This window comes from Miniopterus natalensis, chromosome X, assembly GCF_054644295.1.
Source record: "Miniopterus natalensis isolate mMinNat1 chromosome X, mMinNat1.hap1, whole genome shotgun sequence".
NCBI lineage: Eukaryota > Metazoa > Chordata > Mammalia > Chiroptera > Miniopteridae > Miniopterus > Miniopterus natalensis.
Genome location: NC_142103.1, coordinates 22,425,054 through 22,696,997, shown reverse-complemented (window position 1 = coordinate 22,696,997; position 271,944 = coordinate 22,425,054). Strand labels below are relative to the sequence as shown.

General features: G+C 38.2%; 1 protein-coding gene across 3 annotated transcripts; it reads right to left on the bottom strand.

Annotated features, from left to right (window-relative positions):
- Positions 1-105,958: 105,958 nt before the first annotated feature.
- Positions 105,959-226,381, bottom strand: CHRDL1 (chordin like 1). 3 transcript variants are annotated; one of them, XM_087813679.1, is made up of 13 exons: positions 226,178-226,381; positions 222,547-222,695; positions 193,254-193,366; positions 191,156-191,249; positions 190,304-190,333; positions 153,329-153,471; positions 151,719-151,812; positions 130,648-130,715; positions 122,734-122,902; positions 118,823-119,032; positions 112,089-112,256; positions 109,900-109,989; positions 105,959-106,765 (listed from the first exon to the last, which is right to left on the bottom strand). In XM_087813679.1, the coding sequence occupies exons 1-13, from the start codon at positions 226,327-226,329 to the stop codon at positions 106,635-106,637; spliced, it is 1,611 nt and encodes a 536-aa protein (XP_087669805.1). In that variant the 5' UTR covers positions 226,330-226,381; the 3' UTR covers positions 105,959-106,634. The 3 variants fall into 3 exon arrangements, with proteins under 3 accessions (XP_087669805.1, XP_016053720.2, XP_016053725.2); XM_016198234.2 differs by lacking the exon at positions 190,304-190,333 and having other exon boundaries at positions 153,329-153,474; XM_016198239.2 differs by lacking the exon at positions 190,304-190,333.
- Positions 226,382-271,944: the final 45,563 nt, after the last annotated feature.

Below are 271,944 nucleotides of genomic sequence, written 5' to 3'. Positions count from 1 at the left end.
TATACATATCCTGAACCTAATTCCTTTTGCAGACTCAGGCATAATCAGCTGTGGCAAATTGGCCATGACATATAGGTAATGATTCCAGAGAGGCAGGTTAATTTTTTTTATCACTAGAGAACATACCATTTCATTGAAAATCTAATGATGAAACCACTGTAGCTCTTGAATTGACTGTTTTCTGATCTGACAAAGAAATGATGGATTTTCATACATTCACGGAGAGAAAGGAATGGAGAATACAGAAAACTTCCTTTTATCCATTAAGGTGTGTCATATATATGTGGCTGCCATGATCCCATGCTCCCTGGGTTAAGGTTTGGTCCAAGGCAGATCAAATGCCTTCTGTAGAGTTAGCCTCAAAGGAAAGAAAGGGTCATGAACAGTGGTGTGCTGGAGGTGACTTACATCAGTCCACTAGCAGTGATTATGTGCATCTCTGCATTCAATAGCAACATGACAGTAGCTTAAAACTGACTATGATGGGAATATTTACACAACAGAAATTGCCAAATGCTACAAATCATCCCTCCATCCTCTCTCCCCCAGAGAACTGGTTATTCAATCTTTACCAACATACTGGCACTTACAATACAGTGAAACAGGCTGGGTCTGAGAGCTACGGTGAAAAAATGAGAAATGTTTTGTTTGGAAATGAAGAGACTTGGGTGAACACAACAGCTTCTATGAGAAGAGGGCTCAGATACTTTCTGTTTTTCTAAGGGGTAAATCAGAACCACTGTGCATGTGTGTGTGTATTTCATGGATACTCTATTCAACTAAATATAAATGTTCAGTGCCTTTCAAAGGGGGGAAAATTTGTCTCAGGAGATAGTGAGCTTCCCCATTACTGGAAGTGAACAAATAGAGGTTAAAAAATCAGTAGGCAATATATTATAGAGGAATTTCAAGTATTAGATAGTAAACTGGACTGGACTATATGATTTCTAAGATCTCTTCCAACTTTTGAGATACTTGTGATTTTGTGGAAAAGTAATTTATGGATTTCAAATAATTTAAGTCTCAACATTGCTGATACTTCAAAACCAGTATGAGGGAAATATTTTGTAAGAGCTCAAAGAATGCTTCTTACCCCATTCATACCTTCTCCCTTCTAATTGGCTGGCTTCATTCTTCCTCAAGGCAGTAACTTATGGGAACACAGGCAGAGCATGAGAGTCTTCATGTCCCCATTTTAATCCTCCTTTCTCTACTACAAATTGATATTGTTGAAGAGGGTCTTTCCTCTGACCAGTTTCCTGTATGTATCTTAAAAGAAAGCCTGACATATACTTTTTGCTGGCCAATTGCCTCTTGAAGGCTTAAATGCTACCCCAAAGGATTTCCATAACGTGAATTAAAATAAGCATTCTACTCAAGCCCGGAGAAAAAAAATCACATTAATTTAAGCAGGCATTGGAAACAATTATACTACAGAGGGAAGAGCAGTTACATGTTTACATTGCTTGAAACAGAGTTCTACAAAGTCATGTCAAACATAGCAGCTATGAAAAACAAACATGAAAGCAACAGAGAGGAATATTAGCATATTAAATGTCTTTAACTAACAGCTCCTCATGATTCTCTTTAGTCCACTGTCTGTTTTAATTAAGCCAATCATGATTTCTTTAGCCCTGAGACACATGAACCAGTACTGGTTTCCATGGTTTGGATAGTTATCCACCTTTATGGGATGTTTGAGGTATTCACAGGGAGGAAGGCAGCTGACTTTTCAAGTACTTCTCTCTTTTATCCCAATCCTCTTGGCTGTTAATGGAGTGGAGTGAAAAATAACAGTTTAGGATTAAAACAGATCTATAAGAGAGTACTTTTAGATTGGCAGTGTAAGGACTTCCAAAAATCTGTTCCTCCATAAAAGTAACAAGAAAATTGTCAAAATGAACTTTTTCAGAACTTTGGAAATTAACCAAGTTCTGTCAACAATACAGTAACTATTTATTAAAGAAAAATGGCTGAAGCTCAATAAGAGCAGTGAGCTTTGTGATATTTTAATGTGCCCTATTTCCAAATCTCTCCCCAGCTCATTGGTAACATTAAAAACTAACAACTTCAAAACTATGATAATTGAGAGAACCAGTAGCCAGGCAGCTTCTGGAGGAGGAAAAATAGGTTTTCAGCTCCTTCATAAAGTCCTATTTTCAGAGAATTGTAATTGTCACTATTTGACCTGCCTCACAGTTTACTCAAAACCCCCACTTGCAGGGCTTTTCTTTATTTGACCTGACTCAGGGCTCACTCACTGTGACCAGTCTTTCCCCTAGGGCATTTTTTGAAAATAATCAGTTATGATAGAGAGTTATGGAGGCAGGACAAATATGTTAGGTGGGGTGCTCATGTTAGTCTTAATATATAAGGTTATATTTCTGCAGACACCCAAGTGAAATGATGCTGTGTACCATTTAGATTTGGGGGTACAGAGGAAGAAATATTTAGGTTGAGGTAACAGTAAGAACAAAGGCCCTGAAGTAGGAGCATGCTTAGTTTCTTTCAAGAGCAGGAGATAAATAGATTCTAATCTTTTTCCCTCTGTTTTTACTTATTTAGGGGTTCATTTGCCCTCATGACTTCAACTGTCTATCACTGCAACACTCCTCACCGAGTCTCTGTTACACTATCTCTATGTTCCAACTCATTCAGAAAAAATTTCCTGAAATACTGATTTCATCAAGTAGTTCCTTTGCTGAAGAAGTTCCAGTTGATTCCTATTTACCTACAATAAAAATCTAAGTTCCTCCCCTAGTCTCCACTAACCTCCATCAATCTAAATTTGTGTTATATTCATCTCTTGTGCTATTTCATAAACTTTGATTCCTATCATTCCTGTACTGATTTACTTCATCTCAACTACTCACTCTCTCTTAGGTGTGACTTTTTTTTTCATGATTTTAAAGAATTGTGGTAAAATATACACAACATAAATCTTCCCATTCTAACCATTTAAAGTAATTACTAAGTTCAGCCGGTGTAGTTCAGAGGTTGAGCATCAAACTATGATCCAGGAGATAGCAGTTCGATTCCCAGTCAGGGCACATGCCCAGGTTTTGGGCTAGATCTCCAGTAGGGGGCGTGCAGGAGGCAGCCGATCAATGACTCCCTCATCACTGATGTTTCTCTCTCTCTCCCTCTCCCTTCCTCTCTCTGAAATCAATAAAGATATATTTAAAAAAATAATAATTACTAAGAGTGAAGAACTTACTTTTGCCATTTTGTTTTGTTTTCTGTATCTCTTTTACCCTTTCCCCCCTCATTTCCATTACTCAAGTCTTTTGTGTATGTGTTTTTGTAATGGCACATTTTGATGCCATTCTCATTTTCTTTTGTTTATATTCTACAGATATTTTCTTTGTGGTTACCACGGGGATTACATGTAACACCCTAAAGTTATTGGAATCTATTTTAAATTGCTATGAATTTAACTTCAATCACATACAGTTTTTCCCTCTCTACTTCGTTATTAATGTTAAAAATTACATCTTTACATATTGTGTACCCTTTACATAGATTTATTATTTTTAATTCATTTGTTTTTTAAATCCTATGGAAAGTAAAAGTGGTGTTACAAAACAAAAATACTGTTTTTAGTATTTGTTTTCATATTTAATGTTGTCAAAGTTTATTATATTTCTATATTATTTCAAGTTATTGTTTAGTGTTTTTCAATTTCAATTTGAAGGACTCCTTTTAACATTTCTTTTAAGATAAGCCTAGTGGCAATGAATTCCTTCACCCTTTATCTGGAAATGTCTTAATTTCTTCTTCATTTTTTGATAAACTGTTTTGCTGTGTATAGAATTTTTAGTTGACAGATTTTCCCTCCCAACACTTTAAATATATCATGCCATTTCCTTCTGCCTCCAAGGTTTCTGCTTAAAAATCCACAGATAATCTTATTGAAGATCTCTTGTATATGACGAGACAACTTTCTCTTGCAGCTTTCAAGATTCTCTCTTTGTCTTTGTCTTTTGAAAATTTGATTATAATGTGTCTTGGTGTGGGTTTCTGACCTTTTTCCTTCTACTGGAGCATGTTTTTCTGTTTTTTTCACATGCCTTGTAATTTTTCTGTTGAAAATTTAACCTTTGAATAAACAGTTACCTCTTTTAGTTTTTGCAAATTGGTTTGCATGAGGCAGACCATCACTAATTAGTTGGGTGTGTTGTACATTTTGGGATCAGCTTAGGGTGAAAGCTTAAGGTCTTCTTTGGTCTCTTGTGATCATGTATCTTGCCTGGCTCTATGTGTGTGTGCTTTTTATAATTCTCCCAAATATGTGGCTCCTTTTAAGTATCTCAATTTCTCAAAGAGTCTCACCCCAGCATCATATGGGCCTCAAATGTTCTATTGCAGTTTTCCACCCATATTGTCTGGTCTCAGGTATTGGCAGATCTTTAGTCCTTCTTCAGCTTTCATGAGTTATGCCCATGGTGTGTTTCCATGGCTTTTCTAAGTCTGAGTTCAGGAAACAGAGAGCTGTCAATCAGGCATCCTTAAGATAGGCCAGAATGCTGCAAATAAGGTCTGCTCTTTCCCTTCTATTTTGAGGGAGGGGACTGGAAATGGGGCTACCACTTCTTTCAGATTGTGCCATGCTGCTCTGGAGGTGGAGTGGGACAAGGTAAAATTTCCTGTTGCCATAAAATTTCCTATTGTTTTGAATGTGCCTCATTTCAGAGAGAGGAAGGGAGAGGGAGAGAGAGAGAGAGATAGAAACATCAATGATGAGAAAGTAGTCATTGATAGGCTGCCTCCTGCACACTCCCCACTAGGGATTGAGCCCGAAACCCGGGCATGTGCCTTGACAAGGAATCGAACCATAATCTCCTGGATCCTAGGTCGATGCTCAACCGACAAGGCATGAATGTGCCTTATTCTTGATTGAGTGTTCACTTGGTTGCTGTAGATCTTTGATTACTTTTCACAGCTCCTATAACATTGTTTTAGTTAGCCTCTAGTGGCTTTTCAAATGTTTTCGTGGGAGAATGTGGACGTGTAGCTTCCCAGTCTGCCATCTTATTGACATCACTCTTGAATACAACTTCTAGTGTTCACCTTTGTCCTTTCTTATGTGCCATCACGTCCTTGCTTATATTTCCTCCACCTATTAGTTTAATGTAATGATGAAGAATAAGGGCTCCAGAGTCAGTTGTACATTGCTTTAGACCAAGGTGTGTCACTTACTGACTTGAGATATCACAATGTCACAGTCTCAGTTTTTTCATCTGTAAAATGAGTGTGCAATAATAGTAATGATAACTTCATTTCATGTAGTAAGATAATGTCTTTAATGCATAGTCCAAGCACATAGTTATTACTTAAGGTTAGTTGTTGCTATTGTAATTTTTACTATTACAGATGAATACCATTTGTCACTTACTGGCTCTGTGAGCTTCAGCAAGTTACTTAACCTCCTAAGTTTTAGTCTTGAAATGTGGCTAATTAAAGTATCTACCTCACAGGAATGTTTGGATTAAATGAGATAATGTATATGAAATGATTGAAATAATGTGACAAGTAAATGCTCAAAAGAATGGTTTAGTGCTTTAAAGGATTAGCAAGTGGGAAGTGAAAGGGGTGTGGAATGATTGGGTGGCATCATTAAAAAGTTAGGATTTAAGTTTGGTAATTAAGGATGAATATAATTTATGGAATTGGAGAAGAATGGGTGAATGAATTCAAATGTAAAAAAAAAAGCATGTGTAAAGTTGAGAAGGTGGGAATAAGTGTGGTATATCAGAGAACAGTAAAGATATTGTTCATTTTGAGGAGCCATAAGAATTAAGATTGTGAGCAGATCAGAGACAAATTGCCAGGGACCTTGTTATTATTTAAAGTGTCTCTACTATAATAGATTAACCCTCAATTCTCTATGATTTATAACATAGATGTTTCTCCTTCACCTCTTAGTCTACTGGGGGTGTTCCTGGTTGGGCAGCTCTCCACTTATGCCATCATATAGGGACCCAGAATCCTTCCATTTAATGGCTCTGTTTTCCTCCAGGTCCTTGGCATTCTTTCTATTCCACTGCAAGAAGGGAAAATAGAGAATGGAAGATTGTGTATAATAGATTTTTATAGATCAGGCCAAGAAGTCATACACCTTATTTCTGTTCACATTTCATTGGCTAAAACTCAGTGACATGGCCACACCTAAATGCAAAGGAGGCTGGGAAATATAGTCTACCTTTGAAGTGTCTATGAGTTTGTTACAATAATTTAATCATTTGAATACATGTCTTTTAAAGAATACATTAATTAAATGTTTGTATAACACAAATTGGTTTTATATTAAAAAATAAATCTGTCCAGAGGTTAGATGATCTTGAAGTGGAATGTCAAATTGATTATAGTACTCACACTCCTACATAATTTAAATTTTAAAAAGTATCACTAAACTCTAAAGTAAGTATAATGAACTTAACAAAGTTTTGTTTTGTTTTTTCCTGTATGATTACTACTTTGATTCTTTTTTAAAAAAATTAACATCATTTTTTCCCAAAAGCTTTTATTCTAATTTTTGGGGTACCTGTGTTAGTGCATATGATTAAACTCCTTATTGGATTATCCAGTTATAACTTGGCCTTTTAGAAAACCAACTCAATGTAAAATTATTTTGTAGTTTTTCTTAGGAGAGTTTGAGGCACGTCTGTTGAAGCAGGGGCCCTATACTCCATCCACTTCCCACCCTTACACCTTGTTTACAGACACAAAGGAAAACAGAGACAGTTCAGACAGATTTACATCTGATAGAAATGAAAGTGACTGGTGTATCTTATTCTAGCTTAAGGCTTGCTGTACAAACCTGATCTAGAGGATAAATAAAAGGAAAATCTGTTTCAGCAGGAAGAGCCTTAAAAGCTAGAATTTGGATTGATCTTATTTTTTACTCATTCCATTAAGTAGTGACTGCTATTCTGAAATCCAGACCTACAGCTCACAACAAAATAAGGAGAGGAAAGTCAAAATCAACAAAGAATTATAAGTAAAATTTAGCTATTAAAAAATAGCTGTAAATGACATATGAGAATGAAATTAGAATCAATATTTAAAGTTTAGTTATAGAACTGATTACATTTCTTACTTTTTGTTTTCCTCTCTCCTTTATTTTGGTACTCTGGTTTATTTTATTAAGATTATAAAGTCTGTTCAATACTTTATGGTTTATACATTGTTACATCATTTGCATCATTTTCTTATGTAAATAATACTGTGGACGTAGCATTTCCCTTCAGTTATTTAATATTTGGTTATAAGATTTAATACTAAGTGTCACTATGTTAATTGAACAGGTATTAACACTCAACCTTAGAGAGAGTGAGCAGGCAATGTGTTCAACTTAGAGGGGTCACAAGAGTTTCCCCAAAATGACCACGCTGTCTTAAGGTGATGAGAACCTAGATTATAGCTTTGGCATAAAAAATAAAAAGTAGGTGTAAAGGGTGCATATCAGACGTATCGACAATGTCAACATGTGAAGCCAAACAATGGTCATTGGGATGGATTTTTAAAAATGAGACATGAGAGAAGGGAGTGGGCAGGTTCTCTAAGTCATATGATCAATAATAGGAACTAAGACTAGAGGACTTCAATAATGGTTGACTATGACACATGAAGGTGAAGGTAAGAGTCAAAAATTACTCTAAGGTTTCAAGGTTGTATGAAAGGTGAGAAAGAAGTAAAAGAAAACTGTTTTGGGGAAGTGATAATGGGTTAAAATTAGAATAAGTTTCATTTTGAGGTGACTGAGGACCACTGACATGGGTGATGTAGAGTTGGTAGGTAGAGAAATAAGACTGTTGTTCCAGGAAGATTCTTGCTAGAGCCAGATTTGGGAGTCATGTGCATGGGTAAACATGAAGAGAAGAAAATCCCAGGTCTGGGAAGGTCCATGATAAGGGGATAGAAAGTTGTAAAGGGGCTTCCTGAAGAAGACCATGTAGATTCTAAGGGTGGGAAGGTTGAGGGAAAGAATATGGGTAGAGAAACACCATGGTGTAGACAGAGCTTAACAAAGAATGAAAGCTACAAAAACACAAAGAGTATACTCTTTTCCTCCAAAGTATTATTGCCCTCTAACTACTCCTGTGTGGGTTCCTGGGTCTTACACATGGCAAGGGAAATTGAGATTCTGTTGGAAGACACATTACTACAAGTATCTCAGAAGAAGAGAAGATCTAAATGGTATAAGGACAATGAAATGTTTATGGCCCATAAAAGAAAGGCTAAAGGACAAAGCTTTTTGTTGTATTTTGTTCTATTTGTTTGCTAGTAGAATACAGTAATTAAGTTGTAATATATATACAGGGGTGGGAAAAAGTAGTTTTACAGCTGTTCATATGGAAAAATATATAATACAAGAATAAATAATAATACAATAATAAACTCTGTGTTTTGTGTATTCACAACTATAAACCTACTTTTGCTCACCCCTGTATATTTAGCATTGGTGAAGAGGAGCCAAATTGCCTAGAACTAGGACATAATGCCTAGGTCCCTTTATTTCTCCATGACTCACTTTATTTTTAAAATCCTCTTGCAAAAACATTTTAGCAGCTTTGCAATTACGTGAAAGATTTATGGAAACTCAGGACTCACATAGCACTAATTTTGGATCATGTACTTGCTCAGTGAGAAGTGTCTGGTTTGTACTTCTATCTTAACAAGTTTATTTGGCTTAAAAAAATAGACTTTAAGATCTAACATAGAACATTAGTTGTCAATTCCTAAACAGATTTTTCATTGAGATCAAAATAAGTTTGTTTTTATATGTTTGAAATTAAAACCCATTTCCCCTAGATCAAATACATATCTTTGATGTATTTTTCCCCATAAATCTCATCAAAATAGAAAAATATACACTCAAGTTAAACAAGCAATACATGGAGGCCCAGCCCTGGACTGGGATCTGATACTGGGGAGACAGCAGAAAAAGTCAAGAGTGGCTGGGAAGATTGCTCTGTTGAGGAGAGGAACATATAGGTAATCTGTGAACATCCATTTTAGTGTCAGTTTGGCTTTGAAGGTCTGATTTGGACATGTTGAATTATTTGTGGGAAGAAAAATTCAAGTCAAAGGGAATAAGGTAAGCAAAGGAATGGACTTGAGAAAGCACAGAGTGGCTAAAATGTAAGGGTATTGTAGTTCAGTGGTGTGGGAGAAAGCTGGAAAGGTAAGTTAGGACCATGTTGTCAATGGTCCTAAATCAAGCTATAGAGTTTTAAAATTAATTCAAAATGAGAAACTATTGAAAGTTTTGGAGCAGGAGACTAACATGCTTAAATATGTGCTTTAGGAAGATTAATTTGTTGGTGATTAGCAAGGTAAGTGTTAACTTGGAGACAGGGAAACTAATTAAGAGACAATTGTTAGAGTCTGGACAGGAGAGAATTTGAGACTAAACTGAGGTTGTGGCAGTGGGAGTGAAGATGAAAGGACAAACCCAAAATAAATAATAAATCTGGCAGAGAATGACATATGAATGACACTATAATGCAAGGTCCAAGAAAGTGGGATTTTTTTCTATCTTGTTTAGCATCTAAAATAGTCCTTGGCACATAATAGGTGCTCAGTAAATAGTTTCTGAATGATACCTAGACTTTGAGCAGCTTCTGCTACGGTTTAAATGTTTACATTCCCCAAAATTTATATGTTGAAATTGCAATGCTCAATGTGATAGTATTAGGAGGTGGACGTTTGTGAGGTGCCTTGGTCATGAGGGTGGAACTTTCATGAATGAAATTAGAGCTCTTATAAAAGAGACCTCCACAAGAGCACCCTAACCCCTTTCACTATGTGAATGTATAATGAGAATTCTGCATCTTAGAAGGCCCTCACTCAAACACTTTGGCAACCCTGGTCTTGGACTTCCAACTTCCAGAACTGTAATAAGTTTCTGTTGTTTATAAGTTACTCAGTCTTTGATATTCTGCTATAGCAGCCTGGATGAACTAAGAGAGCTTCTATGACATAGGCCTTTGCATACCTGACTCCTGACAGCCAGCTCATCTTTCACACAAGCTTCCAGCCCTGCCCCCCACCACAGTGCTCCCAATTTCTGATCCTCCATTCATACCCATGATCCACTAGCACTTATCTTAACACTGATAGCATCCTGGATTCAGTTTTTCTCCACTTTTCTCTTTCGAATGTTTTGGTTATATAGTTTAGATAACAAATATCTTTGTTTATGACCCAGAAAAGACATTGAGCAAGGACTTCAAAAAGAGCAAGATAGTAGTGGCCTCTCTGTGATGACACTGAGGGGAGGGCAGGAGCAGATTTGGAAGGTCTCTGCTATGGGGAGAAAATAGGCATGGTTTTCCCTGTGGTTACTTGGGCAACAGCTTGCAAATTAGTATTAAATAGTAATTTAATAAAAAATTCTCTCTACTGAGTGGAATTAATTTTTAAAAGAAAATAAAAAAGAAGCCCATCTTTGCTTCTTTGGATACCCTGTCAATCTGAAATAAGTTTAATTACTTTCTTAGCTTTTTAAAAATACCACCACATTCTGGTTTCATGCTAGTAGAACAGAAAAATTTTTAAACCTTAGTTTTTAAAAGAGACCTAATTTTCCAGAAAGACAAATGGAACAGAAGACAAAGACCTGTGTAAATTCAATTATGTTATATTTTTGAGAACACTGAAACTCAGACCAACCAAATGAATTAACAGGAATCAAGAGAGCCAAATAAAATACTTAACAGTTGGGTATCAATAAAAAATTTACGATTAAGCTTGTAATTCAAGATTTTAGTCAGGAGGAACTACAGGCAAAATTGCAAGTAGCTTTGAGACTTTTCAGAAATAATGTTCAGTTTTTTAAAGATCATACGCATATAGCATATTTATAAAAGACTACTCATCTTGAGCAGGCTTAAGAAATGCTAGGCTTTAATTTTCCTTAGTGCTTTTTAGTACTAGGTTAGAGACATTGGAAAGCAAGGGCATGCAGTCTGGGAACAATTTATTGCATACTTGGAGAGAAATATGGCTCATCTAATTTACACAAAAGGCCCTGTCAGGTAGATAGTTTCTGCCAATTTGGTTGAGTAATCTTTGAATTGTCCAAGTGTTATTTTTACTTTTATTCTCCAAACCCAAATTTTAAGGGTTAAGGGGCTGACAGAGTTATGAGAAAGGCCGTTTGGCTTGGATCTATTTAACACCAAAGAAAGATTGACAACCCTGATGAGATTGTGAGTGACTAATATGAAAACAAGCACATCAAATAACTTTGGCCTTTTAAAATCCACTTGGATGCACCAGTCTATCTGGGTTGATTGCCTACATTGATCAAATAGACCAGGAGACTGCCAGTTCTTTTATCAGCCCTGAATTGGAGGAGTCATTTGACTAATTCAAATCTAGTTAGTAGGTTCCAGTTAGTAGGGTCTCAAGGGAACAAGCAGCAGCATATTTTGTGGTGATCTTTAGGAATAGCAGGGTGATGGAGAAGATTGAGCTTATGTCTTTACTTATGATGGCAGAAAGATTTTCTCAAACATATAACTAATCTTGCTAAGATTTGCTGATTATGCCACCTTTTAGATGAGCTGAAGTGGATGGTTTTACTGAAAGGTAGTTGGATTGATCACAAGTATCACCATGATTCAAATGAATTATAAATTATTGTCATCACTTATTTCTTGCAAGTGCTAACTGTATAGGTTGTGACTAATAAATTGTTGTCAGGTGAATGTAGGACTTTAGTGCTAAAACTGGAACAGTCCTGGGCAAATTGGAATACTCTAAAACTGGTCATTCTAATTTCGAGCATTCACTAAGTAAGTTAAACCATGAGTATTCACTAAATGAGGCAATATAGCACAGTAGTTATAAGCAAACACTATGCACTAGATATGCCCGAGTTAAAATCTGGTTCTACCATTTATTACTTGTATGATTCAAGGTCATTTAATCTCTCGATGCTTAAATTTTGTATGTGTAGAAAATATATGTAGTATTAGAACCTACCTCAAAGGGTAGCTGTGATGACTGAAGTAAAAGTACTGTATCAATCTCAGTACTTGTCTGGTGCACAATAAGTTCCTGATGCTTGTCAGAAATTATTTAAATGAGCTATGATTAGGCTTGAAAGAAGACTGTTACTATTGTGGAGGGTAGAGGTAGGGTCCAGACAATGTCATAGTGTGTAGTGGCCTACCAAAGACTCTAAACACCATTCTTATCTGCCACTGACACTTTATACACCATTGGATCAGCTGTATCATATGGGCCAACTGGCAGAGCAGTGTGCATGGCATCCTGGACCTGTTGTAGAGCCTTCTCTTGTTCTGGGACCCATAATTAAGACTATAAGTTCATCTTTTTAGCAGGTGTGAGGTGATACCTGATGGTTTTTTCACTTTCCTGATAATTATTGATGTTGGGCACCTTTTATGTACCTGTTTGCCATTGGTCTGCCATCTTTGAAAAAAAAGTCTATTCAGTTTCTCTGCACAGTTACAAAAATATAAAGCATGCCATGCTTCCTTTAAGTGTTCACTCCCCTTCAAAATTTACTCTTTATGCTCAGTCTTTTTGTATTTTTTCAGAATTTATAATTGTTATTTGTAATATAATCAGTTTTTAGATTACATGTTTGTACCAAAAGTTAAATAGCCAGAATATTAAATATATGTAATATGTAAAACAAAACAAAACAAAACAAAAAAACTAGAAGTTCTTTGGGCCACTCAGTAAAAGAGCTGGCTTAACAAATCCAAATAAGGAATACGGTGCCTCCAAAACCCAAAGGTGCCATAATGTGTTGTGACTCTTTCTTGGTTGGAGGAATGGCCAAATGCAACAACTTATCCTTCACCTTAGAAAGAATGTTTCAATATGCCCTACACCACTGGACCCTTAGAAGTTTCACTGAGGAAGAAGACCCCTGGATTTTTGTCAGATATATTTCCACCTCTGATATGTAGATGTATTACCAACAAAGCTAGAGTAGATAATACTTTTTGCTTACTAGGTACAATCAGCATAAGGTCATCAATAAAATGGACGAGTGTGATGTCTTGTGAAAGGGAAAGTTGATTGAGATCACTGTGAACTAAACTATGACATAGAGCTGGAGAGTTAATGTATCCCTGAGGTAGGGCAGTGAAGATGGCCTTGCCAGATGAAAGCAAATTGCTTCTGGTGGTCCTTCTAACAGGGTTGGAGGAAAAGGCCAGTTAATAGTGGCAAACCAGGCACAAGGGTTGATTTACTCAAGCAAAAAATCCACATCTGCCCCGCTGGTGTGTCTCAGCAGTTGAGCATCGACCTGTGATCCAGGAACTCATGGTTTGATTCCCAGTCAGGGCACATGTCCAGGTTTCAGGCTCCATCCCCAGCAGGAGGCATGCAAGAGGCAGCCAATCAATGACTCTCTCATCATTGATGTTTCTATCTTGCTCTCCCTCTCCTTTCCTCTCTCTGAAATTATATATATATATATATATATATATATATATATATATATTTATAGATATATATATAAATTATATATATTATATATAATTATATATAATTATATATTATATTATATATAATATAATTATATATAAAATATATATTATATATAATTATATATATATATATAATTATATATATATTAAATTATATATATATATATAAAAGAATCTACATCTAGTACATCAGGTACAATTGGTCCTTGATGCAAATTCTTCAGGGCTGTGATATTGCTTTTGATTTTTTATTTTTCTGAAACAGTTTTAGTGGCTTCCACTTGTTCTTTCTCACCATAATAGTCCTCACTCCGCAGGTCAGGAAACCAGTGTGGAGATTCTTCCAGGTGCTTAGTATGTCTATTTCAATTATGCATTCTGGATCTGGGGCAATAACCATGGGATGGATTTTAGGACCCACTGTACCCACTGTGAAATGGACCAGAGCTAAAGTTTCACTGATCAACTGACCTCAATAATCCCTTATTCTGACTGATGGGTTACAATGATATTTTGGGGGTTTCTAGAATTAGTGTCAGTTCAGAACCACTATACAGTAGCCCTTTAAAGGTCTGATTATTTCCTTTTCCTCAATGTATTGTTGCCCTGGTAAAAGGTCATAGGTCCCTTTGGGAGAGGCTAGGAAAAAGAGTAACTATAAATTTTCAGTAGTGTACTGAGGTCCTTCCTCAGGGAGACCTGGCGTCTCCTTTGTTCAAGGCTTTCTGGGTCTGTAAACTGGTTCAAGTATGGGAATTGATTGAGGGGTTGTGACTCTCTGATTTTATGATTCAGGTTAGACATTTGTTCAGCTGACCTACATTTCTGATTATACAGATCATGTAAGAATTTAGTACGCTTCCTATTTATTTCACTTCTAGGAACACTATGATCAATTAGCCAAGATCTTGAAGTATGCAGGGACTCCCCACACAAATTTATTTCTCACTGTATTGGCACGTGGTATATCTTCTTGACTCTCCCAGGGTGGGTGAATAGGTCTTAAATGACAAATCCACTCTAACATTCAAATTTCCCTAAATCTTTGAATATCTTTCTCTACATTAAAACAAAGGCAGATCCGGCATTTCTAACTAGCTCACTGTGGGACACCTTTTGGTCCATGTTTCAACCAACCAACCAACCAACCAACCAACCAACCAACCAACCAACGATTTACATTCCTTTCTAACTCCCTGGGCTGTAATATTAAAGGCAGAATCTCTGCTTAATAAGTTCATATCAATAATTTTGGCCTTATCCAACTTTATGTTCCCTCCACCACTATCTTACACCTTTAATATCCATTCCTACACACATTCACTGGATTTCTGTCTATATAAATTAGAAAACTGAGGTAGTTCTTTTGTAATGTAGTGTACCTATTCGTGGGTCACTCTTTGCACCTCATCTTTAGGGTACTGCTGGGACTTGGGTCTAGTTATAGGTTTATAAGCAAAGAGGGGTGGTGGTGGGTGTCATGAGGAAATTCAGCGTTGTCTTACATGGCAAATGCCTCAAGGGAGGCCATTATAATTTACTCCAGCAGTTCAGTATTAATCCTTCAGAGAGAGGTGGAGAGGCTGCTTCTGCTGAGAATGAGAAGGCTCCTTCCATCAGTTGTGGAGAGACTCCTTCCACTGGCAAAAAAGACTCATTAGAATTTAGGGACTTAATGTCCCTAATTTCATCAGTGTCATCCTACACCTCCTATTTCAACCTTCAAGCTCTCATTCTTTCTCAGTCAATGCCCTTATTTTAACAGTAGACACACTAGGACGTTGGGAGTTCAATTTGCATTGTAATGGGAGTTCATTTTGCCTTGCAATTCAGACTTTTTGCAGGATGAAATTCTGGGTTTGATATTTAGCAATCTCAGCCCTGTGGCTCTAGGAGATAAGGATTTCCTCAGAGCACACATAGAAACTTTCAGGTGATTTATGTGGCACTAGATCTGAGAATTTGAGTCCTTGAGATCATTTTCTTCTTTCCCTACTTTGTCCAATGACATTATGTACAAATAGCCAAGCTCATTATATTCATTAATTTGGCCGAAATCTTTGACATTATCATATACAGAATCACCCTTATACTTGTTTCTTATAAGTGATTGGTTAAGAGTAACCAATGGTGATATTTTGCATATCTCTATTGTCAAATTACAACAGGGACTAACAGAGCTGCCTTTACTACTGAAAATAGTCATTAGTGTCCTTAAATATAATCAGATTAGAGGGCCAAATCCAGAAATCCCAGAACTAATTCATAAAACTCATCCTTAAAATTATATCCCTCTAGAATCACTTTTGGCACCAAAATGTGTATTAGGATTCTCTACAGAAAAAGAACAGAGAGAGAGAGAAAGAGGGATTTATTATAAGAAATTGGAGTATGACAAGTCCCAATATCTGCAGTCAGCAAGTTGGAGACCTAGAAGAGCCAATGGTGTAATTATGGTCTGAGTCCGAGGACCTGAAAACCAAGAGCTGATAGTGTAGTTCCAGTCCAAAGGTCAGCAGATGAGACCCAGAAAAAACAACTGATGTTTCAGTTTGAGTCTGAAGAAAGGAAGAAACCAATGTCCCAGCTCAAGATAGTCAAGCAGGAGTTCCCGGTTTCTCAAGGGAGAGTCATCCTTTTTGTTATATTTAGGCATTCAGCTGATTGGATAAGGCTCACCAATATTAAGGAGGACAATCTTTTTTTTTCTTAGTGTACTGATTCAAATATAAATCTCGTTTGGAAATACCTTCACAGACACACGCAGAATAATGTTTGACCAAATGTCTGGACACTCTGTAGTCCAGTCAAGTTGACACATAAAAGTAACTAATCATCACAGCACTTTTAGACAAATTTTAAAAAATTTGATTTTCAAGTGACACAGTTAAGAAAATAGAAAGGCATAACACACTTTGGAAGAAAACATTCTCAAAGATATTAATTTGGCATTATAAAGAGTTTTTAAAATTCATCAAGAAACCAAACAACTCAACTTTAAAAAAAAAACGGACAAGAGATTTGAATAGACATTTAATCAAAGAATATATATAAGTGGCCGATTTACCTATAAGTACATGAAAAGGTGTATAAAATCATTAGTCACTAGAAAAATGTAAATTTAAATTACAGTGTGATACTATTTCATATCCACTAGAATGGACAAAATTAAAGAGAGTGATAACAAGTGTAGGTAGGGCTAGAGAGCAACTGGAACTCTCTTACATTATTGGTGGTTATTAAAATGGTACAGCCACTTTATAAAATAGTTTGGCAGTTTCTTATTAAGTTAAATGTACATTTACCCTATAGGACTCAGCAGTTCCATTTATTTACCCAATAGAAATGAAAATATATGTTCCCACAAATACTTGCATACAAATGTTCATAAAAGCTTTATTCATAATAGCTAAAAGTTGGAAACAATCTAAATGTCCATAAACTAGTAAATAGATAAAAGCTGTGGCATATTCATAAGTGGAATATTACTCAGCAATAAAAATGAATAAAGTTCAGATACTATCAACAACATGGGTGTATCTCAAAAACAGTATGCTGAACTAAAGAAACCAGACACAAAATAATATATACTGTATGCTTTCATATATATCACATCCTAGGTCAACCAAAACTAATCTATGATATATAAATAACATTAGTTGTTGCTTTAGACTTGAAGAAGCTGCACTACAAAGGAGTGTGAGACTTTCTAGTGTCATGGAAATATTCTATATCTTGATTGGAGTGATTGTTACATGAGTATATACATTTATCATCAAATCACACAGTTAAATGGATTTTATTGCATATACATTATACCTCAATAAAGTTAATTTATTAAACAAATATTTTTTACTATAAAACTTCAGTAGATACATACAGCAATAGACTGGACATCATTGAAGGGAGAATTACTGAATTGAATGAAAGATTTCATTCAACAAGTTTTCTCAATGAAAAAGTCACCCAGAATGCAGGATAGAGAAAATATAGAAGAGATGTGAAGGATAGAACGAAAAATATTAACATTTATCTGTTAGGAGTTCCAGGAAGAGAAAATAGAGCTAGTGAGGAGGCTTAATTTTCATAGTTAAGAAATTACCAGAATTGAACAGAGACAAGTGAAAATGTTCACTAAAACCCAAGCAGGAAAAGCAAAAATGAATCTACTCTCAGCCATGTTGCTATAAAACTTTAAAACATCAGAGCTGGCTCTGGCAAGCCCTTTAGGATCTAAAACACCTCTGCTGGTTCCTGTCTAGGTCACTTTTCTTACTACCTGAAACTTCTTTTTACTGTTCCCTCCTCAGAGAAACGGATGAGCTTGAAGGGGAAATCTGAAGAGCAGGGTCACTGAGGTTCTAGGTATTCTTTTTTTTTTTTTTTTAATTTATCTTTATTGTTGAAAGTACTACAGGTGTCCCATTTCCCCCCCCCCCCAATTGACCCCCTCCACTGCACTCCCACCCCCTCCCCAAGCCTTCACCCCGTTATTGACTGTGTCCATGGGTTATGCATATAACTTCTTTGGTTAGTCTCTTCCCACCCTCCACCCCCTTTCCCTCTTTCCTCTGAAATATGATCATCTGTTGCATGCATCAATGTCTCCGGATCTATTTAGTTTGTCAAATTCTTTTGTTCATTGGCTTCTTCTTAAAGAAGACCCTTCAACATTTCCTGTAGTGCTGGTTTGGTGGTGATGAACTCTTTTAGCTTTTTCTTATCTGTGAAGCTCTGTATCTGACCTTCAGTTTTAAATGACAGCTTTGCTGGTTAGAGCAATCTTGGTTGTAGTTCCATGTTTTTCATCACTTTGAATATTTCTTGCCACTCCCTTCTGGCCTGCAAAGTTTCTGTTGAGAAATCAGCTGACAGTCATATGGGTGCTCTCTTGAAGGTAACTAACTGCTTTTCTCTGGCTGCTTTTAAGATTCTCTCTTTGTCTTTAAACTTTGGCATTTTAATTATGATGTGTCTTGCTGTGGGCCTCTTTGGGTTCCTCTTGTCTGCGACCCTCTGTGCTTTCTGGACTTGTAAGATTGTTTCTTTCCCCAAGTAGGGGAAGTTTTCTGTAATTTTTTTTCAAATAGGTTTTCAACTTTCTTTCTTTCTTTCTTTCTTTCTTTCTTTCTTTCTTTCTTTCTTTCTTTCTTTCTTTCTTTCTTTCTTTCTTTCTTTCTTTCTTTCTTTCTTCCTTCCTTCCTTCCTTCCTTCCTTCCTTCCTTCCTTCCTTCCTTCCTTCCTTCCTTCCTTCCTTCCTTCCTTCCTTCCTTCCTTCTTTCTTTCTTTCTTTCTTTCTTTCTTTCTTTCTTTCTTTCTTTCTTTCTTTCTTTCTTTCTTTCTTTCTTTCTTTCTTTCTTCTTCTCCTTCTGGCACCCCAAGAATACGAATGTTGGGCCTCTTGAAGTTGTCCCAGGGGTTCCTTATACTATCTACATATTTCTGGATTTTTTTTTTTTTCTTTTTGCTCTTCTGGTTGGTTGTTTTTTGTTTCCTCATATTCCAAATTGCTAATTTGATTCTCAGCGTCCTCTACTCTACTGTTGATTCCCTGTAAATTATTCTTCATTTCAGTTTGTGTAGTCTTCATTTCAAATTGGTACTTTATTATGTCATCGATTTTCTTAGTTGTTTTCATAATAATATGCTTGAGAATCCTTATAAACAAAATCCGAACTCTGTATCTGTTAGCTTGCTTGGATCTATTTCATTTAGTTCCTTTTCTGGAGACTTCTTCTGTTCTTTCCTTTGTGACATGTTTCTTTGCCTCTGCATTTTGGCTGCTTCCAGGTGTTTGTTTCTAATGCTATGTCTCCTGGAATTTGTAGAGTGGCTTTGTGTAGTAGGTGTCCTGTAGGGTCCAGTGGCTCAGGCTTCCCTGTCACCTGAGCTGGGCCTTCTAAGTGCTCCCCTGTATGGGCTGTGTGCACTGTGCTGTTGTAGTTGAGCCTTGGTTGCTGTTGGCATCACTGGGAGGAATTGACACCCACGCCAATCAACTGTGAGGTCCAACTGCAACTACAGCCAAAGGTCTGCTGTGCTGGAGACACTCCTTTGGAGCAGGATTTACTTTATTGGAGCTTTGGTGTTCACCAAGTGTGCCCTTTGAGTGTGTCACTCGTGGATGTGGTAGGGTTGTAATCCAGTGTGGTCGAGTCTGACCACCAGGTGCACTGTCTCTGGGGCCTCCCAGGAGGTGCAAAGTCAGCCTCTGCCAGTGCCTTGCCCAGGCCACCCAGCATGAGCTGCACAGCAAACCATAGTTGGCTGCTACTTGTGCTGGGTTTGGCGTTGTCCAGGAGAGGCCAGGTATGAACCAACGCAGGCTGCCACTAGTGCCATCCCTGGGGCCGCTTATCAAGCTGTATGGGGCACCCTGCTGCTTATTTGAGAGATTTTAGGAAAGTCCTAAGCCTAAAGCTTGAGAGGCCATTTGCACAGAAAAGCCATTGGAAATGGCTTGGATGAGCTTGCAGGTGAGGAGGGGCAGGGCCTCTGGGAATCACCGGGTTGAGGTGAAAAGTGTGAGTCAGATGCTGGAGAATTAAATATGGCACCTGCCTGCAGGCTCTGGGTGGGGATGGCTCCCCAAAGGAGCAATGGCCTCTGCCTGCTCTTCTGTCTGGGAGAAAGCTGCCCCTCCACCTCTAGCCCCAATTTCAGGCAGGTTAGTTCCTCCCTGAATGTCCCAGGTTCCTTTTAAGCTGCTGCCTGGAGCTTGGGGCTCAGAGGGAGGGCGTCTGAGTGAGTCCATGTGAGGGTCCTTTAAGAGGAGAGCCTGGGACTCCCACAGCCCCCGGCACCCTCAGAGACAGCCCCACTGGTTTTCACGGCCTGGAGTTGTGGGAACTTCTTCTTCCCCGGCCCTGGAGCCCTGGGCTGGGGGCCTGCTGTGGGGCTGGGACCCCTCACTCCTCTGGGAAACCTCCATCTCGGAGGTGTCCCTCCCGGATTTAAACCGCAGCACTGGGTGTGGGCCCACAGCAGCGTCTTTGCAATCCAGCCCCAATCCACGTGCATCTCTGTCCCTCCTACTGGTCTCAATGCTGCTTTAGTTCCCTGGTTGTAGGGCTTCTTCTAAGCTAGATTTCAGGAGGCTCTGAGTGATGGTTGTTCTGTGTTTTAGTTGTAATTTTGATGTGGTTGTGGGAGGCAGAGGGTACAGCTGTTACCTACCCCGCCATCTTGTTTCCTCTACTCCAGGTATTCTTTTCCTATTGATCTCATCATTGAAAGACCGGGCATACATCAGCCTTCCCATGCTCTCTCATGGAGTTAATATTTTAATTTTATTTATATTTGTGAAAGGAGGAACTCTGGCTTTGTAAGAGAAATTTAGGCACAGAAATAGGGAAGAATAGCTAGTTTGGGCAAAAGGACCTTCCTGGAACATTTAAAGAACACTCCATAAGTGGCCACCTGTATTATACAGGGTGGGGTAAAAGTATGTTTACAGTTGTGAGTATGTGAAACACAGAGTTTATTTTTTTATTATTATTATTTATTAATTATTGCATTATTTCCCATATGAACAATTGTAAACCTACTTTTGCCACATCATGTATAAGCACAAGACTGGCTGCTGGATTGATGTGAAATCCTTCTTCCCTACTGTATAATATCTTAAGGCTGTTTTTCATTTACTTTGAAATGGTGAAGAGGCTGTGTTAGAGGAATTGTGGCCAGTCAGCAAAGCCATGGTCAGTGAATTCTGTAAGATGCTTTATTTTAATTCCATTTGATCAACTTTGTATGGTTGTAGCAATGGTAATTTCTCCATAATCTAAGGTTTATAGTTATCTCCAAACTCCTCTTCCTTCTACCATAAATTTAAAACCTTTTTACTGCTAATTAGTATCTCTTAAGGAAGGGCCAAGGTAAGGAGGTACAGTTTAAAGGAACTGGTCTTTCTTCGTATATGAATAGCTCTTCGCTGGTTAGAGGAGGAGGTTGAAAATTTGACATATTCATTTTAAGGTTTTAAAATAACTGTGGACTTCAATTATTGAGGCTCTTTATGTTGCCTCATCCATATCTTCATTGGGAAGTCAGGCAGTGCCTGCTGCTTTATTTATTTTAAACCCCATTACAGTCTTTTCTCAATCTAGAGGAGAAAGAAAAATTTCACATATTCACATCATTAGAAGTGTAACTTTTTCCTCCAGCAAAACATGAGGTTGGCATGTCAGGAATGCAGATGTTTGTCTATATCTGTGGACTCCAGGCTTTTTCACAGTCCCCTTGCTAATTGTTCTGCCAGGCGGCTTTTGACTTCTGCAAAACAAACCTGACCTGCCTGTCACTGCCTTTTAAAACAGAATTCAATCTCAAAGAATAAGGTGCCTTAAAGGACATATGGTAGGAAAAAAGAAAAAGCCAAGGTCAATGGAAATTGAATAAGAGATTGAAACCTTGGGGTAAAATTACTTGTAATGAATTGGAATTCTTTTCTTTTTACAAGATAATAAAATTAGACTCCTTAATAACTATTCCTTGGGATTAAATGAATGGCCTGAGGATACTAAAGGGCGATGACGTGGCTGGTATGTAGTGATTAGGAGACTCAAGGCTGTTGCTACAGCTACAGACAAAATGCTTAACTATATTTTCTGATTAACCAAATGTTACTGGTTGTTTAACAAAACTCATGGACTAATTTTAATCAGAATGACAGAATTATTTGAGTCTGTGTGGAGAAACTGCATACATCTAGAAGAAAAAATGAATAACTTAAACCAATCATTCATATGTTTATGTTTCCATGGTAGCAAGCATAAAAAACTGGAAAACAGCTGAATAATTGATTCAGTCCTAGCTATTTTACCTGAATGCCTCTGCAAATATCATAAGTCTTTTAAGGGTAGTTACCATGCCTGATACTTCCTTTCTCTTCCACAAAATACCTACCATATAAACAGCCTGCAATAACTGCTTGATTAAATGTTTTATAGGACATTTCCAGTCTATATAAAGAACTTGAGTTTATATAAGTCTGCATAGTTATCTGTAGTAAAGATGTCTAAATGATTCCCAAAGATTCCTGCTTCCACCCCATATTGTAGGGCAGCTGCTGGATAGTGGCTATCTAACCATGAACTGCATTCCAGCCCTTCTCACATCTAAATGGGAACATCTCACTAACTGAATTTTAGAAGAATTGCTTTGTGTCATTTTAAGGCCAAAGTAGTTAAGAAGCAATGACTGTAGTCTATTTCCCTATCTACTGCCTTAATGGAGAGAACTCCAAGGGCTCAGAGGAAGGCCGAAGCATGAGATGGAAGGATCTGTGTCTTCAATACCCATGTGGAAGCCTTTCACAATCAGGAACACTCACATTGGACTGTGAAATAATTTTACTATGTTATGCCACTGATAATTCATAGTTTGTGTTATTAGAGCAGCTAGCAATGTTAGTATCTCAGGGCTAGAATGATCTCTTGGAGGTCACTTCTATTGAGTTTTCATGGTATCAGCAGAAAGGGGTAATAGGACATTCTGATAGGTCTCTGTTGCCACAGCAGTGTCACAAGGGATTTGTGCTGGATATCTTCTATTTGCCCTTTCCAAATCTTCTCTCCGCTCTTCTTTTCCCTACTTTCTGCCCTCTGTAATATGAACTATATGGATTACATTAACCAGCTCTCTTGCCCTCTGGCATTTGGTTGAGTTTGGCCAATAGGAAGCTCCCATAGGAGGTAAGAGGGAAGAAGGAGAGTGAGGTCAGGTTATTTATTCCTTTGGATCTCTCACTATGAGGTTTCCTAGGGGTGGATGTGTTCCTCAAGCAAAGGTCAATGCTCCTCTCAAGGCAGCCTTCTCCACACCTCTCTCTCCTTTACCTTCTAGTAACCACCCTTCATCTTGTGCCTTCAGCTCTAGGGTCTGGTAATAGCTTTGTTGCTACTAACTCTGAGTTACTTCACTATCCATTATGTGTCTCTTGTATCTAATTCACTTTTATATGAGTAGCCCCTTTTATATATTAATTATATCTCACAGTTGGGGAAAAATATCTCCTTAGTTCCACATCTCTTGCATTCTCCTAATTTGAATGTGCCCTAATTTATTGAGACCCTGACTGATATAGAGAACCATAATTAGATGCTTACAAGACAATCTCCATTTGTCAATATGAATGGGGCCCATTGAATCTGCCAATCTTATCCAATTCTGGTTGCGTACATTTTTTTGTAGGGCTTCTCATTTCCCCTCACAACAGTAGCCATAGTGACTGAGGACAGTGTTACTCAAAGTAACTAGCTACAGGTTTGACATTTCTTAAAATGTTATGTATCTGAATTTTGCTATCTATTCCATATCCATACTTTAAAGAAGTGGAGCATAGTAGTTAGGAGTACTTGGCATCAGTTAGGTCTCAAGTTAGCTTTCAAGTTAGGTTGTCTCTACTGCTTATTAGCAATTACCTTAGACAAGTTACATAGTCTCTATAAGCCTGAGTTTCCTTATCACTAAAGTGAGAATAATAAAATATCTACTTTATGTGGTTGTTTTGAGGACTAAATGCTTGACTCATATTAAGTGCTAGTAAATTTAACTCCACAAGCCATATATGCTTGACTAAAATTGATGCTTCAATATGGTCCTTGTTTAGCCTCTGGCTTCATATACCTTCAGTATATAATTACACATATCTCATTTTGAAAAGGATGAACACACTTACTAAAGTTAAGTTTAGTAAAAGCAAAGCAGCTACAAGGGCACAATTGCTGATTATGATTTCTTAGAAAAAAAGGAAGAAAACAAAGAAGGAGAAATGGGAAGAAAGGAGGGAGAGAGGGTAGAAGGAAAAAAGAGGGATGGAGGGAGGAGAAAGATAGAAGAAAAAATGGCATCTTCAAGAGATTGTATTGAAAAATTATGAAAAAGAAAAAAAAAACAAGCTGTAAAGTATGACAATTAAGAACATAAACTGTAATCTTGGCTCTGTTACTTGTCAGCAGTGTGAAACTTGGACAAGTTGCTTAACCTCCATGTGCTCCAGTTTTTTTTAAATCTGGAAAGTAGGAGACAATAATAGTATCTGTTTCATAGGATTATTGTAAAGATTAAATGAGTTAACATGTAAAATGCTTACAACAGGACCTGGAACACAGTAAGTACTATATAAGTGTTTATTATTTACTATTTCTTGGGGAAATTCAGAACTTGTATTCTTTTACACATAATCATTTTTGCACTTTCAGCCATTTCTTTTTATCTAGAGTTTGTATGCAATGCAAATCAATTTTGTAACATGAAAAGTTACTATGAACAAAGCATAAATACCCAAACACAATATACAATCCAAAATAGATGTACAGCATTCAGATATGAAACAAAAGGGAATATTCATTCTCACATACAGTAGCTAGAGATGTGCTGGGTATGGTGTTCCTGGGTAGGTTCCTAAAGATGGAAAAAAATGACTTTGGTTATCGTGACTACTGTGGCCATACTAGATAATGAAACATCTAAGCATCAGGGTGTGATCATGCTAACAAAAGACTTAGGGAGCATCTTTTTAAAAAGCTTTTGTGCATCTAGGCAGTTGTGAAAAGATTTACTTTCCAGAATCAAACCCACATTAGGCTTTGGGTCAGGCTCTAGCTATCTAAAAATACTGACCAACTGCCCTGGTGGGTGGGGCTCAGTTTGGTGGAGAGTAGTCCCATGCACCAAAAGGTCACTGGCTCAATTCTCCGTCAGGCCACGTACCCAGGTTGAGGGTTCAGTCTGGGTTGTGGGGGGGGGGGGGCTGCAGAAGGCAACTGATCCATGTCTCTCTCTCTCCACCTCCCTTCCTCTCTCTCTAAAGTCAATAAAATTTTTTAAAAAGTGCATAAAAGTATTGACTAATAACAACAGAAAGTGTTCAAATTGTGGCTATTCTGATTCATAGTTTAAAAAAAATATGTACAGAAAGAGTATAAAAGTTTTTCTGAATTTAATGTAAGCTTCCAGTCTTCATTTCCCAAATACCTAATTTACAGTTTTGACTCCTTTATATATTTGCCTTTTCAATTTTAAGATGTTAATTTTACCTTCATAACTGATCATTCTTTAAATTGTAAAAAAGATTCAAAGTGCAAAAATAAAAAAGCATTTTGAAATTAGTTGAAGACAGTATACATCTACTCTTTGGAATTAGTTTAGCTAAATGAATCTGGTGCTCTTGTTGAATAGGAATAGGTGATAAGTGCATTAACAAAATTTACTTATTATGCTTGGATTTGGGGTAGATTCTAACCCATCATTGTCCTGGCACATATCAATTACTACACAAAAAGTCAAACACTATATGAAATGCAAAGCCTGAGAGGGAAGAGTTCAGTTCCCAAGAGAATAGTGATAGCTTAACAATGTATAACTTCATCTAGAGTTACATTGGCATTAAATTAGTGCTGTGAAACAATACATTAAGATTTACAGTAACACCTGGAAGTTCCTTCTAATGTACACATAAATAGAAGCATAGCTTTGTGCATTACCTGTTTTATGGCCTTATAACTTTAATGAAAACTGACTCTTCCAAATTCCTTCCTTTATCTCTAGATAAGATAAATCTATTCATTTTCAAGGTAGAATTGTATGTGTCCATATTTCTTAAACCACATTTAAGGAAATCATCTCTGAACTAATTTCAGATGTGTCTCTTCATCTTATACATGTAAGCCCAGCAGATTTAATATTCGCATTCACCATCTAGTCAAACTCTATGCATGCTCTTTAAACCAATCAAATTTGAGATCCTCAACGTTTTCTGTGTTAATAAAATTAGATGTGGAATTAGCAGATTCAATGAAGACATGTGTTTTTCTTGTCACACAGGATGTCTAGAGGCCATTTGGATTGAGTTTAGAAGATAGAAAAGTATAGATGTTTCTTGTCCTGAGTCTTTTAACAGTAGAGATATAGAAGAGCAAACAAGATCACAAAGAGACTGGTTGTTGATTGCAGAGCACTGCCACTTGCTCTGGTGGTGGCATTTGCTGGACTTGGGGTAGGGTAGTTGAGGTACTGTGGGAGGGGTTACTTGCAAGTGTTGCAGCAGTTGTTAGATTTGAATAAATCTGCACGGGTAGAAACAGCTCCAGAAGCAGCAGCATTCTTTATTTTTCTGTGCTAAAAAATACCCTGGAAATTCACATTTTGGTCACATTTCTGAATGGAATAAAACACTTTCATCATGCTGAATATCAAGAGATATTTTTACCCAATGAATATATCAGGACAAGGCAGAAACCTGTGAGCCAATTTCAGAGCCATAGTTTAAGGTTAGAAATTAGGACACTCAATAAAATTTCCAGGAGGAATCAGTCCAGGGCCCCACCCAGTCAGGAGGCAGAGTTATTTAAGCCATGATCTAAAATGTAGGCTGAGAATCCAAAGTCAGTAAAAGGGTCAAAGTCAAGTGGAGGCTGCAATAGAATCAGCCACCAGAACAACCCTGAGGATGGTTATTGAACAAATAATGATAAGCAAGTTGTTCCTGAGCAGTCAATCCATAAGATAGCCATGGGTCAATAAAAGGTTGATTCTCCTTGAGTAAAATTAGGAGGCCAGTCATGATGTGATGAGGCATGATATATATCAACCAAGAGATCCATATTTGCCTTTTTTTTCCACCTACATGTTGTAGGTAGAAATTCTGACTCTAAGCCAATCTGACAAAGTGAAAGCACAGCTATTAACATAATATCCACTAATAAACTAGACCACTGTTTGATAAAAACATTGGTTAGTAATTAATATCAAAGTTAATTATCATTACTAATATTTAAAAACTGCTTACCCATTCAAGTTTGTTAATTTTTGGCAGGGCAAAGAAAGAGAACAACAAGAAGAGAATGTGTGTTTTGGCCTAAGATGCAGAACCTATGGTAAATTGTTGCTATTATCATTGAAAACTTTTTAAATTTAAATCATTTAAGTGTGGAAACAGTACTACTAGTCAATTTTCATCTAACAGGCAGAATAGATCTAAATTGTTTCTGGTCAATTCAATCAAAACAGTTGACTGTTTTTGTGAATATAGTCTTGGCTTAAGGAGAGCCATCTTTGAAATATGGTTCATAACATACACAAGCACGTCTCTGATTTTGCAAACAAGTTTGCCGTAGATGGAGTCTCTTTAGACTCAGACAAAAATCTACAGGCACATGATTGAGCTGATTGTATTTGAAAAGGCTATGTTTCTAAAATTTCCCAGCTTATTCAGTTGACCCCATAAACCAAGAGAGTAGAATTTCTAGTTCTCTGCCATTGAGGGGTCATGGTCCTGGGTTAATGAGTTGGAGTCACTAGTTTTCCATGTCTGATTCATGAGCTCTGTCTAGATTCTGTTTAAAGCCGTCCTTATTCACCAAGGACACTGTCTTCTTCTCACACAACAAAAGAGAGAAAACCTAATGAGAACTAAGTGGAAAAAGAAGAGTTGTTTCTTCTTCAGATTCGTTTTGGCTCCAGAGTGAGTGCACATGCTTGAGAGTGTGTTTTTGTAAACCTCCCTTCCCCCTCTGCCTAAGTTACTTAGTTGGCTTACCCCATGGTTGTGACTAAGTTGGAACATTCCTCCTGGGTGTGCCTTTCTCTTTCTGGAGAGAGTTCAGAAGAAGCAGATCAGATCGTTTTGACTTAAAGCAGACTAAGATTTGGGTTGTTATCCCACTGTAACCCTCCATCCTTGGGATAAGGAATCTTTTGTCTTTTAAGTGTCCTCACCTTTGAGTGTCTGCTAGGATGTTAGAAGACAGTAAGAAACAGCAGCTTTTGTATCATGAGGACAGTTTTTGGATTTTATAAAATTTGGCTACATGTCTAGGTTCCAGTTGTTATTTGAAGGGCACAATTGAGAAAAATGTCCCAATAGACTATCTCTAAGCATATGTACATGTTGCTTCACCCACATAAATCTATTTTTCATTTTACATGTAGTTCAGTGTTGGTCGGCACACTTGTTAGTCCCTGAGAGCCTCAAAGGATAAAGTGTAATATTTGTATACTCAAAGCAGTTCAAGAATAACTCAACAACCCAATTCAGACCTCAAAAAGAGTTCTTTTAATGGCTGCTAGTTACTCCTCTGACTACTATAACTATGACCTACATTTTCATTTCTCCCTATAGGCCTCAAGGCACTTTGCCAGGGTCCTAGGCACTCAGGCTTTTTCATGCCCAAGTTGCTTCAATAAGAAACCAGACACCTTATTTTTCCAAGCTCCCTTGAGTTCACTTTTCCCCTTCATTTTTCTTCCCCCTACATTGTCTTCCTTTCTAGAATTGGCCACATGGACAAGAAGAAGAGGTAGTTGTGAGCTGTGATTTGAGAGACACCAAGCAAGGCACCACCTGACAGCACCACACAAGAATTTTTACTGCTCAAATGCAGTTTCTCTTCTAAAAGCCAGACCTGCTAACTGAGGTCCTTTCGCTTCTTGCAACAGCAAAGCCTGAGCGCTCTACTTATTTCCCTTTCCTTCATAGCTGCCAGAATTGGACTCTTTCCCCTTAAACTTGGTTTAAGAGTTGATTCCAATCTCCCTTGCTGCTCACTTCTGCTGATGCTTCTAAGGATAAGCCATTTGGGATCTAGAGAAAGGGTTGGCAAACTACAACCCATTGTGAAAATCTGAGCCCCTGTCTATTTCTGTAAATACAGATTTATTGGAACACAGCCACACCCATTGGTTTATGTATTGTTTATGACCACTTTTGCATTATAATGACAGAGGTGAGTAGTTGTGACAAGAGACTGCATATGGCCTACAATGCCTGAGATATTTACTATCTGGTACTTTGCAGGAAGTTAGCTAACCACTGTTCTAGAAGTGTCAAGGCTAATCACTACAAGAGAACAAGCACAGATAACAAAGATGGAGACAAGTTGTAAAATTTAAAACTTCTTATGTAATGGCTTCTGGTATACTCTTTCTGACTCCTAAAATGGAAAACTCAAATCCAGATGGGCTTGAGGTGGTTGCTTTCAATTCTGTTGGTGCACCTCACCCTTTGCTCCAGCCTTATTTTTCTCTTGTTTGTAGGGATGGGAAGGTGGATTCAACACCATGAAGATTCATATTCACAGGATATAGTCTCAAGATACAACCCAGGTAAAAAGTTAGATGCCTTCTTTACAAAAAGTAGGCAATTTGTATCTATGGGACTCCTAAACTGCATGACATTTAGGCACACTAGGTTTCTTCTTGCTCTCTGCACCTGAGCCCCAATTCCATCTAGAAATATACTTACATGGGCATTTTACTTATTTATTATCTTGGATTAAAGTATAAATGTTCTCTAGAAAAGGTTACAGTTAAGTAATAAAACTTTGGTTTGTTTCTTTTTAATAGTGTCCTACCAGAGGACAGGATTCTAAGTATCAAGTGCTGTCTGCTTTTGAACCTCTATACTCTCCTTTCCCCAGAGCTGAAGCTACCTGATTCCCTTCAGCAGACTTTAGCTCCATTTACTCTCCAGGACCAAATCTTGGTCAGGATGGATTGTCTCCAGTCTAATAAACTGGGAAAAGGCCTTACGTTAACCTAATGGCGAACTCTGACTTTGTGTTTCATCTCTAACTGCCCTGCAGCCTTATTTTCCAATTATTCATTTTATTTTGTTTAACTATCTAGTACTTCCAACTCCACTTTATCTATGCCCTCTTGGGACAAGCACCTTATCATAGACCCTTAACTCAGTTGTCAGGGCCCTGCTATCTGCCAACATATTTCCTGGATATTGACTTCCTACCTGGATTTCCAAGGTTATATTCTGAATAAACCAGTTATCATATTCTGTCCAGCCATTGGGGTACTCATTATTTCATTTTAGCTCCCCCGGTGCCTACTACTGGAACATTAAACAAATGATTACTGAGTCGCACAGAAGATTCCATCTCCTTTTCTTAGATACGAACATTGGTTCAATTTTGGGGCTTCCATCTCCTTAATAGTTATCCCTAAACCAGCCCACAGTGGATTAGAACCTTGGGCATCTGTGAACACCAGGCTTAGATGAGGAAAGAAGTGTCATATAGTCTATGAAAGCTCATGGAAAATTTGACTCATCTGACCTTTTTTAAGGCTGACTAATGTGATTTTCATGGCTATTTTTTGTTCTCTTCTGTTTACATTCTTAGTATCATTTTTGCTTGCTTTTCTTACTTTCTTTTTAACTTGTCTCTTTTTTATATTTGTGCACCTTGCTTCTGAGGATTCAGAAATAGGGTGAAGAGTGCGGCATGAGGGTTTACCACCCTAGGATGGTTTACCCTGTTGTAAGTTGTGAGGTTATGACTTATAGGCCAAACTATAGCCTTACTCTCCCCAGCATATTAACTAAGGCATCCAAGAAAGGCAATTGTCACCCCACTCCCACTCCTATGGGAGACAGAGTTCTGGATGAAGAGTGAGAACCCTGCTTTATTTTCTCTTGAAACAGCACCTAGAACAATTCCTGACAGCATATGTACTCATGAATGAATTTGTTAAGCAAATAACTGAATTTTTAAAATTCAGTTTAACCCATTCATTCAGTTAACCATATCTGTAGATTGTTAGTAGTGGTGTTTTTTTGTTTTTTTGTTTTTTTGTATCAGTAATCTCCACTGACCAAAGTAATTAATCTTCATCCTTCTATTCTCCTGACATACAAGCAGTGATAAAACACAGCTTGTGAAATTGCAGAGCATTTTAATTTCTCCCTAAATGAGGAGTGTTTTAAGCAACACCAGAAACTTTGAGGTGGGGTGACAACTTATATTTATGACATTCAATAAAATTCCTTGCTTGAAAAGAACTTCTCTTTCCATGAGAGACTTGGATGACATGTAGGTGAATTGAGATGGTGGTACGTTAAAAACACTGGCTAGGGTTTCAAAACATTTTGAGCTTCTAAGGCACAGTGTGCTTGATTTTGTCAGATAGATAAACCCTGCCACATTGGACTGTTCATGATTCTACCAGCTACACCTAGTGGGCTGAAGCTGTGATGCAACCCAGAACTGGTTGAGAAAATTTTCTGCCTGCCTGTCCGTCTGTTCAGACCTTGACTTGGCCAGTTTTAAGATGCAGTGACAATTCATCATCTTATACAGGTACACCTCAGAAGTATTGTGGGTTTGGTTCCAAACTACCACAATAAAGTAAATATTGCAATACGATAAGTTGCAATCATTTTGCTAGTGGGAAGTCTTACTTTCAATTTGTAAAAAACGCAACATCTGTGAAGTGCAGTAAAGCGAAGCACAATAAAACAAAGTATGCCTGCAGTCTTTTTGAGCTATTAATAGTCTTTTTATAGTTGAGGAAACTCAGACGCAAAGAGGTTAAGTGACCAATCCATCAATTACCTAGCTAGACTTGGGCTTAAACTCAAATTGGCTTTCCTGATTCCCCAGTTCAGGGGTCTTTTGATCTCCCCATGCTGCCACCTTGACTGCAGTGATACTGCTCATACTCAATGGGCTAGCTTGACTCTGGCTATTTCACCATTGAGGTTATATCTGTCTGACATTATAACCACTGGTTGGAAAGAAAAAGAAATAGTCCATACCCATAGTCACTTAACTGGCTGCTTATTTTACCAAAAGAACTACATGTACATGTGGGTAAGCAAAACAGGTCATCATTCTCCCTCAACGTAACCACTTCTCCACAAATTCTCTATGTAGGGTGAATCAATTTAACTAATTGTGCTGGAATATAATTTATCACCCAAGGAAGGAATCTGATATATTTTATGTTTTCTTAAGTTTGCCTCAGAACAATTCTGAAGCCTTAGCTCTCATTAAGAGCCTACCTACTTACCTACTCAAGATTCTCCAATGATCTTCTACTAATACATAGGTAATTAACAAGCATTTATTGCCAGCTATATGCAAGGCACTCTGTTAGGTACTAGGGAGGGAAGTCTAATACTTATCAAACAATCATAAAGCAATACAAGAGATACACATCCAAGTGCTAGTGTGGGCATTACTGATTATGAAAAGAGAGATATGTCCTTAGTCTGGGGCAGTCAAGGAAAGTTTCTCAGAAGATATAGGTTTCAAAAACTTACTAGGTTTTGATAGGCAAAGGAAACAGAGGAAAGCATTTTCAGGTAGAAAAACAGCATAGGAAGTATAGGAATGAGACACATAAGAGTTAGGGCAACAATGATGTAATCAGTATAAATGGAGCACAGTATGATTGGGAGGTTTAAGCTCAGTTTGAGCTCCTCTGCCTAGTATTTAAACCTTATATTATCTTCCCTCATGTAGTCATGCTACAATCCAGTGACTTTTCTTCTTTCCAAAAAGTAGGCTAAAAGTAGACTTCCTGATGAAGTCTAATGTCCTAGTGGTATCACCTTCCTGCACACCCAAATGGGACCAAAACCAATTGCATTCCAAAAATTGAAAGGTAACTCCACAAAGCCTATTAAAACAGTGTGAGCACCCAAAAAACAGATGTAGGACATTGCTCCTTACACGATTATTTTGTCCTAGAATGAGCAATGTTGTTAGGGGTCATGGAAACAGTTTTGGAAACTTTGGATGCTGGAATTAATTGCCTTCAGTTTCAAAAGGGCCTATTTATCTTTCTCATTTAGAGTCAAAATTCAGTGAAAGGGAATAGTTGCTACTAATAATAACAGAAAAATAGTTGATGTTTTTGAAAATAAGCTGGTTCTTCATGGAATTAGTCCACCTCTTGGGCAAGCTGTGTGTGGTATATGGTCTGAGACATTCTTTTCCCCAGTTTTCCCATTACTGCTTCAGATCACTTGTCAAGGTAACAATTTGGGAGTTTTCTTCAAATAAGGCTCCAGTACTTATTTACAAATAAGTCCTTAGTTGAATGGTCTTTCATCTAAAGATGACCCATCTCATGTGTGTGTGTGAATACACTTCCTATAATTACCCCAACAGCTGCATTTTGATGATCTGCCTAGGGAATACCTGACAGTGAATAAAATACAGTCAGCTCATTTCACCAATAAGTAATGTGCCCTCCGGTCCACCATGTGAAAATGAGCTTCTCAGATCAGTTTTGTCTGGAACGGTTTCCAGGGAAGAATGAGTGACTGAGCCTGCTGACACTTTTCAGAACAAACTTTTGATGTTTTTGACAATTGTTCCCACTGCCTTGTTTTGGGATAAGCTTGTACACCATGCAAGGTGACTGATTCTGCAATCATCCAATTGTTCCCTTGTTCTGTTTGCACATGTCAGTGTTGTTTCTGTTTGATTGAAAGCTCCTAGCAGAGGGCCAAATACATGAACAAAACATTTTCCTCATTATCAAAATGGCCACAAAGTTGCTTGAAGACAGATTTGGGGCAACGTGGTTGGCTGTGTCAGGCTCCAAATTCCATATAGATATTGGAGTGGGTTAGCTAAGTAGGATATAAGGTTTTTAAAAGTAGCAAATCTGATATTTCTTTTTATTGGTTTATTTGCCAAATTCTACCCAGAACCAATTAGGAAAATGGTGACTTTTCTTTCTTTATGCAACTAGATGCAGATTTGGAGAGCAGTTGAGTTTCAAGCAGAAGTAGGCCTGACATCCAATGACAAAATTGTGTTTATGTATTTAGAGGTAGGCGTTAAGGTTGGTTTTCCCCTAAAACAAGAATTCTCACCCTCTCCCAGAGGAGGAATTGTTGTGGATAGAATCCCTAAGCTCTCCTGTGGTGTATGCATCATGGGAGTGTTAGAGATGTCCATCTCAGGGTTCTCACCAGGTGGAGATTTAGGGAACAAGTCACATGTGAGACAGGTCCTTGGAAAGCTCATGTTTAAAACTCTGAGGGGTACATATACTATATTCATCCAATCTCATTTCTTCAGTGAGGAAGTTACTTCCTGAGTGGTGGATGCATTCTAGAAAGAATCTTTATCTGGCTGTCTCTTGATTACAAATCAGTTATTTATTCAGTTGGTGCCTTCACCATAGCTATTCCTTTCCATTTCTCTAATTCACCTTTGGGCATTATGGTGTAGTAATGGCTTCCAATTTGTTCACACCTCCCTGTTCCATGTTTAATCTCCTTCCACACTCATTCTGGAGTTGGTTGAGTGACTTGCTTTGGCCCAATGAATCACCCAGGTGACCCACAGAATTATGAGCCAAATAAATGGCTGTTGTTTTAAATCACAAAGCTTTGAAGTGATTTGTTTCACAGGAAAGATAACTGGTATACTTTGATAATTTCTCTCTCTCTCTCTTTCTCTTCTATTTAAAATTTTTATTATTATTACTTTTTAATCCTCACCTGAGGATAATTTTTCCATTGCTTCCTCCTGCTCACGCACTGATCAGGGTGGTCTGTCATTGAGCCTGCAACGGAGGTAAGTGCCCTTGGCTGGAATCGAACCAGGGACCCTTCAGTCTGAGGGCAAATGCTCTAACCACTAAGCCAAACCAGCTAGGGCTCTTTTATTTTTTAGAAAGTCAGAGCAAGCCCTGAAGGAATTAAACTGCAAATCTAATCGAGTTACTGAACTCTTTGAGAGCAGATCCCCTGATGCAGTGGATGAACAGAAAGTTTTCTATGTGTGCTATGAATTCCGAGTCATCGCTTATTCTTCTTGTGCCTTATTCTAGGGGTTGATGGTGCACCATTCTTTACAAAGCTGGTGTTCACTGACTTTATTCTGGCAGGATATAACTGGCTTCTTTTTCTATACTTGGCTCAATTTAATGAGCTCACACTCACACCTTTGGTCTCCTCAGAAGCACTCATTAACCTCCTAAGCAAACTTGACCCCTTTGTCTCTTTAGACCCTTGGTAATGACAATGTTCTTTTGGCTTAGGTGAACATTGGGGTCTTGTATGCCATCTCCATGGTCATCTTCTAATGTGAAACTAAAAGAAGCTTTCATTAACATGAAAGAAAACCCTTTGTTAAAATAACAGTATCAGTTGTTATCTCTAAATATAAAATAAAATTTAAAGAAACATCAATTCTCAGATACACTTATTTCCTTTCTCACAATAAACCTCAAATGATCTATCCTAGATAGTATTTACTCTGCTTGATAGAAAATCTTTCTCACATAATCAGATCCACAGATCCCTGTTTGCATATTTCAAGCAGTTCAAGCAAAACTTCTATGCTCTGATGACTTTGCCCTTCTTGCAACTCATCAAGAGCTTTGCTTTTATTTCTAATTGCATTGGTGACAGTTCTAATGTGTGACCACATCACGCTAACTTCAGGGACTTAATGGTTTTTCACTTTTTTAAAAAAAGCAAAGATTGTATTCTTTTCACTTGGCTCTTTCCACATTTTCCTTTTTAGGGACTTGTATCTTATACTTCCTGGATCCTAACAAAAATACTAAAGGAAAGTCAGGATCCATGACTTGACCTTTAGACATTTTGAGATGGTCTCTTTCTTATTAAGCCTTCTCTGGACCTAAAACAGCTGTTTTTCCCCTGCTTCCAGTCGGGACTGGAATATATGCTCCCAAGCATTTCTGATTTGTGGTGTATTACATTTTCACACTACATTACTCTTATGGTTGCTTATTTATATACACCAGAATGTAAGTTTCTCAAAGGCAGGAAAGGTATCTCTTTTTTTCTGTATCCCCAGCACAATGCCTTGCACATAACAGGTGCTTTGTAAATTTGGTGGAATTATTCTATGAATGAATGAATAAATGAATGAGTGAGTGAATTAATCAATAGGATTGAGAGCTGAAGCCTGAAAAATCATTGTGACCCTTCAAGGTATATAACAGAGGTTAAGAGCACAGGGCTTTTGAATAAGACTGGTTTCAGTCTCTAACTCCAAATCATACTAGCTGTGTGGCCTTAGGCAAGTTACTAACCATCCTGGTGACTCAATTTCTTTGTCACTTGACACAATGCCTGGAACATAGTAAATAGGCACTTAAAAATGGTAGCCTCTCTCAGTAGTGATAGTAGTAGAAGTAGTAACTATAGCACCCTTTGGGCTTTCCATATGAGGTTGGTTTTCACTATGCAGAGCTAATGGCAATGAGAGTGCAGGGACAATGGGATAGTTCTACAATAAATCACCTGAAATAACGGAAGCAATTCCTCCAATGGTTCTAATAAAATTCAGATATCCAAGGTTAAGCAGTTATTACACTTAGCAAAATTCATGTGGCCATAAAATGTCTGCTCTTTCTTTTTAAATATCAACAGACCAGAACAATTTTACATCAAGATGAAAACCACTTTGGAATGATTGTTTTTCTTTCAAATAGTCACCTTCAGGGAACGTGCTTAAACCAAAGCAGCCACTACTGCCCAAACATTTTGGACTTCTTTTTTAGGAAATGGTTCATGAGACACATAAGAAATGAGGTTTTTCATATTTCATTTGTAGTCACATACCTGTGCGATGAACATACATTCTGTCATGTGACCCTGGTCATCAGCACTGGCCTTCGGCCCTGATACCACAACATAGTTTCTCAAGAGCCCAGCTTCCACTGTGACAGACTTTCTAATTAGTGGGGAGAAAAGATTCTTTCTCTTATGTTTGCACATAATGGTTCTAAGAATGGGAAGGTGCCATCTGTTGTTTCCTAATAGACTTTAGGGTATTGGGGTAAAGTATTTTTAGAGGGGAAAATGCCATTAAGTATTTTTCCTTTAATTTTTGCTAACTAAAAAGGTGATATTTCCTCTATATTAAATAAAAATGTTAATATTTTCTACTTCAAAATTTAACATATTCCATTGTAACAAAAAGTAAAGCAGTATATGAAGAAAAAAATAGTTGTTTTCCCTCTTCCGCCTCTTCCAATTCTATCCTCCAAATGTAATAAATATTATCAGCTTGATGTGCATTTACATACTTTTCTATATGTACAGACAAACATAAACACACAGGCCTTCCTCCTATTTGGGTTTTCAAAAATGAGAACCATACCATGGCTGGTTTTTCTCAGTGGTTAGAGCATCAGCCTGTGAACTGAAGGGTCCCAGGTTCGGTTCCAGCCAAGGGCAGGTACCTCAGTTGCAGGTTTGATCACCGCTCCTGGTCAGGGCACTTGCAGGAGGCAACCAATCAATGTGTCTCTCTCACATCAATGTTTCTCTCTCCCTTCCACTCTCTCTCTCCTTTCCACTCTTTCTGAAAAGCAATGGAAAAAATATATTTGGGGGAGGATTAAAAAAAAAATGAGACCCCACTATATACATTATTTTACAACCTATTTTTACTTACCAATATGTCATGGACATTCCTCTGGGTCAGTGTTATAGATCTAATTCATTAAAAAATACCTGCAGAATGTTCTGTTAAATGGATGAAACTTAATTTATTCTACCATCCTCTTAGTGATGAATATTGTGTTTGTTCCATTTTTTGTGCCATTATATTAATGCTATTTACATTCCATATATACTTCTACCGATTATATTCCTGACAGCAAGAATGCTGAGTCAAAGCTTAAGCATATTGAAGAATTTTATAACCACTGCCAGAATAGAAAAAGTTGAAACAATTCACACTTCCACCAGCAGTGTATGAGGGTGCTCACCAATGTTGAATACAATCTTTTAAGTTTTTATTTTGCAATCTGAAGGGTAAGAACTATTTCCTTGTTACAATAATGTGTATTTCCTTGATTGCTAGTGAGGTTGTGCTTTGTACTAATCATATATGGCTTTGCCATTTGCATTCTGCTGTGATTCTAAGCTAGCAGGTAGAGATTTACTGCTATGATTCACCTGTTCATAATCTTCTTTGTTTCTCTATTACATGAGTTGTCTTTTTTATATCAAATTGTAGGAGCCTTTAAAAATATTAGGGCTATCAATGCTTAGTCTGTTCTATGTGTTGCAAATATTATTTTTCCCGTTTGTTTCTCTACTGAAATTTTTTCTTTTTCTTTTTTTGGCTTGTGAAATTCCTTTCAAGGGAGCCATTTGGACATCTCTTTATTGTCAAAAACTTTCCTGCCCGGCCGGCGTGGCTCAGCGGTTGAGCATCAACCTAGGATCCAGGCGATCGGGATTCGATTCCCAGTCAGGGCACATGCGCCAGCTGTGGGCTAGATCAATGACCCTCTCATCATTGATGTTTCTGTCTCTCTCTCTCCCTCTCCTTCCCTCTCTCTGAAATCAATAAAGATATATTTTAAACAAACAAACAAACAAACAAACAAAAACACTTTCCCTTATTTTTAACCTAAATTCTTTGTGTTGCAACTCACCTCTCTTTCCCTGGGTTCTGTGCCTCATTACTGTTCTCTATATCCCCAAAGACAACTGAGCTGTGCCTACTGGAGCTTTTCTACTGACTGAAAGACTAGATTGAATATACTTACCAACTTAGTTAAGCAAGCATCATCTTTGAATTACTTTTTCCCCTCTCCATTACATTGACTGGTTGTCTGACTGAACTGACCTCATTAGTCAGTCCTTTTGGCACTGTGCATGTGTATGTGGACATATGTGTTTGTGTGTGCATGCCCAGTGGCAGAACCACTACACAGTGGTTTCAATTGCTGCTTTTAGTCTTACTGACCCACCTTTGTCTATTTACCTGGCGTTGCAATCAATAGCAGCCCCCCAGTGCATATACATATATCACTCTAGTTGACCCCATGGATAGAGAAAAAATGAGTTTAATTGATTCAACTGAGAATTCTGTTATGATTCTGTCTCTGAGTATGTAAAGCAAAATTGTTTGGTCAATGATGTCCTCCTGTTTCATTTTTCAGGGCCCAGTCTCTGGCTGCCTTCCTGGTACAGTGATCATGCTCTCTATTCCTTTCTCTCTCCCCGTGTAGCCAAATATATGACTTATTTGTATGTAGGATCTTTTTTCAGTGGGTGAAAGTAACACCTTTCTGGGTGATTCTGGGTGTTGAGGAACAAGGCAGTAAGGACAAACAGGGTTATTGTTAAGAGGCTGGTGAATGGAGGAACTACATTCTCAAAATTGATTTTGCAAAAAGCTAGTCTTGTGGGATTGTAAAGAGAGCTTATGGGAAGAAAATTTTTGTGGTCAAATATTGTAGAAAGACAGATGGCTGGGTTTAAGAACTTTCCTGATCATGTTCTTATTGTGTGAACTTAGGCAAGTCACCTTATCTCTCTCGACCTTGGTTCATCATTGGTGAAATGGGGATAAGCACAGTACAGAGATCATAAGAATGTTTGGTGAATAGAATAAGCAACTACCTGTATAATACTTATCATGGGGTCTGGGACAGTATGTAGTCAATTAATGTGAACTCTTTTTATTCATAAATACCTTTTGGAAACTTTGGATTATACAAATTATATCTCAGAGCTTCTAACATGCTGATGTGCTTAGTGTATCATCACAAAAGTAGTAGAAAAGGAAGTAAATGCTTATTACATCATGGAACCCCCCATTTTACCAATGTAACTCTCAATGAACCTAAGCTCTGTGGAGAACATTTGGGAAATACCAATATAGAGAAAGGAGGAAGGATTTGGAGACAGAATACTTGGGTTCCAGTTTGACATGACAATTACCTTTATTGTTACTGTGACTTTGGGCTAGTCACTTAATCTCTTTGGCCCACAGGTTTCTCAGTTGTAAAATGAGGAGCATAAGACTATGTTTTACCTGCTTTACAAGGTACAGGGAGAGAACTTTGCAAGCTGTCACCCACTATACCAGAAGCAGGAGTGATTGATGCAAATCCTGGTACTGTAAGAAGAGAAGATAGGATTCCTTGTGTGGAGAGTTCAAGGGCATTGCCAGTGAGACCTTTGGCTGGCAGTGATTAGGAATGAAGTGTGCATACAACAGAGCTCCCTTGGGCTTGGAGTATGAGAAAGTCTTGATTTCTAAGTCAATCCAGATCTCTGGGCCATTTTCTTACTGCAATTAATCTAGAAAGTAGGGTACTTTTTTTTTTTTCTTTTTCTTTTTTTTTTTTTAAGATGGACAGGAGAGTTCTAAAGAAATCAAAGCATCTCATGATCTATTGGTCAGGCCTCTAGCTTACATAATTTTCTGCTTTCTTCAATGTGAATTGATAGAACCCTTGAAATAAAATATATCCCTAATTCACTCTAAGATTTTAGTGTCTGGAAACAGTCTTCAGTGTTTTCTCTCCAAGTCTTTTTAAAAGGCAACTTCCAGGAAAGATAATATTTTCCTAAAATAAGCAGGCTGATGAAGACAATCATCTGGAGGCAGAAAAGCTTCCTCAGCCCCCTTCAAATTAGATCACAGAGGTGACTATCTCCTTCTACAAAGTGAACCAAGCACAGGTTCAAATAAATTTTTCTTCTGCCTGTTGTTTCCAGACAAATGCAACCCAATGGAAAGACCGTACAAGGCAAACATGTGACTGACCCTTGACTGTAACATTTTGCCCAGATGTTAAGCTTCCCTGCCTTGGAGCCACCCTTCATCAGTAATTTTCAGCATGTTTCTTCCAACTGCTCTAGATATTTGATAAATAGAGTGGAAAGGGCACTGAGCTGGGAGTTGAGACCTGGAGGTCCTGTTTGTGCTGCTGACTCACTCTGTGATGCAAGGCAAGCCATGACCCCTTCTTGAACCTTAGTTTTCTTATCTGTTACACAAGGCCTTTGAACTTGAGTGATTTCAAAGGTCCCCTCCAGTTCAGTCTGTGGTTTCAGTTGTCTATACCCGCATATCAGAGTCACCCTCATTCCACCTTCTTGAGTGGAGCATATCCATTTAAGGCTAATTGCAGAATGTTGGAAAGCTGTCCAGGAACATATGAAGCATTGAAATATTCTTTTGAGATTAATCAGACACAACAAAAAATTCAGGTGGCTGTTCTTTCCCTTTTCCTTCTGGCTCCTGGGTTCTTGCCTTCTGGAAGGTGTTCACTGGCTGCAGCTGTTGAGCACAGACTGTGGATTATTGTCCAGAAGATCAACTCCTGTGAATGAAGGAGATAAGGGAAAAACCACTCATTGGGCTTCTTCTCTAGTGACTAGAGGTGAGAATGTTGAAGGATGGATGCAGCATAAGGGTCAGGAAATCCAGACTTTATCAACAGTAAGAACTGAGATCACAGCCTTTATTTTTTGGCACCTGGTCTTCTTGTCTGGGAATTGGCTTTGATTGATGTCATGAGGAAGACTGTCTCATGCTGGTCCACCCTAAACTTCACATGTTTCCAAATATACAGATGCCTGGGATCACTTAGACATATGTCCACATAGTAGCCTGGCATTTTCTTAAAATTTATTTCTCAATAGTGCTTGAACTCCCATGGGGTTTTAACCTCCTCCATCTCTGTTGTCTTCTCCTCTTCAGCTATATTCTCCTTAAACTTTCTCATTTAGGGGCCTTTTCATATGTTGCTCTCATTGTCTCTTGTGGGGAATCTTTTTCCCCTTCAAGACTCATCTCAAATGTTATTGTCTACACAAAGTCTTCTGCTATTGCCCTAGACCAAGTTGTCCACTCTTTCTTCCATGTTTCCATAGGACTCTGAACACTCCTTAACTGTATACCCACTAGACTCCTAGTTCCATTAAGGCAAGCACCACTGATTCAGGTATTGATATAATGTTAGCTTTGTATGAGATAAATCCCCCAATCTTAATGTCAATGGTTTAACAAAGTAGAAGTTATTTTTCATTCATATAAAGTTCAGTTGATAATGGCAGAGTAAGTACTAGCATTATGTATTCTGCCTCATGAAGTCATTCAGGACCCAGATGATGGACGCACCAGCATCTTTAACATGTGGTTTCTAGTATCCTTTAGAGAATCCTTATCCAGCCCATTAATGGTGGAAGAGAGACAAGGCCATACACCTTAGGTGATTTTTATGGACCAAGTCTGTTAAGTGGCATACATCACTTTTGTTCACTTTCTATTTGCTAGAACTCAATCACATAATCACATTTAACTGTAAGGAAAGCTGGGAAATATAATCTAGTTATGTGCATGGAAAGAAGAGGGAACAAATTTGGTAAAGTCACAGCTATCTGCAGAGGCCACACTGCTTTATTCACTGCTGAATCTCTAGGACTAAGCACAGTGACTGGCAGGCAGTGACTTTGGTTTGTAATTGAAATTCCACTACTGAATCGTGGCTTCATGATCTAGTATCTTAATACCCCAGTAAAACATGAGCACATAGTAGGAGCTCAATAAATGCTGACTGGTCGTTATTGGAATTATAATATCCAGGGGGTATTCCTGTCTACAACTTTTAGTATAACTCATCTCCTAAAGATAAATATTCTAGGAGACAGCTCCTGATCCAGATGAGCCTTCTGCCTTTGGTCTTTGGCCCAACCTTATACAATCATCAGATTTATCTGCTCCTCAAACTTCTTGTAACCTAGATGTTAATTCCTGTCTAGCCAGAGAAAATTTCTGAAGCCCTAAGCCTCTTTCTTTGTGATGGCCTGTCTTATTCCCTCTCCTTTCTCTCTCCTTTCCCACAAGCATGCACTTCATTTCTGGATCGTAGCCATTTTATTGTCTGCTCCAAACGTGCTTAGCTATTTTCTGTTCTATTTTAATTGGAGGGATGGAGATGAATGGAATGGAGGAGATGCTGATATCCCAGCCAATATTAGTGTTATGAATACTTCATATAATACTTGTCTCTGCTCTAGCCCAGCCTAGTCCATCCCAGTACAGCCTTGTTCAGAAGAACCATTGTGGTTCAAGCAATCAGTATATTTTTTTACTTGGAGATAACATTTCTGGAACCATAATGGGGACATAGAATAATGGGGAAATGTATTCTTGTTTTACAAAATGTCCCACCAGCTAAAAGCCCATTCAGCCACACATTGCCATTTCTTAGGGACCTCTTCTCTGTGATAAAACTAGAATCAGTGCATGTAGGATGGCCAGGATACACCAATACTTCTAAGTAGGTTTGGAGAATCACCTGAACATGACAGGGGACAATATTTGGCCAAAAAAGGTATAGTATTTGGAATTAGAGTCTGCCTAGGATGCTCTTAGAGCAACTTTGTAATATGGCCATAATATACTCTGAGAAACCTCAGGTTCCGTGATCTGAGGTCTTCCTCTTGTTGCAAGGTTGATTCCTCACCTACTACTTGCAGGGACCTGTGCCCTTATAATCTCTTCCCACTCCCCTTTGTCATCCCTGTTCATGTTTTTCCATCTCTAGGAAAATGACAATCAATATGCTTCCTTTTTTTCTCATACATTTTCCTGCCAGGCCTTTGTAATTGAGAGAGAAAGGGATCTAAAGGTTTGACACAATGAGTAACTGGGGGAGTGGTTATTATTTTCTAGAAGGCAGTTGTTCACTTTGCCAATGCTGAATGATATCTATGGCCTGACCCAATTGTTTGTCCAGAAATGGGTTCTTTCACCTCCACAAAATTTGGATCACAGGAAACTGTGCTTTAGAAGAACTTATGAGATCCTTGTTCATCTGAGGCCTTCAGATCAGAGGTGAAAATTGAGGAGATAGCTCAAGAGAGACCAGGAAACCAAGGAAAGAAAATCTCTCAGACGTTGGATCCACTGGATGGAAAAGTCAGGAAATGATCCCCTTTCTCTGATACATTGAGGGTGAAATGGCTACATGCTATGGATTGGTGGGGTTCATAGCTTTTGAGGAGAAGGAAGGTAAATACAAAATGAGTACTGAGCAACATAGCATAAGGCACAGGCATTGGAGCTATTTTTGAGAAATAAAAACTAGAGAAGTTGGAATATGTGCCTTTCTTTGAAATTTCTATCTGAAAGTTAAAAGAAAACAAAAACAAAAACAAAACCCCACTGAGATAGAGGGAGCAAAGCTTGTGGAGAAAAAGATATGAGATTCAGGAGGTAAGGGTTTAGAAGGTAGGGAGAGAGAGAATGAGAAAAAATGAGAGAAACAAATGATGTTAAAAAGTTGGCCCTAGATAATCTTTTTCTTTTTAAAGAGGAAATGTTTATTTGGATTAACCAAGAAAACAAAGGGAAATCTAATAACACTGTAAATTCTGCTCCCAAGGTGTTTGTGTCAAATGTCTGCCTTATCTGTGGTATAGTAATAAGATTAGAGGGAAAAAATCTTGGCGTTGTTTATCTGAAAAAATTAAACAAAACAAAACAAAAACAAATTTAACAACAGGGAATAATGTTTAATTTAATTATTTGGGGGAAAACAATTGCATGGAGTAGTTTTTCTTGCTCTGCTGTGAAAGCCCCTTCTGAGTCACCAGAGAATCCATGATTCTAGCATGTCACTAATGGAGAATGTCGAATGGATTTTGTATCCTTTTAAGGGCAGCTTGGTATACAGTACTATCCCTGGGGCAGGAGGTAACTGATCAATGTTTCTCTCTCACATTGATGTTTCTCTCTCTCTCCCCCTCTCCCTTTCTATCTTTAAAATCAATAATAATAATAATTTAAAAAGCTAGTGTTTCTTATCTCTTTTCTCTTTGTGATAGAACATATTTTAAGAATGTAAATGCCATTCCTGTTGTCTTCTGGACCATCAAAATTGCTATATTCTCTGCTTGTGCAATGGACTGAACATTTGTGTCTCCCTCCCCCCTCAAATTCATAAGTTGAAATCTAATGTTCAAGGTGGTGTAAAAGGTGGGGCCTTCAGGAGGTGTTTAGACCATGAGTGTGGAACCCTAATGAATGGGATTAATGCTCTTATAAAAGAAACCCACAAAGCTCCCTCACTACTTCCACCATGTGAGGAACTGCAAAAAGAGGACATCCAAGGAGCAGATCCTCACTCAGCACCAAATGTGCTGGTGCCTTAATATTGGACTTCCCAGGCTCCAGAACTGTGAGAAATAAATGTTTGATGTTTATAAACCACCCAGTTTATGGTATTTTGTGGAAGCATCCCAGAGAGACTAAAACAACCTACAATTCATTGCACTGAGTGCTGGGAAAGCAGTGGTAGTCCAGGCTGATGAAGCCCTCATGACGCTTACAGTTTTGTAGGGCAGTAGACAAATAAATAACCAATCACAATAATAAATATTTAATTACAAATTATCTTAAGTGCCTGAGAAAAAGGAAGAATGCTATGAGGAAGAAGGCTCTTAATCCCACTCTTTAATGGTTAACTCCTTCTGCTCTTTTCCTTTTGACTTTTTATATAAATATAATTTCAAAGGTATGGAACAGTATACCCTTTATCCAGATTTACCTCATGTTGCCATTTCACTTCCATTGGTTTTCTTTATATACAAATTTTAAAAATCATTGGAGAGTAAATTGCATACTTTTTGGTCTTTTGACTCTAAACACATCAGTACATATTTCTAACGTACAGATATTATCTTATATAACCACAATACAGTTATTAATCAAAATAATTTAACATTGATGTAATTCTTTTCTCTAATCTGTTGTCTGTACTCAAGTTTGCCAGTTCACCTAAAAATGTCCTTTATACCATATTCCTCCCTCCAGTAGGAGATCCAGTCTACAATCACACATTGACTTTATTGCCACATTTATTTAGCCTTCATTACTTTTGAGTAATTTCTTAATCTTTCCTTGTCTTTTCTAATATTCACAATTTTGAAGAATATATTTCTGCTCTTAAGGGCTGAATTGTGTCCCCCCAAATTTATATATTGAAGTCCTAACCCCCAATGTGACTGTATTTGGGGATAAGATCTTCAGAGTGTTAATTAAAATTAAATGAGGTCATAAAAGCAGGGCTTTAGTTAAATAAGACTGGTGTCTTTATACGAAGAGGAAGATATACCAGAAAGCCCTCTTTCTGCATGAGCACAGGAGAAAACCCATGTGAAGACATAGTGGGAAGGCAACCATCTGCAACCCAGGAAAAAAGGCCTCACCAGACATCAACCCTAACAGCATTTTGATATTAGAATTCCAGACTTTAGAAAATAAATATCTGCTGTTTAAGTCAGCCAGTCTGTGGTATTTTGTTGTGGCTGTCTGAGCAGACTAATACACCCCCTTTAAAAATAAGATGTTTCTCATCTTGGGTTTAATATTTCCTCAGTATTAAATTCAGATTATTCCATCAGGGCTGGGCATGGCTCAGTGGTTGAGCATCGACCTAGGATCCCGGAGATCACGGTTGGATTCCAGGTTGGGGCACATGCCCAGGTTGCAGGCTTGATCCCCAGTTGGGGCTGTGCAGGAGGCAGCTGATCAATGATGACTCTATAATCATTGATGTTTCTATCTCTTTCTCTCTTTCTCCCTTCCTCTCTCTGAAATCAATAAAGATATGTTTTTTAAAAATTCAGATTATTTCAGAATACTACGTAAGTGATGTTGTGTTCTCTGGATATCACGTATGGAGGCACACAATGTTAATTTGCTCCTCGTTGATGATAATAATTTTGAACACCTGGCCAAAAAGATGTCTGGTTTCTCCCTTTTGAAATTATTACTTTTACCTTAGCAACTAATATGCAATCTGCGGAGAAACACAATAAGACCTTACTACTTATCATATTGGTTCTTTCATATCCTTCAAGTCTTAATGTAAATGTCATCTCCTCAAAGATGCCTTCCTTGACCACCCCATCTAAAGTGAGCTAACTACTTTTGCTCTCATTGCACCTCTGTCCATTTTCTTCACAACAGTCATCCTGGCTTTTGATGGCGTATCGATTTGTGTGTTTATTAATGTCTGTCTTCCACTAGACTGTAAGTTTTGTGAAGTTGGGGAGGGGGTCGAATCTTTTTGTCTGTTTTCTCCTCAGCACTTAGTGCAGTGCTGGGAACATAGTCGGTGCTCAATAAATATATGTTGAATGAATAGGTAAATCAATAAATGAATGCATGTGTTATGGAAGGGATTTACTAAGCACCTAAGTATATCTCACTGCTGCTGCCCTCTGGAGAGCAATTCTGTTGATCTTCACTAACTTTACAATCCATGTTCTCAGGTTTTTGGTTTTGTTTGTTTTTTTGTGTATTTTTTGTTTGTTTGTTTTGGAGAGGAGGAGGTGTCATGATTAGATGTGTAATACTTCCCTTTATGACTTTTAAACATAGTTTTCCAGCTGGCAGGCTTTATAAGTAAATAAATCTATAATCGAACAAGGGTGCCATTTGTACAAGGCTGATTGATTGGCAGGCTGGATTCCACTGACAGGTATATTCTGAAAGAAACTTCTCCAGCTCCCTGGAGAGTCAAGTTGGTTCTTCTCCTTATCTAAAAGAACCACCACCCAATCCCAACTGCAAGTTAAGAAAGAGTTGGCTCTGGGAAGAACTTTGAAGTAGGCCAACCCTTAGGTTGGATTTCCTTTTGGGGCAAATTTCTCCTGCCTTAAGGAGTACAAACTACCCCCACACCCCAAGAGCCTAGTGTCCTGCTGCTGTCCTCCTTAACTGTGCTCTCCAGTTGGCACCCTAAATGCTGGACCTTCTTCAGGCACTCATTATGACTTACTGGACTAGCTGTGTGACCATGGGCAAGTCATGACCTTTTGAATTAATCTTAAAACTGAAATTGGCACAAAGAGAAAGTGAGATGTAGAATGTGAGAGAGCCTAGCATAGTGTCTGGCATATAGTAGGTATTAAGTGAAATATGTCGAGTCTGTACTCCCTGCTTCTGATGATAACAGCCTGCTGTAGGACAACTAATATTTTGCTCTTTGAAAGTCAATGACTTCTGGTAGTATGATGGTTTAACTCCACGAATAAACCTTCAATGGTGAACTCTGAGGCATAGTAGTCAGCTAGTGAACAGTGGATATTTTCCTGACAGCTACCTAGAACTTTGTGTCCAGGAGTACCTATTATGTAATCTATTCAAGATTTAACATATATTTTTATGGGTTCTCTGCTATACTATTAAATTGTTCACCCATATTCGGTGTCCCTCCCTGCAGTGTCTCTACCTACAGGAGGATTATACTTTCCCACCCTTTTAAAATCCAGCTTAAATGTATACCTTGCTTTGGCCATGAAATATGAACAGAAGTGGCATGTGTCACTTCTAGGTGGAAGCTTGAAGAGACAGTGTTTGCTTTGCCACTTTCCCTTTTCCATATGGTATGTTGAATGGTGACATCCCACATGGCTTCTTCTCTATTAACTGGGATCCCAGAGTGAGATATACTTATGAGTAGAACCTTCCCCATTGCCTTCCCACCAGCCTATTTGAGACATGTAGTATGAGCAGAAATAAATGTTTACTATATCACTAAAATTTTGAGATTGTTTATTACTGCAGCATAACCTAACTTATACTAGCTTGAATAACTTCCAAAATACCAGAAGAGTGACTATAAACAATTCATCTGCAGTTGGTTCATGACAACTGACCCTTGAGCTTGGACTAAGGGGCCAACTTACTTCTTGCTTTGTTTCTGGTGTAAATATTGAAAAAGTCCAAGACACAGAGCTCAAGAAGTCCAGGTGTGAGAAGTGGTACTCTCAAACACAAAGCCTGCTCTGTGGCTAAGCACTCTCTTTCTTTGCCCTCTCTCCCTGGATAATGAGGTAGAACCTCTGAGCTGGCCTCCAGAGGTCCCAGCTCAATGGCTCTCAGGACTTTATGGAAAGCATATTATAAATCTTCACTTTCTCTCATCATAAACCAGTGTGAGAGTGGGCATCTGTGTTGCAAGTGGAATTTTCTGCTTTTAGTGACTTGACACTTCGGTCTTTTTGTTACAAACCCAGTTTTAATTTTCTTAACGTAGTCCAGGCACAGCACATAAACCTCTGCACCCTGGGGAGGCCTATATGGTCAGTTCCATTAGGGCTATGCTTTTGTTTTTTGTTTTTTAAAGTTTGCTTGAGTTGATTACAAGTGTTCCAACAAGTAGCCAAGTGATTTCCTTGTGTGGGCAGCTCAGGGGCAAGGGGGATGGAAACTAAGCTATTGGAGCACACCCAGTAATTGGTTAACTTGGGAAAGGTGTATTAGCGACCAGATGGATAGAAAACAAGGCGCTGACTGTCAGTGCTTTTCTTAGTTTTCAAGTTTTACAATTTCATAGTCCTTTGTGTTTAGAAAATTTTAAGTGACAACTAGGTATTCAATAAATATTCACTGAGTACTTGTCAGTCCTTATATTACTTTATTTCTTAGTCTTCAGCATTTCATACATTTTATCTCTCCTTCATTGAAGTATCTTCTCTTGGCTCTATGACACTTCTCCTGATTCTCATATCTCTACAGTTTCTCATTGATCTCTTTAGCTGGATCTTCCACCTCTGCTTAGTCATTAAATGTTGCTATTCACCATGACTCTGTTCTAGCACATATTTCTATTCTACACACTATCCCTGGGCAATTTCAACCATTTCTGTTACTTCAGCTACCATCTTTACATCTCCAACCAAATTCTCTTTCTAGAACATCATATCTATATATCCAAATGACTACTGAACATCTTCATTTAGATGGCTAATGGACATCCTGAAAATCAACATGTCCAAAGGACAGTATGTTCTACCCCTTCTGCTCCTCCTCCTATATGCTTTTTCTCTCAGCGAGGACACAATTATCTACCTAGTTACCCAAAGAAACACAAATATTATTTAACATCACTCTCTCTCATCATATCTAGCTAATACCTATATACTGATAATTCACAAATCTCTCCATATTTAAGTTCCCATTGGCTTATAACATCCAACTGAAAGGTCCATAGATATTTTAAAGCTAATATTTTCCAAATATAATTTACTACTTCCCCTTTCCTAGTCTACTTCTTTTGCTTTATCTCCCACTATACCTAAATATCATCCTCACCTTACATGCCATGTGATTTTATGCTTCCATGAATTTACTTATGCTGTTTCTTCTGCCTAAAATGCTCTTCTTTTATCCATTTGGTAATTTCATATTCATCCTTCAAACTCCACACTAATCACCTTCTATGTGAAGCTTTCATAGCATTCTTTAGAATAAATTTTCTCTTCATATGTTTTCCTATAACATATCTACATCTGTCCCAAATGCCACATTATAACATTTATTTTTCATGTTTGTCTATTATACTATTATACCTAATAGTGTGCCTGACACAAAGTAGGCCTTCAGTTTGTGTTTGCAAAATGAATTCATTAAATAATATTTTACTGATCTTCACATTTTCAGAGGAATATGGAGAAGGTTAGAGACCAGCTAGGTTTGAATGGAGATAGTGAAGAAATAATTTAATGCATTTATTCAAGTAATTATTGATCTCTTTCATTTATAGGGCCCAATAAAATATCAAACACGATCCATGCACATTACTTTATATAGTCCTCACAACAGCCTTGGGAGGTGGGTGGTTTAGGGTAAGAATTATATCTTTTTATAAGAGGCACAAAATAAAGTACTAAAGGGCATCCCATTAGGTGGTCATGAAACTGTGACTAGAACCCAGGTTTCTGGACTCCTACCTAGTTGAATGCTCTTGAAGTATTAGTACAAGGATGATAAACTTGTTCTTCAGTTTTACAATGGTCTGAACTAGAGTAAATAGGATTCACTATGGTAAAGAGAAAGAATTTAATTGGATGAGAAACTACAAACTGCATTAAACTACTAGGAGAGGTGGTATTTCTAGGTTCTTGAACAGTCTGAGGACCCATTCAGCTCCATGAGTCTCTGATAACATCTACTATTATGCTATGTGCCAGGCACTGTGCAGGTACAATCTTATTTAATTCTAGGGGCAACCCTATGAGGTATTATAATTTACAAAATAAAGACTGAGGCTCAAAGATGTTATGTAAATTGTTAAAGGTCACACAGCTAGTATTTAGGTGAGCTGAAATTCTAGGTCTATCTTACTCTAAAATCTTTATTCTTTTCTCTATAAAAAGTTTTTAAATCAACTATTTTTAGAGCAGTTTTAGGTTCCCATCAAAACTGAGTATTAAGTACAGAGAATCTCCATGTATCTCCTTGCACCACATACACAGAACCTCTTCCACTATGAACATCTTTCACCACAATAGTACCTTTGTTACAAGTGATGACCCTCCACTGACACATCATTATCCCCCAAAGTCCATAGTATACATTAGGGTTCACTGTGTGTTGTACACTCTGTGGGTTTGGACAAATGTATAATCCCATGAACCCACCATTATTGTACAGAATAGTGTTACTGCCCTAAAAATACTCTGTGCTCCATCAATTCATGCTTCCCTCAGTACGGCCATTGGTAACCACTGATCCTTTAATTGTTTTCATAGTTTCACCTTTTCCAGAATGTCATATAGTTGGAATCATATAGTATGTAGCCTTTTTCAGATTGGCATATTTTACACAATACTATGCATTTAAGGTCATCCATGTCTTTTCATGCCTTGATAGCTCTTTTGTTTAGTGCTGAAGAATATTCCATTGTCTGGCTATAGCACAGTTTATTAATCCACTCACTGAAGGACATATTGTCTGCTTCTAGGTTTTGGTAATTACAAATAAAGCTGCTATAAACATTTGTGTGTAGGTTTTTGTGTAAACATAAGCTTTCAAGTCATTTAAGAATTATTTGTATACTTCTGATAACGGTCCTTCATCAGATATGTATTTTGGAAATATATTTTCTCTAAGTCTATGGCTTATCTTCTCATTCTTTTGAGCCTGTAATATTTTAGAGGCAGTCTAGAATTTCCTTGGCTATATTTGGACATTTATTTTCTCATACAAATTTTATTATCACTTTTTCAGTTTGTACCAAAAAGTACTATGGGATTTTGTTTGGCATTGTTTTATATTTATGGATGAGTCTTGAGAAAATTGTCATGGTGTATCCCTCGATTTATTTAGGTATTTTTTCATGTCTTTCAATAGTTTTATAAGATTCTGTATAGTGATGGTGTGCATATTGTGTTATATTTATTTATTTATTCATTATTTTTTAATTAAATTATTGGGGTAACATTTGTTAATAACATGATATAAATTTCAGGTGCTCAATTTATAATACAACATCTGTATACTCTATTGTGTGCCTACCACTTGAAGCCTAGTCTTCCTTCATCTATTTATTATTTAAGCATCTATACCCAGCCTGCCATAGGTGTAAGCAGAAGGAGGAGTGCTGGTTACAACCCTGGCAGGTGACATGGGGGCCTGATCTACCTGTTCATGCAGCTTACTGTGTCATCTGGTCCTGCTTTTTCTCAATCTTAGAGTACAATTTCTACCTTATAATGAACAACTTCTGGGCTTGACTAACTTTATGACTTGGTGACTGTGACAGAACTCAGCTTATAACCAGTTATGGATACATTGTCACTTGATGTCCCACAGTTAATCATTCTATTTTTATCAATGTCCAGCAACATTGTTAGAATTGTTTCTCAAAAGATTTAATTACTGCAGATGGCATAGATTTGCTCCAGAACCTCAGAGCTCTTCATTGTGGTTTTGCCATTGGAATCTGCCATAAAGTTGACACTGGCACTTCCAGTATCATAGAGTCTTTCAAATCAAATGCTTCACACAGAAGAGAAGCTTGCACTACACCCTTGATCTGCTGTGAGCCTTATTTTTCTCCTAGCTCCACTCAAAGCTGGCAGCCTTCTATGTCACCTGGTACATTTGTTACAACTGATGAACCAACATTGACACATCATTAACACCCAAAGTTTACATTAGGGTTCATTCTTGGTGTTTTAGGTTATATAAGTTTTGGCAAATGTATAATGACATGTATCTACCAACATTGTATTATACAGAATGGTTTCCCTGCATTAAAAATTCCTTGTGCTCCACCTATTCATTTCTCCTTTCTCAATCCCCTGGCAACCACTGATCTTTTAACTCTCACCATAGTTTTGCCTTTTCCAAGATGTCATATAGTTGGAATCATACAGTAAGTAGCCTTATAAGATTGGCCAGTGTTTTTTATATATCTATTTATTAGCTCAATTTTGTTATTAATTTAAATCTTATGTATCCATTGTAACTTTTGTCTGCTTTATCTATCAGTTACTGAAAGATACTTGTTAAAACCTGTCACTATGATTATAGATTTGATTACTTTTTATTTTAAATCTGTCAACTTTCATCTTATACATTTTTGAGCTATACTTTAGATGCAGAAAATTATATATACATTTTTAGTGAAGGGCTGTTTGTTAAGAATTAATTGAATCTCAGAGGGAAAGTGGAGGGGGAGTTTGGGGGGAGGGGAAAGATTAACCAAAGAATTTACATGCATATATGCATAACCCAAGGACACAGACAATAGTGTGGTAAAGGCCTGGGGAGGGGGGTGGGCGCAGAGTGGAAGGGGTCAATGGAGAGAAAAGGGGACATCTGTAATATTTTGAATAATAAAAAAAAGAATTAATTGATATGTCTCTCTTTATTAATGCTTTTCACCTTAAACTCCATTTTGCCTGTTCTGCCTTTTTCCATTGCCCCATTTTTTGTTTAGCATCTCTGACTCATGATGTTTTAAGCATGTTTCTTCTAGATAGCACATAGCTGCATTTTTAATATCTAATCTGAATGTCTCTGTCTTCAAACAGGTGTTTCTAATCCATTTACATTTATTGTGACTGTTGATATATTGTTTTGTGTCTCTGATACCATGCTCTTTTCATGTCAAATTGTCTAGGAGCATTAATTTTTTTTCCAGTTGACTTTGTTACCACCTATGACTTGGGTCAGGGACCACATAATATTCTTGGGCCAGCAATTAGATTTTTCTTTTTAAAGACACCCTTTCCATTTCTCTGTTTTCTCTTTTCTCCAGATATACCAGATTTAACTCTGCCATACGCAGAACTTGCAACACTGACTCCTGTCTTCTTTTAAGCATTAAAATTCTAGATCCTAAGTACAATATCTGCTTCACTTATTTCTTTGAGCCACACATCTTCAAATCCTCCTCACACCACTTTGGGTATTTTCTTTATTTCTGGCACCTGAAGATTTCCTTTCTTCCTTTCAAGATCAGGTATACATTTACACTTTAAAATCTGGCATTTCTACACATCTGGAATGTGTGGGTTTGTGCTGTATTTATATGTTTGTCTTTGTGTGTGTGCATATTGGTAGGATGTTGGATTACTTTCTACATCAGCCTAGGCTTTGATCTTGACTGAAAACAAGCCTGTGTTCTTAACTAGTATGCTCTACTGCCTCCCAGTGTTGTTTTTCCTCTTAAGCTACCAATATTGACCTTGATGCTTCTGTATATTTTATAAATAGACAAAATCTGTAACACGTACTTTCTCCATACAATATAAATAGACACATATATCACACCTGAATTTATCAAGTATAGGAAACAAATTAGCAAATTAATTATCCTTTGTTTACTTTCTAAATGAGCCAATTATTGCCTTCATTAGCTAATAGTTTGGTTTTTAATTCAGGATCTTAATAAATGAAGATGTAATTTGCCTATTTTAATTGTGTACCATCTTTCATTGTATACCAGGGTGCCAAATTCAGATAGTTCCTTCTTCTGAAAGCAAAGCCTAAAGTTTAATGAAGAAACTAAAGTTTGGTCTTTAGAATTAAAGTGTGAGCACTTTAATAGCCATGCTGATTGTTTTTTTCCTGCTGCAGACATCCTGCTTTGACTATTATATTTAGAAGATTGAAGATCAACACCTGTTCTTCTAGCGAATCTCTCTCATACAGTGACCTTCACCTCACCCTGCATAAATACACACATGGTGATTAAGCTGTCAGATATCACAGGCAACTTTTTCAAGGGTGAGGACAATTAATCACTCTTGGAATTTCTCACTGATGGTCCCCCAGATGTCTGCTATACACCTAGCCAGTTATTTCTTTGTCCACTCCTTTTTATTAAGCTGGAGTCTCCAAATGAGACACTACTGTTGTGGCATTTGAGGATTCCTTATCAAGTATAGGCCTTGAACTACGCGATTTTTCACTAAAAGGCCTCCCACTCCTGGCATTTTATGGGCCCAAATTTTATTGCCAGCTTCCAAGATTGAGGACAGATATCAAGACATTAAGTTTGTACTTAGGAAAGTGTCAATGCTCGTGTTTATTGCTACAACAGGGCTTAATAAAATCCTATTTGTCACTAGAGATCTCTCCAGCATTCCAAGGCTTTTTAAATTGGCAGAAGAAAAGAGAAAGCAACTAATACTTACTGAGTTATCACATTGCATGTATTATTTCAGTTAAAACTTACTTCCTGTGAAGCAGGTGCTGTTTTCCCCATTTTAGAAGAAACTGAGTTCAAGATCATTTAATTGACTTAGTGTTGCATATCAAGTAAGCAGCGGAGATCAAATTTGAATCCAAGTCTTGATTTCAAAGTCTTTTCACAACTCACATTGCTTGTCTATCTCTCAATTTATTCATTCATCATATATTTATTTAGCACCTGCTATGAGCCATATAGGCACTGTGGACACAATGGTGAATAAGACAAAGTCCTTGCTCTCCATCATATTTAATTTACAGCATGAAATTATTCTGAATATGGTAGACCACAGGACAATGAGTATTGCTATGGCTGCAGTAAAATTCAAAGCAGATAACTTGATTACAAAAAGCATGGAAGCCCATGGTGAGATCTGGTTAACATCTGTCAGGATGAGACCAATCGTTGGTCTGATCATCCTCTTGTTAGGACTCCCAAAGACCCCATTATTTTTTTTTAGCAAAACTGATGTCAAAGTGGTATGAAGGGAACTTTACCCTTCTTTTGTATATAAACCTTTAAAGAAAAACCAACTTTATTGAGGTTTTATATATATATATTTTAAAATATATATATATTTTTAAGTATGTAAACCAATGGTTTTTAGTACATGTATATAACTGCTATTATTACAATGTAATTTTAGAACAGTTTCATTACCTCAAAAAGAAACCACATTAAACATTAGCAGTCATTTCCCATTTCTGATTTTCCTCCCTCTCTGCTCTAATCCCAGGAAACAACTGCTTTCTTTCTCTATGGATTTACCTATTTTGGGCATTTTAAATAAATGGAATTATGTAATACATGATGATTTGTGACTGGCTTCTTTTGCTTAGCATAAAATTTTCAAAGTTCATCCATGTTGTGGTTGTATCAGTATTTCATCTGTTTTGTAGCCAAATGAAATTCCATTGAATGGGTATACCATATTTTATTTATGGATTTATTAGCTGATTGACATTTGAGTTGTTTTCACCTATTATGAACAATATTTCTGTGAACACTTGTATACAAGTTTTGTTTGGACATGCATTTTCAGTTCCTTTGAATATATACCTAGGAGTGGAATTTTGGGGTTCTATGGTAATTTTATGCTTTAAACATTGAGGAATTAACAACAACAAAAACAAAACTTTTTCCACAGAAGCTGCACCATTTTACACCTCCATCAACAATGTAGGTTACAGCTTCTCCACATCCTCACCTACATTTTAAAGCCTTTAAAAAATAGAACTTGCAGCACTTTGATAATAATATTATTAACAATAATAACATTAAGAGCAAACAATTACTTTGTGTCAGATACTCTTCTAAGTACTTTACATAAATTAACACACTGAATCTTCATAGGAGCAGTATGATGTAGGTAGGATTGTTTCAGATGAGGATATTGAGGCACAGAGAAGCTAAGTAAATTGCCCAAGTTCACACAACTAAAAACTCTCAGGGCCAATATTTGAATCTGAGAAGTTTTGATTCCAAAATTTGTGCTCTCTACAAATAGATAACATTTCCTAATGATAATAGCTCACATTCTAAATGTTTTACACACATTTTTTCATTTCATCTCACAAAATGCCAATAAATTAGATTCTATTTTATCACTTCCATCTTATAGATAAAGTGACTAAGCCATCCAAAAGTTAAGTAACTTACTAAAGGTCACATAGCTTTTATTTGTGAAACGAAGATCCAAATCTAAGTCAAGCGTGCTTAGCCCCTCTGTTGTTAGGAACAGAGCTGGAACTCAAGCAGCTTCAGTGATAAAACTGAAAGAAAAAAAAAAAAAAAACAGCCTAGTAGCAATCCCCATGGTTGGGGTAAAAGCTACAAGAAACAGGGCAACCTCAACTGTACTAAATTCTCAGTGACACATGATTGCAAACATTTGCAATTAAAAACAATACAAAATTATCTGAGAGGTCCAGGTGAGACTCAGGGACATGGAATTATTTTTAGTAAGTAAATAGAACATCGTTCAAATAAGAATTTTTTTCCACTAGATTGTCACCAGCAGTTGACACTGGTGCCAAAGCAGAAGCACTGACTTTCCTTTGGAATGGTTTTCAATTGCACTTTTGTTTAAAAATATTAACAGCTTTACATTTGGTATTTTGTCTTTTCAGGTAAGAAGTCAGTGGCAGACTCCTCGGATAAAATACTTGCTTTGATGAATGAAAGGTGAGGGATGTCTGGATAAGAACAAATTTGAAAAATACTAGGAAATACCTATAACTCCAGCTGTGGGACAGAATTAAAAGCTTGTCTGCATTATCAAACTGACAAAGGCTGTGTGAAGGTTAAAATTATAGGCTACTTTTTTTCTGAATTTTATTCTGGATTCTGCCACTTGCTAGCTGTGTAACTTGAATCGAATTACTTAGTATCTCTACCTTGGTTTTCCCATCAGTAAAATGGGAATAATAATACCTATCACATAGCATTATGGGGGGATTAAATGGGTTAATAAGTATAAAATGCTCAAAATAGTTTCTAGCTTATAGTAAGATCTCAATAAGTGTTTGTTGCTTATATAATAGTAGTAATAGTAGTAGTAGAAATATAACTATTATTAGTGTAATACCAAATCTTGTCAGGGAAGAGGTAATATCATAAATCTTAAAATGTACATACCCTGAAATGCCACTTTTAGATAATTATCTTAGAGGGGAAAAAATTCCATATTCGGTTATAAGTATGTTCACTGAAACCATGTTTATATAGCAAAATAACTGGAAACCATCCATTAATAATCTAAGCCTTCCTATCTTGGCAAGGAATAATCTCTACAATATATTTCTTTGTGTAGAAAATATTAGGCCATAAAATAGTACGTTATAACACCTTGTTTTGAAAATGTGTATGTACATGCTTATTATACATGATATTCCAGAAATGTCTGGAATATCAAGATACTACTATTAGCTATCCCTGGGTTGTTGGCCTTTTTTTTATGCCCTCCTGGCTATTTAAATTCTAGTCATTTCTTTTTCTCAATGGGCAGGTATTATTTGTGTAATTTTAAACAGTAATTGTACAAGGTTGAAACCTGCCACTGTCTGATTCACCTCACCTGGCAGCTGGCTTGGACACTAATGGATGCAACTCAGACTGTAGATGAGGTACTTTACATTCTCAACAGCCATCTGGGAACAGAATCTCAATTAGAACATCAAGGTCTGCCTTCTGTGGCCCCTTGCTGTGTCAGTTCCACCTATGAGCTGCTGCAGATTTACATAAATCAAATGCCTGCTGGATAGCTGCCATTGCCTTGAAAAATGGAATGTGATCAGCATGGGAGAGGGAAGGAATAAAAAATTTGCCTTTGTTTCATAGCACCCTCTTCTTACAAATGTTCATTCAAGATTACTTTCACCTCATCTCAGTAGTGGCTTGGTAATTTCCATGTGTGTTTTTTGTTTTTTGTTTTGTTTTGTTTTTTTTTACAACAGGGAAAACAATTTGAACAGAACTTTCTTTCGTGAGAAGCACTCCTTAGGAAAGAGATGTTGTACAGCATATCATATACCTTGGGATGTGTGTAGACTTAGAATCACAGAATTTTCAAGAGAGAAGTACCCTAGGGACTGTCAGTTCAGTGTTGCCTGCAAGCATTAAAGTCCATGCTAACCTTTTAAGAAAGAAAAAGTTCATGTCCTTTTTATATTTTGTATCATAAAAGCAATCTTTTTCATATTTTTTCTTTGCAATTTTTAAAAATTTGTAAATAAAATTTTAAACTTGAACCCTGTATTTGTAGTGTTAAAAGTGCTTTTTAAAAAGATTCTGATTTTGATATTCTACCCTGGGGTGGTGGTGGGAGAATTGTCCACAGTACTCTTACACATTATAAGAATCATCGGTCTAAGTTAATCCTCCTTCCTAATAGCCATCTGTTTTTTTCATTCAGTTCATTATTTAGTCACTACCATGTTCCAAGGAATGTGAAAGATCTTCCTGTGAAAAGAAAATCTCCACAGATCTAATGATGAAGTCTGTGGCTCAGTATGAATTTGATCCATTCATTTATTCATTCTTCTATCTACTGAACAAATATAGGGTGTGGCAAAAGTAGGTTTACAGTTGTTCATATGGAAAATAACACAATATTTAATAATGCAAGAATAGACTCTGTATTTCATATACTCACAACTGTAAAACTACTTTTGGCCTGTATGTATTGAGCACCCATTATGTCCCAAGTGATGCTCTAGGTTCTGCAGGTAATGATAGTGAGCTGGAGCTTACATTCTAAGGGAAAGAGAGGCAATATGAAAATATAGTCAGATAAATGATAAGTGCCATGAAGAAAACAAAGCAAGATATGGGAGTGCTTCTTTAGATGGGATGGTCAGGGAAGTCTCTGAGGGGGTGATATTTGGGCAGATTTTTTAGTGGAAGAGACTAGAGTGTGATCAGAAATAATCCTAGAGTTTAAATGTGTTTTAAGTAGTTATCTAGTGTCTGTTTCAAGAATTTGTTGAGACTCAGGGCAGAAAGTTTACCCTGATTCCAGAATAAGAAATGACCAGGTTCAGGCAAGCAGTGGGAAGCCTATATCAAAATCCAAGAGTCATAGCATTAGTCAGACCACAGTTAGCAAAGGAAGACTTAAAATGCCCATATCAAGATGCCCTGTATCATGCAGAAATCACCAATTGAAACACTCAACTCCTTAGGCTCTCAGGTTCTCCCCTTCTATGATGGATAAGTCACTTGCTCTGCTAACTTACTCTATACTTCCTCCATACTTTCACTCCACCAACCCAGTAGGGTGACTCAAGGGTCTGAAGGAGCTCCAGAATCCACAGAGTACAGTTTGAAAACCATGGGACTATCAGGGGTGGGAAACCTTTTTTCGCCAATGGCCATTTGGATATTTATAACATTATTCATGGGCGATACAAAATTATCAACTTAAATATTAGCTATGGAAAAAGCTCTTAGATTTATTGAATTTCAAGTCTTTCCTGTGGTTGCCTTGGCAGGGTCAGACCAAATGATTTCACAGGCCATATAGGGCCCATGGGCAAGATGTTCCCCACCCTTGGACTAGATGGTTTAAAAGCCTGTCCCAGGAAGGCACCCACCCTGATTTTCAGGGCATTGAAGCAGCATTTAGCTGAGAAGCTGGGAGGAGACAACTAGAAGGCCATTTCTGCTCTTCGATGCAGGGGCGCAAGCCAATGGTGAGTAGAAAGGGAGAGAAACCAGGCATACCCAGACAGGCTTCAGAGAAGATAGTAACAAGATAGAAGTAACTCTGAGCAAACTAAGATGTCAACAGCCACTGTGTTTGTAACCTCACATCTTTTCCTTTTGGTATCTCCTCTCTGTTTCCAGCTCCCCTGATTTAGCTTCTATCCAAATGTGGAGTTTGTTCTCAATTAACTGTCCACTAACCTCCCCAAAAAGGGTAACTCAAAACATCTCTAAGCATGAGGTTGTTAACTAAATATCCCGGAGCCCCAGGGTTCTGAGATGGTGTTTTGGAGGGCACTGTGGGAGATCAGTGGAATTGGCTGAGCAAGTGGGCTCTGAGGTTTTCAGCCCTTCTAAACAGATCAATTATATTTGTGTCTTATATACATACTAGCTGCTATAAAAAAAGTCCAAAGTCTTAGAAAACACACACACAAAAGCAAAACTAAAACTGTCACCTTAAGGTGTTACTCCTTTTAGGAGGCAGTAGAATCTAATAGCTAAGATTCAGGGTCCAGGATGAGGCAACCTGCATTTAATCCCAGTTTCATCACAGGAGTAGCTTTGGGAAAATTACTGAAAGTTCTCTGAATTTGAGATTTCAGTAATTCTCAAATTACTAGAAATTCTTAGTTCCTTCATAAGTTTATCATAAGGATCAAATGCATTGTGATCATGTGTAAAGGACTTTGTACAATGCCTGCCATATAGTAATGTTATGGTAAATGCTAGCTTTATTAGCTACATTTATTAAGGCATTCTTGAGCCTTGTTACAGAAAGTGTGGTCCATGGATCAGCAATATCAGCATCCTCTGGGAGCATGTTAGAAATGCAGTATATCAGGCTCTGCTATAGACCTGCAGCATCAGAATCTGCAGCTTAACAAGATTCACATGTGATCATATGCACATTACAGTTTGAGAAGCAGTGGTCCAGAAGACATTTAAGAGCAAAATTTAGATCTTTAGTGGTGGTATTCTGGGAACTACTTGGGAGGCTTTAGAGGTCCTTCCTGGTACTCTTTAAATCAAACTTTGTAGATTTACTTTCTTGACCAAGAAGGTTGATTTTTCAAGTGAAGTGCCCCTAGAAAATCTACTCATCTTTCGAGGCACAACTCAAGTGTTCCTTCTTTAGCACAGCCATTTCTAACCCACCTTTTTCACCACCCACATCCTCATGGAACTGAACACTTCTCCTTTTGTCCTCTTCTTGATTCTGAACTGACTTCTGTATCATGCCAAAACACATACAGGAGGGTTGGAATGTACATGCAGCAACTCAGATGTGCAAAAATATTCTCTAGAATTGAACTAAACTACTCCAGGAACTTCACATCCTGTTGGCTAGTGGGAAGTGTAGACACACAATTCATTGTACGAATTAAAAGAATCAACCTCTTTGGATAAATGCTGAGTCTTGCATATTTTAACTTTATTTTCCTCTTCTTACAAAACATGGTGTTTTGTGGTGGTAGGGTTAAGGAGAATAGAGCCTTGGACCCATGCTCATTCTTCTCTATGGAAGAATGAAGCATTCTTCTATATTATTCTTCTTCCAAGCATTATTCAGGACCAGCTATGGAATGGCTGGTCTTGAATAATGCTTATACTCCTGTGCAGATGTTTGCTGAAGTGCAGTGGGTCTCTTTTGTCTTTTAGGGACTTCACTGGTTGCAATTGTTGTTGAAATCCATTGTCCTAGGTATTTCTTTCTAGTTGCAAAGCCCCTCAATTTTGTAATCTCTATATTCCAAACACAGGCCTCTGGTCCTCTTTAATTCTTCAAATTTTGGATTTTCTGCATGCCAAACACAGGCTAAGAAACACAAGTGCCACATCAGGCCCTTGCGCTTAGAGTCCTCCCTCTCCTATTGCCGTCCTGTCACTTGGATGCCAGATTGCTCTAGCACCAAGGTGAATGCAGGTCTTCTCCAAAAGGGCTTCACATCTTCATAGTCTGTTTCAGGTAAAGAACACCCCTCACTGCTTTGGTGATTTCTACAAAGCCCTCTGATATCTATCTGCTTGCTCCTCTCCTTCTTTTTCTTCTTCCATAGTTCCACATCTTCAATTTCAGAAATGTGCCTCATTCCTCAGGCAAAGGGGAACTTCCTTTACATCTTAGACTGAGTTCTGTTTACTCCTAGCTTCTAATAAAACCCAAGGCTTTTCTTTGAATACATAAAGGGAGCTTCTGGTATTTGAAAATTATTTTTTTCCTTGATAAAACCTCATTCTTAAGACTATTATCTAACAGAGGTTCTTAACCATTTTGTGACATGGTGGCCTCCTTTAGCAGTCTGGTGGTGCCTATGAATCCCTCCTCAGAATAATATGTTTACATAGAGAAAACAAAATATATAGAATTACAAAGGAAACCAATTATATTGAAATATAGTTATCAAAATATGATAGAATAATATCTGTGCTCCTTTATAAATGTATTAAATGATAATATCTATTAGTAGGTTTAGTAATCACCATCATTCTGAACTAATAATGAGGGTAAATAATATTTTGAGATAGTTGCAGCATTATCAATGTGATATGAAAATGTGATTTCTATTGATGACAAAGTCACAGGTCTGGCTAATATTGCCTACATTCATAATGAAAGTAAATGCTAGTTTTTGGTCAAGGATTAGGGAAAATTAAGATACACTTTCTTCTTTGTGTGTTTTCTTTAACTGAGGATATCATGTTAAAAAATAAAACTCATTTATAGACTAAAACAACTAAATTTAATCTGACACTCAGAGCTAAGCAGTGACTTGTTGTTCTAACTAGTATCCACTCTCACTTGAAGAGGGGAAACCCACAGATTCGGTGAAACTTAGGGCATCAGGACTTATAGAGAATGAAAGATATGTCAGTGTAAGAGTTTTAACATGATTATAGCCATTACACTATTTTATTGGCAATGATTTGTTTTCATATGAGTCTCCTCTAGCCCATAAGCTACTTGAGAGCAGAGGCTGTGATTTAGTCATCTTTGTCTCATAGGAGCTAACCTGACACATGACATAAAATCAGTAACTACCTAGCAAATGAAAGAACAAACCAACCAACCAACTTTGCTGGCAAATTTGCAGGACCTAGCAGTCTGCTGAGCCATTCACCATTCAGCTCCTCTTTATATTCCAACTGTTGCAAACTCACAAAGACTTAGTCACTCAATGCCAATGCACTCAACCCTCAGCTTTTAGTTCCATTCCTTTAACACACATATACAGACACACACACTTTATGGGAGGATGAGTCACCTAACCAACAACAACTGCTACAAAGCACTGATCTTTCCTATTTTTTAATACGTGATTTTGATGCTCCTACTATGTGCAGGCTTAGAACACAGAGCTGGAGACAGAAAGGCGTATAAGCTTGCAGTCAAGGCCTGTGACCTTTGAACTGTTCTGCACTCCCTTGGGCTCATGGGGAGTCTTCAGAAGCTGATGTAAGGAGACAAAACTGTTAAAGGCCTAGGTTCTTTTCCCTACTCTATCCAGAGGAGCTACATTTTTCTTTATTTTATACACTGAGTTTCATAGATAAGAAATATTTGGAAACCAGTCTTCTAGTTAAGACCATGATGACAGCACTGGTTCTAGGCTCAACTATTCAAAAACCATCTTCTTTAAATAGTAGAGGAAGAGCTCATGTGTTCAGGATTTAGTCCAAACAAAGATAAGTACTTCTCATCCTCAAGACACTGACTCTTCATGGAAGGAGATAATAGAAGGTAAAATTATTGTCTCCTTGGATATCTGGACATTAGAACCTTTCTGCCTTTGATAAGGGTAGGGAACAAGACTAAAGGGAGAGCAACTGTGTGGGCTCTGTCACTAGATGTGGGCTCCAGCCACAGAACCTACAGGAAGGAGCTGTGGATTTTGCAGAGAATGGAATTTCCCGAATGGGCATGCCACAGACGCCAAGCTGATGCCTTCTCTCTGGCACCCCACTTCCCTTCTCTGCCTTTATAAATGAGATGGCAGAGAGAATCAAGAATGCAACCTCTCTAAGGCCAAAATGTGGTTTATTTCGTTGATGGCTGGAAATCAAGACCAAAAATTTTAACACAGAATGGTGTCCTTTTTAGACTGCCTTGTTTAGATGGGGAGTGCAAATTGCATTAGAAAAAAAAATTGGGCCTGTGGAGACTGTATTTGGCAACATATGAGGCACGTGGTGGGAAAACATTTTCTCCAAGAGCTGCCTTCTCCAGGATTGCATTACTTTGTTTGCTTCCTAAAGGCAAATGTGGGAACAAAGAATTTGAATTTGATTGGCTAAGTAACCACCTTCTTCCACTGCCTTAGAAAATGTCAAACAGTGAGGGTGGCCTAGTAGGAGTGGTGAGAGATGAAATGGGTGAGAACATAGTAGGGGTGCAGCACAATGATTTGTATATTGTGTGAAAAGAAGCAATTGCTTGCTCATTCATTCATTCATTCATTCATTCATTCATTCATTCATTCAACTATCTCCTGAGCATCAACTATGTGTCAGGTACTATGTGAGGTGCTGGAAATACAGAGACACAGATGATACAATCTGCCTTCTCAGATCATGGACAATTACCACAGTTTTGTAAATTTTAGTTTATTCATTTATAAAGTCAGTTTAATCTGGGTAGCTCCCTCATGGGATTGTTACTAAAACAAAATGAGTTAAAGCCAAGGTATGCTCAACTGAAATATTTTGCAGATTTTATATTAAAAACAGATTTTTCTCTACTTACTTATCTTCTTGAAAGTTTGTAAATGTTCCAGGAACAGAGATGAATATTAGGAAATGAGGCAGGAGAGGTCCAGAGATTGTTACTATGGCTGTGGAATCTATCCATAGGAATTTGCCTCTAGACTTCAACTTGTGAATCTGGACAATCTGTGGCCAGGAATTTGTTAGGGGTCATGAATTTTATGACTTCAGCTGCCTTCTGCACTGACAAATTCAGCCCAGTTAGTTGTTCTTTTCCTGATCAACTTTGGTCCTAGGGGCATCATGTCTATACAAAATCTCAGTTCTTGGCTTCACCCAGAAGCTGCAATATTAGTGGTATTTTCCCCAAGAATCGGGGTCCTCTGGCCCTAAGGCCCATGGGTCTCCTTTAGTTAGTCTTCCCAATAAGTATCCTTGCTTTGGGGTCAAACTTTTCTTGAATATAAATTAGGAAAAATCCTGAAAGCAGGTTTAGGTGAGTCCATACCTTTGGTGGCTATTTATATCCTAGAAAAGGTGAAAATTAGATTACATGCTGTATTTAATATCAAGGCTGGCAGAGATCTTTATAAATATACAGAAGTATCTTTTTAGTTCTAAAAACGGAGCTGAAATAAACTATCACTATTTTGAATGCATTTGACTTTTATGTTTGAAGATGACTAGAACTGTTGTTTTTGTGGAATTCATGCATTAGCACATTAAATAGGTTATGGAATTATACTGACGGCTCCTCCGGAGTCATAGCTTTTGGTATAATCTTACCACCTACTTAAAATACTAACTGTGGGCTAAAGTAGTACCTGTGGATTTGGTGGGAAGTGCAACCTGAGCACTATAGCACAGTGGTTAGGAACACGGGCTCTGGAGTCAGACTGGTTAGGTTCTAATTCCTAGCTTGGGTACTTCTCAACTGTGTGACCTTCATCAAGTCATGAAACTCTCTGAGCCTCTATTACTTCACATCTAGAATGGGGTAATTATAGTGCCTTCCTATAGGATTGTAATAAAGCACAAGGGAAAAGGGCCTGGCACATAATAAGTATAATAGATTGTAGCACTATTTACAGTTATTCTGTGCCTCTTCTTGCAGTGTTCCTCACTGTGGAATGATTAAAATCTCTGCCTTTTTAAATTCAAGCATGGTCATGCAACATAGTTTGGCCAATAAAATATAAGCAAAAATGGCATGTGCCACGTACAGGCAGAGGCTTTAAGAGCCAGATCATGCTTTGTCATGTCCCTTTTTCCCTCTGCTATGTCAACTGCAATGTTCTAGATAGAAGTTGACCTATAAGCTTGGGTTTTGGAGTGAAAATAATATGGAACAGAGGTTCAACCATGTTAGGATGTACACATAGCAAGGGTGAGAAATAACCCTTTGTGGTTCACAACTGAGATTTTGGAATTATTTGTTACTGCAACATAACCTCACTTACTCTGACTGATGAAGGAAGTATTAACTCATTATTAAGAAGGATCTCCCTCTCTCTCATTTTACATGATATCCCAATACATTGTGATGTGAAAAATTTAGTAATTCAATTGTCTGCTTCATTTCCACCATCAATTTTCAAGCCTGTTTATGAATGAAGCCCACTCTTCAAATAAAGTTCTTTATAGGACTTCTATATATATAAAACAGATAAAAGTAGTAATTTATTAATGTAAATTTATTTGTTAACCCAAACACATATTTACTTATTATAAAGAAAAATTAATACATATACAGCTGTTTTGATAAACACAAGCATTTGAAGTCAGAAGTTATGATGCAGTTATATCAGTTCACTTCTGCAATTAGTATTTTTTGTTTGTTTGTTTGTTTTATTTTTTTTAGAGAGGAAAGGAGAGGAAGAGAGAGAGAAACATTTATGTGAGACTGAAATATCAATCAACTGCCTCCTGCACGCCCCCTACCAAGGATGAAGCCTGCAACCCAGGCATTTGCCCTGACCAGGAATCAAACCAGCAACTTTTAGGTGCACAGGACAACACCCAACCAACTGAGCCACATCAGCCAGAGCTGTAATTTGGTTTTGGTTGCACATTAATGAAAATATTCTGACCCACAAGATAAGTATTTGCGAATGGTAATAGTTTTTATTCCTTCATCCAATAGCACACTGTAAATTATGGTATGATTTTAAATAGAAGTGAATGGCAAATGAAGTTTATTTTGAGTTCTGCACCAAAAAATGAATCTACTGAGTAGCTTAAGTCAATGCACTGTTGGTCTTCAATGTGTTAAAATTTGGCATATGTAATCATTTTGATGTATGCATTGTTTTAGTTATATATTTTTTTAGTTACAGATGGTGAACTGTTTACAAATATCTTTAAATGATATTCAAATTGGTTTCAGAACTCCTGAGCCATTTCTTTAGAATCTTTGGAAGGAAAACAAACATTTACATACATAAGTATTTTCTAAGCATCACTCATTTACACACCACCTTCATTATTTTTGTCGTATCCATTAACCACCTGTCCTATCATTCACTTAATATTTTTTAACAAATATTTTACTTTTGTAAAAATATGACCTCATCCTAAGCAATAATATTTCTGAAAAAATTGGTCTGAAGAATAGTTGTATTTTTATAATATAAGTTAAATACACAATTTTTTTCCTTTTATTAAATTTATTGAGGTGACACTAGAATATGCACATTTTAAAAAAGTGATTTAGACTCATTGAAACAGAGATTGAACTGATGGTTGCCAGAGCGGACAAGGGTGGGAGGATGGATGGAAAAAGTGAAGGCGGCCCCGAGGGGCATGGCTCAGCGGTTGAGCATAGACCTAGGACCCAGGAGATCGGGGTTGGATTCCTGGTCAAGGCACATGCCTGGGTTGCGGGCTAAGCAGCCTATCAATGACTCTCTCATTATTGATGTTTCTCTCTCTCTCTCCCCCTTCCTTTCCTCTCTCTGAAATCAATAAAGATATGTTAAAAAAATAAAAGAAGAAAGAAAAAGTGAAGGCGAATATGATCAATAATATTGTGGTAAGTTTTCATGGTGACAAATGGATATTAGACTTAGTGTGATGATCACACCATAAGGGATATAAATGGTTAATCACTATGTTGTACACCTGAAATTGATATAATATAATGGATACCAACTATACTTAAATAAAAAAGTAATAATTTAAAGTGAGTCTTTTTGCCAGCTTTTATTTTGCATTTGGTTTTGGTTATAAATACCACACTTACCGAAATTATTGACCAGAATCCAATGCAATCAATTTGACCATGTATTTTTCATATGATTGTGTGGTAATTTATAAAAACAATACTGAATTACTCTAACTTACATCTTTATTTAATATCACATAGAAATAGCCTTATTTTGCTATATCTCATTCAAACTTTTCCTGAAAAAGAACAGGAGTGTGGCATGGGAAACAGATTTTGTATGTGAAATGGGGCATGAAAGTTTTTAGGGAAACTGAAGATGCCTACTAGGTTACATACATAAAAGGAATTAAAAAAAAAAAGGTATGTGGTAGCAGTAAATAACTTAATTTAAGAAAGTAAAAATATCTGTAAGAATTTAAACTGTATTGTTTTCAAACTAAGCACAATGCAGGGATGTCATCTGTAAATAAAAGAGTTGCATTGGTTCCTTGTGTTTTTAAAGACAGTGGTATCAGACATTTTTGAAATAAAGGATGCAATAAATAGAGGTGAAAAGGTAGAAAATATCTCTATTATAACTTGATTGAAATGATAATATCCACTGATGTTTCAAAACTTTATTTTTTCCATGTTTCTGGCATATCCTGACAACTGACAGTCTCCAGGGGCAGCTCTATAAATGGGCAAATGTGAACACATGAAAGAACAGAAAATCTTGAGGAAGGGTTCTGAGGAAAAAAAAGCAGTTCACATTAATGTCCAAACTGCTGAATTTCTCACTGACTTATAGCATGAGTTTTCCTTAGCAGAATTTCATAAACATCAGATGTTATTTTGTCCAGCTCTACAACAGAGCAACAGCAGGAAACACCTGGAGAACAACTTGGAAATCCAAGGGTTGGTTAGCTATTTTACCTTCTATCTTTGCACTGCAAGACATCCAGGGTTTTACTCAACCATCTGGAAATCTTCTGTCACATATGGTACTTGAAAAAGTGACATTGCAACCTGATTCTTATTTATTGTTTAAGTTTCCTTTCATCACCAATAGATGTGAATCCATGGGGCCAGGCAAAAGGAGTTTTTGACCGAACAAAAACATTTTGCTTTGACTTTGAAAATGCTGAACTGAGAATTAAAAGTAAAGGTGACCTAGACCTTGTCATTTCAGCTTCTCTTGCCTTGGTCATTTTAGTTTATGTCAAAACTATTTGCCCAACTATAATGAGAAAAAAGAATTCTGCAGACCTTTGAGTGTTCTGGTTACTAGGGCCTCCAGTAGGGGGCTTTATCTTTTCATATGTACCACTCTTACAGAAAGTGTGGTTCCATGAACATTGATTGAGGAGCTCACCGAAATAGCAATATTAGACCTTTCATATATGGCACCAGAAGACTAAACCAAAATGTTCATTGCAGCATTATTTGAAATAGTGTAAAACTGGAATCAGCCTAAGAAAACATTGATGGATGAATGGACAAATAAAGTGTGGTATATTCTTACAATGGAAGACTATAAAATAGTGTAAATGAATGAACTTGAAGTACATGTATCAATTATGGATCCTACTTGAAAACATATTTATACTGTTATATCATTGATACAAAGGTTATCAACATGAAAAGTAATACTATATATTGCTTAGGGATACATTCATATGTTTACATTTATATGTAGTAAAAGTACAAAGAAAGGATACAATCATCTTCAAGATAGAGATTACTTCTGGGAAGAAAAGGAAGAAAATTAGATCAGGGAAGAGTACACAAAGAACTTTGTATCTATAACATTTTATTTGTTAAGATGGGTAGTGAGTATATAAGGTGTTCATTACATTTTCTCTGTATCTTTTAATATATCTAAGATTTTTCATAAATAAAAAGCATTATTCAAATATGCTCACTACAACACCCCATCTGACAGAGGTTCACCAAGTTTCAATTGTGAACTGAAATGTTCTACCCAGTTGTAGCTAGAAAATTATGACAACAAACTTGTGCTGATACAGAAAAGATAGGCCATTTGGTGCCAAATCCTCAAAAGTAGTCTTTGAATTGTAAACTTTCTGGGACGTGAAAGCCATTAACAATTTATAACTGGATTGGATAGTCACCTGGCAAGACCCTGCATAGCACAGTACTTGGGACATATTGATTGGCTTGGGGAGAACATAGACAGTTCTAGAGCAGTGGTCAGCAATTTAAAAAATGTAAGGGTCAATTTCTTTGTCCTCTAAAGTTGGACAACCTGCACCTCCCAGGAGGTCCCAGTGCCAGTGTGCCCAGTGGAGAGTTTCAGATGATTTTGAAACACCAGCCAACCACCTCCATAGTGACACACTCAAGGGACAGACTCAGCAGGCACCAGAGCCCTGCTGAAATAAGTCTTGCTCTGTGAGGCAGGCTTCACAGCTGATCCTTCATGGTGGTCAGTGGTGGCAGCCAGTCCTTGCAGTGGATTGGCCTGGGGGTAAATCCCTTCCATTGATGTACCAACAGCAATCAAAACTTAACTACAACAGGGGGATGTACACAGCTCACATGATGGGGGCTGTGCAACTGGAGAGCCCAACTTTGGTGATCAGGGAGGCTATGCCACTGGACCCTACAGGATACCTACTACAATAGGCCACTCTACCAAGCCCAGGAGACATAGCAGCTCTACCTAATATATAGAAACAAGCACAGGGAGGTGGCCAAAATGAGGAGACAAAGAAACACATCCCAAATGAAGGAATAGAACAAAACCCAGAAAAAGAACTAAACAAAATGTAGACAAGAAATCTACTACATGCAGAGTTCAAAACACTGGCTATAAGAATGCTCAAAGAACATAGTGAGAAACTCAAGATCACTAAAAAGAAACAGTCAGAAAATAAGGATACACTGAAATAAAGAATAATTTACAGGGAATCAACAGTAGAGTAGATGAAGGTGAGAATCAAATCAGTGATTTGGACTATAAGGAAGCAAAAACCACCCACTCAGAACAGCATAAAGAAAAAGAATCCCCGCCAAAAAATAACAGTGTAAGGATCCCCTGGGACAACTTCAAGTGTACCAATATTCGTATCATGAGAATGCTGGGAGGAGAAGAGAGACAGCAGGAAATTGAAAACCTATTTGAAAAAATAATGACAGAAAAATTCTCTAACTTGGTGAAAGAAACAGACATACAAAACCAGGAAGTGCAGAGTCCCAAACAAGATGAACCCAAAGAGGCCCACACCAAGACCCTGTGATAATTAAAATTCAAAGGTTAAAGACAAAGAGAGAATCTTAAAAGCAGCAAGAAAAAAGCTGTTAGTTACCTACAAGGGAGCTCTATAAAACTGTTAGCTGATTTCTCAACAGAAACTTTGCAGGCCAGAAGAGATTGGCAAGAAATATTCAAAGTGATGCAAAGCAAAAATCTACAACCAAGATTACCTTGCAAAGCTATCATTTAGAATTGAAGGACATATAAAGATTTCCCCAGACATGGAAAAGCTAAAGGAGTTCATCACCACCAAACCAGTTTTACATGAAATGTTAAAGGGTCTTCTTTAAAAAGAATAATTTTTAAAAAACTAGAAAATATGAACAATAAAATGGCAATAAATACATATTTATCAACTAATGAATCATAAAACAAACAAACAAATGAAGAAGCAGAACAGAAACAGACTCATAGATAGAGAACATTTTGCTGGTTCCCAGGTGAAAGGGGTGTTGAGGGGGTGGGTGAGAAAGGTGAAGGGATTAAGAAGTACAAATTGGTAGTTACAGAATAGTCACAGAAATGTAAAGTACAGCATAGGGAAAACAGTCAGTAATAATTTAATTACTATGTACGGTGTCAGATGGGTAACTAGATTTAGCAGGGTGATCACTTAGTAAAGTTATATACTGTCTAATAATTGGGGTATACACTTGAAACTAATATAATATTGTATGTCAACTGTAAATAAAAATTAAAAATATTTTTTTTATTAAAATTTTTTTGAATTTATTTTTATTGTTGAGGATATTACAGATGTCCCCGATTTCATTCCCCTCTTTGTCCCCCTCTGCCTGGCTCCCGCCACACCCCTGGCCTTCACCACACTATTGTCTGTGTCCATGGGCTATGCATAAGTACCTATAAATTCTTTGGGTAATCTCTTCCTGCCCCCAACCCTTCCCTCTGAGATCTGTCAGTCTATTACATGCTTCCATGTCTCTGGACCTACTTATTTGTCAGTTTATTTTGTTTATTAGATTCCACATATTAGTGAGATCATATGATATTTGTCTTCCTCTGACTGGATTATTTTGCTTAGCATAATAATCTCCAAATCAATCCATGCTGTCCCAAAGGATAAGAGATCCTTCTTTTTTACAGCTGCATAGTATTCCATTGTGTAAATGTACCACAGCTTTTTATCCACTTATCTACTGTCGGCACTTGGGATGTTTCCAGATCTTAGCTATTGTAAATTGTGCTGCTATGAACATAGGGGTGCATGTATTCTTTCTGATTGGTGTTTCTGGATTCCTAGGATATATTCCCAGAAGTGGAACCACTAGGTGAAATGGCAGTTCCATATTTAATTTTCTGAGGAAACTCCATACTGTTTTCCATAGTGGCTGCACCAGTCTGCATTCCCACCAGCAGTGCACAATGGTTCCCTTTTCTCTACATCCTCACCAGCACTTGTTGTTTGTTGATTCCTTGATAATAGCCCTTCTGACAGGAGTGAGGTGATAGCTCATTGTGGTTTTAATTTGCACCTCTCTGATAATTAGTGGCCTTGGACATTTTTTCATATGTTTCTTAGCCATCTGTATGTCCTCTTTGGAGAAGTGTCTATTCAGGTCCTTTGCCCATTTTTAAACTGGGTTGTCTGTCTTCCTGATGTTGAGTTGTGTTTATTCTTTATATATTTTGGAAATTAACCCTTTATTGGATGTGTCATTGGGTTCATACAGTGGGTTCTCTTTTCATTTTGTTGATAGTTTCTTTTGCCTTACAAAAGCTTTTTAGCTTGATGTAGTCCCATTTGTTTATCTTTTCCTGAGTTTCTCTTGTCCTTGGAGACATATTGGCAAAAATATTTCTATGAGAGATGTCTGAGATTTTACTGCCTGTTTTTCTAGGCTTTTTATTGTTTTGTGATTTACATTTAAGTATTTTACCCATTTTAAGTTCATTCTTGTGTATGGTGTAAGTTGATAGTCTAGTTTTATTTATTTTTTGCATGTACCTGTCTGATTTTCCCAACACCATTTACTGAAGAGACTGTCTTTACTCCATTGTATGTTCTTGCCTCCATTGTCAAATATTAATTGGCCATAAAGGCGTGGGTTGATTTCTGGGATCTCTATTGTGTTCCATTGGTCTATATGCCTGTTTTTATGCCAGTACCAGGCTGTTTTGATTACAATGGCTTTGTAGAATAGTTTGACATCCAGTATTGTGATACCTCCAACTTTGTTCTTTCTCAAGATTGCTGTGGCTATTCAGTGTCTTTATTAATTCCATATAAATTTTTGGAATATTTTTTTCTATTATGTGAAGTATGCCATTGGTATTTTAATAAGAATTGCATTGAATCTATAGATTGCTTTGGGTAGTATGAACATTTTAATTATGTTAATTCTTCCAATCCATGAACATGGTATATGTTCCATTTTTTTGTATCTTCCTTAATTTCCTCTTTAAATGTCATATAGCTCTCCGAGTACATATAGTTTTACCTCCTTAGTTAAATTTATTCCTAGGTACCTTATTTTTTTTTTGTTTTTGCAGCAGTAAACGGTGCTATTTTCATAGTTTCTCTTTCTGAGAGTTCATTACTCATGTATAAAAATGCCATGGATTTCTGGGTGTTGTTTCTGTACCTTGCAATTCTGCCTAATTCATTTATTAGATTTAGTAATTTTTCGGTGGGGTCTTTAGGGTTTTCTATATATAATATTTAAAAAAATAATTTAAATTAAAAATAAAAAAATGAAAAATGGAAAAAAAAATGAGGGCCAATTCAGAAAAAAAAAATTAAAATGCTTATGAGCTACCTTTGTTTCCTCTTATTTTAAATGAAAAGAATTTTATTTAATTCTAACTTTGATTATTCACTTTATAGAGTAAATGGATGCCAATGAAACCATTGGTTGTGCACTAAACATTGATATGTAGCCATATCTGAGGCGTAGTGGCCCAGAGATGCTTTTCTAATATATCACCTTGAAATTAAATTGTGTTTTACAAGGTTCATTGGCCATGAGGCCTGTTTTTCTGTGGGTAAAGCAGGGGATAGCAAGCTACAGCTCATGAGCCAAATCAGGTCATGGTCTATTTTGAAAATAGAGTTTTACTGGAACATAGCCATGCTCATTCATTTATGTATTGTCTATGACTGCTTTTTTAATATTACAGTATCAGAGTTAAATAACTGCAACAGAGACCTAAAATATTTATTGCCTGGCTCTTTACAGAAAGTTTATCAACTCCTAGACTAGACATGATGGACTGACCAAGAAGGGTAGAACTGAATGGGGCAATGCAGGCACTGAGTTCCAGGTGGAAGGAAGCTTCAGAGGAAGGGAAGCTCAGGTCTAACTGAGTCCCTTTCCTCAAACCACTACCAACCAGCCCTATCTAGAGCTATTCTGAAGTTGTTCCAATCCATTTTTCTCCATGACCTATCCAGTACTGCCACCAACTGTTTCTTTTTTTTTTTCTAGTGCCTCTAGACCTGGGCAAATCCAAATCCATTAGTTATCAATCTCTGATGTCCTCCCACCTCTCAAATCTGCTCCTGTACTTGTCTTCCCCATCTCAGTTGCGGGCAATTTGATCCTTCTAATTGCTTTGGCCAAAAACCCTGCAGTCATTCTTCACCTCTAACTTTCCTTCTTTACACCATCTATATCCAATCCAGCAACAAATTCTGTCAACTTACTTTCCCAATATATCAGAATTTGAATACCTCTCATCTTTCCACCATTACCTTGCTGGTCCAAATCACCATACTCTCTTGCCTAGAAAGAGTTTTTTAAAACCTAAATAAGTTTATGTTACTCTTTTACTGAAAACTTTCCAATAGCTTCCCACCTCATTCAGGATAAAATTCAAATCCTTCGTTTATAATGCACTTCACCATCTGGCCCTTGTTACCTCGTCAACCTCAACTCCTACCACTCTACTCCTCCTTTACATCACTTCAACTGCACTAGCTTACTTGCTGTTCTTCAACTATTCCAGGCCTTAGCACATGATCTCTCTGCATGGAACATTCTATGCACAGATATTCACATGACTTCCCTCTCACGTCCCTCAAGTCTCTGCTCAAATATTGCCTTCTTCATGAGATCTTCCTGGGCCTATCTGAAATCATGTACCCCTATTGCCAAGCTTGGTACTTCTCATCCTTCCCAACTCTGCTTTCCTGTTCTTTATAACATTTATCATCATTTGGCACAGCATTTATTTAATAAATTATCTTGTTTATGGTTTGTCACCTCCTATTAAGGTATAAGCTCCATGAGGGTAAAGATATCTGTCTGCCTTGTTCACTGTTATATTCATTTGGCTTAAGACAGTTCCTGGCTTACAGTAGGCATTCAAAAAATTGTTGAATGAGTTATTGGAAACCAGTTTCTAGTGGAGACCCATGGGCTTTAAAAATCTCTGGGATTCAGTGCCATAATCACTATATTTTTTCCAAGATAGATGTTTGTCTCACACACCTTTGAAAGGTAGCATGCAAGAAGAAGGGCCCAGGGCTTTAGGTTTCTGGGCCTAAGACATGGTGGTTCTCTGATATTAAATACCTCAGGTCAAAGGTGACTCTACTTTGCTTTGTTTCTGAAGGACCAATTAGCCCCTTCAGAGGCCCTATTTTCCTCACTCTTCAGTCTCTTTCCATCCAAGCAGGAAGGCTAAGACTCATTTTTCTTACTTGTTACCACTCTGCCTTATTCAGAGTAAGCAAGGCAGTTGCTTTCTTTTTTATTTCATGTGAGCGTGCCCCATCTAGTCAGTTGCCTGAGAACAGAAACAGCATATGAGCAGCTGTGGTGGCAATGGCAGGGACAGCAGTGCCACAAGCAGCTCATTAGGTCCAACAAATCCTTTCTCCTGCAACCCCATCTTTCAGCCTCAGGCCCTCCTCCCTCCAAAGGAGCTGCTTCTCTTTTGTTCTGCCCAAACCACAGTTCTTGGGGGATAAAAGAATCTGTGGCAGCTTGAAGCTGAGGCCAGCATCAAGCCATGGAACAGGCTTAAAATAGCTGCATGAGGCCATAAACTCTTAACGATTCAATCTTTCAGCAGCCTTGAGACACTGGAGGAAATCCAGCTCTAAGCCCCCATTTGTTGGTTGCCAACCCCACCAACAGTGGTCTCTTTGTTCCCCTTATCAGCCTGAATAATTATGCTGTGGCAAATGCACCCTTTCACTATTTTCTTCCTTTAAAAGGCTCCTTGAAGAATGAGTAAGCCAGATGGGCACAAAGGGTCCACGTGCTCTTTTCTACCTCAGAACTGGCCTTCCCCTTCATGAATGATTAATTTAAAATGTTACAGGTTCTTTCAGGAGATGTCCAGAGGCACTGGGTCTCTCTCTAGCTGAGGTTTTCTAGCCCCAAGCTCATCACTACCACTTGCCTAAGAGATTGGCTAAGGAGACTGACATCTTAGAACCCTGGGAACCAGAGAAGGCATCAAGATGCCATTCTAACCATTCTCCTGCTTCTAGACAAGGGCAAGCCAGATAGGCAAGAATTTCTTTTATTTAGTAAAATAATTTAAAAAACCAACTTTTTAGCAGTAGTGATTTACAGCCTGTTTTTACCCTTGTGCTGAGAATCAAAATGGTGCTTCCCTCCAAGAAAAAAAATTTCAAGACCATTAGGTAAGGCTGGCAACTCCACTGTCTGCTCTTCTCTAACAAAGTCAAGTATAAAGTCACCTCCAAGCATCTGAAAATCTTTCTTTTCCAAAAAAATTTAACATTTATTTCTTATTTTACCCAGTTATATTGAGATATAACTGACACGAAACATTACATAAGTTTAAGGAGCACATCATAATGATTTGATATATGTATATATTGCAAAATGATTACCACAATAAGTTTAATTATCATCCATCATCTTATATAATTCTAACATTTTTTGGTAATGAGAACTTCAGAAATCTACTCTCTTAGCAACTTTCAATTATACAGTACAGTATTAGCTATAGTGATCATGCTGTACATTATATTACCACAACTTATAACTGAAAGTTTTTACCCTTTGACCACTTCCATCTATTTTCCTCACCCCCCACCTGCTGCCTCTCAAAACCACCAATCTGTTCTCTGCTTCTATAATTTCAGTTTCTTTAGATTCTGCATATAAGTGAAATCATACAGTACTTGTTTTCCTCTTTCAGACTTATTTCACTTAGCATAATGCCCTCAATATTCATCTATGTTGTCACAAATGGCAACATTTCTTTTTTATGGTTTAATAATGTTCTATTATATATATATATATACATATACATATAACATGTCTTTTTAAAATACATTCGTCCATCAATGGATACTTAGGTTGTTTCCATGTCTTGCCTATTGTAAACAATGCTGCAATGAACATAAGGTTGGAGATATCAGTTCAAGACAGTGATTTTATTTTCTTTGGATATAAACCCAGAAGTAGATCATATAGCAGTTTTATTTTTAATTTTTTGAGTAAAATTCATACTGTTTTGTGTAATGGCTGTATCAATTTACATTCCCACCAAGACTGTACATTGGTTCCCTTTTCTCCACATCCTCACTAACACTTGTTATCTCTTGTCTTTTTAATAACAGTAATCCTAACAGGTGTGAAGTGATATCTCATTGTGGTTTTCATTTGCATTTTCCTAATGATTAATGATGTTTAGCACCCTTTCATATACCTGTTGGCCCTTTGAATATCTTCTTTGGAAAAATGTTTATTCAGGCTCTTTCCCCTTTTTTAAATTGGATTATTTGTTTTTTAACTATTCAGTGGTATGTGTTCCTTATATATTTTGGGTATTAACCCTTTATTAGATATGTGATTCATAAATATTTTCTCTCATTCTGTAGGTTTCCTTTTCCTTTTGTTGACTGTTAAATAACAATAGATAACTGATACAGCAGTTGCATGGGTAAGAACTTATAAATAATAAGAAGAAATTCTCTAGAGTTAAGATTGTAGTATTGCCTGATAATAGGATGGTGGTGTCACCTGCCTTCTGGTTCCACTGAACTTTATGTTGGTGCTATAAATGTTCATAGTGTCATTAGGAAGTATTATGGTCACCAGGAGATAGCTTGTCCAAGCATGGGAAGTTTGGAATGGGTGAGTTAAGTTTTGGGGCACCACATTGTTCCAAAGTTCTTCTCAGCCTTCTAAACTATTCCTTCTGGATAGTCCTTAAGACTTTGCAGATGGCTTCATCAGATAAGGCAGATATATCATCATGTCAATAAACATGTTGTTGTTTTATTTCCTTTGGTTTCAACTAAATAGAGTGATTGATTTACTAAGATTATGAGCCCTTAATAAGCTTTCCTATGAAATCTCTTTGTATAGCCCTATAGATTTACATCTAATATCAAAATTTCTGATGCCATTTAGGCCATTTTGAAACAATTCAAATGTCTTTTGAGTCACAGAACAGATGCAAACCAAGGCACAGTACATGCAAATGACTTGAAAAAGGGCACAGGCTATACCTATAACCATATCGTGGAGCCCAAGATCTCTGACTTCCCATCCAGAACATTGTTATTCAGATTATTATTATTATTATTATTATTATTATTATTATCATTATCTTTGCCTATTTTAAATTTCTTACTCTAGAATGTGTTTTGTATAAGCACAAAAAACACAAGGGTTGGTTTAACAATACAAAATCACCTGTGAAAATGATTTTTTGAAAATATTTTCACCTAAAGCAATCAATGGATTCAATGCAATTTTAACATCTTTTTTCCGCAGAAATAGAAAAACTTATCCTAAAATTCATATGAAATTTCATTAGACCCCAAATAGCCAAAGTAATCTTGAAAAAGAAAAACAAACAAGTCAGATTTCTCATCCTTACTGATTTCAAAACCTACTACAAAGCTATGGTAATCAAAACAGTGTGTTACTGGCACAAGGACAGACCTATATACCAATGGCATATAATAGACAGACCAGAAATAAACCCTAGTATATATGGTTAAATGATTTTTGACAAGAGTGCAGAGACCATTCAATGGAAAAAGGACAGTGTCTTCAACTAATTGTGCTGGGAGAACTGGATACCCACATGCAAAAGAAAGAAGATAGAGTCTTACCTTACACCATGTACAAAAATTAATTTAAAATGGCTTGAAGACCTAAATACAAGAGCTAGAACTATAAAACTCTCAGAAGAAAACAAGGGAAAAGCTTCATGACATTGGATTTGGCAATGATTTTTGTGGTATAACTGCAAAAGCACAGGCAACAAAAGAAAAAAATAGATAAATTGGATTTCATCAAAATTAAAAATTTTGTGTTACAAAGAACGCTAGCATCACAGGAAAAAATGCAAATCATTAAATAAAAGAAAAACATTTGCAAATCATATATCTGGTAAGTGGTTAATACCCAGAATATACAGGGTGTCCCAAAAAAATGTATACACACTAAGTTTGTAGATTCTATTACATTTTGAAAATGAAATGTATTTTAATAAACATTACCTTTATAATTATTCAAAGTGTGCATACATTTTTGGGGATACCTTGTATATAAACATATCCTTCAACTTAACAACAAAAAAGAAACAACCCAATTCAAAAATGGACAAAGCACTTCAATAGTTATTGCTCTAAAAAAGTTATACCAGTGGTCAATGAGCACATGGAAAAATGATCAACATCACTAATCATTACAGTAATGCAAACTGAATCACAATGAGATTCCACTTCATTGTGGAATTCAGTTATTAAGATGGTTATTAAGGAAAAACAGAAAATGACAAATGTTGGTAAATGATGTGGAGAAATTGGAACCATTGTGCACTGCAGGTGAGAATATAAAATGTTGCAGTCATTATGGAAAATAATGTAGTGGTTTCCCCCCAAAATAAAAGTAAAATTACCATATGATTCAGTAATTCCACTAAGTATATACTCAAAATAGTTGAAAGGAAGAACTCAAACAGATATTTGTACGTCAATCTTCATAGCAGCATTATTCATAATAGCCAAAAAGTGGACTCTACCGAAGTATCCATCAATGGATGAATAGATAAACTGTGGTATATTCATACAATGGAATATTATTCGGCCTTAAAAAGAATGAAGGTGTGATAATGTTACAATGTGGAATAACCTTGAAGACATTAAGCGAAGTGAAATAAGACAAACACAAAGGATAAATATTATATGATTTCATTTATATGAAATGCATAGAATAGTCAAATCCATAGAGACAAAAAGTAGAATAATGGCTGCCAAGGGCTGGGGGGAGGGGCAGTGGGGAGTTATTATTAAATGGATACAGAATAGTTTTAGATGATGAAAAAGTTCTGCAGATGGATATTGGTGATGAATATTGGAGGTGGATATTGGTTGTACAGCAAAGGGAATGCACTTAATGCCATTGGCCTGTACAGTTAAAAATGCTTAAAATGGTAAGTTTTATGTTATACATATTTTACCACAATAAAAAACAAATTTGAAAATGTTTTCTGTCTGCAATAATGTTTCCCAGCCTGCCATATTTACATTGGCCCTATCCCAATTTCCCACTAGCCAGGATTAGGCAGCATTTCTCCAAATACCCCAACCCTGGCTCAAATCAGTTAAATCGCCGTGACACCAAGCTACTGATATAATTTTCCCAGAGACTGGAATGTCCCTGGTGATGCCACCATGAATGAGACAGAGCTCTATAGTTTCTTTGCAGGCCAAGGGATTCCCAAATGTCTTTGATTAATCTCCTCTCTTCTCTACATCTATTTTGTTCCCTATGAAACTACTCATTATTGCCATTTATATAACATTTTGGAATTTATGTAGCACTTGCTCACATAAAATCTTACGTTTTATAAAAACCAAAACAACTAATGAAGCTGAATATTTTGTTATTTACAGATGAAGAAACTAAGGCTCAAAGTGGTTGATTTACCCAAGTTCCCATAGCTACTAAGTGGAAGAACTGGGACATCTTATCTAGAATCCAGACCTCTCTCCTGAGATTCCTCCCTATTTTGCTGTCTCACAGACACGTGGCTATCAACATGTTCAAAATTGAGCTCACCAGTTCCTCCTGAACCTGCTTCTCCTCCTGTGCTCCCCATTTTGGTGAATGGCACTGACATTTTGGCAAGGCAGAAACTTTGGAGTCGTCACTGACACCTTCCTCTCCCTCACCCTCAACAGCCAACCTGTCACCAAGTCTGTAAATTCTATCTCCTAAATAATCTTTTAAAAGGGGGGCTGGGGGAGCTCTAGGAGGGTATCGGAGACGATAAATGGTAATGGAAGGAGACTTGACTTGGGGTGGTAAACACACAACACAGTGTACAGATGATGTGTTGTGGAATTGTGCACTTGAAACCTGTATAATTTTTTTAACCAGTGTCACCCCAATAAATTCAATAAAAATAAAACATAAAAATAAATAAATAAAAATGAAAAGTCAATTGAATATAGTCACTCTCTTCACTCCCACTGCCACCTCCTTAGTCTGATTCATCATCTTTTCTCACTTGAACTCCTGCAGTAGCTTCCTAAGGGATCTCTTTGCCTTCAGTCTTGCTTCTTTACAATTCACTCTCCAAAGAGTATCCAGAGCAATTTTTCTAAAATTAAGTCTGATCATGGCTCATCTGAGAATTTTGTCAATTTTTTGCTGTTGCTAGTGAAGCCTTTTTTAAAAAAGAAATATTTAAAATAAACCTCTAGCTCTGGACAGTTTTGCTCAGTGGTGACAGTGTTGGCCAGATGACTGAAAGGTCCTGGTTTGATTCCAGCCAGTGATACCTACCTTGGTTGCAGGCTCTGGCCCAGTCAGGGCCAGAGGGGGAGGCAACCAATTGATGTGTCTCTCTCACGCTGATGTTTCTCTCTCTCTCTCTCTCTCTCTCCCTCTCCCTCTCCCTCTCTCTCTCTCTCTCTCTCTCTCCCCCTTCTACTCTCTCTGAAGAGCAATGGAAAAATATCCTCTGGTGAGGATGAAAGAAAATAAAAAAATAAAATAAAGTAAAATAAACCTCTAATCCTACTGGGTAAAGTTTCTTAGCACGGCCTAAGAAGTTCAATATTATTAGGCCTTTGTTTACCTCTCTAGCTCCATTCCTCACTCCTGCTACTCTTTCTTTCTGTATCAGTTAGGATAGACTAGGTTAATTTGCAGTAACAAACCCCAAATCTTAATGGTTTTAAAAAACAAAAGTTTATTTCTCACTCATGCTACTTGTCTGTTGTAAGTCAGCATGGACTCTTCTCCATTCCATTTTCATTCTGGAACAAAGGCTGATAGAATCTATATCACTTGGAACATTGCCTGTCACCATGGCAGAGAGAAGCTAGCCTGGTGGCTCTTACTCTGGCAATTAAATGTTCAGCCTGAAAATTACAGGCTTTACTTCTACTCACCATTCACTGGCCTTCTCTGGACACAATGGTGGGGGGCAGGAAGTGTAATCTTACCATGTTCTCAGAAAAATAGGGTGAGAGAGAACTGAAAATTTTGTCAAAAATCACCAATGTCTACCATACCTTCCTGCCCTCATTTTAAACCACAATAAGCTATCTATATATTTAGAATGTGCATATGCTGTTCTTTTTGACCCCCCTGTCCCAATCCTTCTGGTAAGTTTCTACTTGATCTTCCAGCTTCAGTACAAGTAATATGCCTCTGAGGAAGCCTCTTCTGTCTCACCTGATTCCATTTCTCCCTTATCAGACTAGGTCAAGTGCCCCTCCATTGTACTCTTCAACTCTCCATGCTCCCTTCCAGCAAAAATCTTATTTCAGTTTCTGAATGTAATTGCTTATACAATGTGCTTCTTAACCTACAAGGTTGTATATTGCCTGATGTCAAGGACTGTATCACAAGTGCTTAGAGTGCTTTCTGGCACGTTGTAGGTTCTCAAAAATGGTGGTATAAATGAATATTTAGAGCTTCAACTCCTTGGTCCTAAAGCTTTGCCCATTTGGCATACAAGAGGCCTAGACAAGAGGAGATGAAGCTGAAATCTGCTTTCCACTGTGAGTGAGAGGATCTGGAACAGGCCTGGAGAAGGAGGGTATGGCATTTGAAACTTGAGATTCACTTATGAGCTAATCCTGAGACACATACTTCCTTGGGTGTGTTAAATGAGGCTAATAAGGAAAAATGGCTATTCAGACAATTCTTATAATCACTAAGTGAAGAGTGTCATGGAATTCAAACTCTTCTATAGGCTCTGTTAAGGAGTTTTTAGCAACCAAAAGATACATGATTGGAGGGTAGAATTGAAACCGATGTTGTGAACTCTTATTGTTTTGGGTTTTAGAATTTTCTTCGCAGTTTGGATATTAGACATTCTTATTGTCCTTGCTGTTAGCTAGCAATATGGATGTGCAATTCAGGGCATTTGTTTGTGGATATTTACTAGAACCTGATTTGCCTCTTTAGTAATAAACAGCTCACTTCCAAGGATAGCACTTAAATAAAATGACATCTATAAAGAAGTGCTCAAATTCATTAGTAATTAGAAAAATATAAATTTAACTAAGCAGCTCTCAGACTGGAAAAAATTAAAATGCTGATCATGTGCTGATAAGAATATGGGGATATAAGAATTCTTACGTTCTGCATAACCTAGACTGGTTTAGCTATTATGGAGAACAGTTTGGCATAACTTTATTCACTCAAAGAATATGTATTGAGCACCATCCATGTGTTAAGCACTGTTTCAGGTGCTTGGGATATAAGCAGTGAAAAGCAAATAAAAATCTGTTAAATTATTATTATAACAAAGATTTATTATAACAAGATAATAAAGATAATACATCAATTATTTAATTTATTAGATAGTTACAAGTGTTAAGCAAAAAATTAAAGCAGGAAAGGGGGATATAAAATGTAACATGGAGGTTGAAATGGAAGAAATAGTGACCAAGGAAGGCCTCATTGGCTTGAGGGTCATATAGCTAACTTAGTTATATTAAATATACACATACCCTATGACCCAACCATAGATATATCTAGGAAAATCCCCACACAAGCTCTTAGCTGGGCAAGTGTGAAGATGTTTCTGGAAGTGTTATCTGTGGTGGTGGAAGATTAGCAAAATCCCAGTAGGAACCCTTGAGTGAGAGAGTGGATAGGTAAAATATGATGGATGCATGCTGTGGAGTATTGTACAACAGTTTGAAGTACCAGATTAAATATACATACAACAATGTGAAGTGACCTAAAAACATAATGCTGAATGAAAAAAGTAAGAAACAGAATGAGATATATAACATAGTACCACTTAGAGATTAAGAGTATGTGTACATGAAACAAGACACAGTTTGAAAGAATACATTCAAATACAAAAGCTACATGTGAAATATATTAGAATGGCTATGGGCATGGGGAGAAAGAGAGGAATGGGAATGGGTTATGAGATTAAAAACAAAGATAAAAATGAACACAATTCAATATATGGATTTGGTGTTTAGAGAATCCAGATATCTACAGCCTGTGAGTCAAGTGACTAACACCATGCAATGGTGTAGCCTCATCCAATTCACTTTACTCATCTGGGCTTCAGTTTTCTCAGCTATATGGGAACAATATTTCTAGTCATAGCTAACTTTCAGGGTTGTTACAGGCTCTAGTGTGCTAATGGACAAGAAAGGACTTAGACAAGTTTAAAGTAAAAACACTTATCTAATATAAACAACAATTATTATTTCATAAAGTAGGCTTTTGTTGTTCTCTTTCCATTTTATCTCTTCCCAACAATCTTGATTCCCACTTGAGAATATAAGTGAATTTTGAGACAGTTGACTCTATCTCAGGTCAAACACATGGCTTAGGATAAGCCAGTCACTCATTTCACCCCTTTGCTACAGTGATTGCTTTGAGATGGGAACATGATCCAAGCTGTTCAAATCATACCAAATCTCCATAATTTAGCTGGGAACATTAGGCGGGGGGTGGGGTGGGGGTGTTCTTTTTGTTTGGCCTGAATGGGGTAGAATGTGGCCCTGGAAGTAGCAGCCAAATCCCTCTTTAGACCAAGAAGGAAGATTCTATCTGAAAATAGAGCCCTCACCAAGGAAGTAGAGCTGAAAAATAGAGAGAAAAAGAGAGCAAGAGACTGGGTGAGCAAATAAACTCACAGGAAGCTGGGTCTGCCTTTGAACTACAGAGTTACATAGGCCAATAAGTTCTTTTTCGAGGGGTCAAGATGATTTAAATTGGGCTTTCAGTGGCTTGCAAACAAAGAATACTATCCTAACTGGTGTAGTGTTGTTTATCTTTATCTGGTTTCTAATAAATAGACATGAAACCTCTTAAAATACAGTAAAGCTGTAAACAAAATGGATGGGTCTTGAGGCTGGATTGGTATACATCTCTACACCAGATGGAAATGTTCTCTAGAAAGTGCCTTGAAATGGATTGTTCAAGGTTTTCAGCAATTCCATACTGCAAATGATGTCAGCTGCTCCTATACTGAATGAGGAAAAAAGATATCTTCTTTCATACAGTTGTTTCCTGATCTGTAGTTGACAAGAGAAAGAATCCTGGAAATAAAATTGTTGCAGGTGCCTGATAATTCCAATCCTTTAGCCACATGTAATGAAATGGAGACTTTGGTTTGTAAAGAATGCCCCTCCAGAGAATTGTGGGCTTTAGAATTGAACACTGCAAGGAAGCACAAGGAGCCTCAGCCCACCGTGTCCTCTGCTCAGCACAGCTTCTTAGATTCCCAAGAGTGAATCTGTGGAGCAAATGCTTTTGAAATGATATAGCAGTCAAAATGCTAACAAAGAGGGTTACATTCATCATCCAATTGCTTCTTCCCTTCAGTGGCCTTGCCTTCTAGACAGAGTGCTTTAACACCCCCAAGCATTCTTCGTTCAGTTGCTTTCCTAGATTTGGCATAGCCAGGTAGGAGAAGAGAAGAATAAGCCACCAGAATGGCAGCTCTTTCTTGTCACAAGCATGATTAGACTTGTCCAAGACACCTATCATGCTCACAAGGCATGATGAAGAATACAGAAATTTGAGACTTGGATCATGTCCTCATTCAACAGAGTGCTTAATTAGGAAGACAGAAAACACAGAGTCACTTATCACACTCCTTCCAACGGCATGGTTTTCACCTAATTTACTCCTACTTATCTTCAGTTCAAATACCACTTCCTCAGAGATACCATCTTTGGTCAAATCCCTGAAATACAAACTCTCATAACTCCATGTAAATCTTCTTTGTAGCACTGACCACACTTGCATTTTACATTTACTTGTGTACTTTTTAAAGTCAGTCTCTCACACTAGACTCTAAGTTCCTTGGGGGCAGAGATGGTCTAAGTCTTTGCTGTTTAACAAACACATATATAACTTTTACTATATGTCAGGCAATATTCTCAGCAGTTTATAAACATTAATTCATTTAATTCTCATAGCAACTCCATGAGACATTATTTTTCCCATGTATATGGAGGAAACAGACCCAGAGATATAGAGTAGCTTGCCCAAGCTCACAAAATTAATAAATGACAGAACCAGGACTTAAACCCAGGAGGCTGGTTCCAGAGTTTGTGTTCTAAACCATTAAGTTATGCTATTTTGTTCATCATTATATCTCCAGTACCTAGTACAATGCCTGACACATATTAAATGTTCAATAAATATTTGTTGAATGAATTAATGGATCTTGCCTGAAACACACTAATCAAAAGACAATAATCAGAAAGAATATATGAACCCCTATGCTCATAGCAGCGCAATTTACAATAGCTAAAGTCTGGAAACAGCCCAAGTGCCCTTTAGTAGATGAGTGGATAAAAAAGCTCTGGTACATTTACACCATGAAATACTATGCAGCTATAAAGAAGAAGGATCTCATACCCTTTGTGACAGTATGGATGTACCTGGAGAATATTATGCTAAGCAAAATAAGACAGGCAGAGAAAGACAAATATCACATGATTTCACTTATATGTGGAATATAAAGAACATAATAAACTGATAAAATAGGTTCAGTGACATAGAAGCATGGAACAGACTGACGAATCTCAGAGGGAATGGGTGGGTAAGGAAAGATTAACCAAATAATTTATATGCATATATGCATAACCCATGCACACAAACGATAGTATGGTGAAGGCCTAAGGCAGGAAGTGGGAGTGGGGTAGAAGGGGTCAATGGGAAAAAAGGGGACATCTGTAATATTATCAACAATAAAAATTTTTTTAAAAAGACAGATATTGTCAGATTGTACAAAAACACAAGACTCAACTATGGTGGTTAATCTTAGGTATTAACATGACTGGCCACAGAGTACACAGATTATACATTATTTCTAGGTGTGTTTGTGAGACTGGAGTTTGAATGAAATTAGCACTTCAATTGGCACCCCCTGTAAAGTAAATTGCCCTCCCAAAGTGGGTGGGCTTCATCCAATCCCGTGAGGACAAAAGGTGGGCAAAAGAAAAATTTGCCCCTTCTTCCTGCCTCACTCTGTGAGGTGAGACATTTTATCCTATCTTCTCTGGCCCTCAGACTGGAAAACACAGCATTGGCTGCTACGGTTCTCAGGCCTTTGGACTCAGACTAAATTACACCTCCAGCTTTCCTGGGTTTCCAGCTTGGAAATGGTTTATTGTGGAACTTTTACTCTCCATAACTGCATAAGCCAATTCCTCATAGTAAATAAATAAATATCCCCTAGAAGATATATATATCTATATCTATACCTATATATCTATATCTACATCACACTGGTTCTGTTTGTTTGGAAAACCCTGACTACTACAGATTTTTGTACTGAGAATGATTCTAGAAGAACAGAATCTTAAGGATGAGTTTTTAAATTTTAATTTGATTTATTTATGTATTTTATTGAAGTATAATTGACATATAACACATATTAGTTTCAGGTGTACAATATAATGATTAGCTATATGTGTACATTGTGAAATGATCACCAAAGTAAGTTTAGTTAATATGCATTGCCTTACATAGGTACAAAATTTTTTGTGTGTGATGAAGACTTTTAAGATCTATTATCATAGGAACATTTAAATATGCAATACAGTATTATTAACTATAGTGATCATGCTATATATGATATCCTCATGGTTAACTTTTGTAAGTGGAATTTAGTAAATTTTGACCCACTTCACTCATTTCGCCCACTGACCAATCTCTGCCTCTGATAACCACCAATCTGTTTTTTGTATCTAAGAGCTTGATTTTTGTTGTTGTTGCTCTTAAATTTCACATGTAAGTGAAATCACATGGAACTTGTCTTTCTCTGACTTATTTTTAAAAAGTAACATAATTCCCTCAAGGTTCATTCATGTTGTCATAAATGGCAAGATTTCATTTTTTTTTTTATAGCCAAATATATGTATACATATTTTAATGTTCAAATTTCATCTACGTTATCATTATTTTTCTTTCTTTTTAAGAAAATATTTTTATTGATTTTTAGAGAAAGAGGAAGGGAGAGGGAGAGAGAGAAAAAAAATCGATGTGAGAGCAGAAATCAATTGGCTACCTCCTAACTGCTCATGGAACGACACCCAACCAACCGAACTACACCAGCCAGTGCAAATTTCATTTATTAATGAACACTTAAGGTTGTTTTCATATCTCAGCTATTAAAATAGTGCTGCAATGAACATGAGGGTGCATATATAATTTCAAGTTAGTGGTTTTGGTTGATAAATACCCAAAACTGGAATTGCTAGATCATATGGTAGTTTTATTTTTAATTTTTTAAAAATATGTTTTTATTGATTTCAGAGAGAGGAAGGGAGAGGGAGAGAGAGATAGAAACATCAATGATGAGAGAGAATCATTGATTGGCTGTCTCCTGCACTCCCCCTACTGAGATTCGAACCTGCAACCGGGGCATGTGCCCTGACTGGGAATCAACTGTGAACACCTTGTTCATGGATCAACACTCAACCACTGAGCCACACTGGCTGGGCTATTTTTAATTTTTTGAGGAACCTCCATACTGCTTTTCATAGTAGTTAAACCAATTTACATTCCCAGCAACAGTGCACAAGGGTTTCTCTTTTCTACACATCCTCCCCAACACGTTATTTCTTATATTTTTAATAATATTCATTCTAACAGGTATGATGTGATATCTCATTGTGGTTTTGGTTTACATTACCTGAGGACTACTTATGTTGAACATCTTTTCATGTACCTGTTGGCCATCTATATGTCTTCTTTGGAAAAATGTCTACTCATAGCCTCTGCTCATTTTTTTTTTTTTAAATATATCTTTATTGATTTCATAGAGAGGAAAGGGGAAGGAGAGAGATAGAAACATCAATGATGAGAGAGTCATTGATCGGCTGCAGCCCACAACCCGGGCATGTGCCCTGACCGGGAATTGAACCCCGATAGCCTGGATCCTAGGTAGACGCTCAACCGCTGAGCCACGCCCTGCCTGGCACCTCTGCTCATTTTTTAATTAGATTGTTTGGGAAATTTTTGCCATTGAGTTTTATGAGTTTTTATATACATTTTAAGTATTAGTCCCTTATTAAATATATGATTTCCAAATACCATTCCATATGTTGCCTTTTCGTTTTGTCGGTGTTTTCCTTTGCTGTGCAGATACTTTTTAGTTTGGTGTAGTCCTACTTATTTATTTTGTTGTCTTTTCTTTTGGAGTCAAGTCCAAGAACTCACCCCCAATACCAATGTCAAAAAGCTTACCACCTATGTTTTCTTCTAGGAGTTTTATGTTTTCAGGTGTTTACACAAAAGTCTTTAATCCATTTTGAGTTAATTTTGTACAGTATAAGATAGCAGTATAGTTTCATTTTTCCCATGTGTCTGTTCAGTTTTCCCAACATCATTTATTGAAGAGACTCTCCTTTCTCCATTATATATTCTTGGCTCCTTTGTCCTAAATTAATTGACCATATATGTGTGGGTTTATTTCTGGGCTCTCTATTCTGTTTCATTGATCTATGTGTCTGTTTTTATGCCAACATCATACTGTTTTGATTACTATAGCTTTGTAATATAGTTTAAAATCACGGTGCATGATGCCTCCAGCTTTGTTCTCTTTTCTCAAGATTGCTTTGGCTATTCAGGGTCTTTTGTGGTTCCATACAGATTTTAGGATTGTTTATTCTATTTCTACAAACAATGCCATTGGAATTTTGATAGGGATTTCATTGACTGTAGATTGTTTTGGGTAGTGCAGACATTTTAGCAATGTTAATTCTTCCAATCAATGAGCATGGAGTATCTTTCCATTTATTTCTGTCTTCTTTGACTTCTTTCATCAATGTCATATAGTGTACGGTGTTCAGGTCTTTCACCTCCTTGCTTAAATTTAAGTATGAATTTCCTGAATTGGTTCCGAGATTTCTGAAATTGGATATTTTGTAATCTGGTTTAAAGACACTAAAGACTATCTCCAGTAGTAAAAACAGCACTGATCGTCCATGGCATGAACTGTTTATAAGATACACAAAATATCTGCCTGGGATACTCCAAATCAACCACTTACAAAAAGCAAAAGGCTAAGTGACTCTGTATATGATCTTTTCAAATATTTTTGGAAAATCAATGAATATAATGATATTGTTTGGTTGTTCCTAATATTGATGGACAAAGTGGTGCAAAAGAAAAAAAGAAAAAAAAGAGGAGTCCAGGTACTAGGATACCTAGTGCAAGCACCACATAAATGACCTAAGAGCTTCTACGTGTGCCTTGAAGGATACCCTTATCTCATATAGCCATAGGCCTGAAATTTCTGAAAATCAACCACAGAACCTCACCTGCAACTGACTGAATTACAACGCAAGTTGAACTCCCAGCCTCACAGGGAGTAGACTGTTAAAGGGAGGTCACTGATTAAGAGAAGATTGGATCCTGTAAGTTGGAATGGGGACGTATGGAAAGACCCTGGTGAAGCTGGGGATATTGAGCCCCTAAATTATAATTATTCTTCTTTACTTATGCAAGACATCCCCCCCCCATTGGAAGTGGCCTTTCTACCCACAGAGGTATTGGCCTTTCCATTTCCATCTGAGGAGATTAACCTTGTACTGCCTGAGGAAACTTCAATGGCCTCCCCTGAGGCAATTGCCATGTAAGACAGTGCTGATTCTACTCAGGACCAACTCCAACCACCCTTCTTTGCTTCTAGACCTATAACTAGAATCAAATCCTAGCAGTACCCTAAATGTGAGATACAATGTGTTGGACCCATGAAGAGATCCATTACACTCCAAAAGAAATACTTATGTTTTCTAATTTATATTAACAAATCTGAGAACCATGTGTGGGAAAAAATACTATAATGTGGGGTGATGATGGAAAACACACAAGGTTGAATTAGGCTGACTTTATTGATATAGGTTCAATAAGCAGAGAGAGGTTTTGCATTTAATGTTGCAGATCAGAAAGTTAGAAAGGTTGGCTCAAACATGGGCTAAAATGTGGCCCACAGTGAGTGTATTAGAAATGCTAGATCTATCTTGGTTTAATGTGAATCACTGTGCAGATCTTAGGATTTTTGAAGCAATGCCCTACCACCTTGTGGATAACTATTCCTCTTTTGAGAAACAGCTCTTGGCCTGCTACTGGGCATTGGTAGAGACTGAACACTTAACCATGGGCCACCAAGTTAATATGTGACCTCAGTTGCCTATCATAAACTAGGTGTTGTCAGGCCCACCAAGCCATAAATTTGGGTGTGCACAGCAGCACTTCAAGTGGAAATAGTATATATGTGATGGAACCCAAACAAGCCTTGAAGGTACAAGCAAGTTACATGAGGAAGTGGTCCAAATGCTGCTACTCTGCCTTTTCTCTCCCAGTCTGAGCCTATGATCTCATGGGAAGTTCTCTATGATCAGGAGATAGAGGGAGAAAGACAGGCTTGGTTTACAGGTGTTTCTGTATGATATGTAGGTACCACCGGAAAGTGAACAGCTGTAGCACTACAGCTTTTTTCTGGGATATCCCTGAAGGACATTGGTGAAAGGAAATCCTCCCAGTGAGCAGAACTTCTAGCAGTGCACCTGGTTGTTCACTTTTTTTTTTTTTTTTTAAGGATAAATGGCCAAATGTGTGATTATATACTGATTCATGGGCTGTAGCCAATGGTTTGGCTGGATGGTCAGGGATTTAGAAAGACCATGATCAGATAGTTAACGACAAAGAAATTTTGAGAAGAGGTATATGGATAGATCACTCTAAATAGGAGAAAAAATTGAAGATATTTATGTCTCATGTGAATGCTCACCAATGAGTGACCTTTGCAGGGCTGTGGCAATATTTTCCAGAGGCTTTATGTGCTCTGAATCAGTGTCCAATATATGGTTCAATTTCTCCAACAGCCAGGATACACAGGTCCAAGAATCAAGAGATAGAAATGGGAGTGACACTGCTTACTATTACCTCTAGTGACCCAGTAGCAAAAATTTTCTTCCTGTCCCCACAAATTTATGTTCTGCTGGCCTAGAGAACTTAATTCCAGAGGGAGGAGTGCTTTCACTAGAAAACACAACAATGATTCCACTGAACTGAAAGTTAAGATGCTGCCCTGCCACTTTAGGCTCTTCGTGCCTTTGAATCAACAGGGAAAGAAGAGAGTTATGGCATTGATTGAGATGACTGACCTTGACCTTCAAGGGCAAGGAACATTATCAGAAATACTAAAAGACATTTTATTATCATATAGGAGTCAATGCTCTCTAAACGTATAAAACTTTAAAATGTGTATGTATGTAACAACAGAGCTTCAAATATTTGAGGAAAAAGTGAAACAAATAAGGAGAAATAGACAAATCCACAATTATTGTTGGAGACTTCAACCCTCCCCTCTCAGTAACTGATAGAACAAACATATAGAAAATTAGTAAGGACACAGAAGACCAGAATAACACTATCAACAACTTGAGCTAATTTCCATTTATAAAACACTTCATTCAATAACACTCCCTAACTTTGCATGCACAAAGTATAAGAATCCACCAAGGCTAAACAGTATGGAGGTTCCTCAAAAAAGTAAAAATGGAGCTTCCTTTTGATCCAGTGATTCCACTCCTAGGAATGCATCCTAAAAATCCTGAAACACTAATCAGAAAGAATATATGTACTCCTATGTTCATAGCAGCACAGTTTACAATAGCTAAGATCTGGCAACAGAACAAGTGCCCATCAGTAGATGAATGGATAAAAAAGCTGTGGGACATACACACCATGAAATACTACACAGCTGTAAAGAAGAAGAATCTCGTACCCTTTGGGACAGCATTTATGGACCTGGAGAAAATTATGCTAAGTAAAATAAGCCAGGCAGAGAAAGACAAACATCACATGATCTCACTTATACGTGGAATTTAAAGAACTTAATAAACTGATAAACAGAATAGATTCAATGACATGGAAGCATAGATGAGACTGATGAATGTCAGAAGGATGGAGGAGGGCGGGTGGGTGAAGGGGGAGAGAGTAACCAAAGAACTTATATGCATATATGCACAACCCAAGGACATGGACAATGGTGGGGAGAGGGACTGGGGAGGGGGATGGGACTGGGTGGAATGGGTCATTGGGTAGAAAAAGGGACATCTGTATTATTTTAAACAAAAATAAAATTAAAAAATTAAAAAAAAAAAAAAAGAATCCACCAAGGCTTTTACCCTATGCTCCATAGGATGACACAAGTGACTTCATCCTGAATGAGTCCTATGCTCACCCATTAACTAGTTCAGGAGAATTTCTGACTGCATGATGCTAACTAGAGAATTTGTGCTTTGCTTTCATAAGGATGTGCTCAGAGCACTTAAAATAACAGAGATCTGGGACTTTATCAAACTTATAGAGTAGGTTTTATGATGTGCTGTGCCTACTTTGCTAATGAATAATGCCTATATGAGGTAGAATTTTATCTAAGCCCTTGTTTTTATTATAATCTGGTAGTGAGAGCATACAGGAGTAGTTGGACCTCACCACTTCAAATTTGTTTGCCAGCTATCATTACCAAATAATAGTTGTGTACTACTAAGTGACTTAGGTCAGTTTGTGTCAGCTAGGTATTATGCTAAGCATATTGTATTCATTAACTTATTTATTTCTCAGGGCAATTTCAAGAGATAGGAGCAAGTAATAAAATAAAACAGTAAGAATAGGCTCAAGGAAGTGATATGACTTACCCAAGGTCATACAGTAATACCAGGGGCCCAGACAGTCTGATTTCACTATCAGTTTTTAACTACTCCACTCCACTTCACTGCTTGATGCTTTTCCTCATATCTCCTCAGAATATACAAAGTCAGATAAATGGCATCATTAGGAGTTAACCTTCTGTGCAGCTGAGGATAGCCTAAAGTCATAAACCCTGGATATTAGAGGTATAAGGACCTCACTTATAGTGATCTTAATATGGCAACTGTGTTGACTTCAATACTCTTGATGACGTTCGTGGTTAAGCATTTTTTAATAATACCTTTATTGAGATATAATTCACATACCATAAAATTCACCCTTTTAGGGTGTACAGTTAAATGGTTTGTAGTATATTCAGAGTTGTGCAGCTCTTCTGTATTTTCCTTGTTTGGGGAAATGGATTCTTATCTATTTGTAACAGTAGTCAAACTATGATTAATGGCCTATTGTTTGGCCATCTCTACTCTGAAATGTCAAACCCTGAATATTCCACCTGCTTCTTCCAGCATTGGTCTTTGTGGAAGTCATTCAAATGAGCATTTAGGGTGGCTCCTTGAAACATGAGCATTTTTTTTTTTCTTTTGTCAGCTATTAACTAGCCCTGTCCAGACCTCCTATGGAAATTATATCTGTGAAGTACATGGGTAAGGCTCCACCCTACCCTGCTGACACAAAAATATCTTTAGTGTGAAACTTTCAAAGAGATTAAACTTTCTTCTTCAATCATTTATTGTAGTTAAGACAGTGGTTCTTAATCTGAGGCCACAACCCTCAGGTTAACCAGGAAGTTGTTGTGAGGAACCTGCAAATCTGCCTGTGAATGAGATGTCTTTATTTTGAATAAATATGTCCTACACATATATTTACTACTATTTCTAAAACATTGATGGCTGTTATTGTGATTAATAAAGCAGAAAATGTTCTAAACATGTGCTGAATTCTTTATTTTAATTTTTATTTTTTTTTAATTTTATTTTTGTTTAAAATATTACAGATGTCCCTTTTTCTCCCCAATGACCCGTTCCACCTCATCCCATCCCCCTCCCCAGTCCCTCTCTCCACCACTGTCCGTGTCCTTGGGTTGTGCATATATGCATATAATTTCTTTGGTTACTCTCTCCCCCTCCACCCACCTACCCCCATATTTTCTCAATTAGCAGATATGAAAAATACAGCTACTATCATGGTATAATTAAAGAAAGTTTTGATTGACAAAAGAAGTCAAGTAGACTCAAAAAAATTGAGGAACCACTGAGTTAAATAAAAGATATAGAATTTTCTTTTATTCTTAAAATACAGAAATTTCACTTGCTAAGGCATCAACTTGTCAGCAGTCATTAACACAATAGTCTGACTTAATTGGATTGTTTTAGGGTAGGCTATTGAACAGTTCCATCCTAAAAGCAGAGTGGGTATCAGATGTGGTCCCAAGAAGGTCTAGTGGACTAGAGAGGTCAGCCTTTGGGTTGTCATTTGTGCTTGAGGAAATTGATTATTTTCATATTTATGACAGTAGTCAAACTTTGATGGATTATCACTTGGTTGGTACCTCTCCAAAGAGCCAAACCCCAAATGTTCTCCAGCTTCTTCCAGTGTTGGAAGACACTCAAGGGAAAACAAGAGGGTGCTGAGCTCCAAAGGTAGAGACTAAAAGGGAGAAGGGGCTTCCAAATATGTAACCAAGACCAAATCTGCCTACTTCTTTGTTGGGAGGGCATGGATATAGTAATGTCTACCGCAAACCTTTAGTAGACTACTTTAGGATTCCTTTCCTTTTGAACTTTTCCCTTTCCTTTGTTCTTTCCCAGAACCTCCTTCTTCTGTACTTGCTTGCAAATCTTCCCCATTCCATCCAACTCAGAGTCCCACTTTCTATTCAGAGTCATTAAATCAGTTCGAATTGTCTTGTGTTTTTCTGGAGGGGTTCTCTTTGCAAAGTTGCCAGAATGTCTCAATATTCTTGGAGCTTGTCCTCAGTTTCCAAAACTTCAGGGCATTCCATAGGCCACTGCTCTGACTTCAAATGCACAATGACCTTTTCCTTTTGACCAAACACCCTCCTCCTTCCCATTGCATTGCATCAGAACCTTCTTAAGCCTGTTGTCTTGCTCCAGGCATCCCCCTGACTGTGGCTTGGGGTTAATATCTGGTCCTTTCCAGTCCAACCCCATGTGATTATGTCTTTGTTTCAGGTCCAGGAGAGTAATTAGACTGGGTCTCCACTAGCCAAAGCAAAATAGACATTTGAGGAAAAAATTGGCCAGCCTCAGCAGAAGGGGGTTTTGGGTTGCCTGACAACCAGCTGATTGCCTCAGTTCTCCTCTCTGCCTGACATGACCTCAGGGCCATAAGTGGCTATTTTCCTTGACACTAATAAGGAAAATGTATATTGACTTCAGTTGCTTTGAGAAGAGGCCATTCAGTTGTTTGAGGAGTGGTAGGTACTCCAACCAGCTGCGTTTCTTAAAATTGCAGAGTAAAGGCTCCTGAGAACTGGGCTAAAAACTTTTGTGCTTTTTTCCAAGCTTTGTCTGACTGCCACCTAATGGCATGTGGCGGGGGTGGGGGTGGGTGTGGGGGAGTAGAAGCTGGGAGTGGTATACAGGGTCTAGTCAATAAATAGGTGCATTGTCTGCAGAGAATTTAAAAACAATAATAGAAACAACTAAAATTTGGTCAGATATTTATCACCATTATGTTCTGGCATTTCTAAAGAATGTCAGTGATAAAATACATTTTGGTATGCCACTAGCCCCACTCCAGCACCGAAATGGTCCCTTTATCTCCTTTGGAGAGTCATACTTGAAGCTGACTTTTCAGAAAATACTTCAGATTTATATCCTTTCCCTTCATCAAAATTTCTCTGTAGTGTATTCCATAGCCTTAGGGCTCTTTCCTTGGTGGAATTTTGTTACAAAGGAAGACTTATAGTGGGTATCTAGCTCTCCCTACCAGGAGCACCTACAATGTAATAGGAGTCACCCAAAGAATCAGTTCTTTATGCCAGTACTTGTTCAAATTCTTTTAAAGTGGTGAAACTGTTTTCAAACAAAATATGTGTGGAACCTTAACTTCTAAGTCTTCTTTAAGCCTCATTTTCAATGTCATTTCCTCAGGGTAATCTTCCTTGTCCTTGTATGATGAGAACAAATTCTTATGACCTACACTCTCATAGCACCGTGGACTTGCCCTTTAATACCACCTCTCACACTTGAAATTACTTTGTTCAGTGTCTGTATTCCCTGGTAGACTATAATATCTGTGTAGACAGATACCAGGTTTATCTTGTTTATCATTGGAATTCCAAAACCAAGCCTACATAGTACCTGGCTATGTGTAGGTGTTCCATAAATGAATGAATGAATGGAAGCCTTCCTGTTACTACAGCCTATTAGTAAATGAACATTGGAACTAGCACATGTCACACTGTGGACTTTTATTGAAATTATAGTAAACAACAACATACTGATTGTTTTCCAGAACAAAAAATGTGGTCAACCAGGTTTTCCTACTTTTTAGCTATGTGATTACATTTTAAAACTAAAGCATATGCATAACCCCTGGACATAGACAATAGTGTGGTAAAGGCTTGGGAGGGGGTGGGAGTGGGCAGGAGGGGGTCTATGAGGGAAAAAAAGGGGACATTTGTAATACTTTCAACAATAAAAATACATTTAAAATAATAAATGCAGCAGCCACAACTCCTCGTTTCTAGTGGGTAGCTTCATTTCTAATTTCTTTGACATGAAAATCTTGCTCTTGCTAAATCCTGGCTGAAGTTCTGTGGGGCCATCCCCTATTCTTTTCTTTCTATACCATGACCCCAAAAGTCTTCTCCTTTTTAGCTATCTCAGGTTGGCACTTCCTTCAAAACCAGGCTCAGGTTCCATTTTGTGCCTGAAATAATCCAAACATCAACTGCCTTCCCCTTGCTTTTAATTACTAAAGTTCACCTAATTTTAAAAATTGAATTTATTGTGTACTTGTTATGGGCCAGTCACTATCATGATCACTTTACATTATTTCATTTAAGTCTTACAGAGACCCTGTGAGGTAGGGAGTATTCTTATCCCCACTTTACAGATAAGGAAACTGAGATTAAGAGATGCAGGAAACAGGAAGAAAGGGAAAGAAATGTGAATTGTTTATAAGTATTAACTCCTTGTCTTCTGGTTTCCTGATGGGAGTGGACTCCTCACTAGGTTTGACTGCAAACTTCTTATTTTATTATCAATTTTTGGTGATGATTGCAGGACTGAAAATAGCTAAAGCCCTTCTCCAATGTTTCTTTTCTCTGTCATTACCTTCTGATGAAACCATCTACTTACACGGATACATTCCTGAGTTTCCGAATTTTTTTCTGAGTGCTCCCTCCTAGGGCTGGCACAGGGCCAAGGTCAAGTGAGTGCCAATGGACAGACATCTCTGAACAACACTAATAGACAAGTAGCACCCCTCCCCCTTCACCAAGGCCACTGTTGCCATGGGAGCTGCTAGTCCCCCCTATAAACAAACCCAAACCTGGGTATTTTAGAGAAGTACCAGGCTCAGAAGTTAAAGAAAAAGAAAGCTCGAAAAACAGTAATGGCATTAGTGCTTCTTTACAAGTTGTGGAGATAAGGACTGCAGATACTCAGGCAGGAAAGGTAGGTGTGGCTTGCTTACTTGGTGCTGCCCCGCAAGTATCAAACTCCACCCCCACCCCCAACACACATCTACAATTCCTTCCTATTGCCTCCATTGCCAGAAGGTTTTCACTCACTCCAGCCCTCTGCCTGTAATTTTGTAACTGGGGAATTCATTTTGAGGGTAATAAAGAGTAATAAAGTCTTTAAATGTGAAAAGTATCTGAGGGTTAAGCAACTCTCATTTACTTCACTAAACTTGCTTCCTTCTAAGCCCCAGACAGCTGCCCTGCAGGGATTCAGTTTCTGATTGTTGAATGAGGTCATTAATGGCAGAGTCTGAGGTTCTTTGTGGAACAAGGCAGGCCTGGGTCTGGAATAGCTGGATGTAAAGGGTAGAATGACAATACTGGGGACCAGAAGAGTGCCGGATGAAATGGAGAGAGGAAGCTGTCAAGTTCAAACTTTGTCTTCTTTGACATTTTGCCTAGAGCCTGCTCCTTATCCCCTCCCACCCATCCCACCCTGAAAAGTGAAAGAAAACTCCCTGCTCACTCCTCTTTCCTCACACCCTGCTCTTGCCCCCAGCTCCGAGTTTAAGAAGGTACTAATTAGCTCTATATATAACTTGGCTGTGTTCAGGGTTCAAGAGGCTTGTGTGGACTGGCCTGGGAATCTGAGCATCAAATAGAATGATGTTTGTATAAGAAAATGCATGCTGGATTCTAACTATTTAGCCAATATTTCATTCTTAGATAGGGGACTGCTTATATTTGGAGGCAACTCAGAACTCCTCTTGTCTACATTGCCTTGAATTCATTCCTAGAGTCTCTCCTACTGTCCATTTTGTGAAGGCACCAAACATACCATGTTGGAGTCTAATTAGTCACACACACACACACACACACACACACACACACACACACACAGAGAAATAGATTAAAAGTATTGTAATATGTACTATAGCTATTCTAAATATTACATTATAATATAGATAGCATAGGTAGAAATATAGATACTACTTATCATGCACAATATTGAGGTCTTAGTGAGAATCCTTCACAGTTGTGAGGTCTATGACACAAATACAAGGACATTTTTATTTAAGTACTAAAAAAACCCCAAACAAACAAACAAACAACAAAAAACAACAACACAAAAATACTATGTGTAAATCCAATATTTATTTTTATTTTAAAAGACATCTTTTGGCAAATCATTTTGCAATGCAAACAAGCACGTTTCCATTTGGATTTGTTCATCCAGATTTTATTAGTCTTCTTTAGAGTGAGGCACAGAGAAAATGTCCTGAAGGACTTCCTGACCTTGGGTATTTAAGTAATCTCCAGATTTCTTTCTTCTCCAACTGGAGAAAGAATCTTATTAGATTGGCTATTCACTTGGCAAATATAAGGTGTCCCAAAAAATGTATACACACAATTTGAATAATTATAAAAGCAGTGTTTATTAACATACATTCAATTTTCAAAATTGAGCCATCAGCTCTTAAAGTGTGTATACATTTTGGGGGGATACCCTGTATTTACTGAATGTCTAGAAGTGCTGGGCACTGGGTCCCTGCCCTCTTGGATCTTTTCATTTTAATCAGGGAGACTGTGGCTGAGCAAATACTTCATATTTTTACAAATAATAACAAGAAAATGTGAATGCTCTCAAGGCTTTAATCTCTGTAATAAGTTCAATAATGGGACCTGTCATACAGGGTTATGGTGAGGATTAACTGAGAAAACATGCATGTCTATTGATTACTACAGTGACTGGCACAGGGTAAGTACTTTGGTTGTTATTTTCTAGGAGCTTGGGGGTGAGGGGGAAAAACTAACTGTGCCTGAGAGAGGTGGACAAGATCTTAGATTTAAAAGATGAGTAGGTGTTCATTAAGTAGAGATATCAGGGGATGAATATTCCAGGCAAAGGGAGCTGTGTGCAAAGGCACAGAAGTACTAAATTCTAGGAGGATGGAGTTAGTTGGCATGGTTGGAGGATACAGTACATAGGGAGAAAGGGAAAATGGTGGCAAACTAGGAGGGGAGTGGGCAAGACTCCACAGAGATGATATTTCAACTGGGTTTTGAAGGATGAGTAGTTTGCCAGGCAAAGAAGGACATTCTAACAGTGAGAAGAGCATATACAAAAAATCAAGTTGTAAATGTGTGTAAAATACAGGATTGGGCAAAATAGGTTTATAGTGTGCAAAACACAGAGTTTATTCTTTAATTATTATTAGTTATTGTATTATTTTCCATATGAATAACTGTAGACATACTTCTGCCCACCCCTGTATTTTGTAAACTGTATGTTGTGGCTGGACCTCTGCTTTCAAGGGCTCATCTCTCCCACTGGAGGTTTCAGAGGTCCTGAGCTTGTTTGGCAGACTGGTGGGGTGGGCCTCTGAAGCCACTTTGCTTAAGGGATTTGGTGGAGAATGGAAGCAGTACATGTGTACTAAAGGGGAAAGCAATTAGAAGACAGTCTTATGTTTATCTTGGGGGTTTATACTCAGAACAGTTTCTGCATACTGACAACTGAGCCCTGAGAAAAGGGCTGAAAGTGGGACATGAAGGACTTGCTTCTGTGAAAAACCCCAGGAGACTCTGAGGTACAAGAAGACCTTGCTTTGGTCCACATAATACACACTCAAGAATTATGTTTTAACTGGTTTAATGTACAATGGCCAAGTGTAACATTACAGGTAAAGAGGGAGGAGGACATTCTCTCTACTTGTGCACAGGATACAGTGCCACTGGGGAGCACTGAGGAATCCAGAGCACTACCACTATAATGGCACATCTAGGTCAGCAAAAGTAGCACCCACTATCAATATCACAGCTGGCAGTGGTGGTGAATATCAGAAGAACTGTGGTGATGGAGGCAGTGGGTGTCATTATTTCTAGCAGTGCTTATTACAGAGGAGGACCAAACCAAGAAAGGAATAAAAAGGTGGGTGACATGTTATAGCAGCAGGACTTGCCCTTGAGCCCATTTTAAATTTTCAGTTACAGTTTGCCTTTAGTATTACTTTGTATTAGTTTCAAGTACACAGCATAGTGGTAGACAATCATATACTTTATGTAGTGATCCCCCCGATATTTCAAGTACCCACTTGGCACCATACATAGTTGTTACAATATTACTGACTATATTCCCTATGCTGTACTTTACATCCCCTTGACTATTTTGTAACTAAGGAGGGGTGAGCCAGCCTGCTTTAGAAATTGGAGCAGATCAAAACTCCAGTGTTGGTCAGTAGGAGGGCAAATTTATAGGACTTGGCACAATTTGGATATGAGTGATCAGGGAAAGGGAAGACTGCCGATGGAGCCAAGGTGTCTGGTTTGAGTTATGTGTGGCTCTCCAGTGGAGGTGCAGTTATATTGGAATTTATAGTCTACCATTCCAGAAGATAGTATATTGGATGTAAAGGGGGACCAAGATAACAGAGTTTGAGGGGAACTAGGTTCAGCTAATTCAGAGTAAGGGGTTGTCAGGCAAAGGTAAAAATTCTTTCCAGGTTGTGGGGTCAACAATTGTGAATTTCAAGGGCTCAGCATGGGGGCATGGCTTCTCATGCACCTCACACAATAGGTTAACCCTCTTTTTCCCTTAACTTCAATCTTTTTCTTTCTATAAATCCCTTCCTTCAGTACCAGAGATGGCCAAATATTTCTCATATTAAAGACAAAAAACTGTCCTTTGACCTCATATCCTCCAGCTACTTCCTCACCTTATTTCTCCACTCTGTAATTAAGATTCTCCAAAGAGTTACCTCTAACTGCTGTTTACAATTTCTCATCTCCCCCACTCACTTCTGGCCTCTGCTTCTAATACTCCCCAACATTTCACCACCATTGATTTCTGTGTTGCTAACACCAATGCGTACTTTACTGTTCTTATGTTACCTGACATTTCAGCTTTCTTATATATTGGCTTCTGTGATAATACAAATCTAGTTGGCATTAGGGGTTTCAGGGAATAGAGTTTGGATCAACATATGTGACAAAACTCTCACCCTGTTCCCTATACAAATCTGCCAGTGAGGAACAGACCAAAATTGAGGCCCTCTTGAAATCCAAGTCAATGACCTTCTGTCCCCAATCTCTTAAATGTCTTGACCTAAAGGGAAGCCAGAAATCAATGGCCATTTTCAGTGCCATGCTATTCTTGAATATCCATGGTCAAAAAATGAATGCTCACTAAGCAGCATACACTATTCCATTCACTTTACATGTATTGACTAAATTAAACCTCACTGTAAGATTGTAGGCAAAATGCAATGGTACCACTATTATCCCCCATTTTGTAGTTGAGGCAATTGACAGACACAGCTGGTAAGTACAGAGCTTGGATTAAAAACTCAGGTAGTCTGACTACAAAGTTCCCTCTCTTAGCCATTATGATATAGTGGGTATGGGGGGAGGGGTTGTCAACCTGAGCGAGAAACAGCCAGGCCTATCCATCACCTGTTACCCAGTCTAAGATCACCATTGTCCAGAGAGTCAATCACTCACACAGCATTATCGCACATGATTTTTCAAAATTAAGTTTTTTATTAATTTAAAAATCCAGAAATACAGTGACTACATAAATAAGTACCATATTTAGGTACATGTCCTGTGGGAAGAGTGAAAGGATAATACTGTTATGTTACTCTTAATTGTTTACATGAGTTAACTATAAGATGGCTACAACTGCTAAATAGTACTTATGGTCTTTATTGTTCCAAGTGTTTATGATACAAATAAATATACAAGAAGAACCACATCCATTCCTCTCTACTAACTACAGGCACTTGGCCTCTTCTTCCTATGTCCTACTCCCTACACAACATCAAACACTGGAGGGTTTCTATGTTGGCCCAGCACAGTTCCCCAGTTCCTGCTTCACACAGCATTTTGTAAAGGTGTGTCTTATCACCTGAGGGTAGGAGTCTATCTAGGGAAGCTCTCTGGGTGTTCTCTGAAGGTTGAGCTTTCAGAGAACACTTGGGTGGGAAAGCTTTGGGGTGAGTCATCAAGAAGGGGAAATCACCACTTTGCTTCAGGATCAGTTACTTCTTTCCAAACTATGGAAATATTGCCACCTCTGGGAGGGAGAGAGCAGCAACTTAACACCCTCCCTCCAATAAAGCTCCATGGCCTTTCATCCCTGGATGTCTTACCTCCCTTTCCTAAGAAGAATATGTGTGAGGGGGGCTAGTGAGTGGCTGTCCCATGAAGGCCTGGCCACAAAACACTTGTGCCTCTTTTATGAGAACAGACTTCTTAATGCAAGTTACCATAAAGACTGTACTTTTTTCATTTTTCCATATTGGTGTCAAATACTCTAAGAAAAAAATGTTCCTCTTACCTATGGTCATAAATTAAGAAATATTAGATTTCTGGGTCCTTAATATTTTTTACTACTCACTAGGGTCCATTCATGCTCTTCAGAGGAGATAAATCTAAAAGGCAGGCTTGACATCCTTCCTGTGGAGAATTTATAGTTTTCCCACAAAAATAATTTCTAAAGCCAGGCCTCAGAATGGATAACTTACACTCTTACATTGGGCTGTAAATAGACATTTTTGGATCAGCTGTCTCTAGGATCCATGATTCAAATCCATGCTTGATGGATGAGATGAGAATGGCAGGAAGGTTTAGGATAAAGATCTGTTTCAGAATTCCCATCTCCCCAAATAAGCAAAAATCCTCCTAACTGAAGAGCCAACACTCAGAAGCTCATGAAGACTGAGGCCCTTTGTAAAGTAAAAATCAATTCCTGCCCGGCCAGGCGTGGCTCAGTGGTTGAGCATTGAACTAGGATCCAGGCGATCAGGGTTCGATTCCCAGTCAGGGCACATGCCCAGGTTGTGGGCTCGATCAATGACTCTCTCATCATTGATGTTTCTGCCTCTCTCTCTCCCTCTCCTTTCCTCTCTCTAAAATCAATAAAGATATAAAAAAAATTATAAAAAAAAAAAAATCAATTCCTGTAATTGGAGAATAGAAATTGCCTTTTTAAGGAGCTTCTAGAATTTAATCATTTCACCTACAATTTTGAACTAGAGAACTATGGTTTCAAGAAAATTAGTGAGTATTGTACTATTAATTGGTGAGTTTTACTCACTTGAAAACACAAAGATGGCCTTGTTCACATCTGTCAACTCACTCCTTTATTCAACAATTATTTGTCTTATGTGGATTTGGTTTCTGAAAATGTTACCCAATTCTAACTTCTTATGAAGATCCAGTAGGTACGGGGAGAAAAGGGAAGTGGTATTAGGGAAAATTTATTTACCACTTCGAAGTGAATGCAGCCATGACATGGTATTCGTATTCTGCTTCCTGCCACTATAGTTGGTGACTTCAAAAACCTCACCACAGGCCCAAGGGCAGAGCCTTCTGCTCACAGTTCCTTATTTATCCTCCTGGGTACCAAAAAATGCCAAGCTTCTTGGGAGCCAGGCCAAGGAAAGGAGGGGAGAATCTATGCTGGCCTTGCCTCAGAATGAAGGCTGTAGTTTAGTGTGTGTATGTGTTTGTGTGTATGGGGAGTTTTTGTGTGTGTTTTTTTAAAAACCACACAAGACATTCTAAATTTCAGAGTATAATTTCATACAAATATTTTCTCTGTACTTCAGAACTCCTACTAAGAAGTGATTCCCTTCTCTTTCTTTCATTGAATAACTTTCTAGATAGAAACCCTGGGGTTTTGTTTACTCTTTAATCTGTGAAAAAAATGTGATTTTCCCAGAAACTAGAGCAGAGTTATGGTGTTCCATCTCTCTTCTCCTACAAATAATTCAAGACTCTTCTAGCCTCTTTGGAGAAGATGTTTAAGGGGTGACACACCACTCCACATAAAGGAGCAAGTTATGCTGTGCATGGAGTGAATAATTAACTGCATTTGAGTTTGGGTTTTAGAACACTGTTGACTTAAGCAAAATACGCCTGCAGTCCAGCTGCAGCTTGAGTTTTCTTGCTTTACCCTATCCAATACTGTCTGTCTCATCTAACAGTGGCCCTTTTCAGACCTTTCCAAGTACAAAACCTTGACCAAATCTTCAAGCTCCGTTCTGCACACACGACTTGAACACATCTGGCTGATTTGAGCTTCTCCTTCAGTGAATAACTTCCACTGGCCTAAAAGACAAATACAAAGTGGCCCGGATATGTAATACATGAGCAGAGCCAATTAGGAGTATAACCAATATCCCCCATCCTTCCCCACTCATGCATTGACCCACCAGGGGATATAAATGCCAGGTGTTTTCAACAAAACAGCCCCCAAAACACTTTTCTGGGGGCCATGGAATTTTCATGGAAAATGGGCCATGGAATTTTCATTTTGACACACAGCATTTGCTAAGAATCCCCAAAATAATATATAACTGACTCCTCAAGAATAAAATTTAAGTATTATTCTTGGAATTTTTACAGTATATTTAGCTTTTGCAAAATGCCCCACTATCAGGTTGTTACTATTTAGGTGGTTCACTTGGCACCAGGTCAGATAAAGCAGTTTGGAAAACACTACCTGTTACATTACTGGGGTTTTGCTTACTTTGGGGGGCCCAAATGTTGGTTTGGCTTACTTGATTATTTACTGCACTTTTCTCTATTCCTGCCAACCTCTGTTAAAAAGTGCTCAAATCTGCTTTTTGCTAGGTCTGCAGCCTGCCCTTATCCCCTCTTTAGCACCCCTTAATCCCTTCCTATGGTTCCTTATAGAGCTCCATTTTCACATCCCACATGCGATCCCATCCTACTCCAGGTAAACATGGCTGTATCTCTTCTATTCCCTGTTTTCTCCTCTCCCTCCATGGAACTGCCCACACTTCCAAAGTGTCCTTGCCAACTTCTCTATTCTGCATTCTGTCATACTAACTCAGCAAACATTTTTGAGCGCACAACTCTGTGTTGAGCACTGGAAACTACCCCAGTCTCTGGTTCATTCCTTTTCTAACTTTCCTGGTCCTTGAGAGTGGCAAGATCTTCCTTTTCCTGCTATCATCTTGCCCTGTCCAATAGCATACATAACCAACTGCCCATCTTGGACAGCCTCTTCAGTCTTCTTTATATTCTTGCACTCATGATGTCACACCTGGAGAACTCTTAATCCAAAGTTAGCAGGCTCCTTTTAATTCCAAAGCTATGTTTAATTTTTTTTTCACTAGCCACATAAAAGCATGATCCCCTTCTTTACAGACTCAATTTCTCTGTTCCTATTTCCTTACTTTATCCAACTCAATGGAACGGTAGAAGGAAAAGGAAGATTTGAGCAAGGAACCAACTTTTACTGAAGCCCTACTGTGTGCCAGGACCTGAGAGATATTATATAAAGGGGGTCAGGATTGTTCTTCTTTGTCCCCAGATGACTCTGCAGGATCCTCTCATTCCCCACTTCCCTGAGCTGCACAGAGTCTGAAGCACACACTGTCTACGTCCATTACACACCCCAAATCCTACTTGTTACTAGCAGAAAGTTGTTTAAATAACCTTTCAAGTCCCCCAGTGCTTAGCACATTGTCTTGTTCACAGTATGAATAGAAACATATTCTTTGAAATAAATTGGTAATTTCAAAAGTCACATAATTGATCCTGGGATCCTACACTCTGCATTCTTTATTCCTTACTCAGATGTAAGGACTCCCAACTTCTCCATTTGAATTCTCTTATTGCCCAGTTTATTGTCTAATAGTCTCCTATATAACACAAAACTGATCTCATTAACCTTATTTCCAGAGGCTTATTGGATAACTCTACTCAGATGGCTTTTAAGCATCTTAAGCTAAAGATTCCAAGTGAAACTCATTTTTTCCACCAATACCTGCTTCTTCTTCAAAGTTTCCCATTGGTGAATGGTATTACTAATTCACCCAGTCTATAAAGTTGTTAATATTGGAATCATTCCAAACTCATTTCTCTCTTTGATACTGTTAATGATTTAACATCAGAGATGTTTCTCACAGTGACCTCTGCTCCTCTAACAGACTTAATACTGTATAATCACTTTCTAATTAAGACTATTACCAGCTTTTTCACTAACAGTCCAACTTCACTCCACACAGCAACTGCATTTTTTACTTGCTTAAAAACCTTCACTGGGGTTCTCTGGTCTGGAGATCAAGTCCAACTTCTTAGCATGGCATATTGGGCTCTACAGAATCTGGCTTTATCAAAGTAGGTGCTTAATAAATCCATCTGAAAGCCAAGAAACATCCTTCCAAAACACCATTTTGATATCACTACACTGTAAGCATAGAGCAACTACCAATGCTACTTGCCTTATATCTGAACTTCTCACTGGCTTCTTTCAGGCCCTCTGACTATTTCTTACCTCCAACTCTTCTCATCTTTCCATGCACCCTATGTGGTCTTTGTGATTGTTCTTCACCCACCCACACCCACACCCACACCCACACTTCTTGTTTGCTCCTGTCTGAGTCTTCTCTTCGGCTGCACTCTATTCCTGGACTGATTCCCTGACCTGTTGCCCAGTCACACCCTTCTCTTTCAAAACACACCTCCTCCTGAAGCCTTCCTCGACTAAGCCCACCTGGCACTCATCTCATTGTTCTTTGAAGATTCCCCTGAGCATTTAGGTATTTAACTCCTCAGAAGTATACTAATTCATGGTGAAGGCATTTTCATGTTCTGTCTCGCCCATTAGAATTCCCTGTGGATAGAAATTCTGTCCTTTATTCCTTCAGAAGGGCTCCCCACCCCCCAGTGCCTAGCAGTATCTAGTCCCTAGGCTCCATCTAGTGTAGAAAGTGGGAGAGCTACAAGTATGCTTGAGTGCCTGAACGTTTTTAAAGAAACATTACCACCCAGGGGCAGTTCCAAAGAACCAAACAGAGCTTTGATACAATACAAGAATCATTTTCTCTGTCTCTCATCCCCACCACCAGAGGACATACCCTTCCAGATGTGAAGTCTCCACAAATACACCAGATCTGGAATCCTGTGAGCTTTCTCTATCTTGAGACTCTGGGTTTAGCAGTCTCATTAAGGATATTCAGGAAACCTTGATCTGAGGTAGCTTATGCTCAACTAAATCTGGATTTGTATTCACCAGGCCCAGGCTCTTCAGTTCACATCCAGGCACTCCATTCCCCAAGTCACCCAGAAGAGAGATAAAAAATCCTCTGATGTTGATATTGAGCATGGCTAATGTTCATTGAGAACACAGAGGAACTTTATTTGGGGCTATGCACCACTGAAAACTGGATGCGTTCTCCAGGAAGGAGTAAAGAAAGAGAAGTACCACTTACTCAGGGTTGTCCTGGTCACAAGCTTGAAGTGATGGAGCTCCTCAAACATCCTTTTGGAGATTTTCTCAATATGGAAATGCTGGAGGATGCCTGGGGCCAAACAAAAAAGTATGACAGGTGATCAGGCATTCTCTGTCTGGAACCACCAGCCCTTTTTTCTGCTTGGGCTGAGCATATCATCTCATTACTGGGGCTTAAGAGTATCGAGCTGGGCTGTGTAATGTGCTTAACCAGGAACTTGGATGGCTCAAGGATTATAATTAACTCCATTTGTTTTCCTGGGCTCACTGGCCTCCCCCTGGTTCTCCAGAGGATGAAGATAAGGGAAATTGTGCTGCTGACCATGGGACCTCCTCCTAAGGAAAGCTACATGGAATCAAACATAGGTGCTGGTTGGAGCTTCTGCAGCCAGAGGCAGTATTAGAAATTCTGTCTTTGCTTCAAGTCTAGGTAGACAATGTCCCTGCCAAACCACTGGGATGCCCTCTTGGCTACGCGGTGAGAGCCAGCAGTGGTATTGCAAACAGGTTGTTTGTGTAAATGGAGAAGCCATTCCTGTTCTTGAACTCACCAAAAAGCATATTTTCCTTTGGGGAATATTCACAGCTCCTTTAGCTTTCTCTTATAAAAATGGGAAGAGTTAAAATAAGGGGGGGGGGCATAGTCTCAACATTGCCTGAATAGCTTTTATCAAAATAACATAAACAACTGAAAACTGCCTTGCAGTTAAGGAGCAATATGTTACCAGCCCACTTAACTAGTCCTCAAGAGGTCTACAAGGAGCAATGGGAATGAAGCCTGGGTTTTTCTCTGCCCACCATGCACAGACCTTGATTACCCAGCACTATGAACAAGGTTATTTAGATGCAAGTTGAAAAACATCCACACAGTTCTGTGGGGTGTGAGATGTTGCATGATGAATAGTAGGCCCACTCCTGAGGAAGCCAACAGAACAGTGCTTAGTCCTAGGTGACCAGTTATAGAAGAGCTAGGGAGTTGAAGACTGAAAATCAACAATCCTATGTATAGAGCAAAAATAAACATGGATGAGAAACATATGTGTGTTCTAACACATTTTTTAGGGGTAGGAACTCTTTCTTTCAAGAAAGAAAGGTGGTTGTGAAAAGGGAGAGAACCCTCCCCCCAAATACTAGAGCAGTTATTTCTCCAAGTATGGTCTAAGTGCCATCTGCATTAGAACCACCCAGCTATTAGTTAAAAATTCAAAACTTTAGAAGCTACTCAAGGCTACTGAAGTCACATTTCATGGATGGGGCCATGTAGCTACATTTAAAACCACCTCCTTGTATGATGCTGGAACATGCTTAAAGCTTGAGCACTCTCGAGCCTTATGCAGGTGCCAGTAGAAAAAAGATTTGCATGATTTTCCAACTGAAATCTCATCTCTACATTTGTATTCCTAGAAAACTTGACCAGACTAGATCAGCACTTGTCTTTTATCTATGGGATGGTTTGAATCGTTGTAGGATTACAGTGAGCACAGTGTGGCTTGCTATAATACGCATAATCAAAAAAGAAATTGGACATCATGACTGGGTTTGTTCCTCCAGTGAGGCTATAATCTTGAGGGAAAGGATGATGTTTTAAATTTGTCTTACCCCAGAGTACACAGCATGATTCAAGAGACTTTTGCATTTTACCGAATGAATGGATTTTCATGTTTGTGGAACTTCATGTTGGAAGGAATGGTAGACTAAATTTTGATAGTTTGCAACCCTGGTTACACACTACAATCACCTTTGTAGCTTTTTAAAAAACACTTAAGCCCAGGCCACACTCCCAACCAATTAGTCAGAATCTCTGGGGGTAGGCCCAGGCATTTGGTATTTAAGAAAAACTTCTCCCAGATGATTCTGATGTGTAGCCAGGGTTGAGAATCACTTCTCTAGCCTTGTTTGTGTGAGAAAGACAACAAACCCCAAGGGTCAATACTTACTTTTTAGCCTAGGCCAAGATTCAAGTTAAAGGCCATAATATTAACTATATTAGTCATGTGTTAGTTTCTAAGCAATCAGGAAATCTTCTGACCCAATTGGAGGAACAGGCTGAAGCAAAATTAAGGTGAGTCTTCCTTTCCTTCCCTGTGGCTCCTTTACAAAAAAAAACCCAAAACACAAAACAAGACAAACAATAAAAAACTATAGAAAAATTAATGTTGTTTTGCTCACCCTTTCGAATGGTCCAAACATGGACCTCTACCTGAGGTGGTCTCTCTGTCTCCAGTGCTATTTTTCTGGTAGTCTCTCCATCCTCCATGAACACAGACTCATACACAGGCATCGTTTCTTCTCCACAGAAGTAGCCTTTGCTGTCAAAGCTTTGGCCTGGAAGTTCTTCTAGAATTAAGAAGCAGGTATAATTTTGTCACAGTTTTCCAAAACTAGAAGTGAACTTCTGAATTTGTCTCATTATTTGTAACACCTATATTCATCAAAAGTGGACAATCAATAAGAATATTCTTACAGAGATAGAAGTTACACCCATATTTCATTGTGTCAGCTTAGGCTGCCACTATAACAGCCACCAAATCACAAAGGAGCACATGACCTTTCATTTAAGTCCACAGGATGACATAACACTGACCTACAAACTAAAGTCGATCCACCAACCACCACATGAGAAGTGGACCTTCATGAGGAGGAAGAACTTAAACAGGTATGAATCTCTTAGGCAATTAAGGGGACAGGATTTTCTATGCTGAGTGAGGATCATGGTCTGTCTAGCTCAGTGTTACCAACAAAGACCTAGGGAATGGGCTGAAAGAGGGCTTTGGTTAACGTCCCTGACATCACTTATACTTAGAAAACATCTATGACACTCATTTATGTGCATATACTTGCCCAAATGATCTATCCAAATTAGCTTGACATTTCTGAATGCTCTTTGATTTGTTTATAAGGGGAATGATAATACCAAATCAACACCAGTGCCAAAAACTAGATGTCAGATTAGTCATATGCATGCTATACCAAATGAATGGTTGGAAGACACACAAAAAACTGGTCAACTCCCTCAACTATGGATCATTTAAAGTATAAACTAAACTTGGATTTCAGCTTCCAGGAATAAAAATACCACCTCCCAATATTCCCCATTCTACTCCAACCTCCTCATTCCTTAGACCCTATCAAGAAAAGTGTTTTCAGTTGGCTATCTGTGAGTTAAGGGTTTCTTTGCTGGCCCCTCAGCACCTTCTTCAGCTGTGTATTTAAAGTGCATACTCAGATCAGGAACAACAAAGAGAAGCCATGGACACCCTGAAAACTTTGAATAAGTGCAGCAAGCATCTGTAAAAGTATCTGATATAAGTGTTGAATGTTGTCCTGACTGGTGTGGCTCAGTTGGTTGGAGCATTGTCCTGTACACCAAAAGGTTGTGGGTTAGATTCCCAGTCAGGGCACATACCTAGGTTGTGGGTTTGATCCCAATTGATGTCTCTCTCCCTCTCCTTTCCTTTCTCTAAAATCAACAAAAAACATATCCTTGGGTGAGAATTTTTTTTTTAAAAAAAGCATTGACTGTTGAGTGCTTTGGATCCATGATCCTAATTAGAAAGATCACTTTTATTCCTGGAAGCTGAAATCCAAGTTTAGTTTATACTTTAAATGATCCATAGTTGAGGGAGTTGACCAGTTTTTTGTGTGTCTTCCAACCATTCACTTGGTATAGCATGCATATGACTAATCTGACATCTAGTTTTTGGCACTGGTATTGATTTGGTATTAGAATGAGACACATTTAGACCAGAGGTTGTAATCAAAGAGCTATTGCATGTCTCTTGCTGACCAGATAACTTTCCCACCCCCACCACCATATTGGCACAGTAAGAACAAAACCAAATCTTTTCTTGATGATTCTAGGTTGGATTACTCAGTTTGTAGATTATCCTAGAACCAAGCTTCCTTTCTCCTTGACTTTCTCTTCAGTTATTTAATTCCTTGGTGGCCCAGTCTAAAAAAGGTGATATGTTAGGTATTTAAGGGGTGTGCTAGCACTGTTCAAATGGGTGAAGGGGGAGGAGATCACTAAATGTACAGGGACTCCTATGTATATAATTATCACCTTTAGAATGAGAGCTGAGTTCATTTGTTAAATTTTGCTCACCAGCTTAATACTAGCTATGGTTATAACTGCCATATGAAATCCATGAAGGCACTGGAAGTACCTACAATATGATAAATATTCTCCCAGTGTCCTGAAGAGTCATCCTACACCAACATCCCTTCCCCTTCAAGAGCTTAATTCACTCACCAGAAGGGATCCACAAACAACAAAACCCATTAGTGACTCAGTGTTGGCTGGCACTTGAAAATGTTGTGTAAAACAAAGTGTGTCTTTTGAACTACTAACTTGGGAACATCCTCATTCTACAGCCTCCACCTCAAGGTGCTTTCTGATCACTCCACGTTCACTTAGTTTCACTTCCTTCCAGGGAAGCATGCCATGCTTGAAATCATTTCTGGCCATTCCCACTTCCTAGGGGAATGCTCCTGTCCTGAGCCCCCCAGAACTAAGAAATTAAGAAACCATTTCCTTAAGGAAGTGGTGATGACTGATGAAGATGTTTTAGCCCAGCCCAGGAAACTTTTAAGTCTTAACAGGGGCTTTTTATGCTGTAATCCCAAAGGAATTGTAATTATGGGAATTCCTGGTATCAGGGTGGTATAGTAGGGTGAGAGGGGAAGTGGAAGTCCTACACAACCCTGTAGATGGCCACTGATAAGCCAGGCAAAGCAGCCTCTACCAGAGCAAAGGCAAGAGTGAGGTGAAACTCACATCCTTTATTTTGGCCCTAGTTTGTTATTGAAGGAGCCTGCAATCATTTGTTAGAACAAAACTTTTGGCTGAATCATCAGTGAATTTTGTCTCTTTTCCCTTCTCAACATTAATACCCGAATTTACTGTTTTTTTTCCATCAATCTTTAACCCTCCTCAATCCTTTGTTCCTTTTCTTCTGTCATATGTTATTTTCTAAAAAGGTGGTGATGTCATGATATTCCCATTTCTCACTCTGTCACATTATTCAGAACTCTACTCAAATATCTCTTTAGAGAAGGCTTCCCTGGCCACTCTTTGGAAAATGTTCACCTCCCATTTACTACCACCTGATTCTACTTATATTTTCTTCACAGTACTCATCACAACCTAAAATTACCTTATTGGTTTGTGTTGATTGCCTTCTTTTCTCCCATTAGAATGTAAGAAACATGCCAGGAAGTAGCCTTTATCTGTATTGTTCATCTCTCTATTTTCAGTGCCTATAACAGTATCTTGTACACTGGAAGCACATAATACGTATTTCAAGATGGAATGCATGAACAAGCGCATTCCCTTTGATGCTCTGAAGTTGCTGAATATCTGCAGCTGGTGCCCTGACCTCTGGATCGTGACTCCTGTTAGGCAATGTGACTATCAGGAGTCATTCAATATGCAGACACTAATGTCTGGCTCCCTGAGAGACAGGTACACAGAATGGGACAGACACTCTCACTTCCATGTTGCTCAGTAAGTCCTCTATCTCTTGTGGAATTGTGCACCTGGAACCTGTATAATTTGTTAACCAGTGTCACCCCAATAAACTCAATAAAATGCAAAAAAATAAAACCAGAGATACATCAAAACAAACAAACAAAATAATAAGTCCTCTATTTCCACATACCTCAGTAGAGTGGGAAAGCAACTTTTTCAGAGAAACAGGTTTAGTCAATCAGACCCTTCAGTGTATTGCCAATTGAAATTTTGGAGAGCAGTTTTAAAAATAATATCTTTTATTATTTTTTCTAATTACAAACATAACATACATTGAAAATTTTGAAAATACAGATAAACCAAAAGAAGAAAATAAAAATTACCCATAATTCGGTCACCTAAAGATACTCACTGTTAATATTCTGCCATATACTCTTCCAGTTTTCTTATTTGTCTGTCTATTATAGATATTTTATTTTTTTAACACATAAAGTGGGATTATATTATATGTATTGTTTTGTAGCTTGCTCTTTGTACTTAACAAATATATTGCAAACATCTTTCTGTGCCATTAAATCTTGGTCTACAGTGATTCTTTTTGGTTTTATTATTTTGCTGTGACCACTTCTTCTTTTATTGTTGACACTGTAATAAATGCCCCTCATTTTCCTCTCCTTTGCCCCCCTCCACCCATCCCCTGCTCCCCTCCCATGGCCTTCATCACACTATTGTCCATGTCTATGGGTTATGCATATGTGGTCTTTTGCTAATCTCTTCACCTTCTTTTATCTAGTTCCCTCCAACCCCCGACCCTCTGACATTTGTCAGTCTGTTCCATGTATCCATGCCTCTGGTTCTATTTTCTTCATCAGTTTATTTTGTTAATTGCTATGTACTATGCCACAGTACAGATATACCATAATTTATTTAACTGTCCTCATAGACTTTCAAATTGTTTAGTTTTTCACTATTGTTAAAAGCACTGCAGCAAAAATCCTTGTTTGCATATCTGTGTATGTCTGTTATTACTTTCTTAGGACTCCTAGGAGTGAAATTGCTTAGCCAAAGAGTATGGAAAGTAAAATTTTTAATAAATATTACCAATCTGAGAGGCCAATTATTTAAAAGCAATGCCTGTTCTGTGTCCTGTTCTCACACCTTTTTCTTTTTTAAAATATATCTTTATTGATTTCAGAGAGAGTAAGGGAGAGGGAGAGAGAGATAGAAAATCAATGATGAGAGAGTTGTCATTGATCAGCTGCCTCATGCACGCCCACAATTAGGGATCAAGCCTGCAACCCAGGCATATGCCCTGACCAGGAATCGAACCGGGATCTCCTAGATCCTAAGCCAACACTCAACCGCTGAGTCACGCCTGGCTGGGCTTCTCACACCTTTTTGATTCGTTAACATCTTATTTGAATCACCTGCATCAATAAAATCTTAAGCACCCAATGAAATGGGATTTGGTCTCAAGATCTGAGGTTCAAATTGTAATGTTATATAATGGGAGGATTTATCTTACCTGGGGTAGTTTAGGTAGCTATTATTTTAATCTGAAATTATCATGTTGTATTACTTATATTACAGGCATTAGACCCTTGACCAAAGAGAAAATTGTGTTAGTGGACTTACTCGTAACACTAAAATGTTTAAGGATCCAGTGAGATCACAGACTTGGAAGATCATAGGCCATCATGACTGGGTGGCCCCCAGGTCCATATCAAGATCAGAATGTGCTTTCTCCCAACCCTTAATGAATACATTTCCCCACCATTTTTAATGGCCCGATTCTCTACTCCAGATCAGATAGCTCCTGTTCTTCCTACCCACACCCTGCCCATTTACTCTGGAAGATGAGGGTCATTACATTAAGAAAGGTTTTGTTTGTAACATTAATAAATGCTTTTCAAACTTAAATGTGCACTGAATCAACTGAGGATCCTACTGAAATGCAGATTATGACGCAGTTGGCCTGGGGCAGAACCTGAGAATTTGCATTTCTAACTAGGTTTCAGATGTTGCTGGTCCACAAATAACACTTTGAGTAGCAAGACCATAAATCACCCTGGGCCTAGAGCAAGGGTTCCCAAACTTGTCTGCAAATTAATATCATCTGGGGACATTTTTAAAATTTCAAAGTACAGGCCGCACCTCATATCAATTAAATCATGATCTCTAAGGATGGGACACAGGTATTTTTAGAAGCTCTCCAGACCACTCCAATGTGTAGACAAACTGTGGAACCACTGGCCTACATGATGATGCTCAAAAAATATACATTGAATAAGGTCATAGTCACTTGATACTAATGAGGTATTCCCTAAATTGAAGGAATAAATAATTTAGCTCTCTGTTTACATTTTAAAATGTTTGTGTGTTTTTTTCAACTGTGTTTACAAAAATGCTTTGCATGTAAGCATAAGAAATGATAAATTAATGTCCTTGGAAGTAATTAATTCATTCACTCTTAGAATGTTGAAGCTAGAAGGACCCCAAGAAATAATCTATTTTAACCCTCTTATTTTGTAGAGAAGAAAACTGAAGCTCAGAAAGGTGAAGTGACTTGTTCTAGGTCAAACAGGAAACCAGTGGCAGAGCAAGGGCTAGAGTACTTGATTAGCAATCCCATACTCTGTGAACCCCAATACTACAAACTATATTTTTAACTAGCTCATGTGTTAAAACCACTATTTAAAGAATTAATTTGCCATTTTTTATTAGTTTACATTTTCTACTGGCCTGGAAAAGACAATGGGCTGTAGGTGACCTGGCTTCTATGCCTTGGTTTTATTATCTATTTGTGTGACTCTGGGTAAGTCACTACTTATACACCTCTCTTACCTTTAACAGAGAAATAATAATATCGTGATAGGATTTTAGTCTTGGAAGGGGGCTTAGAGGACAACTGTTCTAAGCTTTTTATTGTACAGGTGAAGCTCTCAAGGCCCAGAGCAGATAGGGCACATTTCCAAGGTTGCACAGCAACTTAGATTAGAACCAAAACCCACTCTCCTTCCACTATACCTCACCTGTCTCTCATCCTATCTCAAAAGAGTATTGGATGTGATTATGCTTTGATGAGTTAAACAGTAATATAAATGAAAGCTGCTATGTTCTTCCTAATCATCATCATAACCTAATTTCTCTACTATTTATAAAACCAAGGCTAAAGTTTGGCACTTAGGGCTACATGGAGTCAAAGGTATGGTTGACACAAACAAATCCTCAGTCTAATTCTTAGTAGGGCATTTCTTCCAAGCAACTGTCTTACCAGTCTTTCAAGAGAGGAGAGAATGCAGTTTATTATTAGTAGAACGATTATCATTACAATGATATGGCAGGTTGTCTATGTTTCTGATGCTCACAGAACATTGAGAATGACTATGTGGAGATCTCAGTCAACCAAAGGCAGGGCTTCCAACCAACGCACCTTTTGCCTTTTTACCTGGACACACCTTGCAGCACTTTCCATCTATTTTTTGAGGGTACTTGCATGGGTATCGGTTGGGGCAGTGAATTTTCTTACACTCTTGTTTGGTGACATTACAAGTACACAGCACACACTCCACAATGCCAAATGCCCGGAGGTTAGGGTGCCAGGATTCGCCATGAGAATAGGTCTTTCCATTGGAAACACACACTGGAAGAGAACACAATACTGGAAATTAAAGGCTAGGGAGATGAAATGTGCCCCTGTGCTCAGAACCCAAGCCCTGAACCCCTTAAGACATCAAGCATCTTTAATTTTTTACATGGCCATGGAGATACATTTACAGGGAAGTCTCTTCTAGCAAAAAATACAGCTTGGGCCTTGTTCTACCATCAGGAACCATTCATTTTCTTCAGCAGTAGCCTTGGGTGCTCACAAGTACCTGGCAGTCAATAAGTAAATATTTTTAAAGTGCAGGAATATATGAAAGCAAAGTTCTATCTGTCCTGGGTATCTGATAAGGAGCCTCTAGTAGAATGTAGTTTTAAAGGCTGCAGTTCCATAGATAATTCATATGGCCCAAGTGCATGTGCTTTTTGGCATGAAAATTTCCCAGAGAGATTTACCACCCAGGGAGGCTAGATGCAAAAACTACTGCTCTTTCCAATGCGTCAATTTTTTCCCCCCAGATTCCGAAGCAAATCCATTCAGAATATCAAATACCGTGACAATCTGATCCATCAACACAAATGGGTATGGAGCATAATGGTGCTGGCCTAGGAAGGAAGGTGCTAAGACAAGACTGGGAGTGAAAGGATCCACACCAACCAGGAAAGTGGTGAAAGGTAGCCATATTTGCCTATAATCTTTAGGCAGTGTCCTCTGTCCCTCACCTTGTAGTGGCTGTAGAGATTAAGCTGGAGCAAATCACTGCCAGAGCTAGAGATATCCTTTGGTGGCCTCACATTTGTTGAGTGGGAAGTGAAGTCACTGGCCCCATGTTTTCTGACGGGCCTTGTAAGAGCAAGCATCTGGTCTGCAGGCTGAGGGGCCTATGAAGGGAAACGGTCACAGGAGCATCCTTCAACCAACACATATCCAGCTCCTACTATAAGACATGGAGCTAGGATCCAGGATAAGAACTGCATAGGGCTGTGAATGGGGAGGTCTGAGAATGAGTTATCTCTCTTTTTGAAAATATTGAGACATTTTGGAGATTTCAAGCCATAACTGGGACTGAACGTGTTTCTCATTTTTACCATCACCTCATCATACCCAGGGAGACCTGTCGACATCCCAATCAACAGCATCTCTAGGGTGGGTTGTATCGCTTAAGGTGGAGCTAGGGTGGGAGAAATAGCCCCACTTGGGGCGTTTCTAGGAATTGACTGATTTGGCTGCAAGACAGTAGCCTCAGAAGAATGAATCATTGGGCTATTTCTTTCTCATCAAGTCCACTGGTTCACATTAGAAAATATGGATGATGTTGGTTGCCTTTTCTTGTCCTTTGCAAGAGCTGCTAGAGTACTAGGCACTCCAACAGGTCAATCTATGTAAAGATTTCCAAGAACCTAAGAACCTAAACCAGAGAAATTCCCAACATTACAGTAAGATACCTGAACCATGAGGCTCAGGGCTATAGATAGAATCACATGACAAGACAGGAAAGATGTGTTGTTTTCTCTCCTGCCTTCACCTCTTCTCTCTCCTCCCCAGATAGTGACAGTCCCTTCTAAACAATGCAATCAAATGGGTATATTGTCTGCTTCAAGAAAATTTAGGCTGGACTCAAGCTCAAAATGGTGGTGTTTGGTCACTTCTCCTAGACTTTACCAAGGGATCAAGTACATGTATCTCAGAGGAGCACATAGTTAGAAGGAGAACTAAAAAAAAAAAAAAAAAAAAAAATGCAGGCAGGACTCCGAGTGTTACATAGCTAGGTTCCGTCTGCCCTAAATGTTTGGACTAAGGAAACAATTCAGACTGGATGAGAGCCTATACTCTGAAATGCAATGGGGTGAGGTTAATTCTCTAGAAGGAAACAAAATCTTTTCCCTGACAACAAATTCTCAAGATGATTTTGAATGCATCCATCTAGGGCCTTAGGAGTTGGGGGTGGGGACAAGTGATTTTACAGTGAACTATAATAGAAAGGTCAGGAAAGAACTGCTGCAACCAAGTCAATGGGGGGCAGTGAATAAATATGAACCAGCTGGGGCCTTTGTAGGACATGGAGAAAATCAAGGGATGAGCTTCTGCCCTGAAAATGAAGAGGCCTATAGAAATTATGGGATTTAGGATGTTCAAAATCCATTTCCCCACACTTTTTTTTTAAAGAAATTTTCTTTAAGTATGTTTTTATTGATTTTAGAGAGAGAGGAAGGGAGAAGCATAGAGAGATAGAAACATCAATGAGAGAGAAACATCATCAATCAGTTGATCGGCTACCTCCTACACGCACCCTATTGGGGATGGAACCCCCAACCCGGGCATGTGCCCTGACCAGGAATTGAACCGGTGACCTCTTGGTGCATGGAATGATGCTCAATCCACTGAGCCACACTGGCCGGGCCCCCACATCTTTTTTAAGGCTTTGAAATACTTGCAGAGCAAATGGAATCTATCGGAGGCAATTTATTATTAAGGATCAAACTGCATCTTTACCCAACTCCTCCTCATTTCATAAATTCATATCAGAATGCCTTAGGATTTAAAAATAATAAATTTCAAATAAAACCCTGATCAGTAGTAAATATTTCCAATCCTTCTAATGCATCACCATTTTAAATTAAGAATTTTATTTTGCAAGTTCTTTTAAGCCTCTTGGTTTCAAAAGTAATTTTTTTTTATCTGTAATCTGAAATTTATATCTAACTAGTAACAGATGTGATCAACTAGTTTTTGCTTGACTAGCTTTGTTGAGATTTATAATAGGAGTTCTTTGTAACAGATTTTTTTTCACCCATGCAATTCAATCATTTGGTTTAACAATTTATTACTTTTAACCCATTCAGAGAACTGCCTTTGATTTGTTTTTCCTTTAAAGGAAACAAAACATGTTTATGGTTTCATAAAAAAGGAAACAGCTGAGCTCTTGCTCAGAAGAGCTGGTTGACATAATGCCTAAAAAATTAAGAAGCAGTCAGTTGTTTGATTTAATTTCTCCTCCCCCCACACCCCTGCTACTGGGGGTGTGGAGGCTGGGGAACTCTGTGCAGGAAAGAATGGGCCTTGGATGTGTATGGGTGCCTGCTGTAGCCAGCTGGCTGGCTGAGTGGGCTGCATGTCAGTGTGAACCTGATCAGTTCTCCTGGTCCTAAGCCAGGAGGCTTCTGGATTTTTCTCACTGGGTTACTCATTCCTAAGGACAATCTCCTCATATAAAGTAGAATTTCTGAGCGCGGGACCTGGGAAATGTATCTTTCACAAGAGCCCCAAGAGACTCTGAGGTGCAAGGAGGTGTGAGACTTGCTATTTCTAATGTATGGAGAAGAGCTTCAAAAGCATTTGGCTCTTAATACCTTTGAATAGTGGGTCCCCTACTGGAAAATGAAAAACCTCTCATTCTGCTAAATATCCAATGAACTTTCCCAAATAAAATTCAACCCCCAGGGGCAACTGAGAAAATGTTGGAGTCTGCATTAGGTTCATTGCTTTCTTCCCTTTTGTTCTAAACAAAGACAGATACACCTGAAATACTAGCTATGCTCTTTGGGATGTATTTAGGGAAATCCTAAGTGTCCTCTGGAGTCACTTGTCCATACCTGATTTGTAGACTTGATAGTGAGTGATTCACATGTGAATGTATGATATGTATGGGAGAAAAGGTCCTTTCCCAGCTTGAACCCTCCAAAGACCAGGGCTGCCGAAGCCCTGATATGTATGTGGTACAAAATGAACACACCACTTACCTTGTCCATGTTTGTGCTTGTTATTGATGACAATCTGCACAATGGTGCCAGAGGCTTGCTGGGAATCCATAAGAGCTCCCCGGTGACTTCTGGCCCCAGGAAAGTGGGGAAGACCTCCAGCCTGTCTGCTTGGTGGAGGATCATAGTGAGATCGGTGGTAAGAATGTCTCTGTAAAATGACAAGGACAAATTCAGTTCCCCAAATCCACCAATGAAAAGGCAGAAATAGCTTTACATACATTAGAGGACATTTAATGATTTTTTAGTGATAAGCCCTGATCTCAACCATCTACCCACACCAATAGAAAAATAAGGACGTAAAATAAAGCAGCATTGGAAGCATGCTGAGATTTTTCTCTCTCTCTCTTTTTTAAATCCTCACCCAAGGACATGCTTACTGATTTTAGAGAAAGGGGGAGAAAGTGAGAGAGAGAAACATCAATCGGTTGCCTCCCATACCCACCCTGACTGAGGATCGAACCCGCAACCTAGGTATGTGTCCTGACCAGGAATCGAGCACACACACTTTTGGTGTAGGGGACAATGCTCCAACCAACTGAGACACACCGGCCAGGGCTTTTCTCTTTTCTTATAAAAGAGTGGACTAGATTCACCTACAAACTCCTGAGGGAGCAAACAGCCAAAACGGATAAGTGTCCTTCCTGCTCCCAAAACACTCACATTTGGGTTTAAGAGTTAAGGTAGCAGCCTTCAACATAAGGCAGAATGTGACAGAGGCTACAGGAGAAGTATAAAATACTGTGCAGATTAGGGCAAGAAAAAGAGCTTCTTTTTGAGGAGGCTTTGTTAGCTGGGTCATGAAGGGTGGATAGGCTTTTTTGGGGCAGAGTTGGTGAGGAGTATTCCAGGCAGAGAAGGTGCAGCACAGAACACAGAGTCCATAAAAGGGAACAGTTGAAGGATAACATTCCGAAAGTGGGTTGGCAACAGATCATGGTGGACTTTAAATGACAGGCTGAGGGGCGAGGACTTTATTTGGTAGGCAACAGAGGTGATGGTGTGGAAGCCTTTGAGGGATGTTTTTAAAAGCAGAGTAATACAGCTGCATAGTATTTCATGGTGTAAATGTCCCACAGCTTTTTTATCCACTCATCTACTGATGGGCACTTGGGCTGTTTCCAAATCTTGGCTATTATAAATAATGCTGAGATAAACACAGGAGTGCATATATTCTTTCTGATTGGTGTTTCAGGTTTCTTAGGATATATTCCTAGAAGTGGGATCAGAGGGTCAAATGGCAGTTGCAAATTTAATTTTCTGAAGAAATTCCATACTGTTTTCCACAGTAGCTGCACCACCCTGTATTGGCCCAGGCTGTAAAAAAGAAGGATCTCTTACCCTTTGGGACTGCATGGGTGGAACTGGAGAGTATTATGCTAAGTGAAATAAGCCAGTCAGAGAAAGACAAGTATCACATGATCTCCCTCATATATGGAACGTGATGAACAAAATAAACTGATGAACAAAATAGATCCAGAGACATAGAAACATGGAACAGACTGAGGAATCTCAGAAGGAAGGTGGGGGTGGGAGAGTGGGTGGGGAGAGATTAATCAAAGAACTTATGTGCATAAATGCATAACCCATGAACACAGGCAATAGTATGGGGAAAACTTGGGGCTAGGGTGGATGCAGGTGGAGGGGATCAATGGACCGGAAAAGGGGACATCTGTAATATTTTCAACAATAAAGATAAATTTTAAAATATAAAATAAAAGCAGAGTAATAATCAAAACTGTGTTTCCAAGCACTGAACCCTGAGAATGCATAAGGTGAAGTAGATAGGAAGAGTTGGGAGTCAAGTACAGTCCAGATAAATGTACTGAGACTAAACATAGGTAAAGGCATAAGACCATAGATCAGTGCATAGATACTGTAGACATTTTATAGATAGAAGAATTGGCAGTGAATGCCAGTGCTAGAATTCAGCTTTGCAGAGGTGAGGACTTCGTTTTTTTCACTGCTATATCTTCCATGCCTAAAATAGTGTCTAGCATCTAGAAGTTGCTCATAAAAAACTTGAATGAATCAATGAAAGCTTAGAGCAAGGGTGGGGAATGTCCAACCCACTAAATCATTTTGTCTGGCCCTGCCAAGGCAACTGCAGGAGGGACTTGAAATTCATTAAATCTAGGAGCTTTTTTCATAGCTAATTTTTGAGTTGATAATTTTGCATGGCCAGTGAAAGATGTTATAAATATCCAAATGGCCCTTGGCAGAAAAAAATATTCCCCAACCCCTGGCTTAGAGTCCTGTAGCACAAATAATCCAATCATTGCTCTTTCTGCATGGGGGTAAAGACACATGATGAGCCCATTATTCTGCTACCCACCCCTATCCAAGGAGCTGAGGTAGAGGATGGATGAGGATGAAATGAATGAAGAATAGAACCTAAGGCTTAAATCCAAATAACACTGTTTTAGAGACAATTCTTAGGTATAAAGGAGAACAGACCCATTAAAAAATGTTTGCAGACAATTGAAAAAGAAGACCCTTATATTCAGTGATAGAAATAGCTGGAAACTTTGATAAGGTAGTTATAGGGTCCCATGACTCCGCCATCCCATAAAACATTTAATACAGTTATGTTCCATAGGCACACATCCTGCAAATTTAGATTTGGGAATTATCATCACTCTCTTGGAGGGGAAACTTTGATGGGAGAAGCGGGAGTGAACAGGAGCTAGAGTAAGAGAAAGAGAACATTATTCCCTCTATCTAAGAAGAGCCAATCCTGGAGCATTGCTATAAAATGCACATAAATAAGAATTTGCATCCATTTATTATCATGGGCACAGATGGGATTCTTAGTGCAAATATTTTTCATCCCTACAATGGCTCAGACGTCTTTTTCTGCCATAATCACATTTCACAAAGGCCATTACAGATTGTTCTGTCCTTTTTGGAGTTTGGCAACATTTTGCCAAAGGAACACAGAGAAGACCATTTGGATTCTGAGTGTCTTACCGATAAAAGGATGGAGTCTGACAGGACTAGAATTTGAGAGGAAAGATCTTTTACCCAGGATAAGCTGCAAGTGCAAGAAGTTGTCTGATTCATGAGGGTGAGCACAAAATAAAAAGCCATTCTTTAGTACCAGGGACTTAGACCCTAGACATATGATAAGGCTAGAAAAATGATACAAGACAAAACAAAAGTAAAAAAACCTACAGATTTTGTTCATACACCAGTCAGCCCCCCAGAACCTCATCTTATGTAAGTCTTATTTTACAGACAGAGAAACTGAGGTCAGGGAGTAGAGGAGTTTTATTCAGGGTGGTGACAATGAAGGCTGCCATTTAGTAGCTGGCCAGAGAGTGGGAGTGAGGGGAAGGAGAAAGGAAGAAGTTCAGGAAGAGAAAGACGAAGAAGAGGAGGAGAAGGTGGGAGAGAGAACGTCTAGTCAAGCTCAGTGTTCCACAAATATTTGGTTAAAAGCTGGTCTGAAGAAAAGTTATTTCCAATATAGAAGTCTGCTACAGTGTTCACAGGCACACATGCCACTGGTTTCCACTTTGGCTGCACCTGGAGAGCTATAAACTTACTGATGCCTGAGTCCCACCCCCAGGGAGTCTGATGGAATTGGTCTGGGGTAAGACTTAGGCATCAGGACTTTTATATACCCCTCAGGGGACTCTAATTTGAAGCCAAGTTTGAGAATCACTGACATAAAGGATCTTCTGTTTTAGGCCAAGAGTGGGGTGGTGATGTGTGATTTTGATTTGAGAGTAATGGTTATTTTACAGTTGTTGCCCTAAACAAATGAAAGAGACTTACCAGGAGCCATTCTGATCTTGTAACTTATAGCAAAGGAGAAAAAGGCATTAACTGCCTTGGAGTTGTAAGTGAAATTGAAACTTATCTTAAAAACCAACTATGAGCAAGCTGCTTAAGAGAGCAAGTCAGAATGGACAAAAACCAAATGATTTCATTCATATGTGGGAAAAAACCAAAACAGTAGCAAACAAACAAGACAAAAGAAAAACAGTCGTACAGACAACAAAATGGTGATTACCAGAGTAGAATGCGAGTGGGGGGAGGAAAAAATGGGTAATGGGGGTCTAATATATGGTAATGGATAGAAACTAGACTTTTAGTTGTGAGCATGCTATAATGCATACAGGTATTAAATTATAATGTTGTACACCTGAAATTTATATAATATTTAGCAATGTTAACTCAATAAAAAAATAAAAAACTAGTTAGGTAGAAATGACCATATAGCTATGCTTTCTTAAAACCATTTTTAATTATAAAAGAATCTTCTATTACAGTTTACCTTCAATATTGTTTTGTATTGGTTTTACGTTAGCTATACTTTGTTGTATTCTGCTCAATATTTGATTTACTGAGTTGAAGCACTGATAAATATTTCAGGCTTTTGAGGTGGCTCTTACACAGTTCTTTTTTTATTCCTCACCTGAGGATATGTTTAGACTAGAGAGGAAGAGGGAGGGAGGGAGAGAGAGAGAGAGAGAGACATCAATATGAGAGTGAAACATTGATCGGTTGCCTCTTGTACATGTCCCAAACAGGGTTCAAACCCGCAATCTAGGTATGTGCTCTGACCAGGAATTGAACCCACAACCTTTTGGTGTATGGGATGGCACTCCAACCAACTGAGCCACAAGGCCAGGGCCACAGTTCTTTCCTGGTGTTGGAAAATCCCCACCAATGTAACAGATCCCCAGGAATTTCTACCTTACTTGTTCTAAGGTCTAAGATACAGGGATTTATTGGTGGAGACACAAAATTTCTAAGAGTTCAAAAAGGGAAAATGCCTTTATGGTAATGATCCTGTACTAGAGTTTTACAAGATGTTACCATTAGGGGAAACTGGGTAAAGGGCACGCATAATCTCTTTGTATTATCTCTTACAAATTAATCTAGAGTTATGGAAAAATAAAAAGTTTAATTTTAAAATGCCTTCAGAAAGTATTCTAATGCACACATTATATCTCCATCGTTGGTAACCAGGACTATTCTTGTCTGGGAGACACTTACACCAGTTTCCTTCCCATACCATTGTTCTGACAATGTGAATGAGAAATGGATTTTTACCTTGTTTTATATTGTTTCTATACCAAACTCTTTCACTTTTTTAATAGTAAATCTATGAGTAATATATTTGGGGCAAATCAGTGTTTGGCTGTTCTCCAAAACAAAATTATGTTTGCTTTCATGTTTTGACTTTTCGCCCTGCACTTACTGCCCCCACCATACACATACATTCCCCCCGATGGTACTAGGACCTATTCATGTGAAATTATGATTGAGAAATCAAACACAAACGGTTTCAGGCTTTTACAAAGGAATCATAATTGAACCACTGGCTCTTTTTCTTGTGCACTTCGTAAAACCTTGTGAACTGAGGTTTTGAGGGTTTCCTCTAAATGGGACAGTCTACTAAAGGAATAATCTAATCAATTGGAAATGTATTGTTAAGGTTGCCTTTTGCAGAAAGTGGAGCTGCAAAGGATATTCAGAGGGGATTCTCTTAACTTATAATTTTTGACTGGTAAAGAACAAACAAGTTTGAAGAATTTCTCTCTGATTTGGGACAAATTTCTGTGCATCAATATTAATAAAAAGTTCCCCTCTGGTCCTGGCCGGTGGCTCAGTTGGTTGGAACATCATCCTGTACACCAAAAGGTTGCCTGTTCAATTCTTGGTCAGGGCACATACCTAGGTTGTGGGTTCAATCCCTATCTGGGCATGTATGGGAGGCAACCAATTGATGCTCCTCTCTCACATCTCTCTCTCTCAAATCAATAAACATATTCTTGGGTGAGGATTAAAAAAAGTTCCCCTCCACCCCAACTCACAAACACACATACATTCACTCCATCTTTCACATCCATTCAATTAACAGGTATTTATTGGGTGCCTACTATGTGCCACGTACATACTTTTCCATTATTACAGATGCTATTTATTATTCAAATAATATCCCCAATATCTGTATCTTTTAGAACAAAGGAAAATATTTATTTATAATAAAGTGGAGCTATCCGGACATTTTGGTCTACCAGGCCCAAATGTTATTTTTAGAGTTACGTGTTGAACTCCTTTGAAAATCAATAACTATTTCAAGGCCCTGCATTCTGTACCTGATCTCCTTTGCTACAGGAGGTGCTGGATTAAGTCCAGGCCTATCACCAGCAGTTTAGGAAGAACAATGAGGCTGAAAGACAAAGGATGGAGTTGGGGACAACATAAGACGAAGTCAAGAAGAAAGGCTAATTAATGGCCTTATCAGTAAGACTGCTGAGGTGGCCACAGAGTTTAGCGTTGGGAGCTAAGGCACTCAGATTAAGGCACACAGCTCAAAGTGATTGCAACCTAAATTTGGTTGACAGTCACTAATTCAGGCACTTTCAATGTTGTACTACAACCAAAACTTGGGGCTGAGAAAAAGAGAAAATTCACAACACAGAAAATGGGGGCTGAGGGTGTTGGCAAGCTGGGGGCATGTAAATAACAAGGGGCACAAGTGATGACTGGGAAGCATAGCCTAAGCAGCACTGTTATGTTTGTACTGGCCATTTTACTATGTCTCCAACCAACACTTTACTCACACCCTCACTATAGGTCTGCCTTATCATTCCCTAGACTCTTACCTTGTATTCAAGGCATGTTGAGAACTAATCCCTAGGGTTTTAGAAAGTCTTTTAAATGTTATTTATTAAAAAACTAATTCATACTCATTGTAAAACATCAAATACCATAAAAAATATAAAGTAAGAAGTCAAAGTCGACCTATCCTCCTGCCCAGTTCTACCTCCTCTGAGATTATCACTCCAACATGTTGGTATGTGACCTTCCAGATCTTTTCATATTCATTTACATACATGCACAAACATAATTTTACATAAATATATGACAGTATAAATTGCATCCAACATCTCATTTTGTTTCCATAATGTATCTTTGACATCACTCCACTTTACTACATTTCTTATGTATGTACTGTATTCTTATTAACTCCTACAAAGGGTCCATAGAGATGGTGTTTCACCCTGACTTTATTAATAGACACTTAGGGTGTCTCTATTTGTTTTGCTCTTATGAAAATAATGCTGCATTGAATGCCCCTGTACACTTTTTTGTACAAAGGTGTGATGTACACCCATTTATGCACAATGAATGCCTTTGTACATTTTGTACACATTTATAAGACTTTTAATATGATAAGTTCTTTGAACTAGAACAAATTCTTTTAAGATTTTAAGAAGTTTGAAGTGTTGCTGTACTTAAATATATATAATTTTAGAGAGAGATTTTATTTTGTTAATTACCTAAAAATATAAAGGAACAAGAGATGCTATTACTATACGTAAAGAGATGCCTACTTGTAAAGCTTATTCTGAGATTAGTGCCAAGAACAGAAATGAGATGTCTCAGGATGAGAAGGGAGAATCTAGCTTGCTATCTTTCCTCTCTTCCAGGGGTCTAAGTGAGAGCTTAAGGCTTAGGGGGATTTTATGTGGGCATGTACAGAGTACCTCTGCCAAAAGATCAGGCTAGCCTACTTTACAATCCACAGAACGTCCTCACTGTTGAGGATAGGAGTAGTGACCTGCCTTCCTTACAGAAGACAAACATTTGACAAGTCATCCTGAAAGGAAACCAACTTCTAATCTAGATGAAGGGCCCCCAAGGGCTGAGGCTGCGATTTCTTTGCATTCATGTCCTGGCACTGGTTACCAATTATGGAGTACACTTAAATGGTTACAGGTTGGTGATGATGCCATTTAAATTTTTGAGGAAAGGAAAGAAAAATGGTGTTAGAAATAGGTCCTTTTATGGAGTTGCTGGGAGAGTAGCCATGGAGCGAGGAAAGTTTGGCCTGATGCTGTGAAGTGTTGAATTAGTTGAGCTATTCACACTTACTGCTTCTCTGTTGGCAGGTTGCCGGATGATATCGCCATCAGAATGTTCCCACGACAATTCTCCCTCCCCTGTTTATTAAAAAGAAATAAAAAAAAAAGAATCATGCATACATAGAAGGGAAAAATATCACCCTTGTGACCCAGTAACATTTTTGCTTCTCTGATCCCAAAATTCTTCAGACTTTTTAGCTGTTCTTCAAAAAGCAACACTAAAAAATTTCTCTCTGGGTGTGCCACTTTTGTCAAAACAACTCTGAAGTTACCACTTTCCAAAATAGACCATGAAGCATTATTACCCAGGATTTGAAAATAAAAGTGATAATAATCACTTTCCATTTTAATATGACCATAATTGTCACTTTTGCTTATCTTATTACAGTGACAGTTAAGTATTTTGCAGGTCATATTTAACTTGTGTTTAAACTACCCTTAATAAAATGAGAGCTTTGAGTATTTGGTCTATCGTGATTTGTTAAATTCACCATTGTATCTCTGAGAGGTTATGATATGATCTGAAAGTTAAGGTAAGTTTGGAGCATTTATATATCTTTGAGATACCTTTCTCTAACCCTTTATATTCACTCTTTGAACAGCTAACCCCTAGTACTGCTGTCTTCCAGCATAATTGCCTTTAGGAAGAAGATTCTACTTTCAGCCTGGAGAGCAACAAACATACAACAGATATGGATATTCCTCAGCTGGTTAAAGATAAAATGCTAGAAGATAACTCCCAAGAATATTACCTGTGTTACCTATGACCAAACAATCAAATGGGAAAAGCTTGGTCTTAGAGATGTTTACACCACTCTGAGTACTCTGTGTGTGTGTGTGTGTGTGTGTGTGTGTGTGTGTGTGTGTGTAGAAATAGAGCTAGAGCTAGATAGATACAGATTTATCTATCTATATATCTGGCTGAGGATAAACCCAATAACAATTCAACCATATATTTCATGGGATAACAAGAAATACAAATGAGTATAAACATTAAGAATTTTCTATTTTAATTCATCCCCCAAGCTTTCAAATCTTAAGTCTAAATAGTAACATGTTTCTGGTTCAAGCATACGGTAGTATACTCTTAGGGAAAATTATGTAATATCATTGGCTTTTAGGGCTTGAAAAAGACCTCAGAATCCATTTGATAGCAATACTATGATCAGTGATGTATAACAAGTTATGACTTTAATTCTTCATGATTCAGAGATCATCTTATGGGAAAAAATTATGCATTTTGAATGTTTAACTCTGGTTGCTATGTTAACCTTCTTAAAACACCACTTTGACTATATAATTGTAACATTCCCTGATCAAAACCCTCAGTGGGTTCCTATCCAAGAAGCTCTATAATTAGCCACGACCTCATCTTTATTGAGCACTTAACTCCCACCCAACTCTCTCAGCTACACTACAATGGGATCTCTTTGACCTGCTTGCTTTACATTGAACATATGGCTCCCATTCTTTCTTCCATGCTTTTGCTCATGTTATTCTTTTAAAATTTTCCTCCGACCTCAAAACCCCTTTGTTCCCTTATGCCTATGAAAAGCATTAAGCTTTTCTTCCTCTATGAAGTCTTCTTCAAGCACCATTACATATTTCCAATTGCCTAAATGAGTTAGCATCTTGTATCCTGAGAGATCTATAGGAGTTCAAGCATAACTTTGTCCAACTGCTTCATTTAACAGATGGAGAAACCAAGGCTCAAAGAGGGGAAGTATCAGTCACTCACAGTCACATAATGAGTTCATGAGAGTTAGTACCAAAACCCCAGATTTCCTGGCTTTCAAATAAGTGTGTCCGTTACATAAGGTCAAGGTTTATTATTTGTGTTATTTATGGCTGTATCATCATCATCTATAATGATGTCTGACACATAGTTTCACTCAATAAGTACTTGTCAAGTGATAGAATTAAAAAGCCTTCTCTGACCACCTAACATTTCAAACCCCTCTGATATTTCTTATCCCCTTTCTTTGCTTTTACTTCTTAGCATTTAAATTATCTTAAATTTTATGTGTTTTATCTATTGTCTGGTTTCTCCCACTAGAATCACCCTATGAACTTAAGCCTCAAATGAGAACAAGGATTTCTGTTTATCATGTTCACTGATGTAACCCCAGTACTTAGAACAGTGCTGGGCACATAGTACTCATTCAATATTTCTTGAATAAATAAATAGTAAAACATTTTACAATATTTTTTGCTGTAAAATGTTTCCTGAGCCTGGCTTGTCACCCTGAAAAGACTGCAAATTCTTTGAAATCAAAGACCATGTCCTAGACCTCCTTCTGTACTGCCTAGATCACTACTAGTTCTCCAAGTGTGGTATCTGGATCAGCAGCATCAGCATTACCTGGGAACTTGTTAAAAATGCAAAATTCCGGAACCCGCCCCAGAACTAAAATGTCAGAAATTTTGGGGTGAGCCCGGCAGGTCGTGGTTCAGCCGTTGAGCGTCGACCTGGGATCCAGGCAATCAGGGTTCGATTGCCTGTCAGGGGACATGCCCGGGTTGCAGGCTCGATCCCCAGTAGGGGGGGTGCAGGATGCAGCCAATCAATGACTCTCATCATTGATGTTTCTCTCTCTCTCCCTCTCCTTCCCTGTCTCTGAAATCAATAAAGATATATTAAAAAAAAAAAAAAAAAAGAAAGAAATTTTGGGGTGAGAGGTCAGTGATCTGGTTTTTGACAAGCCCTCCTGAGGGTTGTGATGTGTTCAAGAATTTGAGAATAACTGGGCTGGACACTTAACATTTTCCTGGGTATCCATCAGGTGCTCAGTTTATGTACTGAATTGAACTGTAGTCACAAATACAGAATTGAGTGGTTGGCCAATAGTATATTACACATCTGAATAAAGATGGTAGACAAAGACTACATGCAAACTATGTGGAAACCCTGACTGACCCTGTAACAGTGACGATGACTTCACCTTTGTTTATGTCTAGAAAATAATGCCCAAATGTCAGTTAACGTGCACTGAAAGCTTCTTGGGTGGAAAGCCTCATAAAAAGGCAGTAGGAGGACAGAAATCAGGCTGGGCCCTTGCCCTCAATATACCTCAAACAATCTGTTTGGAGGTGACAGGAAATCAATATAGGAAATAGCCTAAAACACACACACAGGGTAAGAACTGGATATACAAATTGAATGTATGTGCTTAAGAAATATTGAATAAGTGAAATGAGTAGTTAGATGCAATCATGAAAAGCTTCCCTAAAGAATTTTTAAGTCAGTGATGTGGGCAGAGGTTATCTCAACCTAAAGAAATGGCATTTGCAAAGGACCAGAGCTTTGAAATAGCAAGTCACAAACTGGTGACAGCAAGCAAGGTGTGGCTTGAATGGAAACTTCTAATGTGAAACCAGAGAAATGGGGCTGGTGGAAAGAGAAACAGGGAGAGAGAGGATGAAAGTGGAGGGAGAGAGAGAAGGAGGGAGGAAAGGAGGAGGACAGGTGTTGAGGTAAATATAGGTAGTCAAAAATTGCTGCACGAACTTCAAAAAAGAGGCTGAAGACTTCACATTTGATCCTGTTACCAATTTTTATGTAGAGGTTCTTATGGTAAAAAAAAGTTATTTGTGGAAGTGTATCCTGGCAATGGAGTGTTGACTAGTTAAGAAGCTACTGGAATCTGAGAGGCCAACCAAGAGGCTGTTGTAATAATGTGATAGGTTGTGAGAATATATAAAATAATGGAAAAGAAGGGGTAAAACAGACTACTACAGTTGAAAAGAAAATGAAAATACCCCAATGTAAGATTTGCTAATGTAGGAGAAAAGAGTATACAATTATTCCAGGTTGCAAATCTGTAGAGCTGGGAAATGGCACTGCCCTTGACAGTGACTGAGTGGGGGTAAATATGGATATACTTGTTCCATTTTAGCTGGCTGTGGTGGCTCTAAGCTATGTTCTGAGCAAAATAAAAATATGGGTCTAGAGAGAAGACTTGAAACCAGACAAGTTTCACAGGCAAATGGCAAAACAATATGTAAAAGCTATAGGATGTGGTTTCAGGCCTAATCTAAGTATACAAAGGAGAACAAATTACAAAGGAAAAAGGATAAAAAGGCTCTCCTCATCGAATGCCCTTTTAAAATGTAGACTTAATTATTGATATCGACATAAAATGTTTACTCAGCATGGCCTTCTGAGAAGTTCAATTTATTTCATTTAGACCTCACAGTCTTAAAGGGCTTTTAAACAGTCTTTTCTTTAACAAAAATTTATTTATTTATTTATTTATCTATTTATTTATTTATTTATTTATTTATTTATTTATTTATTTATTTATTGTTGTTGACAGTATTACAGAGATCTCACATTTTGTCCCTTTTAGCCCCCCTTCTACCCAACGTTCTCCCCACCTCAGGCCTTCCCCATGCTATTGCCTGTGTCCATGGGTTATGCATATACGCATATATGGTTTTTGGTTAATCTCTTCCTGTCCCCTACCCACCTCCACTAAGGTCTGTTATTCTGGTCCATGCATTCATACCTCTGGACCTATTTTGTTCATCACTTTATTTTGTTAATTAGATTTCATATATAAGTCAGATCATGTGGTATTTGTCTTTCTCTAACTGGCTTACTTCACTTAGCATAATAGTCTCCAGGTCCATCATACTTATAGTCAGTCAAAATCTCAAAGCAATATAGAAGCATATAGTCTGTTAAATGAGGTAACATGGCAAACGATGAGGCAAGTAGGTATCAGGCATGGGAATCAACTATTAATACCCTGTAACACAGGGGTGGGGAACCTTTTATCTGTTAAGGGGCATTTGGATATTTATAACATCATTCGAGAGCCATACAAAATTATCAACTTAAAAATTAGCTTGCTAAGTTTGGTCAGACATTTAATTGAATTTATTGAATGTCGAGTACCACCTGTGGTTGCCCTGGCAGGGCAAGACTAAATGATTTCAAGGGCAGTATACGGCCCGTGGGCTGGACGTTCCCCACCCCTGCTGTCACACAAGTTCAGATGAGTATTTCACAATCACCTAAGCATTTGCAGACAGGTATGTGTATTTAAATTTGAAATATTTCACTTTGTTAAAAACTATTGAAGCCATTACTTCTGTATATATATTTTCAAGTAGGAACTACGAGTATGTTTGTTGCCTTTAAGCTTTCAAAGTCATCAAAATGTCATTCTTTAAGCTGGAATGTTCTATAAGTAGCTGCTAAAGGTTTCAACATTTTACTCGTTCTATTTAATATGAACCATAGTTAAAATGAAATTATCTCCTTAGATGTTCACAGTTTGTACAGCTATAAGAGGCTCTCTAGATCTGGGCAGGGTCTGTCAGACAGCTGAAAATAAATTTGTCCATTTACAATCTTAGATACTATACCTTAGATATCATAATGTAGACATATTTAAGAGACAAAATATATAAAGGAAAAAAGTAGGCACTGATACCCTTAAAAATCTGTTTCTTTGTTTTGTTTTTTTCCTGATTCACTAGACAAATTATCTAGAGTGAGAGAGGGCCTCTTTTTTCAGCCAAGGCTTTAAAAAAACAACAATGATTCTAATGGAGACAGATGGATTCTAGTTAATTCCAAGAAGCTACAAAATGTAATTGTAACCAATTTTTAAACCAAAATGAAAAACAACTCTACTGTACTGTATGTCAAACAATATTCGTTTAACCTTAAAAGCCACATGTGTTGTTTATTCAAACCTCAATTATACTCTGAGTGGTACCCTATGGAGCTGGGATGGCTTGGCTTTCTGGTAATGGGAGAACAAGTGTTTGAAAATGGTCAAGGGCTAGGCTAAAATTAAGATTGTTTATAATTCCCATTGCTTCCATTAATCTTTGGGTGGCTTGAGCAGGTCACAAAAGTAAATCCTGTCCTCTCAAATGGACAATGAGCTTATGAGATATTCATGAAGATAATTCTCAGACAGCAAAACTACACTGGAATGTGGCCACTTCTGAAGCACACACATCATTAACAGGGTACTGCCCATATATCCCAATGTATCTGGGAGAACCCAGTTTTATGCCTGTTTTCCTGGCAGGCATAATTATTAGGATTGACTTTCCCACTTTCAAGTGTCTTGGTTTGGATGATAAATTATATGCTCACTCTAATCATAAGGCAAATAGAAATTAAATGAATCCCAGAGACAGGGGAAGTGACCTCTGTGACAAGAGAAAATGATCTCTGTATTTTTTAGAGAAACAAGTTGAAATCAGCAGAATCAGGGCAAATGGTTAAAGGTCTTTTGAGGGAAATCAAGAGAGGGCACAGAGGAAGTAACTGATCACAAAATCTCCATCAGTTCTGTGGGGGGCCAGGTTAAAGCTAGTACTCAGTACCCAAGCTGGAGATGAAAGAGGAAGTGAAACGCTCTCAGGGGTGCGTGGGGGGGGGGGGGAGAGCTTTGCCAAACACCTTATTCTGCAAATTCTGTTGAAAAGCAGCAAGTGTGCTGAAATTCGAGGGAAGCTCTAAAAAGCACTGGTATAAGGGTTCTCCATTGGTAGTCATTCGAGCTTCAAATAATGAGGTATATTGTTGCAAGAAGCCCTCCAGTGTTTTATAAAGGGGACAAACATTTCTTTTTTGTTTAGGCTGTCTTAATATTTTTAACAAAATATCTACTTGAGAAATGCTAAGACACAGACAAGGGGGAATTTCCTGCCAACAGTAGCAAGCCAAATTTGAAGAAGAGTACAAAAGCATTTATGCAGGCCCAGCTGGGTGTGGCTCTGCAGTTGAGCATCGACCTAGGATCCAGGCGATAGGAGTTCGATTCCCTGTCAGGGCACATGCCCGGGTTGCGGGCTAGAGCCCCAGCAGGCGGCATGCAGGAGGCAGTCGATCACTGACTCTCTCATCATTGATGTTTCTATCTCTCTCTCTCCCTCTCCTTTCCTCTCTCTGAAATCAATACAGATATATTTTAAAACAAAACAAAAACAAGCAAAAGCATTTATCCAGAAAAATCAGAAATATGTACTTAAAAATGCATTGTGAGAATATATGTGTTTGCAGGAAGAGATCAGGGGAGAGGGAATAAATAAACTATTAACTAGATGGTGCTCATGACCCACACTCTACTCTTTCAATGGAGATGTGACTAAATAGATCCAAGTTTATAGTTAGAAATGGGCTATTTGCATCCCATAGTAGTTCCAATGAAAAGAACTGGAAGTGTACCATATCTGACCCCTGAGAACACAGTCATCACAAACTGTTCTTTCTAGTAGCCTCTGAGTTAATAGAATCCCCAAAGTTTCTTCACATCCCCAAGCTGAGAGGCAGTATAACGTAATGGGTAAGAGAACAGCCCAGAGCCAGACTACCTGAGTTCAAATTGCGACTCTGCCCCCCTTCTATCCTCTGTCACTTTGGACAAGTGAATTAACCTCATTGTGCCTTGATTTCCTTATTGCTATAATGAAGACAATAATACCAACCCCATAGGGTTATGAGGATGAAATTAATTAGTATATGCAAAAAGATTAGAACAGTGTCTGGCACATGGTGAGTGTCATGTAAGTGTTAGCCTTCCTGTCCTTCTTCTTCCCATCCTGTTTCTCAACTTCTTCCTCCTCTTCAAAAGTAGCTTTCACATGGGGAAAATACAACTTAAGGGACTCCCACAAATGAACTAGGCATTTGACAAAGGAAAGGGTTTGGATTAAACAAACAAATAAACAAACAAACAAAGCCTAGTTGAAAGAGAAAATGTATACTTGCACATAGAAAGGGAATGATTTCATTTTTAAATCATCAGAAGCCAGGGTCCTGAAGATACCAAAAACAAACAAACAAACAAAAGTCTGCAAAGATTCCTTCAGCTCATACTTCAGAACTGCCTTAGATTCTTTCATAATTATGTTAAGTCCTTTTCTTATTTTTATCCTTTTAGAAAAGAAGTTTACATTTTAATTAAAATCCTTTTCTCTCTTGGTTTAAACTGAAGCTTAAGAGGACAGATATCTGCTTCATTGGGAGGCAGTACAATTTACATAGTCATAAAATGAAGTGGTAAAAATTCAAGTACCCAAATAAGGTAGAGTCCTGTGCTACCACATCCATTAACAGAAAAGAACAAGCAGGATAGAGAAGGGAAACTCAATAATCTGGTGTTTACTGTCTGGTCAATTTGGGAATGAAAAACAGTCAGTTAAAGGTCCTTCTTGTTTCCATAAACACCACTTTGGCTTCCTGGCCCTACACAAAGAGGACCGGACTACTTTGTGAGAGTAGAGGATGTAGGTCTGGTTTTAATAGCCAAAGGAAAAATGGATATAATCATTCTAGCAATTCGATTGAATTGACTGAATAATTGTATCAACTGCCCACTTTGCCTGGGCTATGGAGACCTGTATTTGGTAAGTTCTTTCACTTGTAGTGTAGGTAATACTCAAATATGATTCCTCTGCCTGACATCGGTCCCCTCTCTCATGTTTCTTTTTCCTCTGTTTATACTATCAGTCAAGAAATCAGATTAATTTCTATAAATGTTGGGGTCTATGCTTATGAAGACTATTCTAATAAGAGTAATGTGCATATCCAGTGATGTGTTTCTGGGCAATCATGGAATTCCTTGAAGAAGTTAGAAAGACAAGGCTGAATGAAGAGTGGCTTTAACCACCCATGAAGAAATAATTGCTCTGAAATGCTCCACTGAGAATTCCTTATTTTTAATGTAGAACCAGACTCATATACACATAAAAAACCCTCCAACCCCACAAAAGGACTGGACATTATTGACCTTGACAGGATATCCCAGATGGCCAATTAGGAATCATTGCTATTAATTTGTTAAGCTCAATATGAAAGTCAATGCTGTTTCATGCACTGTCTGAAGGGATCTCTGTCGAAGGAGAAACATTCTAGACATAAGAGACATGCCAAGAAGGAACATGATGACTTTAGAGGGGTGGGAGTCCTGGCACAGTTAGTAAGCATGTTAAGATGAATTCTGAGTGCAAGGGATAGAGAGAGAACAAAAACAATCTGAATAGGAGAGGTAAGCAAGGATGGAAAATCTCTAAGATGATCTCATCTTCATGAACATGAATGATTCAGTTTTGAAAATGGATTACCATTGGCAGCCAGACTTTTATAGCTATGAAAAGATCACAATATTTCAATACATTTTGAAGTTTAAGTGAGAGCATACATCTCAAAAATTATTAAGTTAATTTTTAAGTAACATTCCTTATTTTTTTCCTATCATTATGACCAGGAAATAGTAGTGTTTCTGCAGAAAATGTGGGCAAGAACAAAAACAACTCTAGATTGATATGTGAGGATCTATATTTGACTTTGCTGTTATTTTCTCCAGTTTCTTTAATTTTGAAAAATTTTGAAAACGTTGGTAGATTTTTATGATGTAAAGAGAAGAAATATCTCACACACCATTTACCTCAAGATCTCTGGGTCCCAGTCAAGATGGCATTTGATGTGTAACTTTGCTGCTTTTTGAAAGACAAATCAAGAGTCTTAGGTATCACGGCAGTTGTCATGAACACTGACAAACTGATTTTAAATAGTTTCTTCTAGTTTTAGTTACCTTGAAGGAGTTAGCATAATATCTCAATTTCATAAAATAGATTCAGTTTTCTTCTTGGGCTCATTAGAGATCTGTTGGATAAATGAGCTTGGGTTGAGTAAGTTGTAAGTTCAGTCATTTCTCCTGCCTCCCTAGCCAGGACTGCACTTGTGGCACAGTCAAGAGGTTTTTATAACTGTGGCTCTCCTTTTTAAAAAATAAATCCATTACAAAAGATATGCTTAATACTAGGAGGGGAAACAGAGGAAGATGAAGATAGTCCTTTACTTATAGAGCTTCCCACTTGAGGAACCAAATCCCATGAAACAATAAACAATACAAAAAAATATTTTAAAATGCTACTAACCAGAGTAAGCACTAAAAATAGTCAAGGAAGGAGATCAATGAGGACTAGGTTAATTAGGCAGAACTGTTTAGAAGAGGTGTGACTTCACTTATGCTTCTGAAAAATGGGTAGGATCCTGCCCGGTCGGGCGTGGCTCAGCAGTTGAGCGTCGACCTAGGATCCAGGCGATCAGGGTTCCATTCCCGGTCAGGGCACATGCCCGGGTTGTGGGCTGGATCCCCAGTCGAGGGTGTGCAGGAGGCAGCCAATCAGTGACTCTCTCATCATTGATGTTTCTATCTCTCTCTCTCCCTCTCCTTTCTTCCCTCTGAAATCAATAAAGATATATTTAAAAAAAAAAAAAATGGGTAGGATCCTAATTGGTAAAAGAGAGGAGAGAAGCTAGTTCAAGCTTGTGGGGAGTAAGAGTTAAGACAGGCACATAACAGGAGTGAAGATGGAAAGAGCTTAAGGTATTATAGGACAAAGAGAATAGCCAGCCTAGAGGAGAAGATGTGTGTGTTGGTGTCAGAGACCTGAGGATGAGTAGTAGGTGAAAGAGGTGTCAGGTTGTTTTACAGAGGGACTTTAAAAACAAGCTGAAGACTTATTTCAGTTAGAATAATATCCTCTAGGCCCATCCATGTTGCCAGTTTTAAAAACAGTCATGGGGATGTAAAGCACAGCATAGGGAATATAGTCAGTAGTATTGTAATAACTATGTATGGTGTCAGATGGGCACTAGACTTACTGGGGCAATCACTTTGTAAGTTAAATAAATGTTTAATTACTATATTGCACACCTGCAACTAATGTAATATTTTATGTCAACTATAATTGAAAAATAAGAATTTTTAAACAAATAGCTGGTGAGCTATGATTGGATAATATGGCAAGAAATGCTAGGCACTGGCCGACACGATCAAGGAGTTCCTTAAGAAGAAAAAGCTAGAGTATTGTGCAGCATGTACAATGACAGAACATTATAGACACTCTTACAGGATGAGGTGACTAATTTCATGGTATAATAAAAAATTAGGGATCCTGGGAGGATAGGACAAATAGGAATGACTCAAAAGTTAAGGAAGTAAGTCCTCCCTTACCCTGGGGTACAGAAATCGAAGATGTATGTAGTGTGAATTGAGGCTAGAAAGATTCCTAGGAGTCTTCCTTCACCTCCTTGACTAGGTAGACCCCTCTCAATGACTGGCTTTTATAACATTTTTCTTTTTATCGTGTGGTACAGTTGCAATTTTATATTTACATGTGTTATTATTTGATAAATATCTGTCTTCCCCTTTAAACTCTGCCAGGGCAGGTTTCATGTGTTTGGTTCACCACTGTATATCCATCACCAGAACAGTGCCAGGTGCTTAGTGGATCCTTGACAAATGTTTGCTGAACGAAAGAAGGTAGATATTTACATTCAGGCATCTTTAAGCCTAGAAAAAGGGAAAGGTATTCCCCTATAGTTAGGAGTGGGCAGTTGGAGGCTTTGATGGGGAAAGATGGATAGAGTGATCTTAAAATTATCTGCTTATGCCAGTGTGCCACACACGTCCTCTCTCCCCCTTCACTTCTCTTCACTAGGAGAGGCCCTTGTCACATCCCTATGAATGGCTTCTACCAGGTATTGTAAGAATTTGGGACTCTAGAACCAGGCTGAAAAGTTTTAAATTCTGGCTCTGCCACTTACTAACATGTATTCTTGGGCAAATCACTTGAACTTCTCTTAGTTTCCTCATCTATAAAATGTGGATAATAATTGTTTCTACTTTATTGTGAAGATCAAATGAGTTATTATACATCTAAGTCCTTCAACCACTGCATGGCACATAGTAGGTGCTACACATGTACACCATCCACCAAACACAAGCTTGGCTCTCAATACAGCCCGTAGCCTACCCTGAAGACCTCTCCCTTGTCTAGAGTCCAAATATATAGCCTTTCCCTTTGTTTTGGCAAGATAAACAAGAGACAGGAAGCAGAAATGATAAACGGTAGAGGGAAGCTAAGTGTGGGTTTGGGTTTGAGGCCTGCCTGCCCAGAATGTGGCAGCCATACAATCTCTGAAGAGATGTTTCCTCCTGATAAAGTTTTCCTTAAGGTTCCAGTGGCTGTTTGTGCTACACTTCTATTCCAGATGAGGTTTGCTGAAGTGCCAGCAATGACATACACCCTGCCAACACTCTCCTGACTGTCCTAGCCTCAAAGACATGTTTAAACAACTGGGGTTGAGATTCAATCTGTGGCTAATATTGCTGTCTGACCCAGGAAGAACGGCATCCATTAGTGTTTGGTGACAGTGCAGAAAGCCGGTTTCAATAAGGCCCTTTATATTAAGGTTTGCAATTTCATCACTTAAAAGGTTATTTCTTCTGCAGTATTTTGTCTGCAATTAGAATGACCAGCATAGAGGAGAAGTGTGTCTAGATTCACTCCCGTATGAGTAATATGCTTATACAAGATATACCTTTGTAAAAACACCATTTCAACAGAAAAAAAATAACTAGGTGCTTTAAAAATTAAAACTTCAAAGGAGACTCAATCACATATACAACTGAAAGATGCAAAGATATTAAAGGCAGAGAAAAGGCATCAATTTTATGAAACTGTAGGATTTAGTCTTTATAGGGAAAGATGTAAGAGAATGCTTTATTTAGGCTGGCAAAGAAAGGATTTAATGAACTGTCAACCATGTGAAGGGGCAATACATAACTAGTAATAACAGCTTTTATCTGTTGCTTCTAAGGACATGATTTAAATTGTGACAAGAGAACTGTTGAGAAGATGATTAGTTCCAAGATCTGTTACACAAGGACTAGAAAAAAAAAATCTGTATATGGAAATTAAGCAAATAAAAAGGCAAAACTACTGGAGATAAAGAAGGTGCAATTCTACTTAACCCCAGGGTAATAAATATAGTAAATATATTTAAAAACAAATGTATTAAATGTAATAAGTACATATTCTATTTCATAGAATAATTATCACTTATTAAGCAGTAACTCCGTACCAGACCATCTATTAGCACTCTGTGTCATCTCAGTTAATTTTTACAACCTTTCCATGGATCACAGATATTATAATCTCCATTTTCTTAGCTGAGAAAGCCGAGGTTCTGAGTAGTAAAGTAGCTTGCCCAAGGTAACATCTCTAGTAGGTGGTGGCTCTGCTATGTCAAATCTATGTCGACCTGGCTTCAGAGCTATGTCCTTTGCACTACATTGCCTCTCAGATGCAGTAATATGTATTTTTGCAGTTTCCATTCTTTTATTAATTGTTCTTCAGTTTAGATTTCATATGTCCTATTCTCAAAAAAAAAAAAAAAAAAATCTCAGCTTAAGAAATGGATTATAGCAACTAGCTGGTTATATTAGCAACCACGTATATATCTCTGCTCAGTATGGACTCTCTTCCCTTTGGAGCAGACTCAAATTAAGTTGAGGGAAGGATTGGAAAAAGAGGCGAGGAGTAAAGTACCCATCTTCCCTGGCTGAAATGTAATAACTGTACTGAGGTACAGTACACACACTTTAGAAACAGGTTACAAAATATCCAGGGCCTTATTGAAGCATAAATCAAATTAGGCCACAAGTAAATCCATATTGACTTGTGAGTGCTGCTACAAGAAGCATATTAAAAGGGATGAACATATACTGATACTCAGAATAAAGTCATTTCTTTAAAAAAGAAATATTAGCTATAAAATTTTTAAGTGAGATGCAGAAAAAACAACAACACTGGGATCAGAAATGATACCAAGTAATTTCTTTTTTTTTTAATTTATCTTTATTGTTGAAAGTATTACAAATGTCACCTCCCCCGTGTACCCCTCCCCCAGGCTTTCACCCGATTATTGTCTGTGTCCATGGGTAATGCTTATATGTATATAAATTCTTATATTAATCTCTCCCCACCCACTCACCCACTTCCCTCTGGGATTCATCAGTCTGTTCTATGCTTCTATATCTCTGGATCTATTTTGTACATCAGTTTATTTTGTTCATTAGATTCCACATATGAGAAAGGTCACGTGACACTTGTCTTTCTTTTACTAGCTTATTATGCATAGCATAATACTCTCCAGGTCCCACCATGCTGTCTCAAAGGGTAAAGGATCCTTCGTTTTTGCAGCTGCATAGTATTCCATTGTGTAAATCCCTGAGAAGTTGCTTGAAATGATTTCAATCTTCTTGAACTTCTAGAGACTTCTTTTGTGTCCTAACATGTAGTCTGTCTTTAAGAATGTTCCATGTGCACTGGAGAAGAACGTATTTTCTGCAGCTTTGGGGTGAAATGTTTTGTAAATGTCATTTAAATCCATGTGATCTAGTGTGTCATTTACAGTCACTGTTTCCTTGTTGATTTTTTGTCTGGACGATCTACCCAATAAAGTAAGTGGGGTGTTAAAGTCCCCAACTATGACTGTATTGCTGCCAATCTCTCCTTTAAGGTCCTCCAGAAGTTTTTTTTTTTTCTCTCCAGCCTGTGTGAGTCTTTTGTTCTGAGGTGAGTCTCTTGTAGACAGCATATATTTGGGTCTTGTTTTCTTATCCATTCAGCTGCCTTATGCCTTTTGATTAGGATATTTAAATTCATTTATATTTAAGGTTATTATTGAGAGGTACTTACCTATTGCCATTTTATTTCTTCATGCCAATGTTTCTCATTCTCTCTATTTCAACCTCTTATTACAGCAGTCCTTTTAACATTGCTTGCAATGCTGGTTTGGTAGTGATAAATTCCTTTAGCTTTTTTTTTTGTCTAGAAGGTTCTGTAATTCACCATCTATTTTGAATGATAACCTTGCTGGATAGAGTAGTCTTGGTTTCAGATCCTTGTTTTGCATTACCTTAAAACCTTCATGCCATTCCCTTCTGGCCTGTAGAGTTTCTGATGAGAAATCAACTGACAGCCTTATGGGAGCTCCTTTGTCGGTAACACATTGCTTTTCTCTAGCTGGCTTTAATAGTCTTTCTTTGTCTTTAAATTTGGCATTTGAATTATGATGTGTCGGGGCGTGGGCTTCTTTGGGTTCTTCTTGCTTAAGACTCTGTGCCTCCTAAACTTGTGTGACTTTTCTTCACCAGGTTAGGGAAATTTTCTGCCATTATTTCTTCAAACAGCTTCCCTAGCCCTTGGTTACTTTCAACCTCTTCTGGTACTCCTATGATGTCAATATTGTTATGTTTCATGTTGTCTCACAGCTCTCTTAAACTGTCCTCCTGTTTTTTAATTGTTTTTCTTTTTGGATCTCTGATTGAGTGACTTTTTCTACCCTGTCTTCTAATTCACTGATCTGATCCTCAGCTTCCCCCAATCTACTGTTTATTCCTTCTAATTTTTTTATTTCTATTATGTCATTCTTAATTTCCTTCATAGTTTCTGTATCTTTTTTCATGCTGTTGAGCATCTTTATGATCATTATTCTGAACTCTATATCTGATAGAGTGCTTATCTCCATTTCATTTAGCTCTTCTTCTGGACAATTCTTTTGTTCTTTCATTTGGGGCTTGTTTTTTTGTCTCCCCATTTTGGCTCCCTGTTTGGATTTGTTTCTATGTATTAGGAAGATCTGCTAGGACTCCCAGTCTTTTGGATGGTCTCTGCTGCAGGCCAAGTCAGACGCTGTTTTTGACTGGCCTTGAGTGCCCTGTTTGAAGTTTTTCACATTCCATAGCTTCTGGTTTCCTCTGCTGGGGCTAGGTGTGTTTAAACAGGACCAAAATGTGCACCAATGTCTGCTTTTCCAAACCCTGGGTCCAGAAGCAAATCAGGCAAAGATTCAAGGCACCCAGAGGCTGTTATTCAGTCTCTTAATGAGCCTCAGGCTGTAAAAACTCCACAGGGTGGGGCCAGAGATTTTCCAGCAGGGTGAGGCAATTTCCCCCCACCCCCAGGCAAAAGCTGCTTAGAAGGTAAATGTCTGCCTGAGAAAGAGGTCCTCTGCCATATGGGAGAATGACTCAGCACCGGGGTCCAGATGGGTACCCTGTGAAATCTATTCCCCCATCCAACCCCCCTGGATTCTCCTCACACTGCTCTAGTCCACTATGCCTCCTCTGGAGCCCAAAGTGAGTGACTACACACAAAACTTTATGCATTGGCCCTTTAAGAGGGTGCCTGCATTTCTAGCCTCTCTGCCTAGCAGACAGAAACCCTGCTGCTTTTCACAGTCAGATGTTATATGGGTAACTTTCTCAGTTCTGGTACTCTGAGTTGAGCAGCCCAACTTGGGGTTTAGATCTCAGAGTCCTCAGTGGGAACCCCCAATAGTTGAGATATCCCTCCGGACTTTCAGCCAGCCCTCTTGCACCTCCGCACTTTCTACCAGTCTCTATGCGGTCTCCACTTTTTGTCCTTGGTTATGAGGGTGCTCTCCAGCTAGTCTTCAGTTGCAGTTGATTATTCAGAATGGTTTTTCTGTATTTTACTTTTAATTCCAGCTTGATCCTGGGAGAGTGTCAGTGTAGCTTCCACTCAGTCTGCCACCATGTTGGATTTCTCACCAGGTAATTCCTTATTGAACATGAACCAATGTATAGTCACTACAATCTACCACAGTCAATCAGTAATTCAGAGGATGAAAGCACAACAATAAAATCATATTTAATGGCATCTAATTCAAACCATAGCTAACTTTCTGGCAATGTTTCCCAGCTACTGTACATTCATTCAAAAAGCATCTACTCTGTGCCAAACATAGTGGGAGAAAAAAAAAGATGAACCATAGATAGTTTCTCAGTTAATGAGCTTACACATTGGTAGGGATGATAAGACATAGGCACAAATAACAAAAGACAAAATATGACAAGGTAATAAATGCTACTGGAGAAGCACAGGTGAGGTGCTGAGGGGTCCTAGAGAGAAGGGAGCTTTACTCTTAATTTTCAGAATTAATAACTTCCAGTTATAAAATAAATAAATCATGGGTATATGGAATATAGCAGGGAGAATATAGTCAATAATATTATAACAACTTTGCACAGTGACTGATTATTACTAGACTTATCATGGTGATCACATCATAAGGGAGATAAGTGTTGAATCACTATGTTAGATACATAAGGTAGATAAATGTATGAATCACCTGAAACTAATAAAATATTGTGTAACAACTATACTTTAATAAAAAATTTTAAAAAGGTTTATGGAGGAGAAAGTATTTAAGGATAAGCAGGATTTAGGGGTGAAGGAATTAGAAATGGAGCTGGGAAGGCAGAGAAAAGAGAAAGACCTTCCAGCTGGTATTTATCAAAATGTGACCTGAGGATTACTTGTATTAGAATCTGAGAGGGCTGCATTTGAACTAAGTCTTGAGGGACTGGCAGGATTTTCATAGGCAGAGGTGGAGAGAGAGTTTTCCAGAAAGAAAAAAACACTCTCTCCTTCCAACCCTTAGTAAACATGTGAAGTTGTTGCCTAGGTAGCCATTTTACCTCCTTTCCCTCCCAGTTCCTCATCATGAAATAGCCTCCACTCATTCACCCCCAAATTGGTTGCCATATGTTTGGAACTAAGTGCTCTAAACAGTCACAGACTGCCATTGGTTAATTTTCTATTGGCTTACTCGGGTTTTGGACTTCCAACAGTCTCAATTTAAGTGCACTAAAACAAGATGGGAACTATCATTTTGGGCCACTCCCAGTCATCTACAAGGGCTTAAGAGTGGTTTCTCAAAGCAGTGGTCTGTAGACTACCTGCATCAAGATGGATGACGGGGCCTGCTAAAATGCACACCCTGGGGCCCCACTCCAAGGCCACTGAATCAGAATTTTTGTAATATGGCTCAAGGATCTGAATTTCAACAAGCTCTTCAGGTGATTCTGAAGGACATTAAAGTTTAAGAAATATTGAGGGGCAGAGGTGAGAGCAAAAGTATAAATGTACAGAAATAATGTGAGTGGAATCTGAGGTGCATGAATGGAACAATGTGGTGCTATAAAAGTACATTGAGGCTAGAGCTCAGAAGGCCTTCAGTGCCAGAGTCAGGGGGTTGACTTGTATTCTACTGGCAACAGGGAGTTAGCTGTTCTTTCCAGTGGCACAGTAGCTGGTTAAGAGCCAGAAATATGGAGCCAGACTTCCAGGGTCCAAATCTTAGTTCCTTGATTCACTAGCTACATGACCTTGGACAAGGTTTTTTTTAAAAAATAAAAAATTTCTTTTAATTATAGTTTACATTCAATATTATTATTATTATTATTATTATTATTATTATTATTATTGATTGATTTCAGAGAGAGGAAAGGAGAGGGAGAGAGAGATAGAAACATCAATGATGAGAGAGTCATTGATCAAGCCCGCAACCCAGGCATGTGCCCTGACCTGGAATCGAACCCCAATTGCCTGGATCCTAGGTCGATGTTCAACCACTGAACCATGCCTGGCCGGGCTCAATATGATTTTGTATTAGTTTCAGGTGTACAGTATAGTGGTTAGACAATCACATACTTTACAGTGTTCCTCCCAATATTTCCAGTATCTACCTGACACCATACATAGTGAAAAAGGTGAAGGGATTAAGAAGTAAAAATTGGTAGTTACAAAATAGTCATGGGGATGTAAAGTACAACATAGGGAATATAGTAAGTAATATTGTAATAACTATGTATGACACCTTGAACAAGATTTTAAGCTCTCTTTGCTTCAGTTTCATTATCTATAAAATGAGGATCATAGGATTAAATGAGTTCATATTTGTAAAGTGCTTAGAACGGTGACTGGAATATAGTTAAGTATATGTGTTAGCATAAAGACTTTTGAGCAGGGGTATATCATGGTTAAGGCTATCTTTTGGGAAAATTAAGCTGGCAGTAATGTATGTTCATTCCCTACCAGCAAATCCTATAAAATTATAGGATTCCCTTTCAGTTTTTCTCAACCTTGGCTGCACACTGGAATTATCTCTGTCACACCCACCCCCCAGGACTGGACATAAATTTACCAAGGTAATTCCAATATGTACACATGGTTGAGAATCAATGCTCTAAATATATTTCAAATTTGTCCTTTTAATTTTTTTTTTTTTTAACCAAATTTGCATTATATGCAAGACACTGTGCTAAGTCTTCTTCCTGCATTATCTCACTTAAACCTCACAACCATTTGGAGGCAGGTGTTAACATTACCCTCACTTTAAATATTGTTAGAGAGCTTGAGTACATTTCTCATAATCACCCAGCTAGATAGTAGCAGGGTTGGGATGAGACCCAAGGCAGCCTGGCTCCAGAGGCTCCATTTGAACCATTACTTAGTACTGTGCCCCCAGACTAGACATCTGCCCTTCCACACTAGTGAGACTACCCGACTCACCTTCTTCTTGGTCTCTCCACTTGCTTTATTGAGCCTCCCTCCAATCTAGTCTGGACACAACAACCGGTGAGATCTTTAAAGACATAACTGCATCATGTCATGCCCCTGTATACAACCTCTCAATGGCTTCCCAATGCACTTAAAAACTGAAATCCGAACTCCTCCCTATGGCCTTGAATATCCTGCATAGTCTGATTCCTATTCACCTCTCAAGCTTCATCTCATGCCAATTTTGACCACAAACACTATATTCCAGCCTCACTTATCCTTAGATTCCTTGAATACTCTAAGCTCTTCTCTGTCGAGGCTTTTAAACTTGCTTTTCTTTCTGCTTAGAATGATCTACCCTCAGGATGTTTGCATGGATGGCTCCTTTTCATCTTTTAAGTCTGAGCTTAAATGTTATCTCACAGAGGCCTTCCCAATCACTCAACCTAAATGCCCTCACCTCTTATTTTCTATATCAGTCCTTTTTTATTTCCTTCATAGTACAGTTGTCCCTCAGTATCCCCAGAGGGTTGGTTCAGGATTCTCCACCAGCAGATACCTATATCTGAGAATGCTCAAGTCGCTCATATAAAATTGTGTATTTGCATATAACCCATATTTACCTACAGGCTACAGCACGGTATGCCTATACACCACTTCATTCATGTGGGTTCAGCATAGTGCTCAGTACATGGAGAATTCAAATTTTGATTTTGGAAACCTTCTGGTTGTTTTTTCCTCCAAATATTTAAATCTGTAGTTGGCTGAACCTGCAGATGCCTAACCTATGGATATGGAGGACCAACTGTACTTAAACTGTTCATATTTAGATATTTATTTACTTTTTGTGCATTATTTGTTTTCTCTGGTAGAATGTGAGTTCCATAGGAGTGAAGAACATATCTTTGCTGCTATACATGCCAGATACAGTTTTACAGGTTGTGTACTCCAAAAGGGTGTCGCAGCTGAGTGGTGTATTCACAAGGATTTTCTGGCAAATGGCAGCAAAGTATCTTAGGTAAGGGGATCCCTTTTGTAATTCATATAAAGATGCTATAGAGTATGGCAGGTGCCCTGTATGTCTATTATGCTCAACAATATGTATCCAGCTTCTAGCACCATACTGAGCATATAGCATACAGTGCATGCTCAATAAATATGTTGATTGGATGGAAAGGAAGAAGACAACATTAGGATACTTTCATAGAGAAAGCAGGGAAAGGGAGGGCAATAGAACTGCTAATAGATGTGGTAATTTGAGAAGAAGTAATAAAGTAGAAATTAATGGTGGTTATGTTTGATCTTAGGAACCTAGGATAAAAAGTGGTGTCATTCAATATCAAATCAATGGAAGCCAAAGAAAGAAAAAACTGGCTTGAGAAAATGAAGATTCCATTTTAGATATAATTTGAGAAAAATATGTTTTACATTTTGCTTTTATTGAGTTTATCACAATCCTACCATGGGATTTTATAAATATATACAAAATTGCCCTGCACAGTCTTCAAAATGGTCATGTCAATGCTTTGCAAGGCCCATTCTGTCTTTTAAGGCTGTGCATGGAAATGGCTTGTGTTGTACAATTCAATATCTTGGGGGCTAAACTAGAAGGGATTAAGGAAAGAGAGATAAAGACATTTGCTTTCACAGTAGATGACTCCTACCTTGCCTCCTGACACTCCTGTATAGTTTCTTTCAAGTGGTAGCCCTTAAAATCAATGCTTTTATTTATTTTTTCCTTTTGTGTATGAAAGCATCCCTGCAAACTAAGGCTACCATAGAAAATTCACTTTCCCTAAGACAATGGGCAGATATTTTCCTCTCTTCTAAGTCTTGCTATTCAGATTGGCAGCAAGCACCATGGGTCTTGGGATATGAGATACCTACCTCTACATACCCGGCAGCAGGAATCCGGAACAGAGACTGGGAATGCACAGCTTAATTTGGGACAAGTCTTGAGACCACAGTACACATTTCCCTCCTGCCAAGAAGAAACAGAATTAAAGCAGAAGGAGGCTTAGCTAGTTACCTGGGATGAGAAGAGGTTCAAAACATGGCATGTCCTTCCCCACTGCTCTCCCACAGTCTGTTCTAGGTACTTCCTAAATTTTACTAGGCATTATTTTGTTCTATTTACTAGTTTACCACACCAAAGACTAAGTCACATAAGAGTTGTCAATTCTCTTTGTGCATCCTGGTCTAAGATGGCACAAAGTGGTCAGTGTGAGGACTGCCATGGGCCTCTGAACCACCAAATACAGTCTTGTTCTTCTGTCTTCTGTTCATTGTATCTCTTGGCCCCCATCATACCTCAGCTGGATGTTGGAGATTTCAGAGAATGTGGATTTGCTTGATAGCCACCTTTTGTAACTCTCACTAGCCTCCTTTCCAAACCTAGGAGACAAGTTCTCTGGGGCAATACAAAACTATACAAATGATCTGAATTGACAGTTCAGTCCAGAATGAGACAAAGGAGAGGATCAAATTTACTTGCTGTTATGTCTGTCTTTGCATAATCTCCATTACCTAAAGTTCTCTGTTCCAAACATTATTTCTTAAGCCTTTCCTTAGTTCTTAGAAGCATATAATTCGGGGCTAGAAGGGTTTCTGAAAGGTCAGGAAGGCAAGACCACAACCAAATTATCCCAAACTACTGAGATACTATATTTTTACTGAAAATCCCTATGGAGTTTTTAGATCCAGCCCATGATCTGGATCTTTCAAGGCGTCTGATGTCTGAAACCCACAATCTAGCACTTGAAAATCACTGTAACTCATATCTGTGAATTATAGTCACCCTTGGCAATCCGAAGTTAAATGCCCCTTAGAGGAAAAACAGTTGTTTCTACATCTAACTTCATTCTCTCACACTTCAGTTTAAATACCCATTTTACTCCATTTTCTGGCTCTATTTTATTCTTTGGACTGCACAGTTAGATGAAGATATAATCAGTATACTTTACTGCTAAAGTATACACATTCTTTTGACAAGTAATGTCACAGGATCAATCATGTTTTGTCAAGAAAGTTCTCATTGCAGAGGACCAGGGATGAACTGGTTAATAGAATACTTCAGAGATGAAACCAAGAGGTTCCCCATTTTCTTGTGAACTGCACTGAGTAGCCCTAGATGGTGTCAGTGGCTTTTATACATATAGCATCCCCAGAGCTTCAAATAATTGAGTTCTTCAGATGAAGGCTCTAGTGGTATAACTATTGTTTTTTTAAAAAGTGTGTATCAAGACCACCAGCTCATCACAGTCCATTTAAGCAGTCCTAAAGACTTAAGACCAGGATATGACTGGGTCTGACCTCTCCAACAGTTATTCAGGGTGGATGAAATCAGGGAGTTTGGATTGGCAAGGATGCTATGATTTAAATGCACTTCATCTTCCATTCAAACGCCTACATGTAGGCTCAAACCAAAGGAATAAGTACAGAGGAAGCTCTCTTATTTGGGTAGAAACTAGCAGGGACATTATGATGCAGGGTCTTACCGAACAGCTGCACTGAGTGCATTGATTGGGTTGCCGATTCTGAAAGAGTCCTTCAGCCATGAACAGCTCACCATGTTGGTAAGTGGTTCCATTGTACTCACATGACTTGCTGGTCACTTTATTGTTCACTGGGGGTAAGGAGTCTCCTGGGACAGGATGGAGAAAAACCATATCAAGTATCAGCATCATTGCAAAAAAATTCATAAATCTTAACAGTAGATGGGGAATGTGCCACCTAGAGGGAGTTAAAAAATAGTCCCTAATTCAGTGGCTGATGACAAAAAATACAGACACACCTCGCTTTATTCTACTTCACTTTATTGCACTTCATATGTGTTGATTTTTTTTTGGTTTGTTTTTACAAATCGAAGGCAAGACTCTCCACTCGAGAAAAGATTACAACTTGCTTTATTGTGATACTTGCTTTATTGAGGTGGTGTGAAACCAGTCTCGCAATAACTCTGAGGTATGCCTATATTAAAGCAGCCAGAGTAGCAACTGACATGACCATCATCCATTTTTTTATTTGTTGAATATTTATTGAGCAACTACTCTCTGTGATAGGTACTAGAAGGACAAAGACCCTGCCTTGATGGAGCTAACAAATCTAAAAGAATAAGGTATTAATTTGCCTAGAAGGAGGGAGTCCTTTCAGAAGAAAAACCATATATTATAATTACCCTGGTAACTTTATCCCTTCCCATGTTTTATATCACTTGGTATGTGCTTGAATACTTGTTCTAGCCTCTAGAGTCTTTGGTTATTTTTAATCCCTCCACCAAAATTACACCCTCCCTTCCACTCTTTTCTGCCTATTGAAGTCCAATCTAATTTTGAAGGCTCAGTAAAAGTTCCTTTTCCTCCAGGAAGCATTCCCTAATAGCTTCAACCCACAATCCAGATCTTTCAAGGTGTCTGATGTCTGAAGAACATAATCTGGCACAATATCATTGTAACTCATATTTGTGAATTATAGTCACCTAGCTAGCAATTTACAAAGAGATTTCACATACGTTATTACAATGGAGCCTCATAATAATCTTGTCAATCAAGAAAGGCAGATTCTTATCTTCATTTTTCATTTGAGGGCAACAAGTTTCTGAGGTTGAAAGGCTTATCTGAAGTCACCAAACTAGTGAATGATGAAAAAAGGAATTGAAATATGATCTCCTGACCTCAAATTCCATCTTTCTTTCTATCAATATATGTATACATGTGTATGTATTGTTTTTTGAGAACTGGGACTCTGCCTTACATGTCTCTTTTCTCCATGGAGTCTAGTTAGGACTGTCATGTAGCAAAAAGTCAATGCACTTGGTGAGTTGACTCTAAGTGAGCATTCTCAAAAAGTCTTTTCACTGGGCTTCCTTAAAGTGCATGGTGCATGTGAATACAAACACACACACACACACACACACACACACACACACACACACAAAACAGTGAAAAAGTCCCTAGATTAAACTACTCATTGAGGTGTAAATTAATAATAGATACAAACAGAGCTTGGAAAATGCCTGCTTCAGGTTATGGAAGGAGAGAAATCAGGGGAGCTGTGTTTCATTAGCAGAAGGTTTTGAGAGTTAAACATCCTTTCTTTCCCATTAGTCAAAATTATAGTGAAAATGAGTCCATCTTATAGGTAAATTATATCTCAATACAACTGTTAAAAAATACAGAATGTAATTATGCTCAGGATGTAGGTGAAAATGATAAAGGATAATAATAATAATAATAATAATAATAATAATAATAATAATTCAATAGCTAACACTTATTGAGCTTAAATTAATATGCCATATACAATAGTGAGTGGTTTTCCATACATTATTTTATTGGTTCTTACAAATAATATTCTCATGCAGACATTATGATTGTCCCATTTTGCTGATGAGGAAAGTAGGCTTAAGAAATTAATTGACTTGCCCCAGGTCACACAACTTGCAAGTTGTAGTGCCAGGATCTGAACTGATGTCTGATTGATTCTAGAATCTTCCTTCCTAGCCACTATCAAAGAGGATGACAATCATATCAAACCTGTAACAAGGAAGGGACCATTTAATTTAAAAACCAAAACCAACAGGACATGAAGGCTGTCTTGTCCTTCTAGAATGTTTTGGCCTAAAAATGCCCAGAAAACTGATATTGCACTTTCTTTGGCTTCAGTGATTCTGGGACTAACTCAATTTTATACTTTGCTATATAAATTTATCTAGCTTCAATTTCTGAGTAACTCACCCCTTGCATGTTAACTGCTTATTAATGTCCCTTTACAGGAAACAAAAGAAGTTCTTTAATTTTTCCTTAAAAAGAAGCAGCCTTAGCTCCTAGAAATAATTTAATTCATACTAATTGACGCTATGGTCTGGGCTATGAGTCCTGGTCCTGCCCACAAACACACAAGCAGACAGCTGCAGCAAGTAGAGAGGAGTGAATGAAACCCACTGGGGAAAGGATAGGAGCAGGGCATTTGCCTCCTGGGCTCTAATTATTCAAAATCTCAGTATTTTTAAAAATGTTTTTATTAATTTTTGGAGAGATAGGAAGGGAGAGGGATAGAGAGACAGAAACATCAATGAGAGAGAGAATTCTATTGGCTACCTCTTGCATGCCCCCTACTGGGGATGGAGCCCACAACCTTGGCATGTGCCCTGAGCAGGAATTGAACTGTGATCTCTTGGTTACTGGGTCGATGCTCAACCACTGAAACACACCAGCTGTGCCTCACTATTTTTTGATGAAGGAAAACTAGGATGACCTACAAAATAATATTTACCATGATTCTCATAGGAGCTGGTGAATCTCTGGAATACCAAAGGAAAAAAAATGTTTTCAATTATTTTGTCTCAAAAGAATGTGAATTGAGTTTTGAATTGGACCCCTACCAAGGGATAAACGGTGAGGCAACCACAAGGTGAGGTTTTCCAGAGGAAGCATGACCTTGAGAGTCTTGTAATAGCTTTCAGAGTAACCTGGCATTGGAGTCTGTTAATCTACTCAATAAAAAATGGGGGGAAAGCAAAATACAGGAAGATAAAAGAGAATTTAAAAAAGGAAACCGCTTATTGTCATGTTTAATACTAGTTTTACACAATAAATTTGAGATTTTTCCATTTATTCTCATTTCAATCTTCTACTATCCCTAATGGGACGGGGTGAGGATAATGAAAATGAGGCTACTGATGTCCCAAAAGTTTGAGCCCATGCTACAAAGTTATTTATTAAGAGAGCCAGCTCAAAAAAATAGTTTTTGTATCTCAAAATTTTTGCTCTTTATGTTAAAACTAGGTGCAGAAAAGAAATAAAATTGGTACCTGGAAAGATATCTGTGCTCCCACATTTATTGCAACCAGGGTGAGTGTAGTAATCTTTTTAATTTGTATATGCATATCAAATCAACATATTATACACCTTAAATGTATACAATTTTTGTTAAATAATTTTTTTAAAAAACTAGGGGGCAGGATCACTGAGTCATAACCCAAGTCCTGGTACCCATTCTCCATATCCCTGCACAAGCCGCTTTGTCTCTTGGGCCTCAATTTCTCTAATAATGAAGCATGGGACTCAAATCTCTCTACATTTTTAGAGGGCCAACACAGAATGCAAGGAACCACAGAAGAAAGAAAAGCCACCTTTTACTCTACCCTCCCCCGTCCCACATTTTCCAAGGTGGCTGGGCTTCTAACCAACTATCCTTGAAACACATTGTGCTCCTGGCTGAAAACTGGCAGAAAATCAGTCCAAAGCAAAGCTGGCCTCAGGGCCCTTCCGGGAAGTGCTACAACACAAATGACCAGGCTGCGTGGCATCTAACTTCAGCCATCTCCTGTGTTTCCAGTCAAATCCCACATAACACTCAGAGGAGTAAAGGAAGGGCATCATGGGGTAAGCAGGCAAAAAGCACTAAAACATGTGACTACAGTTGTGCTGGGAAAAGAAACTGTTTCTTCTCTCTGAGGGAGGGATGGTCGTATAGATATGTAAGCAGAAGTATGATTTCTGGGGTGCTCAGTAAATGCTCTTATCCTAAATATATCTTAGCTCCTTTCTCTCATGGGTGTCTAAAACGCCATCATTAGAAGTCCATTCCTTTGGGGTATGTGGTTGTCCTTTTGCAATCAGATTTTATAATCCCAAAACTTCTGTGAGAGGCTGCACCTTGTCACTAGCATCTTAGTTTGAATAACTTTGCCACAGGCTTTTTTTTCCCCCCTTCAGAGAAACTGGAAAATTTCACTAAGAAGTCTGTGCTCCTATTCTACTTTCTTTTGTGCACCATTCTCTTCCTTCCTGGCACTACCTTTCTTCCCACACTCTGGAAACCAAAATCCTCATGCTGGTTACTCTCTTCTCTACTCTCTCTACCCTCAAATCTCTATTTTCTTAGTGGAGCAGTTCTTGGCTAGTCAGAAAGGCTGCTTTTATATCACAAGACAAATAAGCTCCCAGTGTTAATGTGATAAATACAAACCTGTCCAGAGCTCCCAGGGGTCAGTTGTTAATCTCCCTGACTCCAAGTACTCCCTTCTTTTGCCCTTGCTAATGTTACTTGGGTTCCAACTTTACTCTTGATGGCTGAGCCTTGTGGATGAAAAGAGGGTATGTGTAAATTCAGTGACCTCACTGGATGATCCCATCAGAAATTCCTAACTGGGCAGTTCATGGTGCATAGTCATGCCTCAAGCTTATAACTTCCTTACTGAAGGTTAATCTTTGCATTAAGTGAGCCTTATCTATTGTTCTTGTGCATTTAGATTAGTATACCTTTGAAATGCCTCTTTCTCAGACTCCTGGAAGGCATAACCACCCTCAAGCAAGCACATATTCTTGTTACGAATCCTGTAATACAATCCTACTAGCTCTGCTTTCTCCTACCTTCATGTAATCTCCCTCACATTCCTTCCTTGATTCTGAATGTATAAAAGAAACTACAAAACTGTCATTCTCTGGAGCATTTGAGATCTTGCTTCTTGGCAATGTCACCAGTTTGGCTTAAATAAACTCTTATAAAAACTTCCACCCGGGCCAGGTAGCTCAGTGGATTAGAGCATCGTTCCAATAAACCAAGGTTGCAGGTTCGATCCTTGGTCATGTCACATAAAAGAATCAACCAATGCATGCATAAATAAGTGGAACAACAAATCTATATCTCCTTCTCTCTCTCTCAATCTCTCTCTCTAAAATCAATAAGTTAAAAAATAATAATAAAATTATCTACAGGTTTGGACATTTCTTGTATTGACAGCCTGATGTTGATGTTTCTGATCTGGTTCTCTGTCATTTACTGGTGTAGTCCCAGCACATCTGCAGGCCATTTTGGAGATGGTATTGGAGAGGGGATGTGGAGATGAAGTTAAAAGGTTTGAAAGAAGAGGTTACGTTCCCTTTAATTACCATGAGACAAACACACAGACACACAAACATAACAAAACAGAACTGTAGAGTCCAAAGGACTTTACCCTAGATCTCAGAAATACAAGGGAGGATGGACAAAGGGCTAGGAAACAAAGTCATTGGATAGGGTGCTGATGGTATGCAGTATTTTTCATCTTTGTATCTCACAGTGATGCAAACAAAAAGAATTGAGCCTGGTCTCTGGTATCTACAAACATTAGGTGCATATCCTGGTTTCGGCATATCTTTGTTCTGTGGCCTTAGGAAGGTTACTTAATCCCTTTGCACCTCAGTTTCCTCATCTTTAAAATGAGTGTGCCATCATGCCAAGGTTGCAGGTTCAATCTCCAGTCAGGGCACATACAAGAAGCAGTCAATGAATGCATAAATAAGTGGAACAACAAATCGATGTCTCTCTCTCTCTCAAAAAAGTCAATAAATAAAATAAAATAAAATGAGTGTGCCACTTACCTTACATGGCTGTGAAGCTTAAGGATAATTTATTTTTAACAGCTTAAAAGTATGTGATACATAACAAAATTCACAGTAAATGGTAAATGGTGCTGGTCTAAAAGATGGCACATAGACGGAAGCTATAAACTTGAAAACCATGCAAGGATTTTCCTTGTTTTCACAGATGACTGGACAATTAGTTAAAAGGAATTTTCTTTGTGCTTACGTGTATGGTAGGTGCTGTGGGGATAAAGACAGTTAAGACACTGTTTCTCTCTTTTTTCCTTCTTCATTCAATAAATATTTATGGAGGTGTTTTGTTATACCTGGCACTAATAGCTCCTTTACTATTCTTTGACAATAGCTGGTACCCTGCTAGGTTAGAGCTACAAAGTTAAATAGGATATGTCCTTGACTTCAAGGAAAATCCTGCTCTCATTGGAGGGGCCAGCACAAAAAGGTGTTAGATGATTACATACTTAAATAACATATAAGGGTTAAGAATGGAAGAGAGGTCAAATTATCACAAATTGCCAAATGAAGTCAAGTTGGAAGGAGTGTCAACTACATCATTAAAGATTCAGATTAGACATTAGAAAGCATTTCCAGCTGTATTTCTCATTCAAAAATTAAATTTGAAGAATTAGTTTGAAAAAGTATTCTTCTTAAAGGCCAGACTAGATGACCCTTTTGGGTTCCTCCCAACCATAGAAAATCAATCCTATAAAGCTAGTCATAATAGCCCAGATCTATCATATGTGTGACACAGACTCTGTGGTCCCAGTCTCACTGCAGTGAGATGGTTCTTTCCTACTGGTGCTATTCAGCACCTTAGGGGAAAGTGGGGGCTGTGACATTGTTTTCTAAAACACACTGCTTCAAAATCTGTAAATTTGGGCTGGTTTTTAGGCCTTGGCCAAAATGGAAAGAAAGCAGACAAATAAAGGTGCTAGTGGGAAACAATCTGTGCTTCTCTGAATAGAGCCACTGTAGTGGAGGGAGGGAAACCTGGGCATTGCATCTTGGTCAGACTAGGTCAGAGCATACAGCAAAGATGTGGCATATCTTTCAGAATGACTGCATCTCACACAGTGGGCGTCTGTAGTCCCCTTCCAAAAAGGAATAGTGCTCAGCCTCTGAGGCCATGTGGGTTCAGATGAGTTTTTCTTTGGGATGCTCACTAAAAGCAAAGGTACTGCTTCAAATAGGTATACCAGCTAAACCAATGATACCCACTGTTTAGAGCTCTTCCTTCCAGCACTCCAACCACTATCATTTCTTTCTGAACCTCTCAAAGTCCTGACTTAACTAGACCTGCTTTCCTTGGGCAGAGACCTATGGTTCCCAGATCTTCCTCAAACTCTTTGCCATAAAAAATTAAGTCTCTTGTGGCTTATCACATTGATGTCCTGCTAGGGAAGCTTAGGACTCATCTCATTAACTAATTCATACTAAGGTACCAATAGAAGACAATGCTTGAAAACAGATTACGTTTCTAAATAATTAAATTGTAACATGGGACTTTGCCGTTTTATCCATAATGAAGCTATAGAGTAACAGGGCAAGGAGTGTGACACTTTCCAGAATTTAGGGCATACGTGTGGGAGATTACTAAAAATGCAGCCTCCAAGATCTGTCTTAGTGGGAGGGAAGGTTTCACTTCAGAGTGCCCTATTGGGGTTCAGATTCCAACTCCAATATTAATTAGTTACCACTTACTAGCTGAGCAGATCACTTTACATTTCTGAGCTTCAGTGTCCCCACCTATAAAATTGGGCTGATAATAGTACCTACCTCATAAGTTGTTGTGAGGATCAAAGGAGTGCATGGCATAGTAATGGGTGCATATTAATACTTAATAAATGCTATTATTGTTATATTATTATTAGCTATAAATGACAGTGTTTACAGAAGGCAGAAAGCAGGCTGATAAGGAAAGTTGTGTGGGGCTGCCTGTCTTTTAGAGTGCCTGCACTAGATAGAATGTTTGTGTCCTTCCTCAATTCATGTTGAAAATCTAATCTCCAATGCAATGGTACTTTGAGGTGGGGGTCTTTGAGATGTGATTAAGTCATGATGGCAGAGTGCTCATGAATGGGATTAGTGCCTTTATAAGAAGGGGCAAGAGGGGGACGGTCTCTGCTCTCGACATATATGAACACAGCATAAAGATGACTGTTTATAAACCAGGAAGTGGACCCTAGCTGGTTTGGCTCAGTTGTTAGAGCGTTGGCCCGAGGACTGAAGGGTCCAGGGTTCAATTCCAACCAAGAGCACACACCTCAGTTGTGTGTCTCTTTCACATCAATGTTTCTCTCCCTCTCTCTCTCCCTCCCACTTTCTCTGAAAAGCAATGGAAAAAATATCCTTTGACGAGGATTAAAAAATAATAATAATAAAAATAAATAAACCAGGAAGTGGGCTCTCATCAGACATCAAGCCTGCTGGTACTTTGACCTTGGACTTCCCAGCTTCCAAAACTGTGAAAATTAATGTTTGTTGTTTAAGCTACTTGGTCTATGGTGCTTTTGTTATAGCAGCCCAAACTGTTTTTCACTGCCCTGTAGAACTTCTTAAACATTGCCAGATTCTGAGTGGTGACAAGTCACTTTTGAGCCATCATGTTCACTAAGAAACCCTTTTATGCATCTGCTCTCAGATGATTGGTAAAGCTGACTGCTCCTTCTACAACAGAGTTTCCAAAGGTAGCAAGTTCACCCTGTCCCTAAATTCTCTTCCTCTTTGCACTGCCAGAGTACCTGACATGGCCCCAGGTTGAAGCATTAGAGAAGGGCCTTGCCTTTTCCAGAGATTTAATAAGTTCACAGTGATGAGTACTAAAGGCTGGAACAGCTTGCCTCAATAAAGAACAAAGCCTCGGGGGTGGGAGACAAAAGATTACAGTGAAATACCACTTCACATCTACTAGGATGGCTATAATAAAAAAGACAATAATAACCAGTGTTGGCAAGGATGTAGAGAACTTGGAACCTTCATACACTTCTGGTGGGAATGTAAAAATGTAAAATGGTACAGCTGTTTTGGAAAAAAGTTTGGATGTTGCTCAAAAAGTTAAACAGTTACCTTATGAACTAGTAATTCCACTGCTAGGTATATAGACAAGAGAATTAAAAGCAAGAATTCAAATGGATACTGCATATGAATATTCATAGCAATATTGTTTACAACAGTGGAAAAGTGGAAGCAACCCAAGTGTCCATCAAAATGTATATACATAAAAAGTAATATTATTCAGTTATAATGGATAACCCTTGAAAAGATTATACAAAGTGAAAGAAGCCAGACACAAAAGGTTACATATTGTATGGTTCCATATGAAATGTCCAAAATAGGCAAATCCATAGACAGAAAGTAGATCAATGGATGCCAGGAGCTGCAGTGAGGGGAGAATAGAGAATAACTGCTAGTGGGTATGGGGATGCTTCTAGGGATGATGAAAATATTCTCAAATTAGATAGTGGTGATGGTTGCAATATCTTGTATATACATTAAAATCAACTAAACTTAACACTTTAAAAGGGTAAACAGTATGTGAATTATATCTCAATAAAGCTCTTATCAAAAAAAGGAAACTGGTAAACATCCTACAATGCAGACACAAAGGCTGAGTATCAGAGTCAGGCAGGCCTGGACAAAATGAAGGTGCTGTGTAGCCTGCTGATAAGGAGGCAGGTAAAGAAGGGAAAGGTAAATGAAAAAAGGAGAACCGCAAAGGGGTCAAAGGAGTCAATCCCAAGTCATAGTTTTGTCTCTGCCCCCTGGCCGTGCCATGCGGTACCTACCTTGGGAGATGGGGTGGGTCAGCCAGACAGCTGAGCTTAAAAGAGGGGACCAACAGTGGTGAGAATTTTCCTGCTTGGGACCTTCATGAAGCCTCTGTGTTGGCCCACACCTTCAGCAAGACTAGTGGCCTCCTTACTCTCGCCCCTGGCCCAACCCCCAGTGGGGTTCCAGGCAAGAAAATTCTTGCAGCAGATTTAGCTGATCACTCTGCAGCTCAACAGACAGACGCAACACTCTGTCCCAACTAAGGAAATGCCGAGTGAGAGGAAACAGTCATGTGCCGGTCCAGCTGGTGAGAAGAGAGTGGAAGAGGGTGCTGAAAGCTCACACCCTGGTGTAATCCCAGTTGTTCCCCTCCTTGTCCGGAACCCATCTGTGGGCTGTTTCATCCTACTTCCACTAATGTTTCAGCTGCTGTCAGTCAGTAGCTGACCCTGCCTGAATATGCCATCTTGTCAGAGAGATGCTGGGAAGGATGGCTTGAGGAGAGGGTTTGTGCAAGGGAATACCATATCTCTATGAAGCAAGGGGTGCTGACAGACTGGGCACTCAATACGTGGGGAGAGAACACATGTGTTCTTGGCTTGGTTATGCCATTGACTTGCTGTATGATGGGACTGCTGTCATTTTGCATCTCTGGGCCTCAAGCTCTGAAGAACCTCCTGCATTTGTATGTGTGAGTTTGTTGGACGTAATCAGTTCACCTGCTTCTACTTCATAGGGACATTGTAAGAATAAAGAAGATTATACTTTTTGAGAAGGCACAAGAATAAAAGAAGCTATATGCAACATGGCCTATTATTGATTATGGTTATTTCCAGCTTACAAATGCATTCTATCTGAAGACTAAAAGAGATTTGTAATTGTGTCTGCTCCAGCAGCCCAGTGTTCAGAGTTTACTAAATCCTTAAAGGTTCTACCAACTCTGAAAAGGCCCCTCAGCTTGTGATTTGTTGCTTTTCAGGTAGCAATTCTAGCCTTGCAGTGCCAATCATCTGCCTGTGAGCAAGCATCCAAGAGCTGGAGCTTTGGGTATGGAGCAGGTTTACAGCATGGACCAGCATGGATTGGTCACAGTAATGAAGCTTATCTCAGAGAGATATACCCTTGGTTAAAGAATGTTATACTTCAGCCTGGCTGGCGTGGTTGAGCGTCAACCTATGAACCAGGAGATCACAGTTTGATTCCACTCAAGGCACATACCCAGGTTGTGGGCTCAATCCCCAGTAGGGAGCGTGCAGAAGGCTGCCAATCAATGACTCTATCTCATCATTGATGTTTCTATCTCTCTCCCTCTCCCTTCCTCTCTCTGAAATCAATAAAAAAAATATTTTTTTAAAAAAAGAATGTTTTACTTCAGACCAGCCAGTCCCTGCCTCCATTGCGCTTCTTGCCACTTCTGCCCTGATTTATGCTAGAACCAACCACCCCTACAATCTACCCTTTGCTTACTCATATCTTACCTAACCCCTACCACCAGTAAAACATACATTGATTTCTTGCGAAGCATCTAATGGTCTGTCTGTACCCTGTAGTCCAGCATGTGATAATAGATGTACTGCTTGTTAAGGAATCAATAATTGCAAGGGAGGCAAGGATTGTCTTGACTTCTCTATCTCCTCCTGGTTCTAGCACTGGAAAGGAGGAAGAAGCATTCAAATAGGGATAGATGCTCAAAAGTTGGAAGTTTATTATTAATTACGTCAAGATGTAAATGTCCATGGACAAAGACAATAGTGTGGTGAAGGCCTAGGGGGAGGGGTAGAGGGTAGAGGGGATCAATGGGAGAATAAAGGGGACATCTGTAGTACTTTCAACAATAAAAATAAATTAAAAAATTTAAAAAAAGATGTAAATGTGGCCAACCAGGGGCAAGTGATTCTTTATTAAGATCTCAGAGAATTGGAGAGAAATGAGTATGACCCTCAAAAGAGATTCTGAAGTGATTTACAAAACTTTGAGTGTATGAGGGCACATGCATTTTTCTGGGTAGAGGGTCTACATACGGGTTCTAACATATTCTCAAAATGTTTCATGACCTAAAAGAAGTGCCCCCACTATGTCAATACAAAATGAGCAGCCTGTGAGTTTCACCTCAGCAATCAAGGAACTCTGCAGGCAACTCAGTCTAGTATCTAGGGCTCTAAGGTTATGCTTGCTCAGTTTCAGCTTTCTGTGTGTTGAGAGCGCTTACTTGTGAATGCTTCCCAAATCCAGTCTTCAGAGGGAACCTCAACATCCTGTCTTCTCAAAATGTCTTCTGCTTTACTGAATAGGTTTATCATCAACTCCGTTATTGAGCTCACAGACCATTCCAATCTCATTACATAAGCCTTATAGGGTTTCATATAAGAAACTCTATATGAAAGAGGGAACTGGAAATGTCTTCCTCTCTTGAGGCCCTAGAAATGAGGCCCAGAGCTGCCAAGAGGAGGACACCATAATTTAGTTCCAAAGCAAGGATTCAAACTTAGATCTCTCCATTTTACTTAGAGCCACAAAACATGAGGTCTAGAGAAGCCTACTAAAATCCAGTCCAGCAACTGGGGAAGAAGATGAAACACAAATGCTTCTGTTTTCAGGGGCCAATTCCTGAATCTGAGTCTTCATCTGAACTTGGACTATGTAGTCCAACAAAAGAACCCCTTCTGCAGTGGATCTGATAGGTTTGTCTTACTCCTTTGTTATTATACTATGAGTTTTTAAATTTCAAATGACTCAGTGGTGTAATAAATGCACTAGTAGTTGAAATAAAAATGTTTATTCAACTATTCCACATGACATCCAATTGTTAATGACAGGTTTTGTAGTAAAGTGTCACTCACTGCCTTCCTCTTCTCCCTAAATAAATTAAGAATGAGTCCTACTATTATTTGGTTAGTTCTCATACTTTGGGAATCAGGCTTGTTTTTGAAGGTCAATGACCCTTTGAAATGGACAAATTAATCACTATCTTAAAGTACCATTTACAGAAACAATGCAAAGCATCTGGCTGAGACAGTGGGGAGTGCAGTCAAGCATTCTTTCCTCCTGCCTACACCAGCATGTCCCAAGTCCACTCTGCAGAGCACTCCTAGTCCACAAGATGCTCTGTGAAAACAAAATTCTGTGCTTCAGATAAAGTTGGGAAAAGGTCCACATTCTATGCTCACAATATTCTTTTCAGGGTGTTAAAGAATCTCAGAAGTCCCATAGTAAAGAAACCTGTTTAACAACAACCCAGCATTTTCTCTGTCTGTTGAGCCACCAGACTTTTTTTTCCCCATCTATGTAACAGTTATGAACATCCCAGTCAGATATGATTGCAGTATTGAGAAGCGCTGCCCTTGCCACAACTAATAATTATTTTGAGGATCTGGATGTTTGCCATCTCATGGACACGATGAACTGTTGAATTCAGGGCCCTACTCCCATTCTCAGCTACTCATCCTTCATCTAAGACCTAACATGTTTCTCCTAGGTAGCTGTATAGCATCTTTTCTTTCATTAGGAAGCCCTGTGAACCAAGAAAACACTCCCTGTGAAATACTGTACAGTGCTATTAACTTGAACCACACAGTTTGGCACTTACAGCAACATTCAATGATATCAGGCACTGGGGACACAAAGAAGTCAGGCCCAAGAGTTTGGATATTTCCTGTATGTGATGAGAAGTCAGTGAAGTGATTTCAGCAGTGAAGTTATTTGATGAGATTTACTTTTCTGAGAGACTGTTCTGGGATGACTGGAGGAGAGACCATGAGGTTGTAGGCAAGACCTGTCAGGAGGCTAGTGAAAGAGCCTATTGCTATCACATTACATGCTAAAGGAAGAAAAGAGGCATTCAGTACTTGAGGATTAATTGAGAAAACTTATCCCCAAACACACGTTTTGTTGTGTTTGGAAAAGTGTTAGCAGCAGGCTTCAGAAAGTGCTCCCTGGAGGCCATTGGTAGAGGCTGCAGCAAAGGCAGTGGCAAACAAAAGCTCTAGCCTGCTGGAGCAGTCAGAGTGCTGTTAAGAAAAGGCAATCCACCTCCTTCTGGAGACCAAAAGAGGCAGCTCATCTGCCATGTCACAGAACTACTAAAGGAAAAAAGAAAGTATATTTCGCCTCCTAGGAAATCCTTTAAGAACCAAAGGGCCAAAGTCCCTGCTGGGCAGGGTAACAAAGGTAAGATTATACAAAACAGAAGATGAAAAGTGTTAAGGAATCTCAATTCAGAGGAACTCTACCACTTATTGCCATGGGATGGTGACTAATCCTCAGGAAATGAAGACATGGATAGTAAAAAAATATTAAAGATTAAGGCAAATTTCCAGTCTGAAATTAGGATTCTTCTTTTGGCAGCCAGATGCTTATATGATAGCCTACCTCTCCTGTAAAGTTGTTAGGGGTAAAGGTGATTGTGAAGGTCAGATTAATCAAGAAGCAAGACTTGTTACCATCTTTGGATTTAGCAAGACAAGAAAAGCAGTATGAGGCTCAGTTGTTGCTTTGGACCAGTTATTCTCAAAGGGGCACCTCTTCATTCTTAAGCAGACCACAGTCTCTAGTAGGAGTGGTTTCAAGCTTCACACATCAGTCCATCCTTGATTGGGAATCACTGAGCATAATAATGTGAAATGTCTCTGCTGGCAGTCTGTGGCACAGACAATTTAGAGGCAGAAAAGAATTTGAGATCCACAGTTCTAATACTTACTGTGACAGCATCAATAATATTAACAACTGATATTTCCTGGCTCGTGCTTATACTAATCATGTTCTGTGCTAAGCACTGTATGTTCATGTCCATTAGCTCTGTTCTCCCTAAAGCCACACTACGAGGCACATATTATCAATCTCCCTTTACAGATGAGGAAACTAAGGTTAGAAAGTGATCAAACCAGAACCAGAACCATCTCTAAGCCCAGAAGTGGAGCTACACTATATTGCTCTTGAGATCTAGGTTGCATTATCTAAAACTATAGCTGGGATAAAATAGCCACACACACAAAATCCTGTCTGTTACTCTAATTGCTTTTCTTTGGTTATCCTCACTGTTTCCTCTAAAAAGGAAACCACATTCTCCCTCTCTCACACACAGGCACATACAGTAAGTCCTCACTTAATGTCATTGATAGGTTCTGCAACTTTAAGCAAAATGACGTATAATAAAACAAATTTCACCATATGGCATCTCATCACCATTATAACAAAACAATGTTATTGGAAGACCTGCTGTAGAAGATCTAAAATATATAAGGTAGCTGATCACCTCCTATTAGCCTCAAGTGGTTAGGGAGAGTGAGAGAAAGGGGAGAGGAGGCAGGCTATAATCTTGGGCTGTGCCCTATTGAGAGTGGTAGAAGGAGGAAATGTTTAAAACTACAGATTACCTTATTAGTTGCAGGAACAATGAAATAATCTTGGAACAGAACAAGTCCCTCTACAGAACCTGAAAACAGCATCAGGAGGCCAACTCCTCTCATCAGAGACCACCAACTTTATACAAAAGTGTGGTACAGGGACCTGAAGCATTAGTGTCACCTGAGAGCTGGTTAGAAATACAGAAGCTCAGCCCCACCCCCACCCCTGCAGACCTGTGAATTAGCATCTGTGTTTCAACAAGATTCCCAATAATTCATGTGAACATTAACGTTTGAGAGGTACTCTTTTAGGGTTTCTGGTTCTAGACCTTATCTTACTCAGAGCCTTCAACAATGCCCCAGAAATGAGCCAGCTAGACAAAGGTTAATGAGCATTGGGAAGGCTTTTTACTTCTAGTTCTGGGCATACCCGTGTCGCATTTGTTCCACACTGCCTAAATCTATGCCCCACAAGGAAATGAATGCAACCAATCTTAGAACTGTGCTCCCTGCCACCCATAACTTCATCTCCAGCTCCTATCTTTGAGAAATGGCAAAATACATTTAAAGACCAGGATCATTCAGAAATGTAAAATCACAAATACCTTAAGACTACAGCAGTGGTTCTCAGTCAGGGGAATTTCCCCCCCTGGGAATATTTAACAATGTCTGAAGACATTTTTGGTTGTCATGAATAGGGAAGTGTGCTACTAGTATCTAGTAGTTAGAGGCCAAGGATGCTGTTAAACAACCCCCATGCACAGGACAGTCCCTCACAACAAAGAATTATATGATTCTAAAACCAGAGAAACCCTGGGTTAGAGGAAATAAATATATATAAATGACCTCTAAATATTCAAAATACAGTAGGAAGAAAGGGAACATGAAAGGGCTTGCTACATCCTGATCAACAGCTATGTGTTGGACATGAAAGCTCTAGCTTCCCTTGAAAGAGTGGTATACTCTTTTGGCTAAAGAGTTGAGCCTTTCTTTGACTTAATGTTCTTTTCCAAAACTATACCATGTAAAACCAACTGCTCAGGAATTCATGATACATACAGAAAATCTTTTTCACAAATACACCAATATTCAAATCTAGCATTAAATAAAATGAAAAGAAACCATACCTTAATTTTTCCCTTTCTATAAGAAAAGGCATACACCATGAAGTAATTAAAAATTAAAATATAAAAACCTGAACCAAGAAGTAGCTACAAGAAATGCCATCCAATAGAGTTAACATATTATTATATGTGAGCATTAAAGAATTCTGAATGCCTTGATGGCCAGGGCAAAAGGGGAAAGATTAGTTATATAGTTTCCCTTTTAATGACTGCCTTTTAGTTTCTAGAGTAATTTATGAACAATTTAAGATTCGGAATGATTTGCCCAGGGTCACTGATCATCATTACACTGAATATCAACTCTTTCACTTTTCTGTACCTAGGACACACATCCCAAGCCTCTGTAACAACGAGAATGTAATTGCCCTTACCTGTGGGTCTAGAGGCCATGTGAAGTACAAAGCAAAATGTGAGGTTTGAGGGAATAGCTTTTAGCTTTATGCATAATACAAGTTCTCTAAGGGCAGGACTAGTCTCTTATTCCACATAGAGCTACAATGCTCCATGAGTAGCAAACATTTAAATATTGACAAGATGTTGGTGAAGACTTTAGTCTAAGACCCAGCAGTTTGAACCCTTCCTACAAAAAATCACCCTTGCTTAAGACAAGTATACAGTCATGCTACTTCCTCATCGAAAACATTTCTATCTCTCTTCCACTCTGCCCACAGCACCCAGCTTCATGTGCAGTTAGGTGGGGCTGTTGGAATCAGTTCTAGTCAATGGAATATGGTGATAAATAATGCACATATCTTTGAAACCTGACCTGCAAAACCTCATGTACAACTCTTCTTTTTTTCCCCTAGACCAAGGTCATATGCACAGGATTCAGTAGAGGACTCAGAAGCCCTAAAGGATGAATAGGCCACTAAAGTGAAAGGCCTGCATCCCTGAATGATTGCATGGAGCAGAGCTTTCTTTCCCTCTAGCCCCACATCCATCATTAACCACTGAGATCTTAGATTAAAGCAATTGGCTAATCCTGACTAATTACTTTGTCTTTACAAATATATTCCCTCCTCTAAAATCATAGGCTATGAAGTTTCGCTTCAGCACATAACACTGCAATAATATCACCTACACTTTCTACCATTCACTTCTACTTCCCTCTTCCATCTTGACAACTGCTCTCCATAGCACCAAGGATAGGAATTGCTTAGATTCAATATGCTTTGAATTTCCACTCTGATTCAAATTCCCATTGAAAGCAAACCAAAGTGAAATTAAACCCAGAGGCATGTGAAGTTCAATTGTTCTCAGGACTGCTGCCTAATGGCAATCAACCCTTGGATCCAATGGCATGTGGGACCTGGCTCAGAGGCTTGACTTTATGCTCATGGTTGGTCTACATAGCATTTTAGGGAATGATTACTTTAGTTCCTAAGCTATTCCCTCATGTGTCAATGTCAATGACCAGTAGAGCTGAAGAAAACTAGGTAGGTTTGGGCAAAAAAGGACAAATAGGTTAGATTACATAAGGCAAAGAAGGACATGAGGAAGAAACCTGGAAAGAAGTTCCTAGAATGTGTGGTAGTTATTAGGGTTATTCATCAGTATTTCAGTTTTCTTCCTGGAGACACATGGAAGTACTGCACTTCCCTGTGAAGTCAAAGCATGGCCATATGACTTGTTCTGGCCAGTGACATATAAGCAGAGGTAATCTGTGTCATTTATGGCAGAAATCTTTAAAAAGAGCCAGGGCTCACCCTGGCTGGTATGGCTCAGTTGTTAGATCTTCGGCCAGTGCACCAAAGCGTCACAGGTTAGATTCCTGGTTAAAGGCACATACCTGGGTTGCAGGTTCAGTCCCAGGCCCAGGTCCGGGCACGTGCAGGAGGCAACCAATTTATGTGTCTCCCTTACATCAGTATTTCTCTCTCTCTCTCTCTCTCTCTCTCTCTCTCTCTCTCTCTCTCTCTCTCTCTCTCTCTCTTCTCTCTCTCTCTTTCTTCCCACATGCACACTCTCTAAAAGTCAATGGTAAAAAATATCTTCAGGTGAGGATTAACAAAAATAATAAAATAAAATAAAATAATAAAATAAAATAAAATAAAAAGAGCCAGGGCATAATTTGTTATGTTCCTGTCCCATGCCACTGTAACTAAATTCCAAATGGCAACGATCTGTCATCCAGCATCCTCAGGTGAGAATGACGTGCCAAACTGAGAGACATGTAGTGTAAGAAATGAACCTTTGTGTTTAGAGCCACTGAGATTTGTAGGTTGTGACTGCATCATAATTTAACCTATTCTGTGTTATAAGGTATCTGACACTTGATGAAGAATGAACTTTCATATTTAAAATGGAAAAGATGAAAAATATTCCTATAATTTTCATCTTTTTCAAAAAATTGAGTATACGAGTGATCCCTTCCACAAAGTAATACTCATAGTCACTCCAGAAGGAGAAACCAGGTCTCACCTACTAATTTGACTAACCCATTGTGTATAGGGGTCGTGGGCCAAGTCTAACCTGCAATTTGTTTTTGTAAGTAAAGTTCCATTGTAACACAGCCAGGGTAATTCATTTCCATGTTGTTTATGGTTGCTTTCATACTACAATAGAAGAGTTGTTGCAACAGAGACCGTATGGCCGGCAAAGCCTAAAATATTTACTATCTAGCCCTTAGAATAATTTCCTGCCCCTTGGTCTAAAAGAAGCCAAATAAAAAGAGATTCATGGTGTCTGGAAAAGAAATCCAACATGCACTGCCACTGAGAGTAAAGAGTACATACTCTTGGTAGCTATGTAGTCAAGAGCACACAGAGATCAAGTATTGGTACTGGCAGGGTTTTAATTAGTGCTTCAGGCCTTTTTGAAGATAGAGAGGTGAAGGAAGCCTCCATACAAATGATTTCCAATAAGCACATCTTTAAGGTTCTGTTGATTACACCTCCTTTTTTCCCCAGTATCAGGATGGGGACAGGATCTGAACAAACGATATACACAGTATATGTCAGGATTAGTGAGCCTCACAGTCCTCAGGATGACTCAGTGGAAAGTTGCTTAAGTGCTTGTTAAAAATGATTCACTGCCTGGAGATTCCATGGCAAGTGAGATTCTTAGGTTAAACTGGGCGATATGCTTTGTTCACCTCCCTGAACTAAATACAAGGCAAGCAGGCAAGCCCTATGTGAGGGAGCAGGCTTTTGGAGGGTCTGATGAGGATCTCAGCCCACTGGACATCGCCTCTGCTGTGGCCACTGGCTGCCCTCTGGGGGTGGGGGTGTATATGGTGTGGCTGGAATGCTAGGAATCCTGGGCTGGCCTAGCAAGCACTCCAACTGGCATGGTGTTCTACATGCTCCAAAGACTTTCTCCAGTGTCTTTGGCATCCAATGACTATACTTGGGCTTAAGATTTTTAGGGCTGGGTGGGTCTCTGGAAGCCTTCTATCTCAGTACCAGATCACTCCTTCATTAGGTGGTACCAGCAAAGGAGCTGGCCATTCCACTGCAGATGGGATGCAGGCCACTTGCTCCCTTGCTTTGGCCTGGTACTTGGCAGGGCTGCCTGGAGAAGCCAGCTGCTTGGCTGAAACTCAGCCTTTGCTGGCTGTTAACAGGTTTTGCTTCAATTTATCTATTGTTGAATTACCATTGGTTTACTCTGGGTGAGGGGTCAAAGGCCTAGGGTGGAAAATAGAGAGAGGAGATAAAAAGATACTTTACTCGGACCTATGAGTTGAATTGTTTTCCCTTTTAGCAGTTGATACTGAAGTTAGTCTGGACTGAGTGTTTTCTCACAATTTCTAAGGTGATTAGTAAGATATGGCCCCCAAATCCTACTTGTGGTACTTTTAGTTCTAGGTGATTGTATTTTGCCAGAGAAAAAGTAGAGAAGAGATAGAGTTATGCTTGATGTTCCTGGTTACCATCAAGTCTAGAGAATTCAGAATGCAAGTGGGACCTGATACCTAAAGCTCTAGAGCATTTTCATCAGCCTGCCAGGCAGCTTCCCAAGGTTCTCTAGTCTGTACCTCAACACCTGCACAGGCATGGCTGCATCCACAGAGCAGAGGCTGACTCAAATGCATGAGTGAGACAGAAATAGATTTTCTTAAAACATATAACATAAAATATAATAGACAACAGGAAAGCCTTAGAGAGTTAATTCATTCCACAAACATTTGTCCAGACCCTACATTGTGCCTTGGCACATGGGGAGATAAAGATACTTGGGTTACATATCAGGAGATTAATCTCAGTTATAAACAGTGAAGAGAGTGGAAAGGAAGAGGATATTTGTTCTTTTGAAACTTATCTGCAAGGGAAATGTGACAGAAATATATTTCAGGAGGCAGGGAGACCTGGTTTCCAGGCTCAGCTAATTACAATGAGTACAGTGGCTTTGGGTAAGTTATAGAGTCTTTCTCAGACTCCCCATTTGTCAAATGTGAGGGGAAGGAGCTGGACAAATAATCTCTCCTAGTAATAATTTTCTGTGGTTACAGAAGATATTATTCCTGCCCTCAAGAAGTTTATGATCTATTTGTAAGGCACTGAGCAGACGAATGGAAGGTATAAAATTAAATTCAACCCAGCAAAAGGTATCCAGTGAATGGTATAGTCCTGCGATCCACTACAGCAACCACTAGTCACTTGTGTCTACTTACATTTAAACTAATTAACATTATATACAATTCATCAGGCAGTTAGTTCCTCAGTCACATTTCAAGTACTCAACAGCTACATGTGCTAGTGGTTGTTATATTGGACAGTACAGAATATTTCCATCATTGGAAAAATTCTATTGGACAGAATATATATCAGTATAAACAACATGTATCAAAGATGTCCAGTGAATACAGAACTCCTCCTCCATGCTTTCTAGGCCTGGGCTCATTGTGGTTGTTCAGTGATAACCAATGTAGACCTTCTCAGAGAGTGGCTCTATTCTGGCCACCATTACTGCCCTGCTCAGGGAGCTCATCTTCTCCATGTTTCTTCCACTGATTCTGCTCTTTTAATCCTTCCTCAGGGCCTTTGGGAAAGCCACAGCCATCCAGTCTTCTAATAAAAAATTTCCTTTTAAACAAAACTATGAATAATCTAGATTATCCAGCAATTCATGCACCTTTTAGAGCTCCATGGGCTAGTTGTCCAAAAGGTATAGTATACAAAGTCTAAAAGTCCAATTTGATTGATCAGTTAACGTCAGCATTGCATTTATTAGTTGGGAGAAGCAAGCATAGCCAGAACTGAGGAGAAAGTCCTTACATGATCCCTCCACAGCACTTTTAATAACATTAAAAAATTATCCAATTTAATCCCAAATACTGATTTCAAATCAAAATGAAGCAAAAAAAAAGAAAGCAAAACAAAAGAACAGCAAGACAGGAGCAAGGCCTCCCCAAGCTGAGGGGAGGTGGGTGGGGGTGTGAGTGTGAGTGTGTGAAAAGTACATGTAAGAGTGAGTATGGTGGAAAGGGTGTCCACTGAGGGTCACCTGTGTTTCAGTGGGGACTTTAAGGGAGGGGGCTAGACTTGGAGGCTTTGAGATGAGGGCTAGGCAAATGTGCTGTGAATCAGAGGAGGATTCTTGCTGGGGAGAGGAGAATTTAACTTTTGTCAAACAACTGCATGCTTAATTCCTTTGAAGGGGGGGCAGGGAGGACAGTGTCATAACACAGATAGTGTTAATGGCTGCTATTTTAACAATCTAAACTCACTGCCCCAGGGCGCCAGGAGAAACTAAACAGTCTCACTGCAAAGGGTGCAATTTTAAAAAATCAAATAAATAGCTAAAGGCACACTCACACTGAACTTTGCCCAACTCAGTGTCAATCAACAAGTTTCCATTTAATGCTGGACAAGCCAACCCCTCTTCAAAAGAGAACACAGAAAACATTGTAAGTTCAGTTTGGGGGCAGCTGGGCGATATTGTATCTTATCCTTCCCAGCATTTTTCCCCCTTTTGCTTCTTCCTTCTCCCAACTAAAACTTTTGTTCCCTCATCCAGCCCCTCCCAAGTTAATTTCTTTCTAATGCATCTCTCTGGCTCTGGCCCCAAGTGCTGTGGTCCTTCTTGTGTTTCCACACATGAAGACAGACCTGCTGACATGGGCCTCAAGGCAGATTTGCATTGTCTGTAAAACACCTTCCCACCTGCCATGTATTTCAATGGAGATGAGAAAACCAACCCAAATGTATACAAACTAATGCTATGGTTCCACTTGAAAAACTGACATTTTGTTAAGCCACATGCTGAAAAATACTACTGCCCCAGTGTTAGAATGTGGCTTAGGCACATATTTAAAAACAGCCAGATATAGCCACTTAAGTCTTAGCATAAATTTCCCGTCTCCTTCCTGGTCAGTTTGTTTCCATATCCCCAGACTGAACTCTGACCATGCCTTCTAAAATAATAAAAAGAGCTTGCATTTATCAAGGGTAGACTATGGGCCAGGCCCAGTGCTAAGCCCCTTACATGTATTAATTCATTTCATCCTCACAACGGTCCTCTGAGGCAGGAATTACTACTATTACTACTCATATACCTACTCACACACACACTATCTCACCTACTCAGAAATGCACCTCACGCACATTCACACTCACATTGAGTGTGTGTGAAGTGAATGTAGGCCCTCTGCACTGTCTCCTCAAAATTCAGTTCTTCAGGGTCCCCTCCTCATAGACTTTCCACTGGCATCTAGAATTCTATCCATAGTGAATTATTTTAGTTAAACATTGACCTTTTTGTTGCTAAAGAATGAATCTCCCTGAAGGGACAACCCAGCCAGCTTCATTCTCATCAGATATTAGTGACTATTTTGGTGGCTGGCACAGAAGTGAAGATGTGGGGACTGAGAGAGGGGAAATGAATGCAAAAAGACACCTGGGAGCATCAAAGACACACTTCACTTACTCTCAATGTTTACAGAGGGCTTGCTCTACAAAATGTCTAAGTGTAGAATATAGGAGGTCCTTTGTGTCTGGGCCTCCATCAACCTGACCTTTAAAACTTCCTCCTTCCCACACAAATCACACTCACCCCAGTCTTGGTCCTGCACATGCCTTTGCACCTGCTCCCCCCCTCCATCTGGCAAAGTCCCATTCATCTCTCAGAACCCAGTTTGAACGTCCAATCTTCTCTGAGAAGCTTAGCTCTTGGATCTTGTAGAATGTCTCTCTCTCTCTTCCATCTATGACTGTCTAGCCCTTGTCCACACCTCCACCAGAGTACTCATCTCATGGTGTTTTAGTGATCTTGTTATGCCTGTGTCCCTCACTAGACTGTGAGTTCCTTGAAGCAGAAACTCTGAAACCTCAACACCATATATGGGACATGGCCCAAAGCTTGCACTCAGTAAATGTGAAATGAATGAATGAATGAATGAATGAATGAATGGGCGAGTGAGTGAATGAGTGAATAGATGTATACCACCAACTTCTGGTTCAGAGGAGACTCCTTTCTCTGGGCTTCTCTGGGTAAAGCTTGTTGTCCAGGATTTATCAATAGGACCACCACTGGAATTTGGGGTGGGACACTTCCTTCACTGCATTGTGCTCCTACTCATTGTGGAACATTTAACATCCCCAGTTCCTGCCCACTAAATGCCAAGGACATTCCCCAAATCACTGTGATGACCAAAACAGTTCTCCAATATTTCCAGAGCCCTGGGAGAAGGGGGAGGGCTGATCCTCCCTGGTTGGGAAGCAGCACTGCAGTAATGGTTCTTTTTCCTCACCTCGTGGTCTGAAAGGCCCCCTACAGTAGGGTCATGCTGTGCTGCCACTCAAGGTGCTGGATGATAAACTCCAGCCAGAATGTGAATTAATAAGAAAGTAGTTATTAAAGCAGTCCTGGCCTGCTAACAGGAATTATGGCAGTCTAATCAGCAAACAACAGTACAGAGCAAGGAATCTTCCTCAGTGATTTTATGATTGTGGGTGGGGGAAAGGGTCAGGACCAGCCAATAAACAAAAGAGAATCCCCATCAAGCTTTCAAGGCAGCTCAGAGATTGCTACCTTGTCTCTAAGTGAATTATCAACATTACCCCATGTTTCTGCAAGGGCTCACTGCTTTGAGACCATCAGCATTAATGGGCAGTATGCTCACATAGGGCACCTCTGAAATCTAATCAGAATGAAATAAAAAGGTAAAGCAGAGGTGATGCCATTTATTTTATGCCTTCTGCCTGACACTCATTAACCTGTCACTTGTTTCCTTTAGGCCCTCCACAAATATTCCCTGAGGCTGGAGACAATAATGATCAGTGCCTGGTTATGGGGTTGCTGTCTTTGGGATCTATGGGAACAAGTACTAAAATGCCAGAGTTTCATTCAGGCTTTGCCAACATTCTCTCTTAATGATGCAATTTGGGGGCTCAGGATTTAAATCCTTTCTTTCCCTTTCTGCAAATGCCCTTGCTTATATACACCTCTTTATACTTTTTAAAGCAATTCCATATATCAACTTAGTTTGCACTCTCAATGAAAATCTTAGAAGAAGGTAAGAATTATAACTCATATTTTCCAAGTTGAGAAAATAAGCCTAAAGAGGATAGCCAGCTCTGTGAAAGTCCCACAGTGAATTGGGGAGAAAGCAAGTTTAGAGTCCATCTCTTTATTGGCCCCATGTCTTCTTGCCCCCATGACAACACAATATAGCCTCACCTGGGGGAAGGAAATGTGTACTCCATAGGAACAAAGCTCTCTCACCTACCCAAATGTGGCCTGATTCTGGAAGCCGAATGGGCCCTCTGGCCATAAAGCCAGACAGCTTCATCTAGATGCCAAAGTACTAGTATGCTCTGCACCTTGGAGGTCAAAACCCCAAATTCTCCAAATGTCTTCTTACTAATTCCAAAGGCATACCTGGAAGACAGAGAGCACACCGTTCTCGAGGCTTTGGTACTGATCTACTTTGTAGAGCAAACAAAGAAATAAAGAAAGAAACAAACAGCAACAACAGCAACAACAAAAACGGGCCAAACCAAACCAGCACTAAAGAAGACCAAAATAATGTAAACAATTAAACAAAAGTAACAACACCTCCCCCCCAACAGCCATATGCACATATATGATTTTATGCTTGACTGTAACATTTAAAGGTCTTCTGATCATTTTTGCCTCCCATTATAACCATCTAAAGCAAATGAAAATGTGTCATTTAAAAATACATTATTCTGGCCCTGGCCAGTGTGGATCAGTGTTAGAGCATCAGCCCGAGTGCCAAAGGATCATGGGTTCGACATTCAGTCAAGAACACGCACCTGCGTTGCAGACCCGATCCCAGGCCCCAGTTGGAGCCTGTGCAGGAGGCAACCAATTGATGTGTCTCTCTCGTGTCCATGTTTCTCTCTCTGTGTCTCTCCCCCTCCCTTCCACTCTCTCTAAAAAAATCAATGGAAAAAATATCCTCAGGCAAGGATTAACTAACTAACTAAATAAATAAATAAAAATATATATTATTCTGGGAAATATAACTAAAACATAAATGTACAGTTGAACTGATGATTGTAAAACAAACACCCCTGTAACTGCCATGCAGGTCAAGAAAGAAAACATTGCCAACAGCCTAAAGGACCCCCTTCCTCCTGACTCGCGATCACCACAATTCTGAATCTTGGGACAATCATTGCATTGCTTTTTATTATAGTTTTATCGCAATTATGCACTTCCTTAAATAATATCATTTTGTTTTACCTGTTTTGAATTTCATATTAATTGAATCACATTGTACATATTTGTGTGTGTATGTGTCTTGTTTTTACTCAACATCAAGCTTGAGACGTATTATAGTGACTTTTTTAAAAAATTATTTTTATTCTTTAAAGTATTACAGATTTCCCCTTTTCCCCCATTGACCCCCTCCACCCTGCTCCTGCCCCACCTCCTGACTTCTGCTCCCCATATCCAAGCCTAGAAGTACTTCCTTGTACTTAACCTTTTTTATGCTAAAGCTCATTTCTGCCTGCCACCCCCCCCCCTTGGGAAATGGAAGAAGGAAGCTGATCAGTTTCCTCTAAGACCCATTTATCTTTCTGAAGATTGTTGAAGTCCCTTCAGTCTTTCTTTCACCATGCTCAGTAATTACACTTTTCCTTCAACATTGTCTTGTAGGTTTGATACTCTTATCCTTTAGTAATCTTTCTAATAAAACCATGCCAAATGGCGTCAGACATGATTTCCCCCAGAAAGCAATCTCTGAGGAGGCCCTTTTGGAAACGTACTCTTCCAGATAAAGGGATACATGGACACTGTTCTACCCCTATGGATTTCTCCAAATGATGAAAAAGTTGCAGGTAATCATTTCCTAATAGATGATTCTCTCTGAAGTTCCCCGGAAAATGTTAATAAAAAATGTGCCTGTCTTTCAAAACCCAGCATTTCACAGTTACCACTTAACATAGCTGTCATTGTTCAAGACAGTCTAATCTCTGGGGTCCTCCTCATCCTATGAAACATGTGCTCTGAAAACCAACATTTGTCAGATTCTTGTAAGACCCTTTGGTTGTCTCCTGACTTTCTCATCTGCACCACCGGCCTCTTCTCAAATTTCTTTCCATGTTCTTCCCCATTAAAAAAAAGAGAGGGAGACACACTGCAACATGGATGAACTTCGAAAACATTGTGCTAAGTGAAATAAGCCACAAAAAGAAATACAGGGTGTGGCAAAAGTAGGTTTAAAGTTGTGAATATGCAAAAGGATTTATTCATATATTATTATTTATTAACCATCATATTATTTTCCATATGAACTCTAAACCTACTTTTGCCACACCCTGTATACTGTATGATTCCACTTATATGAGGTACCTAACCAAATTCATAGAAGACAGAAAGTATAATGGGGGTTGCTAGGAGCTGGAGAGGGAAAAATGAAGAGTTGTTTAATGGGTACAGAGTTTCAGTTTGTGAAGATGAAAAAATTCTGGAGATGGATGGTGGTAATGGTTGCCCAACAATATAAATGCACTTAATGCCACAGAGGTGTATGCTTAAAAATGGTTATAATTATAAATTTTATGTTATGTATATTTTACTATAATAATTTTTAAAGCAAATAAAAAGAGATTTGTTTTAAAGGAAAGGAAGAAAGGAGTAAAGTCAAAAAGGGAGTAAGGAAAACAGAGAAACAAAGGCAAGGAAGAAAGAAAGCCAAATTTCCCTATTCCTCCTTCTCAGCTCCCATTTCTCTATTAAAATAATAAAGGAATACATCATATAAAAGGTATGACAGTGAGTGTGGACTCTGATTTGGCCTTAGATCCCTAAGAGCATGATCTTGTGAAGGTAGAGAAATCAGAGTAGTATGAATTTGCTAAAGAAAAAAAAATAGAGCTTGCAGGTACACTTGCCTTATTCTTATGTTTTAAAAGTAACCTCTAAGAAGGATCTCTTACCCTTTGAGACAGCAAGGATGGACCTGGAGAGTATTATGCTAAGCAAAATAAGCCAGTCAGAGAAAGACAAATATCACATGATCTCACAGATCCATAGACACAAAAGCATGGAACAGATCCATAGACACAAAAGCATGGAACAGACTGAGGATTCTCAGAGGGAAGGCGGAGGTAGGTGGGTGGGTGGGAAGAGATTAATTAAAGAACTTATATGCATGTATGCATAACCCATGGACACAGACCATAGTGTGTTGAAGGCCTGGGGCAGGAGGGGCAGGTTCAGGATAGAAGGGGTCAATGGGAAAAAAAGGAGACATTTGTAATACTTTCAACAATAAAGATAAAATTTTAAAAAAACTACCAAGTTTGATGTCTTTCCCTTTCTGCCCAATTAAAAAAATCTAACCAACCTTCTTTCTCTGCTGCAGACAACTTTGATTTATCCCATTCCTTTTTTTCCTTATTTTTTTTAAAGAAATGATTTTAGAGAGAGGAAGAGAGAGAGAGGTGAGAAACATGGATCCGCTGCCTCCAACACACACCCAAACCAGGGATCAAACCTACAACTTGGGTATATGCCCTGACAAAGAATCGAATCTGCCACATTTTGGTGTATGGGACAATGCTCCAACCAACTGAGCCACACCAGCAGGGAGATTTATCCCATTATTTAGAGATACAGTACATATACTTCATAGAGTCTCCGCAACTTAGAGAGTAGAAAAAAAAAAAAATCTGTTTCAGCAGTCATCCATCTATTGCTGAACCAGTTCCCACTCTATGGGTCAGCCTATATGTAACAAAGAAAAGAGATGGCACATCAAGACATTTATAAAATAAACTACTGTGATAGCCAAAAATGGAGTCCTGTGAGGAGGGGCATTTTGGAGCAGATTTCAAAAACTGACATCTTAAGTCTGCCAGTTTTTACCATCATTTTTAGGGAATAGCTGACGGTGTAAAAATCCAAATACAAAAATCATATGAAAATCATCCTAATAAAGACTGTTATTTATTTTAGTGGCTGTAAATAATCTGGTAAACCTTTTGGGTTATAGTTGTCTTGCATCCAAAACCCTGAAGTGAAACCCTTTAGCTCTAGGCAACAGATAGGGAGGATATTTGGTTACTTCGGAAACATACTGAGTTAAATTAACAAACCCAAAGTGAAAAAATTGAGAGCTGGCAACTCATCCTAGAAACCACTGTGTCCTCTGCTATGAACAAAGAACTTATCCTTGATATTATGGAGAGGTTTGGTGCTCTGCAGGATTGTGGGGAAGGTTTTAAAGCCTGATTCCATAGTTTCCTCCTTCAATGCTACCCTCTCCCTCCAATCCAGTAACTCTTTCAAGTATCCAGGTTGTGGCCTTAAAATCTCCCACCCCCACCCTCACCCCTACCCCCACTTCTACCATCAAATTCTACTTTCTATATCCTCTGTGCAGATTAAATTAAAATAATTCATTTAAGAGTTAAGCCACCACTTTCAAAGATAGATGAATTTATCAGGCATCAATCCCTCAATTCAAAAGATTAAGCTGTAATAATGACAGCATTTCAGGTATCAGGCAACCTAGCAGGGAAGTGGGGTGGGGGATGGGGATGTTTACAATGCTGGCTGGACAGGACTTGGAATCACAAGTCACAGGAAATCGAGGTAATACTCACCTGCTCTGCTTACTCAGAGAGCAAGACCTAGTTTAAGGGTCAGCCATGAAACCAGGAAGAGAGCTCACTACAGAACCTTTTACTAAAACTCTTTAACATACCCTAGGATGTGACTCTAGTTTCAAACTAAGTTGAAAACAGATTAAGCTGAAAACACTGATTTTGTTTCAAACTATGTTGATTGCCTTTCCCTTTGAGAGTTTCATTTGTTTATCAGCAGAAATTCCTAGGCTAATTCCAAGAAATGCCATTCATTTCTCGCCAACAACAAGTTATGAACAATGGGTGGGGCTGAGGGGGATGCTCCCCAAGGAGGGTCCTTCTTTCTGGACATGACAGCCAAGGACTCTGAATGTGGAAGATGGCAGAAAAGAAAGTCTTTGGATGGGAGCTCTTGGAAAGCAGGGAGGTCAGCCAGATGAAACAGTGTGCACATGTTACTGCAGGCTTGGTCCTCAGACAGCATCACACAGTCAAAGTATGCTTCCAAGGAGCTTATGCTCCCCACTATCAGAGAAACAATGTTGTGATATTGCCTCCCACCCTCCACAGATGCACAGGGCCCTCTACTTCAAGATCTTGCCCCATATTGTTCTCTGTAGGCAGTGCTCTTGACCTCCATTTATTAAGATCTCCCCTGGGCCCTATTACTATATTTCAGTTCCCAGTCCAATTGCATGAGAATAGAGGTGCTTGATTAAAGGGCAAAATATTCTTTGCAACCCATGTGAATCTGAATTTTTAGTGTAGGGCTTAGGAATCTCACTTTTCAACAATCATAAGGTGATAGTTAAGCACACTAACGTTTGAGTAACACTAGTTTGGGATATTATTCTAAAGTGGCCCACTAGCTTAATGAACTACAAACTAAGATACTGTATATGCCAATAGCTTATTGCTCTCATATAAATAACTTCTGAAAATTCAATGGGATAATACAAGACTTCCTAAAACATATACTAAAGAACAATAATCCTGCAAAGTGTTCTATTAAAAAAATTTGTTCTATGGCTAAATAAGTTTGGAAAATACTGCATCTTATACACCTCTCTTGTAGATTTATAATCTGTATTAATATGTTAAAAAGCTCTGAGAAATCCTGCATTAAAAGAAACCTGTTTATCTTTCTCTAATACAGAAATCTCAAGTTTATTTGACCATATAAATGTTTTCTTTAGTAAAACTTATTATCATCCCATAAAATTGTCTTCCTTGCAACAAACTCTGGAAAACACTGCCTTCACCCAGAATAGTGATTGTAATGGTAGAGGTTTCTTAAGTATAGAAAGTCAATGGAAGATTCATTTGGTATCCCAAAGGAAGCACCACTTTCCTCACCTTTGTGTGGGGCCAGCTTTGGTTAATGTCCATTGAAAGAAATAGAAGACTTTTGTTCTACCTTGAAAGAACACCATAGTTTTCTTAAATCTTGTTCTTATATGACAGAAGGGCTTCTAGCATGACAACTGAAAATCATATTCTTTTTAAAAAGCAACGAAATCCCCAGGATTTACCAGAGACAAAGATCATTTTACCTGGCAGAAGGCAGATTGGTACCACTGTTCTGAAGAAGGATTTAACCCTTCATACTCTGCACAGTGTTCAAGGACCAAGCATATGAAGAAAATAATGGAAACAAAGCATGGAAGATGGCAAAAGGGGCCTAAGAGGTAAGAGACCAGTCAGTATGGATATGAGGGATCTAGTAATCAATAGTGAACATCTTCCTTGCTACATCTCAACAATCAGTATAAGAATACTAACAATGATAATAATAACACTAAAGTAAAACCTCTGTTATCCAGAGACCAACATTTCAGAATGTTCAGGGTTTTGGATAGCTGTTAATCAAGAAAGAGTTTTTGTTTGTTTTTTAAACACACTAGTCTTTTCGCAGGCCAAAAATGGCCCCCAATTGATCATCTCACATACTATACCTATTGTAGTCGCCTTGTTGAAGGAGAACAGTATGCTAATTGGCTGTTATTGTTTAAAAGGAATTGACCTTTTTCAATAAAATCCAAGAGGCAAGTGAATACAGAATCCAGAGAAGAATAGAATAAGTTAAGAGAGAGCAATGGAGATCAGACATGAATGATGGCAACAGCAGAAATCAGCAGCAACTGTGAGGATGACAAGCAGCTGACACTAATAGAAATAAACAGAAAGAAGATGGAGTGGCTTTAAAATTAAGCAGAGATTCCTCAATAAATTAAACATAGAATTACTATATGACTCAGAAATTCCACTCTTAGGTATTATACTCTAAATAACTTAAAGCATATGCCACACAAAAACTTGTACGTGGAAACTTGTACTTGTTCACAACAGCATTATTCACAAAAGCCAAAAGGTGGAAACAACACCAATGCCCATCAACTGATGAATGGATACACAAAATGTGGTGTATCAATACAATGGAATATTATTCAGTCACAAAAAGGAATGAAGTACTGATACATACTACATTGTAAATAAATCTTGAAAACATTGCTAAGTGAAAAGAGCCAGGCACAAAAGGCCATGTATAATATAATCCCATCTATATGAAATTTGCAGAATATGAAAATCCATAGAAACAGAAAGCAAGTTAATGGTCACCAGGACCTGGGAGGTAATGGGGAGTGACTATTTAATGGACATAAAGTTTCCCTTTAGGGTGGTGAAAAATTTTGGGAACTAGGTTAGTGATGATGATTGTACAACATTGTGAACGTTCTTAGGGGCACTGAATTGTAAACTTTAAAATCATAAATTGTATGTTATGTGTACTTTATCACAATAAAAAATGAATAAATTTCCCTTTGAGATTTTTCCCTTAAAGAATAAAACTAGGGAGAGCAATAAAGTCTTTTCTACTTGATTATTATAACACTGAAAGTCACAGATATGAACATAGACATAGTCCCTCTTTTTATATAAAAGTAGGAGATGTGAGGAAAGAGGAACACAATGTGCAGACAGGTCAGTAATTACAGGCCAAAAACAGCCCAAACCTAACACCAATAGATTCAGAGTGGTCCAGTGACTTGCAACCCTCACTCTAAACTGTCAAAGGCAAAATACTATAAATCTACCTCATCTTCTATAGATTTTTCTGCTATAGTATAGATTTGTGTAATCCAAACTTGTTCATATGTGAGTGGTCAATAAGAAAATAATGTTGTTATAATATAGAAATTGCATTTGTTCATGCATGATTTTTCCTAGCAAATTAATATTTTGCACCATCAAGTGACAGAAACTGATTGTCAAGTACACCAACACAACTGAAATCAGTAAACCATGAAGGAATATAGCACTCTATCCTATTTTTATTCACCCTACTTTATTCCTCTTAGCTCAGTTTGATCATACATGCTGCCTTATGAGTACTTATTACATAATTCTCTCTGATCTTTGTGCCTTTTTCTCCTGTCTCTATAACTCAGATGCCTCAATACTTACTTACACTCTCTTCCTTCAAGCTAATGTCACCATTTTAAGAGGTGAAGTCTATACTCAGAGTAATATTCTTTTATTTATTAGAGATCTAAAATTCCTTTTTAAACTGTGCTAGTATTTTACTAGTATAGTTGTTTTGTTAGTACTCTGGTTACAAAGTTGCATAAATTTCTAATTGTTTTTTCCAGTCTTGTTGTTTCCTTAAGCCCTGTTATTTTTCAGTGTACAATTCTGCAGAATGTGAGAATTTTCATAAATGCACATATTGCATTATAGTAGAAATGCCTGTCTTCACTAGCTAGCTCACAATCCAAGTCCTGTTGAGTGAGTAATAGCATTGGGCTTCCAGCTTCTCCTTACAGGAATATACAGACTACAGTGAATCACTGGAAAAGCCTTTTCCTTAACCTACCTTGAATTTAAAAGGCTGGGGTGAGGGGTGTCTCTCTTGGCAAAACCAGTTTTACTGTCCATATTAAAGCCATATCACAGAGCTAAACATTTTCACACCTAGCCAAAAGGGAGTACTGTGGATCAGGTCTCTGGCAACAGATCAAATAAGCTATTTTGACAATTCTATAACAGCTCTTTAATGACCTGAGAATACTGGAATACCTCTAAGGAAACTCAAATGTATTAATTCTGAATAGCAAATTCTTAATGGAATGACCATTAATAAACACTTATATAATACCATGATTTAGGATCTTGGTCATTATAAAGGTCTTTTTTTTTTTTTTTTTTTTTTGGTGATAAAATTATATATAAAAAACAAATGGAGAGAAGTCATAATCTTTCTCTTCCCCTCCCATTTTACCACTTCACTCCCCCAAAAGAGGAGATATGGAATTTCATTACTACAAATTTCTTATTACTGGGGACTACAGAGAGTCCTGCTTAGACATTGGGATGGATTTCATGACCTTTCTGACTTCTGTGCAGTCTTGATTTTTTCCATTGTCTTCTAACCTCAATGTAACACCAGCTTCTTTGGGCCCAGTAGAGCCCTATGGTATGTGACCAAGACTTGACCTCTGCCATGGAAACTTAGGGAAGTGTTGATGAAAAAAGTTTCATTTGCTCTTCACAAGAATCAGTATAGATTTAATTCTTATAATTCTGGAAAAGTAGACTGCATACTCTGATTTCCAGGGTTCAGCAGGAGATCTGAGAGATAACCTCAAATACATGTTGGAACCTTGGAAATTGCAGGAATGGGGAGTTTAGAAAGCAAGAGCCATGGGAAACACAGAAACAAATGGGAGGGTGGTTCCTCTGTCCTCTCCAATGAGAGATAAGCTATAGGTATGCCTAATAAGACTTACCAATCAAGTCCATCACTACCCATATGAACAGTCCCTGAAGTTGATACTGCTATAGGATAATGTATAAAACTAAAGGCATGGGTTTATGGTTTCCTCATTTGTTTTCTCTTTTTTATATAGAACTTTTTCATTATCTTAGCTTTAAATATCCTATTTTTAAGGCAGGATATTTTCATCACAGCACTTTGCATTGGGTTAAGACACAAAACTAGATCCCTTTCCTTTGACCAAACATTCCTGTGGCCCTGAAGGCATGAGTTTCTTCATGCTGAATAATCATTTAGGTGAAAGGAATACAGAGGAGTGATCACATCCATTGCCTTGTCTCAAAGCAGAATTGTGCCAACTCTTTTGATTTCCAGAAATATGCAACAAAGAGACTAAAATTCTCCTTAGTCATTTATTATGGGATTTAACAACCACTATGTCCTAAAGTTCTTCCTTTTATCAAACTCCATTCTTCTCTGCTATAGTTTAAACCCATTTACTCTTCTCTTATCTTCAATAGCTCATTTGAGTTCTAATTCAATATGGCAGAGAGAGCAAATGAGAAAAGTCTTTGCTATTTTCCAAAGAAAAGTGAGAGATAAAATTTAAAATAAATAAATAAACTTTAAAACTTCAAAATAATAGTCAGAAATAAAAAAAGACTCTTATGGAATAAAACATAATACAAGGAAAGAAAATACAGCAATAATTAGGGCCAAAGCCACTGGATACAGAGTTGGGGCCAGGTAGCTGATCAAGAACTATAGCCTACAATTCACTGGAGATTAGGGTCATACTCCTCACATGTAAACAAGGACTGAAGTAGCTCTGCCCACCCCACATTTTTCCCTCAAATGGTCTGATTGACCAAGGTAAGTCCCAGTCTAAGATCATTATCAGGGACTGACACTGCACAAAAAAACAGAGGTAAAGAGAGACCATCTAAGCATGAGGAAGCCCAAGCTGAAACACTAATATAAAGCCTGGTTTAGATCTCAGTGAACTACAAGGCCTGAAACAATTCCACCAGGAAAGAAGGTAAGAGAAAACTCCCCATAGAGGATGAGATTTTACACAAAACTTTTAGAAAACAAAGGGAAATTCAGAACTAAGAAAAGCTTTCAAGAAACTCAACAAAAGTGAGAATTCAAACTTGAAAAAAAATATTCAAATAATCTGAAATGGAATTTAAGTATTTAAATACCTTAAAGAAATAAAGAAGAGAATAAGATCCCAAAAAACAATGGCAGGGGTTTATAAAACAGCAACATGTAGATATTTTAAAATATAATTTAAAAATTAGGGGGAAATAAAGCTATTGAAAATAAAAACAACAAATAGAACTCAATAGATGGCCTAAATAATAGGTATAAGAAGGTTGGGGAAAGATTTCATGAATTGGGGAACAGAACTGAAGTAATATATTATCACAGAGAATATAACAAGGTGAAAAAAATAAAGGTGACACTAAGAGACACAGGATATAAATTAAATGAACAGCAACAACATACACCAAAGATAACTTTAAGAATGAAAAAAAAAGATAGAAGGAGAAGAGGTAACTTTCACAAAACTAATGACTAAAAATATAAAGAGAAATTTGAGTCTTTTGGTTGAAAAAGTCATGTGCTAATCAGGTTAAATAAAAATAAAAATAAATCACACATCCGCACACTTCATTGTGCTCATCAAAGAAAAAGAGAAACTCTCAAAAGCCAGAAGAAGGAGAAAACAGGTTACTTACAAAAGAACTACAATCAAACAGAAGATTTCTTATCCACAAACAAAGGAATTCTACAAACCATTTATTAATATCTTCAAAGTGCTGAGGGAAAATAAACATTCACCTATAATTCTACACCCAGCCAAATTATCATTCAAGAATGAGGGTAAAATAAAGACATTTTTGCATATAAGTATTAGGGAACTATAGTGCCACTGCCCACAGGAAGAACTGTTAAAGGTTTTTGGAAACAGGAAGAAAAATAAACTCACAAGGAAGTGACTTGCAAGAACAAGAAAGAAAAAAAGTGAACAGCTGGTTTCTATACTCCATAAAATGGGCTTTTTAAGTCTTCAAGACAATGTGTTTATTTCTTTCAATTTTCTCTTTTCTTGGATTTATGACCTCAATTTTTTAATACTTTCTTTTTCTCTTAAAATAACTTAGCTTATACTTTCCCCTTTTCTCAATACTTGTTTCATGTTTTACAGCTGGGGTAAATAACAGCCATACTCCACTCTATGCTCTTCCATCCCGTTTCTGCCTCATGCCTCAACATCCTTTCCAAGGAAGAACAACCTCTACATAGCAGTTTAAATTCCTGTGACTTTAGACCAACTTTGGAGTCTTCTGGGGGGGGCAGCTTTTATAAAGCTATATGAAAGCAACTTGGCAGATTAAAAAAAAACAAACAAAACTCCCCTGATTAGCCTCTTTATCAGAAATTTCGTCAAATCTTCCCAAACCCCTCCCATACCACACCCCTGTAATCAGTTAAAGTAGAAGCAGCAAATAAACACATACAAAAATAGTAAGCCTCATTCATTTAGGGATTGATTCCTAAAAACGACTTTTGGGTTGATCATATGCTGAGTCATCTTCTTACATCTTGGAGCATATACTATCATCACCAATACTCAGAATGATAAACCTGTGACATGGCATTATCTTTTGTCATCTGGTAAAGAATTGCTTATGTTCATCAGAGTGCAATTACTGATGCAGGAAAGTTCACTCAATAAAGGTGGTGACAAAAAAGGTTGGGAATTTCTTTTCCATTAAGTAAAAACTCATTCCTGCAACATTTCAGTTAACTGACTTTTCACTGAACCTCATTCCTAGCCCCATTCCTATCATTTTTGCCCTAACACTTTTGGTTTCTGTCTTACAAGTTCTCTCTTTACTACTTAGAAAAGTACCATCTATGCCCTGACTAGAGGTTCTTCACATTTTTAGGGTCACGTCCAGCCCCTTTAGAAATACCAATAAAGCTATGGATCCTCTCTAAAGGAATTTACATGTATATGTAGCTATACCAAAAACTGCAAACAATTTGAAAGGGTTCCTTGACCCCATAAAACTCACCCACAGACCCCCAACTGCAGAACCTCCTTCCTAGAGGAAAACAAAAAAGACTTAGAGGACTATAAGGCTTCTACTACCGAGTTCCCAAGATTGTCACTTAGCTTTTCCTAGGACTGCTGTTGAGCCCACAAACATTCTCTGATTCATTCCACACTTGCACGCCTCTGGTTTGGGAGCCAGGCCCCAGCCAGATGTGAACAAAGTGTCATTGAGGGAGCCCCTGCCTCCAACAAACACCCTAGCCACAAATCTTGAAAGTAGACATCCTAACAACCTTGTGAAAAAGTCTCTGCACACCCCCCCCCCCCCCGTCCCCTTAGATTTGCTCTTAACAATGTGTACATAGTAACTGCAGTCTGGAAGAGGTGACTATTCAGCAGGCAGGCAGCTTTATACTGTCATAAACCTCACTGGTTCAGCTCCTTTGACTTATGAAGAGCCCCTCATCATTTAGAAGCTATGCTCAGATGCATTTCCAGCACTAATTGCATAGGACACGTGCCGTCATGCTGCAACTCCCTTGGTGCCCACCGCCCATGGCACGAAAAGGCTGTTTACTGCAAAAAAATCTCTGGGCCACAATTCCCTTCCCCCAATTGACATCCACCTTCAAATGATTAAAAGCCCAATGAAAATCTGTTACTGGGTACCAAGTAACTTATTAGAGCCTAGAATGTGCCCCACTTGGGCTATAAACACTATTTAGGGGCAAGTGTGAGCTGCCTAAAAGTGTCCTATTGTTATTTCTGTCTGGAAGTTTCCCTTCTGGGGAATTTGGGAGATGGAGTGGGTTGAGTGAAAGAGGGAGGAAGGAGAACCACAGCTGGGAAAGAAAGGGGTGAATCCTTTTACCTGGGCAGCGAGGGCAGCACAGATGAGGAATATGTACAGGAGAGAGGCAATGAAGATTTGGACATCTGACTCGGCTGCAAAGCACATTCCCATTCTGAAAGAGAGGGTGCAACAACAACAAAATTGAATGTCTTTCAAAGGTCACTGGGATCATGACAGTTTGGGAAACAGTCACGTAGGGACTCATCCAGACAGTGGATAACACATTCCTGAGAAGCTGAATGAAATCAGCATTTTTATTTCCTTTTTTCATCACTAGCACCTCTGCAGGGTTAGTTGATAGCTTATTGGCATATTTTTCTCAGAAAGGATCACTACTGCTCCAGTTTTCAAAGCCTTCCATTAATTTTGGGAGGGTTCTTCTGACTTGGCTCTGTGGTGTTTCTACCATTCCCCAGCTCTAAGTGGGCATCTTTTCCAAGAGCCTAGTCTGATTTCACACTTACCTGCCCAATGTCATGGAAGGGAAGGGGTAATGAGCCATGGGTACCCTGAGGGGCTGGCTACCCACCCCTGGGCAAGGAGATAACCTTAACACATGGATCCCAAATTCCATATAACCCTTCATTGGTCCAGTAGGTTGAGTGCCTTCTCTCTTCATGTCCCTTTTCAATCAAATTTTTTTTTCTGAGAACGAGCTAAATTTGAAATTGAGCTGATTAGTTAGTATGCCTGGGTGGGACAACCGAGTCCTTGACTGATTTACAATTACAAGGTCCTCAGTTCTGATAGCTCTCAACCATTTCTATAACATAGGAAGACTTTGGAAATCAATTTTCATTAATATTTTCCATCCATAATTCAGTTGAAGAGAGGGTTACTTGTATTTGTCAAGCTGTTGTCGGGGGATAGGGTAATGAAGAGAATGGGAAAAGGAAAGCTGCCTAGTACTTGAGCTGTTGGCACTGGGATCATATTAACATTTTCACTGTCCTGCAGACAGCAAAGCCTCAGCCACCAAGGGTTAGCTGTCCATTTCCAATGTGTTGGTCATGAATCTAATAAATCATGCCATACAAGGCAGTTAAGGAGTCCCTAGAGGCTACATTCAATAGCTGTCCTAGACATTTAAAGAGGCAGGCTTCATTTATCCAAATCTGAGTCACTTTACCACTTTTTTTCCTCATGCACTTTCTAGAGGGAATTTTTGGAGTGTTGCATTTGGAAATACCATAGAGCCTCCCTTATGTGTCACACTTCTCAGAGCCAGGTGGTATCATCTTGAAGTGAGATCAAAGCACATCAGAAAACACTCCTCCTAGTGTTAGTGCTATTGTTGCCTATCGGGTAGAGGTCAGGGATGCTGCTAGACATCCTATAATGTACAGGACAACCATTACCAGAAGGAATTATCTTTCCCCAAATGTCAATAGTGCCAAGGTTGAGATACTCTGGCCTAGGATATGATGGTAGAGGTCTGTTCAGAAAAATAGACCATAGCTGTAGTCTGGTATTAAGGCCATGGGGAAAAAAAAAAAATGGGACTACCTGTTTTGTCTATTACAAAGTTAGCTTTTAAGGTATCCAAAAGTCTCTCTGAGTGACTTAACAGAAGCCAAGGCCAAGCCAACAACTCTAATCGTCACCAGGTACAGGCCTAGGTTTCACAACCTCAATCCTAATTACAGTTATTGACTGAGATAACATAAAATACAGTCTCCCAATGAACCAGTGTATAATCTGCCCTATTTTCTTTTCTAAAGACCAGCCCCAAAAATGGTTTCCAAAAAACAATTTTGTCTTACAATTCAGGCACTATATTGAGCTTTTTCCTTGACTCTCACTATCAAGCTATTCTGCCTTCTTCTTTCATGTCCTATATCATTTGGCTAACACACCATAAGGATATGTCCATAGCGAATATTTGGAGATCCTATGAACAACATCAACCCAAAAGGCAACAGAAGAAATAGACAGGAGATGTGCTTCTTATATGAACAACATCAACCCAAAAGGCAACAGAGGAAAAAGACAGGAGATGTGCTTCTTATCGTCTTTTAGGATTTTAACATCCATACTCCCTGGCCATCTGGGCACTTGAAACACCTCTGCATGTTGAGGAACAAACTGGGAAATTACATGCCATAAGGGATTATACCTCTGAACAGATGCAGTTCACACAGTAAACCAAACCATATGGTTCCAGGTAAGGATGCCATCTCTCACCCACTCTGTACTTCTTGTCTTGAAACATACAATATGTCTCTGAATCTGTGAGGAAGGAGATGGAGAATATGCCTGTTAGAAAACCTGGTGATGTAGGGGTGATGGACTAAATAAACTGCATTAAGTGCCTATAATGGCTCTTCCCACAAATGCTAACATCATTCAATCATTAAACAAATATTTGAGCATTTACTCTTTGTCAGGCACTATGCTAAATGCTAGACATAAAATGTTGAGCAAAAATACACACAGTCTTTGCTCACATTCAACTTAATAGACTTCTTCTTGCATAAACAACTCATCGATTAACTCAAAAATAATGTCTCCTTCCCCTTTACTGAAATAGAAATATTGATAACCACAGCTTATCTTAGACCATGTTACTTCTCTTATTTTACATGTCTTATTTCTCTGTCAGGGTAAAAGATCCTCAAAAGTAGGCAAAATTTTTTTCTTTACTCTCTATCTATCCCATGACCTAGCATACTGTGGCCAATAAATGTAAGCAATTGACAAATGACTGGTAAATGAATTTCTGGATCATGTGGTTTGTCTTCTAATCATGTCCTCTTTTATTTCCTGATTCCTATGATGCAAGGTCAAAATAAAACAAGACTCCTCTTGTAGCAAACACATTAATTTCCCCCACTCTCCATCACACATTTCCCTGATAATCAAAATTGAAAGAAGAAAGACAGATGAGCAAGGAACTGAGAAAAGATATTTCCAAAAAATAAAATATTTGTATCTGGAACATTTTTAATTATTCAAATAAATCAGTAAAGGATCAACAAATCCAATAGAAAAATGTTTGCAGACATGAATAGCAATTTAAAGAAGAAGAAATAGGAACAGAAAATAAACATGAAAAAATATTCACCTCACTAGTAATTAGAGATTCAAATTAAAACTACACAGAGATCATTTTTTCAAGTTGGGGGAAGGATTTTACTACAAAGGGGCACAGAGTAAATTTTGGGGGTGATGGAGCTATTTTATACCTTGGATATGGTTGTGCCTACACTACAGAATGTACTTGTCAAAACTCACAAAACTGTAATGGAAAAAAGGGTGAATTTTGTTGCATGTAAATGATACCTTAATAGCACAACAAAAAGAAATATATAAAGGAAAGAAAAGCCGCATATAATTCCACTATCAGAAGATAACCATCTTTAATATTCTGGTAATGTCCTTCTAGTCTACTTTTTGTTCCTTTTAAGGCAGTTTTAGGTTTATAAAAAAACTGAGCAGAAAGTAAGAAGAGTTACCATATATCCCTCTCTTCACCCCTACTCCCACTTTCCCATTATTAACATCTTGCATTAGTGTGGTACATTTGCTACAATTAATGAACCAATATTGATATACTGTATTAATATAAAGCACGTAGTTTACATGAGAGTCCACTTTTTGTTGTGTATAGTCCTACATTTTATGACATATGCTAACAATTATAGTATACAGAATATTGTCACTGCCTTAAATATCCCTGTACTCTGCTTGTTCATTTCTTGCTCCTTCCATTCACCAAACTCTTCAAAGCCCTGATATTTTTACTGTCTCTATAGTTTTGTATTTTTCAAGATGTCATATAGGTTCCAAGATGTCATATAGGGAATGCAGTCTTTTTAGATTGGCTTCTTTCACTTAGCAATATGTATTTAAGTTTCTTCCATGTATTTTCCTGGCTTGACAGCTAATTTATTATATCATTGAGTACTATTCCATTGAATAGGTGTACAGCTTGTTTATCAATTCACCTATTGAAGGACATCTTGGTTGCTTTAAATTATTGGAAATTGCGAATAAAGCTGCTATAAACACTTGTGTGAAGGTTTTTGTGTGGACAGAAATTTTCAATTTATTTGGATAATACATAGGAGTATGGTTGATGGATTGGATAGCAAGGCTATGTTTAGCTTTGAAAGAAACTGCCAAATGGTCTTCTAAAGTGACCGTAATGAATGACAGCTCCTGCTGCTCCACATCCTCACCAGTATTTGGTCTTGTGTGTCCTATTTTAAGTATTAGCCATTCTAATAGGAGTGTAGTGGTGTCTCATTTGTTGATTTAATTTGCAATTCCCTAATGACACATGATGTTGAGCATCTTTTCATATACTTACTTGACATCTGTGTATCTTCTTTGGTGAAGTGCTTGGCTCTTCTGCTTATTTATTAATTGGATTGTTCATTTACTTATTGTGGAGATTTAGGAGATTAAGAGGGTTTTTGTGTGTGTGTTTGGATACAAGTACTTAATCAGGTGTGTGTTTTTCAAAAATTTTCCCTCAGCAGGTATTTTTTTTCCATTGCTTTTCAGAGAGATAGAAACATTGGTGTGAAAGAGACACATCTATTGGCTGCCTCCTGCATGCACCCGGACTGGGGCTGGGGATCAAGCCTGCAACCAAGGTACATGCCCTTGACTACAATTGAACCTGGGACCCTTCAGTCTGAGGGCCAACACTTTGACCACTGAGCCAAACCAGCTAGGGCTCACTTTCTTAATGCTGTCTTTTTGAGGAGCAGAATTTTTTACTTTAAATGAAGTGAAATTTATTAATTTTTTTTCATGAAGCGTGCTTTTGGGGTTATATCTAAAAATTCATTACTAAACCCAAGGCAACCTAGATTTTCTCCTGTTATAGTCTAGAAATTTTATACTTCTGCAGTTTACATTTAGTGTCTACATTCTTTTTTTCTTTTTTTTTTTTTTTTTTTAATGTGGATGTCCGGTTGTTCCAGCACCATTTGTTGAAAATATTACCCTTTTTAAATGATTTTTATTTGCTGCTTTTGTCAAAAATAAGTTGAGTATATATGTGTGGGTCTATTTATCAGTTCTGCATTATGTCCACTGATCCATTCATCTATTCTTTCAACAGCATCGCACTGTCCTGATTACTGTAGCTTTATAGCAAGTCTTAGTGTCAGTCCTACAATTTTATTGTTCTTCAATATTATGTTGGCAAGTCTGGGTCTTTTGACTTTCCACATAAGTTTAGAATCATTTTGTTGATGTACACAAAGTAAATTGCTGGAATTTTGTTTGTTATTATATTGAATTTATAGGTCAAGTTAGGAAGAACTGGTATCTTAACAATATTGAGTCTTCCAATCCATGAACAAGAAATATCTTTCCATTTATTTGATCTCTTCCCTGAGAGTGTTGTGGTTTTCCTCAAATAGACCTTGTACACATTTTGCTAGATTTATATCTAAATATTTGGGGGCTTTTAGGTGCTAATGTAAATGGCATCATGTTTTTAATTACAAATTCCCATTGTTCATTACTGGTATATATGATGGCAATTGACTTTTATGTATCACTTTTATCCTTCAACCTTGCTAGAATCACTTATCATTTCCGGAGGGTTTGTTAATTGATTCTTTGGATATTTTACATAGACAGTCATCTTATCTGTGAACAAAGGTAGTTTTATTTCTTTCTTCAAAATATGTATACCCTTTATTTCCATTTCCCATTTTATTGTTTTAGCTAGGACTTCAAGTGTGATGTTGAATTAGTAGGGACATCATTGCCTTATTCCTGATTTTAGGGAATAAGCATCTAGTTTCTCTCCATTAAGTATGATGTTAGCTGTAGATTGTGGTAGATATTCTTTACAAAGTTGAATAAATTATCCTCTATTACTAGTTTGCTGTATAGGGTTGGCGTTTGTCAAATGCTTTTTCTGCATCTATTGATACAATCACGTGCTTTTTCTTTAGCTTATTGATGTGATGAATTACATTAATTAATTTTTGAATGTTTAAGCAGCCTTGTATGCCTGGAATTAATCCTCATTGGTTGTGGATTTTTCCTACATTGTAGGATTCAATTTGCTAATATATTTTTGAGAATTTTTGCATGAGAGATATTGATCTCTAATGCTTTCCTCTCTTGTAATATCTTTGCCTGTTTTTGGTAGTAAGGTAATGTTGGTCTCAGAGAATGAGTTTGAGACTTTTCTTTCTGCTTCTATCTTCTGAAACAGATTGTAGAGTATCAGTATTATTTCTTCCTTAAAAGTTCGGTAAAACTCACCAGTTCACTATCTTGGCCTGGTGCTTTCTGTTTTGGATGGTTATTACTTATTGATTTAATTTACGTAATAAATATAAACCTGTTAAAATGATTTATTTTTTTGTGTGAATTTTGGTAGGTTGATCTTTTAAGGCATTGGTCCATTTCTTTCTAGGTTATCAAATTCATGGACATAGAATTGTTCATAATATTCCTTTATGATCCATTTGATGTCCACAGGATCAGAAAAGAAGGCTTTTCATTTCCGGTATTTGTAATTTGTATCTTCTCTTTTTTTCTTAGTTAAACTGATTAGAGGTTTATCTACTTTATTAATCTCTTTAAAGAATCAGTTTTTGGTTTCATTGATTTTTCTCTATTGTTTTCCAAGTTTTACTTTCATTTAATTCTGCTTTAATTTTAATTTAATTTTTTAATTTTAAAAACTTTTTTCAATTACAGCTGACAAACATTATATTAGTTTCAGATGTATACCCCAGTGATTAGACATTACATAACTTACTAAGTGATTATCCTGATAATTCTTGCACGCATTTGACACCATACACAATTATTAGAATATTATTGATTATATTCCCTATGCTATATTTCACATCCCCATGACTATTCTGTAACAACCAATTTTTACTTCTCAATTCCTTCACTTTTTTCACCCACCTCCCAACCCCCATCCCATCTGGCAACTGTCAAAATATTCTCTGTATCTATAAGTATGTTTCCGTTCTGCTTGTTCATTTTGTTTTTTAGATTCAGTTGTTGATAAATATGTATTTATTAACATTTTGTTGTTCATATTTTTATCTTCGTTTTTTTCTTCTTCATAAAGAAGACCCTTTCATATTTAATATAATACTGGTTTGGTGGTGATGAACTCCTTTAGCTTTTTTTTAAATTGTCCTTCAATTCTAAATGATAGCTTTGCTGGGTACAGTAGTCTTGGTTGTAGGTCCTTGCTTTTCATCACTTTGAATATTTTGTGCCAATCCCTTCTGGCTTGCAAAGTTTCTTTTGAGAAATCAGCTGACAGTCTTACGGGAGTTCCCTTGTAGGTAATTAACTGCTTTTCTCTTGCTGCTTTTAAGATTCTATCTTTGCCTTTAACCTTTTGCATTTTAATTGTGATGTGTCTTGGTGTGGGCCTCTTTGGGTTCATCTTATTTGGGACTCTCTGTGCTTCCTGGACTTGTATCTCTACTTCCTTCACCAAGTTAAGGATGTTTTCTGTCATTATTTTTTCAAATAAGTTTTCAATTTCTTGTTCTCTTTCTTCTCCTTTAGCAATTCCATGGTGTGAATATTGGTACACTTGAAGCTATCCCAGAGGCTCCTTACACTATCTACTTTTTTGGGAGTTCCTTTTTCCTTTTGCTATTCTGATTGGATATTTTGTGTTTCCTTATCTTCCCAATCTCTGATTTGATCTTCTGCTTCATCCACTCTACTGGTGATTCCTTGTAATGTATTTTTCATTTCTGTTAATGTATTCTTCATTTCTGACTGGTTCTTTTTAATGTTTTCTATCTCCATTTTCATGTTTCCTATCTCTTTGCTGAAGTTCTCACTAAGTCCGTCTACTCTTTCCCTAAGTTCGTTGATCATCCTTATAACCAGGGTTTTTATATCTTTATGTAGTAGATTGCTTGTCTCCATCTTGATTAGTTCTTTTTCTGGAGTTTTCTTTTGTTCTTCCACTTGGGGCATGTTACTTTGGCTCCTGCTCATTTTGGAAGCCTCCTTGTATTTGTTTCTATGTGTTAAGTACAGCTGTTTTGTAGAGTGGCTTTATGTAAGTCCTGCACTGTGGAGAGGGCATCTGCACCGCTGACCCTCTGCAGGATCAGAAGTCTGTTTGGTTATTTGAGTCAGTCCTTGCAGCTGATTGGCCTGGGGGTAAATCCCTCCCATTGCCATGCCAACAGCAATCAAGACTCAACTAGAAGAGGAGGGTGCACATAACCCACAAAGGGGATGAACCTTGGATGCCAAGCTTGGGTGATCAGGGAGCCTGTGCCATTGGACCCTATAGAACATCTGCTTTAATATTTTTTTAAATTTCTTTTCTTCTGCTTACTTTGGATTTGATTTTTTATTCTTTTTCTAGTTTCTTAAGGTGAAGCTTATATTGTTGACATCAGATATTTCCTTCTTTATAATATATTAATCTGTGTAATAAATTTCCCCTAAGTACTGCTTTCACTGCATCTCATGAATTATTATGTTATGTTTTCATTTCCAAATAATTTAAAATATATTTTTTAATTTCTCAAGATTTCTTTGACCCATGCAATATTTAGAAGTATATGTTTAATCTTTAAATATTTAAGGATTTTACTGCTATTTCTCTGTTACTGATTTTTGGTTTAATTCTAGTGTGGTCTGAGAACATATTTTGTATAATTTCTATTCTCTTAATTTTTTTATGATGCATGAATGTGGGTCCATCTTGGTCACGTTCCTTGTAAGCTTTAGAATAATGTTTATTCTGCTGTTGTTAGATGAAATATTTTATAGATGTCAATTAGATCTGATTGATTGATGATACTCTTCAGTTTAATTATATCCTTACTGATATTATGCCTTCTGGATCTCTTAATTACTAATAGAGGAGTATAAAATTCTCCAATTATAATAGTAGATTTATCTGTTTCCCCCCGGCTGGGCGTGGCTCAGTGGTTGAACATCGACCTAGGATCCAGGCGACTTAGGTTCGATTCCCAGTCATGACACATGCCCGGGTTGCGGGCTCGATCAATGACTGTCTCATCATTGATGTTTCTCTCTCTCTCTCCCTCTCCTTTCCTCTCTCTGAAATCAATAAAGATATATTAAAAACAAAACAAAAAAAACAAAACAAAAAAACAAAACAAAAAAACCTGTTTTTGCTTTGGAATTCCAAGATGGCTGCAGAGTAGGTGGAAACTACACTCACATGCTCCTGGAGTCAAACCATATTTACAGCTAAATTGTAGAACAATCAACCTGAATAACCAACTGAAGGCTAGCTGAACTGAAACATTGTAACCAAGGATTTACAGAAGAAGTCACATAAAGTCTGGTAAGAAAAGCAGAGACACAGAAAGGGCTGACCTCTGCACACACACATGGCAGCTGAGATGTCAGAGGAATATCGCAGCTGCAAAATTCCCCCCACCAAGAGTATGTGGTCTCAAACCCATGCAGGGATCCCCAACTAAGAGCAAGAGAGACAGGAAGAGGAGCCCACACAGCATCTGGTGGAGAAAATGAGTGAGGATTCAGTCTACCTAAGAGAGAAGGGAGTTTGCTGGAGACCCAGCTGCCACCTTCCCAGGGTTGAGCACTCCTGTTGTTACAGCACGTGAGCTTGGGGAGTGCACTGTCTGTTTTTTCCAACTACTAGCAAAACCATTCTGCCATGCTTTAGTCCTGAAAACAAGTCTGATGGCTGCACCCATCAGAGAACTTTGAGTTATCTTTTTGTGGAGAAGCTTTTGGTAGAGACATAGACAGTGACTGAACTCTGTAGCTTTGGAAAGGGGAACATTCTTCCCCACCTCGACCACATAGATGGTGCCCCCACCTGTTGAATCACTTGTACTTCCCTACCATCCTATGGCCCTTCCCTGCTACATTAAGTCATGCAGAGGGTACAGAGTGTCATGCAGAGCTGAGACTTTCAGACTACTGCTGTCTCCCAGGGATGCTTTTGATTGGGAATCAGATGAGCAGGTGCTGGGTTGTGTGGCTACATCACAAGGGGTGTGACTACTATTTCCCTTGTGAGCTCAGCTGGTGCTATCCCAGGAAATGAAAGAAGTGCCCACCCACCTCCTACAAGCCTCTCAGCACCACAACTAATGGCACGCCCTCCCCCTGCCAGTCACTGTAGCCCCAGCTTGCTGAGCTGAGTTCCACTGGAGAAGGGAAGGTTGCTTGGAGCCAGGACATTTGAAGCATGTCTCCTTGGAGACTGTTGTTTGTGACCGGGATGAAGTTCTTGACTCCCTTCTGAGGGCTCTGCCAGCACCACCCTCAACAGAAGACTTTTGATCTGTCCCTCTCCAGGCCACAGAGGCTCTACCCTACTGAAAATACTCCTTCAGAGAGGACAGCTGGATGCACCCTACCTAAACCTGCAGCACGCTCCTCTTAAGGGAGCTAGAGATGGAGACATGGGCAAAGACTGAGTGGTTTGGCTCTGGAATAGAAGACATTTTCTCCTCATTATGTGCCTGACCATGTGGTTCCCAAGGAGAAGACCCACTAGTTTTGTCAACCCTACCTCAGTCGCCCTGCCCTATCAAACTCATAAACTGTGGAAGGGTCTGTGGATCACTGTCAAACTGGGCCCACTTTATGGTTTTTCTTCAAAAGGCTCTGGAGAAAGACCAGACAACTTCCGGGGGAGACAGAATAGCTGACAGGAGAAAGGGGATCTCAGGGAGCAAAAGACCTGGAAGCAAATCTTTGTGACCAGATTTGCCCTTTCCATGCACACTCAGGCCCAGTTGACTCAGCCACACACAGTGAATAGCATGGCAGTTCGAGACAGATAGCCCAAAGCCAGTTAGGCACAATGTCTGATGTTGACCTATACTTGAACCCTGCCCAAGTAAACCAAAAATCAACACAACCAGTGGTGGGTTTCAGACCACACCAGACATCAAATGAACTAGCTACACAAATGGCACACCAAAAGGGGGGTTCTGGCAGGCACTGTAGCCTGCTGGGAACAACTCCAACTTGGTGGGCAGTGGAAGTACAGCGACTCATACATGGTGATTGAAGTTTATCCTTAAAGTCAGCTAGTATGAAGTGTTAAATCCAGCCAATAATGAGCCAACAGCATTCAAGTCTCAACTACAAGTGGAGGGTGCCCATAACCCACAAAAAACATTCCTGGAGCAAAAGAACTCAGGTGACCTGGAAGATTGTGCCACTGAGCCCAACAAAACACCTACATCATAAAGCCATCTTGACAGGTGTGAGAGTCATAGCAGATCTACCAAATACACAGAGCCAAAATGGGGAGACAAGGAAATATGCCCTGAATAAAAGAAGAGAAATCCCCAGAAAAAGAATTAAATGAAATGGAAGCAACCAAGGTACCATATGTAGAGTTTAAAACAATGGTTATAACAATGCTCAAGGACCTTAGGAGAAAAATGGATGACCTCAATGAGAACTTAAACAAAGAGATAGTAAACATTAAAAAGGATATAAAAAACATTAAAAAAGAACAGTGTCAGAAAGGAAAAATACAATATCTGAAGTGAAGAATACACTAGATGGAATCAACAGCAGGTTAGATGAAGCAGAGGTCTGAATCAGTGACTTAGAGGACAAGATAACAGTAAGCACCCAAGCAGAGCATCAAAAAGAAAAGAGAATTTAAAAAAATGAGGAAAGTGTAAGAAGAGACCCCTAGAACAGCATAAAGTGTGACAACATAAAACATAACAACATCTGAATCATAGGTGTACCAAGAGGAAAGAGAGGGAAGAAGAGATAAAGAACCCATTTAAAGAATGAATGGCTGAAAACTTCCTTAACCTGGTGAAAGAAAAAGTTGCGTAAGTTCTGAAAGGACAGAAAGTCACAGTCAAGATGAACCCAAAGAGGCCCACACCAAGACATATCATAATTAAAATGGCAAAAGCTAAAGACAAATAGAGAATCATAAAAGCAACAAGAGAGAGAGTTACTTACAAGGGATCTCACATAAGGCTGTCACTTGATTTCTCAACAAGAACACTTCAGGCCAGAATGGATTGGCATGATATATTAACAGTGATGAAAAGCAAGGACCTACAACCAAGACTACCCTATCTAACAAGGCTACCATTTAAAATTGAAAGCGAAATAAGAGCTTCTTAGACAAAAAACAACCTAAAGGAGTTCATTACCATCAAAGCAATATTAAAGCAAGAAATGTTAAAGGGCGTGCTTTAAAAATAAGGGAAGTAAAAAAAGAAATATAGAGAGAAAGGAACGCAGGTATAGAGAATAAAATGGGACTAAGTAAGTTCCTATCAATATTAACCTTAAATCTTAATGGATTAAATGTTCCAATTAAAAAACATAAGGTTGCTGTATGGATAAGAAAGCATGACCCATATATATGATGTCTACAAGAGATCCACCTCAGAAGAGAAGATACACACAGACAGAAAATGAAAGGATGGAAAAAACTATTCCATGCAAATAGAAGTGAAAACAAACAAACACTGGGGTGCCAATACTTATATCAGAAAAAATAAGCTTGAAAACAAAGGCCATAAAAGAAGCACAGAAGGTCACAACATAATACTAAAGAGATAGATCCAACAAGAGGATATAACCCTTGTAAACATATATGCACCCAACATAGGAGCATCTAACTATATAAGGAAAATCTTGGTGGACATTAAGGGAGAGATTGACAACAATACAGTCATAGAAAGGGATTTTAACACTCCACTGACATTAATGGATAGATCTTCCAGACAAAAAAAAACAAGGCAGCAGTGACCTTAAACGACACACTGAATTGGATGGATTTAATGGATATTTACAGAAAAATTCTTCCCACAGCAGCAGAATATACATTCTTCCCAAGTGCACATGGAACATTCTCTAAGGCAGACCACATGTTAGGACACAAAGTAAGTCTTAATAAATTTAAAAAGATTAAAATCACAACCACCATCTTTTCTGACCACAATGGTATGAAACTAAAAATCAACTACAATTAAAAAAAACAATACCTGAAAATCATGCAATCACATAGAGACTAATTAACATGTTATTAAACAATGAGTGGTTTAAAAATGAGATCCAGAAATAAAAAGTTACCTGGAAACAAATGAAGATGAACACACAACCCAAAATCTATGGGACACAGTGAAAATAATTTAACCCTACACTTAAAAGAACCAGAAAAAGAACAAACAAAGCCGACAGTAACTAAAAGGAAAGAAATAATAAAGACCAGAGGAGGAATAAATAACATGCAGACTAAAAAAACAACACCAAAAAACAAAAACAGTACAAAAGATCAATGAAACTAAGAGCTGGTTCTTTGAAAAGATAAACAAGAATGATAAACCTTTAACCACACTCATCAAGAATAAAGAGAGAAAGGACCCAAGTAAATGAAATCAGGAATGAAAGAGGAGAAGTAAAAAATGACATCACAGAAATAGATAGGATTATAAGAAAATACTATGAACAACTACATGCCAAAAAATTAGAAAACTTGGGCAAAATGGATAAATTCCTAGAAACATACAATCTTCCAAAATTGAATCAGGAGGAATCAGAAAACCTGAATAGACTGATTACAACTAATCTAAGTACACCTTCAAATAGCACTATACCACTTCACAGGTAGTGCAGGTACCTTATAGCTCAGTGCTCCCCATTCTTTTCTCCTATCCTTTATAAAATTACTGTAATTAAATTCACCTTTTCAAAAGCCATACTCACTTGATTCATTGTTGTTATTATTTTGAACAATTCTTTTCTGTTAGATCAATTAAAAAGATAAAAATTTATTCTTTCTCTAATACTTTTCCTTTCTTACTGAGAACTGAATTTCTAACATATCATTTTCTTTCTTTGTAAAGAATATTTTTTAACATTTCTTGCAAGGCTGGTGACAAATTTCTTATTTTTTTTTCTGAGAAAACCTATTTCTCATTCACTTTTGAAGGATAGTTTGCTGTATACAGAATTCTAGATTGGTGGGATTTTTCTTTCAACAATGTATTTCACTCCATTGTCTTTCTGCTTGCATGGTTTCTGAAGAGAAATCAGATGCAATTTTTATTCTTGTTCCTCTATAGGTATTTTTCCTCTATGTTCTTTCAAGATGTCCTTTATGTCTTCGATTTTCTGCAATTTGGATATGACATGACTGAGTGTAGATATTTTTTGTATTTAACCTGCTTTGTGTTCTCTATGCTTCCTAGGTCTGTGCTTTAGTGTGACATTAATTTTGGAAAATTCTCAAGCCATTATTAATTCAAATATTTTTGTTCCTTCCCGCTTTCTATTTCTAAGGTTTCCATTACATATATGTTGACCCTTTTGTAGTTTTCCCACAGTTCTTTGATATTCTGTTGCATTTTTCTTCATTTTTTCCTTTTTTTTTTTTTCAGTTTGGGAAGTTTCTATTGGTATACCTGCAGCTCACTGATTATTTCCTCAGTCATGCCCAGACTACAAAGGAGTTCATCAAAGGCCATTGTTCATTTCTCTTACATTGTTTTTATTTCCCCATTTTCTTTTGATTCTTTCTTGGAGTTTCCATCTACCTGTTTACATTACATATATATTCTTGTATATCATCCTCTTTTTCCATTAGAGTCATTAGTATATTAAAGATACTTACTTAAAATTCCTGGTATGATAATTCCAAAATATATCCCATATCTAAGCCAGGTACAAGTGCTTGATTTGTCTCTTCATACTGTGGCTTTTATTTACTTTAATTTCTTTTTTTTTTGGCCCTTTAGAATGTCTTGTAATTTTTGTTGAAATTTGGCCATAATGTATTGAGTACAAGGAACTAAAATAGATAGTGTGAGCTTTTATGTTACTCTAGCTAGGAGTTAGATTAATTTTACTGCTTCTTATAGCTGTACTGGCAGAAACTAAAAGTTGCTCTATTGTCTCTGTTTATTCCCATCCCTACTGTTTATGAGGTTCCATAGGTACTCCTTCTGAAATAGTGTCTGAGACTCCTGTTATTACAGATGGGTCCTATTAATGTGCTGGTAAAATGTTGGGGGCGGAGAAACATTCTATAATCTCATAATTAGCCCTCTGTGTTTTAGTGAGCCTGTGTCTCTGAGCTGCGGCCTTTATTCCAGGGATGTAAGGCTTGTGTAATATCCACAAATCAATAAATGTGATACATCACATAAACAAAGTAAAGGGCAAAAATCATATGATCATATCAATAGATGCAAAAACAGGATTAGACAAAATCTGGCACCCATTTTTGATAAAAACTTTCAGCAAAGTGGGAATAGAGGGAATATACCTCAACATAATAAAGGCCATATATGACAAACTTACAGCCACCATCATACTCAATGGGCAAAAACTAAAACCATTTCCCTTAAAAACAGGAGCAAGATATGGATGCTTGCTTTTACCACTCTTATTCAACATAGTATTGGAAGTCCTTTCCACAGCCATCAGACAGGAAGAAAGTATAAAAGGTATCAAATTGGAAAAGAGGAAGTAAAACTGTCATTATTTGCAGATGACATAATATTGTACATAGAAAACCCTAAAGACTACATCAAAGTACTACTAGATTTGATAAATGAATTTGGCAAAGAATCTGGATGCAAAATTAACAACAGGAAATTGATGGCATGTATACACCAACAATGAACTCTCAGAAAGAGAAACTAAAAAAAGAATTACTGTTTACGGTTGCAACTAAAAAAGTAAGATACCTAGGAATAAACTTAACCAAGGATGTTAAACACCTGTACTCAGAAAACTACAGGACATTGAAAAAGAAATAGAGGAATATATAAACAAGTGGAAGAATATACCATGTTCATGGATTAAAAGAATTAATATCATTAAAATGTCCATACCACCCAAAGCAATCTATAGATTCAGTGAAATTCCTATTAAAGTACCAACAGCATATTTCACAGAGCTAAAACAAATATTCCAAAAATTTATATGGAGACAAAAAAGACCCCAAATAGCTGCAGCCATCTTAAGAAAGAAGAACAGAGTGGGAGGGACCACTTTATTGGATATCAAACTCTACTAAAAAGCCATTGTAATAAAATTTTAAAAAGCCTGGTATTGGTACAACTGACAGACATATAGATCAATGGAACAGAACAGAGACCCCAGAAAGAGACCCACCTAATTACGGTCAGTTAATATTTCACAAAGGAGGCAAGAGCATACAATAGAGTAAAGACAGTCTCTTCAATAAATAGTGCTGGGAACATTGGACAGCTACATGCAAAAAACTGAAACTAAACCACCAACTTACACCGTACACAAAAATAAACTTAAAATGGATAAAAGACTTAAATGTAAGCTGCAAAACCATAAAAATCCTGGAAGAAAACATAGGCAGTAAAGTCATAGACATCTCACATAGTGGAATTTTCACTGATACATCTCCTAGGGCAAGAGAAGCTAAAGAGAAAAACATATGGGGCTACATCAAATTAAAAAGCTTCTGCACAGCAAAAGAAATCAGCCTCGAAAAACAAAGGAAAACCACTCTGGGAGAATATGTTTGCCAAGGATGTATCTGATAAGGGGCTAGTTGCCAAAGTATACAAAAAACTCATACAACTCCACAAGAGGAAGACAAACAATCCAATTAAAAAATGGGCAAAGGACCTGAATAGACACTTCTCCAAAGAGGACATCCAGATGGCCAAGAGACATATGAAAAAATGCTCAACATTGTTAATTATCACAGAGATGCAAGTTAAAACCACAATGAGGTACCACTTCACACCTGTGAGAATGGTTACCATCAAACAAACCAACAAATGACATGTGCTGGGGAGGATGTGGAGAAAGGAGAACTCTGGTACACTGCTGGTGGGAATGCAGACTGGTGCAGCCACTATGGAAAACAGTATGGAGGTTCCTCAAAACATTAAAAATTTAACTGCCTTCTGACCCAGTGATCCCACTTCTAGGAATATATCCTAAGAATCCTGAAACACTAATCAGAATATATGCATCCTTATGTTCATAGCAGCACAATTTACAATAGCTAAGATCTGGAAACAGCCCTAGTGCCCATCAGTAGATGAGTGGGTAAAAAAGCTGTGGGACATTTACACCCTGTAATACTATGCAACTGTAAAGAATAAGGATCTCCTGCCTTTTGGGGACAGTATGGATGGACCTGGAGAACATTATGCTAAGCAAAATAGGCCAGGCAGAGAAAGACAAGTATCACATGATCTCACTTAAATGTGGAGTCTAAAGAACTTAATAAACTGATGAACAGGCTAGATTCAATGACATGGAAGCATGGACCAGACAGACAAATCTCACAGAGAAGGGGGGTGTGGGGGGGAGACGTTAACCAAAGAATTTATATGCATATATGCATAAGCCAAGGACACAGAAAATGGTATGGTGAAAGACTGGGTAGGGAGGTGGAAGGGGTCAGTGGGGAGAAAAAGGGGCATCTATAATATTTTGAATTATTTTTAAAAAAGTACTAATTATTCTTGTTCCCCCACTACCCACCGGCATAGGTTAAATAGGAAGGCTAGTGAAAGTTGGGTATTTCCCTTCTCCCAAGTTGGTTAGGCTCTGATAAAATGCAAATCAGTTAGACTTTTGTAATATCATTTCCTTTGAGGGCAGGCCTTAGTTAAGAAGGACATGGAGTTCTGGGCTTATTTCAGAATGGTTACTTTTTTTCTCCCCTGCCTAAAGCAGGAACTAATTTTTCTCCAATCTTCCCCCCAAGAACCTGGTGGGGCTCCTGGAGGTAAAACTCAGAAAAAAGAATTTTTATCTCTCAAGCAAGTACATGGTCCCTTTCCAACAATTAGTCAATTACCCTTTAAGTGCTACTACCAGGACACAGCAGAAGTGATTGTATTTGCCTGTCTTTTTAGTTTTCAGAAAAATAAACAGAGGGTGTCCCATGACCTTGACTTTCTGATTGATTTAAAAGGAGTTGTTGATATACAGTTCCTTCAGCTTTTTTCTTGTGACAATGAGAGTGACAACTTCTAAGCTCTTCTACATGTCAGACCAGCCTGGCCAGGCGTGGCTCAGCAGTTGAGCATCGACCTAGGATCCAGGCCATCGGGGTTTGATTCCCAGTCAGGGCACATGCCCAGGTTGTGGGCTCGATCCCCACTCGGAGGCGTGCAGGAGGCAGCTGATCAATGACTCTCTCATCATTGATGTTTCTCTCTCTCTCTCCCTCTCCTTTCCTCTCTCTGAAATCAATAAAGATACATTTAAAAATAAAAGTAAAAATACATGTCAGACCAGAAACTGGAAGCTCTTTCCAGTCTTTTTTCTATGCATTATGTATATAAATGTTTTATTACAAAATTAACAGCCTATAGTACATATACTTTTAAACTACATTCTAAAATGAACATATCATAAATGTTTTTGTGACATTAAATATTTCTCCCACGTCTCATGCCTAGTGATTTGACTATACCAACACAGTTGAACCATAATTTATTAACTAATTCCCTTTTGGGAGGTTATTAGGTTGTTCCGTTTTCTTTCTTAAATCTATGTTAAATATCTTTGAAATACACCTCTATATGCAACACTGGTTACTTTCTTAATATAAATTTTTAGAAGTAGATTTATTGGGTCAAAGGTTTTGAATGCTGACTATATTGTCAAACTGTGTCTCAGAAAAGCTACATTAATTTACCTTCCCATTAGCAGTAAGTGATGCCCAAACAAAAGATATTTTAATTATTTAATATGTGGATTTAAAAATGGGGTTTTCTGGAAAGTAACCTCACATAAGTTCCTAAATGGGCACGTCATGGTGGATAGCCATTCCCCAGGCCTATAACTTATTTAGTGAAAGGTTTTAAGCCAGCCTTGTCCATTTCTCTTGTGCATCCATGTTAACACACATTTAAAAAAAAATTATCTTTATTGTTGAAAATATTAAAGATGTACCCTTTGTCCCCCATTAACCTCTTCTACCCTCACCCACTCCCAGCCCCACACCTTCACCAGACTGTTGTCTGTGTCCATAGGTTATGTATATATGCATATAAATTCTTTGGTTAACCTCTCCCCACCCACCCCCACCTTCCCTCTGAGATTTGTCAGTCTGTTCCATGCTTCTATATCACTGAATCTATTTTGTTCATCAGTTTTTATGTTCTTTAGATTCCACATATAAGTGAGATCACATGATATTTGTTTTTCTATGCCTGGTTTATTTCACTTAGCATAATATTCTCCAGGTCCATCCATACTGTTCCAAAGGTTACAAGATACTTATTCTTCACAGCTGCATAGTATTCCATGGTGTAAATGTCCCCCAGCTTTTTTATGAAATAAGCCTTAACCGCCCTCAAGAAAGCACATAATCTTGTTAACTATCCCATAATCCAATCCCTGCATTGCTTTTTCCCACCTCTATGTAATCTTCCTTACGTTCTCTCCTTAATTTCAAATGCATTAAAAAAAGATGCAAAAAGGTTACTTTCCGTAGCATTTGAGAAGTTGCTCCCCAACACATGTCATCAGTTTGGCTCAAATAAACTCATAATAATTTTCTATAGGTTTGGACATTTCTTATGTCGACAAAAACTCTGTCAATACAGTGGGGGGAAATGGAACTGGTATTTCTATCTTTACCAGAAAGGATAAATCCATATTAATATTAATAAGTATTTTTCCTTCTCCTTGTATAGCATTACCATAATTGTTAACATTGTTATATTAATCTACATTTCTGGGCTAAGAGCATATGCTCAAAGTCATTTATTAATTGAAAGAACTCAGAAAGTCAAAATTACTTTTTAAGCAGAATTGCTTTGTTTTTCAACCAAGTTTTAGTAATACAATTTTCTTGGTATAAAAACAAGTTATACTTAAGCTCTGCGATATTCTAGAATGAAGTAGGAAATATTTTAATAATCTCAACATCTTTAACTGATGAGAGATGATCATGAATTTCTGAAAATGAACATCTAAATGAGGCAACTTTTGCTACCTTCCATGTTGTTTGTGAGAGTGATGGTTTCTCTACAATCAATTTGTAATCTCATTCTCAAACACCTAAGTGATTTACATTCACATATACAACTCATCTAGACATTTCAGGAAGAATCTAAGTATACCCTTAGAAGCAAATCCATGAAGGGGGTTATTTAAGTAGCATTATTATGTTAGCTTAAATAGTTCTACTTGTATGGTTCTGCAGCCACTAATACTTGAATGGGGGTAAGATAGAAGTTACTTTGTCCACTTAAATCCACATTGCAAAGTAAGATGGAACTTTGTGTATTATACATTTTATTCTGGATTCTTTTGCTTCTTTGGATTAGGTCACTCAGAGTTGACGTCATATCTATCAACTTAAAATATGAAATTGGATGAGGTTTCATTATCAGTTATGTGATCTTCATGGTTGGGTGATTTGCCTCTTTCATATTTGATGAGAAAAAGAAAGGGATAATAAAAGACAAAACCTCTGACACACTAAGCAAGCACTAAAATAATACAAGCTATTAAAGTGATTAAAGTGTGGGTTTGAAGTGCACTTATATATTTCTTAAAACTCATATCCCACAGAAACAGACTGATGGTTGCCAGAGGGGTGGGGGATTGGGAACTGTGTGAAAAGGTGAAGGGATTGAGAAGTACAGATTAATAGCTCTCAAATAGTCATGGGGATATAAAGTACAGCATGGGGAATATAGTCAATAATATTGTAATAACTATGGACAGTGCCAGTTGGATACTGAAAATATCAAGAGGAACACTTTATAAAGTATATTACTGTCTAACCATTATGCTATACACCTGAAACCAATACAAAATAATATTGAATGTAAACTTTAATAAAAAATAAAAATGATTAAAAATGAAGAAATTGTTGTTAAACGTTCTAACTTGCAGGAAAGTCTGTTTCCAAAGGAACAGTATATACTGCTGCCACAAAGAAGGTATGCTTTATCTATTTCTTTTAAGTTAGTTGCTATCTCTTCTCTGAAATATCTTTAAAGCGGGTTATTTCACATGCAGTATTAAATGGATTCTTTCAATTTGTCTGAACCATTATTCATTAAATCCACAGATAATCCAAATAACTTGTTTCAGCCAATAGATTTCTATTTCCCTTAATTTCAGCCTCTAAAGAGTATTGTTAGACAAAGTGTGAAAGCTGAATGATCTGCATTTTCCTGTTCCAAATTTAGGTCAAAGGCTATAAGGTAGATGGTAAGTATAAACAGCAGCCAGGGAACCAGGTCCTGAACAACATAGAGCTAGCTAAGAATGGTGATAACAATAATAACAAAAACAAAAACTAGTAGTTGCTGAACGCTTCCTATAAATCAGGGTCTGTTCTAAAGTTTTACATAAATGAATTCACTAAATTCTTTCACAACAATCTTACAAGGTAGGTTTCATCATTAACCCCATTTTACGTATGAGGAATCTGAGGCACATGGAGGTTTGGTAACTTGTCCAAGTTGACATGACTAGTTAAAGAACATATCTGGGATTCAAACCCAAGTAGTTTGGCTTCAGAACCAAGGACTATCACCACTGCAGAATTCTGCCTTTCCTGCTACATAGTTGCAAGGTGCAGGTCACCCACTTTTAGAACTTGGAAAATGAAGGGCTTCCACACATTTTTGCCTAATCTTTTCTCAAGTTACCTTTCCACTCTACTTTTGAAACACAGCTTTGATCACTATTTAAAGGCTCAGATGTCATCTGAAATCAAGTCATATACAAATAGACTATATAAAATGGTACAGCTGGCAGATTTTATTTTGTACTTTTTTGTATTTAAGGCAGTCATAAAGCATAAAGTATAAAATAGTACCCATGCTGTCAGGGGTTTTGAAATCTAGTTGGGAAGATAGATTACTCCAGCTATAAACTCTTTTTCATTCTCTTTAAACCTAACAGCGCTTTCCTCATAATATTCACCTGGCATTTATCCCATATCACAGGATAATGTCTTGCAAACTCTGCCTCTTGAGGATGAAAATATCTTACTAAAACACTAACTTCTGATAGAAACCTGACCTTAAATGCAAAAGTAATGGTCTTTCATCAAGTATATTGGTCCTAATATTTTAGCAATATGGGATTTGGATCTACAAGCTCCTGGAAGGAGGAAATTCAGGCAGACAAGGAGCTGAACAGTACATGATTGGTGCTATTAAACAATGCTTCTTAAATTACTGACACTGATTTTTTAAAATCACATAACAAAGTAAACACTATAATCTTTAAGACTTTTAACTATGGTTTTCCAAGTTTGAGTGGCTGATTTCTCCGTGAGTATGCTGAACAACTGTCAATTTTCAGAAACTATGATAAAGTCAATTTCAGCACATGCTTATAAGTCTGAACTTTTTTTTAAATCCTCATTCGAGGATGTTTTTCATTGATTCTAGAAATAGAGGAAGGTAAAGGGAGAGAGAGAGAAACATCAATCAGCTGCCTCCCATATGCACCCCAACTAGGGACTGAACCTACAACCTGGGCATGTGCCCGGACTGGAATCAAACCCATGACCCTTCAGTGCATGGGACAGCATTCTAACCAACTGAGCCACAACAGCCAGGGCATAAGTCTGAACTTTTGTTTATTTATTTTTTTAAATAATTATCTTATTAGATTCTTTTTTTTTTTTTTTAATATATCTTTATTGACTTCAGGGAAGGGAAAGGAGAGAGAGAGAGAAATAGAAACATCAGTGATGAGAGAGTCATTGATCTGCTGCAGCCTGCAATCGGGCATGTGCCCTGACCGGGAATCGAACCCCGATCGCCTGGATCCTAGGTCCACGCTCAACCGCTGAGCCACGCCTGGCTGGGCAGTCTGAACTTTTAAAAAGTTTTTAGCATCACCCAGAAGAGAATTTAATGACTTACACAGCATAATCAACCACAGCAAAACTCCCAGTATATGATATTGCAAAAGAAACACAAGTGAAGTGATTTTATTGAAACAATAATGCCTCATCAACTTTTAGGAAATACAGGCAATAAAAGTAAGGTTATCATTTGCCAATAACAGGCATGCCAGCTATACAATGCATAATTTACTACTAACAAATGATATCTGTGAGTACCACATGGTCCCAATAAAATTCCAACTAACATTTTTTAAAAATATGTTCTTATTTATTTCAGAGAGAGGAAGGGAGAGGGAGAGAGAGATAGAAACATCAATGATGAGAGAGTCATTAATCAGCTGCCTCCCGCATGCCCCTTACTGGGGACTGAGCCCACACTCCGGACATGTGCCCTGACCGGGAATCGAACCACGATCTCCTGGGTCATAGGTCGATGCCCAACTGCTGAGCCATGCCGGCTGGGCTCCAATTAACATTTGAGATGTACCTTCAACCTGTATCATCATAGATATTTTTCATATGGTTCAACTGGCCCTAATTAAAAGTGGCAATCCCTGACTTTAAGGGCCACTGTTAAAGGAAACAATGATGACAAAATGTAAATAGCAGAGATGTGCCAATATGCCATCAATGTTTTGCCCAGTCATTACTGTCTAGCACCCAGGATTAGGTCAAAAGGCCAATAACTTTATCACCAGTCTAAAAGCAAGAAAACATTCCCATGAACTGTTTTTGATAAGAGCTATTACTATAGACACATCATTCATCATGTTAAGTATTATAATAATATTTATATATTATAGCACATACAGTCAGTGGAAAAAGAGAAATGAACCTTTGCTGTTCACTATGTGAGTGTACAAATCAAGTGAACAAATTCTTTTTTAATTATCTATTTTTTAAAGGCTGCTTTAATAGTGAAGAAAAAATTAAACGTACTTCTGTCATCAATCCTGAAGCAGAGTGAAAGAGGAGCAAGATATAATAGTTTTAAAAAGTCTCCTATTTATCTGGTAATTGGGTTTCTAGAATTAAAGTAAAATTTCCTCAGGCTTTAAGACTTCATTTCCAGGCTATGGAAGCCAGTGAAAAAAGAAAGCCAAGAAGAAGCCAAAATCTCCATACAGCTTATTCCTCTTTATCCAGGAGTTAATTATCTAACTCCTACTTGTTAGATCATTTGACCAAAAATAATTCAACTTAATGTATATTGAGTGGTTTGTGCACAGCATAACCATCCTACTATCTGCCTTGTGGCTCTTTCACTTTTCTACTAGTAGGTGGGCAAACTCAATGAGGAAAGAAAGGTCCATATTTCAAAAATGTCTGACTGTTGAGCAAGGTGACACCATTGGCAAAGATGAGAATTGAAGATTTTCCATGAAATTTTAATTCATTGTACCCTCCTATCTCCCATTAGCATGGATAACTGGGAGTTGATGGTATTCTCATTAGTCTTTACTATGAGGCCATGGGGAGATCTTTTTACAGAAAGGCTGCTTGGCTGATAAAACCTGACCTGAATATGTCCCTGGCTAAAATAATCTCTTACATGTCATCTGGCATAGGACTTTGGGAAAAATCAAAGCTCTTGTTCAAAAAAACAAATTGTTCTTCCTATCAACACCTCAACTGCACAAATCTCTGTTAAAGGAGGTTTATTTTCTGTTTGTCATGATTTCAAGTTATGCTCTTAAACATTCCGCAATAGAATCAACTTTTCTTGTCTTGCAACTGGTATCTAAAACACTCAACTTTCACTTCAGGCAACATGGGATAGATCCCCACTACAGGTGAATTTTAGAGAATCAGTTGTGAATTGACATAATAAATCAAATTGGTTACAAGACAGCGCTTCATTTTTGTAAAATCATATGTATGTATAGTTGAGCACAGAAAAAAAGACTAGAAGTATATACACCAATTAACCATGGTTATCCTTGTGTGTTGAGATTACCAAAAATTTTGTTTTCCTTATACTTGTATGTATCTTCTGAATGTTTAACAATGAACATCTATTTTAAAAATCAGAAAAAATCATGTTAATATAAAGCTTGTTTAGGGCATCTGATAATTGACAATCCATTCTATTAAACATATTAAACATCAGTTTATTTAACATTTCCATGTTCTAGCCTTCTATTAACTTAGATCATGTAATAGTAAAGTACTTGGACCACATTTCCTTAGCATTTGTAGAAAGATCTTTATTGAGTTATCATTTAATACTTGCTCTCTTCCTTTACAGGGCGTCAATAAAGAAATGGCAAACAGAGAATTATATTTTCTTCTATGAAAGCCAGGTTACAGGTAGTGCCCTTATACCACCCAGAATGTGATTTATTCAAACATCCCATAATCAATACTGTTTGAGTAGGTGGGAGATGGGAAATAGATCTCTGTAGATAAAACTGTAATTTTCTCTTGCCAACAAATCCAAAGTTTCTCTTTTTATCCTTCCAGGAAGCACAAGACTAATTAGAGTGCTAATATTATAATGTACCAAATCAGATGTTAAAAATATCTACTCTTGCCTTGGCTGGTGTGTTCAGTAGTTGGAGCATTGGCTTGCACACCAAAAGGTCCTGGGTGCGATTCCTGGTCAAGGGCATGTACCTGGGTTGCGGGTTCACTCCCTGCCCCCGGTGGGGGTGCATGGGAGAGGCAGCCAGTCAATGTGTCTCTCTCACATCAATGTCTCTATCTCTCTCTGTCTCTGTCGCTATCTCTCTCTCTCTGCCCCTTCCACTCTCTGAAAAGCAATGGAAAAAATATCCTCAGGTGAGGATTTGAGGGTTAACAACAACAAAAAAAAACAAAAAATACCTACTCTTTCTACTTTCTTCAGATGGCCTCTATTTTATTTCATCTTTAAAAACATTACTTTACAACTATTCTTTCACATATAACCTGTATATAATATTTTTACAAGCAAACAGGTTATAAATCTTAAATGAATAAAGTACTCTTTGCAAAGATCTTGTGACAAAGTCCAGGTTTGCTCCAAGTACCTAAAGTCAGAGCCTTGGCTTCCTTTGTTTCACCTCCCCATCCCCTATTCTGGCATCCTTTAGTTTGCTGTCCAGAAAGCAAGAATTCCTTTCAGTTTATAAGTACAGAATCTTTAGTTCAGAGATTATATATGACTCAACCAATACCACACAGCAAGCAACAGAACTGACCAGAAACCAGGTCTACTGACTTAAAGCACAGTCTTCTTCCCATTAGATTGAGGACATTCCAATCCTACTGAGAAGTCAGGGAAATATAAGAAGCATGGACATAAAGGCACATATTTTTAACCTTCCTCACAAATTTCCTTTGGCTTAACTTATTTAAGTTTATGAATAACTTTATTTGTAGTCTCTGTCTTTTAACTCCCACATGGTATATTGTCTCTTTTAGGAATTCCGGTTACAAAATTCTTTATTCATTTACTTGGATCATCTCTTGTGTGTTAACTGGCTGCCATGTGCAAAGGACTAGGCTTCTATTTAAGAAAGTAAACTGGCTTCTTCACAGAATTGCTAGAGACAAATTGGTGTAGTGAACAGAACACTGAATTTAGAGACATGAGTTTTAGTTCTAGTCCTGGCTTGGACTTGCTGTCTGTCCTTGTACAAAGTCATTTAACCTCACTGGTTTTCAAGTTTCTCATCTAAAAATTAATGGGATTATATAACTTGGCTTTCAAAAAAGTTACTCTAATACCTACCATTTACTAAAAACTACATGTCAACCATTGTTGCAAAGTACTTGGTATGCACAATCTCATTTATTCTTCAATTGCTCATGCTGATGGCCATTATGCTACTATTTACCCTACTGTACTGATAAGAAAACTAAAGCTGGAGAGGTTAAGGGACATTCCCAAAGTAAGAAAGTCATAGAGCTGGGGTTTTGATCTAAGTGGACTCCAGAGTTTCCACACCCAACCCTACAGCCTCCCCAACATAAAAAATAATTAAGAATGTACTTTGAAAAGCATTCAGCTTTGTAATTTTAAGGTATTCTTCCTTTCTTCTACTTCCACCTACTTAAACTTCTAAGATGTGAATAGGTCTTCACTTTTGCTTGCTTCTTTCTATTATCCAATAGCCATCTCAAATGTTGAAGTTAGAATCTTGATGAGGAAAACTCAAATCTGCTTGGTTAGTTTAACAATAGACAGAGAGGCTATGAGGAGGCTCCATAGGCCATGTTTCACATGTCTAAAATTTTTCTAAGTATATTTTTCCTTCCCGTACATCTTTTGGTGGCTTGCTCTTCCTGAGAACCCCAGAGCTCATTTTCAGCCAAATGCCAATGTTGGAAGTTTTTCTCTTGAGGAAATAGATGAGTGAGAATCTAGTCCCTTGGAAGATCCAGCTAACTCACCTTATAAGTCAATAATGGGCTCTGTGAAGTACACAAGCAATTCCTCTCCCTAGAACCTTTTTGCCAGACTTGGTACAGGATGGTTCATTCAAAATATATAATTAAATATTCCTAACAACTCAATTCTTCCACATCACTTTGATCAATAGTTCATTACCTAAATTAGAGGTGCCAAAAGAGGAAAACTCTTCAGCCCATTTGTACCATATTTGCATGAATATTATGCATTAAATGTTACGCTCCTTTGAACTTCAAAAGAGCTTCCTGGCCTCTTTGACTAAAACTTTAACAACAGAGCATAATAGTGTTACAGAAAGACGTTTTCCCAGTTATAGACTTCAAACCTTGCTGATTCTGGACAGGAATAAACTTTTCTATAAGCCACAAATAGCTCATTCATCCCCTGAAATGCGCCATCAGTACTTTCTGGGTTCCTGAGCCTGTCTTCCCTCCTGTGAGAGCAACTGTAACAATGGCTAATTAGCTACTAGCTAGTGGCCGCACCCACCTCAACATTTCATTGTGAAAACAGCTTTCCACAAATACAGCATTTTTTCCAGACCTCTTCTGATTTTACACCAATTGAATGAGTATCTTTGACCATAATGGTGTCCCCCTTCATTACACTTTGATGTCCAAAATAAGAGTGCAAACAAGCTAAAGAGCACCTTTCTTGATCTAGAAGTTTATATTCTAACCTCCTGTGAAAGATTAAAACCTTGGCTTTCTTGGGTAAAATGGTTATCTGGCAGCAAAGAGAGATGTGAAAGTTTGTTATCCTCACATTTACATGTTTCCTGAAGTTTTTCTAAGTTTTTAAAAAACACAAAACTCTTTTTCCTTTTTCCACTCTCATATCTACCTTTCTCTAGAATAGGACTATAATACATGAATACATGGGAAATGAGATATGTTTTACTTTAAGGGCTTTTCTCCTGTATAAAACTAATTCTTGCCAACTGTGAAAATTTTGGAATAAACAGAAGCACAAAGATGAACAAAAATAACATTCATGAACCTACTACCCAGAGATAAAAGAAAATTGGTTCCCTATTACACACCGTACATGAATATAAATTTCAGATGGAATAAGGAACTATGGGTAAAACCCTAAATTATGGAAGCAGTAGAAAACTATACAAGAGTATGGAGTTGAAAAGACCTTCCTAGGAATAAAAAGAAATCCAGAAGCCATAAAGGAAATGAATGTCAACTCTGACTACAGAACAAATAAAATTCTTTATGAGAAAATACAACTTAAACAAAGTTTAGAGCCAATTGCAGATAGGGAAAATGATACTTGAAATGCAAAAAGTTAATAACAAAATTTGAAATAACAAAATGGTAATAAATAAGCTTTTGCAAACCCGTAAGACAAACAACCCAAATGAAAAATAAGCAATCCACTGAAGAAATACAATTGGATTAAAAAATAATTGAAAAGATGCTCCGTTAAGAGAAAAATATCACAGCAAGACTGAAATGTAGTTTTCCCTATTAAACTTGTCCTGAAATCCAAGATTAAGAATACTTCTGGTGAAAGAATTAGAAATGCACACTCATACAAAGATGGTGGGAGTATAAATTGATACAACTATTTTGGAGGACAACTTGACAGTCTTTAGAAGACTAAAACTGAATGTATACTTTGACCTAACAATTCTTCACAAATACTTACCTAAGTGCCTTAACATGTTGATTAATGCCTTATTTGTAATAGCAAAAACTGAAAACAACCTAAATATCTACAAATAAAGTTAAATAAACCACAGCACACTTATACAGCTGGAAACTATGAAGGCACTAGAAAGAATATGGTACTCTTATATTGCAATGTTCTGACATGGAATGATGTCCTAGACACATTGCTGAATAAAAGCAAGTTAAAGAAAAAAACATATGTCACATTTTTGTAAAAAAAAAACAAAACACCTTATAGACATATAAGTTTATTTTTATAACACAGAGAAAAGAATTTGGAAGAACAAATAGCAAACTGTTAGTAATTGCTACACTTGGGGAGTGGGATGAGAGTTTGGGGATACACATTCTCTATAAAGCTCAGATACTTTCATATTATTCTGTAAAATAAGTATTATTAATTTTATAGTATAAACAAAATAAAATAATTTAACATAAGTATTTTATAGGCCTATCAAATTTTTAATAAACAAGTTTTTAATGGTTGCATGATAGTATTTTACATAGATCATTTACGTAACCATTCCCCAGTGGACTGATATTTCCACTGCTTCTAATTTCTCGCTGTTAAGAGCCACAGTATAAAGCTTGGTGCATGTGGTGTGTGTGTGTGTGTGTGTGTGTGTGTGTGTGTGTGTGTGTGTGTGTAGGCAACATACATAGGGCATATGCTTTGAGACTTACCCTTTAGTAGAGATAAGTTTGCACATGTCCTCAAGATGATGCTGAATGGCTCATTTAGGGAATGATCATGACCTTGGCCTCATCCTTTGATTATAAGCCTGAAACACCAGACCAAAACTGGTGCCCTAGGCCATATGTTACATAATCATTTTGACACAAATTAAATATCAAAAGGGCTTGGGACAAAGTCATAGGCAGTAAGAAACATTAAAAAGTGATCGTTTTTGGTCTGTAAATAGTTTTTAAGTTGTATTTTTCTTTGGTTTGTCAACTAAGCTCTATGTCACATAGGCAATATTCCTCAATCTTTCATAAATATGGAAGGCTTCCCAGAAGAGATGGTCTTCTAAGAGTTACATGTTTTCCTCTCATGATGCGATCAGTAACAGGCCATAAAGGAGGTTTCTTCCTAAGAGAGAAAAGATTTTAAGCCCAGCTGATTGTGGGCTGAGCTCAGCTGAGCTGAGAATGGATGGACAACTTTTTTATCAGGTTTACTTAATCAAGGATGACTTTTAGAAAAGGAGGGATCTAATGTACTATATCCAAGTGGAGGAGGAAGAAGGTTGTTTAAGGAATACAAGAGGAGAGGCTGATCCAAGCTTCCTTGCTATGATCACGCCCTGCTAAATTTTCTCTTATGGCCCAATCATACTAGATATAACTATACATCACTCATATTTAAAAGCCTAATCAAAATCACTATTTCTTCCAGGAAGAAGACTAAGTTTACTATGAAAATCATAGTAGTACAGAAACACACAAAACAATGTAATAGGCTTGACACTGTTCTCTCTGTCAACAAACCTTATGCCTAATATATGTAACTTATGCTGATAAAGGAGATAAATGTTTAAATGATGGGCATCAGACACTGCTTCAACTCCTATCAAGAATATTTTCACAGTTCCTTCTTATGAATAAGTTCAGTGAAGCAGAGAATGTCCTTCTGGGATCAGTTCCACTTTGTGCTTCTTTTGATGCAGCCAAAAAGGGGAACTAGAGCAATGGCTTTTCTTTCAAATTTGGAGCAAGTGTCCAGCTCAGATGGTGGCTGCAAGTGGCCCAAAGAAGGTGAGGCTCACACTGTGCGAAGGCAGCAGAAAGCTCCTAACAAGAGCAGAGATGTCAATGGTTACTCATAAATCTCCCAAATGCAGCGACAAGGAGGGTTAATTAGCCCCTCTTCCTGCCACTCTGCTCTCTCGAATATGTTAGCCCATCACACCGATTGCTGACTATCTAGAAATATTCCCTGGCTTTGAGGGGAATTATTCCTTTCGATAAATGACATCCAGTTTGCTCACGGTCCCTGGAATCTCAATTTCCTCAAAGGATTTTTCATCTAAATCCAGTTCATGTGAAGATTTTTTCCTTCTTCATTTTTCGGCATAAGGGAATAGGCAGAGCCCGATTTACTTTTTCTTTCTTTTTTTTTCTTTTCTGTGTTATTCTTTTTCATAAACTGAAAACCTTTGCTGAAGAGTCTGAAATTTGGGAAAAAATCCAGCTCAACTGTCAGATATTTCTGGAGTTACGTATAATGAAATAAGATTTGTGCAGCTTAAAACAGGAAAAGGAAAATAGGCTAATGTGTCATGTGTTCTATGAAAACTATATGATAATCAGAAAAACAACCCCAAATTTAGTTGGCCTGATTCAAAGCACTTATTTTTTTATCAACTCATGCATAAACCAATAACATTCGCTTTCTTCTCTTAGAATAATGCCATGGCCACATTTGGGCTACATCACATTCAACACAGATTATAACCACATTTTCAAAGAAATTACAAGAGAGCATCCTGTTTTTTAAACTCGAAACACTTACGTTTTACTTGTTCTGTTTTGCTTCCTTCTAGGAAAAGAAAGAACAGCAACAGGGTAAAGATGTATTTTATTCCTCCCATTTTCCACTTTTTTCTCATTTTGGCCACTGCAAAAGGCAACTCAAAACTTTCAGGGCCTGGTGTAGTCAAGCTGTTGGGAAGAAAGCAGAAAGAAGACTTAAAACAGATCCTCTGAAAGTGATGGTGATCACTGATGCTTAAGTTTCTAACTTCCTGGTAAAAATACTTTGGAGAATTTACATAAGTGCAAGCATTGTTTTCCTGTGAAAGAAAGAGAACCTGCCTCTCTTGTCTTGCAAAGAAAGATTGTGGGGGAAAATTCAAGCAGATGAACATGCATTTTTATCCAATGCTAAGGCTGAATCCTTAAAGGCAGTCATAGAGAAATAAAAATAAAGTTTAAAATCCTCCTTTCTAAGGGAATTAAAGTTGATTTCTCAAGAGATTTTCTTTGGGAGAAAAGGGAAACTGGTGTTTGCAAAACAGCTACTTTGGCAAACTAGATAAAAATAATAAGCATGAGACTCAAACAATTTTTGAAATGAAAGTTAACTAATCTTAAGACTACTGTTTTATTAATCCTTCAGGGATGAGGACCAAATTGATCAGCATTTTCCCCGTGTCTTCCATTGGATTTATAAGGCTCTTCAGTTTGGCTTACTTATGTTGGAAAACATAAATGTAATTAACAAATATCAAATATACAATCAAATATCTGAATAGCTCTAGCATATTGTGAAATGAAAATTTGAAACGGGTCACTTTTCAGGGAATTTAGGCAAAATTAAATAGGTAATGTGTTCATATTACACCACTACACAAAAGAATATTATAAACAACTAAAATTCTTAAAAATATGAGACTTACATTTCCAGTCTAAGGGATAGAAGTCTTAAATCTTTTGAGCCTTCAAACACAGAAAGTTTGCTACAGCTCATATCCAGTCACAGGTCATTTCCATAGACTTTAGAGTTTGCAAAACTCTTTCAATTGGTGATTTGAAAATACTTAAATATTTGAGAAACACCACATTTCAATCTGGGGTTAAACCTGGATGGGAACTCAGCTCATTGATCTTTTCAGAGGCTCCAACCTAAATATCTAGTATAAAGAGCGTGAAGAAATGCAAGATTATCATTCTGGATAACTGAATTGTCTTTGGGCTGTGATGTGGATACCACAGCTCCTACTTTAAATGCTATGAAATTGTCCAGATAATTGGAAATCCATTTATGAATATATAACCAAATGATAACTAATCATAGAGGATAATTTGTGCCATCAACCAGGATTTTCAGTACCATTCTGCCTTCTCTACCCCTCCTTGCTCCTTAAACAAGAACTAAATTCTCCTAAGACATGTTCTTAGCCTGCCAAAGGTCTAGGCTCTGATGTCTTGGTCTCTGTGAGTTCGTGGTCCACCTTCAATCATTCAGACTGTCTCTGTTTTCTGAGAGCTACCTGGTTCCCTTGAAGTGAATTGTTTGCATAAACAGTTGGGAGGTTCTTCCTGGGTCTACTTTAATAAGCTTATCCCCCAAACCTCCAAATGAGAAATAGTTTTTAAACCACTGAAATCCAATTTACCACAATCACATATGGATCTCAGGAGGTATTTCTCAAACCACAGTTTTCAGGTCTCCCCATGCAAGAACCAACAGGGTTGTTTTTCTTGTACAATGGTTGGGTGATTTGGTGAACAGTAGCATTGCTTCATAACTCATGCTGGCAAGAAAATGGCTCTTAGAATTTTTTGGCTTTTCTTGGGTCCCAATTAATGTTATGAGCAAATAGAAAAGTTGGTGACCAGAGAGCAATTAATCTCTTTGGTGTTCCTGTCATCTGTGTGGCCTCTCAGGCTGTGATGGAGAATATCAGAAAACTAATCACTTTATAAATCTTCACTTTTGATTTACAAGATCCTGGAGTCCTGCCTTTGTATTCTGTGCAGAAATATAAACTAAGAAGGGTTCTTTCCCCAGGTCTCCTCACCAATCAATTTCTCTTTATCCCTTTTATTTATTTATTTATTTATTTATTTATTTATTTATTTATTTATTTATTTATTTAGTGGGAGCAGGGTAGTGTAAGACATTTGTTGGGACTGTAGCAATAAACACAAGCAAGCATTGCTCAGCAAACATGCCGACTCTTACACTTGCAAAGAGCCAAACTGTCCTTAATTTTTCAAATTATACTTTGACCCAGTTAACTGGAGTTATTTCTACATTAACTCTCTGTCTACTTCACACAGGCTGTGCCATTGAACTTGCACTGGTTCTTTTACAGGTTACTTAGAAATGTAGCCATTGACATGTTTTGGGGGGATCCACGACACAGAAAAAACAATAACAAAGAAAACGAAACCCTGCAACTAACACTGAGGAGAAGAGAGGGAGAGGGAGCTTTACAAGAGAAAAAGAAACATGTCAGAACCTAAAAAAATGTGTAGATTAAGGTGCATCCATGAAACAAGTATTTGCATTGTTCATTTGCATCAAGCAAAGGGCCCAAGGTCTCCTTGCCCAGTTGTAACTGCAAGGCAGTCTGGGCCATCAAGTTGTCAGGAGCCTGTCCATTTTCAGATTTCCTGGGCAGAACAGAACCAGAGACATTCTCAAAGGAAGAAAGTACTGAGCACATGTCAGCCAGTTCTTCATGCTCCGTCCCACAGTGTCTCTTTAATCCTCACTGAGAGGTTTGACAGACCTTGTAATCTCACATTCACTATCATCTGTGAGACAGCCCCCAGGGTAGCAATTCTTTCTGACAGTAGGAAGACACTGCAGTCTCAGGCAGTGTTGGCTAACATCCTCTCCCCATTCTACCTCCCAACAAGCTCAACTCACTGGTAGTGAATTGCCACTGAAAAATGGCAGTTCTAGCTCAGGGGTTATTTTTCAGTCAATGTCTTCATTGCTACTTACTATTGACAAACAATGGCTTGCAAAACACCTTGTTATAATTTCATTTTATTCCCCCACAACAGCCTCAGGAACCCTCAAGCCTACAAAACTCAACTGCCCATTCTCATAGAGGTAGTGGCAGGACCAGAGGGACTAGAAGGCAGGCTTTCCAGGCCCTGAACTCTGGCAATACTGCATTGCTTCCTGAGCTTAGCATCTCAAACTCTGACCCCAGTTGTTTGGGTTAGAAAATGAGGAAACTGTCCAGAGGCTAGAGGAGCCTCTCCCCCGTCCTTCCCTGTTTCATTAATTTTAGCATGTATTAATCTCCCACTGGTCCCGGGCACTATGGCAAGTGAGAAGAAAAGGCTCGGAGAGATAACCAAGGGGATTGCAGAACCCCTTAGGTAGTTTCCCAATTGGCCCCCAAGCACCAGAACATGGAGATATGCAAGCTGAGTAGGGAGTGGAGAGTGGTGAGTTCGAATCCAGAGTCCCAATCTGCCTCTGTCCGGCACCCTGGGCCCCACCTCCACCCTGGCCGCTGGCAGATGGAACCTTAAGCGAACTGGGGTGACAGGTCGAGAGAGTTTGGGGTGCCCTCGGGGAACTTTCAGGAGAGCCTCAGGCCAGGAGAACATACCCCACCTGTGCAAAGGCTGGAATGGAAAGCAGGGGAAGCAGACGCCAGGCACTGCTCACTGACCTGTTCACTGGCCTCCTCCGTCTTCTACGGGTGCACGCGCTCCGAGCTCTCCAGGGCGCTCCTCCGAAGTCTGTGGCTCGCAGGTTGTGTGGAGAGCTAGAGTGCTCACGAGGGGGGCGGGGGGACCCAAAAGTGGGTGGGAGGAAAAACATCACCGCCCTCACACCACGAGGGAGCTGCGGTTCGCTCCGCTCCCGGGGGCAGAGCCAAGGAGCGGGCGCTGGCGGCCCAGGGCCACCTGCCTGCCCGCTGCCCTCTGCCCGCTGCCCGCTGCCCGCTGCCCGCTGCCCGCTGCCCGCTCCCCCTCTTGGCTCAGGAGGCTGGCCGCTAGGCGCAGGCGGGAAGTCTGCAAGCGCGCAGCCGCTGCCAGCCCGCACTCCTTCTCCGCCCCGGCACTATGGCTTTATTCCTGCTCCCCACACTGGAAAGTTAGGAAATCAGGAGAAAGTGTGAGGCTCAGCCGGCGACTTTCCCATCACGCAGCGCCCCCACTGCACCCCCCTCTTCTGACTAAGCAAGCTTTGGGGTCTTAAAGGGACCGCACTTCTCCTCTGGCCCCTCCTTCCCCTCTGAGCAGGATGCACTTAGGAGCTCACCACCTCTAGCGCCCGCCGGGGAAGACCTCAGCTATCCTCTGACTTTCCTGACTGGAAGCCTGCACTCCTCTGCTCCAGCACAAGGGCCTCTCTGGATGCATGGATTTAGTCTGGTCCTGAGTTGGTGCACTGGACACAGGATGATCTGGCCTCACAAATTATGCGGTAGCAAGCTGCGTACCATTTCGGGTCGTTTCCGAATCCTCATTGCCGCTAACGCTGGTGTACTTAAAGCCAGGGTGGGGGTGGAGAGAGAGGGGACTACTTAGAAATCTGTTTTCTCACAGAGAGGGTTCCCAAACCCCAAGGAAAGGACCTCTATAAATATTAAGGGTCTTGAAGCAAACTTGGAATGTCCCACCATTGCCTCCATTGTTTCAGTAGCCCCTAGGATTCTGAGTTGGGCCAAGAACTCAGCCCTGAAATTACAATAGCACTGCTGATGCCTTGGTGAGCTTGAGACAGACTATTACAAATTTGTATTTATTCTCTGAGCAATATTTACAAAGAATTATCAGAAACTTATAAGGCTCGAAAGCTCTGCCTTGACAGACAGTACACATTTATATTTTAAGCCCCTAAACTTGGAGGAGAGCTACAGAGCTTTTTCCCATGACATGGAACTGGATAGTGATATCCCTAATATCCGTGTACCATTTTATGACTTACAGAGTACTTTCATAGAGATCAACATTACTTTTTAAACTCTCACAACAAACTATGAACTATCTGTGGTCTCAAACATTAGAGTTGGTGGGGACCTCCTGGGCCATTCAGCTCAACCTTTTTATGTCACAGTAGAGAAAACTGATGGAGTGGGGATGCAGGGGAGGTGATGTATCCAAGATCACACAGCCAGTAAATTCTAAATTTGAGATGCCAATACGTATTTCCTGACTTTCAACCCACTACTCTCTGGTTTGTTATCTCCAATCTATAGATAAGGAAATTGATGCTCAGTGAAACTGTAGATTGCCAAAAATACACATATCAAAAAAGAGAACAAAGGAAAATTAAAACAAGAACAATTGTCCTTGGAAGTTACCTCCTTTTTTCTTTCTACAAAAGTGTTAATATCATCCAACTAGCCCCTGCATTGCTGGAGATGTTTATTTCATTGTTAACAAAGAAAGGGGGGCCCTTTCTGAAATGTTGCCTTTAGGGCAGAAAATGTCTAGCTTCATTCTGCTGCTTGGGTAGCCATACATTGCCACATGCATTCAATTTGTGCTGTAGTATATTAGTTTGAGCTTGGTGATTTGTTGCCTTATAACTGTTCTCATGCTATTTAATGCACTGATGTTTTGTTTCACTAGACTGTGAGTTCTTCAAGGGCAAGGACTGGCTGTTCAGTTTCTTTTTTGTTTGTACCCTCCAACCCTTGTCATCACTCCTGACATGCTTAGAGAGTTTTCAGGAAAATGGGTTTCAGGGACAAGCCTGGGACAAGCTTGGGACAAACATGGATTCTAGCATGTAAAATAAGTAGACTTACTGACATTTCAAAAGTCATCTATTTGGCTACAGCCAACCACTTGCCCTCCTTGCTTGATGTAATATTCTGATGACAGCATAACAAACCATCCCAAAACCTAGTGGCTTAAAAGTTTAAAATGACTTATTATGATCAAATAATGGTTCTTTTCAACTGGGCAGTTTTTGCTTAGGATTTCTTATATACTTGGCAACTGTGCAAGGGTGCTGCTGGAATTTTCTGAAATGTTCTTCATTAGTGTAAATGCTGGTGGTCCTTGTATTTGTCCCAGTCTTGATTTTTGAATTGGAAACTCCAGTTTGGGTGACTCTTAACCTAGACTTCCTACTAGGTCTTATTCAAACTAACCTGATGATTATCTCCATGCCTTATTCTCTCTATTTATTAAATGGGCATTAGAGCATAGATCTCATATTCATTTTAAAAACTTTTATTTCAAGATAATTGTAGATTTACAGGCAGTTAAGAAAAATTAAGAGGGATTCTGAATACCCTTCACTCCCAATGGCAACATCATGCACAACTGTAGTACAACATCACAAACAAGAAACTGACAGATACAGTCCATCCACTTTATCCCAATTTCACCAGTTTTACGTACACCCATTTGCCTGTGTGTATCACTCTATGAAATTTTATCACATGTGTGGGTTCATGTGACTACTACCACAGTAAAGATACTGAACAGTGCTAACACCTTAAGGATTTCCAGAGTTAATCTTTTATAGTCATATCCATCTTTTCTCCCCCTCTTTTTACTCCCTAGCAACCACTAAACTGTTCCCCATGTCTATAATTTTGTCATTTCAGAATAAAGTATACCATAAGAAAAATAGTCAATAATATTTTAATAACTATGTATGATGCCCGGTTGGTAGTAGACTGATCTGGGGAAATCACTTCATAAATTATGTAAATGTCTAACCACTATGCTATACACCTGAAACTAACATAAAATAATATTGAAAGTCAACTGTAATTGAAAAAATTTAAATTAAATTTTAAAAAAAGAGGTTGTGGTCAAGATTGCAGAGTAGGTGGGAGCTATAGTCATCTCTTCCATGACCATATCAAAATTACAACTAAATAATAGAACAATCAATAAAAATATCATGTGAAGACTAGGTGAGCAGAAGTCCTATAACTAAGGATATAAAGAAGCCACGTAGAGACTGGTAAGAGGTGTGGAGACATGAAAACAGCTGGCCCCACACTTACATGTGTCAGTTGAAAATCTGGCAGGATATCTCAGCTGCAGAGCTCACCTTGAGGGGTGAGCGGTCTCGGTCCTATGCAGGCCTTCCCAGCCTAGAACACCAGTGCTGGGGGAGAATCTCACATAACTTCTGGCTGTGAAAATCAGAAAGGATTCCGACCATCAGGGTGAGATGGAAGGCTGCTGGAAACCTAGGCATCTCCTTAAAGAGCCCTCACAAAAACTCTTGCTCAAAGGCACTCACCTTGGACTCAAGTTGAGGGACATCGGCTCAGGGGGTGCCAGAGACACAAAGGGAGAAACTGAGGTATGTGGCTTCTGGGCGAGTACTGGAGAGAGATTACCATTGACTTTGTGTTGAGCTCTCTTCCCGCATGGTCCATGGGTGTCATCTTTCCTGTGTTGAGCACTTCCCCATCCTCCCCAGCACAGCCAAATCTAAATCTGCATTAGCCTGGTGAATTCCACTCACTCCAACTTGCGAACTTCCTGAGACCTTGCCCCATCTAATTCACACATTACCTTAAGCTCTTTTTTTAATCCTCACCCAAGTTCATGTCTATTGATTTTAGAAAGAGGAAGGGAGAAAAAGAAAGAGAAACATCGATGTGAGAGAGAAACATTGATCAGTTGTCACCTGCAGGAGACAACTGTATAAAATTGTATAAAACTAAAATGTTTTGCACAACAAAGGAAACCACCAACAAAATGAAAAGACAATCTTCTGAAGTAAAGAAGCTATTTGGCAATGATACATCCCATAAGGGGGTTGTATCCAAAACTTATAAAGAATTCATACAAATTAACACCAAAAAAATAATAAAATCAAATAAAAAAGAATAGATCTAATTTAAAAATGGGCAGAAGACCTGAATAGAAATTTCTCCAAAGAGGGCATACCGATGTCCAATAGACATATGAAAAGATGCTCAACATCATTAATCATCAGAGAAATGCAAATTAAAAACACTGAGATGTCACCTCACGTCTGTTAGAATGGCTATCATCAATAAATCAACAAACAACAACTGTTGGCTAAAATGTGGAGAAAAGGTAATCCTGTGCACTGTTGGGATTGCAAATTGATTGCAGCCACTCTGGAGAACAGTACAGAGGTTCCTCAAAAATTGAAAATAGGAGCGCCTTATGACCTAGCAATTCCACTTCTGGGTATATATTTGATGAAATCCAAAAGACTAATTCAAAAAGATACATGCACCCCTAAGTTCATTGCAGCATTACTTACAATTGCCAAGATATGGAAGAAGTACAAGTGCCCATCAGTAGACAGTAGATAAGGAAGTGGTACATATATGCAATGGAATGTTACTCGACCATAAAAAAGAATGAAATCTTACCATTTGAAACAACATGGTTGGACCTAGAGGGTATTATGCTATGTGAAATAAGTCAGTCAGAGATAGACAAATATCATATGATTTCACTTATATGTGTAACTTAAAGAATAACATAAATGAACAAATAGAAACTGACTCATAAATACAGAGAACAAACTGAGGGTTGCCAGATGGTAGGGGGATTAGGAGCTGGATGAAAGAGGTGAAGGGGTTAAGAAATACAAATTTTAGTTACAAAATAGTCACAGGGATGTAAAGTATAACATAGGGAATATAGTCAATAATATTTTAATAACTATGTATGGTGCCATGTGGGTCCTAGAATGATCAGAGAGATCACTTTGTAAATTGTATAATTGCCTGACCACTATTCTGTACACCTCAAACTAATATAAAATAATATTGAAAGTCAACTCTAATTGAAAAACAAAAATAAATAGATACATTTTAAAAATAATAAAATAATAATTAAAAATAAAATACTATAAAATGAATTGGAAAAAAAGAGTATTACATGGAATTATACACTATTTATCCATTTGAGATTTTTTTTTTCCACTCAATATAATTCTCTGGAGATCCATTCAAGCTGACCAGGCACAAGATTTGGTTTCTTTTTTTAATTTATCTTTATTGTTGAAAAAATCACAGATGTCCCCTTTTTTCCCTCATTGACCTCTTCTACCCCACACCTACTCCTCACCCCAGGCTTTCACCACACTATTGTCCATGGGTTATGCATATATGCATATAAATTCTTTGGTCAATCTCTCCCCCCACCCAATTTTATTTCTTTTGTTGCTGAGTAGTATTCGATGGTATGGATGTATCACAGCTTTTTTAACCATTTATCTAATGTAGGGCATCTGGGTTGATTCCAGATTTTGGCAGTTATAAATAGAACTGCTATGAACATTTGTTTATAGGTTTGCATGAACATAAATTTTCATTTCTCTGGAATAAATACCCAACAGTGCAGTTCCTGGATTGTATGGTAAGTGTGCATTTAGTTTTTTAAAGATTGCCATGTGCTTTTTCAAAGTGGTTGTGCTATTTATATTCCCACCAGCAGTGCATGAGAGATCCAATTTCTCTGCATTCTTTTTTTGTTTTGTTTTTTTGTGTTTTTTGTTTGTTTGTTTTTTTCAGTAAAAATGAGACTTTTGTTCTCTTTTATTTATGGACTACTATACTTCAGCTTCAGTGTTCCCATTAGAAGAGAGACTTTCCTTAAAAATCAGAATTATGAGGCCAGCCTCTCCTAATCACATACATACTCTTAATGAAAAGAACTGCTCCACATTTTAAGAATTCAAAACATTTCTAATGAATGCTAAAATTAACATAAAACCTCTTGGCAGTAGCCTATGGGGATTCCCTTTGCTTATGATTTTGTATTTCTTTTTTTTTTAAATTTTATTACTGTTTAAAATATTACAGATGTCCCTTTTTCTCCCCAATGACCCATTCCACTCCGTTCCTTCCCTCTCCCCAGTCCCTCTCCCCACCATTGTCCATGTCCCTGGGTTGTGTATATATATGCATATAAATTCTTTGGTTACTCTCTCCCCCTGCACCCACCCACTCTCCTCTATCCCTCTGACATTCATCAGTCTCATCTATGCTTCCATGTCATTGAATCTATTCTGTTCATCGGTTTATTAAGTTCTTTAGATTCCACGTATAAGCGAAATCATATGATATTTGTCTTTCGCTTCCTGGCTTATTTCACTTAGCATAATATTCTCCAGGTCCATCCATACTGTCCTAAAGGGTACGAGATTCTTCTTCTTTACAGCTGCGTAGTATTCCATGGTGTAAATGTCCCACAGCTTTTTTATCCACTCATCTACTGATGGGCACTTGGGCTGTTTCCAGATCTTAGCTATTGCAAACTGCGCTGCTATGAACATATATCCTTTCTGATGAATGTTTCAGGATTCTTAGGATACATTCCTAGGAGTGGAATCACTGGGTCAAAAGGCAGCTCCATTTTTAATTTTTTGAGGAACCCCCATACTGTTTTCCATAGTGGTTGCACCAGTCTGCATTCCCACCAGAAGTGTACTAGGGTTGCCCTTTCTCCACACCCTCGCCAGCACATGTCATTTGTTGATTTGTTGCTGGCAGCCATTCTGACAGGTATGAAGTGATACCTCATTGTGGTTTTAATTTGCATCTCTCTGATGATTAGCGACGTTGAGCATTTTCTCATGCGTCTCTTGGCCATCCATATGCCCTCTTTGGAGAAGTGTCTATTCAAGTCCTTTGCCCATTTCTTAATTGGGTTGTTTGTCTTCCTCTTGCTGAGTGCTATGAGTTCTTTGTACACTTTGGAATTAGCCCCTTATCAGATTTATCCTTGGCAAATATGTTTTCCCAGACTTTGGGGTTCCTTTGTATTTTGAGGCTGTTTTCTTTTGCTGTGCAGAAGTTTTTAGTTTGATGTAGCTCCATATGTTTATTTTTTCTTTTGTTTCTCTTACCCTAGGAGATGTATCAGTGAAAAATCCACCACATGGGATGTCTGTGACTTTCCTGCCTATGTTTCCTTTCAGGATTTTTATGGTTTCATGACTTACATTTAAGTCTTTTATCCATTTTGAGTTTATTTTTGTGTATGGTGAAAGTTGCTTGTCTAGTTTCATTTTTTTGCATGTATCTGTCCAGTTTTCCCAGCACCACTTATTGAAGAGACTGTCTTTACTCCATTGGACACTCTTGCCTCCTTTGTCAAATATTAACTGGCCATAATGGCATGGGTCTATTTCTGGGGTTTCTGTTCTGTTCCATTGATCTATATGCCTGTTGTTGTACCAATACCAGGCCGTTTTGATTACAGTGGCTTTGTAATACAGTTTGAAGTCCAGTAATGTGATCCCTCTGATTCTGTTCTTTTTTCTCAAGATGGCTGCAGCTATTCGGGGTCTTTTTTGGTTCCATATAAATTTTCGAAATGTTTGTTCTAAATCTGTGAAATATGCTATTGGTATTTTGATAGGAATTGCATTGAATTTATAAATTGCTTTGGGTAGTATGGACATTTTAATGATATTAATTCTTCCAATCCATGAGCATGGTATATTCTTCCACTTGTTTAAATCTTCCTCTATTTCTTTTTTCAGTGTCACATAGTTTTCTGAGTACAGGTCTTTTACATCCTTGGTTAAGTTTATTCCTAGGTATCTTATTTTTTTAGTTGCAATGGTAAATGGTATTGCTTTTTCGTTTCTTTCTCTGAAAGTTCATTGTTGGTGTATAAGAATGCCATTGATTTCTGGATGTTGATTTTGTATCCAGCTACCTTGCCAAATTCATTTATCAAATCTAGTAGTACTTTGATGGAGTCTTTAGGGTTTTCTATGTACAATATGATGTCATCTGCAAATAATGACAGTTTTACTTCCTCCTTTCCAATTTGGATACCTTTTATGTTTTCTTCCTGTCTGATGGCTATGGCGAGGACTTCCAGTACTATGTTGAATAAGAGTGGTGAAAGTGGACATCCCTGTCTTGTTCCTGTTTTTAATGGTAATGGTTTTAGTTTTTGCCCATTGAGTATGATGTTGGCTGTAGGTCTGTCGTATATGGCCTTTATCATGTTCAGGTATGATCCCTCTATTCCCACTTTGCTGAGAGTTTTTATCAGACATGGGTGCTGGATTTTGTTGAATGCTTTTTCTGCGTCTATTGATATGATCATATGATTTTTGTCCTTCATTTTGTTTATGTGATGTATCACATTAATTGATTTGCGGATGTTGTACCAGCCTTGCATGCCCAGAATAAATCCAACTTGGTCATGATGTATGATCTTTTTAATGTATTGCTGGATCCGGTTTGCTAGTATTTTAGTGAGGATTTTAGCATCTATGTTCATCAGGGATATTAGCCTGTAATTTTCTTTCTTTGTAGTATCTTTATCTGGTTTTGGGATTAGGATGATGCTGGCCTCATAAAAAGAGTTTGGGAGTTTTCCCTCCTCTTGAATTTTCTGGAATAGTTTGAATAGAATAGGTGTTAAGTCTTCTTTGAATGTTTGGGAAAACTCGCCTGTAAATCCATCTGGTGCAGGACTTTTGTTTGCTGGGAGTTTTTTTATTACTGCTTCAATTTCATTAGTTGTTATCGGCCTATTCAGGTTTTCTCCCTCTTCTTGATTCAGCTTTGGAAGGTTGTATGCTTCTAGGAATTTATCCATTTCCCCCATGTTGTCCAATTTGTTGGTATATAGTTGCTCATAATATTTTCTTACAATCCTTTGTATTTCTGTTGGTTCTGTTGTTATAGTGCCTCTTTCATTTCTGATTTTATTTATTTGGGTCCTCTCTCTTTGTTTCTTAGTGAGTCTGGCTAAAGGTGCATCAATCTTATTTACCTTTTCAAAGAACCAGCTCTTGGTTTCATTTATTTTTTGTATTATTTTTTAGGCTCTATGTCATTAATTTCTGCTCTGATCTTTATTATTTCTTTTCTTTTACTTTCTCTGGGCTTTTGTTGTTGTTCTCTTTCTAAGTTTTTAAGTTGTAGGGTTAAAGAGTCTATTAGAAGTTTTTCTTGTTTTTTGAGGCAGGCTTGTAGTGTTATGAACGTTCCTCTCAGGACTGCTTTCATTGTGTCCCATAGATTTGGAGTTGTTTTGTGTTCATTTTCATTTGTTTCCGGGAAGTTTTTTATTTCTTTCTTAATCTCTTTGGTATCCTATTCATTGTTTAAAAACATGTTTTTCAGTCTCCATGTGTTTAAATGTCTTTTAGTGTTTTTATTGTAGTTGATTTCTAATTTCATGCCCTCATAATCCAAGAAGACGCTTGATATTATTTCAATCTTCTTGAACTTATAGAGACTTGTTCTGTGTTCTAACATGTGGCCTATCTTTGAGAATGTCCTGTGTGCACTTGAGAAGAATGTATATTCTGCAGCTTTGGGGTAGAATGTTCTGTAAATGTTGATTAAATCCATCTGAACTAGTGTGCCATTTAGGGTCACTGTTTCCTTCTTTATTTTTTTGTCTGAAAGACTTATCCAGTGAAGTCAGTGGGTGTTAAAGTCCCCAAGTATGACTGTATTGCTGTCAATCTCTCCCTTAAAATCTTCTAGAAGTTTTTTGTTTTTTTTTTTATAAATTTAGGTGCTCCTATATTGGGTGCATATGTTTTTTCAGGGTTATATCCTCTTGCTGGATTGATCCCTTTAGTATTATTATGTAATGACCTTTCTTGTCTTACATTATGGTCTTCATTTTGAAGTCTATTTTGTCAGATATAACTATTGCTACCCCAGCTTTTTTTTCATTTTCATTTGCATGGAAAGTTCTTTTTCCATCCCTTCACTCTCATCCTGTATGAGGCTTTTGTTCTGAGGTGGGTCTCTTGTAGACAGCATATATTTGGGTCTTGTTTTCTTATCCATTCAAACACCCTATATCTTTTTATTGGGCATTCAATCCATTTACATTTATGGTTATTATTGAAAGATACCTACTGACATTTTGTTTCTTTATAGCTATGTTTCTCATTCTCTTTATTTCTACTTTTAATTATAGCAGTCCCTTTAACATTTCCTGTAATGCTGGTTTTGTAGTGATAAAGTCTTTTAGCCTTTTTTTTTTTTTTTTTTTTTTGTCTGGGAAACTCTTTATTTCACCATCCAGTTTGATTGATAATCTTGCTGGATAGAGTAGTCTTGGTTTCAGATCCTTGTTTTGCATTACTTTGAATACTTCATGCCATTTCCTTCTGGCCTACAGAGTTTCCAATGAGAAGTCAGATGACAGCCTTATGGGAGCTCCTTTATAGGTAACAGATTGCTTTTCTCTAGCTTCCTTTAAGATTCTCTCTTTGTCTTGGATTCTTTACATTTTAATTGTGAGGTGTCTGGGGGTGGGCCTCTTTGGATTCTTCTTCTTTGGGACTCTCTCTGCCTCCAGAACCTGAGTGCCTTTTTCCTTGACCAGGTTAGGGATGTTTTCTGGCATTATTTCATCAAATAAGTTCTCTAACCCCTGCTCACTTTCAACCTCCTCTGGCACTCCTATAATACAAATATTGTTATGTTTTATGCTGTTCCACAGCTCCCTTAGACTGTCCTCCTGTTTTTTAATTGTTTATTTTGTTTTTGGGTCTCTGATTGAGTGATTTTTTTTCTACCCTGTCTTCTAATTCACTGGTCTAATCCTCAGCTTCCTCTAATCTGCTGTTTATTCCTTCTAATGTATTCTTTATTTCTGCTACGTCATTCTTCATTTCTGACTGGTCATTTTTCATAGTTACCAAATCCTTTTTCATGCTGTTGAGCATCCTTACAATCAGTATTCTGAACTCTATATCTGAGAGATTGTTTACCTCTGTTTCATTTGGCTCTTTTTGTGGAGATTTCTCTTGTTCTTTCATTTGGGGCGTTTTTTGGTCTCCTCATTTTGGCTAAGTGTTAGGTAGATCTTCTAAGACCCTCAGTCTTTTTGGAGGGTCTCTGGTACAGGCCAATGTCAGAGGCAGTTTGTGACTGTCCCTGAGTACCCTGTTTGGAGCTATCAACAACCCCAGGCTGAGATCTCTGCTGCTGGGGCTAGAGGCATTTGGAAAGGACTAAGATGTACACCAAAGTCACTTTTCTAAGGCTGGGTCCCAAAAGAGATCAGGCAAAGACTCAAAGCACCCTGAGGTCTACCTCAGTCTGCAGACTGGTTAATCTGATTCTCTTAATGAGCTCAGGCTGTAGAAGCTCCACAGGATGGGGAAGTTGGTTGTCATCGGTCTCTTAACAAGGCTCAGGCTGTAGAAACTCCTCTGGGCAGGGCAAGAGGCTCTCCAGCAGGGTGGGGCAATTGCTTCCCCCCTCAGGCAAAAGCTGAAAATTCACCTCCCAAGAAAGATGTCCCCCGCAGTCTGGGGGAATGACTCTCCCCACACTCTCCCCACACAGCTCCAGTCCACTCCACTCCCCCTCCACCAGAGCCCAAGGTGAGTGGCTGCACATGAAACATTGTATGTTGGCTCTTTAAGAGGGTGCCTGCATTTCCAACCATCTCTCCATGGTAGACAGATACCAAGCTGCTTTTCACAGGCAGATGTTATATGGGCACCTTTCTCAGTTCTGGTGCTCTTGTCTGGGAAGCTCAGCCTGGGGTTTAGGCCCAGAGTCCTCAGTGGGAACCCCCCACAGCTGAGATATCCCTCTGGACCTTCAGCTGCTGCCTGTAGGAGCCCAGCCAGCCCTCTCACGTCCGCACTTCCTACCAGTCTCTGTGCTGTCTCCACTTTTCCTCCTTGGTTATGTGAGTGCTCTCCAGCCAGTCCTCAGTTGGATTTCAGGATGGTTTTCAGAATGTTTTTTCTATGTTTTAGTTGTAAGTCCAGATCAGTCCTGGGAGAGTGTCAGTGTAGTTTCCACTCAGTCTGCCGCCATCTTGGATACCTAATGATATCTACCATCTTTTTCTGTATTCATTTGATGTCTATACATCCTCTTTGGTGAAATGTCTCTTAATATGTTTTCCACTTTATCTAATTGGATTGTTTTCTTACAGTTGAATTTTGAAAGTTCTTTATATATTCTAGATAGTAGTCTTTTGTTATATACATGGTTTCTCCCAGACTGTAGTTTGTCTTTTCATCCTCTTCCCTTAAGCTTTCATAGAACAAAATTTAGTTTTATGAGGTCCAATTTATCAATTTTTTCTTGTAAGGATTGTGTTGATATTAAGTCTAAAAACCCTTTGCCTAACCCTAGATCCCAAACATTTTCCCTTATTTTTAAAGTGTTATAGTTTCATTTTTACATTTAAATCTATGATCCTTTTTGAGTTAATTTTTATATAAAGTGTGATCTTTGGATCAAGGTTCACATTTTGCCTATGAATGTCCAATTGCTCCAACATCATTAAAAAACACACACTATCTTTCTTCCATTTAAGTGTGTTTACAACTTGGTTAAACGTCAGTTGGGCATTGTATGGGCCTATTGTTGGTTTCTCTATTTTGTTCTCTGTGTTTATCCCTCCATCAACAACACCCAGTCTGATTACTGTAGACATATAGTAAACCTTAATATTAATCACTCTTAATTCCTCTCACTTTAATCATTCTTAAGATTGTTTCAGCTAAGCTGGGCCTCATACTTTTCTGTATAAATTTTAGAATAAGCTCATCTATGTCTACAAAAACCTTTCTTGGATTTGGATAGGAATTGCATTAAACATGTAGATCAATTTAGAAATAATTGATAACTTTAATGTGCTGACTCCTACAATCTGTGAACACAGCATGTCTCTGTATTTATTGAGGTCTTCTTTGATTTCATACATCAGTGCTTTGTAGTTTTTAGCATACAGATCCTGTATGTTTCCTTACATTCATACCTACATATTTATCTTCTTTTAAGCAGTTGTAAATATTATTGTTTTAATATTCAGTTTCCAATATGCATTGCTAGCATGTACTAATGCAGTTCATTGTTGTGTGCTGATCTTATATACTGTATGCTGTAGAACTTATACTCATTATATTTATTTGTTTTTCCCAGCTTCATTGAGATTTAATTGATGGATAACATTGTGTGAGTTTAAGGTGTAGAACATGATGATTTGATATATGTATATGGTGCAAAATGATTACCACAATAAAGTTAATTAATGAGTCCATCAACTCACATAATTACAATGTTTTTGTGGTTAGAACATTTAAGATCTACTCTCTTAGCAACTTTTAAGTATATAATACAGTATTGTTAACTATAGCGACCATGCTGAATATTTTTATAGAGTTGATTTTCTTTTTAAGTGATTTTATATTTTTGGGGCATTTTAAGTGATTCTGTTCTGAAGAGAGCACATCTCCAGATTTATCTTAAAAGCCTATGAAAAAGCAAGATTTGGTTTTCAGAAAATTTCAGGAACATATTTATTTTAAAAGTCAAGGTAAACTCATTATAGTGTTTAGGTTGGTAGTAAATATCTAAATGATGCAAGGAGGTGCATTCCTTGATCCGAAAGTAGTGTGCCCACTATTACTATGAATGAGTCAAATGGGCAAAGCATTAAACATACTCTCTTCTGATTGAAGATTTGTAGTTTAACTACCTTTTTAAGCAGTCTTACAAAGGTTTGTAAAACTTATTAACCAGGGATGTCAAAAAACGAAGTAGAGATATATTCAGCTGTTACACTATGCCTAGAAAAATGCAATATGGTGGGATAGAAACTGCCTCCCTGGAAGCTCTATTGCTATAGAGTATTTAATTACTTTAAATTGAATTTGTTTAGAAAGCTTACTGTAGAACCCTGAGCTACTCATAGTTCCCTAGAACACAGTGAACTTCCCAGTGTATTTGCCTTTATTCCAAAGCTAGGTAGCAGAGCTGTCCACTATTATTTTTTGGCAGAACCCAGCAAAGTGACTGTTTCATTGCCTTAACCACAGCATCTAGCTCTCCTTAGGTAGGTAGCATGGTACACTCAATAGAGCCAAGGCTTTGGTATTGCTTTGGAATCAAGCATATCTGAACCTGAATCCCAATAAGCCATTCTGCTTTTCCAGACTCCTTCCTTATGTGTAAAAGGGGGGTAATAATAATGTTGCTGTGGAGATTCAATGACCTGATTTACATGGAGTGCCTGGCATAATGCCTGACATACTGTAGGTGCTCATTATTTGTTTCCATCCTCAGTTTGCCCTCCCTGCCCTCATCCACTTAGTCCAAATGTGAGAGCTATTGCACATTCAGCAAAGTCCCTTATTAGCTACTGAAGCTTTAGTTTGCCTATCTTTAGGAAAAGTGGGGATAAAAGCAGGAAGAGAAACCCAATAATTAGCCCAATTTCCCATCCTATTTTTCCAGTCAGGGAGTGAGATGGAGGGCAGAGTGCCAATATGCCTGCAAGTGGAACAGTAAAGAGAGTGATGCCAAAATGGAAGTCACTCACTCCTCACAACCAACTGTGCAAGCACCAGGTATTGTTCTGGTGCTTGATGATCATAATAAAATCTTAGATGCAGATTTGGGCCTAGGATCCTCTTTTCCAGCTTCACGGCACATGGACAAGAAATAAGACACAAGCCAGAATCAAAAGAAGCCACCTGGATATTCTCAGATCCAAATTTTCTGTTCTTTCAGTTCTCAGGGAAGGCAAGTTTGTTTCTGATTAGGAAATGATGTTGGCAACCCAACATTAGAGCTATATAACCCAGGGAATAAGAGCAGGAAACAGGGGATACAGAAAGCAAGATGGCAAACTGCTGACCTAAAGGCTGAGGAGAGCCTGTCAGTCCACATGGTTTGCCTGGACTTAACAAGGATGTTTTTCAGACTTTGAATTGGTTCCAAACAATCTTTATTTTTTATAATTAGTAGATTTCACACAAAATTCTTTATATTCAGTTCCTCTTAAAAATTAAAATTGCTGACAACACAAGGCTGACATCTCTACATGGTAACATAGGCTAGAACAGAATAGTGGCTGCTGATTTTACATAGCAAATGTGCTTGCTAATTGCCAGAGTTCCCACCATTCCCTACTGTGTCCCTATTGTTACCTTCAAGCCTGTTTTACTTTTTCAAGTTATCTTTCTAGATTCTAGAAGTATTTGAGTTTGACCCATGGTGTACAGTGATAACTGTTTAACAACTGGCTCTCTAGGAAGAAAAATCATCCTGATTTGTAGAAATTTTCAATTTCTGTTATGTAAATATTGCCAACATGGCCGATTTCAAACAACCAATGTGTTTTCACTTAATGTGGAGTTGGTAAAAGATGTGCACAATTGCCTCTCACAATCTGGTGAGAGCTGATTCCAAGACATCACTGGCTTGAATCCACTCAAAAAAGCTTCAGCAAGTAATTGTGATGGTCAGGGGCATGAGCCAAGAGATCTTATTCAGAGGTTAAGAGTGAGAAATTAACCAGAAATAGTCAGATTTAACACCTGACATGGAACCCATCATTAAGTCAACACTACTTCCTTGTTCCCTACTTTTTTTAGTGTTTATTGAATTTATTAGAGTGACACTGGTTAATAAAATTATATAGGTTTCAGGTGTACAGTTCTATAATACATCATCTGTATATTGTATTGTGTGTTCACCAACCCAAGTCTAGCCTCCTTCCATCACCACTTACCCCCCTTTAGCCTCTTCTACCCTCTCCCACCCCCCTTTCTCTCTGGTAATCACCATACTGTTGTCTGTGTCTATGAGTTGTTTTTTGTTCTCTTGCTTAATCCCTTCACCTTTTTCACAGAGCCCCCCAACCTCCCTCACCTCTGGCAAATGTTCATCTTTTCTCTATCTATGAATCTGTCTCTATTTTGTTTGTTTGTTTTGTTCATTAGATTACACATATAAGTGAAATCACATAGCACTTGTCTTTCTCTGACTGACTTATTTCACTTAGCATGATGCTCTCCAGGTCCATCTACACTGTTGCAAAAGGTACGATGTCCTTTTTAACAGCTGAGTAGTATTCCATTGTACCACAGCTTTTTTAATCCACTCATCTACTGATGGGCACTACCTCTTTTTAAAAAATTCCACAAGCCCAGCCAGGCGTGGCTCAGCGGTTGAGTATCGACCTGGGATCCAGGCGATTGGGGTTCGATTCCCAGTCAGGGCACATAACCGGTTGCGGGCTTGATCAATGACTCTCTCATCATTGATGTTTCTGTCTCTCTCTCTCCCTCTCCCTTCCTCTCTCTGAAATCAATAAAGATATATTTTAAAAAATATTTTAAAAAAAATTAAAAATTCCACAAACCAGCTATCCAGGCTTTGGGCATGATTAATCTGGAAAGGAGGTGTGGACTGATGAAGGGTTAGCACTAGCTTGATGAAGTCAGATAACAAAGTACAGGCCCCCTGACAGTACTGCTGAGTTCTTCCTGTTAACTGAATACTGAACTCCTTTTCTCCTTATGAGAAGGAAACTAGGGGAAAGGACCAGGGAGAACAGTGAGCTACCTATTTAGAAGTCAAGATGGGAATGCAATGGAAACAGACTGAGAACTACATCCAAAAATCTCTTCTAAACTAGAACTGTGAAGCTGCCGAACACATATGCAGATGGCAAGGACCATAAGCAGAGACATCGTCCTCTTCTATTCCATACTGGAAAATGACAAAATAGGCATAGAATAGTACCCTAGAAGGTCAAAATTTGAAGGCACCATAGAGACAACTTAGTCCAAATCTGATTAACTTACAGAGGGAGAAACTGGTGCCCAGGGGGAGAAGGATTAATGAGTGGTTCAACTGGGTCTGAAAGTCATGCTTTTTGACAGCCAATCTGGAGCTTTTCCTTCTACCCCATACTGCCTCTCAAGGAGTTAAAAAGTAAAAGATTCAGTCCACCAACTATTTTTGTTGCCAAACCAACAACATGAATAATATTTTTTGACTGAATCAACTGTCTGTTTAAGCATCATGTAGACACGGTCAAACACTCATCTCTAGTTTTCTCTGGGTTTGGATGATTTTGAAGCCTAGCAGAGAGAATCTGCACGTCCAGGGAATTTTGCCAAGAAAATCTGAAAATCTAAACAGTCACTCTCATATTGGCCCTATAAACAAGTGTCCAAGTCTTTTTTTTTTTTCTTTTCATATTAAAGAAAATATGATGTTTTAGCCACAAGAGAAGCAATTTCAAATGTGGATGGATTCTTTAACTGAGAACTATTGGCTCTAGTCTTGTCTTTGTCTGGATGGGTCATATTTCCAATTCCTGGTCACTGCAGGCCTCAGTTTCCACATATGTAAAATACAAGTGTTGAACTCCATGATTTCTCAGGTTGCTACAAGCTCTAAGAATCTTTGATTGCAAAGTCATATTATAGGTGCCCACTCAGTCTATTGGAACATTCCAACCTGAGTTTTTCTGGCCACAGAACATTTTGGAACCCAAGTGCCAGAGACATTGCTGAGTCCCCAAAACCTTGCAAAGCTTGGTAATTGGGGTTATTCTCCACAGCAGCTAATTTACACAGGTAACCCCAAATATCTATTCTCATTAGAAACCTCCTTTTGCTGCCTTTGAATTTTCCTGGTAACCTCTTAGTCATAAAGGCTGCTTGTAATAGAAAAAATCTCCAAAAAATCATACCTTTAAAAATAAAAAGCCTAAACCCAAATGAACCTTTTACTAGATTATGGGCTCCAGTGCTCATTCCTCAACGGACTCTTGTGAAATCAGAGACAAAAACTTGAGAACAATCAGACACAGAGAAATGTCAAACTAAAGTTTGAGTTTATTTAATTTTATTGTTTTCAAATCCAGCAAGAGTTGGGGGAAGGGTATAAAGAACACAGAGAAACCTACTCCCAGATACAAAGTCCAAGTGCTCAACCATGTTTTTCTGTCACTTAGAGTTCAGCTTTCTCCACTATTAATGGAACTTAAGCCAAACAAGAGTTTCTTTTATGCTTTCTCTTCCAGCTCCCTGCTTGCTAAGTCCTGTGCAAACTTGTAGCAGTTTCCAAGCACATGGCTGTGAAATTATCAGGGCTGGATTAATGCCAGTACAAACCAATTTATTGGGGTCCTGAAATTAACTAAAACCTAGAAAGTTTGATTAATTGTGGCATAGCACAGCAAGGAGCATTCAAGGGGGAGACCATCAAGCCAGAACACATGCGGGGACTCTGTCCTGCTCCTCAATTTATACTACACATAAAGAAGAGTTCCTTCTGTGGACAGAGCTGTGCTGCTCTTACTACTTATTTGTACATAACAAAAATGTCGTTTTTGAGTCCAGCAGGGGAAATGGTAGTTAGTGGGTCTTAGCTACCTATGTAATCAGCCAATCCTATAATAGTAGTTTTTGGGATTAATTTCATTTAATTTAATTATCATCTTCAAGCAACCCATTTGACAAGCTCGACTTTTTTCAAAACAACATGGGCTAAATATGCCTTTGGAGAGTCATTGTTGAGATCCAGCACTTCTGTGGTTTTTTAAAACACCTTACCACATAAGACAAGGAGAAGGAGAAGGATTGTATGGCAAATCATTAGGGTTAAAAAAGATATCAGTGTCCCCCACAGACCGGAGCCTTTCCTTTTAGCTCCTATTCAAAACAATACCAGACCAATCTATTGCAAAAAAAAACTCCTCAGCTAAAAGTACTAAGTCCAATGTCTAAAGGCTCCCAAGGTACTTGTCAGTAGATGCCCTTGAAGGCCTGGGCAATGGGAGCAAGAAGACTTCTCAACCTTGGGAACAATGTGCTGCTGTAAAGTGCTCACTTGTGAGCAGGTAGGGGTTCCATGCTTCTGTCCAGCTGACTTAGAGCCCTGGCATGGACACAGTTGTCTACCATGTGAGCTTCTAAAGTGCCAGGTTGAGCTCTGGCTGGTTCCCTTTGTCGGCACCAGGCCTAAAGCTCTACCTGAGTACATCCAGGCTGACATTTAGCAGGATGCTGCAGAACAGTTGTACCACTGTTAAAAAATTTAAATATTTCCTTGCCGTTGGGTAAATTGCTGTTGACCCAAGCTTCCCCAAGTGTTCCCTGCAGACTCCACTGCTTCTGCCACTGCCCTCCCTCGCAGGATCCTTGGGCTCTCACCATGATCCACAGCTAAAGGGTTACTGGCCAGCAGGGAAGCCTTCATTATATGTGCCAGCAGAACTTCTGGCATATATTCTAGTTGGTTACTGCCCTTGATGGAGCAGAAATTAACTATTTTAGATATCACCCTAAGTATATCACAAAATGATATCATGATGGTGAAGAGAAACTTATTGAAAAAAACACCATGTGATCTTCATGACTAAAACAACAAGAAGCTATTTCATTACTAACGGCAGTCCCAAAGCCATGAGCAATGGCACTGCTGCAGGCTCGCTGGGTATAGAGCAAGGCATCTAGCATAAGCGCTGACCCAAAGTAGGTGTGCAGGAAGTGTTCTTAGAGGAAAGTAGCTCTGGCTGCTGCTGAAGCTGCTTTTTCACCTCTTGTCTACCATGATCTTCCCTAATGTTAGGCCAGCTCTGAGGATTTGAAATCTACCCCAAATAGGAATCACCCAGGCTTTTATACTCATATCAGAATGGGCAAAGGAGGGGTGGAAGGTCACAAAGGACCAAAGTGATCCTCATCACAATTATGCCAAAGTATATATGTGCCATGTGGTGAAAGATCTTAAGAACCTACTTCTGTAGATCAGCCCCTCATCCTGGTATTGTCATTAGCTAGCTGTGTGCCTTCAGAAAAGTCCCTTCACCTCTCTGGATCTTGGCATCTTCACCTATACAATCGAGGGGCAGAGTTAAGTGATCTCAGGAGTTCCTTCTAGCTTTGAGATTTTGTGAAATTGTGATTAAAAATCAGAATACTACCTACCATTTATTATGTACCACTGTGTGTCAGGCATGGCGCTAAATACTTTTACATGTATTCTTCTATTTAAGCCTCAGAACAGCTCTGTGAGGTGGATGCTATTATGGTCATCCCATATTTTAAAATCAGAAAAGCCACACAACTACTAAGAAGTACAACCAGGATTCAAACCCATCCCTGTCTGAATCCAAGACCTGTGTTTTTAACCCCTTGCTGTCCCACCCATTCTGTGTCTCCACATATTCAAAACTGCAGGCCATATATCTACACATATTGTAGTATGCACCACTCCCTCTATTTTCCTTTTCCCCACACACCCTGATAAGGAATCCCCTTGCATCACCTATCCCCAGATTCTTTGCTCAACAGATCTGCGCCCACCGTGTTTCATCCTCCTCACCTCCCCATCTTCGTGGTATTTCACAGCCAAATAAACAGAATAGGCAGAGAGCCAGAAATTATGCACACATTCCTAAAAAAATAAATAGACCTACCTTGTCTTTTTAGAAGTTGGATTAGAAGAGGACTGTCTGATTATATTCATAACCCTAGAAGCCATTTCAAGCAGAGACAGCCAAGCCAATAATATTTAGAAAAATAACAAAAATTCACCTGTATTTAACTCTGCAGAGGAATCATGTTGTTTATTCATGGTTAAATATTAACAACTCAGCTGTTTTTGGACATCTGAGTGACAAGCTGTAGATTTGGATAAATGATCTTTTACAATCCCAATTTGGCTGTCAAATGTTTAATAGAAGAGTTACTTTCACATAAATAGTTAGTGGAACCAGAGGATATTCGCTGTACCTAGTCCATTTGAAGTCCAAACAAAAGTTACTTTATAGATTGCTGGAGCTAAAAGGAACATGTAGATTACATCTCATTCCCTTGTGTTACAGATGAACTAGAGACCCATAGAAGGAAAGAGACACGCGCAAGGACACACAGTGATTTACTGCAAGGTTAGAGCTTGATGTGGGTTCTAGCCACCACCCTTATTTAATATAAATGAGACTGAAGCTCAGAGATTTGTAGACGTTCATGTGGCCAGTTATGGCACAAAGATCAGGCTAATCTGTATGCTTTGCCTCCATATTGCATATTCCTAGATATCCATAAGGATTGATGGATAACTTATCATGCAGAAGTTTTATATCTCAAGCCTCAAGCTCAGTTGTGTAAAAAAATGTAATTTTCTTAAATCTTCTATAACTAATTCTGATCTCTATATCAAGTCTTCCTTCAGGCCAGTAGTAGACTCTCAATCTGTCATTTCGGGTCCCTCCCCTTTCTCCTGAGTTGTATCTAGGTTCTGAGGAGCTTCCAGAGCTTGTCCAGAATGGGGTTGGTGAGATAGTAGGGGAGGGGAGATGCTGGCATCTGCTGGCATGTGCAACATCTTTTCTAGTCCTTGCCTGTTAATTCAAGTAGATCACTGTTGCATTGTCTTGTCTTCTCCATCATGGGGCTTCTCCAGGTCTAGCTCTCTCTCAACCACTTCCATATCTCTCAGGTCCATGGGACACAGGATTTTTCCCCCTTGTCTCTTTGGAGCTGCAAGAAATTCAATGGGGTTGCCTCTGGCCCATCTATAGACATTTCTTCCAATCTCACATAATCTTAGCTGTGGGTAATTACTCCTTTGCCCTTCTCAGGTCCACAGGATTAGTCTCCTTTTGGGCTTCTTAAACTAGCTGGGAAGTCCTCAGTTCTTCCTGCCTGCAGGACTCCTCCCAGGGAAGTATTAGAACAGGATCTCCCCCTCTGGGTTCACTACGATGACTCACTACCAGCTTTTCCACTGCCTCTCTGACTCCCCCATTTGGAAGATCTTTATACTGTTGTGGGAATGCAGAAACTCTTTTCCCCACAACCACTGTTTATGTCCAGAGTCTCTGGCTAAGGGATAAGGAAGCTCAAAATTTCTTGCTCCCAATTGATTATTTCCACTATGAGTTCATTTGTTGTTATTTAGTATTTTTAAATAAGTCCTTAAGTTCACAGAAGTGGATTGATTATAATCTTTGTTTTGAGAGACACTTTTATCATTGCACCATATATGGCTCCACATATGATTTAACTAGTTATTTTTAATAATTGTAATAGGTACCCAAAGCACCCCCAATCAAATCAAAGTTTAGAAAATTAGAACCTTACTATCTTACATCTAACCATGTGTTCCACCCCTTGTCACACCCTTGCCTCACTTGCCACCCTTACCTGATGTAACCATTATCCTGAATCCCATACTCATAATTCTCTTGCTTTCTTTTTGATATAAGTTCATTGCATCTACATGTCTTACAAAAAGGTTTTTTTGTTTGTTTCTAAAATTACTGTTGTTTTAATTCTGTTAAAGGGGTAACATGTCTTATGAAAATCTTTTTGGACTTCATTTTTTTTCACTTAATATCATATTTTCGTGTGTAACTCTAGATCATTTATTTACAATGGCTGTACAATATTCTATCATGTAACTATATCACAGTTTATTCATCCAGACTCACAATGATGTGCATTTGGTTTGTTTCTATATGACCTTTAAAAGCCAACAAGTGGACTCTTTTCTTTCTACCATTATTCATGCTGTGATGTCCATAATCTAAGGCAACGGATGGATGCTGATTTTAATGAATCAGCCTGAATGGAAGAAGTGTAATGGAATAACCATAGGAAACTTTTAAGAAACACCTAGAAGGAAAGCATACATTTGTTAATATTTTAAAAATTATGCAGATACAAACTCAGAGGCTTTTTTAAAAACAATCAAACACTAAGCATGGAATTAATTGGTCAAATGGAGTGGTCTGAGGGGGAGAGATGAATGGCGATGGTTCTCTGCAGCTCAGCCTAAGTACTGAAAGAGCATCTCAAAGAACTTGTTTTGTAAGAGCATAGTCTTTATAGTAAAAATACAGTACAATTGACCCTTGAACAATGAGGGGGTTAGGGACACAGACCTCTGCACAGTCTAAAATTTGCATGTAATTTTCAATTCCCATAAACTTAACTTGTCCCTTAGTTTATACAGGGTTTTGGTCCCAGGACACGCCCCCCCCCCCCCCCCAGCCTCACTCTGTGAATACCAAATGCTCAAGTCCCATATATAAAATGGTGTAGAACAATGCATATAGCTAGCCCTCTGCATCTAAGATCCCCAACTGCAGATTGAAAATATTATAGGTATGTATTTATTGAAAAATATCTGCACATATATGGATCCAGTTCTATACATGTTGTTCAAGGGTCAACTGTATATCAGCCTATTTTCTCATTGTTTTATGGTACAATCTCCAAGCTCTTATCAGGACTATACTCTTGGAGGGAAATCTGAAGGGGTCTACAGAAATTCTGTTGTGAGAATCAAATGCTTTGTAAGGTACAAATTGAAGTAAAGCAGGACTCAAACCACTGTTACTCTGGATCAGTTTTACCCAGATCAATGAAATTTCCCTTCCCATTTGCAGTCCCAGAGAGCATTCAATATCTAGCTAAAGCATCTCTTTATTGATGTTAAAGAAAGGCCTTCATCTTCATTATCTAGAAAGTGTTTTTTTTACTATTACTAATCAAAATCTTACATTATCATGGTCACATAGGTAAGAAATACAGCATTGAGATTCAGACTCAATCAATGTGGCTGCAGTGTCCATACTCTTAACCACCACACTTCGCTAATTTTTGGCAACCTACAGCACATAGACTATGTGAAGCTGAAAGTTGCCCTGAAGAATCATTAAAACCTTCGCTTTCTGTCACTGCTGCCCAAATGGTGCAAACCTCTTACTAGGGACCTGACAAAGCCCTAAAAAGGGCTCCTGATGCTACATACAAATATAGTAAAAGAATAAAAAAAATCCATATAGTGATAATCACCCAATTTAAGATGGAGGTAACCTCTGGAGAAAAAAAGAAGGGGTGTGGTCAGAGAAGAGCACACAAGGAGGTCCAACTGCATTGGTGGTATTTTATTTGGCTGGTGGTTAAACAAGAAGGTATACATACCTTTTGTATGTTTTTAATATTCCACAATAAAAATTTTAAAAGGGTTCTTAATGATTGCACTGTCTTGGACAGAGGAGAGAGTTCAGACTACAGTATTAAGCTTGTTGTACTAGGGCCTGAAGAATCTAGAAGAGAGAATGCATCATTCTTGCTCTTCTCTTGCCTCACAAGGGAAGATCTTGAGATTTACAGCTTTTACTACCTCTTACCCATCTAGATCTCTTTCAAGGTCTGGCAAAGATAAACATCTTAATATTATATATAATGATATTTCATAATACTAGGACTTCATATTTCTAAACTTATGAGGGATTGTGGCATGCCTATATGGGGAGGGGGAGCAAGGTGGGGCTCAAGTGAGGAGGAAGAAAGACTGGAGGAAGAGTAAATACTTGAATAAACTCCAAAGATTGAGAGAAGGGAAACAAAGAGAAAGAAAGGAAATAAGAGCAAAGAATAAAGAGACTAACAGGATCTAGACACACCACACACATGCACGTACACATGCATGCATGCACACAAGCACACATGCAAATGTACAAGTGAACAGAGAAGCAAAGAAGAAAAAGAGAAGGAATGGTGTAAGAAAAAGAAAATAAGGGAGGCTGAAAAGCAGTAGAGCAGATGTAAATAAGATCAGAAAGATAATAAGTATCATTAATTGAGGGCCTACTATGTGCCAGACACTGTGCTAAATACTTTACAAGCATTATCTCTTTTGATTTCCCCCAATAAACACATGAGATAAGCATTAATGCATTCATAAGCCCATAGTTTACAGATGAAGACAAGTTCAGAGAAGTTGGGAGATTTGCCTGAGGTCACACAGTTTGATAATATGAAATTTGACCCCAGATCTGAGTAACCTAAAAGGTTAGGAGCTTAACCAATGAGTTTACTGTCTCCCAAAAGAAGCCATGGAAAAAAAGAAGATAGGATAAGGTAACTGAAATCCTTATACCTAAAGGGACCAACCAGGTAACATATGTGGGAGAAAGAGGTTTGCTGGACCTGTGGCACACTAAAGAGTATTTGTCTTGTCAAAGGCAATCTAACTCAGCTCTGGCTGATTGTTTCCTTGTAGGAATGTGGGTCAGGTTTACCAGATACTCTGTTTTTCAAGTAAAGTTCAAAATCCAGATTTTTAAAAAAGAAAGTCTCATGATTGTTTAATGTTAGCAAAAAAATATATTAGGAAAAACTATCTTATGGGCCAAACAAAGCCCAACTATGGGATGAATTTGGCATACAAGCCACCAGTTTGCAACTTTTGGATAAAGAATAACAGATAAAGCTAAGCTCAGAGATCAGAAAGGAAGACCAAAGAAATAACTAATCATAGAACAAGAAAGAGAGAGAAAGAGAAAGTGAGAGTGAAGGAAAAAGATAAAGAAAGAAGTCAAATAAAGGGCAATGAAAGAGTAAAATGAGGAGGGGGTTGTGGGAAGCCCAAGAGGTGGAGAAGAAGCAGAAATCTGGATGGAGAAGAAAACGAATCAGAAGAAAGAAGAAAGATGGGAGGGAGAAAGATGCAGGGAAGAGAAGAAAGAAGTGAGAGGAAGAACACAGATGAGAGGGAAAGAAGGACACATAGAACAGGTTAGTCCTTACCCAACAGTCCTTGGGGACTCTGGACCAAGGAGAGGTGGAGCTGGAGACCACCAATGCACCCCATTTCTTGGGAGAGCACTTTCCCTTTGAAAGAAAAGTGGAGCTGTTTGTTCTCTCAGGAATTGCTCCTCCTCCTAAGACACAAGGTGGCAGTATCAGCAGAAAGAACAGCAAGTTGTGGTTCCTTGGGACAATATCTGGGACCCAGACAGCAAGCTATGTACAGACCTCTGCTGCTCTGCACTGCCTAGTTGATTAGGAAGCTTCTGGGGCAAAGTTAGAGTAGCAGGGAATGGGCTGGCCACAGTCTGGCACACACCCTTTCCTGGCATCAGACAAGAGCTTGTGCAAAAGAGCAATAGCCATGGTAACCTTATGTGCTGCTACCCTGTTTGGGTTCACAGAAGGGAGTTAAATTTTGCATCAGGACATCTACATTCAGTAAAGGATAATCCAGTCTGTCCCAGCCCCCTGGGTCCCCTTCTTCTGGAAGCCTCAGACAAAACTTAGAGAGAGGAATATTTCACAGAAGAATTTTTCAATCACTAGTCCTTCCTCCTCCTGGGCCTCACATTTCTCTCCCAGGGGACCTTATTGGTTCAAATGTTCACTAGACCACAAGGTTAGAAAGGATTTCAAAGATAATTCCTGCATAAAACTCCATCATTAAACTTGATCCCCCACACTTTCCAAAACGATAGCTTTTAGTATCATCTGGGGCTTCCCAGAGAGCCAGACTCACAGCAACCATTTCCAGGTACTAAGACTCCCCATACATATATATTTTAAATACCAAACAAGTTACTCAAATTCTGCTATATTTTCATTGCTTACATGGCACACAATTACACTTTAAAACAAAAAATAAATCAACTTGTTTCTTTTAAAAAGTTTTTTTATTGATTGATTTTAGAGAGAGATGAAAGGAAAGGAAAGGAGAGAGAGAGAAAGAGAGAGAGAGAGAAGGAGAGAAACATTGATTTCCCATTCCCCTCATCTATGCATTGATTGGTTGACTCATACGTAACCTGACCAGAGATTGAACCCTCAAACTTGGCATATTGAGATGATGCTAACCAACCGAACTATCTGGTCAGGGCCACTAATTTGTTTCTATCTCTTCACAGAGTTAATGATTAATGTATTTTTTCACTGATACAAAAGTTTGAAATTTTTGCAGCTAAATAATATCACAGGATTTTTTTGTATAAGAGACTATTATGCCAATTAAGGATTTGGTTGATGACCATGAGTCACTCATAATGTATAGCCTAATTCTAATTAAAATATTCCACCACAGATAGCAATGTTCTAGAATGTATTATGCTAGTCACAAAGTAATTTCTAGATTTATATTAAAAAATTAATTCACAGTGCAGTACAGGTAATGGGTTTGGTGATAAGATGTTTAAAGTTATATGATTAATACCTTATTTTTGTCAAATGCCCTCCTTTCTTGTCCTCCACCTTCCTGCCTTTTGGAAGATTATTTACCTTTTAATAGCAGACTTTTGGAGGTAAAAGCCTTCAAATCAATCTTGATTGGGGGAATTTTATACATTAGAATGAGGTGATGGGTTTTGGAGATTTAGTGCCCTTCAAATGGCATCATAACATGGCTACCTACACTTGAGGTATATCTTAGCTCTTGCCCAAATCTAAATTGGAAGTGACAGCATGAGAGGAGGACTAATTATTTTAGTGGTCTTCCTTTAAATTATGAAATAATTTTTTAAAACAAACTGAGCCCATGGATTGGTGATTGCCAGAAGCAAGGCCATGGGGAATTGGCGAAATGAGTCAAGGGCATCAAAAGGTACAAATTTCCTGCTATGTAATACATAAGCCATGTGCCTGTAATGTAATGTACAGCATGGTGATGATAGTTAATAATACTATATTGTATATTTGAAAGTTACTAAGAGAGTAGTTCTTATAAGTTTTCATCACAAAAAAAAAAAAAATGTTTGTAACTATATATAGTAATGGAAGTTAACTAGACTTATTGTGGTGTTCATTTTGTAATATATACAAATATTAAATCATTATGCTGTATACTCAAAACTAATATAGTGTTATATGTCAATTATATCCCAACTTAAAAATTAATACAAATTGGGAAAAAATATGAAATATTTCAAACATACTGTTGTAAATGACTGCCAAATTTTGTAGCTTAAAATAACCTTGATTTTATGCTCATGAAATCAGAAAGTCGGGCATTTAGAAAATGCATAATAGGGAGAGCTTTCTCTGGCCCATGATGCCTGTCACCTTCATTGGGAAAACTTGAAGGCTAAGGTGGCTTGATGACCAGGAGCTGGAATCATCTAAAGTCTTGTTCACTCACATGCCTGGTGCCTGGGATGGGAAAATTCAAAGACTAGAAGTGCCGGCCAAAGTGCCTACATGTATCCTGTACACATGGATGACTTCCTCACTGCCCAGTGTCGTTCAGGGTGGTCAAATGCCTTATATGGTGGCTCAAGGCTCTAAGAGTAAGTGTTCCAGCAGGCAAAATGGAAATGAAAATCACATTTTCTGATCTAGTCTCAAAACTCACACTGAGTCACTCCCACAACATCCAAAATATGTAAGGAACTGATCCAATTCAATCGCAAAAAGACATATAATCCAATAAAAAATGGGCAGACACCTAAGTGCACATTTTCCTAAAGAAGTCATACAAATAGTCAAAAGTGACATGAAAAGATGCTCAACATCATTAGTCATTAGAGATATACAAATCAAACTGCAGTTAGATACCACCTCATACCTGTTAGGATGACTATTAGCAAAAAAAAAAAAAGAAGAAAAAAAAAAAGAGAGAGATAATTATTGACAAGGATGGGGAGAAAAGGGAACCCATGTGCATAGTTGGTAGGAATGTAAATTGATACAGCCATTGTGAAAACAGTATAGAGGTTCCTCAACAAATTAAAAATAGAACTACCATATGATCCAGAAATCCCACTTCTGGGTATATATCTGACGGAAACAAAATCATGATCTCAAGGAGATATCTGCACTCCATGATTATTGCAACATTATTCACAATAGCCAAGCTATGAAAGCAAACTCAGTGTCTGTAGAAAGATGAATGGATAGAAATGTCATATATGTGAATATTATTCAGCCATAAAAAATAGTCCATTAAAAAAGAAAATTCTGCCATTTGCAACAGCATGGATGAACCTAGAGGACATTATGCTAAGTGAGATAAGCCAAACAGAGAAAGACAAATACATTTGCTAAGAAAATAAATCTTAAGTATTCTCACACATACACACAAGAGGATAACTATGTGAGGTGATGCATTTGTCAATCTGAATTGTATTAATCATTTCACAATGTATAGGTACATCAACTCATCACACTGTATACTTCAAATATATACAATATTATTTGTCAGTTATACCTCAATAAAGCTGAGAAAAATAATCAAATAACATAATTTCAAAAATACCAGCAACAACAAGAAAAAAGGCTACAAGAGAAGATAGGGGGATCTGGTCCAGATGGCAGAGTAGGTGGACACTGTACTCACCTCCCCCATGACCACACCAAAATTATAACTAAATTGTAAAACAATAGACCTGGATAACCATATTAAGACTAGCTAAACAGAAGTCTTATAACTAAGAATATTTTAAAAAAAAAAGTCACGTAGAAACTGGTAGGAGGAGCCAAGACGCAAAACAAACTGGCCCCCCACCCACATGTGGAGGTTGAATATCTGGAGGAACATTTCAGCTGCAGAAGTCCCCCTTAAGCAGTGAGAGGTCTCAGCCCCATGCTGGGTGTTCTGGGCTGGGCTCCCCAGCTCAGGACACCAGTATGGAGAAGAAAAGCCCACATAATATCTGGGTGTGAAAATCAGTGGTGGTTCCATTTGTTTGGTGAGACAGAAGGCTGCTGGAAAAACAGGCATCCCACTAAAAAGATCATGCACAAACTTTCTTGCAGACACACACACTGGGCTCCCTAAGGGAGCACCAGAGACATACAGGGAGAAACTGAGTTGTGTGGCTTCAGGGCAAGGGCTAGAGAGATGGCCACCATTGTCCCTGTTTGGAGCCCTCCTCCCAAACGGCCAATCTGAATCTGCATTAGCCTGGTGAACTCCACTCACTCCACCGGGAAGAATACCTGAGACTCAGCCCTACCACAAAGGTCCACAGGCCTCAGACTGGTGGAGATGGCCTTGGTGTGGCCTGAGACATGTCCTGAGTGGCCTCAGGCTCAGAACAGGCACTAAATATGAATCTGCATTAACCCTTTGAACACTACTCACCCCATCCTGGTAACTCCCTGAGAATCTGCTTCACCCAACTTGAGTACAGCCTGAGGCTATTTCAGTATCTGAGTCTTATGGGTAGCCTCAGGCTGCAGCAGGTCTCAGGGTACCTTGGACTTTTTGTTGTTGTTGTTAATCCTCACCCAAGGGTATTTTTTCCATTGATTTTTTAGAGAGAGTGGAAGGAAGGGGGAGAGACAGAGAGAGAGAAACATCAACATGAGAGAGACACACCGATTGGTTAACTCCCACCAATGTGCCCCAAAGTAAGTGGGGATTGAGCCTGCAACTGAGGTACATGCTCTTGACTGCAATTGAATCCATGACCCTTCAGTCCATGGGCCAACACTCTAACCACTGAGCAAAACCAGCTAGGGCATACCTTGGACCTTTTGCTGACTTTCTCCAGGCCCAGTACTGGTGGCAGCTAGCCTCAGTTTACAGTGTGGCCTTTCCCACATGCATCCAGGCCCAGCAAATGTAGCTACAACTGTCAATCAATTTGTCACTCCTAACAGGTAGCCCCAGACCAGTCACAGGTAGCATCTGACATTGGCCTGTGCCGGGTCCTGTCCCAAGAAGTCCCAGGACCAACACATCCAGTGTCCAACTTCCAAACACAACAGAATAACACCCCATTAGCTCCACAAGTGGTACATCTAAAGGGTAGTCTCAGCAGGCACCACACCTTCCTGAGGAGAATCCTGCTCTGTAGGGTAAGCCCCTGCACAGCGGCTGGTACACTGTAGTCCTGGCCAATCCTCACAGCCAGTCACTTTGAGGGTCAATCCAACCACGGATGTGCCAACAACAATCAAGACTAAACTACAAGAAAGGACACACAACACACAAAAAGGATACGCCTGGAGCATTCAAATCAGGTGACAAGGGAGATTGGACTGCACAAGACACCTACTACATAAGGCCACCCTGCAAAGACTGGGAAACATAGCAAATCTACTTAATACATGGAAACAAACACAGAGACAGCCAAAATGTGGAGAAAAAGAAGCATGTCACAAATGAAAAAATTGCAGAAATCTCCAGAAACAACTAAATAAAATGAAGGTAAGTAATCTACTAGATACAGAGTTCAAAATGCTGGGGATAAGGATGCTCAAAGAACTTAATGAGAACTTCAACAAAGAGATAGTAAGCATCTAAAAAAGACACAAAAGCCATAACAAAGGACTAGTATAAAACAAAAACTATAATAAATAACTGAAATGAAGAATACACTAAAAGGAATCAATAGAAAATTAGATGAAGCAGAGGATTGAATCACCAATTTGGAAAACAAGGTAGCAGCAAACACCAGATCAGAAAAGTAAAAAAAAAAAGAATTAAAAAAGAAAAAATGAGGATAGTGTAAGAGACCTCTGGGACAACAGGAAGCGTAACAATATTTGCATTATAAGGGTACCAAAAGGAGAAGAGAGAAATCAAGAGATTAAGAACCTTCTTGATGAAATAATAAGCTGGTGAAAGAAAAAGATATACAATTCCAGGAAGCACAGAGAGTCCCAAACAAGATGAACCCAAAGAAGCCCACAGCAAGACACATTATAATTGAAATGGAAAAATTTAAAGACAAAGAGAATCTTAAAAGCAGCAAGAAAAAGACAGTTACCTACAAGAGAGCTCCCATAAGACTGTCACTTGATTTCTCAACAGAAACATTTCAGGCCAGAAGAAATTGGCACAAACTATTCAGTGATGAAAAGTAGGGATCTACAGACAAGACCCCTCTACCCAGAAAGGCAATGGTTTAAAATTGAAAGAGAGATAAAGAGCTTCCCAGGCAAGAAAAAGCTAAAGGAGCTCATCACTACCAAATCAGTATTACAAGAAATGTTAAAGGGACTTATTTAAGAAGAAGGAAAAGAAAGAGAATAAATATGAATAATAAAAAGCTAATAAATATGTACCTATCAATAATCACTTTAAATGTAAAATGATGGAAAGCCCCAATCAGAAGACATGAGTAGCTGAATGGATAAGAAAACAAGACCCATAGATTTGCTATCTATAAGAGACCCACTTCAGATCAAAAGACACACACAGATTGAAAGTAAAGGGATAGAAAAGGATATTTCATGCAAATGGAAATAAAATAAAGCTGGAGTAGCAATATTTTGTGATATTTTGTGATATCACACAAAATAGACCTTAAAACAAAGGCTATAATAAGAGACAAAGAAAAACATTACATAGCTATAAAGGGATCAATCCAACAAGAGGATATAATCCTTGTAAACATTTATGCACCCAACATAGGAGCACCTAAATAAATAAAGCAAATATTAATGGACATAAATGGGGAGATCAACAGTGACACAGCCATAGTAGGGTACTTTAACACCCTTTGACATCAATATATAGATCTTCCAGACAGAACATCAACAAGGAAACAGAGGTCTTAAATGACACATTAGGCCAGGAGGATTCAATTAATATTTTTAGAGCTTTTCATCCCAAAGCAGCAGAATATACATTCTTTCAAGTGCACATGGAACACTTTTCAAGAGAGACCACATGTCAGGTCACAAAACAAATCTTAATAAATAAGAGGGTTAAAATTATATTAAACATTTTCTCTGACCACAATGGTATGAAACTAGAAATCAATTACAAGAAAAAAAAAACCCTAAAAAACACACAAACACATGGAGGCCAAATAACATGCTACTAAGCAATGAATGAGTTAACAATGAGATCAAGAAAGAAATAAAATGATACCTTGAGACAAATGAAAATGAAAACAGAACTACACAAAATCTGGGATACAGGGAAAGCAGTCCTGAGAGGTAAATTCAGAGCAATACAGGCCTACCTCAAGAAATAAGAAACGATCTAACTTCACATTTAAAGGAACTAAAAAAGGAACAGCATACAAAGCACAAAGTGAGTAGAAGGAAGGAAATAATAAAGATCAGAGCAGAAAAACAAAGTCGAGTCTAAAAAAATCCAAACACAATGCAAAAGATCTATAAAATCAAAAGCTGGTTCCTTTAAAAGATAATTAAAATTGATAAAAATTTAGCCAGACTCATCAAGAAGAAAAGAGAGAGGACCTAAATAAATAAAATCAGAAATGAAAGAGGGAAAGTGACAACTGACACCAAAGAAATACAAAGGATTGTAAGAAAATATTATGAACAAATATATGCCAACAAATTGGACAACCTGGATGAAATGGATACATTCTACAAACATGCAATCTTCCAAGACTGAATGAAGAAGAAACAGAAAATCTATACAGACAAATTACTACCAAGAAAAATGAATCAGTAATCAAAATAGTTCCAACAAACAAAAGTTCTGAGCTGGATGGTTTCACAGGTGAATTTTACCAAACATTCAAAAAAGAATTAACACTTATTGTTCTCAAACTATTCCGAAAAATTAAAGAGAAAAGAAGGCTCCTAAGATCATATTACAAGGACATTGTTACCCTAATTCAAAATCAGATAAAGACATTATTATACAAGGAAATTATAGGCTAATATCCACGATGAACATAGATGCAAAAATCCTTAACAAAATATTAGGAAATAAATTCAGCAATACATTAAAAATATCTTACACCATGATCAAGTGGAATTTATTACTAGGATGAAAATTTGGTTCAATAACTGCAAATCAATTAATGCTATACACCATATAAAGAAAATGAAGGATAAAAATCACATGATCATATTGATAGATGCAGAAAAAGCATTTGACAAAACCCAACACACATTTATGATAATCTCTCAGCAAACTGGGAATAGAGGGAAGATATCTCATCATAATAAAAGGCCACATATGACAAAGCCACAGGTAACATCATACTTTATGAGGAAAAGTAAAAGCATTTTCCCTGAAATTAGAAGGAAAACACTTTCCCCACTTTTATTCAACACAATAGTGAAAGTTGTAACCACAGCAATATAAGAGAAAGAAAAGGCAACCCATTGAAAAGGAATAAGTAAAGATGTCATTATTTGTAGATGAAATGAAACTATACGAGAGAACCCTAAAGATTCCACAACAAAACTACTAGAACTGACAAACGAATTCAGTAAAGTAACAGGACACAAATCAATATTCAGAAATCAGTTGTATTTTTATACACTAATAATGAACTATCAAAAGGAGAAAGAAAATAAGAAGACAATCCCATTTATAACTGTATCAAGATAAAATACCTAGGAATAAATTACCCAAAGAGATAAAAAACTTGTAATTGGAAAATTGTAAGACATGAAGAAAAAAATTTAAAAAGGTACAAATAAATGGAAGCATACATTGTGCTCATGGATAGGTAGAATTAACATTAAAATGTCCATACTACCACAAACAATCTATAAATTCAATACAATCCCTATCAAAATACCAATGGCATTTTTCACAGAACTAGAATAAATAATGCTAAAATTTATATGGAATCAAAAAAGACCCCCAAATAGCCACAGCAGTCTTAAGAAAAAAGAACAAGGTTGGAGGTATAATGAAACCTGATATCAAACTACAGTATATTATAAGTCTATAGTAATCAAAACAGCATGGTACTGGCATGAAAACAGACACATAGATCAATGGAACAGAATATAGAGCCCCCAGAAATAAACCCAGGCATATATGATCAATTAGTAGAAAACAACAATATACAATGGGGTAAAGACAGTCTATTCAATAAATGGTGCTGGGAAAATTGGACAGACAAATGTACAAAATGAAAACAAAACATCTCTTACACCATATACAAGAATAAACTCAAAATGTATTAAGGACTTAAATGTAACACTCAAAACCATAAAACTAGAAGAAAAAAATAGGCAAAACTCTCTGACATTGTTCTTAGTAATATTTTTTCCTGATATATATCCTTGAGTAAAGGAAACAAAACAAACAAAATGGAACTACATAAAACTAAAAAGTTTTTGCACAGCAAAGGAAACCAATAAAACAAAAAGAGAACCTACTGAATAGAAGAAGATACTCACCAATGATACATCTGATGAGTAGTCAATATCCAAAATTTATAAAGAACTTACAAAATTCAACACCCCCCAAAACACAAACAAGCTAATTAAAAAATGGGCAAAGGACCTTAATAGACACTTCTCCAAAGAGGACATACAGATGGCCATAGACATATGAAAAGATGCTTAATGTCACTAATCGTCAGAGATACATAAATTAAAACCACAATGAGCTATCTACCACCTCACACCTACCATCAATAAATCAACAAACAAGTGTTGGTGAGGATGTGGAGAAAAGGGAACCCTTGTGCACTGCTGGTAGGATTGCAAATTGGTGCAGTTCCTCTGGAGGACAGTACAGAAGTTCATCAAAAATTGAAAACACAAGTACCTTATGCTCCAGAAATTCCCCTTGTGGGTAAATATTTGAAGAAATTCAAAGCACTAATTTAAAAAGATAATGATGCACCCCCATCATTATTTACAATAGCCAAGATATGTAAGCAGTCCTAGTGTTGATAAGTAGATGAGGGTATAAAGAAGTGGTACATATATACAATGGATTATTACTTGACCATTCAAAAAGAACAAAGTCTTACCATTTGTGACAACATGGATGGACCTAGAGGGTATTATACTAAGTAAAATAAGTCAGACAGAGAAAGATAAATATCATATTATTTCACTTCTATGTGGAATCTAAAGAACAAAATAAATGAACAAACAAAACAGAAGCAGACTCATAGATACAGAGAACAAACTGAGGGTTGCCAGATGGGAGTGGGGTTGGGGAAATGGGTGAAAATGGCGAAGGGATTCAGAAGTATAAATTGGTAGTTACAAAATAGTTATGGCAATGTATAGTACAGCATAGGGAATATAGTTAATCATATTGTCATAACTATGTATGGTGGCATGTGGTTATGAGAACTATTGGGGGATGACTTTGTAAATTATATAATTGTCTGACCACTATGTTGTATACCTGAAAATAATATAAAATAATGCTGAATGTCAACCATAATAGAAAATGAAAAATAAAGTAAAATAAAAAAGAGGGGATAGTGACCCCATCTATCTGTAAAATGTCTTAAAGGTTTTGAAACCATATTTTAAAACTACCACACATATAAAGATGTAGAGAATAATATTAAAAACACCAAAGTATTCATGACCCATAAATTATGCATTAGCATTTTGCTAGGGTTGTTTCAGAAAAATTTTTAAACAAATAAAATATCATTTTTAAAGAAAGGACTCTAGCCTATTGAGTTGCCTTTTCCAGTATTTGCTTACTGCTTATCTAGAAATTCACCTTTATTATTATTATAATAGGTAGCATTTTTGAGCTCTTGCTAGATGCCAAGCACTGTACTTTTATGTAGAGTTCTCTCAATAACACTATTAAGTGGGTATTACAACCATTTCCACTTGATGGATAAAAAACCCAAGAGTTAGGGAGGCAAGTTGCTTAGGGACACAGAGGTTAAAGTTACATTTCATTCTACAAATATGTGAAGCCAGACATGGCCTCCTACCTTATTAATAGAATTTATAATCTAGTGGGAGTTAGGTCATAACAATAAAGATTGTGGAGAGTACTATGAAATAAATAAATAGGCTAATGTGTGAAGAAAGTCAGGACAACAGAGAATAGAGTCAATATTTAAACCCAGGCAGTCTAATTCTAGATTCTGCATGCTTAATCCTTGTACTATACAGATTCATACTCTTTATTTTGGAATTTGAGATCTAATAAGGTTAGGTCTGTGGCACCTTTTCCTATAACCACTGTACATACGTCCTCACCTTTGCCTTGGTTTAAATTACTTCTACCAGCATTCATTGCTTCTTGCTTATTAATTTTGTCTCAGATTTTTCCTAGTAGAACTCTCTTGACAGTAAGCAATCTTGTCACAGAGAAGTTCTATAAAACAGCCATGTTTAAACTATCTTTAATAAAACAAATTGGAGAAAGTAATGAAAATGAACAGACAACAACCCAAAACCTATGGGACACAGCAAAAGCAGTCCTGAGAGGAAAATTCATAGCATTACAAGCCTATCTCAAGAAACAAGAAAAAGATCTAATGAACCATCTAACACAACTAAAAGAACTAGAACGAGAACAGCAAGAAAAGCCCCGAGGAAGTAGAAGGAAGGAAATAATAAAAATCAGAGCAGAAATTAATGACACAAAGGGTAAAAAAAATACAAAAAATCAATGAAACCAAGAGCTGATTCTTTGAAAAGGTAAATAAGATTGATGCACCTTTAGCCAGACTCACTAAGAAACAAAGAGAGAAGACCCAAATAAGTAAAATCAGAAATGAAAGAGGCGATATAACAACTTACCCAACAGAAATACAAAGGATTGTAAGAAAATATTATGAGCAACTATATGCAAACAAATTGGACAACATGGTGGAAATGGACAAATTCCTAGAAGCATACAATCTTCCAAAGCTGAATCAAGAAGAGGGAGAAAACCTGAATAGGCCGATAACAACTAATGAAATTGAAGCAGTAATAAAAAAAACTCCCAGCAAACAAAAGTCCTGGACCAGATGGATTTACAGGCGAGTTTTCCCAAACATTCAAAGAAGACTTAACACCTATTCTATTCAAACTATTCCAGAAAATTCAAGAGGAGGGAAAACTCCCAAACTCTTTTTATGGGGTCAGATAAAACCAGATAAAGATGCTACAAAGAAAGAAAATTACAGGCCAATATCCCTGATGAACATAGATGCTAAAATCCTCACTAAAATACTAGCAAACCAGATCCAGCAATACATTAAAAAGATCATACATCATGACCAAATGGGATTTATTCCGAGCATGCAAGGCTGGTACAACATCCGCAAATCAATTAATGTGATACATCACATAAACAAAATGAAGGACAAAAATCATATGATCATATCAATAGACGCAGAAAAAACATTCGACAAAATCCAGCACCCATTTCTGATAAAAACTCTCAGCAAAGTGGGAATAGAGGGATCATACCTGAACATGATAAAGGCCATATACGACAGACCTACAGCCAACATCATACTCAATGGGCAAAAACTAAAACCATTACCATTAAAAACAGGAACAAGACAGGGATGTCCACTTTCACCACTCTTATTCGACATAGTACTGGAAGTCCTCGCCATAGCCATCAGACAGGAAGAAAACATAAAAGGTATCCAAATTGGAAAGGGGGAAGTAAAACTGTCATTATTTGCAGATGACATCATATTGTACATAGAAAACCCTAAAGACTCCATCAAAGTACTACTAGATTTGATAAATGAATTTGGCAAGGTAGCTGGATACAAAATCAACATCCAGAAATCAATGGCATTCTTATACACCAACAATGAACTTTCAGAGAAAGAAATGAAAAAGCAATACCATTTACCATTGCAACTAAAAAAATAAGATACCTAGGAATAAACTTAACCAAGGATGTAAAAGACCTGTACTCAGAAAACTATGTGACACTGAAAAAAGAAATAGAGGAAGATTTAAACAAGTGGAAGAATATACCATGCTCATGGATTGGAAGAATTAATATCATTAAAATGTCCATACTACCCAAAGCAATTTATAAATTCAATGCAATTCCTATCAAAATACCAATAGCATATTTCACAGACCTAGAACAAACATTTCGAAAATTTATATGGAACCAAAAAAGACCCCGAATAGCTGCAGCCATCTTGAGAAAAAAGAACAGAATCAGAGGGATCACATTACTGGACTTCAAACTGTATTACAAAGCCACTGTAATCAAAACGGCCTGGTATTGGTACAACAACAGGCATATAGATCAATGGAACAGAACAGAAACCCCAGAAATAGACCCACGCCATTATGGCCAGTTAATATTTGACAAAGGAGGCAAGAGTATCCAATGGAGTAAAGACAGTCTCTTCAATAAGTGGTGCTGGGAAAACTGGACAGATACATGCAAAAAAATGAAACTAGACCACCAACTTTCACCATACACAAAAATAAACTCAAAATGGATAAAAGACTTAAATGTAAGTCATGAAACCATAAAAATCCTGAAAGGAAACATAGGCAGGAAAGTCACAGACATCCCATGTGGTGGATTTTTCACTGATACATCTCCTAGGGTAAGAGAAACAAAAGAAAAAATAAACATATGGGGCTACATCAAACTAAAAACTTCTGCACAGCAAAAGAAAACAGCCTCAAAATACAAAGGAACCCCACAGTCTGGGAAAACATATTTGCCAAGGATGAATCTGATAAGGGGCTAATTTCCAAAGTGTACAAAGACCTCATAGCACTCAGCAAAGGACTTGAATAGACACTTCTCCAAAGAGGACACACAGATGGCAAGAGACACATGAGAAAATGCTCAACGTCGATAATCATCAGAGAGATGCAAATTAAAACCACAATGAGGTGTCACTTCACACCTGTTAAAATAGCTGCCATCAACAAATCAACAAACGACATGTGCTGGTGAGGGTGTGGAGAAAGGGCAACCCTAGTATACTGCTGGTGGGAATGCAGACTGGTGCAGCCACTATGGAAAGCAGTATGGAGGTTCCTCAAAAAATTAAAAATGAAGCTGCCTTTTGACCCAGTGATTCCACTCTTAGGAATGTATCCTAAGGATCCTGAAACACTAATCAGAAAGAATATATGTACCCCGATGTTCATAGCAGCACAGTTTGCAATAGCTAAGATCTGGAAACAGCCCAAGTGCCCATCAGTAGATGAGTGGATAAAAAGCTGTGGGACATTTACACCATGGAATACTACGCAGCTGTAAAGAAGAAGAATCTCGTACCCTTTGGGACAGTATGGATCGACCTAGAGGAAATTATGCTAAGTGAAATAAGCCTGACAGAGAAAGACAAACATCACACGATCTCTCTTATACGTGGAATCTAAAGAACTTAATAAACTGATGAACAGAATAGATTCAATGACATGGAAGCACAGATGAGACTGATGAATGTCAGAGGGATGGAGGAGGATGGATGGGTGGATGGGGAAAGAGTGACTAAAGAATTTATATGCATATATGCACAACCCAAGGACGCAGACAATGGTGGGGAGAGGGACTGGGGACAGAGATGGGACAAGGTGGAATGGGTCATTGGGGAGCAAAAGGGACATCTGTAATATTTTAAACAAAAATAAAATTGTTAAAAATAAAATAAAGTAAATTGGCTTCTCTCACACAATTAACAAGGTTGGGCATATATTTTAACCTCAAAAGCCCCCAAGTTTTGATTCATACACACTGTATTATAAAAGTGTAAGGCTGTTTTTATCACTCAGTAACATAATCATTGAATAATTTTCTTGGAAATTAAAAGCTAGGAGGAAAAAGTAAGTGGTTTTGGGACCTTTGGGGATATAATCAGACCTTCCAACCCTATTTGACCAGGTTATGTTGCCTGAGGAATTATAAAAAAAGAGGGTTGATATTTTCATCCATGTTGAACTCAAGCATGTGATGCATATATTTGTGAGATTCCCTATTAGGTGACAGTCTGGGGTTGCACTTTTATTACAATATAAGTTATGCCCTTCTCTTGCAATTTAATTTTATGCCATTGATATGGTGAGTCTTAATGAAAGCATCAGACTTTTTTATGTCTTTAGAAGTAATGACACAGGAAATGATTTGGGTGCTGCTATGTGGCAAGGAAATAAATTAGAACAAAAATTCAGCCACAAGACTTTCTTAGTTTCAGTTCTGCACCTGCTCTGTACCTAGATTCCTGGGGCTTAACAGAAGAAAAAGGCAAAAGTCTTGACTTCTCACATAACCAGGACTATTTGTTGTATTTTAAACAGATTTCAAAAATTAAAATATAATTCACATACCACAAAATTACCCTTTTAAGGATACAATTCAGTGGTTTTGAGTATATTCACAGAATTGTGCAACCATCACTACTATCTAATTTCAAAACAATTTTATCACCCACTCCTCAAAGAAATCCCCATGCCTACAAGAAGTCACACTCCATTCCCATTCCCCAAACCCATTGTAACCACTTTCTGTTTCTATAGATTTGCCTCTTCTGGACATTTCATATAATGAGAGCAGGCCTATTTTGCCTCTTTCCCTTTCCCCTTTCTCCCTCTCTGACTCCTTATAGCCAGACTTCTGGAATGAGTGAGCTGAATCTGTCTAAAACAGATTTTCTTTTCTCCTTTTCTCTGGCTTGTTATCCCATTTGCCTTTTCTTATTCGCTCCTCTCTTTATTTAAACCTACTCTTTTAAAATAACTTCACAAGTATTTATTTAATGCAGGTATAACTAATAATATATAAAATTGAGTACTTAATATGAGTCAGGAAGAGCTGTCCTGGTAGCTTTATTTGCATTAACTCTTTTGATACATTAACTGAATGAAGTAGGTATTATTATTATTATTCCCATTTTACAATGATTAAACTGAGGCATAGAAATAATAAGGGACTGCCCAGCTGGGCGTGGCTCAGCGGTTGAGTGTCGACCTAGGATCCAGGTGATAGGGGTTCGATTCCCAGTCGGGGTGCATGTTTGGGTTGCGGCCTCGATTCCCAGTCGGGGATGTGCAGGAGGCAGTTGATCAATGACTCTCTCATCATTGATGTTTCTATCTCTCTCTCCATCTCCTTTCCTCTCTCTGAAATCAATAAAGATATATTTTTTTTAAAAAAAAAGAAAAATAATAAGGGACTACATACAGCTAGTCTGTGTCAGAGCTGAGATACGCATGGTGTTGGCCAGCAGGGTGATAAAAGAGAAGGCATGGTTCCTGAACTCAGGGAGTTGGGAGAAGAAAGAAATCACAAAGCATGATTTTGAAGCAGTAGTATAAGACAATGGTTTTTAAGTGTTAGTGCACCTCAGAATCACCTGGAGGCTTGTTAAAACATAAGTTGCCAGGCCATCCTTCCTAAGTTTGTGGTTCAGTAGGTCCTGGATAGGGTTGGAGAAACTGCATTTCTAACGAGTTTCCAGCTGAGGCTGCTGCTGGTGGTCATCCAGGGACCTCACTGTGAGAACCAATGGCTTAGAGGATAGCTGTCATAGAGGCATCTGGAAATAGAACAGAAAGAAGTAAAATTATGCACATTTAGAAAAGTTACAAGCTTTGGAGTGTTGTCTATTTTACAGAATGAGCTAGTTGCATAAAAGAGTTAACGAAAGGAAGGCAATCATTGAATCAGTACGATTAGGTTTCTCTACTGATTATAACTCTCTTGTACACCTCCTGCTCCTTGCATGTCAATTCCAAGCTGTCTACAGGGCATCTAAGACCCTTCACAATATGGTTCCCATAGGCCTCTCCAGCCTCAGGGTCCTGACCTCTTAGCACCCTCCTTTGCAGTTCAGCAATTCCAAGTTGCCCCAAGTTCCCAACCTTCCATGCTGGTTCATGATCCACTGCTTTTTCCTCTGCCTAAAATGTCCCCACTCATGTTTCCCATTCAAGGCCTTCTGGCTCCACTAGGCTCAGCCACTTATTCACCAAGTGACCTTGGGCAAGCTGGCTAACTTCTCTGTGCCTCAGTGTTCTTATATATAAATGGGGATAATAATAGGGCTGTTGTAAGGATTAAGGTGATACTTATAAAATACTCAGCACAGAGTCTAGCAGATAGTGCTTAATCAAAAATATTAAGTATTTTACTATTATTATTATTATTATTAATTTTGCTACACACATCTTAGGCATTACCGCTGCCAGAAAGTCTTCCTTGTCACTCTCAACCCATGCCTACTAACATTATTAGTGACTACCCCCCTCCCTGTACTTCCTCTATACTTAAAACATGTGTCTACTTTTCAAATCCCTGCTCCATCACTTGTTAGCTGTGTGATAATGAACAAGTCATTTAACCTCTCTGAACTTAGGTTTCCTCATCTGTAAAATGAAGACAATAATAACATAATCTCATAGAATTATTGTTCATATGAAACAAAGCAATGTATGTAGTAACTGTTAGCACAGTGCTCACTACTTCAGTACTTAGTAGAGGCTCGATAAATGTTTGCCAATATAATTTTGAACTGTACCATAGGACTGTGAGAAATGAAGAGATCATTCCTTCTTGAGGTAAAATCATGATGCTCTTATCTCAGGAAGTAGTTGGCTCTATATATTGGTTCTTGGTCATGACATTACTATTGCATTCCTTCACTTGACCTCTATCTACCCCCATACCTCATACCATATTCTCTCATTGTGTTCAACATCTCTCATCTAGTTCCCCAGCATACACCAGGCTTTTGTGAGATTTCTGCTCTATTTCCTCATTTTGAAATCCCCTCTCCCATATTCTTCCTGGCTACTCCCTGCCCATTATTCAAGATTCAGCTTTCAGTGTCACCTGCTCCTGAAGGACTTCCTTGAGCCTCCAGTTTGAAGTAGGTGTCCCATCCTGTGCTTACACCATCACAGTGCTTAGAATATTGCCATGTAATATTTTTTTTTGTTTAGGCATAAGTCTCCCCAACTAGACTGTTCTTTTCTTAAGAACCAAGCCTGATCAGTTTCATCTCTGTACCCCCAAAATATAGCATGGCGTTTGTGACATAATATGTGCTTAATGAGTATTTGAACTGAACAGAGGAGATCCAACTATACTGGAACAGGCTTAAAGTTATTGTTAAAATGCCAACAAGTTGTCAAACACAAGTTACCTTTCCTGAAATTGTAGCATGGAGAACATCTGGGCATTCTTCTGGTGTCAGGAGAGGTGGTTAATTTGACCTATGACTCATGAAAAAAGGGCATTAAACAAAGCTGGCCTTTTATGATACTCAAAGCTTGGAGAATGCTGCCATCTTGTGATGGAATTCAGAGATGCTTGAACATGAGGTCTACAATTCTGCGTGGAGATATGGAAAACCATTGAAGGTGCGTCTACACAAGGCAAGATGAATGGCCAATTTCTCTGAATAAGGCAGGTATGTGATGGGCATTTTCACCCAATATATCTTTTTATTTAAGGACAATAAAGGTTTGGCTATCGAAGTTAATAGTCACCAAGTACTATTAACGTGATTAGTTTCTGATGGGGTAGGAATTTTCCAGGATAGTCCAGATGCAACGTGTTTGGTTCCATTGTCACATTCAGTGTCCTATAATATACCTTATATTTTAAGTAGAAAGTATGGCTGGCATAGATCTTCTTTTAGGCATTATACAATCTGGTTGGGTATAAGAAAAAATTAAGGAATAAGATACCATTAAATTTGACTAAAATAATTTGATTGGCTGCATGTGTGGTAAACAAATATACCCAAATGTATGCATGACTGTTTCTAACTTTCCTGACAATATCTATATTTTTATAAGAATCCTCAAAAAAGTTTGGAATATATTTCCCTTAGAATCATCCTGAGCTTATTCTAACAATAATAAGAATACATTACAGATAATCTACTGCATATGCCAACAGCCAAATGTGTATTCCATTTGGAGTCAAACAGATTTGGGTTTGGATTGCTGCTCTATCACTTACTAGTTGTGTGACCTTTAGCAAATTACTTAACCTCTCTGTATCTAAGTTTTTTCATCTGCAAAATAAAAGTAAAAATAATCTCTCTTTCAATTTGTTTTTTAAGAGGATTAAGTTAGATATACATATAAAGAACTTGAAATAGCATTGAGCACTTCAATAAGTGCTTGCATTTTAAACAAATATTTTGTTACACCTTTACTACCCTGAAATAAAACAAGAAAAGTTGTGGATAATATAATGTACCTAATATAACACACACACACACACACACACATAATTTTTCATATTTGAGAGAAAGAGACCTAACTGTAGTGTAAAGGGGAAATAAAAGGAAAGTTTTCATAATTAACCATGAATCCATCTGTCCATATGTAAAGGTTCAGGCCATACCATACTAGAAGTCCTAAGGAAACAGGCAGAAACTTGCACCTATATATATATAGAAACACCATGATCGCAAACACTACAAATGCAAACCCATACAGGAGTATTTCATTAGTGATTCAATCACCGTAAGCAGCATTACTGTTGGCAACTTGCTCTTCAGAAAGGTTAAACAACTCTTGGGAGAGTTATGAACAAAACAAAGGATAATTTCCCTTCAATTTACATGGTAGTTGTATTCTTGGAAATTTCCGCATATACTAAAACCATAAAAAATACTTTGTGTTTATGTATAAAGCAGAGTTATGTTCTATTCACAGATCATTATAAACAGATTAAAACAAATTTTTTGTATGTGTGGTTTTTTTATTGATTTCAGAAAGAGGAAGGGAGAGGGAGAGATAGAAACATCAATGAGAGAGTCATTGATTGGCTGCCTCCTGCACGTCCTCTACTGGGGATTGAGCCCACAACCCAGGCATGTGCCCTGATCATGTATTAAACTGTGACCTCCAGGTTCATGGGTCGATGCTCAACCACTGAGCCACACTGGCAGGGCCAGATTTTTTTTTTTTAACCTGTATGAATAACTGGATGGAGGTAGTATTCAAGAGTTGGCAGAATACAGATCATTGTTCACTGTATGAGACTGTCCATCATATTTGGGATGTCTAGCTTTCTGCCGCTAAATGCCAGTAGGGCTCTCCCTTTGTGGAACCAATCCCTGCCTTATATATACTCACATGCACACAGACCATTAAATTAGATAATTTCCTGACAGACACAAAGTTTCAAGGGACAAACTGAGTCAGAACCCTGACATTCATTACAGGGCTAGCCTGGAAAAGAAGAATTCAGTGATGGAAACTCAGTGGTGGGTGAGATATAGAGAAGGGTCTTAAAATCTGTAGATTCAGTTTAGCCGTGAGTCTGGATGTGGTATGCAGGGAAAGTGGTGGAGTGGGGCCTTGAGGATGATGGGGTGGGGAGGGCGG

What these genes read in the sequence shown, in the direction of transcription:
- CHRDL1 (XM_087813679.1), bottom strand. Translation starts at nt 226,329, where the DNA reads ATGTTTTTCCTCCCACCCACTTTTGGGTCCCCCCGCCCCCCTCGTGAG. An exon ending in TGAACTGCATCTGTTCAGAG is followed by an intron (nt 191,250 to 193,253) that starts GTATAATCCCTT and finishes CCTCTCTTTCAG; the next exon opens with AATGGGAATGTGCTTTGCAG. An exon ending in CTGCAGTTGGGGGTCTGTGG is followed by an intron (nt 153,472 to 190,303) that starts GTGAGTTTTATG and finishes CTGTCCCAGGAG; the next exon opens with ACTCCTTACCCCCAGTGAAC.